The 288358-nt window shown below is 45.0% G+C and overlaps 7 protein-coding genes across 13 annotated transcripts; 4 read left to right on the top strand and 3 right to left on the bottom strand.

Annotated features, from left to right (window-relative positions):
- The first annotated feature begins 28336 nt into the window (after positions 1-28336).
- On the top strand, positions 28337-36680 carry SLC35C1 (solute carrier family 35 member C1). Of its 3 annotated transcripts, none has more exons than XM_054725386.1 (3): positions 28337-28355; positions 29948-30474; positions 34841-36680. In XM_054725386.1, the coding sequence occupies exons 2-3, from the start codon at positions 29979-29981 to the stop codon at positions 35398-35400; spliced, it is 1056 nt and encodes a 351-aa protein (XP_054581361.1). In that variant the 5' UTR covers positions 28337-28355; positions 29948-29978; the 3' UTR covers positions 35401-36680. The 3 variants fall into 3 exon arrangements, with proteins under 3 accessions (XP_054581361.1, XP_008144997.2, XP_028009381.1); XM_008146775.3 differs by lacking the exon at positions 28337-28355 and adding an exon at positions 28366-28405; XM_028153580.2 differs by lacking the exon at positions 28337-28355 and adding an exon at positions 28607-28687.
- A 12332-nt stretch (positions 36681-49012) lies between these two features.
- On the top strand, positions 49013-79010 carry CRY2 (cryptochrome circadian regulator 2). Its single transcript, XM_008146774.3, has 12 exons — positions 49013-49254; positions 58180-58288; positions 60637-60779; positions 62576-62760; positions 63529-63617; positions 64779-64919; positions 66085-66396; positions 66598-66749; positions 66872-67074; positions 67376-67468; positions 68602-68746; positions 77685-79010. Exons 1-11 carry the CDS (start codon positions 49037-49039, stop codon positions 68742-68744), a joined length of 1788 nt encoding a protein of 595 aa, XP_008144996.2. The 5' UTR covers positions 49013-49036; the 3' UTR covers positions 68745-68746; positions 77685-79010.
- A 3640-nt stretch (positions 79011-82650) lies between these two features.
- MAPK8IP1 (mitogen-activated protein kinase 8 interacting protein 1) lies at positions 82651-101316 on the top strand. Its single transcript, XM_008146773.3, has 12 exons — positions 82651-82766; positions 93178-93283; positions 95183-95485; positions 96996-97077; positions 97372-98184; positions 98367-98442; positions 99027-99199; positions 99431-99540; positions 99648-99764; positions 99849-99919; positions 100051-100149; positions 100507-101316. The coding sequence occupies exons 1-12, from the start codon at positions 82666-82668 to the stop codon at positions 100577-100579; spliced, it is 2124 nt and encodes a 707-aa protein (XP_008144995.1). The 5' UTR covers positions 82651-82665; the 3' UTR covers positions 100580-101316.
- A 69-nt stretch (positions 101317-101385) lies between these two features.
- FREY1 (Frey regulator of sperm-oocyte fusion 1) lies at positions 101386-102061 on the bottom strand. The gene is made up of 3 exons (XM_008146990.3): positions 101955-102061; positions 101709-101782; positions 101386-101542 (listed from the first exon to the last, which is right to left on the bottom strand). The coding sequence occupies exons 1-3, from the start codon at positions 102038-102040 to the stop codon at positions 101421-101423; spliced, it is 282 nt and encodes a 93-aa protein (XP_008145212.3). The 5' UTR covers positions 102041-102061; the 3' UTR covers positions 101386-101420.
- A 2749-nt stretch (positions 102062-104810) lies between these two features.
- PEX16 (peroxisomal biogenesis factor 16) lies at positions 104811-110446 on the bottom strand. The gene is made up of 11 exons (XM_054724851.1): positions 110208-110446; positions 109966-110001; positions 109082-109158; positions 108604-108737; positions 108366-108466; positions 107623-107703; positions 107337-107489; positions 107163-107235; positions 106912-107031; positions 105636-105700; positions 104811-105018 (listed from the first exon to the last, which is right to left on the bottom strand). The coding sequence occupies exons 1-11, from the start codon at positions 110317-110319 to the stop codon at positions 104960-104962; spliced, it is 1011 nt and encodes a 336-aa protein (XP_054580826.1). The 5' UTR covers positions 110320-110446; the 3' UTR covers positions 104811-104959.
- A 6274-nt stretch (positions 110447-116720) lies between these two features.
- LARGE2 (LARGE xylosyl- and glucuronyltransferase 2) lies at positions 116721-122294 on the top strand. Its single transcript, XM_008146772.3, has 14 exons — positions 116721-116762; positions 116856-117204; positions 117503-117585; positions 117753-117876; positions 118128-118299; positions 118425-118529; positions 118994-119106; positions 119180-119305; positions 119398-119553; positions 119680-119840; positions 120231-120509; positions 120835-120984; positions 121085-121280; positions 121518-122294. Exons 2-14 carry the CDS (start codon positions 116917-116919, stop codon positions 121713-121715), a joined length of 2151 nt encoding a protein of 716 aa, XP_008144994.2. The 5' UTR covers positions 116721-116762; positions 116856-116916; the 3' UTR covers positions 121716-122294.
- Positions 122295-126301: 4007 nt separating this feature from the next.
- Positions 126302-288128, bottom strand: PHF21A (PHD finger protein 21A). Of its 5 annotated transcripts, none has more exons than XM_054724600.1 (20): positions 288096-288128; positions 286285-286508; positions 260997-261037; positions 259552-259663; positions 253356-253499; positions 248606-248638; positions 245885-245950; positions 161250-161453; positions 155129-155380; positions 153993-154082; positions 149975-150268; positions 146209-146307; positions 142973-143024; positions 142183-142262; positions 141699-141759; positions 139081-139244; positions 131061-131216; positions 128861-128936; positions 128380-128483; positions 126302-126851 (listed from the first exon to the last, which is right to left on the bottom strand). In XM_054724600.1, exons 5-20 carry the CDS (start codon positions 253407-253409, stop codon positions 126594-126596), a joined length of 2043 nt encoding a protein of 680 aa, XP_054580575.1. In that variant the 5' UTR covers positions 253410-253499; positions 259552-259663; positions 260997-261037; positions 286285-286508; positions 288096-288128; the 3' UTR covers positions 126302-126593. The 5 variants fall into 5 exon arrangements, with proteins under 5 accessions (XP_054580575.1, XP_054580576.1, XP_054580577.1 ...); XM_054724601.1 differs by having other exon boundaries at positions 153993-154079; XM_054724602.1 differs by having other exon boundaries at positions 155129-155377.
- Between the last annotated feature and the right edge of the window lie 230 nt (positions 288129-288358).

Here is a 288358-nt window from a genome sequence, read left to right as displayed (position 1 = left end):
CCCCAAACTACCCCTGAACCTCATCTTCCAGTCACCAGGTGACAGTGACCCAACTGGGCTTGGATGTGCAGTGCTGGTGGTATAGTGGTGAGCATAGCAGCCTTCCCACTGGGCTTGGAAGGAGCATGGCCCTCACTCTCCCCTCACCTGGACCCTCTCCCCTTCGCAGTGGCCATGCTGCTTTCCGCTACATCCCTCTCCAAGGAGTGGCCTCCCTCGGATCTCCTCTCAAGAGGATCCCAAGGTGCATGAGTCCAGTGACATCAAGGTCACTCCAGTCCTGAGAAGAGTGGTGCCCGAAGGGAAGCCAGAGGCCCAGTGGCAGAGTTGGGGGAAAAGGAGTATACCAATGGTTGTTATGGCAACCGGGGCTCCCAAGATGGAGGAAAGAGAAAAGGCGGCCCTGCTCAAGAGTTGCCATGGCAACCCAGATCCTTGAGGCCAGCTTTGAAGACAAAAACCACACGCTCCCCACTTACATGGAAGTACCCAGGCCTCCTCAGGATCTGTTGTGGCCCAGAGAGCCGAATGGGATGGTTCGTGTTCTCCTGGTCATTTCACAGACTTTGTAGGGACGGAAGGGCTTCCACTTTTCTTTGGGAAAAGGGCTGGTGCTTAGCAACCAAAAAACTCCCTCAAGAAACATTAAGTGAACCTACTATGTGCCAGGGATGCTGTGATAAATAAGCCCCAGGCCTTGTTCTGGAGGGGAAATTAGTTCAGCCTTTTCTGAAGACAGTTTGGCAGCATCCATTTAGGTGCACAAACGCCGTGGTCCAGCAATCCCATTTCTGAGGCTCTGCCTGCAGAAACACCTGCGTGTGAAGGGGGTCGTTGCGGTGTTATTTGTAGCAGTAACGAATGGGAAACCATCTAAGTGCCCACCATGGAAGCCAGTTAAATAGACTTGGGTATACCCACATACGTTGAACATACACATGACTATGTGTGAAATAACACGAGAAATTGTTAATAGTGATTCCCCAAGAGTATCAAATTGACCGATAGGATCTGGGGAAGTGTCACATTTACCCCTAAACCATTTGGATGTGTTACAAGATCATGTGTTGTCTTTACATTTTAAAGAAAATTCTAGATATTAGGACATATGTAGAATGGTTGACACTGTAATGAGATTCATGGAGGTCAAAGCGTGTGGATTGCTGGCTCTACTGCAGTGCAAGCCGCCACACTAGAGAGGCATTGTCCATGGGGCACTGAGGGAGGGGAGGAAGGAAAGGTGGGTGGGGAGAAGTGAGGTCATGCAGGTTGTATAAGATTTCATTGTTACAAGAAGGAGAAAGGCTTTTTAGGTTGAATGAGCAAAAGAGCAAAGGCTAGGAAGCGGGGAAGTTTGGTTGTGTTAAAGAATTCCATGTGGTCGCTGTGTAGGGGTGGCGGACATGGGATGTCACCACACACTTTCCTCAGGGGCAATAGGAATCCACCCTAAGTTTGAAAGCAGGAGAGGGGGCATGTGAGAGCTAAACTTAGACAGTGTGGCCATGGGCTCAAGAAGACAAGTACCAGCCCAGCCAGTGTGGCTCAGCGGTTGACCGTCAACCTATGAACCAGGAAGTCAGGGTTGGATTCCCAGTCAGGGCACATGCCTGGGCTGTGGGCTCAATCCCCAGTGTGGGGCATGCAGGAGGCAGCCAATCAATGATTTTCTCTCATCGTTGATGTTTCTCTCTCTCCCTCTCCCTTCCTCTCTGAAATCAATTTACATAAAATAAAATTTGCCATTTAAAAAAAGAGAGAGAGAGAGAGAGAGAGAGAGAGAGAGAGAGAGAGAGAACAAGTACCAGAGGCAAGATGACCCCTTAGGAGGCTGCTGGAATCCCACAGGGGAGACAGGATGAGAGGACCCCACCAGAGAGCAGATGGGGGCAGAGGGAGTTACAAGAGAATTTCATAAGTAGAAGGGCAGGAGTTTATGAAGTTTATGGACCTATAGACATACATTCTGTCAGACTAGATGGGACTCCTGGACTTACAGATGGGGAAACTGAGGCCACGGGTTTCATGATTTTGAGTTTTCTCTGGGCCTCTTGGAGGAGGTGACTCAGTCCTTCTTGGGCCTGGCCTCTTTAACTTCGGATTCAGACAATCCCCAGGCCCTGCAGGAAGAAGAGAGGGAGGATGAGGGCCACACCCTTTGATGTTTGGGTGGCAAGGGTCACCTCCAGAGATCCAGGCCGCCTTAGGGTGAGTGTTCCAAGCAACTTGGACATGGCCACCCTTAAGGAACTTGGCCAGTGCTGGGCACTGGGAGGGGTGGCTGGTGGTGAGGGTGGTGCCCCCAAGAGCCGGTCCAGGGGGTTCCTGTCACCTGCCTCTCTGATGCCCTGCCCCGTGCCAGGGCACAGACATCAGGGAGGCTCAGACAGAGCCCTGGACTCAGGAGTCAAGCCCAGGAATCTAGTTTCCTCCTGTCCCGCCACTCGGTAAGGTGCCTTTGAGCCTGCCATGTACCATTCCCACATGAGAAGTGGAGCTCACCTCACAGGGAGAAATGCTGCGTTAAACATGGCCCGTTCCTGGAGAGGAGACTGGTGAGCCCCGGGGAGCATTATCACCCAGTGCCAGTGCGTCGGCGTTTACCAGATTAGTGAGAGAAGAAACGGCGGGTCGTCCCCCTCCCTGAACTGTGGGCAGGCATGCAGTTCCCAATGCATTTCCACACGCGGTGCCCTCCCTGTTGACTTAAAAATAAACATCACGTCAGGTCAGGTCAGGTGCAGCTTTCCCATCGTACAGATGCAGGAAACCGGTTCTGAGAAATTGTGATTCAACCAGATGCATGAGATGCCCACATCAGACCAGCTCCTGGACAGCAGTACCAGCAGCTGCTGGACCTGGGTAGGATCTGTGAACACTGCCACCGATTTCTGCCTGAGGAAAGATTTACCTGTCAAACAAGTTTGGGAAATACTACATACTCTATCCCACTTTTGAAGAATCACAATGCCGCTTCCATTACCAAAGGCTCTGAGAAGTCCTGCAAAAACTCTGTTACTGCAGTAACAACATGCCCCAAACTATGGTCTCCTTTGCAGAAAACGTATTAACAGTCTGCAGAACTTAGCTTCCGTGAAACACATGTTGACAAATACTGATCTGACCTATAGGAACAGAGCCCTCCAGGTGGGCTTTCAGACACTTAAAAGAAGGATACATCCTTGGGTGGTCTTCCCTCTGTCCCTCAAATCACAGCAGAAGCACCTGCTGCTTCCTGGGCTCGGGACAGAGAGAGCTGATGCGGCCCAGGTCTGCCGGGCTCCTAGCTGTGGCCTCGGCTGGCAGTGGAGAGCCAAAGCCTGGCTGCGGCAGAATTTGTCTGTGGCTCTGGCTTTCGGGTGGGCGGCAGGGTCAGGCATCTGGAACAGCCAAGACACAGATGTTCCAGCCACTCTTGGATCCCAGCCTGGGCTCCTGCTCTCCCTAATTCCAATATTTGGCTGCTGCTCTCACCTAATTCATATTCCAATGTCAACACTGCATAATCTCCCCCAAACACTGACAGCCTGGGAGCTGGGAAAGGGGAAGGGACAGCTTATGAGCAGGGGCAGAGGGACGGAGGGGTGCGGAAGTGGAGGTGAACAGGAAGTAGGAAGCCCCCAAAAGCTCCCAGCAGGCAGCACTCCATTATTTCCTCCCTCCCCATCCCCCAGCTGGGCTAGTAGGACCTGGAAGCCTCTATGGGGGGACAAGACTGGCCCCAGAGGCACCCCACCTCACCCCGGGCAGTCAGAGCCACAGGATGTGGCAGGCCAGGGAGGGTGGGCTTTGTGTGATGTGCAGGAGAGAGAGCCAACCACAGTCAGGAGGACTCTGGGGGTCTGGCTCCAGCTCTGCCTCTAACTGGCTGAATGACCTGAGGCAAGTCACCACTGATAAATAAAGAGGGCGCCTGTCTCTGTGACCCACCAGCTCTGACATTTGGGGAGGAGGCATTGAACCAGCACAGGCGCAGTGCTAAGCGACCTCACTGGACTCGAGCGCCCTCATCTGTAAAATGGGAGCAATAAGGTGGCTACGCACAGGGAGCTCATGGGGATTAGAGGAGAGGGGGCGTGTGGCATGTGCATTTCCAAGCTGGGCCGAGCGGGCGTGGAGCAGCTAGAGTAAGTCACGCAGGCTGCACACCTTCCGCCCAGGCTCTCGCTGTGTCTCATTGCAGGCAGTCCTCGTGAGAGCTGTGAGGGAGAGACTGTCATTGCCCCATCCCAGAGGAGGAAACGGAGGCTCAGTAACTGGCCCACGGTCACACAGCTGGAGGTGACACACAGCTGGAAGGAAACTGAGGTCTGACGCCAAAGCCCAGGGGTCCCACACTGTCTTCCGAAGCTTCAGGATGGCTCAGGATTGAGTCTGGGGCCCAGGAGTAGTCCCAGGGTCTGAGAGCCGATAAGGGTGCAGGATGGGGACTGCAAGCCAGCCCTTGCCACTGGCGGCACCCCGCACCTCCTCCCTCAGGATCCATCCTGATGGGCCTTCTCTCCCACCTCCACCCCAGAGAGCCCAGCCCCTCCCTACTCACCCCTACCATTTCTACCCACCATCACCTTTCCCCCCAGCCCTCCCTCCACAACCCATTCCCAGGCAACTGCTCCCCTGGTTCTGACCATAAACTCCCTGGAATCCAGCGACCTCCACCCAAGTTTTCCCCAGGGCCACATCCAGTCAGACTTCCCGAGGAGGGCTGCTAATAAATGTGCGTGAGATTTGCATGTTATTTGCATACACTTATAAGGACCTGGAAGGCAATTCTCAAAAGAAGTATTATCAAGGCTGCTTTCTCCCCCTTATCACTCTATTTCTTCCTGTCCTTTTGAACCCACCCAAGCACTGGCCCTGCTTTCCTATTCTGAATGTATAACTAAACAAGGGGAATGATATTTTTTTAAATAACAATTGCCATTTATTGAGCATCTATTATGTGCCAGGCACTGCCCCTCACAACAACTAAAGGAAATACTACAGGGGTCTGATGAGACCCAGTAAAGAGAACCCCTCTTCCCAGCCCCTGCTCAGAACCAACAGAGACACTGACACAGGCAGATGAATTTCAAATGGCCTCTTTACTCTTGGGAAAGCTGATTGGGACAATATGTCTTAGGTCTATGGGTTCCTAATTCTGAACCCCAGGATAGATACACCCACTCATTCACAGACTGCTGGACACCCCACTACCCACCCTCTGTTGCCCCAGACAGAGTTGGCCCTGTAAATTTGGGGGCACAGAAGAGCATGGAGAGGATGCAGGTGGGAAGACCTCCAAAGAGAAGAAGCTAGTGGGGTGGGGCTGCACAGGGACGTGACTTAGTCCTAAGTTCAAATATTATATAAGTCACCCCTCCGCCCTGGAACAAACTGGGCTGCTGGGTGGAACCAAGCAGGTTACGCTAATGGATGCTCCCTCTACATGGAAGGAGACATCAGCAGTGATGAGAAGTGTTCCCATTTTACAGATGTGAAAACTGAGGTTACTTAACAGAGGGGTAACATACTTTGCCCAAGGTCAACTAGTAAGGAAATGATGGGTTTGTCATTGAAACCCCAGGCTGTCCAGTCTCAGAGCCTGTGGGTTTTTCACGTCAACACACCTATCTCTCCAAGAGAGACACACAGCCAGGGGAAGGAGAATAAAGAGATGGCATGGGGAAGGGACAGAGGGAAAGCAGTGGGGTGGCCAAATGTAGGTCAAGTGCAGCTGGGGAAAATCTACTCTCTCAGAGCCAAAGAATGGAGGGCCTTTGGGCACCGTGGAGTCCAGGCCCATACTCTCACAGGCCCCAGGAGCAAGGCAGCCTCTAAATGAGTTGGTGGGGTGCAAGACGATAGGGAGTAGTGGGGACTGTGGCGTATAGAGCAGGACCAGGCCCATCTCAAGCCCAGCCCATCTTGGTCATACAGCCACACCAGCCCAGGCTCACCAGACCTGCCTTTTCAAGAAATGCCTGAAATCAAATTCTTACATGAAGCCCCGCTGTGTGACTATGTGGACTCAATGTCTAAGAGAATGAGCAAATGCTGCCCAGGCAAACGGAACATTACTGCTTCCTGGCTCCAGCGCGCTGGCCAGTCAGCAACCTCCAAAAATCCAATCCCGTCGCCTCACAAATGTGCTCACGGGAGTGTGAGCTCCTGAGCCCCAGCACAGGCGGCTTTCTCATCCCCTGCCATCTCCCAGGCCTGCTCGGCGGGCACTCAGTCAGTCACTGGGGAACACCCATGGAGGCCCATCCCAGAGCCGAGTGGAGAGCCAGGCCTCCTGATTCCTCGCTCAGCGCCCCGTCCACAAATGCACAGCTATTCTCACGCTCTTCTGCCCAGGAGATGCTTCTGGAAAACGCAGTCAGGATCTCTGTGGTTGGAAATCTGTACTGTTAGCAAGTGTCCCCAGGGAATTCTTGAGCACACTGATGTGTGGGAACCTTCACGGGCAGATGGCGTGCAAGGATGGACGTGCACAGCCAGAGGCTGGACTTGCAGCCCTGCCCTGGATCAGTCCTGCGACCGGAAGTCACTTAACCTCTCCGAGCCTCAGTTTCGTCCTCTGTAAAACAGACACAATATTGCCTGCTTCACACGTTTGCCTTGAGGAGAAAATAAAGGCAGGTACGCAAGAGCCATTTGTAAACTCAAGCACTGCTTTTCAAACTGCAGGTCCCAGCCAGTAAGTGGGTCGCAAGATCAACTCAGTGGGTCTTGACCAGCATTATGTTTAATGAAATAGAATGGAATAGAAAACAGGAAGAATATCGTTTCATGAAAGTTTGTATTGAAAAAATGTACATTAAATATACATACGTATATGGGAATATATGCACATATGAGAATGCTGGGTCCCAATGCATAATGTTTTCTTCCCACGAGTAGTGGTCCAAAAAGTTTTATTTAAAAAATGCTCTGCTCTAAACATAGTTGTAAATCTTCGTGACCTTGACGTAGGCAGCAGTTTCTTAAATGTAACGCCAGAAACACAAGCAGCAGAAGAAAACAATAGATACCTTGGAATTCATCCAAATTTAAAACATTTGTGCTTCAAAGGACATTATTAAGAAAGTGAAAAGACAAGCCACAGAAGTGGGAAAATATTTGCAAGTCATATATCTGACTAACGCCGAGCTTCCAGGATATAAAGAAAGAACTACAATTCAACAATAAAAAGGCAATCCAACTTAAAAATGGACAAAGGGCTCAAACAGACATTTCTCCAAAAATATTAAAAAAGATGTTCACCATCATTAGTCATTAGGGAAATGCAAATCTAGTCATGAAAAAACAGCAGCAAAACCAAACGGAGGAATGTTCTAGAGAAGGAGTGACCTGTACTCTTCAAAAGTGTTAATGTCAGGAGGCCTGTCCCAGACCAGGTGAGACTGGAGCGACCACAGCCGCACGCACGTGGATCCTGAGTGGGAACTGGAACAGAAGGAGGTTGTGCACAGAAACACTGGTGTGCGTCCATACGTCAGTGGGGGGGGGGGCTGACATCACTGGGTTAGGCTGGTCTGGAGTCCTCTGACGGGGTTCAGTTTGCTCCACATTCTGCACCCTGGGACTCCTGGGAGTCAGCCAGTCCGGGGTGGGGGTGGGGGGTGGGGAGGACTAAGATTCTGCCTTTCTAAAAGGTCCCAGGTGGTGCTGGTAAGGACCAGTGGCAATGATCTAGAATGGAATTGGGGCCCGGCCAGTGTGGCTCAGCTGTTGATCGACCTATGAACCTGGAGGTCATGGTTCAATTCCCAGTCAGGGCACATGCCAGATTTCATGCTCCATCCCCAGTAGGGGGCAGGCAGGAGGCAGCCAATCAATGATTCTCATCATTGATGTTTCTCTCTCTCTCTAAAAAAAAAAAAAAAATCAATAGTTTTTTTTAAAAGAATGAAATTGGGAGTCTCAACCTTCCTAAGCCACATTCTCATTTATAAAATGCCAATTCCATCTGCCATGCAGACTTCTCCTAGCAAAGATGATGGTGCCCTCCGGGAGTAAGGGGCTGTGACATTTGTGCTATTTCTCACCCAACTGCCCATCCATCCCGCCCCTCCCGCAGCCCCCAGGAAAGGGCTCAGTCGGGCCAGCTGGGAGATAAGAAGCAAATATCACAATGCGAGTACAGCTTCCCATTAACTGCTTTAACCTGCTCCCTGCAATAATGTTGGTGTAATCCATAAGATCCAATTATGGCTATCAGGCAATTAGCACACCACAGCGAGGCTGCTGCATAATTAATGCTCAGCCCCCAGCCAGCAGGTTCTGAAAGTGGTGCAGGCAGCATCCCTCAGCACCACCACCTCTGGGAGAGGAACAGGGGACCCAAGACGGGGGCTGCCCTGCCCTCGGGTTCTGAGGAGAATGTTCTCAGGAAATGAGCCCTCGCGGGGTGGTGAGGGGGCCGACAGAGAACAGCCGATAGAGCCTGAGCCGGTGACTCCCGGGGAGCCCTCAGCACTGCGCTGGAATAGTTGGGTTTATCTCCCCGGGCGGAGTTCAAATCCTGCCTCTGCTAGTGATGGGTTGTACAGCATCAGGCACTCAGCTGATGTTTGTAAAGCCTCAGTTTCCTTGTCTATTAAAGAAGGGCATTGATAATAGCTACCTCCCAGGACCCAGGTATTATGAAAACTGGATAAGAAAGTAGGCATATTGCTTCCAATGTTCCTGCAGGGCTCTGTCTATTATCTCCCCGTCTGGGCCTCAATGTCCTCTTCTGTGCAATGGGGGACAGTCCCTCCTGACCTAAGCTTGCAGGACCATCATGTAAATAAATGAGGTGGCCCATGTGTGCGGGGAGTTTGCAGCATTTCGCTAGCGTGCCATCGTGTCTTAGCTACCATGCGCCTGGCTTTCTGCTCAACCCTCCCGGGCACAGCTGGGTACAGTCCCCAGTCCTGCCCTCCAGAGGCTCCGCCCTGACAGGGCAGTGGGTGACTAACCCACTCAGGGTTGTAAATCTAAAGGTTTGGGTGGATAGAACAGAGAAGCATCGTTTCTTGAGCCATGATCCATGACACTCAAATGAGCCTCGAGTGACATAAAAGAGAAAAAAATAATCAAAGAAGGTTGTTGAAACAGTGCAGGTGAGAGAGGAGAGCGAGACCCCAGAGAAGAATGAGGTGGTAGCACAGACAGGAGCAAGGGGAGGAGGAAGTGGGCTGCAGGGAGGGTGGTAGGCCTTTGTCAGAAAGACAGGGCCCCTCACATCGTTCTTATATGTCCCATTTGCCAAAAGTCACACCCGCATGGACAAGTACACACAAGCACATATAGACAGACACACAGATGCAGGCACAGACACACACAGATGCACACGTGCATGCATGCACCAGTAAACATACAGAGACATGCAGAGATGCATACACACACAATGCATGCACGCACATGTAAATAAAGCACACATAGACAGACACACACGCTCACTCAGTGATAACTCAGAATCCACCAGCCTCGCAGAAATCTACGCTGACCACTTTCCCATGACCCTTTCCAGCTGAGCATGTGATTCCAACGTTGTCCACAAGAGGGTGCTCAGGAACTAGAATTCAAGAGCCACTGGCTGCCTGATCCTTAGAACCCAGAGCTTAGAGGTTCCTGGGACTCTGCATTTCAGAACTGGGAAAGCTGAGGTTCTGAGAGGGAGGGAACTTACTCGAGCTTACAGCCAGTGATCCTTGCCCTGTCTCCCTACAGGGATTATGGTCAGGAATGGAATGGGGAGGGGACTGGGAGTCATTGTCACCGTTCTGGTTGGAGAGGGAAACTTAGGGATACGGAAGGAAAGTTTTCATGAGGTTGACAGTGTCCCTAATTTACTGTGACCCTGAGTACGTAACTTGGCTCCTCAGCCCCTCTGTTTTCTCACCTGTGAGGTCGCTGCTCTCTGTCGTCACCGGCGTCCCCAGTCCCTCTGGAGCCCCCTGACAGACCCTTCCCGTATCCATATGCATCCAGATCTTTGGGTCTCTGCTCATCCGACCCACTCAGGTCTCGTGCTGTCTCTTCCCCAGACGGATAAATGCCCCACCCCATCAATATTTTATTTGCACCACATCATTGCTACTTATTGCTGCTTGAAACAGCCTTGTTTATTGATGTGCTACATGTTTGTCTCCTGCAGGAGAATGTAAACCTCATGAGAGCAGAGGCCTGGGGTGTCCTTGCCCTTCCTCACCCCGCCCCCCATCTCTCGCACCCAGAACATGCCTGGCACCTGGTGGAATGAAGTATTTAACCTCCTGGAGGGGCGGCAGAGGAGTCCCAGCTGCGTGCTGGTGCTGCCCTCTGGTGGCGCTGGGTCCCCATTGCACCTGGCTTTTTATCTCCCATCCCACCTATCGCCAGCCCCCAGGGCATATCTCTGTGGGACTCTGGGGATGGAAGTAAAGGGAATCTTGTCCCCAGGGTTCATCCCTGGATTCCGATGAGTGAGAGACCCTAGTATTTGATCGGCCAGCTTCACAATTAACAAAGATGCGTTTCGTGTATGCTGTGGACTCTGAACTGGAAAAGACACCTCAGGAAATATATACGATGGTGCCTGTCTCTACAAAATCTAATAGAGCGAGCTAGATAAGCCAGTCCAATAGTCCCAGCTTACAGAAGACATTGCTGAGGCCCCAGCCAAGGTGAACAGATAAAATTACCTGGCCTAAGAACACCCTAATTGTCTCCCATTTCCCCACCCACTGATGAGCACAGAGCAGTCACATTTTATGCAAAGCGTGTGTTCCTGAAGACCTTGCATAATTCTAAACGTGCATAATTCCAGACTAATTTTGCCATAGAAGTGAATGCAAAGCAGAAAGAATGTGTTGCATAAATATACCCCCTTTGTGACATATTTTTACTTTAATGCTGCTTTTTTGTTTTCCCGGCATTATCTCTAATATTTCACAGCGCACTCTGCTAAATTAACAGCGCAGCATTTCCTGCCGGGTGGTTCGGCCTTCTTCATAACGTTTTATCACATCTCACTTCCTTTCCAATGTTACTGATTTTTCAGGTGCGTTTTTCAGCACCGCCACTTAAAGAACACTTGGATGGCATTGTTACAGGATACAGATAAGAGATTTAAAGTTATAATAACTGTGGGTGTTGAGAAAGCAGCACAATCATCTCCAGAATTCCCCGTAGAAATTAGAAATTTGGATGCATGCAAACCACAGCGCAGGCATATAGAAGACAGGTATTTCCAGTTAATACCCAGTGACACCACCACGAGGCAGGGGCAGGTTTACAATTCCCAGTTAACAACTCACTTAGCTCCTCCAACTCTAGGAAGCTGTACCATTCGGATAAATTTTCTTACTTTATTTACTTATAAATTTTCTTACTTTAGAGGGGTCTTGCATTATTTCCAACTTAGTGCATACACATTTATTAGCATTTTTATGTTGCATCTTCCTGAAATTACATCGTTGAATTTCTCATGAACCGTGACCTCACCCTGGATGATTTCCCTTGCTCTGTCCTTAACCCCGGGTTGGGGGAGGGAGGCAGGAGCGGGGGGGGGGGGGCGTGCGACCACACCCAACAATAGCAGATATGGATTGGACTTCAGAAATCCCAGCCACCGCCTCGTACTCACACAGGGGCCCTTTTGGAAGCGACATCAGCAGAGCCTACCCCCCACCCCCCTCAAGCTGGGCAGGCCCCACCCCTCCTCCACGTCCACATCTCCTGCAGTCTGGAGAGGGGCTCCATCCTAGGGGTCCACCTGCCCCCTCTTGCGATCAGCATTTGTTCAGGTTGTCTGTCATTCTGTTCCCGCTCTCCCCTCCTCAACATGGATCCATGGTGGGGAGGGGAAATGAAGGAGAACTAGGTCCCGGTGTCCAGCACTTACACGACCGTCGGACTTTCCACATTGCCAAGAACAACCGCTCGGCACACAGCTCCGGTGAATTGTCTGCTTGACCTTCCTCTGCCTGGAATTGCTTTCTGAAAAGTTCCCTCTGCTTGGCCAGAGCCTGGCCCCAGAGGAAGGAGGACCAAGCCCTGGGAAGAAGGAGAGGCAGGGCAGGCTCCCCTCTCTGGGTCTCAGTTTCCACCTCTGTAGAATGGGGATAGAAATACCACCTACTTCCAGGATCACTGTGAGAAAGAAACGTGTTACCGAACTAACGGGGTCCATTCACCTGCGCATATCAAAGTCCAATAAAACGCAAACAGGATTTGCAGCTAAGAAAGTAAAGGTTTTAAGGAAATGGTGCCACGCCCGAGTCACAGGTGAGCTTGTGCTCAAAGACCTGGCTCCCCAGTGGCTTCCAGGGGATGGGTCATATGGGGGACTGAGGCTGTTAGGTTGGTGGTTAGGGTCATGGTCTCTGCTGATGGGTCAGAGCCAGGGTAGGGGGTAGCTGATCATTGCATCTGGCCCCGATGTCAGCCATGGTGTCCTGTCTGGTTTTGCAAGGATGTGGTCAGTGGGTTCTGGAGCTGAAGCACGCCTGAGGCCTAGATGTTATCTAATTTAACTGAAACTGTTTCTGTGGTCAACAGACCCAACCCTTTGTGCTTAAGATTATTTGATGCTGACCAGAACCTCATTGTCCTGAGGGCTTCTTCTTTTTTTTTTTTTTTTTTTTATTTCAGAGAGGAAGGAAGAGGAAGAGAGAGATAGAAACATCAATGATGGGAGGGAATCATTGATTGGCTGCCTCCTGCACGTTGGACCGAGCCCGCCACCCAGGCACATGCCCTTGACCAGAATCGAACCTAGGACCTTTGGGTCCGCAGGCTGACGCTCTCTCCACTGAGCCAAACCAGCTAGGGCTGTCCTGAGGGCTTCATGATTAAGGGGGTGGACATGCAGGGGAGAAGACGGTGGGTGAGTCGGGGTGCTGGAGGAGGCCGGCTTGAATCAAAAGGAAAGGAAGGAGGAAAAGTCATGTTAAAGAAAGGAAGTTTCTGCGTGGTTACAAATGCAGTTCCCCCGTGACAACTCAGCACCAAGCACGGAATGGGGCAGATCCTGAGAGCCTGGGGGTGGGGGGGGAGAGAAGGGGGGAGGACCAACCTCAGAATCTGGGCTCTCGGGCCCTCAGAGAATTTGTGGTGCCGTGTTAGATCCTGACCCAGCCAGGAGGACTCTTCCCACTAAATAACAAACCCCCCGGGGTGGGTCGCATGGGGAATTGCTAGCTGAGGAGGGCAGGGCCCCCACTCTGGCTTTGCCCAAGTGTCTGTCAGTCACCTTCCCCTTTAAGAGTTCAGGGGCCTGGACAGGAACCACCTGGCCTCTTCCTCTTCCCCATAATCCTGGATTAAGGCCTGCCCCTCCCATGGGCCTGCCCCTCCAGGCACAGCCGGTAAATCTGCAAATTTGCCTGGTGAGTAGGTCCTTGAACTTAAAGCCACATTCCTTCTCCAGGTCAGGAGACAGGAGTGGGTGGAATGGCCACAAGCGCTATGGCCACAGCCTGGGCTGGATCTCCCACACCCTGCCCACCCCACCAAACCTGGTTGTCCTCCGCGGCACCCATATTGTGCTCCGTGGACAATCCCGGGCTCTCTCTGGGATTGCCCCTCTGAAAAATGGGCAGCCGGGACTTGAATTCGGCCTCCACCTGCCACTCCCTACCCTGACGCAGGTGCACGATGGCCTTGCCCCACGCCCCCCTCCATGATCCCTCCTCTCTTTCCTGGGGGGTGGGCAGCGGGGGGGCAGGGGGAGGGGGAGAGAACTGGATGTGGCCAAGTCTAGCCCTGGGTTAAAAGCTCGGGCACTCCCAGGCCATTCTTGCCCTTCCCCTGCGGTTGGAATCCTCTCCCTGCACATTCTTATCGCCCAGCGGACACGGAGGCTCCTGAGGGCCTTTCCTTCTGTAACCCCAGCACTGGGTGCTGGGACCTATTTCCTGACTGGGCAGGTGCCAGGATGGTAACTGCCTGTGGTCTGTTCAGCGTGTCCCAGGTGTTCGCGCAGCCAAAAGGAACTGCCCCAGATTCACCCTTACCTCCCACTCCCTCCCACCCCCACCCTCTCCCCACTATCTGGCCTCGCTCCAGGAAAGCTGGTCACCTCCGGTGCTCAGACTGGCTTTGGAATGGGGATAGGGATGGAGCAGCGGCTTTGGGTCGTGAGGTTGAGGAAAGAAGGTAGGTCGGCTGTCTGGCTCATGTTGACCCAGTTCCAGGGCAAAGTGCCTTTAATCACGCAGAGCTTTCTCCTGACCTGGGCAATCACCTAACTGCATGATTCCCATAGGCAGCTGTGCTCCTGCAAGAGTGTCTGTCCTTCCGCCTTGAGATACATTTCTAACGACTCTTTTACTTGAGTCATGAGAAGTGGCAGGTTCCAGTAGAGTTTAGGGGTCGGGGGAGGGGATAAGGGGAGAGGCAGCAGTGTGGGGAGACACAGGCTGCCCCAGTAACAGAGAAGAATCCCTAAGTGTCGTTTCTTTGAGCCTAAATCCTGGTGTCAGCCCTGAAATTCCTCATCCCCCAGGAAGCGTGGGCTGGAGGGGACGTCCATGACACTCTAAACTGTTAAATGCTTGCCACACGCGTCTCTGGTCCTCCTGCCTCCGCACCCTGTCCAGGTGCCCCCTGTCTGTCCATCCAGGTCTAAGGGCCCCTCTTGCCCAGGGGAAAGTGGCTGTTCTCTGTTAGGGCTGCCATGACCTCAGGGGCCAGGAGGAATGCCTTAGACCCAGGGCAGGTCCCCGCTGGCTTTACCCAGGTATATTTCAAATCACTTTCAGCCTCTGGGCCTTCTCTGCCACCTGAGGCTGAAGTGAGCATTGAGGCCATTGAGGCTCACCCACCCTGGGTGCCATCCCCCCACTAGCCTGTGAGCAAGATCCCTGACCTGCTTGTGGGACCCTGAGAATCAGTATGTTTGTTGAGGAACCACAAGTAAATGAATGAATTCAGAACTTGGAGATCTGAAGCTCTTTCAGAATTAAGCCTCTGAGCTTCCTCACCCCTGCAACCGCCCTTCCTTGTCCCGTCACCGGCCAGGGAACAAAGTCACCTTCTGAGCCACCAGCCAGCCACCAGCCACAGCCTCAGTCTAACCCCCAGTGAAATGACCAAAAAGGTTGAGAATAGGTCCACTCCCTGTTTGTTTGTTTTTTCAATGTAATTATGCACCATGGGGATAATAATAATAACTCACATATATATTATTTTATCATATGCCAGGCCCTGGGCTCTAGGCTTTCACATGAATTACCTCATTTAATCCTGGCGATAATCCATGAGGTAGGTTCTATTATTAGCTCCCCCTTTTCAGGCCAGGAAATGAGGCTGAAAGAGGTTAAATTTGCCCAAGGTCACATAGCAAGCTAGTGACAGAATTTGGGAACGTTATGAAATCATATTTTATGCATTTGTGTTTCAACATTTTTGCATTTTTATAGCCCTCTTTCAGACTTTGGATTTTTGTTTTTTAATTTAATGTCCTAATCTATTTTCAGTCCATTCTGCCTTGCTCTGTTTGTTTGGCACTGTTTCTGTGAAGTGTCAAATTTGTCTGCCTCTCTAAGAGACTAGAAATATTCTGTGGAATTTGTGAAAACATAGCTAAATAGGTAAAGTGGACATGGATGACTGAAAATGAATTTTTAAAATGAAACAACCTAGAAAGCAGAAAAAATTGCTTTCAAAATGCATATGGAAATTGCAAAATCTCCCCAGGGTGCGAGAATCTGCTCAAGACATGAACTAATGGCTGTAAACACTCATTTCCAACCAAATTCCTTTCCGTTGATTCACTTGAAACCTAGAAAAAAAAGCTTTAAAATTTGTTACAATTTTGTCAGACAAACACATAGTTGCTGGAAAGTAATTTAGAAAATAAAAGCCCAGAAACCTGGAGGTCCAGATGGAGAGTAAAGAGATGACAGTAAAAGCTAAAATATTAGAAGTTTCAGGGCCACCCCTGGTTCATAAATAACATTTGAATTACTGTTTCAACCAACTTTTTTTGGTGTCAGCTTAATTGACATATAATTGCATACAATAAAATGCACAGCCCTAACCAGTTTGGCTCAGTGGATAGAACGTCGGCCTGCGGACTGAAAGGTCCCAGGTTCGATTCTGGTCAAGGGCATGTACCTTGGTTACAGGCACATCCCCAGTAGGGGGTGTGCAGGAGGCAGCTGATCGATGCTTCTCTCTCATATCGATGTTTCTAACTCTCTATCCCTCTCCTTTCCTCTCTATAAAAAATCAATAAAATATATTTTTTTAAAAATGCACAGATTTTCAAGCATAGCCTTTACCCATATAACAACCATACAATCAAGTAATGATTGATGTTAACATAGATAAGAGACCCGACATTTCCATCACCCCAGAAAGTTCCTTTGTGTATCTTTGTAATCAACCCACCCATCCCTAGTCCACCAATAATTTGCACTCTATAACCAGAATCTATTCAAGAATTTCAGACAGGAAAACCAAGATGGCAGCATAGGTAAACACCTATACTTGCTGCCTCTCACAACCACATCAAAATTACAACTAAAAGGCAGAACAACCACCACCCAGACCCGCGGTAAAGCTGGCTGAGTGGAAGTTCCACAACTACAGAGGTGAAGAAAGCGCGGTGAGACTGGTAAGAGGTGCGAAGGCGCAGAAAGTGCTGGCACCTGAATGTGCTGCTCTTTTAATCGGGAGGGAGATACAAGCTCCTACTTGCTCTGAACTCCAGTTCCGGGCGAGACTCTGGGGGACCCAGACACATATGGGGAGAAACTGGACTGTCTGGCATCCGGACAGGAACGCGAGGGTGGCTTTCTCTCAGAGGTGCTCGCAGTGATCATTGTTCCTGCACGGGGGTGCGGGACTCGGAGACTGGAGACCCGGGGATCTCTCCGGTGCAGGACTGACTGGCAGCCATTGCTGTTTGCTCCACCTGGGTGATTCCCAGAGAACCTGCCCCACCCAATTTACAACCCCACCCAAGCTGTGTGCATTGGCTTTTGCATATGAATGGCCTGTCCTTTCTACGCCTAAAACCTGTCAAATTGCAGCTGGGTCAGAGAACTCAAGAGCTTCCAAAAGAAGGCCCAAGGCCCAGCAACAGCAGCCTGCCTTGCTTCACAGCTGGGCCTCATCTGGGCACTTCCAAACCCCATACAAAGAGGAGGAATCTGCAGATGTCTCTGTAGCTCCTGCTGGGTGGCCCCAGACAGTGGCTAACTTTGCACCTCCTTGGAGATCCGAGAGCCAGTGTACCCAGTGGTCAGAGTGAGACCATACCGAATTACAACTCTTCACATCCATAAGAGACACACTCAAGGGGCAGACTCAGTGAGCACCAAAGCCCCACTGAAGCAAGCCCTGCCCCATAAGGATGTCTCCTGCACAACAGATATTCCAGTGTAGACACAGCTGGTCATCACAGCCAATTGGCCTGAAGGTCAAATCCTCCCAGTGATACCAACAGCAACCAACAGTTAACTACAACAAGACTGTGCAAACAGCCCACAAAGAGCTGCACCAAGAGCATCCACCTCAGGTTACTGGGGAGGCTGAGCCACTGGGCCCTATAGGACACCTACCACACCAGGCCACTCTATCAACTCAAGGAGACTTAGCAGCTACCCAGTACATAGAAAGAAACACAGGGAAGCAGCCAAAATGCAGAGACAAAGAAACAAGTCACAAATGAAAGAAATGGAGGAAAGCAAACGACTGGATATAGACATCTAAACCACGGTTATAAGGTTACTCAAGAATCTTCTAGAAACCCGAGAAATGTAGTAAGACCCTCAAGGATATGAAAAAGGACCAATCAGAAATTAAGCATACACTGACTGAAGTAAAGAATAATATACAGAGATCCAACAGCAGGCTAGAGGATCGCAAGAATCAAGTCAAAGATTTGAAATACCAAGAAGCAAAAAACACCCAACAGGAAAAGCAAAAAGAAAAGAGAATCCAAAAATATGAAGAGAGTGTAAGGAGCCTCTGTGACAACTTAAAGCGTACCAACATCCGAATTATGGTGGTGCCAGAAGAAGAGAGAGAGCAAGATACTGAAAACCTATTTGAAGAAATAATGATAGAAAACTTCCCCTACCTGGTGAAAGAAATAGACTTACAAGTCCAGGAAGCTCAGAGAACCCGAAACAAGAGGAATCCAAAGAGGACCACACCAAGACACATCATAATTAAAATGCCAAGAGCAAAAGACAAAGAGAGAATCTTAAAAGCAGCAAGAGAAAACCAGTTAGTTACTTACAAGGGAGTACCTATATGACTGTCAGCTGATTTCTCAACAGAAACTATGCAGACCAGAAGGGAATGGCAAGAAATATACAAAGTGATGAATAGCAAGAACCTACAACCAAGATTACTCTACCCAGCAAAGCTATCATTCAGAATTGAAGGTCACATAAAGAGCTTCACAGACAAGAAAAAGCTAAAGGAGTTCATCACGACCAAACCAGGATTATATGAAATGCTGAAGCATATTCTCTAAGAAGAGGAAGAAGAAGAAAAAAGTAAAGATAAAAAATTATGAACAAAGTGACAACAAATACATATCTATCAGAAAATGAACCTAAAAATCAAATGAATAAAAAACCTGATAAACAGAACAGACTAGTGAATGTAATAGAATCAGGGACATGGAAAGGGAGCAGACTGACAATTCTCGGCGGGGAGGGGTTGTGGGGGGTGCGGGAAGAGATTGGACAAAGAGCTTACACCTATGAACAAGGTCAGTGGGAGGGAGGCCTGGAGTGGGGTGGGAACCAGGTAGAGGGAAGCTATTGGAGGGGATGGGGGGAGGAACATCTGTAATCATATGAACAATAAAGATTTTAAAAAAAAGAATTTCAAATAGCCTGGCAGGCATGGCTGAGTGGTTGAGTATCGGCCTATGAACCAGGAGGTCACAGGTTCGATTCCCAGTCAGAGCACATGCCCAGATTGCAGGCTTGATCCCCTGTGTGGGGCATGCAAGAGGCAGCCAATCAATGATTCTCTCTCATCATTGATGTTTCTATCTCTCTCTCCCTCTCTCTTCCCCTTCTGAAACCAATAATACATGCATATATATATATATATATATATATATATATATATTAAATGAATGAATGAATTTCAAATAAATGGAGTCATGCAGTATGCACTCTTCTTTTTTTAAAATATATATTTTATTGATTTTTTACAGAGAGGAAGGGAGAGGGATAGAGAGCTAGAAACATCGATGAGAGAGAAACATCGATCAGCTGCCTCCTGCACACCCCCTACTGGGGATGTGCCCGCAACCAAGGTACATGCCCTTGACCGGAATCGAACCTGGGACCCTTCAGTCCATAGGCCGACACTCTATCCACTGAGCCAAACTGGTTAGGGCTGCACTCTTCTTTATCTTCTTTCACTCGTTAAGATGTCTTCGAGTGTCATCCATCTTGTTATTTGAACCAAGCAGTTCTTTCATTTTTATTGAGTAGTATTCCATGGCATGAAAATACCACACTGTGTTTGTTCATTCATCTCTTGATAGACATTTGCATTGTCTCCAAATTTTTACTACTATGAATAAGGCTTCTAAGAATATTTTTGCCTAAGTTTTAGCTTGAAAATTATTCTTTATTTCTCTTGGGTGAATACCTAACAATGAGATAGCTTGGCTATGTGGGAAATGTATGTTTAACTGTATAAGAAATTGCCAACCTATCTTCCAAAGTGACTCCACCTACTTCCCCCCAGCACTGTATGAGAATTCCAGTTGCTCCCTATGCTCGAAAACATTTTATAGTGTCAGTTTTCTTCTAGGAGGTAAGATGTTATACCTCATTGTTCAACCAAATTGCTTTTTTTCCAATAGTCAGCTTGCTTCTCAACATCAATTCTACAATAATAGCTGGAGACTTCAATATCCCACTATCGATAATGGATAGAGCCACTGGACAGAAGGTCACAAAGGAAATAGAGGACTTAAAACTATATATGCCAACTAGATATAAGTGACTTATATAGAACACTTCACCCCAATGACTGTGGAAATTGAAACATGTTCACACAAAAATTTGAACATTCATAGAGCATTATTTATAACTGGAGGCCCGGTGCACAAAATTCATGCACGGATAGGGTCCCTAGGCCTGGCCAGCAATCAGGGCCAATCTGTGGGGCAACTGGCGGGGCAATTGGGGGGGCCTCCGCTGGCACCTGCCTTGGCTGGCCTGGGGCCTGCAAGCTGGGGGCAGCTCCTGAGTTGAGCGTCTGCGTCCTGGTGGTCAGTGCACATCATAGCAACAGGTCGTTCCACCATTCGGTCAATTTGCATATCAGGCTTTTATCATATAGGATATTTAAGAAGTGGAAACAGCACACTACCCATTAACTGATTAATGACTAAGAGAGTGTAGAATATCAAACACTGAAATATTATTCAGCCTGTGATAGTTCATTTTATGTCAACTTGACTGGCCATGGGTACCCAAATTAAACATTATTTCTCAGCATGTCAGTGAGGGTGTCTCCAGATGAGATTAGCATTTGAATCAGTGGACTCAGAAAAGGTTCCTGGGCATCATCCAACCCATTGAAGGCCTGAATAGAACAAAAGGTGGAGGAAGGAGAAACACCCCCTTTTTATTCTGCCTCAGGACTTGAGCTGAGACATCTCCTGCCCACCGACTTGGGTTGACACCATCAGCTCCTCTGATTCTCAGCACTTCAGACTCAGACTGGGTTACACCACCAGCTCTTATGCTTCCAGCTTGCAGACAGCAGATCATGGGACTTCTCAGCCTCCATAATCGCATGAGCCAATGTATCATAATGTCTCCTCTCGTATAGATATGTAGGTAGATGTAGATATCTATTATTTCTGGGGGATTTTTTCTAGAGAACTCTAATACACAGCCATTTGAAAGAAATTAAATGCTGCTCAGCTGGTGTTGCTCAGTGGTTCAGCATCAGCCTATGAACCACGAGGTCACAGTTGGGTTCAATTCGATTCCCGGTCAGAGCATATTCCATGTTTGCAGCCCAATCCCCAGTGGGGGACGTGCAGGAGGCGACCAATCAGTAATTCTCTCTCATCATTGGTGTTTCTATCTCTCCCTCTCCCTTCCTCTCTCTGAAGTCAATAAAAATATTTTTTAAAAAGAAATTAAATGATGATACATGCTACAAAATGAATGAATTTTTAAAACATCATGGTCAGTAAAAAAAAAAAAAGCCAATCACAAAATACTACATATTGTATGAATCCATTTATATGAAATATCCAGAATAGGCAAACATATACAGTCAGAAGGTAGATTATTGTTTGCCTAGGACTGAGGGGGTTGGGGAAAACGAGAAGTGAGTGTTAGGGGATATGAGGGGTTATTGAGAATGTGGTTGATGAAAATGTTCTAAAATGATTGTGGTAACAGTGACAGCTCTGAATATACTAAAAACCACTGAATTGCATACTTTAAGTGGGTAAATTATATAGTTATGTGATTTATATCACGATAAAACTTTTAAAAAGCTATTAGAGTTTATAAATGAGTTAAGCAAGGTTGCAGAATATAAAATCAATATACAAAAATCAATTGGATTCTATATACAGAAAAAAACAGATGGATATTAAGATTTTCTAAGTACCATTTACAATCACAACAGACAACCTGAAAAAAAAATTAGGGATGAACCTAACAAAATATATGTGAAATATGTATGCTAAAAACTACAAAACATTGATGAGACAAAGACCTACATAAATGGAGAGATAGGTGACATTCATGGTTCAAAAGACTTACAACTGTTAAGATGACAATTCCTTTCAAATTGATCCACATATTGAATACAATTTCAATAAAACCCTGTCAAGTTTTTTTGGCAAGCTGATTGTCAAATTTATATGGAAAAGCAAAGGACATAGGCTAGTCACAGAAGACAAAATTGGAGGACTCACCATACCTGATTTTAAGACTTAATATAGTATCGATGAAAGGATAGATATACAGATCAATAGGACAGAATAGTGTTCAGAAATATGTGGTCAATTGGTTTTCAAGAAAGGTGCTAAGGTAATTTAAAGGAGAAAGAATATTATTTTCAACAAATGCTACTGGAACTTTTCAACATACCTATTAAAAAAAAAAAAGAACTGTGACTCATACCTGTTGACATATACAAAATTAACTCAAAATGGGTTATAGATCTAAATAGAAAACTGTAAACCCTAAAATTTCTAGATGAGAACATGGGGGAAAATATGTGATTTGAGTTAGGCAACGATTTTTTAAATAGGATCCAAAAGCATAAATAATAAAATAAAAATAATAAATTAGACTATCAAAATGTAAAACATCTACATTTCTACAGATGCTGTTAAGAGAATCTGAACAAAAGATAAAGAAAGTATTTGTTATGTATATTTTTTCTTATTATTATTTTGTTGTTGTTAATCCTTACCTGAGGACATTTTTTCATTGATTTTTTTTTATAGAGAGAGTGGAAGGGAGGGGGAGAGACAGAGAGAGAGAAACATCAGTGAGAGAGAGACACATCAATTGGTTGCCTCCTGCACGCACCAAGGATTGAACCTGCAACCGAGGTACATGCCCTCGACCTGAATCCTTCCCATAAAGGATTTTTATCTAGATACATAAAGAACTCTCACAGCTCCATAATAAAAAGCAAACATGGGAGCAGACACTTCACCAAAAGAGAAATATGAATAGCACTTAGGCACATAAAAAGATGACATCATTAGCCATTACAGGAATGCAAAATTAAAACCACAATAACAGATCACTACACATTTATTAGAGTGAATAAACATTTTTAAAGTGACAGTACCAAGTACTTGTAAGGACGCAGAACAGCGGGAACTCGCAGGCATCTCTGGTGGGTACAAACAAGTTGGGAAGCAAATTGTCAGTCTCTTCAAAAGTCAAACATGCCCTGGCCAGTTTGGCTCAATGGATAGAGTGTCGGCCTGTGGACCAAAGGGTCCTGAGTTGATTCCTGTCAAGGGCACATGCGTGGGTTGCAGGCTCAGTCCCCAGTGGGGGGCATACAGGAGGTAGCCAATCAATGATTCTTCTCTCTCATCATTGATGTTTCTATCTCTCTCACTCTCTTTTCCTCTCTGAAATCAATAAAAATATTTTTTTAAAAGTCAAACATACACTTGACTTGCCATAAGACCTACCAATATCACTCCTAGATGTCTCCCCAGGGGAAATAAAATATCCAACAAAGACTTACACACAAATGTTTAAAGCAGCTTTATTCATAGTCCCTCCAAACTGGAAACAAGTCAGAAGTAGTCTTTAATGATCTACACAATAAAAGGAACAAACTGACAGATACATGCAATGTGGAGGAATCTTCAAAGCATTATGTTAAGTGACAGAAGTCAGACACAAAGGCTACAGGCTGTATGATTCCATTTACATGACATCCTGGAAAAGCCACAACTATAGGAACAGAGATCAGTTCACTAGCGATCAGAGGGAGTTTGAAGGGTGGAGTTTGCGGGGAGTTTGATCATAGTGGTGGTTACCCAAGTGTATACAGTTGTCAAAATCCACTGAGTAGGGTATCCAAAAATGATGTTTTTCTGTATGTAATGTACACCTTACTAAATCTAACTTTAGAGAAGTGTGGCATATGTGCAGGAATTCTACCGTCTCTTACCCTCAGCAGTTACATCGCTCCCCCGATTAGGGGCTGCACACTTGACACATTAAGAAGTCTCATTTTTCACCCTAACCAGTTTGGCTCAGTGGATAGAGCGTCGGCCTGTGGACTCAAGGGTCCTGGGTTTGATTCCGGTCAAGGGCATGTACCTTGGTTGCGGGCACAACCACCTCTCCTCTTCCTTCATACTGTTATATTATTTATCATGGGTTGGGTTGTGTTGTACTTGATATCAGAATTTTTCTTCCTGGTAAAATTTTGAGGTGGCAAAACGGACATTTTGCTTTTAATTGGTCCCACAAGATAGGAATAATTCCCAAACAGACATTTTAGTGAAAGGTTAATGGTTTAAATGGAATTAAATAATTACAAGTTAAATTCAGTTCTTAAAAGTTATTTGGTTTTATGTACTCTTCCGCCAAACAATTCTATAAAGATTTGAATTATAAAAGATAATTGAAGCTCCATTATTCTGCCTAGTACTCTTATTTAAATTTGTTTAAACATTTACTGGTTCCAACAAAATGAAATGTCCTTCCTAAAGTTATCTAGCTAACACTGTTAGCTATCAGTCTATTTTCCTATTTATTTAAATATGTGAAACTTAGGAATTACTTTTGCACATAAAATTAACAGCTTTTCATTATCACTAATTATTGTACCATTTTAGCCTGGAATAATAATATATATTCATCAACTTATTGAAATAATTTCAATATTTAAAGCACAAAAGGGGGTTTTTTAGTTCGAGTTACTTCTAAAATGCTTACCCATGTTTAAAAATGTTCAAAAATATAAAATAAAAATGTCAAGATATTAATAATAAATTCAAATGGCCTGCCATATTTGTAGTCCTGATTGGTTAAATATGATGTCCCTTTCCTGATCACAGGATTTTGTACAATTTCAGGGATGTCAGAAATGACACCAAAATAGGCATTCAGCTATTTGACCTTCCAAGGGCTGAAGCATAGGTTGAATAGAAGAGTTAGGCTAAGGGGAAGGCTGAAACCAAACCTCAGTGAATGATGACATATGGTGGTTCTCTTCTAGACATATGATGGTTCTCATCTAGACTCGGTCGTCTCTTACAGGAGTCAGCAGTGCAGTTGCTTCCCCAGCATGCCACAGCCTACAGCCCAGCTCTTCATTTAGTCAGTCAATAAACCTTCATTGAACACCTACTATGTGCCAAGCTCTGTGCCTAGGTACCTGGACCCAGTGGTGAATAAGAGAGAGTCTGGTTGGAGAGAAAGAGAAGTAACCAACTTACATTGCAGTGTGCAGGATAGATTTAGTTGTATTAATGGGCCCAATTGTTGACTCCACCTGTCTTTTTTTTTTTTAATATGTTTTATTGATTTTTTACAGAGAGGAAGGGAGAGAGATAGAGAGTTAGAAACATTGATGAGAGAGAAACATCGATCAGCTGCCTCCTGCACACCCCCTACTGGGGATGTGCCCACAACCAAGGTACATGCCCTTGACCGGAATCGAACCTGGGACCTTTCAGTCCACAGGCTGACGCTTTATCCACTGAGCCAAACCGGTTTTGTTGACTCCACCTGTCTTTACACCCTTTACCCTGTAACTTTGTAGTCTCCTCTAACCCTAACTCTGGACTAGCCTAGGGACTTGCTTTGACCAATAGAATAAATAAAGCAGAGGTCTTATTATTTTTGCTCTTTCAGACTTCTGCCCTTGTTCCATAAGAACAAGCCCAGGTTGGACTATCTACACTAATAAAAGAGAAAAATGCAAATTGACCATACCTCCACAATGCCCACCAGCCAATCAGGAGTGAGTATGCAAATTAACCCAACAAAATGGCGGATTAATTTGCATACACAGGCACAGAGCAAAGACTGAAGGCTCTGCTGTGGCCGGAGCCAAGCCTGAAGGCTGAAGGCTTGGCTCTGCTGAAGGCTGAAGCCTTGGCTCCGCTGAAGGCTGAAGGCTTGGCTTCACTGCGGCCTGGGTCCCAGGTGCTCAAGGAAAACTGGTGCCGGCAGTGAGGAGAAAGAAGGCCTATTGCATGAATCTTCATGCAATGGGCCTCTAGTCTATATCATAAAAGGCCTGTGGTTGTGACGCCGTGACAGCATCACAATCATCTACTGGAGGTGCATTGATGGGTCCTGCAGCGGCCACAGCGGGTAGGACTTCGGGGTCCCAGAGTGGCCGCAGTGAGCGGGACTTCTGGAGTGTCGTGGGGCACTGGCAGTGTCTGCAGAGCGTGCGAGGCTTCGCGGGACAGAGGATATGGCCCTGATGGCAGGTTAGGCCTAGGGGACCCTACACGCGCATGATTTAATCATGCACTGGGCCTCTAGTTGAAAGATAAGAGACCTTATGGAGGAGAGCTTAGTTATCCCAGCTGAACCCATCCTAACCAACCTATATGTGAGACGACAAAACATGTGAGAAAGCCCAGCCAAGATCAGTTGAACTGCCTAATTGAGCCACATACTTGTAATCTAAATTTTGAAGAGTTTGTTACACAACAATAGCTAACTGATACAGTTAGGGCAATGATGATGAATATGCCCAGTGACAAGAGGAGATGTGGGAATCATTGAAAGAGCAGAGCAGAAAAAATTAAATTAAACAAGGAATACGAATATGGGACAGACACTATACTAACATATTATCACCATTCTCTGTTATGTTCCAAAGAGGTTAGGTGATTTGCCATGGCCACAAAAATTGAAAAGTGGTGGACCCAGGACTTGAACTTAGCTGACTCTGGAGGGTAAGGTTTTAATTGCTATGCTATACTACAAGGGACAGAAAAAAGCATAAAGTTAGCAAAAGGATTTCTTATTATGGATTTTGCGGCTCCAGAATTATAATTAACTCAGTTCATTTCTGTATTCAGTCATTCATTCAGATAATCTATATGTTAAACTTGGGTTCTTTATGTTCATTTCAGACCATTCAAAACCCACTAATGGCAAAAAGGCCATCAACATGGCAGTGTAAGGTGTCCTATGAATCATCTGAACTGAGTAGTGAACCCAGTAGAGGGGAAGGAGCACAGGGAGGGTCAAACATGAAGAGCATTCAGAAGATGTTCGTTAAATTAAACCAATTTCACATTCCCAGGGATTCACCCCACCATGTCCCCTCTGCCAGGTTTACAGCAATGACCCAAAGAAAGAAGCCAACCTTGACCCACATCCACCAGATGGCAGCCCTTCGGCAAACACACCAGTATTTACACATCTGCTACCCAGCCCTGTTCGTTCCTCCCACCCTGCTCTTTGGAATCCCAGCGCTTGGGGAGGAGTGTGGCTTGTATGGCTGGACTCACTCTCTGGAACGGGCTAATTGCTGCCCTGACCCTTCTTCTTGGACAGAGAGAAATACCCACAGTAGCATCTAGGGTTCTGTGATTCAAGCAAAAAAATACAGACTCCAGGCAACTTACACAGAAAGAAGGTCATTGGAAGAGTCCAGGGTTGCTCAGAGAACTGAGGGAAAGCTGAAGAACAGGCTGGGGGGCGGGGGTGGGGGGTGGGGGGGAATGGCAAACAGGGCAGCTCCAGGGGTCTCGGAGGCAGGAAATGGTGAGTGGGCTTTTGGGCATTGCCGCCACCAGGAATCAGCTGTAACAAACTCAGGTGTTGTTGTTGTTTCTGCTCCGGATTCCATTTCAGAGAGAGAAAAAGAAGTAAGGGACTCAAGGTGGCAGCACATTCATCAGATAAATTAATTCCTGTTATTATGACAAGGAGAGGGGCCCTTCCAGAAAACGGGGACTTCTCAGAGACAAGTTTCCCTGTTTGTCGTTCAATTATTTGCCAGGTGAACAACCAGACCTAAGAGGGAAAAGACTGGAGCACGTATTGTTCTTCATGAAACCCACAACCTTCAAAGTTTGGCCCTGGAACAAGACCATCCAAGTAAGGTTCAGATGACCAGCTCAGTCCACTTAAGTCTTTCCTTCCCCAAAGGTGATAAGGTGACCAGAAGGCAGCCTCCACCTGCCCATAACTAGGAAGCAGGAAGTCCCTGGAGTGTGGGTATCACAGAGTGAGGACCAGAGAGCTAGTGAGAGAGCGCAGGGCCTAGGGCCGAGCTCACACTGGGGCGTTTGCACCTGCCTGGGGGCTGCTGGATGGAGCTTATTTCCCATAACCCTTCCCAGTTTCCCCTAGCCCACCAGGGCTGTGTTAAGCTCAGGTGAGCGTTTATGTAGTTAGCATGTGAAACTTTAAATGTACTTCATAGGTTCTACCTTTCATTATGGAAAAGTAAGAAAACTCTGCCAATACCCCCCAGGTACCTATGCCCAGGTTCAACAGTTATCTACACTTTGCCTGTCTTGTTTCAGCCACCATTTTCTTTCCTCTTTGGTGACTGTTCTGAGTATTTTAAAGCAAATCTCGGATACCTCGCCAGTAAATTAAATGGTACCAATTAAATGGTGTTTGAAATAGACTCCCTACTTTCAACCATACCAGCTAGAATTTTGAGTAAGGAGTTTGAGACCCACTGGTATAGTCCAACCCAACGGTGTACAATAATGAGACTCAGAAGTGAGCCGCCCAACGTAGGTGCTTGAGCAGGAACCAGAGAGAAGTCAGCCCATGCGCCTGTCTGGAGAGTGACTGTCCGGGGCTAGTGACGACTTCCCAGGCACGGTCCTGGGAGGGGGCGGAGAACTCTCCAAGCCCTGCGGGCAAGAGAATCCGAGCCGTTACACGCACGTCTGGAAGCCCAGGCCGGTGAGTGAGGGGCCGAGGATGCAGCCGGATCCTGGGACCTGCCAGCTGCGGTAACTGGATCGGGGGGTTCTGGGCCACTGGCTGGGGCGAGATACCTGGGGCTGGGATGGCCTTGGAAAGAGCAGGGTACTTGCTCCCACTACCAGCTGGATTGACGCGGGGCCCCACCGCCACCCTAGGGCCCCAAGTGGGAAGCGGGCCGAGAGGCTGGGACACCGCCCGCGCCCGGGGCTGGGAACAGGAAGTTGTCTTTGGCGGGCACGGCCCTGGGTGCGCCTCTGCAGGTGCGGTGCTGCGGGGGGCGCGGGCCGACAGTGAGTGCGGAGAGCAAGGTGAGTGCGGAGTCGCTTTAGGGACCCGAGAACACCAGCCCTGGGGCTGGAGCTTGCAGGCTGAGCCCGGCTGCTTGGGGAGGAGGATTTTGCAAGGGGGAAGGAACCAGGGGAGAGGGCGAAGCTTTGAGGCTCGGATCCGACCACCCGCGGGTCAGGAATGGGGGGACCGGGCGACAGATTGAGGTCCTATAGGGGCGTCGTGGCATCCGGGGTCTGGGAGCGCTGCAGGGAATCTCGGGTTTGGGAGAGGGCTGGGGACGGGGAAAGTGGGGGGAAGGAGGGAACTGCAAAGAGGTTTGGCCAGAGTGAGCTGGGACTAAGTAAACGACGCAGGGCCAGCGGGGGCGTGGGTGTCTCTCGACGTGGAGGGAAGCGAGGGGTGCCAAGGCTGGGGAGGAGGGAGCGCGGCCTGCCTGGGGATTTGGGGCGATGAGCCGAGTCGGGGTGTTAGCCTTAGGAGAGGACGGAGCCAGCGGGGTTTGCAGGAAGGGGGCGAGGCTCAAACACCCAGAAGAACCTTCTGAGGCTGCCGAGAGCTGGGTGGCGGCCGGGGCCCCGACGCGAGCCAGACTCTGACTCTCTGGGGCTGTGGCTTTAAGAGTGCCGCTGGGGTGCGGGCTCTTTAAGGAAGAGGCGGAAGTGAGTCCTGGGCCCGCCTCGCGGGGGGAGAAGCCTCTTACACTGCCAGCTCCCGGGCTGAGCCGGAACCGGCACCGGGAAAACCGCGGGCTGTGGGCCGGCACTGCCCGGCCTCCTCCCGCGTCCCTGGGACCCCGCCCCGAGCCTCTCCGATCTCCCCTGTACCCCTGTTTCCAGACCCCCCGCACGTCCTCCCTCCATTCAGCTCCCTGCAGGCCTCCCACCTCCCTGCCAACCCCTCTCTTCCACAGCAGCCCACGCCTCCCTCTCTGCACCTCTCCCCACGCAGTCCTCCAATTCGCCCGCATTCCTACTCCCACTTTTCCTTCCACTCCTCTCCCCTCCCTTCTTCCCCTGGGCCCCTTCTCCCCTGCTATGTCCTGTGCCGGTTCACCACCCCTCCCCTGTGCCTTGTCTCATGAGGCCCCTCAGGGTGGGAGCCGGTTGTGAGGCTCACCCCAAAGCCCAACTTCCCCATCGGCGGGAGGCCTCTGGGCCATCCCCCAGGTGACAGCTGAGGGCTGCAGCCTGAAGAAGGTAGAGTGCGCTCACTGCCCAGTACTCCAGGAGACCAGTTCTGGCCATGCCGTGACCCAGCTCCTCTGCTACCATGAACAGGGCCCCTCTGAAGCGCTCCAGGATCCTGCACATGGCACTGATGGGGACTTCCGACCCCTCCGGCGAGGCAGAGGCCAGCCAGGGGAAGCCCTTTCTGCTCCGGGCACTGCAGATCGCACTGGTGGTCTTTCTCTACTGGGTCACCTCCATCTCCATGGTGTTTCTCAACAAGTACCTGCTGGACAGCCCCTCCCTGCAGCTGGACACCCCCATCTTCGTCACCTTCTACCAGTGCCTGGTCACCACACTGCTGTGCAAGGGCCTCAGCACACTGGCGGCCTGCTGTCCTGGTGCCATGGAGTTCCCCACCCTGCGCCTGGATCTCAGGGTGGCCCGCAGTGTGCTGCCCCTGTCCGTGGTCTTCATCTGCATGATCACCTTCAATAACCTCTGCCTGAAGTACGTGGGTGTGGCCTTCTACAACGTGGGCCGCTCCCTCACCACCGTCTTCAATGTGCTGCTCTCCTACCTCCTGCTCAAGCAGACCACCTCCTTCTATGCCTTGCTCACCTGCGGCATCATCATTGGTGAGTGGCAATCCAGGGCCGTGGGAAATAGAGGAGGTATGGGGGCCAAAACCCTGAGGAATAACCCTGCCAAGCACCTTGCGACTTTATCCTTTCCAGCTCCCTTAATGGTAATATGAGGATGAGCCTGAGAGAACAAATAACTCGCTTGAGGTCACCCAGCAAGTTGGGGGTCCAGGTAGGGCCCCTCATACAGGTGAAATTATAATCTATACTTCACAGGGGAAAACGCAGGCACAGAGCAGTGAAGTAACTTGCCCAAGATCGCACAGCTAATAAGTGTCAGAGCTGGGATCTGACCTCAAGTAACCAGGCTCCATACACTTGACCTCTAATCTCAGGTGTCCTGACTCCCCATCTCATTTCTATGAGACAATTCATCTTTTAATAAATATACTGTCACCCTGACCTTGCAGGCACATAATAACACCTGAGACAGTGGTAAGAGATATGCTTTTAGAGGTGTTAGCTGTCTTCCCATACTTGACCTTCAAAAAAAAATCGCAATTATTGCCCTAGCTGGTTTGGCTCAGTGGATAGAGCGTTGGCCTGCAGACTAAAGGGTCCCAGGTTCAATTCCAGCCAAGGGCATATGCTGGGGTTGCGGGCTCGATCCCCAGTAGGGGACCTGCAGGAGGAGGCAGCCGATCAATGATTCTCTCTCATTGTTGATGTTTCTATCTCTTTCTCCCTCTCCCTTCCTCTCTGAAATCAATAAAAATTTATTTTTTTAATCACAATTACTGATGGGGACATTGTGCTAATCATTTCACATATTATAGCATCTCCTTTGTTCCCCAGAGGTCTCTGGACACCATGATCATCTCCATCCAAACAAGGAAACTGAGGCTCAGAGACGTTAAGTTATTTGTCCAGGGCCACACAGCAAGGAAGTAGCCAGGCTGGGATGCAAACAGATTGATCAGACTGCCAGTCCTATGCTTCTAATCACTCTGCTCTATTCTTATCCCCTAGATGTTAAAGCTGCACTACCCAATACAGTAATCACTGGACACGTGTCTATTTCAATCTAAGTTAGAGCAGGTCCTCAAATAATATCATTTCCTTATAACAATGATAAGATGCATAGGAACTTAACACTTGTTTATATCAATTAGCCTATCTATATACTATATATAAAAGGCTAAGCGACTGTCGCATCTGAAACAACCAAACGGACAACCGAACAGGCTGTGTGGGGTGACCAGGCTGGCAGGGGGTGTTAGTGAGGGGCGACCAAACGACCGAACAGCAGGCTATGTGGGGCGACCAGGCCCACGGGGGGCGAAGGGGGGAGAGAGGGGCAGTGAGGGGCAACCAAACGACTGAGCAGCAGGCTGCGTGGGGCAACCAGGCCCGCAGGGGGGCAGTTCAGGGTGACCAGGCTGGTGGGTGGCAGTTGGGGGCAACCAGGCCGGCAGGGGGTGGGGGGGGAGTAGTTAGGGGCAATCAGGTGGGCAGGCAGGTGAGCAGTTAGGAGGCAGTGGTCCCAGATTGTGAGAGGGATGTCCGACTGCCTGGGGATCAGGCCTAAACCAGGAGTTGGACATCCCCCAAGGGGTCCTGGATTGGAAAGGGTGCAGGCTGGGCTGAGGGGACCACCCCCCCCCCATGCACGAATTTTGTGCACCAGGCCTCTAGTATTTTAATGTATATTGTTTTAGTAGCAGAACCTGTGGATGACATTAAGTGAAGACTTACTGTAATTCAAATTAAATGAAATTTTGAAAATTCCTCAGTTACAGATGTTTAACCTGATTCTGTAGCCACATTTCAAGTGCTCAGTAGCCACATGTGGCCAGTGGCGACTGTATTGGACAACACATACTATAGAACAGTATTGTTTTATTGCAGCACACTGGGCAAGAGCACCCCAGCAGCCCCCACTGTTCCTGCACGCCCCCTACTAGGGATCAAACCTATTCAGGTTTTTTTCTGGTGCTGGAAGTTTGTCTTGGTTGACCTACATATTCTTCACTGGTGTCTCAGAGTCCAAGGCCAAAGTAGACTGGTTGCCGGGGGGAGGCCCATCCCATGCCACCTGTCCTAGAAAATGTTCCCCCTTGAGCAAGGATCCAGGGCTGTTCGGTCTAGCCCCAAGATCAGGGAGGGAGGGAGGGGAGAAGGGTGGAGGTTAGAGTGGGAGGAGCTGATAAGATCCCTGGCCTATCTCTCTCAGCTGCTCTCCCTTCCCCTCCCAGGGGAGGCCTCACTTTCTCCCACACTTCCCCAAATGTCTGAGGGATCTCCACTTCAGTCCCGCAGACCGTGTGTGTGTGTGTGTGTGTGTGTGTGTGTGTGTGTGTGTGTGTGTGTGTGTTGGTGGGTGGGGGATGCTCTTGGTGGGAGAATTTGCATGGAGGAAGGTGATGTCACTAGGGAAACTGGGCCCAAATCCGAAAAGTAATTCAAGTAGCTGATGGTGAGATTGCTTCTGAGAAGGTGCATTCACCGGCCAGCACGGGAGGCCGGTGCTCTCTGCTGGCCGAGGACCTGTTCCCTCTCTGCAGTGGTTCCCCTTCCTTCCTCCTTGTGGGGGAAGATGGGTCAAAGTCATCTACTCTAGGCCTCCTCCTCCTCCCTGCCCCCTTTGCCCCCCAGGTCACACTGCCTTTCAAAGCTCTTTCTAGCTGAGAATCCCTCTGGGTCTGGGACCTTGAGGTGGCAGTCCCTTCTGGACTCAAAAGGTAACCAGCAGGAGGGCTGGGGGTGCTCCATCCCCAGAGCAGGTCTGTGGGTAACCTGTTTGCAAAGGCTCTACCAAGAAAAAGAATGCTGGGAGTGAGTGCCTACAGTGCAGCAGGTGTCTGTCTCCTTCAATCCTGCCGAGCACCTCCAGAACAACCTCCATTCAGTCGCTCAACACGTATTAATTGAGATCAGGCCCATGCTGGGGACTGTGCCAAGCTTTGGGGATACATATTTGGGAAAGGTAGACTCAGCTTCTACACTCCTGGGGGTCACAGTGATGATGCATGGCAGTACATGAGCTAAGACTGAGTGGTAAGAGCTGTGCTGGGGACATAGAAGGCGCTGTGGGAATCCTGGCTGGGTGGGGAGGGAGAGGCAGTTGGGAAGGGGTCATCTAAGCAGGCCTCCTGGAGGAAGTCCTAGATGGTGTAAGGAAGGAGTGAGGAGAGACTGTTCCAGGCAGAAGGAAGAGCATGTGCCCTTCTTCATGGCTGGGCCCAGGCCAGCCTCCCCAGATGTGAGGCTTCTCAAGTGAAGTGAGTCTGGAATATTTTCTGAGGGCAGTGGGAGGCTCAGAGGAGCTATAAGCCAGGACAGGACCTAAGCAGATCTGTATGCGAGGAAGGTCCTTGTCATTCTGGTTGCAAGGTGGAGAGTAGATTGGTTGGAGAGGGGGGTCAAGACAGTGACCAGCCCGGCCAGTGTGGCTCAGTGGTTGAGGGTTGACCTATGAACCAGGAGGTCACCATTCAATTCCGGGTCAGGGCACATGCCTGGGTTGCGGGCTTGATCCCTAGTAGGGGGCGTGCAGGAAGCAGCCAATCAATGATTCTCATCATTGATGTTTCTATCTCTCCCTTCCTCTCTGAAATCAATTTTTTAAAATATTTTTTTTTTAAAAAGACAGTGACCAGATCTCTGCAGCTGAAGGAAATGGGAGCTCAGAGCAGTTAAATAAACTTTCCCAGGCCACCCAGCCTTGAGATGGCAGAGCCCCAATCTCTCTGACACCAAAACTTTTCCTCCTGCCCCATGTTGCCAGATGCTGTAGCGGGGTATACAACATGTACGATTCAGTCCTGCCTGCTGGGAAGGTGGGGTCTGGCTCAAGGTACTGTCCCCGGGGGCAGGTGCCCAGCAACCCATGGCAGGCCAGGGGTCTGGAAGGGAAGTGCAGGCAGGAAGAGGTCTGGGGACTGGGAGTATCGGAAAAAGACTCGGGCTTCCATTTTACACACCAGGAAGCCCAGCCTCTGAGACCTTAAATCACTTGCCCAAGGTCATTGTAACCACTAAGTACTCATCCTTCAGAACTCAATTCTAGTTTCCAGAGGCCCCAGGCCAACACAGTCACCCAGTTATGGGTTCTCACAGCACCCTGTACTGTTTTATGGGCCTCATTACAATTGTTATGCAATGAATTGTTTTCACGCCTTTCTCCTTTGCTGGAACGCATGCTCCGCATGCTCCATGAGGAAGGCTCCTGTCCTGGCCCGCTTCCCAGCCCTTGTATTGTGCTTTGCCTGTAGTGGAGACTTTCGACATATTTGTTGCAGAGAGGGTTGGGAAGGCTGGGTGGTGAGGCAGCATTACAGTTTGTGAACTTCAGGGGCAAAATTCTCTGTCCTTCTTCCTCCCGTCCTCACCCCCTCCCCTTCTCCTGTCCCCGCTGCAGGTGGCTTCTGGCTTGGTGTGGACCAGGAGGGGGCAGAGGGTACCCTGTCTTGGACGGGCACCCTCTTTGGCGTGCTAGCCAGCCTCTGTGTCTCGCTCAACGCCATCTACACCAAGAAGGTGCTCCCGGCGGTGGACGGCAGCATCTGGCGCCTGACCTTCTACAACAACGTCAACGCCTGCGTCCTCTTCCTGCCCCTGCTGCTGCTGCTGGGGGAGCTTCAGGCCCTCCTCCACTTTGCCCAGCTAGGCAGTGCCCACTTCTGGGGCATGATGACGCTGGGAGGCCTGTTTGGCTTTGCCATTGGCTACGTGACAGGACTGCAGATCAAGTTCACCAGTCCCCTGACCCACAACGTGTCGGGCACGGCCAAGGCCTGTGCCCAGACGGTGCTGGCCGTCCTCTACTACGAGGAGACCAAGAGCTTCCTCTGGTGGACGAGCAACATGATGGTGCTGGGGGGCTCCTCCGCCTACACCTGGGTCAGGGGCTGGGAGATGAAGAAGGTGCAGGAGGAGCCCAGCCCCAAGGACGAGGAGAAGAGCAGCATGGGGGTGTGAGCTCCTGCGGGGACCTCAGGATGGCCCGCCTAGGAGCACGCCCCCGGGAGAAAGCCCATGAATGCAGCGGAGGCCTCTCTTACCCAGAGAGGAAGGCCTGGAGGGGTGTTTGCAGACGGATCGGAATCTGGTGGTCAAAATGGAACGGTGTTTTCAAGTAATGTCGGGAAGTTACCAATCCTATCTCAACCTCCTTTCCTATTTGGGGGGCGGACCCCCGTGGGAAGAGCACGTTGGCCCTTGGGGAGTAGGAAAGTGGCCCACCCCTTCCTGCCCCGTCCCAGGGCCTTCTACCTCCACGGGACCTTTGGGGTTGAGGACAGGCCACAAGCTTTAAGGAACATCTGGCGAAGCCATCCAGTCTTCACTTGTACTCAGGGAGACGTGTGTGACGCCACCACAGGTCAACTAAGGGGTTTGGGAAACCTCACATCTCCGGGTCCCAGGGCAGGCAGCACAGCTTTCGCCCCACAAACCCAGCTTCCTTTGGAGGGAAGTGGCGGCTGGGCTGAGGGAGGAAAGGGACCAGTGTTCCCTCTTCTCTGCAGAGAAGCCACCAGGCCCCGTGGAAGGGGCGAAGGATCAGTTGTACCTATGCCTGGCCCTGGAACTCCCAGGGGTCACTGGGAAGTGGCCTGGGAATGGGGCACATCATGGAAAAGCGCCCTTTCCCCACCATCTGCACCCATGTTTCCAGTTCTTGAACATGAAGAACCACACATCTCTTACAGGTTAAACAGAGTCATTAGCACCCTCCCTAGCCCCTGACAGCCGTTTTATTGCCTCACTCTGTCTCCCCGCACCTGGTGCAGCCGCCTGGCTCAGGAAGTGGAGCCAGGAGTCACTTCTGCTTCTTCCAACTCTGCTTCACCAGAGTTTCTCCCCAGGGGGCTGATGGAGCAGTGTCCCAGCTCAGCACCTTCCACCTCAGCTGTGCTGGGCCCCCCAGATCCCTGCAGGAAGGCTTGTAACCTGCTTCTGAGCCTCTTCCCTGCATCAGTGAACCATGGCATTCTTCCCTAAGGGTGGGGCCGAAAGAACCTGATTGTCCTCTCACCACACCCCCTGGCCTCTGGCTCGATTTCACCCCTGGCCCTTCTGTTGGGCATTTTGTTCCACCCAACTCCTTGGGGTAACTCCTGGTGGTTTAGTCCCTAGAGAGTGGGTTTTCTCAACACCCCCTTTTCCAGTCTCCCCACAATCCCAAATGGTTTCTAATGAAGTTGGTGGGGCCTGATGCCCTGAATTGTGTGTGACTTAATTAAAATTGAAGTAAGCCATCCTGTGTATATGTGTGTGTGTGGCGGGGGAAGCAGGGGGCTGAGTGCAGGAAGGGGCTGGCTAGGCCTAGATTTATGAACAAGGCCCTGAGGAGAAGCAGTGGGTCTGTAAAGGTCAGGAAGACTCGACCCTGCCCTCACCAAGTCCAGGTACCAGCAGGGCAGCCCTTCTAAGAAAAGCCTGTTCTCTCGGATCAGAGCCACTTCCTGGGACGTAGGTGACCAACCTCAGGTTTCATATTCGCAATAGCTGTCATTTACTGGCACTGTGCTGCAGGCGCTACATCCGTCATTCATCTTCACAACCCCCCCTCCCCCCCGCACATGCACCTGTAAGCTGGGCGCACTCACTGATCCCCACTTTATATATGAGGGTACTGAGGCTCAGAGAGGAGCACAGGAAGGGAGAGGATTCGGACGAAAGTCTCTGCTTTCACAGCATAGATATTTAACCACAGTGCCCTTAACTACACTCGGCATTTTTGAGTACTTACAACATGCCAGGCACTGTGATAGGGCATATTAATATAAAAACCCAAATCTGCTTCGAAGGGCTCACATGTAAACACATGTCAAGGCTCCATAACAGGTTCAATAATGGAAATAGTAACCTGTTGCCCTGAGGTCTCAGAGGTTTTGCTTTTTTCCTGACTTGATTTTTGTTCAAAAAAATGCTGCTCATCAATGAACATGTCCAAGCCCCTTATTTTGCAGCCTAGGAAAGCTAAGGCAGAGAAAGTTTAAAGGATGCTTCTGAGGCCACAGAGCAAAATGGTGGTGAGCCCAAAGTGGAACACGAGTCTCCTGGTCCTAATCCAAAGTGCTGCCCTACCTGGTTTGGCTCACTGGATAGAGTGTCAGCCTGTGGACTGAAGGGTCCTGGGTTCGGTTCTGGTCATGGGCATATGCCTGGGTTGTGGGCTCAATCCCCAGTGGCGGGGTGGGGGGTGCGGGAGGGGTGTGCAGGAGACAGCCGATCAGTGATTCTCTCTCATCATTGATGTTTCTGTTTCTATCTCTCTCCCTCTCACTTCCTCTCTGGAATCAATAAAGAAATATATATTTTTTAAAACAAAAAACCAAAGTGCGGAGAAACCAAGATGGTGGCATAGGTAATCACCTAAACTGCTGCCTCGCACAACAATTTCAAAACTACAACTAAAAGACAAAACGGACACCATCCAGAACCACAGGAAGGCTGGCTGAGTGGAAATTCTACAACTAGAAGGAAAGAGAGAAGCACACTGAGGCTCAGAGGAGCTGCAGAAGGCAGAGGTACGGAGGCGCATGCGCGGAGAGGGCTGGCAACTGAGTACGTGGCTGGCTTTCTCAATCAGGAGGGAGACAAAAGCTCCCGACTGCTCTGAACTCCAGATCCAGGTGAGACTCTGGGGACCCAGACTCATTCGGGGAGAAACTGGACTGTCTGGCAGCAGGCAAAACTCGAGGGCGGCTTTCTCTCAGAGGTGCTTGCAGCGATTACCATGGGACACTGAGACCCAGGGGCCTCTTAGGGCAGGGCTGACGGGAAGCCATTGCTGTCTGTTCCACCCTGAGACTCTGCCCCATCCAAGCTGATCACAGAAGCTTTTGCAAGTTTTGTTTCATAAGGGTGTCTCCAGCACAGAAGTTCTCCCAGCGTAGACACAGCTGATCCTCACAGCCAATTGGCCTGGAGGTCAATTCCTCCTAGTGATACCAACAACAATCAAGGCTTAACTACAACAAGACTGTGCACACAGCCCACAAAGGGGTGCACCAAGAGCATCCACCTCAGGTAACTGGGGAGGCTGAGCCACTGGGCCCTAAAGGACACCTAGCACACAAAGCCACTCTTATCAACACAGGGAAGCAGCCAAAATGCAGAGACAAAGAAACAGGTCACAAATGAAAGAAATGGAGGAAAGCAAATGACTGGATATAGAGTTCAAATCCACGTTTATAAGGTTTTTCAAGAATTTTCTAGAAAAGGCCCATAAATTTAGCGAGACCCTTGAGGATATGAAAAAGGACCAACTAGAAATTAAGCATACACTGACTGAAATAAAAAATAATATACAGAGACCCAACAGCAGACTAGGGGATCCCAAGAATCAAGTCAAAGATTTGAAATACAAAGAAGCAGAAAACACCCAACAGGAAAAGCAAAAAGAAAAAAGAATCCAAAATATGAAGATAGTGTAAGGAGCCTCTGTGACAACTTCAAGCCTACCAACATCCGAATTATGAGGGTGCCAGAAGAAGAGAGAGAGCAAGATATTGAAAACCTATTTGTAGAAATAATGACAGAAAACTTCCCCTACCTGGTGAAAGAAATAGACTTACAAGTCCAGGAAGCGCACAGAACCCCAAACAAAAGGAATCCAAAGAGGACCACACCAAGACACATCATAATTAAAATGCCAAGAGCAAAAGACAAAGAGAGAATATTAAAAGCAGCAAGAGAAAAAGAGTTAGTTACCTACAAGGGAGTATCCATATGACTGTCAGCTGATTTCTCAACAGAAACTATGCAGGCCAGAGGGAGTGGCAAGAAATATTCAAAGTGATGAATAGCAAGAACCTACAACCAAGATTACTCTACCCAGCAAAGTTATCATTCAGAATTGAAGGTCAGATAAAGAGCTTCACAGACAAGAAAAAGCTAAAGGAGTTCATCACCGCCAAACCAGTATGATATGAAATGCTGAAAGGTATTCTTTAAGAAGAGGAAGAAGAAGAAAAAGGTAAAGATAAAAATTATGAACAACATATCTATCAACAAGTGAATCTAAAAACCAAGTGAATAAAAATCTGATGAACAGAATAAACTGGTGAATATAATAGAATCAGGGGCATAGAAAGGGAGTGGACTGACAATTCTAGTGGGGAAGGGGGTGTGGGGGTGCGGGAAGAGACTGGACAAAAATCGTACACCTATGGATGAGGATGGCGGGGGGGAGGGCAGAGGGTGGGGTGGGCACCGGGTGGAGGGGAGCTATGGGGAAAAAAGAGGAACAATTGTAATAATCTGAACAATAAAGATTTATTTTTTTTAAAAAGTGCTTTGTACATATTCGAGATCATGCCTTAATTGGCAGGGGAGCTATTTTATTAATTTAGCAAACACCTAAATAAATTTACTAGATATCAGGCACTGTTGAAAGTGCTTTACAAACATTTATTCATTTAATCCTCATAACAACCAGGTGGGGGTATAATAATCATATCCCATCTCACAGATAAGAAAAACTAAGGCACAGAGAGGGTAAGTAATTTGTCTGAAGTCACAGAGTTAATAATTAGGATTCGAACCTGGGCAGTCTGCTTCTCAATCATAAAACTACGGCTTTCAATCCTTTGTCTAAAGATGAAAGGAGACTAGGCCTTGGGTAAAAGATGATTCAAATCACGAGCTGTGTGGGCTTAGCTAAATCAGTTCATCTTTCTGATCTTTCTACTCATGTGAAAGAAGAGAAAGTTGTTCCAAATTAAGAGAGAACATGACTGAAGGAATCAACATATGAACTTTAGTTGTTAGATGAGAAGACTGAGGTCCCAAAGGGTCTAATGACTTGCCCGATACGCCAATGACAAAGTAGAGTGTGGTACTCAGCTCTCCTGGCCCTCCTGTCTGACAGGCTTTCCACAGTGCCTCTTTGGTGGGGAAGCTGCCTCACCCGGTACAGCCCTAGCCCAGCCCCAGCCCCGCCCCCGCCCCCACCACAAACCTTGGTTCCTGTGAAGGGGCTAAGTGTAGGACCTGAAACCAGCTGAAATGGGAACCGAAAAGCCTGCTGCACTGGAGCACCTGGCCCAGCTGTGCTGAGAGTTTACATGGAGGACAGCTGTGGGAGGGAAGGGGGGTACTGCTGTGGCTGCACCTGTGGGGGAATTTATAACATTAGAGCTGGAAATGAGTTCGAAAATCAGAGTCCAGCCCCAAATCCCACAGACAAGCCTGAGGCTCAGATCATATCTGACTTGCCCAAGGTCACAGTGTGATGGGGAAGAACCCAGAACCCTCCTCCTCCCAGGCCAGTGCCTTTTCCACTGAGTACCATCATCATCATCTTTTTTTTTTTTTTAAGAGAATCTTGATTTTTAGAGAGAGAGAAAGGGAAAGGGAGAGAGGGAGAGAGAGAGAGAGAGCAACATCAACGTGAGAGCGAAACATCAATCATCTGCCTCCCAAATTCCCCCAACAGGGATCGAGCCTGCAACCCTTTGGAGCAGCATCGTGGTTGTACCTCATGGACCACGACTGGTCCGCAGCCCACCGGTTGGCAACCGCTGCTCCAAAGGTTTCCTTAAACCAGCGGTTGCCAAGCTTTCGGACCTCACGGACCACCAGTGGTCCACAGACCACCAGTTGGCGACTGCTGTTTTGGAACATGGGAGGGCCCCCCAACCAACTGAACCATACCAGCCAGGGCCATCATCATTTTTTAAAATAATAATTACTATTATGATTAAAATTTTTATTATAAAATATATCATTATAACTATATTACTAAATATTAAATAATATTATTGCTAACATTTATTGGCTACTCACCAGGTGCTATTGTAAGCATTTGCCATATATTAACATCTGAGACAGGTACTATTAACAACCCCATTTCATGGATGAGAAAACCAAGGCCTACAGAATTTAGCAGTGTGCCCAAATCACACAGCTGGGTCCCCTCTCTGCACACTGCGAGACTGAGTATTCAAACGGACATTGACAACAGAACTCTGACCCACAACCTCTGCAGCCATCAGCCCTAAAAGTCAAACCACCACCTCCTCAGCAATGAGCCCAGAACAGTCAGGATTTGGTCGATGATGGCCAGTTGCCCAGTTTTTTACTCTCCCTCCCCTCACCTGCTTACTAAGGACCAGCCAGTTATATAAGACTCCATCCTTGCAGCCGAAAACACCTTAACTGGCTTAGCACACCATTTCTCTTCTGTGGTTACCGTGGCCCTGTTGTAAGCCTTAAGAACCCATGACTAGAACGGGATGGTGTAGCCCAGCTAGAGCTTCACTTGAACCTATCACCCAACAGCACCTGTCAGAGCAAGCTCCTGGGCACCTGCCACTTTCAACCTCAACCAATATTCTTCTTTGCCTTCCACCCTGAGCCGTGCTTCCTGACCCTCCCAGCCTCTCACCTGGCCCATGGCTTTCCTCCCTCACCTTGTATCGATCAACGTGACCTTCTCTTCTGGACTTCCACCCACCCTTGCCTCCTAGACTTTCTGGTTACTCTGTGTAATAACCAAGCCCCGGATCCAAAATTCCTGCCCTAATACCCACTCATGTAGTCCCATGCCCTCTGGATTGTCCTGATCCCTCCTCCTCCAGAAAAGGAAGTGAGACACTGAGAACCCTACCTGACATAAATGGACTTTATTTAATGAACCCTGATTTAAAGCATGGTCACATTGGATTAAATCCCAAAGGGAAAGAAATTATTTAAAATAGTGAAATCAATTGATCAGTGGATCCTGGAACCAACCCAACCTATCCTCTAAGGCTCGGGTCATAAAACTGAATCGGAACTCAAAACTACTGTATATTTCACTGATCTCTGCTCTCAGCTCCCATAAAACCTGGCGGGGTGGGGTCAGCAGAGACAAGCACAGACCTCCAGCTCTGTCCTGGAATCAAGAGCTCAAACTCGTCTGAGTTGGACTCTGTGGGGAGGCCAGAGGACATGACAATTGTCACCTTTTTCAGAGGCCAGGAGGTAACATGCACGAGGAAAGAGTGCAAGTAAACCCGTATTGTTGGAGCCTATAGCAAACGGGGCTAGTAAGTCCAGCCAGAACTTCCCAATTTCCCAAAGCACTGCTGGCCAAACTAGTTTGCCCCTCTGGTCACCAGTTTCCAACTTCTAGGCTTTGGAGTCAGGGAGACCTGCACTGGAATCCCAGTTCTGCCATCTGTTGGCTGGGGTCTTTGCGTGAGTGAGATAACACGATGGTACAGGAGGCAAACGACTCTCTGTCTCTGAGCCTCCGTTACCTGATACATAGAGTGAGGATGGTCATAGTTCCTCCTCCAGAGGGTGTGCCATGACTGGATGAGACAATGCATGTTGCATGCATGCTTACTTAGCACACTGACTGGTACATAAACAGCTAATGCAATTACCGGATAGAAGCTCACAGCACAAAGAATGGCGGGACTTTGTCACCTCTGCCACACAGGCCTATGGATTTAGCTCTGAGGCCTGCCCAGGGGAACCATTCCTGCCTGCTCGGTAGAGAGAGCTGCCCTGGCAGGAGGTGGTGGAGCCGGGCCCACCCCTGCTGCCCTCATCTGCTAAGTGGATCTCTGTTCCTTCCTTCCTGCTGCAATCATGGGGAAGATGAAATTTTATTTACCACAGGAGTGAACTCCTTACGAAACACCCATGGGGACAACCAGTAACATAATGAGGAAGGGGAGCTGAAGGGGGACCTCGGTGAACTGGACAGTTCTAAACAGGGAAGACACGACTCCGTTCCCATCATTTTTTTGCCATTTGGGAGTGTGGGTTTATATTGCCAAAACTTCTCATTTTGCAAGAGAAGCTGGAAATTTGAACCTTTATGTGCAATCTCCTGATTTTTTAAAATACATGCTTATTGATTTCAGAGATTAAAGGAGAGGGAGAGAGAGAAAAACATCCATGATGAGAGAGAATCACTGATTGGCTGCCTCCTACACGCCCCTACTAGGGATTGAGCCCACAACCTGGGCATATGCCCTGACCAGAATCAAACCGCGACTTCCTGGTTCATAGGTCCACACTTAACCACTGAGCCACCTCAGCAGGGCTATCTCCTGACTTTTAAACAATGGCTCAAATTTATAAAAATCCTGTGTGGGCTGTGTGGCACCTACATGGACTAGACAGCCCCGGGCCACCATTGCACAATCTCTTTCTTAGCATACAACTTCCTTGGCAGTCTTCCCACATCTGTGGAGAGGCTGAGGACACACAAACCCTGGGGCCAAGGAGGCAGCATCTCTAAGAGCTAATGGTTTCGCGCACCTTGGCCTATCCCAGTTAAAGCGCCCTTGTCTTCCCACCTCCCCAGAAGAGAAGCTTCGGGAAGGCTGTTCATCATTGTCCAGCAGCAGTGATTATAATACTCACGTACAGGCCCTGAGCGTGTGTGAAAGGCTTAACCACCCTTCTCTACTGTGTCCTTGCCAATGGGCAGGGAAGCAGGACAGGATCTAGAAAGCTTCTGCTGTTGCTTTTGCTTTGGAGGATTACAAGAATAGTTAACAATAACAGTAACAATAATAACAGAGCCCTGGATAGGAAGTCCCTTGCCATGGAGGTTCAGCATGAACTTTGAATGATGACTAGGCAATGCCATTGTCCTTGGCATTTTTGTTTGTTTGTTTGTTTGTTTTTCTACCCAGCTCTCTCTACCTCCTGCACGCCCCACACTGGGGATGGAGCCTGCAACCTGTTTTGTTAATCCTCACCCAAGGATATTTTTTCCATAGATTTTTAGAGAGAGTAGAAGGGGCGGGGGGGGGGGGGGGGAGAGACAGAGAGAGAAACATCAGTGTGAGAGAGATACATCCATTGGTTGTCTCCCGCAGGTACATAGTACCCCTTGACTGGGAATTGAACCCTGGACCCTTCGGTCCGTGGGCCCGATGCTCTATCCACTGAGCCAAACCGGCTAGGGCGTCCTTGGCATTTTTTAAAAAGTTAGTTTGTTAACCTAACATCTTTTGGAGAAATATATTAATTGACCAACCACAAACTGAACAATGTGTATTTTTTAAAAGTCAAACGGTATAGAAAGGCTACACTCCTCCCCAGGTTTTGCTTTCACGCCTTTGCTTTTATTAGAACAGTCGAGATTCGGACCTTGCCTCCCAGGGGAGAACTGATTGCAGCTTTCCTAAGTGATAGCATCCCCAGGGGTCTGGGCATAGGCACCCAGCCCCACCCCCTCCCACCAGCCACTGGCCCACAGTCCTGTGGCCACACCTGGTCTGGAAAGGAACATCCTGTACACTCTTAGTGCGCTGTGGCAAAGATCCGAAAAGTACTCACTTGCCCTTGTCTCAAGGTTACCAGCGTCCAACCCGAGCCAAAGTTGCCTCCTCCCTGGATGTTTGACAAATGCATTGGCCACTTCCAGATCCTTTGTGAGGAAGGAGACAGAGTTTGTTCAAGTCTCTGGCCTTTAACAAGTTTCATATTGGGTTGCCTGTCTTATCTTTTTGCTTGTAAAGGTTCTTTAAATATTCTGGTTTTGAGATCTTTAAGAATTGTGTGCTACCACTATCTTCTTCCATTCCATGGTTTGCCTTTTCAAATAATGTTTTCGATAAAGAGAAGTTCATTATTTTACTGTAGTTCAATACATCCATCTTTTCCTTTCCATGTCTTAAGAATTTTTTTTGTCCATTCCAAGAATGTCTTCCTGTATTTATAATCTTCTCAAAGCTTTGCTGGTTTGCCTTTCACATCAATTCCATTTACCTGGAATTGGTTTGTATGTTCTGAAATAAAGGTCAAATTTAAATTTTTACATTGGAATATCTGATTGGTATGCCATTATAGGAAAAAACCACCGGTACCCTACTCCTTTACACAGACATTTTTGTCGTGAATAAAATACCACATATGTGAGGATCTGTTTCTGGATCCTCAATTCTGAGATTTTTGCCTATTTATCTTGCTCCAATACCATGCTGCTCTTGTTATCATCATCATCATCCCCATTTTACGAATGAGTCAACTGAGGCACGGAGGGGCTATGTAACCTGCTCACGTACGTAATTTGCTAGTTAAAGGCGGAGCTGGAAATGGAACTCAAGGAGTCTGGCTTTTAGGTCCATGTTCTCAAGTTTCTCCGCCTTAAGTCTTGGAAATAGGAAGCCGCTGCCGCAACTCTGCTGAGTGTACTAGTACAGCTTACCTAAAGGGAGAAGGGTGCAGCCTAGGTCGGAGCCGCCGCTTTTTCTCAGTCCCACCACTAGAGGGCGCGGGTAACTTGGACTCGCTAGGGACACCCTCCTTCCCACCCCTAGTTACCTTTCAACCAATCATCAAATATTTACCCAAAACGTAGTGCAAAGGGAATGCAAAAGTTGCCTAATCCAGTTTCCAAGCAGGACTGTAACAAAAAGACAAACAACTGATCTCTGTCGTTTTCAACATTTTCAGCAAGGAAAGAAACCTCCCACTACCCGGCTAAGTTCTCTCATTCCTAAAACACTTTACACTAAGTCCTTTCTTCAATCTCTTTCTCTTCCCAACATAGACTATATTCTTTGTTCTACCCTTAGTGAAAACAGGGAGCGACTGTTTGGCATCCTCATGCAACCGCTCTACAAACAGAGATGTTTGTAAATAGCGAGGTATATAGCTATGGGGTCAAATCTCAATTCTCATTTCTCTCAAAGATTTAATTGCACACGATTACATTTCACCTCCTTAGCAATCTACACGTTCCTTTGGTCTCTCCAATTTTTCCATGTCTCTTTTAAAGTGTAAAGTCCAAAAGTTGACGTTGCACTCCTGTATTCTATCCAGTGCCAGACTTAATTCTTGCTTCTTAAATGTTACCTGCTAATGTACCCAAGCAATAAGTAATCGTTCAATAAAATAATTCATCTTTATCAACTTGATGAATGATATCCTTATTCAAGACAATGACTCAGCAAATTAGAACATGCTCAATATTTTGTTTAAAACTGCCTGGGTTGTGGGCTCAATCCCCAGTCTGGAGGGTGTGGGAAGCAGCCAATCAATGTTTGTCTCTCATCATTAATGTTTCTAGCTCTCTTTCCCTCTCTCTTACTCTCTGAAATCAATAAAAAAATATATTTTAAAATGCATGCAATACTGCACCTGTGCTTTGAATAAAGCTATAAAAAGGCATTTGTGGACAAAGTCTAGAAGGCAATATAAAGATAAAAATAATTTATTGGTTTGTTTTGGGGGATTGATGGTGATTACTTCTGTTTATTTTTCATTATTAATATAATTTTGAGTGTTTCTTACAAATGAGTAAAATCTTTCATTCACTCAGTAACTACTAGAGCACACATTATGTGTAAGACCAGGGGTGAGATGTTGCAAGGAAGACAAAAACAAATTCTGCAATAGCTATCACCTTAATGCATCTATATCTTAGCTACTGTTATCATCCTTATTGAATAGGTTAAGAAAGAGGGGAAGAGATAAATTAACTATCTTACCAAAGTCACACAGAGTCAAAGTAGAACCAGAATTTGAACACAGCCATTCCAAATGTGCAAAACGTTGGGCTTAACCACTATACAACACTGCCTCTCATGATAGCCTAATAAGATAGGGATAAATGGTATTTAGCAAATATTTATTGTAAACCTACTACATGTCAGGTACCAAACTAGGTGCTGGGAACACACTGATGAGCAAGATAATCACAGTCCCTGCCCTCATGGAGGTCACTGTCTATAGAGAAAGCATCATGGGAGTGCAGAAGAGAAAAAGATGAGTACCCATCTTTGAAGCTATAGGGAATAACCATCTTCCTAAACTCTCTGTTCCATTCCTAGAAGACCATCAACCTTGTGGAAAGAAAAGGGATAGGAGAGGGGGAATAGAAAGCCTCAAAAGAAAAGTGACAAGAGGTGGCAGCTATTTGTTCAGCAAGCATTTGGAGAGGGGACTCAAAAATAAGAACAGGATCAGGACTAGGATAAACCTTTAGGTTCCTGCCAACCGGAAACTCTATTCCTGTTCAACCTTCACTCCATTAAGTGCCAAGCACTGAGCTAGACCCTGGAAATAAAACTGTAAATAAGGCATGATTCCTGTCCTCTAGGAGTTTATAGTCGAATGGACAGACATACAAGTAAGAAATTCTAGAACTATGTACTAAGACCAGTAATAAGAAGCAGAGAACGAGATGGGGGCACTATGCAGGCTGGGACCAGACAGCAAGAAGGTGACATTTATACTGAGCAGTGACATCGGGCAAACTGGAATTAGAAAGGAGGTGAGGTGGGGAGTGTGACCCAGGCTTGAGGAACAGCTTGTGCAAAACCCTGGAAAGGAACGGGAGCCTAGGATTAAAATGACACTCTGGTGTGTAGAGTGGTGCCAATCAATGGCAGTGAATTTCTAAACGTCTTCATTGCTCATTCCCAGGATCAGGAGGGGTTCCAAGCACGGGCACAACAGCGCCAAAATGAAAACACACTGTCCTCCACTTGATAACCCCAGAGTTCCAACATGGCCAGACCATTTTAGCCTACCATCAACACGTCATGGCAGGTGTTCATATGCTTCTCTTGCCATTGTCAGTTAATCAGCAAGCCCAGTGCTAGCCTCCAAAAGAATAATAGGGCTCCATCTGGCCCCCCGGGTCAGGAGTGGCCACAGTGTCCTTCACCTCTCTAAACCCCACAGGAAATTCCAGTAGTGTTTGTGCACAATGGTACCGCTGGGTCTACTAAACATAGAACTAGAAGAAAGTAAGTTCATCTGATGGCATAATTACTGTCTCAACCCACATCCTCCACATTCCCAGTCTCCACTCCCCAGCCCTCTACTGCCGCCCATCCGGGCACTCCCTCCCCTCCTCAGCCCAGGCCACTTGTAAATGTCAAGTTGCTCAGCACAGATGGAAGTAGAGCTTTCTGGGTAAAAGCAGAAGATTAGGAATCACAATAATATTGAGCAAGTCACTCAACCTACGGCAGCCTCAAAATTTACTTGTCTGTAAAATGAGAATAACAACTCTTTCACTGTGCTTTGTTGAATGAACACAACTGGCCTGGGATGAGAGCAGTAAATGAGACCGTATGTATAAGGAGATTATCACGTTGTTTGGCATATAAAATGCGCTCAGTACAGTAAATGGTGACTGTGGTAGACGGTTGTAGATGATGTAATTGCGGTAGATAATGATGACGACTTTGATGACGCGGGCCGGAGGTTTGGTCAGTTCTGTAGGTCATTTTCAGCAACCCAACCCTCCCCCCGCCCCCCCCCCACGCCACACACCCCCCCGCCCAAGTCCAGGCAGCTTCTTCCAGCGACAGGCCTTGAACAAGAGATCCGCTGTCCCTCCAGACTCTGCCCGGTCCGTGCCCAGATCTCCGCGGGGAGCTCCAGCCAGCGTCACCCTACCTGCCCGCCCGCCGCTCGCGGGCCAGCGGACACGTGGTGGGAACGTGAGGGGGCGGGGCCTGACTTGGTGCCGGTGGACCAATGGCCCGGCGGGAGGTTCTCAGCCAATGGCAGAGACGCTTCAGAGCCCGAGGGGCGGGGACACAGGAAGTTAGCGGCGGCGTCATAGGTCACTGGGCGGGGCGGGAACCCGAGCTCTGACAGGGGCGAAGCGGCAGCGGCCAGCGTAGTCAGGGCAGTGATGGCGGCGACGGCGGTGACGGCAGCAGCAGCAGCGGCCCCGGCGCCGGCGGCCGGCACAGAGGGCGCCTCCTCGGTGCACTGGTTCCGCAAGGGGCTTCGGCTCCACGACAACCCGGCGCTGCTGGCGGCTGTGCGCGGGGCGCGCTGTGTGCGCTGCGTTTACATCCTCGACCCTTGGTTCGCAGCCTCTTCCTCGGTCGGGATCAATAGATGGAGGTGAGGGGGCCCGGGGTCGGGTCGCGGGCTCGGAGGGCTCCCCAAGAGGGAGAGGCCCTGCCCGCCAGTGCCAGTTCCCACGGCCGGCCGGGAGGCCCCGCCTGGGGGAGGTGGGGCCGGGAGAGGGACGCGTCTCCAGAGAAGAACCCGGGACCAGGGAAGCCGTTAGTCCTCGCACCAGTGGCCTGGGAGGGTGGCCCAGGGCTGGACCTCTGACAAAGTGCTTCCGCCCTGGGTGTTATCCTCTTTGGGCCCCAAACGTTCCTGTGGGACAGAGGTCATGACCCCCACTGTACAGATGAGACTCTTAAGCCTTCGAGACACACAGAGTTGACCTGCCCACGGTCCTGTAGCCAGTGATGGGCACCAGCGCTCTTAGTGCTCAGGGAGGGGAGGAAAGGAGATAGAAATTATGGCGTGAGGGTTGGGTCGGGTCTCTGGATCTATGGCACAAAGATGATGGCATTCTTCAAGTCAAGAGCCCATTGCTGGGCTCCTGGCGGTCATTTCTAAGCCTCTGGTTTGTTTGCATTTGTCCTTTCACCCATCCTGGCTTCCCTCCCGCAAAACTGTCCTGCCTCTGAAGGTGTCTAGGGACTCTGGCTTAGCATTAAATAGGGCCAGTGCCGGTCTCCCCTTTATTACAAACAACTCAGTGAGAGGCACAGTGTGTCCTGAGCTTGAGAGCAGTAGGAGGTTGCTAGAAGAAAGGAAAAGAAAAAAAAAAAAAAAGGATCCAGTCCTGGCCGGTCGCTCAGTAGTTAGAGCCTCGGCCCTCGGACCAAAGGGTGTCGGGTTCGATTCCTGGTCAAGGGCACAAATGAGCTTTGGTTGCAGGTTCCCCAGCCGAGGCAGGGGCGCGTGCAGAGAGGGGCAAGCAATCGATGTGTCTCTCTCACATCGTTGTTTCTCTCTCTCTCTCTCTCTCTCTCTCTCTCTCTCTCTCTCTCTCTCTCTCTCTCTCTCTCCCTCCCTCTCCCTCCCACCCCTCTCCTCTTTCCTCCCCCATTTCTCCCCTCCTTCCTTCTGCTCTCTCTAGAAATCAATGGAAAAAATATCCTTGGGTGAGGATTAAAAAAAAAAAAGGAACCAAAGTATCGCTTCCTCCTGCCTCTCCTCATTAGATTGATTTTAAATGACATTTAAACCACTATGGGTTAGATTTTTAATAACTGATGCGCTAAGATTAGGGAGCAGCAAAGCTGTGATATCAAAGGCCCTCTTTGATGACTCCCAGGAGATGGAGTCCACAGAATCATGGGAAAGGAGTGACTGAGGTAGATGTGTTTTCTTTGTAACCAGTGTTGAAAGCCAAGGAGTTTTGAGACATTGTGTACCAGTCTCTCTTTAAAATGTCTCTCAGCAGTCATTTGGTCTGTTTGCATTGTGCTGGGGGATGTTTGCTTGTGGCCTTGTTGCCCTGATAGGCAGGATTATTCCCAGGATACAGTGGCTCTCAGACCGCCATTCTTGCCTCTCCAGGGTGTGTGCCCTTCCAAGAGAGTAAGCGCTCCTCGCAGTTTGTCTATGAAATGCCCCCTCCTGCCCCATTTATGTAGAGGGAATGACTAAAATCAGTCCTGCGGAGAGCCTGCCCACACCATTTTCAGCCTGCTCTATTGCTCTGCCTCTGCTCCAGTTTCCATAGATAGGGGCTTGGGTTTGACAAACATCCTCAAACGGCCATCCCTACCATGGACATTAAACCAAGCCTCAGACTTTGCCTGTCTTCTTGCGGCAGTGTGCCGACCGGAGCAGAGTCAGTAGAATAAGGCTACCTGCTTGTTACATTGTCACAGAGGAGTTCCTTGTTTTATTGGGTTGTAGGGGTCATTGCATAGGACTGCCTGCTCCTTTGTGGTAGTGGAGGTTAAAAATCAACAACAGCCCCTAGCTGTGTGGCTAGTGTTGGGCTTGATCCCCAGGGGGGGGGGTGCCAGAGGCAGCCAATCAACTGACCAATGATTCGCTCTCATCATTGGTGTTTCTATCTCTCTCTCCCTCTCCCTTCCTCTCTGAAATAAATAAAAATATATATATTTTTAAAAATCAACAACAAAAACTTGTTGATTAAATTCAGATTTGCTAGGAATAAGGTATTTATGGATTTTTGTGGGTGACCCTTTTGTGGTTGTGCTTTCCAGCCACTGAAAAGAGAAAAGGATATAGCAGTTGATGCCTGAGTCCAGTCAGAGGCTGTGCAGCAATGCAGATATTAATTGAGCAATTAATGAGTACCAGACACGGCTCTAGATGCTACCAGGGACACAGCAGTGAACAAGCATCGTGGTGTCCAGAGCTCTGGAGCCGACATTTTAATGGAGGAAGACAAGTAAACAACTGTAATTTAGTAGAACTAAATGTCATGAAATAAATAAAAACAGAGGATGAACTAGAGCAGTCTTGCTGCACATGGGAATCACTGGAGGATCCTTAAAAGATGCCTGGGCTCCTTCTTCCCCCAGTTCCAACTTAATTGTTCTAGAGTATGGCCTGGGCACTAGGGTTTTTAAGGCTCTCGCATGCAGCAAAGCCTGAGAAGCACTGGACTAGAGAACCACAAATTGAGCTCCGGAACTTGGTAAATGTCGCAATGCATTGGCAGGAAGTCTTTAGTTTTGGCATTCAGAAGAAACAGGTGAAATAATACAAAGCAAGTTGAATATGGTAACTGCTCCGGGGCCTGGAAACACTCCTACTACCCCCACCTAACCACACTCTCTGCTCCCATAGTCAGGTGGAGGGCAGAGCTGCAGACTGCTTTATGCACACGGTTGGGGGTTGGGGGAGTGATGGAGCCCGCAATATCTCTGCATAACTGCAATGTGTGAATCTTCCGGTGGCTATTTCTGGATCTGGGAGTGGTCTGGGAGAATTGTGCTGCAGCATGCCATCCTAGCTCTGCCATCCTAGCTCTGCAAACACTTCAGCTGCTGCCTCTGAGAAGCCTCCTTAGAAAGGGTGTGCCCTGGGCCATCTGAAAAGGGGCGGGGGGCGGGAGTGGGGGACGGGTGGCACAATCTCTGTTGTCCTCCTGCACCTCCTACACTGCCTCCTTCACAGCATTTTGGGCAGATGAATCAGATTAAAATAACCATGAATGGCACTTCCTAAGAGTAAAAGAAGACAGAGACAGGCAACCAAGAAATACGTGTATTTATTAGTGTAGGAAAAGGACCAGCATACTCCTTGCCTTGGTGGTAGTGGGAAGCTTATGAGCTAATTGTAGCTGTGTCTCAGGACTTTCTTTTGTTGAGCACTAGTTGGCTAAATCCTTTATAGCCTTTTTATTGTTTAATTCTCACCTGAGGGTATGTTTATTGATTTTAGAGAGAGATGAAAGGGGAGAGAGAGAGAGGAAAGAAACATCTATTAATTGCCTCCTGTACATGCCCCGGGGATTGAACCCAAAACCTTTTGGTGTCCAGGATGATGCTCCAACCAACTGAGCCACCCAGCCATGGCAGCCCTTTGCCATGCATCTGGAAGGAGGTACTGCAGTGAGAACAAAAGAAAGGGAAAAAAAGATGGGCTGTGAGCAGCTTCTAGATTTAAAAATAGGTCCTCAAAATAGGCCCTTGTAATATACCTTTCTCTCCCTAATGCAACTTAGGTAGGTGCTGGCAACAATTCATCTCACTTTTTATTTAAGTCATTTTCTCCCTGGCTCTGTGCTGCACCTACAGTCAGGAGTTTTTGGGACAGAGGGAGTTGGTAGAAATAGAGTATCAGTCCACATGGCTCAGAATTAATAAATGATGTAAACTGCGAATTCCCGAGAATGCCCAGTGAGAACAATGTGTCTCTCTTCCCAGCACTGGGACCTAACACTGCTGGGCTGTCAGCGACGTGGGTGGTTCTTCCCTGGAATTCAGTCAGTAAGAAGGGAATTGAGAACCATAGTCTATTGCTGGGAAAATTTATTTTTCTCTGAGCCGTTTGCACTGGTACTGGGCATGTCACTTTAAGGTTCTGCTGCTGAGGAAATGTTTTCATTTGTCCAAAAGAGATGAAAAGATTCATCTTTCTCTTTGCAATTAGGAAAGAATGAATATATTTTTAACTGAGTGATACTTAGAGATCAATCTGTGATATGAGTTGTGAGTTTGTGTTATCCTTTCTGTGGGGTTAATAAGCTCTCTTACTTAGGAGAAATTAATGTCTATTAATATTCTCTGTATCCAGATTGAGTGAGCCTGTCATACCATCGTAGTTACATAAACTTGGCTTGAAGCAGAGAAACTTGATCCAGGGTGACCTGGACCCAAAAAAGAATTCACTATCATCTTATCTCCTCCTATTAACAAATAAAATACTCCTCAACACAGAATCTTGCTGGGAGCCAATTCCAGCATGTCATAATTACAAGAGTTTTATCAAAAGGTTGATGAAGCTTGGGGGCTCAACAAGGGCTGAGTCACATATGTAATTACATGTTGGAACAGCTAAAAAGCATCTCCCCCAAACCTGAATAGGATGTTTGTTAACTGCCAGACAGCTCAGGGCATCTTAATCTACGTGTTATTGCCTCCTGTTGGCCAAACACCTGAACAGCTGTAGGCTATTCCCCAATCTGACAATGCTTCTGTAAACCCTACCTTTTGAAACCCTACCCTTTGAAGTGTATTATCTCCACCTTGCCTTAGGACAAATTGTATTAATAAAAAGCACGGGGTCCTGAGACAAAGAGTCTTTAGCCGAAGCTCCTCTGACCCCCAATGCCTTTCAAAACTATCTTTCGTCTCTGGACTCCTGCTTGATCTACGCACAGCCTTTCTCCAGATTGCTGAACCCCTTCTTAATGCTGGGACAAGAACCCCAGCGTTAATGGTGCCCAACATGGGGCATAACCCTGGCAACACCAACAGAATCTGCCATCTCTAGGAAGGCCTTCCTTAAATATCTGCTGTCTCATTCTCAGCCCAAGGATCTGCCTGTCTTATCTAAAGGGCTAGCCCCATGGAGTCATGAATTACAGGGTCCTCTCTATATTTTTGGAAATGCCAATTTGGTTTTCTCCAGTGCTGTCTGCCTCTGGTTTCAGAGCATTTATGTAATGTAATTCAGTTGTACATGTCTGATCCAAAGGGTGAGCTTTAACTGCTCACACAGGTCCGTGTGCCCTGAATTTTGGCCATGTGAGCTCAGCTTGGAGCTGCCAAGGGTGAGCTACCAGCCCAAGCACTGCCATCTCCAAAGCCCAGGCCAGTTTTCTTTAGAGCACCCCCTCACTGAAATAAAGAGAAACTGGCCAGATGGAGAGAAGGCTCTAAGGGAGCACAGAAGGCTCAACCTTCTGTGCGCACACCTGCCCCCATGAGCATTTGTCCAGTAGCAGCACTGCTCCGGGTTCCTTTGGTGTTATGCAAAGCTGTCACCTGGCAAGCCTCAAAGGGGGTGCTATAGCTGCCTGAAGGCTGGGGCTCCTAGAGGCCTGTTGCCTCCTGTCGGGGCCATCCTGAGGCCTCCCTTCCTGGAGGAGCCCTGCAGCTCTTGGTGAAAGAGGGTCTTGAAAGTAATAATATTTCTAGAATGCCAAAGCAGAGGCAGAAACCAGAATCCAAAGAGAGAAAGTTTAGTAGGAACAAATGAGAAGAGAAGATAGGCACCTTATAAGGTTCTGTTTTCTAGAACAGAGCTTCTGAAACTCTCATGTGCAAACGATTTACCAGGGATCTTGCTAAAATGCAGATTCTGATCCTGGAGGTCTGGGATGGAGCTTTTGAGAGTCTGCATTTCACCAAGCTTCTGAGTGGGTCACGATGTTGATCCTCAGAGGAGCAAGGGTCTGGGAGCAAAGGTCCTGGGCAGCGTAGCGTCAGTGCTCAGGCAGTGAGTCCTGGCAAGAGGCAGCAGAGCCTGGTGGTTAAGAAGGTAGATGCTGACCCATTTATTTAGGTCTGAGTTGGGCAAATTACTTACTCTCTTTGGTGCCTGTTTTCTCATCTGTAAAATGAGGTAATGTATGTAAAACAAGTAGAATAGTGCTTCATTTATTGAAAATGCTCCTTAAATGTTCATTGTTGCTATTATCATCATTATTAGCAGAGTTGGGCCTTCTGCTCCTTGCCTCAGCTATAGATATCTCTTGTCAAAGATGAAAAGGACTCTCATGGGGTTATCTATATTTAAGAGATATTGCCACGAATCTCTTCCTTTAGTACATGAAGTCTAGAAATAAAGTTCTATAGAAGGCGCTAGAAGATAGCTTTCAAATGTGCATATCAGCCTTATTTACATTTTCAAGTGAAAGTTCTAGGTGACCTGGTGGGCTGTGAAGGGAGAGGCCCCCAAAATGCATGGCAAGGAAATTCCTGGGAGCCCCAGATGGAGGACAGTCTGTCCTGGGGTTGTGTAATTGTGTAATTTGTCACCAGTTATCTCTAGGCATTCTGTGCAGCAGGGCCCAGGTTTCAGGTGGCATGAGGCTATGTACGTGGTTTTCTTATTTTCCTCCTGAGAGGAGTGGTGAGGTTTGGGAGGAGGCCAATGCAAGTGCGTCACTCGTCTCTCAGCTTTCCTTTCTGAGGGTGTCAGCTTTTTAAAAACAGAAATTCACAGAGGCAGAGCTTTTGGTTTTCATACACACCGTTCAGCCAGTCTCCCATCGCAACCCCGTGGGGATCAGTCTCCCATCACAAGCCCTTGGAGCGTCTCTGCACGCTGTCTGTCTAGTATGATGCTTTGGACTCAGCTCCTGCTGGAATGTGGGTCTGTGGCATTCACCCTGTGGGAGTGTTGCTTGCTGACATCAGAGGCCGCAGCGAGGGTGGGTTCTAGTTGGCAGCCTGGGAACAGTCGCTGTGTATCTGGAGTTCCTTACCCCAACTATGTGTCTATAGATGGGGTATGTGATGTGCTGGCCCAGAGGCACAGGGCTTTGCTGTGCTCAAAATAAAATCTGGCGATTCCCATTGTTGTCAGAGATGGGTGGGAGATGCTAAGGGGTAGATAGCAAGAGTCTGACCTGTCAGGTCAGGGCTTAGTTCCTGAGGAAGATCAGAATGTCAGTGCATTGCCTGTAGTTAGGTTTGTGTTTGTCAGAGAGAGGGACTGCAAACACATGAGGGCCTGCAGAATCTCAGCTCCTGGAGCAGTGTTTGTGTCACTAAGAAGCCTTAGGAATGGGGGACAGAGAAGAAAACAGTTTGACTGGTAGTCCCCAATCCCAGCTTCGTCACTTAATAATTGTGATCTTAAGCAAATTAATTACCCTCTCTGTGTCTCATTTTCCTCATCTATAACGAGGATAATATTTCCCTTCAAAATGTGTTGAGGGAATTAAAAAGAAAACACACTTAAAATGCAAGGCAGTTATATAATAACATTGATAACATTGGTCACCTTTGGGGAGGGAAATTGAATTCCTAGGGACTCAGGGGGAGGAACTTTTTACTTTATACCCTTTTGTGCCTTGAACTTTGAACTATATAAATAGTTATCTATTTAAAATGTTAATTTCATTTTATTTAAAAGTAAAACACATATTATAAGATATATTGATGGAATTTCTCAGAAAATTGATTCTGCCTAGCTCAGTAGTCGGCAAACTCATTAGTCAACAGAGCCAAATATCAACAGTACAGCGATTGAAATTTCTTTTGAGAGCCAAACTTCTTAAACTTCTTCTAACGCCACTTCTTCAAAATAGACTCGCCCAGGCCGTGGTATTTTGTGGAAGAGCCACACTCAAATGGCCAAAGAGCCGCATGTGGCTCGCGAGCCGTAGTTTGCCGACCACGGGCCTAGCGGAACAGCTAGTAAATTTTTGTGGTCATATAAAAAAATTTTAGCCCTAGCTGGTTTGGTCTGTGGACCAAAGGGTCCCGGGTTAGATTCCATTCCAGTCATGGGCATGTACCTTAGTTGCAGGCTCCTTCCTGGCTCAGACCCTGGTTAAAATTTAAAAAAAAAAAAAAAAAAAATCAATGAAAAATATCCTTAGGCGAGAATTAACAACAATAAATAATAAATAAATAAATAAATAAATAAATAATAAATGTTTAAAACCACTGAAAGCATTCAACAAATTCTTATTTTCTTTTCCTTTCCCTTGATGAAAGATCTCAGGCTAGGTGACTTGAGTATCTGGAGTTCCTTACCCCAACCCAATCTCCATCCCCGAAAGCATACGAGGATATCCTATAAAGGGGTACCTTCTAAGGCCTTCTCCCTCTGGATGAGAACCTGGTGGCCAGAACCCTGGAGAGTGAACCACCTGCCAAACAAAACCCTGGCAAGTGGGGACCCCGCCCAGGCTGTGGGGCTGTGGCAGTAGACATGCATGCAGCCCAAAGCATGACCGCAGAAGGCAGGGCAGCTGTTGGATCCGGGTAGGTAGGATTTTTCAGAGCTAATGCAGAGTCTGCTAATAGGACCTCAGCCTTCCCTACTACCCTATTGCACTTGTTTTTCTGATGGTTTTCTCATCTGTTCTCCCTTTTGATTCTCATAGCCCTGTGATGAGTGGGTATTTACACACGGCCTGAGGCTGAGAGGGCAGAAGTGACTTGCTTCTGATTACAGAGAAACAACAAGAATAGAAGCAGCTCACATTTAACCCAGGTTTTCTTTATGCCAGGCACTGTACTAAATGTTTTTCATGCATTATTTGATTTTCATTTCTTAACAATTCTATAGTTGATGTTAGAGAGGCACTAACATCAACTCCACACTGCAGGTTAGAAAATGAGCTAAAGAGGTTAAGTAACTGCCTGAAGTCATGTGGCTAGTAAGGGGCAAAACCAGAATTTCAGTTGATCTCCTGCCATATCACTGCTGACCTAGCCCCTAGGCCTCTCGGTCCTGGTATTAATGATGCTACTTGTTTGGCGTAAACAGTGGGCCAGCTTCTCCCGGCTTGGTTAGGAAAGAGAGCCATACTGTATGATGTTACCACTAACAAGGCCTCTGTGGGCTCTGCAGGTTCTTACTTCAGTCCCTGGAAGATTTGGACACAAGTTTAAGGAAACTGAACTCCCGCCTGTTTGTAGTCCGGGGACAGCCAGCGGACGTGTTCCCAAGGCTCTTCAAGGTAAGTGTGCAGAGTCTGAGAGAAGACAGTGGGAGTCCGCTCCCTAGGGTTTCCCCCAAACTGAAAGAGATGATATTGTGACCGAGGAAATGGAAACAGTCAGGGCTGGTCTGACCGCTGCTGGAGGAGTTGGAACAAAGGCAGCCGGTCAGCTTGCCGACAGAATGAAACTGTGTTAAGGAAAAAATTCGGTGTAACCAGTGTCTTGTTGGAAAGTTCCCAGCTCAGTCCAGACATGGGATGTGGCAAGTTATTCCACCCCGGATGCTTCCTTGGATGTTTCCTTGGCTCAAGCCTGCAAGATTCATTAGGGCTCTTCCCACGCCAGGAGTCTGAGGGCGAGGTTTCCTGTTCAGCAAGGGGCGTTTCCTGTCTTTCTTTGCTCTGCTAATTGGGAAAAGAGTCAGCCTTTCTGAGGGAGCTTCCCTGCTTCCCCTGGGGTAAGTGGCTGATCACATCTTCATGTGGGTACCACACAGGCCTGTTTGCTGTATCAGATAGCCAGCCCACTTCTTCTCCCCCAGTCCTTCATAAAGCTCATTTTAAAGTCCAAACAGAGGCAAAAGTACTCATGGACAGAGGGCTCTAGGGTAGTCTCCCCTCATCCTCAGCACCCACATTGTTTTTAGGCCCCTCTCCACCCAACTTCCTTCCTACTCTTTCTGGGGGACAAGACAGGAGGAAAGGTTTAATGTCCAGGCAAGCAGCTCAGTAAACACTTCATCATTCACTTCACCTCCCCACAAATGCACATATACAAAGCACGCAGTGTTGATAATAGCCACCTTTCATTCAGGGCTGACTATGAGTCAGGCACTGTTTTACGTAAGTGCTTTACATACATTCATTCACTTATTTTTCACAGCAGCCCTAAGAGGGAAGTGCTGCTATCCCTCCTGTACAGGTGAGGAAACTATAACTTCACAGTCATGAAGCTAGGAAATGGTGACCTAGGATTCGAGCCCAGGCTCTCTGACTCAAAGTTGTGTTCTTAACGTCCACACCATTAAACATTTGCCACTCATCTCTCTCTGCATTGCCCCCCTCTCTCCCAGCACAGCCAAGGCCAACCTAGTACATCCCAGAAACACAGATCAGTCATTCAAAGAAGATTGATCTTCTGCTATGTACTACGCCCCATGCTAGGCACTAGGGTAATGATGAATGAGACAGCATGGTTTCTGCTCTGAGAATTCACACTCTAATCGGGTAAACAGACAGGTAATGGGCAACCTCACTGCCATATAATAAACGCTGTGATGGAAAAGGGCAAGGTGCAGAAGAATCATATTGAAGGAGAAAGTCAAAGAAGGTGTCATCTAATAGTACTTTACTGTTATCCACAAGGTAATGAGTATTTAACAATGTAATCTGTATGAACTGCGAAGCCTGGTACTTGGCTCATAGTAGGGCTTCATAAATGTTTAGTGCTATTATCCTTGGACAAGGATAACCACCCTGTTCAGGACCCACACCCCAGGCAGGACTGAGTCAGGACCAGACCAGCCTGTGCATGGCAGGACATTTGCCCCAAGGGGTTGACAGTTTTAATACACCATGACCAGAGACTTTGGTTAGAATATGGTTTTCTTTCTGCTAAGTTGCATGCTCTGTGGGTTATCTGTACAAGGCAAGCTTTCTTTCAACATGGCTAGAAAATCTAGAAATTTCTATCAGAAAATAAGTAAATACTTAGAAAAGAATTCCCTTCTTTTTTAACATGTGGCCTGACTGGTTTGATTTCTGTGACCTCTGGACTAAGGCTTTTTCCTCCTTCCCGACTCAGAGCTGGAGTTTATTAGCTCTGTTTGCTGCTGGCCTCAGGAGTGTTGCTGTGGAAACCACTACACATAGTACAAGTCTGCCAAGAAAACTAGGCCAGAAGTTTGCAGGGCTGTGAGGAGCTCTGGGAAAGGCCTGCCGAGCAGGAGGGAGGAGGCAATCCCATCCTCCACTGTTTCCACCAGTGAGTCAGTGCCTCTTGCTGGGACAGGGCTCCCCTAAGAGCAATGTATTTCTAGCCTCCTGCTGCATTCTCCTACTGCAATGATACAGCAAGTGCACAGGGCTACCCACCTCTCCTGACTCCACAGAGACCACTAGCCTCCAGCTCAGAGGTGCTTGTGCCGTTGGCCTCACCTCAAAGGCCTGTCCTCAAACCTTGTGAACCTCACGCGGTTTACTTTCCAGTTCAAATCACTGACCCTAGTGTGTTCTGCAGCCCATTCTGACAGGTCTCCACACTTGCTCTGTTCCTTCCCAGGATGGAACTGAGCACCTAGCACCCAGCCCCCAGCTTCCCCCTCCTCCCCACACAGTGTTTAGTGTAACAGATTCTCTCTCCACAGGAATGGGGGGTGACCCGCTTGACCTTTGAATATGACTCTGAACCCTTTGGGAAAGAGCGGGATGCCGCCATCATGAAGATGGCCAAGGAGGCTGGTGTGGAGGTGGTGACTGAGAACTCTCATACTCTCTATGACCTGGACAGGTAAGAGATAGGCCCCAGGGGAGTTGGTGATTTGTGCCCTTGCTGAGCAGAACTCAGGGCAGTTTAGCAATAGAGCCGCCTAACACATGATGTATGGAGTTTTCTAGAAGCTGGAGGAAAATGGACCAGAGTTTGGGTTTGTAGAACAGGTCACAGAGAGCTTTACCTGACTTGGGTGCAAAGAGGCTCTTTAGGTCCAAGAGATGAAGCGGTGAGGATCCCCACTGAAGGTCTTCACAGACCTGCTCCTAATATGCTCCAGTCCCATCCACTCCTCATACTCCCAACTCCAGTCCTGCTCCTCAAAGGCTGCCCTCTGACCTCAGTGGACACTAAATGTTACCCCTCCCATAGGATCTCTGTTCTTAGAGGTCCGGTTTCTGTACCCAGTACAAGTTCCCTAGGCTCCCCTGTCTATCTGGTTTTCCAGGTCAGGCATTTAGAGATCCCTGCAGAGAGCTGATAACTAGAGTGGCCTCCTTCCCTGGGGACAGGCCTCTGTGCTTTCAGAGATTCTAGGAGGAAACCCTTTCCTCCCCTTCCCTGGCAGAGCTGTCACCCTCCTGCTGCTGCTGTTGCTGCTTCTCTCCACCTCCCTCTCCCCAACCCAGTGGGTAGCTGCCAGAAGGCGGGTCACATAGCTCTGCACGTGAGCTGAGCTCTCTGGAGGAGGTGCTGGGTGTGGAACTCCTCCTTCTGCCACTTGCGGAGGAGGAGTGGGGAGGTACTGCGGGGCCTGCAGCCAGCCTCTTATCTCCACTAGAGGAGGAGAGAGAGCCGTACTGAGAAATGAACTCACCACCCCCAGGTGGTTTGCGTAAGCTGCTTCTTGGTCAACAACAGCCCCGGGAATCTGGCTCTAACCCATCCCAATTCATCTTTATATAAACAGCCTCAATTCTCCACTCTCCTATATCTTTTCTTATTACCTGAGTACAGCTGTTTCTCTTGTTCGTGAAAAAATACTTTGTAAACTGCAAATACCCTTTAAGTATTAGTTGTTGCTATTAATAACCCCAGCCCCAGTCTCTGGTTTAGGGGGGAGAGGCTGTTCTGCACCTCTTTGTTCTAGAAAATGCGGGCCAACAAGGGAATGATTGTCCCACAAAGGAACACATTTACAGCCCTTATCAAAGAACTTCCTCAAGGCTTACTCTGCCGGGATATAGAGGAAGGTCCACGGGGATTCCTATGGCTGGGACAACCAGGCCGAGTATCAAGAAGGCTAATGGGGATTTTTCTGAGATTAGAGAGATCTGGTCAGTCTGTCTTTAGGCGGCTCCACGTCGACCAGGGAACCTAGGATTGAGTCCCAGCTTTGGCCCTGCCTTGCTCCATTACCTGAGGCACCTGCTCCAGCACTCTGGGCTTCATTTCCTGCTCGGTAAAATGGAGACGTAGCTGCCCTTGCCTCTCCTTTCTACTTAGGGGTAGGACCTACGAGCAGATAAGGAAAGGTACCCTCCAAGCCTTTGAAGTCTATGCTCTTCTTCTTTTTTAAAAAAAAAAAAAAAGAAGAAGAGGAAGGGAAGGGAGAGGGAGAGAGAGCTAGAAACATCAATGATGAAAGAGAATCATTGATCGACTGCCTTCTGCACACCCCCTACTGGGGATTGAGCCAGCAACCCAGGCATGTGTCCTTGACTGGAATCGAACCCGGGACCTTTCAGTCCACAAGCTGATGCTCTATCCACTGAGCCAAACCAGCTGGGGCTGGGCTCTTCTTATCTGGGTGGGCAGGGGACCTGAAATGAAAGGCCTTGTGAGTGACATTAAGTGTACTTTGGGATTCCCAGGATCATTGAACTAAATGGACAGAAGCCACCACTTACCTACAAGCGCTTTCAGGCCATCATCAGCCGCATGGAGCTGCCCAAGAAACCTGTGGCCTCCTTGACCAGACATCAGATGGAGAGCTGCCCGGCCGAGATCCAGGAGAACCATGACGAAACCTATGGCGTGCCCTCCCTGGAGGAGCTGGGTGCGTGCTCCTGCCTCTTAGGCCAGCACCTCCTTTTTTGTGAAATACCTATTGGTTTTTTCCTTCTTTTTCAAAGTAACGCATGTTATTATAGACAATTTAGAAAATACAGAGAAATGAAAATGGGGATAACAATCAGTATTTCCAATCACTCAGAGATAACCACTGTTAATTTTGGAATATGTCCTTCTGGTCTTTTTCTGTTCGTACACATAAGTAATCTTCCCCCCCCCCCCCCATTCATAAATAATCTTATGTTTCTAGTTGATGCTTCTGTTTTTTGTACTTTTCCCTCTGAAATGATGTAGGCACAGTCTGGTGCTGGCATCAGTGGGCTTTCAATACCAAAATAGCTAAGATTGCTTCTGTTGAAGGGGAGGGTCTCTCAGTCTCTCGGGTTACTGACTACAACACCCTTTCTCTCTTACCCCTTCCTCCCCAAACCTCCCGCTCGCCCCCCGCTTTTTTTGGTATCTGAACAAAGTTAGCTTTCTCACCTAAATACTGCGAGTAGTCCAGGATTGCTCTCATCTGCCTGGAAGGAAGGGTAGCTGGGATGGGAAGGCAAGGGAGAGGAGAGGACAAAGTCACAGTGGGAAGAGAACCAGGATGACCTAGAAAGCACTGGAACATTAAGAATGGCCTCAGCCCCAGTAGCAGCAAGAACCCCACGGTTCAGCTTGCAAAGCTCAAAGAGCAGACCAAGATCTGCTGAGCTAACACTGGAAAGGCTGACCTCCAAGCCTCTGACCTGCTCCTCCCCTGTAGGGTTCCCCACTGAAGGACTTGGCCCAGCTGTTTGGCAAGGAGGAGAGACAGAAGCTCTGGCCCGCCTGGATAAGCACTTGGAACGGAAGGTATGGTTCCCATTTCTGAGACCCAGAACTTCAGATGCTGGCACCCATGCAGTGGGGAGCATGGGGTAGGTTCATGTCTCTTGGCGCCTCTTAGCTCACAGTGGTTGAAAAATAAAAAGTCTTCCTGATGGCCATAGCAACAGCAGCAACAATAGCAGCTACCATTTGTGGGTGCTTCCCACCTGCTGGGCACTGGGCTGAGCAGATCTGGGTTAAGTACCTGCTTGCATTACTTTAATCTTTTCAACAGCCCTATGAGGTAGGTGTTCAGCTCTCTATTTTGTAGATTAGGAAATTAAGGCTTAGAGAGATTATGAAACTTGCCTAAAGTCACATAGTAAGTGGTAGAGTAAGATCTCGTTCGATGTGATTCTAAAACTTTTGTTAGAGTGCTTTCTTTCATCTGTGGGCATGTTCGCCTTCCTAAGAGGGTATTGGATCAGGAAAGTTCATAAGATTAATTATTTTGTGTGTATGTGCCCCCCACCTTTTTCTGGGTCCTCTTCAAGGCATGGATTTCTATTTGCTTGGACACAGAGAACAAAGGCGTGCCTCCCAGTGAAGTGGGAATTAGCAAGGGGAAGGAAAGGGGCCAAGGTCCCAGAGGCACTCCTTAACATTGGCACCTGGCCCCCACCCCCTGGCACTAGGGTGCTCATGACAGAGCAGTCAGCTCCTCGTTTCCTGCTCCCTGCAGCTAGTTTATAGACTTGTCCCTGGGTAGCCCCAATGCAGCAGCAGCCTCAGCAGCCCTGTGACATGAGTGGAATATTTTTTTCTGTAAAGTGGAAGCCTTTTTTTCTTTCTTCTGTTTAATCACAGACCATTCTGTGCCTACAGGAGTCTTTCAAGTCTGTCATCTTATTTCATCCTCAGGAGGTGGGAAATGTGCTCTCATTTAATAGATATGTAGCTGAGGAAGGAAACTTGTTCACCATCATCCCACAAGTTAAGTAGCAGAGTCAGGACAAGAACTTGGGCCTCCTTGTTTGGTCTAAGGGTGGTCCCATCGAAAATTCTACTAGCATGAAGGGTGAAATGTGTGCAGTGTTCCAGTCCTGGCTCCTGGCTTTCTGTTCTGTGACCTTAACCACCTAGTGCCTCAGTTTTTTCCTCTGTAACATCAGGCCTTTCCTTTCTTCACCTTCTCTTTTGATGCAGGCCTGGGTTGCCAACTATGAGAGACCCCGAATGAACGCCAACTCCCTGCTGGCCAGCCCCACAGGCCTCAGCCCCTACCTGCGCTTTGGTTGCCTCTCCTGCCGCCTCTTCTACTACCGCCTGTGGGACCTGTATAAAAAGGTGAGCACCCAGCGAGGGCAGCCCGTCCGCTCCCAGTTGCAGCAGCTTGGATCAGGGCCTTCCAGGCCATGCAGTCACCCTAAAAAGGGGTCTTGCCTCCCGTCCTGGGGGTGGGGACTGGGTTGTGGATCCTGGAGGTGCTTAAGTGAGCATTGTGTCAGAGAAGGTGGGGAAGAGACCACATTCAAGAACCTGCGGAGCTGAGCACAACCCAAACTGCTGATCCACATAAAATCGAGGTTACCAGGTAGAACAGGACAGGCAGAAAGCCGACCTCAGTGTGTCCATAGAGGTGGCAGATCTGCTGGCAGCAGGTGGACAGGGGCGAGCAGTGAGGGTGGGAGGCAGGAGGACGAAGCTTGAGCCCATCCTCAGCTGAAGAGCACAGTGGCCCTCTTGGGCTTGTGTCCAGAGCATCAAAAGGGGAAGTTCAGGAGTGGCTGCTGCCCATCAGTGATGAGATGGCCTGGAGGGCTGCATGCAGGTTGTGCCATACAGACCGAAGGCAGATCCTGTGGTAGTGCCCCCAGACAGAGTGGGCAGCACAACAACTATTCAGCATCTGTGTTGTTTCACATCACCCCGTCCTTGCCAATATCAGGATTCTGTGGCACAGGGTGGCTTTTGATGGTTTAGTGGGTAATCTTCTGATTTTATGAAAATCATTATTAGCTTGAAGGTCTGATCTTCTAGTTTCCTCATGGTCCCAGATCCAGTCTATTGTATATAACTAATGTAACCAAAATCTAGACTGAGCAGTTTTTATATGTGGTGATGAGAAAATCCCTTTGACGTTTTAGAAAGCCGAGCCACATGGGCCCCCGAGGATGAGGATTATGAGCCAGTCTGGGGAGTTTGGTTCCCAGTGTGGAGTTTGGCAGTGATATCCTTTTCCTCTGCCCACCTCTCTGCAGCCATTCTCATTGCTCAGAGCAGGGCACAGCCAGGCCTGGGTTCAGCCTGCGGGCACACTGTGCACATCACAAGCATGTCAAACTCGGGGCCCGCTGATTGACATGCTTGGGAGGGGATAGTCCCTCACATGTCTAGGGAGTTTGGAGCAACCAGGTTCATGGCAGCTCTGAATTCCTTTGTGGGAGAGGTCTGGGGGCACGTGATGAGAGCTGAGCAACCATTTATATCCACGGGCTCTTCCCACCCCCAGGTGAAGCGGAACAGCACACCCCCCCTCTCCCTGTTTGGGCAACTCCTGTGGCGAGAGTTTTTCTACACGGCAGCCACCAACAATCCCAGGTTTGACCGCATGGAGGGGAACCCCATCTGCATCCAGATCCCCTGGGACCGCAACCCTGAGGCCCTGGCCAAATGGGCCGAGGGCAAGACAGGCTTCCCTTGGATTGACGCCATCATGACCCAACTGAGGCAGGAGGGCTGGATCCACCACCTGGCCCGGCACGCTGTGGCCTGCTTCCTCACCCGCGGGGACCTCTGGATCAGCTGGGAGAGCGGGGTCCGGGTGAGTGCCTCTCCGTGGAGCCCGGCCAAGGGCAGCCCCCCTCTGGGCTGGGGGATGGGGTGGGATCCCTGGGTCCAGGATATCCCCTCCAAGCCTTCCAGCAGAAGGGCTTTGGCTCTTCTCCATGGGGCATGTGGTGGCTTGGGGAGAACCATGGCAGTCGGTACCCAGGTCGGCTGAAGTCCCACCCGCCCCATCTAGGTGTTTGATGAGCTGCTCCTGGACGCAGACTTCAGCGTGAACGCAGGCAGCTGGATGTGGCTGTCCTGCAGTGCCTTCTTCCAACAGTTCTTCCACTGCTACTGCCCTGTGGGCTTCGGCCGTCGCACGGACCCCAGTGGCGACTACATCAGGTGAGGATGTAGACCAGCTCTCTGGACACTGGCCACTCTGGCCTCCTCCTAGGACAGGATACCCTTGACCCTTTGAAGGAGGGTCCGGTGTTCTGATGGGTTGTCTGGTGTGTATTTTTCAGGCGATACTTGCCCAAATTGAAGGGGTTCCCCTCTCGATATATCTATGAGCCCTGGAATGCCCCAGAGTCGATTCAGAAGGCAGCCAAGTGCATCATCGGTGTGGACTACCCACGGCCCATTGTCAACCATGCGGAGACCAGCCGGCTCAACATTGAGAGAATGAAGCAGATTTACCAGCAGCTCTCTCGCTACCGGGGACTCTGTAAGGAGCCCCTACTCCCCTGCCAGCCCCCAGGTCACTGAAAGGAAGGGCAGCACCTGCAGGCTCGGGGGGCCTAGAGAGGGATTTCCAGATATTTGTCCAGGGAGACTGAGTGCTGTCTTCCAGGCTGTTACATTGACTTGACTTTTGGGGCACAGGACACTGCACGCTGGGCTGGATCAGGCCTCTGAGTAGTCAGGGAAGAGATGGAACCTCAGTGTCATGGCCCAGAACCCCCCACCTTGTTTTCACCCTGCAGCCCTCTGCAGTCCTGTGAGAGTGTGTTCTGCCTCTCTCCCAGGTCTGCTGGCGTCCGTCCCGTCCTGCATGGAAGACCTCAGCAACCCAGTGGCAGAGCCCAGCTCGAGCCGGACTGGGAGCATGAGCAGTGCAGGTGAGTAGCAGCTGGCCTGTTGCGACCTTGCCCATCCCGAGGGCACTCAGGACCACCACCAGCTCTGTCACTGAGGGCTGATGACAAAGGCCAGAATGAATCTGTGCCCCAGTGGAGCTTCTAGTGCCCCTGGGGCAGACAGAGTAAAGGAGCCATGCAGATCTTCTCAGATGACAGTGCTGGGAAAAGGAAATTGAGTGACCTGATAAGAGAGGCTGGGGCAGGGGGGTTACTTCGGGTTAGCTTAGATCGGAGTAATCAGGGAGCACCTCTCTCAACAGGGATCAAGTAGTGAGCAGGGCCAGCCTTTCCAAGAACAGAGAAGAGTTTTCCCAGAAAAGGGAAAAGCAAGAAAAGTCTGAGATAAGAATGAGCTTAGTCCATTCAAGGAACAAAAGTAGGGAGGCCAGTGTGGCTGGCATGTCCAAAGTGAGGAGCTGGAATCTGGAATGAGAGCAATGAGGATGAGATGGAGCAGGAGTAGCTTTGTGTAGGCTTGGTGTCCACAAGGGGCATTCCGATTCTGTCATCAGTACCCCGAGAAGGCACTGGCGGGTGGTCAGCAGGGTGGGGCATGACCTGATTTATGTTTTACAAAGCGCATTCTGCCTGCTGTGGGGTGGGACAGTGTGGGCAGGAGTACAGGGAGGCTAGACGGTGGCGATGGCAGCATGGCCCAGTGGTGGCAGGAAAGGAGAGCAGACTTGCCGCATTCTTATCCTCCTTCCTGGGCTCTGGGGTGAAGATCAGTGAGGTGAGACTGGCAAGAACTCCAGCACCTTTTCTAGTTTGCTCAGCAAGGCTGGCCAGAACACTGCTCATTCCTGCTTCAGGAGGCACATCCAGGGTCGCAGAGGGAATTCCTCACCTTCAGAGCAAGGACAGCAGACAGGCCAAATCAGGCCTGCAGCCCGGAGGTTTGGGGCCCAAAAGCTGGCTCTGCTGCCAACAGGCCTGGTTGTGCTCTCCCTGAATGTTTCCAGGAGAGGTCATTGCTGAAAGGAAGGGCAGGGGTTAGGCCTGAGGAGCCGCATTGCATTGGTGACAGGCTCCCTGCCTCTAAAAAGCTATCACTACAAGGTTTCAGGTCATCTACACACAGCCTGTGTGACACTTTGACCTCTTCCCCACAGGCCCAAAACCACTACCCAGTGGTGGCCCAGCATCCCCCAAACGCAAACTGGAAGCAGCTGAGGAGCCGCCTGGTGAAGAACTCAGCAAACGGGCCAGGGTGGCGGAGTTGCCCGCCCCAGAGCTGCCGAGCAGGGATGTCTGAGAGTGAGTGGCAGCTACGGACATTCAGCTTCAGGAGGGAAGGTGGGAGAGAGGTGGGGTAGGTGTGGAAAACTACTTCCCTTCTAACTGAAGGTTAAAACCCAGCAAACTAGATTAAAAGTTGGTGGGAGGGAGCTGCATGATTTTTTAGAATTTCAGTTCAAAAAGTCAACCATTCTAACTTCTATACTTTCTAAAATTTAAAAGAATTTTTAAAGTAAAGCTCTTTCTTTGCCAGCTAAAGGGAAAAAATTCAGGGGGCGGGGGGCTCTTTCTACTTTTCAAAGTGAGTCAAATCTAACAAAAAGAAAGCAGAGACCCGGATGTGAAGCTGTGGGAGAACGGGCCCTGAGGCAGGGTCTGAGGATGCTCCAGGCCCCTCTGCCATCACCCCATGGGCTATGTTCTTAGGCCAGGGGAGGGCAGCACTTGCCTTCAGAAGAAAGGCTCACTCAGCCCAGCCGCCCCCTAAGGCCTAGTGCCCTGAGCCCCCCTCTTCCATGCCTCTTATAGCCACTCCTCCATTCTCACTTTCCTTATGGCTTTGGCTGTGTGCTTTCCTGTTAGCATTCATCTTTCTTGGAAACCTCCTGAAAGTTGTTTTTTTTTTTTTTTTTTTTAAATAGATTTTATTGATTTTTTACAGAGAGGAAGAGAGAGGGATAGAGAGTTAGAAACATCAATGAGAGAGAATCATCCATCAGCTGCCTCATGCACGCCTCCTACTGGGGATGTGCCTGCAACCAAGGTACATGCCCTTGGCCGGAATCGAACCTGGGACCCTTCAGTCCGCAGGCCGATGCTCTATCCACTGAGCCAAACCCGTCAGGGCCTGAAAGTTGTTTTTTTTAAAAAAGCAAACCTGCTTCCTCCTTCCCTAGAGCAGGAAGAGCCTTTTGTGCCTTTCTTGGAGAAATGTAAGTTATTGTCCTCTTTGAGTCATCATCTCAGGCTGTTCCTTACGTACCATGAGATTGGAGGGTGATTGGCTCCACTCCACGGAGCCCATTGATTCTTATTCCCAAACCCCTCTGCCTCAGGGCTGGGCAGGGCCCGCTGGTTTGAGCATCCAGGCTTGAATGTGGTGAGACAGCAAGTGTTTGATGCTTGTGCCCTTTGCCCCACCAGGCTCTTTGCTGGTGGACAGAGTTTTGCTATCTTGTTCTAGGAGCACCAGCAGCCTTAGATACTGCTCTCTCAGTTATCTCTTAGCCCGGTGATACTAAGCAAAGTTCATCCCGTTTTACAAATCTGAAACTTGGGGGGCTGATATTCCGACTTTTAGGTGAGAAGACCAAAGAACAGAGAGGTTAAATGTCTAGATCAAGGTTGCTCAGGAAGCTTGAAATTCAGCATGAAATAGTTGCCAACAGGCGTGTGAAAAGGAGCATCCTATCTAATAATAGACAAATATGCAAATTGACCATACCTCCAACACACCCACAAGCCACACCCACCATCCAATCAGAGCGAATATGCAAATTAACCCAAACCAAGATGGCTACAGCCACAGAGAGCAAGGTTTCCTAGGTAACAGAGGAAGCCAAGCTTTCCGCCTGCCCTAGCCAGGCCTAAGCCTCCACTCAAGCTACAAAGTTTCAATTATAGAAGGTAAACAAATTCAAACAAATGGCAGCAGAATGGAGCTTGAGAGAGCAGGCCAGGGTTGCCACCGGCAACAGGGGAAGCAAAGCTTTCCACACACCCTGGCCGGGCCCACCCGCTTAAGGCAACAAAGTTTCAATTATAACCCCAAAACAAATGGCTGCCGGCCTCGAAGGGAGCCCCAGGCTTGGCTCTGCTCCAGGCTACAAAGTTTCAATTGTAGAAGGAAAATAAATTCCAGATACCAGGGCCTCTGCTTGGGTTGCCAGGGGGCGTGGCCGCCCTGCAAACCACCACAGGCCCCTCGCTCAGGCCGTCCCACACCCCAAGGGAACCCCCACCTGATCCCAGACGCCCTTCAGGGCAAACCAGCTGGCCCCCACCCCTGTACCAGGCCTCTATCCTATCTAATAAAAGAGTAATCTGCAGATTGATCATCACTGCAACACACAATATCGCTGCCCCCATGTGGTCAAAGATCCTGCCCCCATGTGGACACAAGATGTCCACCACAAGATGGCCAGCAGGAGAGGGCAGTTGGGAGGCACCCGACCTGCAAGGGAGGGCAGTTGAGAGGGACCAAGCCTGCAAGGGAGGGCAGTTGGAGGTGATCAATCCTGCAGGAGAGGGCAGTTAGGGGTGACCAGGCTGGCAGAGGAGGGAAGTTGGGGGCAAACAGGCTGGCAGCAGAGTGGTTAGGGGGTGATCAGGCTGGCAGGAAGAAGCGGTTAGGGGCAATCAGGAAGGCAGGCAGACAAGCAGTTGGGAGCCAGCAGTCCTGGATTGTGAGAGGGATGTCTGACTGCCCGATCCCACCGGGCCTAAACAGGCAGTCGGACATCCCTCAAGGGGTCCCATATTGGAGAGGGTACAGGCTGGGCTGAGGGACAACCCCCCTCCGTGCACGAATTTCGTGCACCGGGCCTCTAGTAAGACATATAAATGTGATATAGAGTGGATGCCTCTCTTCATTTTATCAAGAAAACAGAAGCTTTCTCAGAGTACCCTCCCCGGCTTTTCACATTGGTCTCATGAGCCAGAGCTAAGTAAAAAAGCCACCCCCAAGGTGGAAGCAGACAATCCTGCTTTTGTCCAGATTAGTGTAGACCATTGGTTTTTCAACTTGAGTGAGCAATGGAATCCTCTGGAGAATTTGTTCAGCCACAGATTGCTGGGCCCCACCCACAGAGTTTCTGACTCAGTATGTTTGGGGCGGGACCTTAGAATTTGCATTTCTGACAAGTTCCCAGCAGTTGATGATGCTGTTCTAGGATGAACTTTGAGACTCACTGACGTAAACCAACCATGATCCATGCCTTTGCCAGGCCCACGCCCATGACCCACTGAACAAAATCTGGGTTCTCTTAGCCAGGAAGTGTGCAGAGCCAGGAGTGTTGCATAAGACACAAATGTTGCAAAGGAAATGGTAGCTATGGATGATGATGATGATGATGATGATGATGATGATGATGATGATGATGATGATAGATATTGTTATCATTATTTTAAACGAACATAAGGTTATAGTTGGGTCTGATCATGGAGTGTCTTAAATGTCAGGCAGGTGATTCTTTGGTTTACTCTCTAGGAGCAAAAGGCTTTTGGAACAGGAGAGTGAAATGACAAAACTGGCAATTTTGGAAGATTGACCAGGCATTGGGCTGAGACCCACAGAGGAAATGGGGGCGGGAGCAAGCCAGCTGAGAGGTTGTAGCAGCAATTCCCAGTGACACTGCAGGCATGTAGAGGTCAGTGCCTGTTTCTTGCCTCACAGTCCAGTAGATTGTCCATCAGCCTATTGGTATCTTAAGGACCAATCCTCTAGATTTGCTCTGGCCTTCTCATGGCTAATTAGTTGGAAGTAGGGGCCAGGAGGTCAGAGGAAAAGACAGACTGGGGAGACCACCTGTGTTCTTTGGACGCCCTGAGAGAAAAGAGTACATTTGTGTTTCACTGTGTACTGGTGATGGCTCCTGGGCCTAAAGATCTGCAGCATCCTCGTCTGTAAAAGAGCATCTTGTCACCTGCCAAACCCACTGAGAAAACACATTATGGAAATAAAATTAAAAACCATAAGTGAAAAGCCATTGAATAAGTAAAATTCACCATGCAAAGGAAATCGTATTACCGTCTTACACATGCTTCTCAGTGTGTCCTTGACTGTGTTACTGTTTCTTCAGTCAGAGCCAGCACACTGGGCTAAGTGGGTCGCAGAGCAGTGGTTTCATGGCCAAAGTGGATACAGTTTTAGATTGAGAGGCGAGAGACGTGTCCCCTCTCCTCTATGTCAGTAATTGTGTGACTGAGTTAGTCTAGTAGTCTTTCTGAGATGCTTTATAAAGCTGTGGGGTGTGAATATCATTGTTTACCAGCCTGAAGGCTCCATCCTGGACCTTTGGAGGCCATAGTCACCTGTGCACACTATAGTTTTATGGTTCTATTCTAATGCCTCAGGCCTGTGGCCATTCACTGGGCAGACAGTAACTTACAGTGTAACCTGGTCTGTAGGAAAATGTGCCCCCATATCAGTAGGTCCCATGCCTACTTCAGACCCACACCAGTGTCTGTTCTGCATTTTGTTTTATTTCACAATGTTCACCACACTAAAAACTAAGCCAGCCTCCCAATAGCTGTCATTTCAGCTGCCACCCCATGACCCCCAAAGCTGCTGCCTGCCAGGATTCCATTAGCCTCAGTTGTGTACAGATTTTTCTTTTTGGTCCAACGTTTTACTATAGGGGGAATGGCTCACATGATCCATTTGTCTCCTGCTGGTACATAGTGATCTGTTGAGAGAAGCCCCATCCAATACAAAAGCTTCATGGCCAGGGATCACCTCTCCCCCTCCACCCTCCCCCTTCGGCAGTTCACCAGAGATGGTTAGCCCTGGGGCTTCACTGAGGAAACCCTGACTTCGGGAATCTCTTCATAGTCTTTTTGACACTTGTTTATGCAGATCCCTCCTTACATGGAGTGATGTATGTGAAAGGCATTGGGCACTCTGTAAAATAGTACACACAAGGAGAGGTGGTGTGGTTTTAGGAAAAAAGCCCCGGCCTCACATTCACCTTGAGAAGTGTCTGCACCCCACCTCCCCACTCCGTGAGCCATCGCACAAGTCTCCTCACTCTGTGGTTCTCAGTTCCTGACCTGCAGATAAGAAGTTGGGACTCTCCCTGGCACTTACTCGGTGGCTGCTGACTGAGGGCCCTCCCTTTTGGCGTATGATTTGTATGGTGCACGATATGAGGAATGAGACTGAGCTTAAGAGCTCAGCCTTGAGCCCCATCCAGACTCAGCTGCACCTCTGTGCTTCCCTGCTCCTGACTTGGGAGCTGGTGGCAAACTCTCTGCCGCTCTCAAGTTCTTGGGCACTGTGTCTCACCAGTAGGTGGGGAGAGGGTGACACCTGAGACTTGGTTATAGGCTCCAAAGTTTCCTGCAGTCCTTGAGCCAGTGTGGTACCCTTTGCTGACATAAGCTCATGCATGCCCACCCCTCCATCCTTGGATGGGGAAAGGATGGACTTACAAATTTGGGTTTCTTGTTAGCATCAAATGGACAGGAAGGGGTGTGAGGCCCCAAGTACCCAGGTGGCCGTTCTAACAAACAGTGGGCACACTGGGGGAGGCAGTCCTTAGTTTGTGTTCCAGCTGCTTCTGTGTTTCTTGTGTTAATGACAGAGTGAGAGAGTTGAGCAATCGAGAGATTGCTTTTTCAGTGCATGTTTTATGAGTTGATTTTCCCCCTGGTGCCTCTCCCCTGGTTTTTCTTTCCTTTCCTTTCATGCTGCTCTCATCATTTTTCTGCAAGGCCTCATTTGGTTTCCCCAACCCCTCGATCTGCAAACCTGTGTCAAAGCTTGAGAACAACAGCACAGGGACCATCTAGTTGTCTGCTGATCCTGCACCTTGAGTAACTGCTTGAACAGGCCTTGGACTAGCTTTGTAGTCAAGGACAAGCTGATTCTTCCAGACCTCAGTTTACCATGTTTGTGTTTTTTAACCCCTCATCGAAGAACTTGGGTCCCTGGGGCCAGGACACTGCCACCTCCCTTCATGAGCCCGTCCCATAACTAAATTATGGCTGAGTCTACATAAGTCTGAATTGCTATCATTATAGACACCTGAGGGCATCTAACCCCCTTACCTTCTAAACTTAGGCATTGGTCCTTCAACATTTCTGGGTTACCCATGCTTTGAGAGTCTGATGAAGGATGGAGCCTCTCCCCAGAAAATTGCACCTGTTCACAGAAAAAAATGTGCACAGACGTTCAGGGTCTTCATGGACTGCCCTTAGCCTCTCCCTGGGCCCCTAAAGGAACCCCAGCCTAAGAGCCCTTGTCCTAGGACAGTGGAGGCGAACCTATGACACGCGTGTCAGCACTGACACGCGTAGCCATTTCTTTCTTTTTTTTTAATATATTTTATTGATTTTTTACAGAGAGGAAGGGAGAGGGATAGAGAGCTAGAAACATCGATGAGAGAGAAACATCGACCAGCTGCCTCCTGCACCCCCCCCACTGGGGACGTGCCCGCAACCAATGTACATGCCCTTAGACCGGAATCGAACCTGGGACCCCTCAGTCCACAGACTGATGCTCTATCCACTGAGCCAAACCGGTTTCGGCACACGTAGCCATTTCTGATGACACGCAGCCACTGAGGCGGCCGCATGCCAAGGATGAAACATTTGCTGCTCCTGAGGATGAAACATTTGCGAAATAATGTTTTTTCCTCAAAGTGACACGCTACCCGAGTTATGCTCAGTTTTTTGGCGAAGTTTGACACACCAAGCTCAAAAGGTTGCCCATCACTGTCCTAGGAGTCCTCAAGCGCTGTTTTTCTCCCCCATGCCTGAAGGGAAAGAAAACACAGGAAGTGGAGGTATGGGGTAGAGCTGTTGTGGTGTACTCTCCTGGAGCTTTTCGTTGCAGAATAGCCAGCTCTCTGGCTTAACAGCAGGGGCCAGAGAGACCTGTGTCTGAAATACATAACACAGTCAGCATGTTTCAATAAACATACATACACTTTAGTAACATTTATTTGTAGTGAAAATATATGACTAAGTTATTATCGTACAAGCTTAAAGGGAAAATTGTTGAAAATAGTACACATATTAAAGCATAAGGCACTCAGTACTGACCTATACAGGTGCCCACTCCTACATTTGCTCTTTAATTTACCAGCTTCAGAGAAATTCTCTGATAATAAATCCAGACTTAACATTTGTCTTGAAAGGGTTGCATGTGTCGGAAGACTAATGTTAAATTCTGAGTTCAGTGTCTTTGAGTCCTGACAGCATTTCTCCTTTTCTGTTAACATCCAAACTTCCATGTATGTTGCTTGGATTTAGTCTTCATGCCACCCTGTTGATTTCTTCTTTTTCTATCCTCTAAAAGTCTTTTTAAAAAATACATATTTTTATTTATTTCAGAGGGAAGGGAGAGGGAGAGAAAGAAGCATCAATGATGAGAGAGAATCATTGATCGGCTGCCTCCCGCACGCCCTCTACTGGGGACTGATCCAGAAACCCAGGCATGTGCCCCAAGTGGGAATCCCACTGCGACTTGGTTCATAGGTTGATGCTCAACCACTGAGTTCTGCAGGCCGGGCTCCTCTAAAAGTCTTAATGAGCAATACTATACGATAGAGACTGCTCAGTGGTAAACATACAGGTTTGGAGTCAGCCAGGCCTAGGTTGCCTGCCTTGGCTCTGCCATCTCTGAATGCTGCAGTCTTGGGCAATTTATTTACCTCTCTGGCTTCAATCTCATCTGTAAAAATGGAGGCCATCTCCTCAGGGTTAATGGGTTGTTTTTGGGCAGCCATAACAAAGTACCACAGACTAGGTGACTTAAGCAATAGAAATGTATTCTCTCACAGTTCGGGAGACTGGAAGTCTTAGATGCAGGGGACCAGCAGGGTGGGCTTTCTGAGGCCTCTCTCCTTCATTTGTAGATGGTGGCACCTCCCTGTGTCTTCACATGGCCTTCCCTCTGTGTATATCCCTGTCCTAATCTCCTCTTCTTTTTTTTATTTTTATTTTTATTATATTTTATTGATTTTTTACAGAGGAAGGGAGAGAGACAGAGAGAGAAACATCAGAAACAGATCAGCTGCCTCCTGCACACCCCCCTGGGGATGTGCCCGCAACCAAGGTACATGCCCTGACCGGAATCGAACCCGGGACCCTTAGTCCGCAGGCCGACGCTCTATCCACAGCCAAACCGGTTTCGGCCTAATCTCCTCTTCTTATAAAGATACTAGGCATATGGGGTTAGGGCTCACCCTAATCACCTCATTTTAATTAAATTACCTCTTTAAAGACCCTATCTCCAAAAGCAGTCAAACTCTGAGGTTAGGACTTTAACATGAATTTTGGGGAGACACGATTCAGCTATAGCACAAGTGTATAGGGCAGGCGTCCTCAAACTACGGCCCGCGGGCCACATGCGGGTGTTTTTGCCATTTTGTGTTTTTTTTTACTTCAAAATAAGATATGTGCAGTGTGCATAGGAACTTGTTCATAGTTTTTTTAAAACTGTAGTCCGGCCCTCCAACGGTCTGAGGGACAGTGAACGGTCTGAGGGACAGTGAACTGGCCTGTTTAAAAAGTTTGAGGACCCTGGTATAGGACCCATAGGCCCAGTAAGCCTTCTTATCTGCCTCACCAGCGTTTACACTGTACAGACTTTGCACAGAACACCGAGTGTCGGCACACTCTCAGACACACCAGACCACTTACACAGGCAGCCCAGCATTAGGACGGGCTTACCCTGGCCTCTGTTATAAGGCGCGAGGCCATTTCTTCCCTCTGTCCCAGACTAGCGAGGTTATAACTCTCTAAAATGAGTCATCCTTGTGTCTCCTCTCTCCTCTCCTCAACCTCTAGCACAGTACCAGGGTTCTGTTACCTACATGTGGAAATTCCTAAACTCGGCCATTGCCTTCATCCTCAAAATCAGTCATCGGCTGACTTCTCTTTGAGCCATTTTTTTCTGACTCTCCATTTCTGGCAGCAGCCACTTCTGCCTCAATTCAGAAATTGCCCTTGTCATATCCGAGCAGTATCCCAAAGACCTCATATGATCCTCACATGGCCTTGTCTTCCTCCATCTCCTCTTCCTCCTCCTTGTCCTCCTCAGAGGGGAAGTGTTCAGACACCCAGTGGCATCCCAGCAACAACCTTGTCCCTGGGCTCTGTGGCCCATGTGGTTCGCTCGTCCTAGTTCTCAGTCTGAGCATCCCCAGAGCAGCAGACAGGGGAGCTTGTGTCGCTGGGCAACTGAGCAGCCTCCAGAATGTTCCTTTTAGCACTTGTTTTTCTCTTTCAGCTGCAGCGCTGTGGCTCCGTGAGCAAAGCCTGGGTGCCCGAACAGCCACCATGGCAGCAGAGAGCAACCGGCAGAAAAGCTGATCATCGACAGATCGAGCGGATGTGTGTGTGTGCGTGCAGAGGAAGGAATGGTGTGCCTATTTGCGTGTGCATGCATCTGTTTACACTCTTGTGATTCTGAACACTGCCTGGGCTGGAGAGGTACCTGTAGCAGCTTCACCTCAGCCTTCAGGCACCAGGTTAGAGGTCAGGGCTGTAATTTTCAGCCACCACCTGTCCCTGCCTTGTCTAAACAGAAGAGTAGGGCCCTAGCTGGGATTCCAGCATCTGCCCCTCCCCCAGCCCTTCCTCCCTCCCTCCTCATATCAGACTGAGGAGCAGGAGGGCAACATTTCTGGCTCTTATGCAGAACATGGGATTCTAGAGGCGGCCAGAGCCTTGCTGAGTTCCTCCTGACCCTGGACACAGTCCCCTGGCCTGGTTTCTTTCTTTTTTAAAAACTCCCTGTCACTGGGTCCTCCAGACCCTTCCTCCGGCATCTAGGACAGAGCACAAGGCTGTGGACAGATCTGTAAACTTTCCATCACACAGAGCACGCCAGTACCTGTGTGCACAGTACTGTAGACGGAGCCTAGGAAGGAAGTGCATCCACCTTGTGGGGCTGCCAACCTAAGGTTAGAAATAGTAACCCAGCGCTCACTGCTTCTTCCCTAGAAGCTGAGAGCCAGCCTCAGAGCTGACCATGGAGACCCAGGGCCTCCATCAGGAGGAGGCCAGGTTCCTGGCTCCTCTGACCACACTCCAGGGCACCACAGTGCTGCCATTGAGGTCAGCTGACACCCATCCAGAGGAGCCCTTCTAGTCTGCTCTGCAGGCTGCCATGTTAGCCCTGCCAGGAGCTGGATGCCAAGGACCCAGGCAGATGGACTGGGATGGGACTGCCAGGCACAGTTGGTTAAGGTCTAAGTAGAGAGCCCACCCAGCACACCAATCAACACACCAGAAGCAGCAGGCGGGAGGCTTGACCCAGAGAAGCAAAGTCCTTACATTCCAGGAGTGTCTGCCTCCCACTTCAACCTCCCACTGTCGAAGGCCTGTGTTGAGAAAAATAATGGAAAGAAGGACTAGTCAGCTGCAGCAAGTCTTTCTTCCACCCTGTGGCCTGCACTTGAGCCACAAAGTATGAATGTGTGTGTGTGTGTGTGTGTGTGTGTGTGTGTGTGTGTGTGTGCACGCGCGCGTGCACTCATAACTGAGAGGCTAATTCCTCTGGATTTTTATATTTACATGTAAAATTAAGCTGGCCTCTGGGCCTTCTCCTCTACCTCCCTGTGACCTTTCCCAGCCTCCTAGCTGTTAACTCCCTGGGCCCCAGCCCTGTCCCTCACTGTCCTCTGTCCTGGGGCCAGACCCCGGGCTCAGGCCCGTCCCCGTCAGCTGTCCAGCACACTGACAGGCTTCTTCCTGAGATTTGCTCAGCCAGAGAGCTGCCTCTGGAGTCCAATTGTTGTATGTATGTCATCCTCACTAGAAATGTCCCGGAATCCTGTGGAGGAGCAGGGCACGGGTGATAGCGTGTATTCAAAGCCTTTCCCTAAGCCCCAGCCAGGAGGAAAGAGAACTGGGGACTGTTGCCAGAAGGGGACTAGAGCAAGCCTGGAAGGGCTGGTCTGAGAAACAGAAAGCCAGAGGCCTTAGGGCCAGGTCAGTATTTATTTAGCAGCACCTTCAAATATCAGGGTGAGCCCCTCTCCTGCCTATTTGATGCTGGCTCTCTTCCCTAAGGTATAATAAGTTGGCCAGACCACGTACCCCTACTTCATCACCCCTGGTATGCTGGCCCATTCCCAGTGGAATAGAGTGGTCTACTCCAGAAGCTGGGCAGAGTGGGTGAGGAAAGGGTGCATCCGGTGGCCTGGAGCTTCATGATGCCTTTGTGCCTCCCCTCTCCTGGCCCGGGTGTCCCTGGGGGCTGTTGCGGAGCGTTGCCCCAAATCCTGATCCAAGGGCCAGCATGGGGAAGAAATGGTCACAGGCAAAATGCACTTTATATAGAGATTTTCTATTGCTGGGAAAGTGTGTTTCTCCCACAGTTTGTCTGTGAACATTCACTTGTTTCATAAATGTCTGATCCTGTCTGAGCAAAGCTGTGCTGTCGTCAATCTCGTGGGAGGTCCGAGGACTGAGAGTAAGGCTGAGCCTGAGCAAAGCCTTAAGCCAGACCATCTTGGTTCTGCTGGGACCAGGAGCCTCTCACCCCGCCTTGGAGGTGGCAGGGAGGTGGGGTTGGGGAGAGATAGAGGTAGGGGGAGACTTCTCAGTGAGCAACTGGAGCACCAGATCTTTGTCAGAGGTGGGGGTCAATCAGCCAGGATGGCACAGAGCACTCCAGGCCCAGGATGAGGTTCCTGAGTTCTCTCTGCATTGGCCAGCCTTTGGTCTGCTTAAATCCCCCAGGCTGGGGATCAGTCAGGCCCTGGGTCCATCCTTTACCTCAACTCCACCACTTAAGCCAAAGCTGTGTGGTGCGGAAGGGATGCATGCTTTGGTTAGGTGGTCGAGATTTGCCCACAGCCAAGACCAGGGCCTGGAAGCTGATTGTCTCATGCCATCTGACCAGAGTGGTCCTCTCTGTGCAGTGTTCATGGGCTTTCCTGTGACCACTGGACGTGAGAACATTAGCCCACACGCCAACTTCCTGTGGGAAGGGGCTCAGGCAAGGAGCAAGCATATCACAAGCTGCCCTGCATAGAGTGAGAAGGGGGAAAGAGAGGGACTTGACTCTGGGACTTGCTTCATTCTTGGCTCTGCTTTGAAGCCGCTGATGGCCCCCTTCCCTCTCTCCCTTCTCCTGGCTTCTATCTAATGTGGCCTTGGCTTAGCCTCAGGAGCTAAGAACAAGGGATACCTTTGTTCCTGAGCAAAATGTTCCAAAAGATGGAGTTTTCCTACACACACACACACACACACACACACACACACACACACACACACCTAACCTGAGATGCCCCCTAGTTGAGACAAACACACACTCTAAGGAACAATTATTAGCTGTGATAGTAAGATTGCTTTCCTGGGAGGAAAAGCCAGGCATCATAGCAGTAGGTGGGTACTATTTGGGCACAGTGAAAGGAGTCTGGGCCAAGATAGCAGGAAAGGTAAAGTGGCCATTCCTCTGGGCCTGGGGCAGGGAAACCAAGGCCTTTGGCTCCATGCATGGGGTATCTGTTCTTGGGGCTGGAGCTGGGGGTTTGCTGAAGGTCTGGTTCCTGCAGCTCTTTGCTGGGTGCTACATTGAAGGAAAAGGGGGTGATTAACCAGTTGGCAGTCCAGGTTTGTAAATAGGGTTCCGCAAGCTGTGAAACAGTTTGCTCTGTCCCTTCTTCAGGGAGGGGTGAAGGACAGGACCTGTCTGGTTGTCTCGAGTGGCCAAGAGAAGCCAGTGAGGTTTGGCTAGCAGCTCTATGACCCACCAAAGCTGGGGCCCTGGCCTTGGCCAGCAGACTGCATGTCCAGCAATCCATGCTCTGTGAAAGGACTTGCAGAACTAGCCTTAGGGGAGAGAAGACCAGGAAGAAACAAATCACAGCCTAAACCTAACATGGATAGAGGTGCTGGAGGGAGCAACAACAAAAAAAACCCAAAGAATCACAAGAAGGTAACTGGGTGGGGGGCGGGAGGGGCGGTAAAAGGAAAGGCCCAGAGTCTTAGAATGTGAGAAGCCATGCCTGGCCATCATTGTTCAGTGGTTGAGCGTTGACCCATGAACCATGAAGTCACAGTTTGATTACCAGTCAGGGCACATGCCTATGATGCTGGTTCGATCCCCACTTAGGGGCATGCAGGAGGCAGCTGATAATTGATTCTCCCGTATCATTGATGTTTCTCTCTCCCTCTCCCATCCTCTCTGAAATCAATAAAAATATATTTTGAAAAAGGATATGTGAAGCCAGCTATGGGGTGTCTGTGGGTACAAAAGAGGGATGCTCTGCAGGAACTGCAGTTGAGACGTTGAGAAAAGGAAAAATCTTGGAAAGTCTGGACATGGAAAAGGAGAAGCTGAGAGGCAGAAGCCAAGAGGAAGGGTTTAGTTCTCCATTAGTAGCTGCTTGGGGCTGAAATGGGGCTTGGGTCAATCTTTAGAGAGAAGACCCTCTAGGTAGAGTCCTTAGGAGGGTCTCCTTAAGGTAAGGTGACAAGATGGGGTGTGACCTGAACCCCAACAGGAGATGGGCTCTTTTCAGCCTCTGTAACAATACATTGATATTACGTTTCAACCCCAGAACAACCATGTGAGGAACCATTATTGTTCCCATTCCCAGATGAGAAAAAGCAAACCTTAGGATTGTTAAGTCACGAGTGCAAGACCACATCACCTATTCACTTGGAGGGTCAGACTCCAAACCTGTCTGTTCTAGGAGCGCACTCAGACACATTCTCACCTTTGTCTTCTTCCACTACCCGCCTTTCCAGTCCGCCTTATTGGCTGCTGCGGGGGGGGGGGGGGGCCAAGCAGGGCCCTGGGTCCCTGGTCCCGCAATTAGTTACCTGATACCTGGGCGCTAGGCCCATCCCCTCCTACTAGCCGAAAAGGCACGGGAGGAGGGCGCTTTGCGGAAGGGGCAGGAGACAGCGAAGTCCGTGTGTGATTTAGGGTGAAACTAGGCCAAGCCCTGGGGGCTGCGGGGGCCACGACTTCAGCACCATGGAGAGCGCGAGTGGGCGGGGCTAACGGGGCGGGGCGCACGGGACCCCCGGCAGAGCCCGGGGGCGCGCGCGGCGGCGCTCCCGCCAGTCCCGAGAGCGGGGTGCCGTCCGGAACCGCGCTCTGCCCTGCGCTGGTGTAGGGCCGCAAGGGTCAAGCCCGATCCCCGCCGCCGCGGCGGCCTCTCGCCGCGCCCCCTCCTCCTTCCTCTCCGCTGCCGCCACCGCCGCCTCCGCGCCGTGCGCCGCCCGGATGGCCAGGGCTGTGCCGGGGAATGGCGGAGCGAGAGAGCGGCGGCCCGAGCGGGGGGGCCGCGACCCCGCCTGCCGCCTCCCCATTCCTGGGGCTCCACATCGCGTCGCCGCCCAATTTCAGGTGAGAATCCCTGGCCTCTGCGCCCCGCCCTTCAGCCGGGACTGATCTGCTCCGACTCACCCGCCACCCCACCCCGCTCCGCCCCCAGCGCGCACACACCAGACCTCCGGGAATGAGAGGGCGGCCTGGGGATGGGGTCTCTTCCCTGGAAAGAGCTCCCAGAATCCCCTCAGCCTCAAGTCCAGACTTATAGCCGCTGCATATTCGTGGTGCAGCCAGCTCCCTCCGCCATTCCATGTCCTAGAATAGAGATTCTGAGCTGAAATCGGAGGAGGGGGCGCGGAGGCTGCCTTCTCCCCCACTTTGTGGCCTGGGATCTGGTTGAGATCTCAGAGGAGGCAGGTGGGCTTGCCTGTGTCCAGTCCGAAGCCTGCCATAAAGATGGGGTTAGACTGGGTGTCCCGCGGGACCAGTTTCTTGGGGCAACCGACAACCTTGGTGCTGGAAGGAGGGAGTCCTGCCTGGCCAGGACCCTCTGTGGATTTGGACAAGCAACGACTTTGTCAGGTGTGTGCAGGTGCAGAAGGCTCAGTCTTAGCCCAGAGATCCTAGGCCCAGCTGCGGGAGGGGGAGTCTGGAATGGATGGCCCAGGTACAGCCAGGAACATTGGGGGAGGAGGATCCCTGCTGGAGTAAGGACCCAGGACCCTGATCTGTGCTCCTCTTCATCCCACTTCCTGCCCCCTCTCTGGTGTTAGGCGATTGGAAGATGGATTTCAGAGAAGTAGACAGTGGGTGTTGTGGGGAAGGGTTGGTGTGCCTTCCGCATAATCCTGGCCTTAGTTGTAGAGGAGGATGAGGAGGTATCACTGCTCCAGAGCCTAGGAGCAGGAGGCCTAGACATACCCCATTGTTTTTCCATCTAATGAGCTGATGCCTTCCCCTCTCCTGGGGTTCCCACCCCAGCCAGGCCCCAGCTGGGCTCTGGCGCCAGCCCCTTTTCCCACCAGGGGCTTGCTGGCTGCCTGGCCCTCAGGTGGGCAGGGACCCCTGTGGGTTTCTAATGGCATCATCAGGACTGGAAACCTCCCCTGAGGCCCTGAGCTGAACTGGGGGGACCAGCGGGAGGGGGACCAGATGGAGGAGGCCAGGCCTGAAGGCTCAAGGGATAGGGCCTTTGTGATTAGTGCCTCAGGGTAACAAGGCTGAGGTCTGAGACTGACTCCACCTGGCAGGACACACGCTGCCTCTGGACAAGCACTGCCCTCCTACCTGGAGGCCCCCCTGCAGCGGGAGTACAGTGGGCTTAGGGGGACCTGGGTTCAAATCCTAGCTCCACCACTTTCTTGCTGCATTATCTGGGCAGGTGTTTGTCCTCCTTGAGTCCCATCTTTGAGGTGAGCTAATTAATATTATTGATCCCTTAATGTACTTGTTAAGCCGGTGCTTAACAAGTGTCAGCCCTTCCTTCGGACTAGCGGGCACTTATATAGCTCCTTCCTGTTCAGACAGTTTCCCAGTGCTGGCTATTTAGCTCTCATAGCCACCCTGGGCGTGGGGATCCGTCTACCCATTCTCTACACAAGAGAATGAGTGCACATTGTCAGAGAGGCTGAGATTCAGGGCGGCAGGAGGCTTGCCCAAGGACCCCGAGGAAGTCAGAGCCTGAGGCTGAACTGGATCCAGGTCTGTGTGTTCAATCCACTCTACCTCCAGGCTTTGCGTCCCCTCAGCGGCCTCCTGGTCTCCATCGCTCTCCATCGCTCCCTGCCCCTCAGGCAGGTTATCATGGACACTGTAGGGAGAAGAGTGACAAGGTGGATGCCAGCCAGTGAGTGTGTCCCATCCCGGCCAAGTTGGGCAAGGGTGGCAGCATGTCAAGGCGGGGGCATGGGCCGGCCCTCCAGGACACCATGGCCTGGCTGTGGAGACGAGGCCGGCTGGTGGGAATAATCAGAGCTGTGTCCCCAGCCCCACGTGGCCTGCCCTGTTGGCTCCAGCAGTCCCCGCTGCCCTTTCCCTTGCCCAGCCTCTCAGGTCCCTCAGCCTCGCTCAGGTTAACCCTGGATGGTTACTGCTCTCTGGTGGATCTTTGGAGAGTCGTGGATCCAGCTGGCCTGGGTTTGAGTCCTAGCTTAGCCTTCTTACCCGTGTGCCTTGAGGCTGGGCACCTAACCCTCTGAGCCCCTGCTTCTGCTCCGCGAGGCCGGCTTCGGTGTCTGCACAGGGCCATCCTGAGACTTGGATGAGAGAACACATGTTGAACGTTTCAAGAACTGTGGAGAGCTGCAGTCCTGCAGGGCTGTTGTTGCTATTATTATTATTATCTGGTGTGTGCCCGTGTGCCCCCAGCACCACTGTCAGCTTCCAGAAGGCATAAGGAGTCAGTGCCTAAACTTCGATTCACCCAATGGCCAGCATCGAGCAGGTGCTCAATGATGCTTTACTGGTTCCTTACTTACTTGAGGATAAAACTGGGTGCTGCCCCACTGGAGAACAGGAAATAGCAGTGCACGTTGTCAGAGAGTAGCAGTGGACGCGCTGGCACCTGCGAGGCGCCCGCTTGGCCTGGGCACCATTCTGAGCGCTCTTTGCACAAGAGCACTCCCCCCCGAGCCACATGCTATTCCCACTTTACAATGGAAGAAACTGAGGAATAAAGAAGCGGGGTAACACCTGGCTGACGTGGCTCAGTGGTTGAGTGTTGACCTATGAACCGGGAGGTCACGGTTCGATTCCCAGTCAGGGCACATGCCTGGGTTGTGGGCTCGAACCCCAGTGTGGGGTGTGCAGGAGGCAGCCGATCAATGATTCTCTCTCATCATTGATGTTCCTATCTCTCTCTCCCTCTCCTTTCCTCTCTGAAATCAATAAAAATATATTTTTTTAAAAAAAGTGGGGTAAGTGGCAGAGCTGGGGTTTTAACCCAGGCAGTCTGATTTGAGAGCCGCCCTGAAGAGAGAGCTCCCTGGAATGTTGACAGAGAGTTGGTGTGTGTGTGTGGAGAGCGGGGGGGGGGGGGGGGGGGGGGGGGGGGGGGTGTCAGCATGCTGTAGACCCGGAAGGGTGGGGAGTTCATTGTAGTTGGTGTAAATAAACATGTGGGGTCTCTTTTCTGAGTATAAATTCTGCAACCAGTTACTAGTAGTTGCCTGTGAACATGATGTAGGAGGAGGGATTTGTACTTACTGTACATACTGCTGTATTATTTGACTTCTTATTTTTACAAAAAATATTGTAACCCATTTTTACAACAAATTGTGTAACTTACACAATAATTTTAAAATGAAAAAGATACATGTCCATGACAGGCATATCTCATATTATTGCACTTCACAAATATTGCTTTTTTTTTTTTTTTTTTTACAAATAGGGGGCAAAACCCTCCAGCAGCAAAAAGATTATGACCTGCTGAAGGCTGAAATGATGGTTAGCATTTTTAGCAATAAAGTCTTTTTAATTAAGTTATATACATTGGTGGGTTTTTGTTGTTTTGTTTTTTTTAGACATAATGCTATTGCACACTTAATAGACTACATTATAGTGTAAGCATAACTTTTTAAAATATATTTTAAAAAGATGCTTGGAAAGTAAAGTGAGCAGCCTGCCCTGGGTTTATGGATGAAAGACATTAGAAATCAGCTCATCCAAACCAACTCCTCCCCTCTTACCTCAGAGGAAACAGAAGCTGAGTGGCTTCCCGAGAACACACAGCAAGTTAGTGGCAGAGCGGGGATAGTGGCCTCATGACTCCTTGGATCGTGGTGCTCTTACCCCAACACAGTGCCTCAGGGATGAGAGAGGCCACCGGGAGGTGCAGGGGCCTCCTTACTTATCTCTTCACGAGGGGACACACTTGGCTCATCCTTGGGGTTCACTCAACATATATTTACCCTTTGCCAGGCTCCCCAGAGAGTCCCTCCAGAGGCAGGCATGGCCTGGTCGTCATGCAGGCGGTGGTGTCAGACAGATGGACAAGGCCTTCCTACACAGGCTGTGAGGGGTGCGTGGCTAAGGTCAGGGGCCTGGGGGTCAGCAGGTCAGGATAGGGTCCTCTCAGCTCAGGCCTTGTGGGTATCACCCAAGAGGAGGAGGGGTGAAGAGGGAGGGGATAGCCTGGGCCCAAGACCAGAGAGAGTAGGCAGGGTGTCTGCCACCCAGTCTGGCACGAGTGTGGAGAGCAGGGAGTGCAGAACTCGAAGGCCACGTAGGGACCTGACGTGTTCACTGACAGGTAGTGGGGAACAGCATGGTTTAGGCAGGGAGCAGTTCCGTGTGTGGGGAAGGTCTCCCCGGCTGCTGGGCGGAGAGTGGACGGGGAAGCAGGGGACTCCTGGCCGTCCTGCGTGAGGAAGGACGGGAGAGGGTGTGAGGAAGGTGTGGAGGGATCTGGTGTGAGGAGTGAGGAGAGGCAGGGGTCCTGCCATGGGTCCTGGTTGCTCCTGAGCGCCTCGGGGATGTAGTGCCCAACGGGAGAGGTTTGGCGAGCAGGGAGGTGAAATTGTTCTTAGGCCTGCTGCATTCCAGGTCGGTGGTCATTGGGGGACCCAAAAGGAGGATTCCAGTAGGCAGCTGGTTTGGGGTCTCGGTCTGGAGAGGATTGGGCTGAGCCCAAAGGCCGTGGGAGTCTCATCTCAGTGGGAGAGGTGGCCACGGACGCCTCAGAGAGGACATCGCTACGCAGGTCCCAGCTCACCTCCCCACCACGTTCCCGTTCATGTTGCTTCCTGTGTGTGATTCATCGCGTGAAACCACAGGACACGCGTTCTGGCTCTTTGCTCACTATATTGGTTGCCATTTTCCACATTAATACACAGACTTCATAACGTTCATCCAAAAGGCTACGTAGTGTTCCCTCCACGGGGCGGGCACGGTTTAACCAGCCTGGTGCTGGGCTGTTGTGGTTGTTTTCCGTGGTTTGCTGGTGTGAGGAATACGGTCCTGTGAACGAGGTTTTCCACGTGTGGGATTGTCTTCTCAGGGGAGTTTCCCAAAAGTCAAATCCCAGAGTCCTTGCTGCGTATGGGCACCAAGGAGTTTAACCAGATCAGACATCTGGTAACCGTAATAGGGGTTGTTGCTTGGATTTGGTTTCTGGGGTTGGATTCACTTTACTGGAGATGACCCCATGTGGACATGGTTGGGAAGGGAATTCCAGATCAGAGGAACAAACCCAGCCCGACCTGTGTCCTTCCAGAGCTGGGGGTGGGTGGAGAGAAGGTTCTGAGGGTGCAGCTGGGCCTGGCTCGCCCCCACCGCACCGTTTCAGCCAGTCCTGCCTTCCCAGAGGCCTACACATCCTACCCCGACTCTGATGTGGGTGGGCACACAGGAAGTTGAGTTGAAAGGAGAACTGACTTAGAGATTTCCAAGGGGAAAAATCGAGAAAGACCTGGGGACTCCAGGGGTTCATTCACTCGGCACCATTTATTAAGTAGCTGTTAGGCACCACACATGGTTCATCAAGAGAGACATGATCCCACCCTATGGACCAACCGCCTCTAAGGGGAGCCCACCGGAGTCTGTAGAACCCAAAGGTAAAATTACAGTGACCGGGAATACCCAGCAGGAGGGACTAAGGACCAGTAGCAGGGCTGTTTGGCCTGGTCAGGAGGTCAGAGAAGACTTTGTTGAGGGAGCCAGTGGGGCAGGAGTCTAGAGAGCTGGGAGCTGGAGACATGGCGTACGGGGTAGGGGTTGGGTGATATAGGCTACAGGGAAGAGCAGGCCCTGCTGAGCCTTCAGGCCCCAGGTGAGAATTTTGGCCCCTTTCCCTAAGGCAGTGGTGGGGACAGGGGAAGCTATTAAAGGATCCTGAGCTGGGGAGGGGTGACAGGACTAAATTTGCCTTTCAAACGTTGGTTTTGGTTGCCCAGGGGAGAATGGCCTGTAGGGGAGCCAGAGGGGAATGAGCAGCCGATCCACAGGTGTGCTGAGAACCACGGGGAGCCACAGCGCTCAGAAGGCAGAGAGAGGCTGGGCCCTTGGACCACCCATGCTCTCTGTCGAGAGAGGGGCCCATGCGTGGGGCACCATGGCCAGGACCCGAGGTCACTCAGCCAGCAGCATCCTTACCTCGCTCCAGGAGAGCCACAAGCAGGAAGACAAGAATGGCCTCTGGACAGCCCAGTGCCTGGCTTAGCTTTGACCTTGCTCAGCTAAAGCCTCAGCACTTCACCACGTAACTCTTACTTTGCATACAGTTCTAACTCTCGTGGGTTGAAACAGCAAACTAGAAAGGGCTGGGGCTGCGGTGGGGTGGGTGGGGTGGAGGAGGGGGAAGAGGAGAACAGCGTGGTGTGACTGCACACGGCAAGGGAAAAGGCCATGGAATAAACATCAGAACACAAAAGGCATGTTCATGTCAGAACTCGGCTCAGGGAGGGTGGGAATGTGGAGAATGGCATGTGCAGAATGCAGCGAGGAGCCTGCTGGGTCAGAAGGCAGGACCCGGCCCTGGGCTAGGGTAAGGTTAACGCAAAGAGCGGGGCTCAAATATAAACACAGATCCCAGGTCAGGGCAGTCTCCAGAGACCAAACTCATGACACAGAGTCACCAAGGTTAATACGGATGAGACCTCGGGAATGTCTCACTCGTGTGGCTGAGCGAAGGGAAGCTGCTGAGTGTCCAGGTCTAGAGGCCAGGGATGGAGACCTGCAGGGGGCGTGTGAGTCAGCTTGAGGCTGCCTCCTGGGACTCAGGGCTCAGGTTTCCATGGGGATGGTGGATAGTGGGATCCAGAGGAAACCTCCCTCCTTCTTCCATTCCTCTGCTCCCTCCTCCCCTCCATCTTTTCTTTCCCCCTTCCTGCCCACAGTTGCCTTCCTTGAGCCTGGAGGAACCAAGGGTCTAATTAGCTTTCCCTCCACAAAGGGCTTCCTGAATGACGCGGGGCCCGGAGGAGCAGGAGGAAAGGCAGGGCCAGGGTGGGTGGGGATGGGGGTGGAGATGGGTGGCTTGCAGAGGGGGCTCCTTGACCGGTCCATCCTTGGTCTTTGGTCCCAGCACTGCAATTCACAAACACTCTGCTCTGTGAATCCTCGCCAGCACCCTGGAGGTGGGTGGGCAGGTGTGGGTGGCCCCATTTTATATATGGGACCCACGACACCTTATGTCTGAGCCTGAGTCCCCATCTGGAAAATGGGCAAAATAAACCCTCTCCCAAGGTTGTAGTGAGGACGGAGGGAGAGGCAGGGCACGGCCGGCTTCTGCTCCGGAGATGGAGCCGCTGCTCCTCGTAAGTGGAGCCGGGATCTGATCTCAGGCCTCTGGCTTCCAAGCCGGATAATGGCTTATGAGAGAAAAGAAAGATAAGGAGCTCCTTTAACCCGCCCGATGGAGCTGGGGATCAAGTGCAGGTGCTCTTGATCCCCAGGTGACCTCTGCTTCCTCCTCTGTGAAGGATGAAACAGCTGTCCCTGCCCGACCCCAGACCTGCCATCCCCGGAAGGGGGAATATCAGCGGTCTGAGGGTGTGGAGATGAGCTGGGGAGCAAGCTAAGGAAGTCATTGACATGCCTGTAGCAGGCCTGTGCCCAGTACCCGGTGTGTGCAGGAGGACCTGCCCTCTGCCCTCAGGGGCTTGTAGCTGGGAGGGAGGGGACCTGTAGTCATCACCTGCTGGGACCGAGGGGGGGATGTGAGCTCCACCCACCTTTGGAGCAAACTGGGAGTGTCTGAGGGCAGACACCCCACCGCACTGTCTTGAGCCCACACAGCTGGCGACACCTACCACAAGCAAGAGGATGACTGGACCAGCGAGTGTGGCCAGGAGGGCTGTAAGGCACTAGCACGGAGGGGGGGAAGCAGGGGGCTTTCTGAGGAGCGGCTTAACGGAGGCTTCTTCCAGCAAGCTCAGGTGAGAGCCTGCCATGTGCTCCATACGAGCTCTACGTTAGACCTGGGGAGGCAGCTGCAGGGGACGCAGAGGAGCTGGAGACCTAGGATGCCAGGCCACGGAGTCAGCTGCCAGCAGGGCCCCTGGGTGGAGGGCAGGGGTGGTGTTTCAGACAGTGGTAGGTGGGTGGAGTGGTGCAGGCTTGGGGAGACTGATGCGGGCAGGCCAGTGGGGAGGTCTGCAGAGGCAGGAGCTGGACCAGGGCTGGGCAGTGAGGGAGGGAAGTAGATGTGTGCAGGGGTCACCAGCAGAGCGGGAAGAGTCTGAGGGCATCTCGGGGTTCCCTGGTGCTGGCTGAGTCCCAGGGGTGCCTTCTCGCCCGTGTATATTCGTCGTTTACTTAGTGCCCGCCACCCGGGGTTCAGGGCCAGGGTCACCACCCTGTGCTGGCCTGGCTGAACAGAGCCTCTCTGGCTTGTAGGCTGCACGGTCCTCCCCAGCCTGCCCCCACTTCCACACCACACCTTCCCTACCCTCGGGCTCCAGATTAGAGAAGGCCCCCTTGCCCTGGTCCCAATTCCTCTCTGCCGTTCCCTCCAGGGGCCTTCCAGCTTCTGCTTAGGTCACTCTGAAGTGACAGAAGGCTCATTACCTCCCAGGCCACCCTTCCAGCTCTGCCACGAAGGCCCCCCCCCCCCCCCAGGGTCTGCCCCTTCCCTGGCCGTGGAGCCTCCTTGCCCATAGACACTTCCTGGGTGCTTGAAGGACAGAGCCTTAGTCAGGGGGCAGGGTTCTCGGCTGCACTCAGTGGGCAATAGAGCTGCCTGGTCAGCCCTGTCTGAATACTGCCTGGGCCTACAGAACCCTCTCTGGTGAAGTGTGGGGCTGAGCATGTAGCTGTGGGCATCCATTCATGGAGAGTTTCAGAGGACCCCACCCCCACCCCCATCTGGTCATCAGGCATCCTGAGTGTGGCGCTGGCCCTTTAAAGCAGATCAGGGGCTGGCTTTTGGGGGTAAACCGCCCAGATTTCTGTGATCTGCTTACCAGCCTGGGCCAGGGAGGGGGGCCACCCCAGCCCCCGACAGGGGCATTGGAAGGGCAGGTGGAGCTGGTAGCATTGATTGCAGTAACCTGATCCCTCGGGGAGGCGGCACGGCGGCATTGGGCATCAGCGTCGCAGGGGGAGGAAGCTGCCTGCAGCTGAGGGCTGGGCCTGGAAGAGCTGGGCTGGGGCCTGGGTCGGCAGCCGCTGCCTCCTCTCCCGGCCCATGTATTTTTAATGAGCTCTCCAGGCTTCTGCAGCGGGCAGCATGCAGAAAGGCAGGCCCAGGCCTGTGGCCCCAGCCCTGCCCTGAGCCCTGGCCCCCCAACCCTTCTGGGCATGAGAGGGCGGTCCTGGGGCCCCGAAGCCCCCTGGCCGGGCAGGGCTCTCCATGCAGCTCTTCCTGAAGATGGATTCAAGCCCAGACAATGACAGCTGGTTGGAGGATCAGTGGGAGCACTGGTAGGGGAGTGGGGGCTGGGGGGAGGGGGAAGTTTGGGGGGCAGCTCCATTGAGCTCTGAGTCTCTGTTTGGGGCTGACTGAGGTGAGAGGCAGAGGGCTTGGGCCTCCTAGGCTCCCCTGGGGGCTGGGCCACCACCTCTCCTGGGTGACCTTGGACTGTGGGTCTCTCTCTAAGTCTCAGTCTCTTGTTCTTATTTGGGAAAAGGCTCAGAATTGTTCCCAACTTTCCCCACAGAATCCTCCAAAATGTCCCACTCACACCAAAAACCAGGCGGAGCCTAGGGCTGGGGCAGGTGGGTACCGCAGTGAGAGGGGGCACAGGGCTGGCCTGGGGCAGAGGGTTCCAGTGCAGCCAGTTAGTGCCCTGGTGCTGGGGTGCACTGCCTCCTGAGCTCAGCAAACCTCCAGCCCCAATTCCTTGACCCCGTCTGTGTAGCCTGTTCAGGGTCCATGCCTGGGCAAAGTGATTTTGTGGTTGAAGAGATGAGACCAAGAACACAGACTAGCGGCCTAGTCTGTCCTTCTGTCCTGGAATGGGTGGGAACGACCCACACGGACTCCAGGTCTCCCTTCCTTGCTCTGTGACTCAGGCAGCGTGCGTCCTCCCGGCTGGGGGAATGGCGCACTCCTCTGGGGCTGGGGACTGGCCTCTGCCAGCGCCTGGGGTTTTGTTGCTGCAGGGATTGGACAGGGAGCCCCCGACTCCAGGCATCCCTCCGAGTCTCTTCTCAGCTCTTCGCATTCTCCGTGGGTGAACTGGCCTTGGCACCTGCCTTGACCCTGGGAGGCATTTCTCTGGCAGAGCTGAGGCTCGGAGCAGCTGGGCCTTCCAGGCAGTGCTTCTGGTTTGGCAACGGGATGGACAGCTCCCAGCCGGGAGGAGCAGGGGTAGCCTGGAGCCTCCCCTTCCACTGCCACCCCAGGAAGACTGCCTTTAGGCATGAGCCCCAAACTCTTTCCCTGCCTGTTGTTACCCCTTGCGTTGGCACCGGAGGTCTCCAAGTCCCATCCTCTGGGGGCTGGGATCTGCCTCCGAGGGGCTGCCCCTTGGAGGATGTACTGGGGAGACATCCGAGGGCTGAGCGGTCCCCCTGGGTTGTAACTCTGGCTTCCTGTCCCCACCAGGCTCACCCATGATATCAGCCTGGAGGAGTTTGAGGATGAAGACCTCTCAGAGATCACCGATGAGTGTGGCATCAGTCTGCAGTGCAAAGATACCCTGTCCTTACGGGTAAGGGTGGGCTCCCAGGAGCCCAAGTGGGGTGGCAGGATGGGTAGGGACAGGGTTGAGGGCACCCCCACATCTACTCAGGGGCTTTCAGGGTCGCTATGGCACCCTCATTAATGAAACAGCATACAGGAAACATCCAGTACAATGCTTGGCACATCTTGGGCCTCCATCCGAATTTTTGTTTTCTTTTTGGCCAGGAGTTAGGGCAGGAGGTAGCTCCTTCAAGTGCCCACAAGAAGGGAGAGGGCAGGAGGTCTTGAGGTCTAGGACAGTAACAGTTAGGGCCTTAGTTAAGGGAAAGCTCGGAAAGACCCTCAGTCCTGTGGGGAGTGGCCTTGGCAGAGGGCCTGAGGCAGAGCAGGGTGGAGCCTGAGGCTGCAGCGCTCGGGGGCAGGAGGACGGAGCCCAGCACTCCCTCTGCTGCCCTTGCACCAAACCACACCACACGGCCTCGCAGACCCTCTCTGGCCCACGGCCCTGAAGGCCCATTTGGAGGGTTAACCCAGCATTGCTACTGCATTTGACCCCACGGCTCTGTCACAGGACAGATGGCTCTCTCTGTCCCTAAAGTTGTGAATCCCGCCAGGAGGTCCTCAGCATCTGGGGCACCTGGATCAGATGGAGATCTGTATCTTTTCAGAATCGAAAGAAGGAACCACTGGTCAGGAAATGGAAGGCAAAGCATGGGGCTGGTTGCAGAGTCCAGAGCTTCTCTCTGCCCCCAGGAGGGTGGCTGGCCAAAGTAGACATGGTGCTAGGAGAGTGGTTAGCAAAGGAGAGTTGGGATGGGGTTCCTGTCTCTGTGTTGACCTCCTATTTTCCCAAGAGATTCTGTAAGCCTGCCAGGAAAGAAGAAACCAAGTGGGTGGGGGAGGATAACCCTCAAGTACCTGTACCCCAACCCTCCACCCTCTGGCCAGGCTAGGAAGGGATGGAGGCACAGGTCACTTATTCTGGCGGGGCTTGGGGAATGGTCCCAGGGCCCTGACATAGTTTCTCTAAGGTCATACACCTATTCTCTTCCCGCAATGCCCACTCTGCCAACATGCACAGGCAGAGCCTTGCAGAGGGTGGTCCTGCAACCAGCTAGGGCCCTGGGGTATACCCTGTGGAGCCTGAGAAAGCTCCAAAGGTCTTTCACACCTCTCTGGGAATCTGGGAGGCAGCTTAACTGGTGAGGGACCTGGAGGGTCAGGAAATCTGTCCAAGGTGCCAGGGAGTTGGTGGAAGAGCTGGAACTAGAATAGGACTCGGAACTCTCAAGGTTAGACTGGCCTGAGGGGAAATCTCAGGTTGGAGGGGCCAAGGCCTGTGGACTGGAGGGTGGGGTATGCCAGTGTCTGGGCCGGTGCCCGCACGTGCCCCTCCCTTGCAGCATCCCTCTTCCAGCCGCGCTCAGATCCTCGGGTCTGCACTGCGGCCCTTCCGTAATCCCTCGCCTAACTGAGACTGTTTTCCCCATTTTCCTCACTGCCCGCTTCAACTACTAACCCCTACCCCATCCCTTACGGGGCACGAACTCCTAGGCGACCCTTCCTCCCCATGGCAACAGCGGTGACCTCACTCTGGGCTCTGCTTCCTAGCCGGGTGAGGTCACGGGCTGTTGCCAAGGGAACGGGAGGGTGCGAAGAGTCAGGAAGCGGGGGACCGTGGGGAGGGGAGAGGTGCGGACTGTCAAAGGCTCCGACTGGAGTGGGGAGGAAGCGGCCTCAAGCATCCCGGCGGGTGGCGGGCGGGCGCGGCCTCCCCTCCCCGAGCTCCTGCCCCGCTCCCTCTCTCCCCCTCTTTGCGGCCGCGGAATGGACTCGCCGGGGCGGGGGGCGGGGCACGGCGGCCTCGGCCCCGCCCCAGCCCCGGCCTGGCCCCGCCCCCTGACACCCCTCCGTCTGCACCGCGAAGCCCCCGCGTGCCGGGCTGCTGTCGGGGGGCGGCGGCTGCGCGGGGAGCCGGCTGCAGGCCGAGATGCTGCAGATGGACCTGATCGACGCGGCGGGGGACACTCCCGGCGCCGAGGACGACGAGGAGGAGGACGAGGAGGAGCGCGCGGCGCGGCGTCCGGGAGCGGGACCGCCCGAAGCCGAGCCTCGCCAGGAGCCGGCGCCCCGCGGCCAGGGCCAGGGCCAGGGCCAGGGCGGCGGGGACACGTACCGACCCAAGCGGCCCACCACGCTCAATCTCTTCCCGCAGGTGCCGCGGTCTCAGGTGAGGCGCGAGCGGCGTGGGGCGGGGCTGCAGGGGCGGCTCCCGGGGTCAGGCCCGGGAGGTGGGCGCGCGAGGAGGAACTTGCGGGGTCTGGTGTGGGGAGAAGTCTCCGGCCGGTGAGACCTTCCAAGGCTTCCCAGGGGGGCAGGTCCCTGGGGAGGTGGTCTCGGGGGCAGGTAAGATCTTTCGGAGGGAGGGGAGGCGTGAAGGCCCCGAGCAGCGCTCGGATCTGAGCAAGGAGAGGAGCGGAGCGGGGCATTAAGAGAAGTGGGCTTGAGGGGTTGCCAGGGTTTGGAGCCTGGGACCTCAGGCTGTGGCAGGGTTTCCTGCTGAGGGTATGGGGTTAAGGTGGACAAGAAGCAGGGCCTGGAGAAAAGGGCATACGAAGTGGCCGGTGTGGTGGGAGGCCTTGGGAAATTGTAAGAGTTGGGGATGGGGCGCTCAGAGGCAGCAGCCAGTGTGAATGTGGGCAGCTGGGAATTCCCAGAAGGCAGGAGGAGAAATGGGAGGTGGAGCGGCTCGGCTGAGTTGGGGGCCTCGGGCCCCTGGCCTGGGTGGCTGGATGCCAAGGAGGGCTGAATAGGGTGGGGGAGAGTGGCTGTGGCCCTTTGTCTCCCAGGCCCAGTGAGGACGGGTATGGAGGAGGGTATGGAGGAGCTCAGGGAGGTGGGCTGTTGGGGGAGAGTGCAGGGGCTGCTGGGAGAGGATTGGTTCCTTTCCCAGGATCCTCAGGGGTGGATTTTGGCAGCCAAATTCATGAATGTGATGGCCTGTGAGGATGTTCCCAGGAAAGGGGGCCTGAGTTGTGTGTAGGGAGCCTTGTAGGCAGGCCTTGTGGGGAGGGTTCCTGGGGGCTGAGACTGAGGCATGGGCAGCCCGGCAGATCCAGCAGGAAGGGCCCCTGACAACTACATCTGTCATTCCTCCATCATGTGCTCCTGGGGGGCCGATGGAACCGCGTTGTGGATTCATCATTTGGATGATTCAGCCCTGGCCCCCAGGCCAGCTGCTGGGAGACCCTTCCTCGTGCCTTTTCAGGCTCTGCAGCTGCCTCTGCCCCTTCCCTAGGCCATAGCTTCCTGAGCTTCCGGGGACTTGGGTTGGACGTGAACGTCTTCATGTTACCTAATCCTCAGTGTCTGGAACTGGGGGTCTGACTCTGTGCCCAGATGGCTCCGGCTTCTCCCCCACCTCCTCCCCCACTCACCAGCACACACGTCGGCCATCACCTCCTTTGTGGAGGCTGATAAAAGCATCTCCCTAAGGCTTGGCCAGCTTCCCTGAGCCAGGAGGAAGGGCTGGCTAGAGCCAGTAGGCCTGGCTGGGCGGACTGGGACTTGCCGCCCGTTCTGCCTACTCCAGAGAGGGTTTGGGGTGAGGCCCTGGACCAGTGGTGGGGGTAGGGTGCAGCCATTGGCCTAGGGATGGCCTGGTGGGGGCAGGGCCAGGGCCTTCTGTGCCGGGCACTGTTGACTGCTTCTGTCACAAGGGCCTTTTGTTTCCTGCACAGGACACGCTGAATAATAATTCTCTGGGCAAGAAGCACAGTTGGCAGGATCGGGTGTCTCGATCATCCTCACCCCTGAAGACAGGTAAGTCAGTACCCTTCCCCTTACCTGGACTCCTACCTGCCCTGACCCAGTCCCCATGCAGAGGGCAAACCCAGTAGCCTCCAGCTTGTGCGTAGAGGTCAACTGCCTATCCCACAGCTGTGAGTGGGCCCATCTGAGGTCAGCTGTGGCGCGAGTGAGAGGGCTGGCTCCAGAGCCAGCATGGGCCTGCTCCTGCGTGACGTGCTGAGTGAAAGTGCTGAGTGTGGGGAGCAGGTAGCCTGGGAACCAAGGGTGAGGGCACCTGCCTTCAGCTCCGACCTGCCTGCTCTGCAGGGGAGCAGACACCTGCACACGAACACATCTGCCTGAGCGATGAGCTGCCACCCCAGAGCAGCCCCGCCCCCACTACAGACCGAGGCACCTCCACCGACAGCCCTTGCCGCCGCAGTGCTGCCACCCAGATGGCGCCTCCCAGTGTCCCTCAGGCTGCTCCAGCTGGTGGCCGGGCCCACTCGCATCGAGACCGCATCCACTACCAGGCAGATGTGAGGCTGGAGGCCACCGAGGAGATCTACCTGACACCAGTGCAGCGGCCCCCAGACCCTGCAGAGCCCACCTCTGCCTTCTTGCCGCCAGCTGAGAGCCGGATGTCGGTCAGCTCCGATCCAGACCCTGCTGCCTACCCCTCAACGGCAGGGCGGCCGCACCCCTCCATCAGTGAGGAGGATGAGGGCTTCGACTGCTTGTCCTCCCCAGAGCGGGCTGAGCCACTAGGTGGAGGGTGGCGGGGGAGCCTGGGGGAGCCGCCGCCGCCTCCACGGGCCTCTCTGAGCTCGGACACCAGTGCGCTGTCCTACGACTCGGTCAAGTACACGCTGGTGGTGGATGAGCACGCACAGCTGGAGCTGGTGAGCCTGCGGCCGTGCTTCGGAGACTACAGTGACGAGAGTGACTCGGCCACTGTCTATGACAACTGCGCCTCTGCCTCCTCGCCCTATGAGTCGGCCATTGGGGAAGAATATGAGGAGGCGCCCCGGCCCAGGCCCTCTGCCTGCCTCTCTGAGGACTCCACCCCCGACGAGCCCGACGTCCACTTCTCCAAGAAGTTCCTGAACGTCTTCATGAGCGGCCGCTCTCGCTCCTCCAGTGAGTCTGCGGCGGGAGCTGTGGGGGGACCTGGGTGGGAAGAGCTGAAACGAGGGTGTTCCTGGGAGGAGGCCTCAGGCCCATCCAGTTCAAGGCATAAGGACTGAGAGCTCTCTACCTGCCCCTCCAAACCCGACCGGAGCTGGGACCGTCCCCCTCCAGCCAGTGCCCTTCATCCACAGGTGCGGAGTCCTTTGGCCTCTTCTCCTGTGTCATCAACGGGGAGGAGCAGGAGCAGACCCATCGGGCCATCTTCAGGTAAGAGCACCAGAGCTGGGCTGGCCAGGCAGCCCCCGGGCCACCCCTCCCTGCCTCTGCCTTCACCGCGTGGCCTAAACCCAACCCGCCACTGGCATTCATCCGTCCTCTCAGCCCCAGGGGACAGGGTCTGTCCTCTCGGAACTATGAGCAGGGTGCTGGAGCCGATGTTCTCAGTGCCCTGTGGCCTTTGCTGCGCTGCCAGAACGCAGGAGCAAGCACCCGATCTGCACGGGACCAGAGCCCAGGAGGGCGCCCAGCACCCGATACCTGACCCCACAGCAAACCCACAGCCTCTCTCCCCTCCACGTGGAAGTGCTTGCTTCCCATCGCCTCTCGCGTGTTATCAGTGGCTCCGGTCACTTCCTCCCGTGGCCGTGCGCCCCTCCGTGGCCCTTGCGTATCTGATTGACGTTGGTTTCCCCCAGGAGTTAGCATTGACAGGCTCACAGACGCTTTGCAAATGTTTATTGAACTAATGATGCCAGTGCAGCTCCCAGACCCCAGAGCAGGGTGGGGCGTAGATGGAAGGCCTGGCTGAAGAGGCCGGCGGTGAAGTCCTCACGTGCTTTCTTTGGGAACAGGTTTGTGCCTCGACATGAAGATGAACTTGAGCTGGAGGTGGACGACCCCCTGCTGGTGGAGCTACAGGCTGAGGACTACTGGTACGAGGCCTACAACATGCGCACGGGGGCCCGGGGCATCTTTCCTGCCTACTACGCCATCGAGGTCACCAAGGAGCCTGAACAGATGGCAGGTAGTGTTCCTTTCCCCCTGCCTGGTGCCACCGGGCCACACATCTCCCCTGCCCTGACTTGCTGCCGGGGGGGACCTGTGCTCCAGCACTCGTCACCTGGGGAGGGGGCCAAGCAGAGGTGACTTTGGGTCAGTTTCACAATTGATTGGAGCCCAGCCAGTTTGAGACATACATGGATTGTGGCACCCTCTGCTGGCTCTGCCACGCCTCACTTTCATGCTTGCTTTCCAGCCCTGACCAAAAACAGCGACTGGGTGGACCAGTTCCGGGTGAAGTTCCTGGGCTCCGTCCAGGTTCCCTACCACAAGGGCAATGACGTCCTCTGTGCCGCTATGCAAAAGGTACCTGCTTCCTGCTCCCCTGAAGCGGGTGCCCACCCCCAGCCCAGTCCCCATCCTCTCCTGGCAGAGGGACACCCCACGCCTGATGTTCCTGTCCCTCACCACAGATCGCCACCACCCGCCGGCTCACCGTGCACTTTAACCCACCCTCCAGCTGCGTCCTAGAGATCAGCGTGAGGGGTGTGAAGATCGGCGTCAAGGCTGATGACTCCCAGGAGGCCAAGGTGACCCCCCTGGCCCCATCCCGGCTCTCCCTCCTCTGCCCCCTGCAGGCTGATGACCACCCTCTTCTACTCTTCCTCCTGTAGGGGAATAAATGTAGCCACTTTTTCCAGTTAAAAAACATCTCTTTCTGTGGATACCATCCAAAGAACAACAAGTAAGTGGGGAGGAGCAGAGGCCGAGGTGCGGGCTGGGTCTGGAGCCGTTATGGCAGGACAAGGGGCCACGCGTGTGCCTGGAGGGGTCTGAGCCCCCATCCTGCCCAGACAGACTGCTGTCCTCCCACAGGTACTTTGGGTTTATCACTAAGCACCCCGCTGACCACCGGTTTGCCTGCCATGTCTTTGTGTCTGAAGAATCCACCAAAGTCTTGGCGGAATCTGTGGGGTACGTATGTGTGTGTCCCACCAAGCGCCGGGCCCACCCGCCCGCCCAGGCCCAAGCCCTCAAGCACAATCCTCGTGCTCAGCCTCACCCTCTGCCCACCCCAGCTCTGCACACCGCCTCCGGGTCACAGTGCAGGGACCTCGGGAGAGGCCTGCGTGGTCTCGAGGAGTAGCTTCCGAACGTTTTAGCTGTTAGACCCTTTCGCCAATTGCAGTCTCATTGAGGAAACACAGTTTGCAGAGAACAGAGCTGAGCAGCCAGGGGACTGGAGCCCACCCAGGGACCCTGAGGCTCCAGTTTGAGAACCTGGGGTAGGCTCCTGTTCCTCCCAGTCAGCATGTGTCTCCTGCCTCCTAGGAGAGCGTTTCAGCAGTTCTACAAGCAGTTTGTGGAGTACACCTGCCCCACAGAAGACATCTACCTGGAGTAGCAGCGCTGCCTGCCCTCTGCATCCCCGGGCCCTCAGGCCAGTGCCAGGACAGCTGGCTGCTGACAGGACGTGGCACTGCTTGAGGAGGGGCACCCGCCACCACCAGAGGGTGGGGAAGTGGAGGCCATCGGCCGAGGGTGGGAGGGTGGGGGTTATGGGGAGAGGCAAATGCAGTTTATTGTAATATAAGGGGTTAGATTCATCTATGGAGGACAGAGCTGGCTGCCCGGGGATTGGGTGGGGGCAGGGCTGGGCAGGCCTGTGGCCGGGAAGGATGCCCAACCATGAGCAGAGGGTTCTGTCCCATCCTGGGCCACACTTCCCCTGCCAGGGCCTCTGGCTCTCTTCTGCCTTGATGAAGCCCATGCCACCTGCAAGTGCCCACCCTGCCCCCAACTCCCAACCCCGACCAAAGGCCCTGAGCTCAGGCTGAGACCAGCTCCTCCTAAGGACTTTCCAGTAAGGAAACAGCAGCGGGTGGAGGTGCATCCCTGTCCCCAGCTCTGTCACTTGTGTGGCCTCTGGCCGGCTCCACCTCCAACCTCGCTGGCATGCTGGCCCCCGCAGGTGTGGGGCCCCTCAAGGAAGGAGAGAGCCGCAGCAGGGCCCCACCCTGGCAGGAAAAGGCGGCTTCCCACTGGCCCGGGCCAGCCCGGCCTCTTGGCTGCTTTGGCTGTAGCCCCATCTTGGTCCTGTCACCCTGGCCACAACTATTAAAGTGCCATTTCCTGTCTGGACTGCAGTGGGTGTATCTACTTGGACCCTGCCCATGCTCAGCTCATTTCCATCCCAGGAAAGCCCAAGGCTTTACTGCACAGAATAGCTTTATAAGTGATTCCCATCACAGGCGTGTGTCGAAGTAATACTCAGCCATGTCTGGTCCGTCCCGCTTGCGCTGCTGGGCCCGGGAGAGGAGGGGCCGGGGCCCTCGTGGCCTTGGGTGCTTGGGTTGGATCCCATAGTCTAAAGAGAGACAAGAGGGTGTGGGTGGAGGGAGACTCTGGCTTTGAATCTGCCGAAGTCGCTCCTGAACAGGTGCTGTTTGAGAAAAGGTGACCCTGAGGCTGGACCTGGATGCCCTCCCCTAGGGCAGGTCTCCTCAGGGAAGGGGAGGGATGCGGGATCCTACCATCCACCAGGTCGTACAGTGGCTGTGGGAGTTCCAGGGGGGCTGAAAGTTCCTCGGGAACAGATCGCTGAGGCCTGTGGGAGATGTTGGGGTGCTCAACACTGGCCCCAAAGGCCACTATCACCTCCCTGTGAAGCAGGGAGTGGTCCAGATAATGACACCAGCCTCTCCTCCTCTGCCATGCTGCCCCCCACCTTCCAGGCCCCAGGCCCTGCTGAGCCCTGACCCTGTGCTCCTGGGAGTTACCTCAGCAGCTGGGGGTGGAGGAGTGCAGCTGCCAGGAGGAGGGAGAGGAGGCAGAGGCTTAGCCCGGCCCTGGAGAACAGAGCCATCTCCTGCTCAGGTCCCGGATCCCGGCTTCTGCTGCCCCTCCCCCAGCAGGACGGAACTGCTGCCAACTCCCAGGGCCACCTCACAAAGGACATTAGTTCCAGGCTGAGCGTCAGCACCAGCTCCTGACTAGGCCAGAAACCTCCACACTGAGGTTTTTCGTTGGATTTTACTGATGATGTAGGTCAGCAGGTGCCAAATCACATCTTGTTCTAGTGCCACTGCCCAAGGTTTAAGGGCATAGACCTTTGGAGTCGGCTCTCAGTTCAAATTCCTACCTTGCCTCTTGCTAGGTGGACACGTCACTTAATCTCTGTGGGCCTCAGTTTCCTCATCTGTGAGGTAAGGCACATAATGTCTCCAAGGTCTGGCACACAGTAGGCCATCAGCAAAAGTCAGTCACTGAAACCTCATCCCCCAGAGCCCCACCCATTCCCACTCAGCTCCTCCCTGCCTCCTGCTACCACCATCACCTCCACTGTCTCCCTCCAACAGCTCAGTCGTTCCAGGAAGCTCCTGCCGGCCAGCTAAGAGTCCAGAGCGGTCACTCACCTTGGCCAGCTCCGAGAATCCACTGGGGGGCGCATTCTGAGGAACTTCCCACTTAGCTCCCCATAGCGTCGAACAGCCTGGCTCAGGGCCTCCATAGGCCCTGCCATCACCGCAGAGCCTGGGCAGAGGGCAAGTTCAGGGGCAAAGGCTGAGCCCTGCTCCTCAAGTATAAGTTTCCAGAGGGACTACGGGATCCCCAGCACGTGACATCTAGTGGGCGCTCAATAAAGATTTGTTGAATGAATAAATGCAATGCGACAGTGTGCTGGAGAATCTCTTCACAGCCTGTGGCTGAGTGGGGGTCCCTGTCTTTCGTTCCAGACGGCCCTGTTAATGTGGGGCTGACCTGGCTCACTGCAGAAGCTCTGAACCCAAATGATGCTGGGGTGAACCACAAACTGGGCCCACCCAGACCTGTGGGATCAGAACCCGAGGCTGAGCTGGGTGGGGGTCTGCACTTGGGAAACTCCATTGCTTCTAAGCCAGCAGATCTGCTGGCAGGTCCAACCCCTTCCTTCAACTGCTGAGGTGCCTCAGGCCGAGAGGTTTCCCAGCCTGGAGTCTGCATTACACCTGCTCCCTGTGCTTGGAGCGCACCCACTGACTTCTCACTGACCGCCTCCATCCTTTTCTGTGTCCTGAACACCAGTCTACTTCTGCATCCGGTCCCCAGCCAAGCTCACCTCTGCTGGGAAGTGAGCTCCCCGACGCTCTAACTCCAAACCCCTTGTCCTTCACTCGTCTAGCCTCGAAGTTGCCACCTCTTCCTCTGTATCTACAACTAGTTCCAAGGCCTGCCTGGGCTACTCCTAAGCCTATCGCCCTGCCATGGCCTTAATTCAGCTCCATCTACTGTTCTAGGTCTCCACCAGCGATGTCACTGCCCCCATCTTCTGTCTGTGCCTGTCAGCCCACCCTGCACCAACCAGCTTCCCCACTGCCTCCGAGGCAGGTCCATTTCTCACCTGGTACCTGATGGCCTGTTGGATTTGGCCCTGACCTTCTCCAGCCTTATCCCCTCTGTTCCCACCCTCTACTTCCCTCTGCCCCAGCATTGGCTTCACACCACTGCAACACCGCACACGCTGTTTCCGCACGCAGGGCCTCTTCCCCCGTCGGCCATCAAAAGACGGATGGAGCTTTACCAGTTTAACAGTCTGCTTGAACGAAGGCTTCCCTGACCAGTTAGCCTTCCCAGTCGTCAGCCTGAGCCGGAACGCACCCCAAGTCTAGACCACTTTTCACACACACTTGCACCTGCTGCAGTGACCCACACACTGCATGCATTTACATGCCAGTCTCCTCCATGGATTGCTGAGAGCTGGGAGCAAGAACTGTGCTGTACTCATTTCTGAACAAATTGCACAAAGCAGAGCCTGCTACAGAGCAAGTGCCCAGCAATCCTTGTTAGACATGGGGGAAGGTTGTGGGCCTCAAGCTGTGACAGGGCCTGGGGTTGGTGGCTTCTGAGGCACCAGAGAAAGCAGTCCGGGAAAGGCTGGCCCCTCGGGGGGGTGGGGGGGGCGGAGGGGCCCTTCACCTGGGAGCCTAGGAAGTGACGCACGACAGACACCAATGCAGACCGAGTTCTCGGAACCTAAGGGACCACCATCTGGCTAGAAACCAGCAACACAGCGTGGTCTGTTTACAGGGAAAAGGGGGCAGGGCAGGGGGGCAGGAAAGGGAAAGAGCAGGCAGAACCAGCACCCAGCTCCCCCGAGCTGCTCAGGCTGCTGTTCCTTCCAGCCCAGCGTCAACCCCAGTGCTGGCTGGTGCCTGGCATTCTTCTCCCAAAGGAGAAAAGCCTTTTGCTCTCAACTAGGAGTTCAGGGCTTGAGGTACCACACTGCACTGAGCTGGGCCCCCACTCACCAGGCTCCCTCACAGAGGCTGGCGAGCAGCAGGGCCCTGCAGGGGGAGGGGCAGACAGAGGCTCTGGCCGGAAGACAGGCAGCTGTCATCACTGCCTAGGTTCAGCCTTGTCACCAGGGCCCAGTGAGACAGGCCGTTTACTCCCACAGCTGCCACGACGAGCAGCTCCCCATGTCCGAGGTTCAATGCCAGCTTTCTGTGGCTGAGGGACCTGGGTCCCAGTCCTAGCAGAGGCTTCTTGGTCCGGCGACAAGGTACAGCTGCAGTGGCTCCACCACTGGAGGGTGCAGTCAACGTTGAGAAGGTTTAGAGGGCTGTGGTGGCACCCAGGGCTGAGCACAGAGCCTGGCCAGGGTGGGAGTGCCAGGCGCCCCAGGCTGTGGGCACGGAGAGGCCACAGACTTGGATAGTGCCAGAGTCAGTTTTATTAGGGCCCAGGGGCCCAAAGGGCTGAGGCTCCCCCTGCCCCTCCCCATGCCCCACTCCCGGGATGTCTGTTAGCCCCAACTGTAGAAATAAATTTTCTGCCAGGCAGGTAAGTAATCCATGAGTGGCCCTGCAATGAGAGAGAGAGAGAGAGAGAGAAAACACAAGTTCAAAACTGAGGGCCAGACTCCTGGCTCTGCTCTGCCCAGGCTCCTTGTCAGCCACTGTTGCTCAAGTACAGCTGTTCCCATCTACACGGCCTGGAGCCTGACTCTCTCACCTCTTCACCCCGAGGAGGCAGTATCAGCAGCGATCTTTGTCTCCATTTACATGCTCATGCCCAGAAGCCACCCAGTGTGTCCAGCTGTACAGATGCTGCCAGCCCAGCCCAGTGGCTCTCTGCTGAGGGAGAATCTGCAAGCAGCCCAGTGGGCTTCAATCTCGCCTGAGTGTGTCCACCCAGAGTCTCATGTCACTCCAGGACATCAAGGCAGGAAAGAGGCTGACGGCTGATAAGGTCTAACACCTCCTCCCACGGCAGACACCCTCCTTCCGGCTGCCCTAGGCGCTACAGACCAGCCTGGCCCATGTCCAGGAGCTCTTCCCCACCTAACGTGACCTCCAGCTCCCTCTCTGGTTGTGGCAAGAATCAAATTACAAGCAGACAAAGAGAAAGCAGTCAGGGGGACAGGGCCACGCGTGAGACGCACAACACACTGTGATCATCACACCCCGCCCCAGGCTTACTTGTCACCAGGCCGATGCCCGGGACATGGTCTGCCAGCAGCTGGAGCAGGAAGAGGATCCTGGCCCTGTGAGGAGATAAACAGGGAGCAGGCTGAGTGACGTGTCCGGGTCCCTGCAAATGAGGGTGCTAACATGCTTTCGCTGACCACCTGACTGCAGGCAGTGCGTCACGAGACAGAAAGCAACTACGGGGCAAGGACAGACCCCAGTACAAAGGACGAGACCTCGGGCACAGCTCTGGTCCTGCCTGCCCCCAGCCACGGGCCTGGGATGCTCACGACTGGAAGGCAGCCCGGCACCAGAGAGACTGGACTGTCTCTCTGACGACAGGAAAAGGGGAAGAACGGTGCTTTCCCAGACTGCATCCTGCTCCTGTCCTCTGGGGAAACAAGGGATTTCTGACTGGTTTCTGCACCCTTCTCAGTCTGAGCACTGCTCTGAGGGTGCCAGGCTGATCAGCTCAGCAAGAGAGCGAGCCAAGCTGGAGTCTGGGAAGCCACCTCTGCAATTACTGTTTCAAAATGCCTGTCAATGAGATACTGGGGCTGCGATGTTCCCTCTGTACAGAGCAGGCAATTTGTGGGGGGAGGTCATGAGGTTCCTGTGAGCCTCTCAAGTATGGAAGAGGGTTTGGCTTTAGTGCCTTATGAGCAGGCCCTTGGGAGACTTGGCCCTGGGCAATCCTCCCAACCTCCCATCCCCTCCCCACCCCACCCCAAACACACACAGGCCTCCCTGTGTCTGGATGAGGCTAAGAGCTCTGGACCCTCACAGGTGACAAAGTGGGGCAAGGCAAGGGTCAGGCCAAGAGAGAACTTGGATGCAGGGATTCGGCTCTGCTACTGGCCAGCTGAGTGGCTTTGTTTAAACTGCCCAACCTCTCTGAACCTCAGGTGCCTCCTGTAAGAAGCGGGGATAATCCAAACTACTTGACAGGAATGTGCAAGTGACCTGGAGGGTGTGGCAAGCCCAAACCCACCACCATCCCTGGGGCATGGTCCTCTGTGCCTCCTGCCAACAACTGCTTAAGCTCCTACACCCATGGGCTGGTGGTCCCAAGACCTTGGAGAGCAGGTCTAGGCTGGATCCAATAAATGAACCAGTGACCACATCCCAGGACAGCACATAGTAGGTGCTCAGTGAACCTGAGATGGGGGAAAGAGGGAGGGAGGGAGGAAGGCGTGAACGGGGGTTGGGACACTGGCATCCCACTTCCTGCCTCGCTCCCTTGCTGAGGGTGGGCCCCGCCATTTGCCATTCGCTGTAGGGCCCTTACTCGGAGAAGCGGTCGTAGAATGGGGAGCGCAGCAGGTAGTAGAGCAGCAGGATGGTCCGACGCCGCAGCTCCAGCCGCTCCCTCCGGGTCAGGCCCTTCCTGTCGCTCAGGAGGCTCAGACTGGGGAGATGAGGGAACACAGTTAGGACCAGCAACAGGAAGAATAGGGGCGCCTCCTGCCCAGGTGGGACCAGGCCTGTAGCACAAAGCCTGGAGGAGGGAGGGGAGCCCCTAGACAGGCCCAGACTCACCTGGTCACATCCACGACACCAGATAGGAGCCAGGGTTTCCACGACCGCTGCCCCCATAGGCCCAGGCTGAGCACTGACGGCCAAGGCGTCAAGGATGTCTCCAGCACAGGGCCCGCCCTGCTCACTCCCTTTGATCCCTACCCCCAAGTGCCGGCAGCCCCATGCTAAGGATACAATGCAGCAGGGGCCGGGCAATATACAAGGACTCTGCGATGGTCTCCTGCAGCCCCAGAGGGGTGGGGGTGATGCTCAGCTCCTCCTGGTGCTGCTGTAGCCGTCTCTCCTGCTGCTGGGGGGCTCCCCAGTGCCTGGAGTGCAGGGACGGAGCTAGAACACAAAGGCAGATGAGCAGCCAGGCCCAGGCTGGGCATGGGGAGGGCGGGTGGTGATGAGAGCCAGGCCCGCAGGCCCATGATGACTCCGCACTGAGATGCCCGGTCCAGCTACGTCTTACACTTACTGTTCTGGAGCGTTCGCACCACTCTGTTTGACCGCTTCCCCACGTATGACTGCTCCTGGCTGCTACCACCGTGCTCACCGTCTAGCAGGGACAGACAGAAGGCCACACTGTCAGAGGGACGTGTTTCCAGCAGAGCCTGCAAAGAACCTGTGTGCAGTGAATGAAGACTCGTGGGCTCAGTGGAGAATGGATGAGCCTCTGCGAAGGCAGCAGCTGAGGCAAGGACACTGAAGCAGGGAGAACCCAACCACATCTACAGAAACCACAGCACTAGAGCGGCTGTATCTTCTTAATCCTTGGCTTTCAACATGATCTAGAGGAGAAGCAAAGAGCTGCTTCCACTCAAGGCCAGGAGAATGAGGCTCCGAGCCCAATAGGTGATGGGCCCGAAGCTCTGAAGGGATAGATCTGCTGGGTGTCCTGCCTCATGAGCTTGGGGTTCTGAATATGGAGGTTGGCAGGATCCCCATCTCCTGCTGATGCTCTTTCCTCTCTTCATGCAGCCCACAAAAAAGGATGAGGACTCTGATATCAGAAGTCCTGAGTTCAAGTTCTGATTCTGTCCCAACCCAATTTCTCTCTCATGTTAACAGCTTCTCTTCTCTGTAAAATGCAGGGTGATGGGAACAAATGACTTGATGGGGACAGATGTGCTCCATTAATGGACAAGATTCACTGTGTCGGCTCTAAATCCACAGAGTAGTCCCATGCTCACTCCACCCCAGAGCGGGGAAGCAGCTTACCCGAGGGCTGTGCCTGGGTCTCCCTGTCCAGTGGAACGATGGGGGGTGAGGTCTGGAGGCCAGCCTTGAACCAGATGAGCAGGAACATTCGCAGTACTGCCCTGGATTGGGAGTATGGCAGGGCTGGTGGGGAGGTGACTAGCCGGCAGGGGGGCAGAGGTGTGCTGTTGAACCCCCATCTGTACAGCTGGCCTTGGTTACCCCCACCCAGGGCCTTCCCTCCACAGTCCCAACATACTTGGCCAGCTGGATGAGGGCAATGACGAGCCAACGGCCCACTTCACCCCACACCTTGGCGGCCCCCATCTCCATGAACACCTCCACACACTCCAGCACGCTCAGCCATGTTAACAGCTTCTGCTGGGACAGCGACTGCAAGAACCCCAGGCCAAGAGATCAAGGGCCACTCCCTCAGCCCAAGCCTCCCCCCGGGCACTCCTCTGACAGGAGGTGGATTTTCCCCTTTCCAAGTGCGAAGGCCTGAGGTCTCCACCTGGGACAGGCTACTCCATGATTCTGAAACAGTCCCTTCATCTGAAATGGGGACATCGACACCTTGACACTTCACCTATGAGATGACTCGAGGCTCAGACAGCCATAGGCATGTCTCGTATTCTATGAGACCATAGCACGTGCTCCACACACAGGTTGGTTGTTACTAATTTCTTTCCTGAGTCCCTATGCTTCCCGCCCTCAGTTCCTGACAGAATTCTCACCACGGGCAGCTTTTTCCGGAGCTCCTTGCGCAGGATCCCATCATTGAGCAGCACGAGCAGGTTAGAGGCAGAGTACACTGCGGGATAGAGTGTGGTCTTGAGAGGCTGGCTCTGCAGCCTCCACCTCCTCACCTTCTCCCCAGAGATGCCTGGATCACCTATCACCTGCTGTGCTCAGCCACCCACGGGCTATGTGGAAACCAACCTGCCTCCCTGCCCACTTCTTCAGCGCGCCACACTCCCCAATAGGATCTCGTGTGGCAGGTGGAACAAGAAAGGATGGTTTGATCTCAGGGACACACCAACCCAGAACTGCCCACTGTGCTCCAAATAGCCACAGGTGTGTGGTTTCACCTCCTGGCCTCCGCTTTCTCTGCAGCCTGTCACTGAAAGCCTACTCCATCTCCACCTTTCAAAACCCAGCTCTTCCCTTCAGCACCGTCACCTCCAGTACTCACTGGGCAAACACTACAGAGGCAGGGTCAGCCTGGGGACCCTGGAACCTGGGAAATCTGGATTTGAATCCTGGTTCTGGGATCATCAGCGGCTGTTCTCTAACCTCACTGAACGTCTGTTCCCTTAACTGGACACTGAGGACAACAGTACTGGCCTTATATGACTGTCGGGAGGATTAACTGGGCAAAGGCAAGGAAAGCACTTGGTCCAGCCGCCTGACCAGTCAAGGAGCCCAGATTTGTCTTTCAACTATGGGGACACCGAGGGCCCAGGAGAGCGGATGCTGGACCTTTGTGCGAGTCAGTCATAGCACAGGATGACCTAACGGGAAGCGGGGACTGCGACTTGGGGAGGTCACCCCCTGGGAGGCACTCCTGGGCCCTCCCGCCCCCCACCCCCCACCCCCCACCCCCCTGAGCCCGGCTCACCCAGCTCTGACAGCTCGTGCGAATCGGCGAAGCGACCTGAGGAGAAGGCACAGAAGGAGGCGTCTGTGAGCGTTGTCCCACCCTGCGGGTCTGGGTCCCTGGATGTCCCCTCCCTACGCCCTATGGGAACCTGGAAGGAACTTCTCGAGCACAGGGATCACTACCCTGACTCCTCCGGGAAGGGGACCTGTGGGGTCAGAGGTCAGGGACTCAAAGGGGTGGGTCAAAGGTCGGGGTGGCACCTGCCAGCAGGTAACTGAAGCCCCGCACTGCCGTCTCCAGCTGGGCCGTGGCGGCCGGGTGACGAGTCACGTACTCCTGGTAGCGGAGGCCCAGGAGCCGCAGCTTCTCCATCCTGCCCTGGGACCGACAGACCCACTGACCGACTGTGCCAGTGGCGGCGGCGCTAGGCTTCCTGTGCCCTCCTTCCTGCTTCCGGTGCTAGGCCCGCCTCTCCGTTGCTTAACTTCCGCGGTCTGGAAGGACGGTGACGTGAAGGGCCATTGAACCCCAGATCACCCCATCTTTTTACATTGCCTCCTCCCCGCCACCACCCCCCAGGGTAGCGCCTAGCAACTGAGAGCCTAATCCCGCCCTCCCGGCTCCTTCAGGTCATTGGTTAACACACTCCCCCCCACACACACCCCCATCCCTACCCCCCCCCCCCCGCAGCTCAGCAAAGTCCGGACCGGTTTTCCGCCTTCCCGGTTGGCTGTCCTTGCGCATGCGCAGCTCCAGCTCCAGGGAAGCTCCCGGGCGGTCGGAGCCACATGTTCTAGAGGAGGGTCCGGGCGCCTAGAGTCTTTCCAATAGAACGCCGAGAGGCTCGAACGGGAGGACCGGGTTTTAAAGGGCTGGGGGGGTAGCGCGCGAAAAGGAGCCTCCATCGGACTTGAGGGGGCGCCGAGAGAGTCTAATACAGTCGGAGTGTGTCTCGGCAGGCGCGCGTGTCGCCAGTGTCATCGTCTTCCGTCCCCATCAGAGGCAGTGCTGGGGAAACGGAGGCAGCGATGGATCCTGCAGCCCACGCAGGCTCCCGCAGGGACTTTGCCCGCCAGGAGCGCGCACCTGCACTCCCACCTCCGTGGAGAAACCCTGGCCCGAGCTTCGGCTCTCGGCTGGGGAGTGTCCCTTCTCTGGACCTCGGGTTTCCCCATCTGTGAAATGGTCTGAGGGCACACTTGGTCTGCTTTCGGGCCTGACGCACCTCCCGGTGCTCAGCTGCTCCGTAAGCGATGGGGGCAAATCCTGGGGACCCCTTCCCAGTAGCCTCCTAGGAAGGGGCAGCGCCAGGAGAAGAGTGGGCAGAGGCGAGAGTACCAACCGCTCCGGAGAGGCAGCTGCTGATTGGCTGTGGAGAAGGGGGCGGGGCTGCTGGCAGGTTTGTGGTACCCTGAGAATAGTAATACATTGTTTTACCTAATCCCCTCCACCGGATACTGTCTCCAGACGAAGAAAGGATCCGCTTCAGAACCCTGTCAAGCCCTAGCCGGTTGGGCTCAGTGGAAAGAGCGTCGGCCTGCGGACCGAAGGATCCCGGATTCGATTAGGGTCAAGGGCACGTACCTCGGTTGCAGGCTCGTGCAGGAGGCAACCAATCTATGCATTTCTCTCACATTGATATTTTTCTCGGTCTTTCTCTCTCTCTTTCACTCTCTCTAAAAATCAATGGGGAAATATCCTCGGGTGAGGATTAAAAAAAAGAAGAAGAAGAACCCAGTCAAGATTCGAATCTGACCATTTAGGTGTTTTAAGCAGCACACCTCACCAGGAAGCCACAGCCCCTCCTTGCTCTCCCTCCCTCGAGCCTTCTCCCCAGCACACTTACTTCTATATTGGGTGAGGAATCACAGCTGCCCTCCCAACTGTGGACTAAAGGGGCCACGTGCTGACCTGACAAGCTCAGGGGAGGCCTGCATGACAGTCTTGCAAACTCAGAGACCTAAAGTACCACAAAGGATGGTCTGAAATTAAACTTGAACTAAAGCAGTTATGGTGGGTAGTCACCTCCTAGGCCTGTATCTTCACTGACAAGGCCAACCTTTACCTTAACTGAGCCTATCTGTCTTTTTGCATCTATAACAACACTAGAGGCCTGGTGCACGGATTCATGCACTGATGGGGGTCCCTCAGCCTGGCCTGCACCCTCTTGCAATCCGGAACCACTGGGGGGATGTCAGGCTGTGGTTTCGGATCGGGCCTGAGGGATGTAGCAGTGTGCCAGGCAGCCTGGGAGGAGCCTGAGCCCAGGCCAGACGCTGCTCCTGCTCATCCCAGCCCTGCAGTGCCTGCTGCCACTCAGTAGCCGCAGTAGCGCTGCCACAGAGGCAGGAAAGGCTCCCACCACTGCAGCTGCGCCTGCCAGCTGTGAGCCCTGCGTCTGGGGCCCACTGGTCAGCTGAGCAGTGCTCCAGCTGTGGGAGAGCACTGACCACCAGAGGGCAGCTCCTGTGTTGAGCGTCTGCCCCCTGGTGGTCAGTGCACTCATAGTGACCAGTCGACAGGTAGTTGGGTCATTCAGTCTTTTGGTTGCTTAGGCTTTTATATATATAGATATCCTTGAAATGTCTGGGTAACTTGTAACTTCCCTTTTTCTGGGCCCCTTGGGGCACAACCTAATGTGCCTGGGCACCAGAGGTTTCCCCGCTTTGCTTTCTCCCATTTGCTCTATCACCAATGGATTTCATGTAACCCACCTACATCTCCTCCTTTGATTGCAATGTATAAAAACAGATAAAAACCACCATTCTCCAGAGCACTATCCCAATCCGTTGAGATACTGCTTCCCGGCAATTGTCGACAATTTGGCTCAAATAAACTCACAAAAATTCTTCCGCTCTGCATTCAGAGAGGAAGGGAACGGGAGAGAGAATCATCGATCGGCTTAATCATCGATATGCTTCATTCCAGGTTTGAATGTTTTTACGTTAACATTACTCAGACCAAGGAATGAAGACCCAAGGAGATGTGTCCAGTGCTCTCCGGAGAAGCAAAGGCTTTAGAGAGCACAGGAGATGGGCGTGGCCATCACTAGCACAATTTCTCTCCACCTCTTGAATGCCCGGCTCACTCACTCAGCTCTTCTTAGCAACCTTGCCATGTTGCTAGGAACTCCTTTCCACAGATGGAGAATAAGAGGCCCAAGGAGGGGAAAGGACTGGTCCCGGATCACACAGAATGGCATTGGCCAAAAGGACAACAATGTAGGTCTCTCGTGGCAGTGCCTCTCTCTCTCCTGTGGCTCATAACCCAAGAGCCATTGGTTATGAGTCAAGTTAGCAACCTGCATTAAATTAAGACCAGGGCTCAGGGCATTTGGTGTAGGGCTCTTTTTCTCTTCCTCCCTGTACCTTAGCATCTTATTATTATTATTATTATTGATTTCAGAGAGGAAGGGAAAGGGAGAGAGAATCATCGATCGGCTGCCTCCTGCACACCGGCGATTGTGATCGAGCCAACAAACCAGGCATGTGCCCTTGTCTGGAATCGAACCCGGGACCCTTCAGTCCGCAGGCTGACACTCTATCCTCTGAGCCAAACCAGCTAGGGCAGTACCTTACCATCTTAATGAATTTGTTCCCCAAACCTCACCAGTGGGTACACCTCCACTCCCCTCTGTGGCTGTGGAAGAGTCTGGAGGAAGAGTGTGATCCTGGGCTTCTGGAAAGGAGAGAGGCATGGAAAATAGAGGGGCAGCCTCCTCCAGACAGAATATGAGGGGTTCTGAGGCTTGAGCCTGTTTCTCTTGCCTCCCTCCACTGTAGGCAGTGGGAACAGCACCGTTATGGCTGATGGGGGAGAGGGGTCAGACCACACCTGGGTTCAGCAACTTCAGTACTTGGGTTCTGAACTCAAGAGTCCAGACCCAAACTGTAAGAGAACAATTATTGGGTAAATTACAGAGGTAGAAAAAGTGATTTCTAAAAGAAATGGGCTTAGGAAACAAGTTATGGAGGGAAAGGAAGGACCCTTGGAGCTTGGGAGTGGACGCTAATGGTAATGTGCCTGGGGAAGGAAGGGAAAGGCGTGGATGTGCCCCCAGGAGGGAGAGGCACTGGGCCCCCTGTCCTAAGGGTTTTAAGGGTAGGTATTTTAGGGGAGGCCTCAGGAAAAGATCTTAGAATATTCAGTAGCTTTCCAGGTGTGTCCATCCAGGGTTGTAGTCTTTATTGATTGATTGGCTGGCACCAGGGCGGGGTGGTGGTGGGGAGGTCATTATTCAATGCAGCTGGTCAGCCATGGCTGGTTGTATTGCTTATCTGGGCCTGGAGCTGAAATACAACTTAAGACCTAAGTGTTATCTCTAGGGAGGAAAGGTCAGTGGATTCCAACCTTGACCGTGATATGCTATGAGAGGAAAGGTCACCCTGGGGGGCAAGGTCCCACTCCACAATTGGTTGGCCATTGCTAGGCACCAATTGGCCATTGCTTCCACCCTGGACCTTCTATACCTGGCCCATTGTCCTTGGTCAGTCTAACTGCTTACAACACCTCTACTACTGGGAGGGGATCCTGGGCCCAGCCGGGTTGACTGCAGGAGGGCTGCCTGAATTTCCTCTCCAGATTCTGGGCTTGATTAGGTCCCAGAGACAAAGAGTGGCTGTGTTCGGGAGGCGCCCAGGGCAGCTCCGCCCTGCTGGGCCACTGCCTGGATTTGGGCACCTTGCTGGGTTGGAAGGGCCTCTGGGCAGGTTGGGCCGGGTCTCCCCTCCTTAACTCTGCCCTGAGCCAGAGAGGACCAGAGCTAGACTAGTCCAACAGGTACAGATAAAGACACCGAGGCCCAGAGAAGCATCACACAGCCAAGTGCTGGGCAAACGCGGGTCTCAGGTCTAGAAGACCAGCACACTTCGTATGTTCATACCAGTCTCCCTTTCCCCTCCACACCCCCAGATAACCTCCTGGAGGCCCAGCAGGCATCTCAGCATCTCAGTTTCCCCTAAATGGTAAGGTTGAGTAAGGAGCAGGGCCAGCACTGTGAGTGACCATGGTCCCTTTCAGTCTCAGGTGCTGACCCAGCTCCCCCCACAAACTCCCTGGCCAGGCCCTGACTGTGTACCCTACTTGCTCCCTCAAATTTAACCCCCACGGGGAGTCTATTGAGGGTCTTGCAGAAAGATTCACCCCCTCCCCATCCAGCTCCAGGCTAGAGATAAGAGTCAGAGGGGCTGGAGGCTCAATGCTCCAGATGCCTGGGTGGCCCCTGCAACCCCTCATCTCTCAATTCCCAGATCTACAAGGGGCTGCCATCCATCTCCATGACAACCATTGCCTCTGGCCTCCAAAGGCCCAAAGACCCCCATCTCCCAGAGAAAGGCATCCTGGCCTCTCAGAGGAGGCTTAAGGGTCTCAGGCTGGGATGCTTTGTTACACAGCTTTTTGGGGATTTGGGACCTCCCAGGCCCTCACTTCTTAGAACTGGATGTTGGGGCCCCTTCCAGGTCAGGGAGGGCCCAGTGGGTCCCATCCACTTTCAGCACCACTTACTGAGTACTTGGTATGTGCCAGGCTCTGCTTGGGTGCTGGGGACCCAGTCCCTTGAGCAGACACCAGCTGTGGGGGAGACAGGTTATCTACATATCTACATAACAAGGCCCAATTTCAAGAGTGCTAGGAAGAAAATAAATCTAGGGTTGTGGGAGGAGGGGCAGGCCTGGTGAGAACCTGGCAGAATCCAGGCAGAAGGACCTCAAGGGCAAGTCCTGGGGCAGGAAACCCTCAGGGAGCGCAGCGGGGAACTGCCTGCAGGGTAGGGCCAGGGGAAGAAGCCCCGGCGTTCTAACAGGTCACTTGAACCCTCGGGGGAGGGGAACGCCGGTGTCACAGGACTCGTGTGGAGGTTGGCTGCGATGCCGCTGGTGGAACCCACAGCACAGAGCCTGGCACGGAGTCATGCGCTCAATCAACCGCGGCTGTCGTTCGTGGTCCATAGCGTCCCCCCACCCCGCCCCAATTCAGGGCAAAGACCAGGCTGGTGCCTGCAGCGGGGTGCGGGGGTGCGGGAGCGGAGGAGGAGGTCCAGGCGGGCACCCGCACCGTGTCCTCACCCAGGCAAGAGTCGGGGAATCCAGGCCCCGCGTCAGTGCGGCCTCTCGCCAGTTCCTGGGCAAGAGGCCACCTTCCCGAGGCGCTTTGTCCCAGCCCCCACCGGGCTGGGCCGGGCCACCTGGACTGGGCGGAGGTGGCGTGGGGAGCGGGGGATGGAGCGGATAGAAGATCAGGGAGGAAGAGGGACTCAGGTGCTCCATGGCTCCCGGGCACGTCTTGGCCGGCCTGGCCTCCAGTGCCCAGAGCAGGTGTCCCCGCCTCCCGTTCTCAGAGCAGGTGTCCCTGACCCTGGGGCCCGGCATTCCAGCCTCCCGACTCCGGCAGCCCCTTCCATTCCGGGCCGGGGTCAAGGCCCCACCCCCAGAGGGAGGTTAAGGGGAGGAGGGGCGGCCCCAGAGCAGCCCAGAAGGGGATGGGCTCAGAGCAGGTATCTGGGACTGAGCCTTCCCCGGGCGGCCCCCCACTTCCTCCAGTGTATGGGGGGGTGGGGGGAAGCAGGTTACCTGGGTTCCTCCCCAGCTGGGGGTGGGGGGCGGATGCCGGGGCGGAGGCGGGGCCAGGCCTCCCCGCCCCGGGGGTCTCCCCGCCCCTTCGGGTTCAGCCAAGCGGAGGTGAAACCTGAACCCAGGTTGGGGGCGGGGCTGGCTCCCGCTCGGACGGGGCTGGCCTGCGCTTTCACCCCCCCTTTCCCCGGCACCCTGCTTGGCTTTTGGAAGAGAAAGGACCGGGTCCCCAAGCCGCAGGAGGAGGTGAGGTGGCGACTCAGCGCGGGAGGGGAACGGGCGGCCGTCGGGGCTGCGCCGCCCAAGGCTGACCCTCCGCTTTCCCTCCCGGATCCTTAGGGCCCGCGATGGAGCCCGCAGCCCGGGGTCGCGCCCCACCCTGAGCGCCCCGCCGACGGCCATGCTGCCCCGAGGGCGCCCCCGGGCGCTGGGGGCCGCCGCGCTGCTGCTGCTGCTGCTGCTGCTGCTTCTGATCGGATTCTTCCTGCTCGGCGGGGACCTGGAGTGTGCGCGCCGCGCGCGGGGCGGCCCGGGCTCCTTCCCCTGTGCGCTGACGCCACGTATCCCCCCCGACGGGCGGCCGCGGGGGGCTGCTGCCCTCGACCGACGCCCGCAGACGGACCGCGGGGCCCACAACCGCTCGGACTGCGTCCTGCCGCGGCCGCTGCCTCTGCCTCCCAAGTGCGAGGTAGGTGTGCAGGGCCCCTGGCGGCGGGAAACCCGGGGCGCCGAGCCACCTGTGGGAATCACAACACCTGGCCTTGTGGCCAGCCAGCTGGGGGCGCCTGGGGTTCGCACCTCCCCTTACAGGTATCAGTTTCCCCACTTGTGAAATGACGGGGGGGGGGGGCGGACTCTGCCCCCCTCCCCGCCCCTACTCTTCCCTAGCTCAGATGCCTGGCGGGGCTGCACGGCGCTAGGCCCGGCCAGGCCTGCCCGGGGTCCTCACCGAGCTCTGCCAGCCTCCGTGTCTCCCCCTCCCCCAGCTTTTGCACGTGGCGATCGTGTGTGCTGGACACAACACCAGCCGAGATGTCATCACGCTGGTCAAGTCCTTGCTCTTCTACAGGTAGGCCAGGTGTTGAGGGGGAGGGGCGGTCAGGCGTGGAGGCAGGAAAGAAGCCTGGAGCAGGATTGCCCAGTTGGTGTGTCCACTTCTGAGCCGCTTGGGGTGGGGCTTGTCCCATGTTGTCCCTTTGGGGCCCTCCCAGCTTTCCTCCCCTGTCCCCCCCAAAGGAAAAACCCACTGCACCTCCACTTGGTGACCGATGCCGTGGCCAGGAACATTCTTGAGACGCTCTTTCACACATGGATGGTGCCCGCTGTCCGTGTCAGCTTCTATGACGCTGATGAGCTCAAGGCAGGAGCCCTGGCCCTTCTACTCCTCCCCAGCTTACCCCCCACCCCTTCCTCCCAGGGCATGTGGTGGGGGGTGGGGAGAGGAGAGGAGAGGTTAGAGCTGCCTGGAACAGTTCCCTCACACCTACTGAAGCTCAAATCCCTCACCCCTCCTGGCGCTCACGCCTTCTTTTCCTTGTGTCACACTGAGTATGTACTGATGCTCGTGGGCTCTTCTCTGCCAGGTTCATGCCCTGCCCTTCCCACCCACAGCCCCAGGTCTCCTGGATCCCCAACAAGCACTACTCTGGCCTCTACGGGCTAATGAAGCTAGTGCTGCCCGGTGCCCTGCCTCCTGACCTGGCCCGTGTCATTGTCCTGGACACAGATGTCACCTTCGCCTCCGACATTGCAGAGCTCTGGGCACTCTTTGCTCACTTTTCTGGTGAGAGGCCTGCGACCTGCCCCAGTCAACCCCCTCCCTGGCCCGCCCAAGCCCCCCTGTGGCCTAGCCCTGAGCCAAGGTCCTGTGGTAGCCTCAAGCAGCTCCCTCATGCCCTCCCCTCCCAGACGAGCAGGTGATCGGTCTCGTGGAGAATCAGAGCGACTGGTACCTGGGCAACCTCTGGAGGAACCACAAGCCCTGGCCTGCCTTGGGCAGGGGATTTAACACAGGTGGGGATGGTGGTGGTGGCGGTGGTGGGGGTGGCCACTGGCTCTTGGACTCCAGGGACTGGGCAGGGGGCACAGAATGCTAGGAAGCCCCCAGGAGGAATAGTGCTGTAGAAAGAACACCGGGAGAAGAGCAGGAAGACAATGCCAACCTTGGCTGTACACGCTGGATGACTTTGGCCAAGTCACTTAGTCTCTCTGTGCCTCAGTTTTCTCATCCATTAAGTGGGGATTTTACCAGCCCCCGGATCACCGAATGTGAGAAGATGATTGTGGACATGCTCTGGAAGCTGTGCAGTGACTCCCCTTCACCCCCAAGAGGATTGAGTGTTTATAGAGGTTGTCCTTGCTCCTGTCTGACAGAAAGTACCAAGTCAAAAAATAAACATTCCCAAGAATCCGTCATGCCCCTGGCTCTGGGAGCTGGGTCGTCCCAGGTGGGGGTGACTTCCTCTCCTTGTGGGCAGGTGTGATCCTCCTGTGGCTGGACCGGCTTCGGCAGGCGGGCTGGGAGCAGATGTGGAGGCTGACAGCTACACAGGAGCTCCTCGCCCTGCCCGCCACCTCGTTGGCCGACCAGGTCTGGGGCGGGGGAGCCTGGGCTAGGGGTGGGGCAGGCTCAGGGCCAAGGTGAGATGGCTGTCTCTGCCCAGGACATCTTCAATGCTGTGATCAAGGGGCACCCGGCACTGGTGCAGCCCCTGCCCTGTGTCTGGAATGTGCAGCTGTCTGACCACACGCTGGCCGAGCGCTGTTACTTGGAGGCGGCTGACATCAAGGTGAGTGGGGATGGGGGGGCTGAGTGGTGGTAGTGGGCCAAGGCTGGGGACTCCTGCTCCCATCCCCCCACTGATACCTTCCCGGGTCCCAGGCGATCCACTGGAACTCACCCAAGAAGCTGCGTGTGAAGAACAAGCATGTGGAATTCTTCCGCAACCTCTACCTGACCTTCCTGGAGTACGATGGGAACCTGCTGCGGAGAGAGCTCTTCGGGTGCCCCAGCCCGCGCCCACCTGAGGCTGAGCAGGTGAGAGGGAGTCGCCTTCCCTGGCCTTGGGGAGATTCTGTCCCTCTCTGCTCTGGTGGGACCCCGCTTGGTCTGGGGACCTGTCCTCCTGCCCCAGCCTGGTCCTTCTGCCCTCGACCCCCTCAGCTGCAGCAGGCCCTGGCACAACTCAGCGAGGAAGATGCCTGCTTTGAGTTCCGGCAGCAGCAGCTCACTGTGCACCGTGTGCACATCACTTTCTTGCCCCATGTGCCACCGCCTCCCCGGCCCCACGATGTCACCCTTGTGGCTCAGCTCTCCATGGACCGGTGAGGATGCTGAAGGCAGCCCCAGAGAGCATGGCGTGGGCTGGGACTGGGCATTTGAGAGGCAGGTGCCATTTGGTAGGAGGAAGAGCTCTCGGTGCCTGCTACCTCAGGAGTTCCAGAAGCTGGAAACACTGGAGATGGTGGGAAGAGCATGGGCTTTGAGGGTCACTCAGCTGGCTGGGGATGCTCCTCCGGAGCTGTGGGACCAGGGGCAGGTCTTATCTCTGCCCTCAGTTTTCTCATCTCTCCGATGAGAATGCCCCACCTGGTGGGGTGATTGTGAAGATTCAATAAGACCAGCTCGAAAAGCGCTCGGAAGGTGCTCAGTCAGTCATTTGAGGGGGTGTCCGTATTCCAGCCCTCCCTGGCTGACCACCCGCCTCACCCCAGGCTGCAGATGCTGGAGGCCCTGTGCAGGCACTGGCCGGGCCCCATGAGCCTGGCCTTGTATCTGACAGACGCAGAAGCCCAGCAGTTCCTGCGTTTCGTCGAGGCCTCCGCGGTGCTCTCTGCCCGGCAGGATGTGGCCTACCACGTGGTGTACCGTGAGGGTCCCCTCTACCCCATCAACCAGATTCGCAACGTGGCCTTGGCCCAGGCCCTCACGCCTTACGTTTTCCTCAGCGACATTGACTTCCTGCCTGCCTACTCCCTCTACGACTACCTCAGGTGGGTGCGAGTGAGAGTGGTATGTGGTGGGGATCAGAACCCTAGGCGAGTGAGTCCCTGCTCCTTTCTGGGCCTTAGTGTTCTCTGTAGCATGGGGTTTGTATCAGGGCCGGGGTCACACTTGCTCTCTGGGCTGCCACAGGAGAGGCGGGGGGTGGGGGTGGATGGGCTGCTTCCCACAGCAGTCCCACTCATGTCTGTCTGCTAGTGGGCGTCAGGGTGAGCTAGCCTTTAAGAGCCGGGCCCCTGGATAACGAACGCAAGAGAATCTCTGGTCCAGGGCTGGAGGCAGAGGGGTCCCCCTTTCACGGTGCTGCCTCCTCAGGGCCTCCATCGAGCAGCTGGAGCTGGGCAGCAGGCGGAAGGCAGCCCTGGTGGTGCCAGCATTCGAGACCCTGCACTACCAGTTCAGCTTCCCCACTTCCAAGGCTGACCTGCTGGCCTTGCTAGACGCTGGCTCTGTCTACACCTTCAGGTAGGAGAGGACCCTGCTCTGTCCCCATTCCCCGCCCCAGCCCCCACCACCCACAAGCTCCTAGCCTGAGCCTGGCTCCTTGCCCTGTCCCACTCCACAGGTACCACGAGTGGCCCCGGGGTCACACACCCACAGACTATGCCCGCTGGCGGGAGGCTCAGGCCCCATACCGTGTGCAATGGGCCGTGGACTACGAGCCCTATGTGGTGGTACCCCGGGACTGTCCCCGCTATGACCCCCGCTTTGTGGGCTTTGGTTGGAACAAGGTGGCCCACATCATGGAGCTGGACGCACAGGTGAGGGGGATCCTTAATGTCTCCAGCTTCGGTTTAAATACCTCCAGGCCCGGGGAGCTCACCATGTCTCAGCGTGGCACACTGCCCCATTCGGCAGCACTACAGGAAGTCCCACCCTTCTGTAGAACTACAGTTACCCGCCCTTTGGCCTGGCTTTGGCTCTTAGAGGCTCTTGGGTAAGCCTGCTCCCCATCCCCCAGCCCAGGCACCGACCACTGCTCTGCCCTACCCTTGCAGGAATACGAGTTCCTGGTGCTGCCAGAGGCCTTCACCATCCACCTGCCACACACCCCAAGTCTTGACATCTCCCGCTTCCGCTCCAGCACCACCTATCGAGACTGCCTGCAGGCCCTTAAGGACGAGTTCCTCCAGGACTTGTCCCGCCACTATGGGGCTGCTGCCCTCAAATACCTCACTGCCCTGCAGCAGCCCTGACCTCCCGGGGCTGGGCCTGTGTGGCTCTCCGCTGCCCCTGGCCTCGGCTCTCACTCACTCCGTTATTTAAATTATTTAAGGTCTCTGTGGGAAGGGCTGCGGTGGAGCATCTGGGGTGGGGCCTGGGGCCTCCCTATGCTGTTCTGTCACTGGGGTCTGTTCTCCCTCTGCCCCAGCTGGTTTGGGGCTGGTTCCCTCATCCTCAACGGTACACCTCTTTTTCATAATTAATGTTTTAAAAGCTCTGTTTCATGTTCTTCTTGGTTTGGGGCGTGAGGGCGTCCATGGGCCCAGGGAGTGCCTGGGAGGTCCTGAGTCTTGCTGGAGTCATAGCAGGGCCCGGCCTCCCCCCAGAGGCTGTGACTGGAGTGTGTCTTGCCCTCCCTCCCTGGCCCCAAACCCAACACCATGAGGCTGAGAGACTTTATTTGGCTTTATTTAGTAAAATGTTAAAATAAATAAATACAAATTGATCAGCTGCTCTGTATCCCCCCCCACCCCCTCAAAACAAAAAAATCAAACAAACAAAAACTTTGAAGCACAAAACTCCAAATACAAGTTCTACCAAGACTGAGATCACAAAGGGCGCGGACAAAGACAGGTGGGGGCTGGCTGGCTCTTCTGCTCAGAGTGTGCTGACCTCTGGCTGCCTGTCCTGTCCTGCCTGGCTGCAGCTCACCCTGGGCTGAGACCCAACGACACTGGGCGGGCAGGGGCCAAAGGCTGCGGTGCGGGACAGGGTGTCCTCGGGGTTCAAGAGAGCCTTGTGGAAAGGGGGAGCCAATGCGATTGGTGAGCCCTGCTCTCCCTTGAAAAGGGCCGTTTTTTAAGAGTTCCACCCCAGTTCTAGGCAGGGTGTGACTCCCAGCTTCCTCCCCTTCACATCTGTGCGAGGGTCAGTTGTCTTCTCGGGCCACCCCCTCCCTGCTTGGCCAGGCGCTGACCCTGAGGATGGCTGTGTCTCGGGGTGAGAATGGGCCTCCTGTTTCCTGCCAACGGTGCCCAGCTGAGGGGCGGGGTGAGGCCCAGTCACGTCCACTGAGCACGGCTGCCTCCGTCCGACAAGAGGCCATGGAATCGAGAACCCAGGGCCTGGAAAACGTTCCTGGGCCACCATCCATCTTACCACCCCAAGAGCCTTTTGACCCTGGAGTGAGTCTCCTATGAAGCCCTTGGAAAAACAAGAAGACCACACCCTAAGAGGCGGTGAAGGGAGGAAACCGCTTAGGGTGTGTTGTGTGGGTTGGGAGTGAGAGCCCAAGGAGGCTCTGCTGGCCCCAGAGAGAAAGTACAGGAGGCGGCGGAGAGGCAAGTACACTCAGACAGGGGAGCAGAAACGGTCCTCCTCGTGGGGGAGGCGAATGCACCCATTCATGCCACCTGCTGAGCCAAGCAGCAGCAGGGGCCGAGAGGCAGTTCCCGGCACTCAGATGCTGCCAGCGGGAGGCTGCCATGGCCATTTGCAGGCCCCACACGGGCCTCCCTGCCAGGCACAACCAGCAGGTTTGCCCCCAAGGGCCTGATAAGGAAGGAAGGAAGCAGAACTCCGGATGAGCTCAGCAGAGGGGAGACAAGACCGGGCAGGCTCCATGAAAGAAAAAGGACCTGCAGGCCACATTGGCAAGAAAGTGAGCGGAGCGGGAAGATGACAGCAACATGACCTCACTGCCTCCAGGACACAGCGCCGAACCACAGGACTGACAATGGGCCCCATGATCAAGGGCCAGGTGGGCAGCCACCTGGTCCCAGACCAGCCGGTCCCTGGCCTCTGAAGAGACTACAAAGCCAGCTGGCCTCAGATGTATCTGGCAGCGGCTGACCTCAGGTGTGGGGGAGGAGGGGAGGAGGGAGAAGGGGGCGGAGGCCGTTCGGGTGGGGCAGTCATGAGTGCGTGTCTCAGGTGGTCACAGGCACCCACAGACCTGGGGGACAGAGAGGAAGAGGAGACTGGGTGACGAGGGCATTTTCTTTGTGGCAAGGGGTGTCTTAAAATTTGAGTCCAGAATGTGGGCTTGGGCAGGGTTGCATTTTTGTACTCTATACTGGCCGACTCCCCAAATGGCTCACAGCTGAACTTCAGGAAGAATCGACATTCAGATCCCCCGACCCGAGGCACCGTCAGAGCGGGACTGCTCACAGCAGCAGGCAAAGCACCCGCCAATTCCCAGTCCTGCCCCCACCCAATCCTCAGGCAGCTCCTTCCTGAGCGAGGCCCCCCGTGATGATGGTTTCCCAGCTTCTGGGCCCAGACAAGTCGAATGGGTGGGCCCCGAGACAGGGCTAAGCCTGGCGCTGAGCTCTGAACCTCCGCCAGCAATTCCTCCAACTAGTCCAGGCACTTCCTCAGCTCCCTGACGAGACATAGCACCTTGGTTTCTGCGTGAGGAAAGGGAGCTCCTCTCCGTCCCCCTCAGGCAACCTCGCAGTCCTGCCTCTGAGGCCTGCGCAGCCCCTCTGAGTCCCCTCCTGGGACCTCCCTGGGAAGATGGATGAAAATCGCTGGTGGAGGTGAGACATTTCACCTAAGAAGTGTCTCTCTGGGTCTAATTGGATGAGGGAGAAGTTAATGGGACCTTTCCTGCCCCTCCTAGACTCTGGCCAGTAGGAGGCACAGGGTGGGCTGGGGGGAGGGGCCCTGGGAGGGCTTGGGGTGCACGGCCTCTGCCTCCCTCCTGCTGGGCCAAGAACTCCAGCCAGAGCACACACCTGACAAAATTTATTTTCCAGAGGCAAGATGACAGAAATGGTCGGAGCCTTTCAGAACCCTGGTTTTTAAGGAGACAAGCCAGCCAAGGCAAGCACAGAGATCTTGGCCAAAGGTTACCCAGGAAGCTTGTGGGTGGGCAGAGTGGAGTGAAGTCCATCTCTGGTGCCTGGAGCCAGCAGGCAGAGAAAGGGGCTGGAAATTTAGACCTCTCTTCAAAGGCAGGACAGATGCAAAGGCCACCCTGGGGCTCTCTGTCTCTGACACACCAGGTAACCTTGAGAAACCGCATTCCTTTGTTCTTTCTAAGCACCAAGGGCTGATGCAGCCAGCCGGCCCCCTGCCCCCTCCCAGAAGGCTGGGGCGCACAGGCACCAAAGAGCTTCTCTGGCCATTCCCTTCCAAGCTGTCCCCCAGGCACTCGGAATGCTGGTGGCTGAAAGACCAAGAGCAGCACCAAAGGAAGGGATCTTGTTTAGGCACCAGCCTTTTGCTCTGGCAAAATCCGTGGGGATAGTGGGTAGGACCTCGATACCATCCACACTCCATTTGGGCTTCAGAAACAGGAGCCCAGATCCCTGCACCAAGAAGAGAGGGCAGTCTTCTCTGAGGAGGGGATGGTAGGAGAGCTCGGCCCCTGCCCGGCAGGCCCGCAGCCATCCCAGGTCAGAAATCAAAGACTAGCCCACCAGTCTTGAGACACAAACACAGCAAAATGGCATCATGATCAGCAGGTTCTGTGCTAAAAAATTATAACTACACAGCATTTTCTCCAGTTCTGACACCTTTTTTAATAGAAATCACTGTTTTTAGGAAACAAATAGCACTTTTGTAATTTTTTTTTTTACAATGTTTCTTACCTTGATCTTAATTTAAGTAACACTAGGAAGACCTCAATATCTTTTATTTTTCTTTTTTAATTTAAAAAAAAGTTGTTGTTTTCCCCAGATACAAAGATTTTGCCCTTGCATAAAAAAACAGTGCCCGACGATGACACAAGGACTCACACAGACTCACTGGACCTCACTGACACTATGGCTCCTATTCTACCATGCAAGGTCTCGACTACCCTTAACTGACTGTCAGCCTGAAAAACAGCTTTTCTATTCCTTATTTTAGTTTTTGTTACCAAAAAAGTAAAATAAACAATAAAATAAAACTTTTTTTATAAAGAAAATAAAGAACAAAAACAAAAATTAAAAAAAAGAAAAAGAGAGACGTCTCCATTCAATTCACACACACCTGGTCGTGTGCTGCTACGCTCAGGATCTTCTTTTATAAATATAGAAAGGGGATGGAGCTTGTTTTCAAGTAAAATCACTGATCCACCTTTTTTCCTTCCTTGACACACACACCCTTCTTCCCTGCCCTGGGCAAGGGCTGACTGAGCCTGGCTCTGCTTGTTCTTGGAGAGGGAAGGGACCCACCATCCCCGGGGTGCACGCCAGTTTGCCGGAGCAGGGAAGGAACCTGGGGAGTGGTGGGGCGCCCACGGCGGGGAAGCGAGCGCTCAGAGAAGAACCGGACGGCTGCCCTTGTGCCCATCTCTCCGCACACCGTGGCCCACCACACCCAATAAGAAATACTGCTTATTCGATAGACTTTTCCCACCCCGGCTCCCTCCCATCCCCTCCCCACCCCTCCTCTGGGCACTGGGGTTGGTTAAATCTCGATGTCCTTTTTTTGGTTTTATAGTAGTGAAAGTTTAGAAACAGGAAAAGCCCACACACTCTTTGGACTTGTCTTCTCTACCTAAACAAACGGCTCGGCAAATAAGGATCTGAAACCTGCTCTCCTCCCTCCGCCCGTCCCTGCTCCCCACCCAACAAAACAAAAACAAACCCATCGTGGCTGTGGAGGCTGCTGCAGGCACACACTGGTGTATAATAGAGAGAGTAAATATATTATTTCACTTGGCATGGTGCTGGCAAAGAACCTCCAGCTGGCACTAGTTCATGTAACATGGTCCAATCTTTGCATGTACACACAGAATAAGAAGGATCAATTGGCAAACTCTGGTGCCACCTGGCACAAGCATCTTCTCTCTCTCTGGAACCAAAGAACCAAAAGAATTCTGTACTTTCCAGAAGAAATCCGGCTTTGCTTTTCTAGAGTCTTCAGTGTTTTGCTCTCCTGGCCGCCGGGATCCCGTGGCTTCTCCTGGCAGGGCTCTGTTATTTAGTCTCTTCCCCCTGGTTACAGTTCACTGTGCAGCTCTGCGAGGAGGGGGAGGGGGCTGGCGTGGAGGTGGCGGCGTTGGCAGGGGGGGTGCAGTCCGGGCCGTTGGAGATGGCCCCCACAGTGGCCTCAGAGTCTACGGGTTTGGAGAGGTCAATGCCGTGGATGAGGCGGATCAGCTGCTTCACCTTCTCCAGGGAGCTGTGCATCTCCTTCTGCCGGGCCAGGATGGTGTTCTTCATTTCCATGCATTTCTGCAGCAAACGAGAAGGGCGGTGGCACTGAGCCTGCGGCCTTGCTGCCAGGCCGGCCAGCCTCTGCGGGTGGAAGGATCCTCGCTGGCTGGTGTGCAGCCCCGGGACCTGTTCTGCTCCACAGGAGTGGGAGCCACCACCCAAGGAAGGAGGAGGCCCCAGAGGCAAGAGACAGAGGGCAAATGAGTGGTTTAAAAGCCAACTCTACTTGACACTGGGACTTAAAACCAAAGGTGAATTACCGCTCTAATACCATGAAATAAGTCATTTTAAAAACACAATTCTGCCTGGCCAGTGTGGCTCAGTTTGTTAGAGCATCATCCCATGCCCTGGGGGGGGGGGGGTCCCCCAGGTTTGGTTCCCGGTCAGGGCACATACCCAGGTTGCGGGTTCGGGGAGCATATAGGAGGCAACTGGTTGATATTTCTCTCTCACATCAATGCTTCTCTCTCCCTCTCCCTTCCTCTCTAAAACACATCCCCAGGTAAGAATTAAAAACAACAACAACAACCAAGTTCCCGCAGTCGCGCTGAGGCTGGTTTGGGCAGGTGTTTCCACCGCCTGCGGTGCTAACGTGGTCAGGACGGACTGAGCTTTTCAGGGTAGAAACAAGCCGGGGTGTCTGTGTGGCCGGAGGGCCTCCGAGGATCACTCGGTCAGCAGGAACTTAGAGGCAGAGCCTGGGGCGGGACAGCCCTGTTAGGAGAATCAGACTTCAGCCAACAGAACCCCTCCTGCTGTCACCTGCAGTCTTTTGCCCTCAGCCTCTCACACCTGTTGGCTTCTGCTCTAGGCAGGGAAAGAGCTGTGAGACCTGCATGCCACGGGTAGGACGGTGGGGAGGGACGAAAGCAGGTGAGTGGGGCAGCTCAACCGTCACCAAGTCCAGGACACCACCCAGTGTCTGAGGGCTGAGGCACCTACTCAGCGGGGAACCTGCCCGTCGGGAGGAGCCTCTGAATCTCTGTGACAAGTACAACTCTCTTTCCCACCTGGACACGGCAGGCTGGGCAGTTTTTACTTCCAAACTTGTCTCTAGAAACCCCTCTTCCTCAGGCTGGTCAGGAAAACCTGGAAACGCAAACAGCATGGTGGGGAAGAAAGAGTGGAAGGGACGGGCCGTGTGGATGGACTCACTAGCTCGGGCGACTAGAAGGACTCACATGAGGGGCTGGTCTGCGCCTGCCTGTTGTCAGGTCAGGCTCCACACTCCTCCCAAACACGCTCAGGATGCCCGGGGTGGTGGCTACACGGCTGCGGCTTCTAATCCACCTCTGCGCCAGGAGACCGAAAATGCTTGCTCTCAGACCAAAACCAAGAGGATGTTCCGGAGCTTGGCTAAGGCACCATATACCAACGGGCCCCTGTACCTGAGGGCACTCTAACTGGAGGCAAACTTTCCACCTGCCCAAGTCAGCTGTGTTAAGAAGCTAAAGGATGGGAACCGGCCCTTGGAAGCCACATGGGCTGTTATGTGCTTGGGAAGCTCTGTGTCTGCTTTGTCGCTGAAGGCAGGAGGCTCACTTACACTTATAGAACTGCTGAGCTGTTTCACCTTCTGCTCTAGCTGTTCTCGTTCCTGTTTTAAATCTGAACTCCATTTAAGTAACTTCTGTTTCTCTTCTTCTTTAGCTGAAAAAAAAAAAAAAAGAACTGTTTTTAACAATAAATTCTTTGAAAAGGCCAGTGTTCAGAATGTTTGCCAAAGAAGATATTCTCCCCAAAGTTCCCCGAGCCCCCAGTCAGGGCACAGAACCCCCTCTCCCCCTTTCCATGCACAGGCATGCTAAGAAGACTGTCAGGGCTGCAGCCTGGCTTCCTATGAACACGATCTACTTCTCATTCTTCCTCCCAAGAAAGTGCTACACAATCTTCCACTTCATTCACTAGAAGCTTTTCATTTTTAACATTAAATTTCCTTTTTAAAACAAAGCAAATACTTCCTTCCAGTACTTTTTTTTTTTTTTAAAGGGAAGATTACACAAGAGAGCGTATGGGTAACTCTTTACCTGCTTTGTAGGCGATATAGGAATGAACAATTGCTAAAGTTCCAGGCCATGGAATTGCTTCTTCCTTCTTTAGCATCTGAAAAGATTTTTAGAATTTTACCTTGAGAAGGAGGTATAAATACACATCCCCTGTGTAATGACAAGCAAGGGTGTCTGTAGCTTTGGGCAGATAAAAATCCAGGAGGGATTGTGAGGGCAGTGTTGCAAAATGCTGCTCTACAGTTTCTGGACTGTAAAGTTCCAGTTATCAGCCCGAGAGAATGAGGTACAAAGCAGGGACAGCCAAGCTACCTGGGCCCTGAATGAGAAAGAGGCGGGGCCCTCCTATCATGTCATCCCTGTCACAGGCTCCTGACGGCTCCCACAGGCAGAACCACCAGCATACGCGGCAGGTCGGCACTGTGGCCGCAGCCATGGGTGGCTTCGTCCCTGACCTGACACGGGCTGCCTATCTCAGTTTTAGCTCCATGCCCCCGAGAGGCAGCCTGGCCAAGGAAATGAAGTCTCAGCTCTGATACCACATATAATCTAGACCCCATGTGGCAAATGATCAGAGGGTCACAAAGCAGCAACTGGAAGAGAACAAGGAGAGAACTGTCCCTATAACTGTATCAGGCGACAGTAGGAAGAGGACCAAGGTTAAAAGGGGAAAACCAGAATTCTCTCAGATCAGAATTCCAAAGACCTGAGCAGGATCCCAATGTCTGCTGAGCTACTGACCTTATTTGTTTGTTATTTATACTTTGCCTGCTTCTAAAAAAGCGACAGGAGACCGCTTACAATAAAAACATTAAGATACATGGATAGGTGAGAAAAAGAAATCAGAAACTAAGCAGAGAAGGAGGGAAAAGCTGGGGTAGCTAATCATACAGTCATGTGCTGTACGATGCTTTGATCAATGACCGACCACATATACTACGTGGGCCCATAAGATTATAATGGAGCCAAAAAATGCCTATGGCCTCGTAACATCAGAGAATACATGTGTTCATGATGCTGCTGGTGTAACAAACCTACTGCACTGCCAGTCACACAAAGTATCGCACATACAGTTATGCACAGTACATAGTACTTGATAATAACAGACAACTATGCTACTGACATGTATTTGCTATACTATACTTTTTATTTAAGAGTATACAGTTCTATTTATTAAAAACAAGAAGTTTGTTGTACAGCAATATTCTGTGCTATGCTGGCTACAGCCTCATACATCTCATGTTAACTGTGTCTCTTGATTGCATCATTTTCTCTTGTGCTTGACTTAATCTCGCGTTGTTTGTACTGTAATGAGACACAGAGGCTTGTAGCCCAGGAGCAATAGGCTAGACCTAGGTGTGCAGCAGGTTACCATCGAGGTGTGTGTAAGTGCGCTCTGTGATGCTCTCGCAAGGACAAAATCACCTAATGACACATTTTTCAGAATGTATCCCTGTCGTTAAGTAGCGCATGATTCTGTGCTTGCCTTTCAAGCCCATGAAATATTGATACCACTGTAGTTAGTTCTCTGATCCTGATGACAACATAGGTTAAAAGTGAAACTGTTGTTATTTGAATGAAACAACTGATTGAGTACTTTGACTTAAGAAAGTACTGGCCGGTGCCTCAGTGGTTAGAGCGCTGGCCTAGGCACTGACAGGTCGTAGGTTTGATTCCCTGTCAACGGCATGTACCTGGGTTGCGGTTTGCTTCTTACCCCTGGTTGGGGCGTGTGCAGGAGGCAACCAGTCAATGTGTCTCTCTCACATCAATGTTTCTCTCTCTCCCCCTCTCCTTCCCTTCCACTCTCTCTGAAAAGCAATGGAAAAAATTTCCTCAGGTGAGGATTAACAAAAACAAACGAACAAAAAAGAATTTTATTTTCAATATAGAGTTTCAAAAACATATACTAGGTTTGTACCAATCTTAAGAGAATGAGGCAGAAAGTCTTATGGACTTTTAGGGTCAAGGTAATAAGTCATTTCAAATAAAGGGAAGCAATCAGGGTCTCTCCACCAGCACACTGAGTCACCGCCTCATGAATACGAGGGGAGGGATGCTGGTGGGTGAGAGCTGTTCTGTGAACAGGGCTCACGTGGCCTGAGAACTCCCAGGAAGGGCAGAGACTGCCATTCCCCCAGACCAGAGGGGAAAGGAAGACCTGACCATGTTGTCTTGCTCCTCCTTGGCCCCGCCCTCTGTCTGACCCCTGTCCCCCTACCTGGTCCTGACATCTGGGACAGATCCACATGCCCTTGGGAATTGTTTTCAGAGGAGGGTCTAAGCAGTCCAGATGATACACACGGGAACAGGTGTCACACATCAGCAACTGACCACTTTTTCTGCAAACGCTGCAAAAATCCTCATGGATATCACCCTAAGAAATTGAGAAGAGAGGTAAGAGAAAGGACAAAAAGGTAAAATGTGAATGTTACTATGCACATTCTGGATACATATACATGTGTTAGGACAATCAGCTGTGCCCCCTCTAACATGTTACAAGAGTATTCAAGAAAAGTAGCGATGGCACAAGCCCCCGCCTGTCCCATATAGCTGAGGTTCCCTGGGCAGGGGCAGTATTCTTAGTTTTAAAGCAGACTTCATGGGAAAGCTCTGTAGTCGCCTGGCCAAAATTAACTTTACGGGTGATAGCTCAGCATTTGTTGTATTTTGGTAGAGTCTAACCCATAAATCAGAAAGCTTGATGACATTGAAACCCATTCATCAAAGTGTTCTGAAACCAAAGATACAAACAATTCTCATTAACTCTCATTTTTGGAGAAAATTTAGAAGGATTGGGAAAGACAACAGGTAAGAAATGGAATTTTACTAAACACTTTGCCTCCTCAGGGAGAAAAGATAACAGTGAAAGTTCAAATGGGAAAAGACTAAGTCAGGAGCCAATTAAACGGATTAAACCGAGCTTTCTAGTATGAAGACTTTAAAAGCCAAAGCAACAGCTGACAATGTTCTCCCTTAAAACCAGCATTTGGCATTTGCTGTTCAATGGACCCTTCTATTCTGGAGGCTGTGTTCCTCCCTGTAAAATACTTCGCCAGGTGAGGCGAGAAGGGCCCTCTGTGCCCTCTCCCGCCCATCAGTGAGTTCTCAGGTAGGGCTGCTGGAGCCTCTGAACAGAAGGCACCATCAGAAAAAAAGCAGATCTACTTAAAACGTGGAGAGGAGAACAGGGAAAAAAAACTATTCAAGAGGTATTTTTCAGCAAGTGAATCCCTAACCCGTCCTGTGAACAGGACTAATGCCGCTGAACGGACCAGGGCAGGGAAGGCTGAGGGAGCGTCGGAGGGAGCCAGCAAAGGCAGTGCCCGGCCTGGGCCAGACCCTTTCCTGCCAAAAGGCTTAACTCAGAACACAGGCCTGGGAAGAACCTTTCTTCCCAGGCCTGTTTCCTCTAGGAAAGGAGGCTTTCTCTGTCATTCACCAGGCTCCCCAGCAGCTAGAAGATGCTGCAAAGTTATACGATAATCAGTGTGGGTGGATTTTAACCTTTCTGAGTAAGAAAATGTCACCTCTGGGGCGTAGAAAAGAAACCCAGAACATGTGCAAAAATACTACACGAGAATGCCCGACAGTTCAACTTCCAGGCACCATAAGAGGTAAGTTTCACCCCTCGGTTACCGTGACTTTCTTTTCATTCTTAGAATCAGACGGAGGGTGCTCTTCTCTAGAGGGTTAGTTTTTCTTAAAACTCAGCCCCATGTTGTAAGTCTGCATCTTTATGAAGTTTATACAAATTTTAGGGTTTCAGAGAGTCTTTACATGAACTATAGATAGGATTAGCAGCAATGAAGTATATGAGACAAACTGAACATTTTATTCAGAGGTATTTGTTGGGTAAAGAATTCTGCTCACTTTCCTTTTCTCCTGAATAAGGAGAACATCAAGAAGTGGAGTACATATAAAATAAAACAAATAATTTATTTCAGTTGCTAAAGGAAAAAAACAACATTGTATCCTCTTTATAAAGCCCATGAAGTAGCTCATAATCTTTTGGTGTCAGGACCCCATTACACTCTTTTTGTTGTTGTTGTTAACTCCTCACCCAAGGATACTTTTTCCATTGATTTTTAGAGAAAGTGGAAGGGAGGGAGGGGAGGGGGAGGAGAGAGAGAGAGAGAGAGAGAGAGAGAGAGAGAGAGAAACATCGATGTGATAGAGACACATTAATTGGTTGCCTCCCGCATGCGCCCCGACTGGGGGCCAGGGATCCAACCTGCAACCCAGGTACGTGCCCTTGACTGGGAATCGAACCCACAACCCTTGGGTGTGTGGGCTGACACTTTAATCACTGAGACACACCGGCCAGGGCCCCATTACACTCTTAAAATTACTAAAGACCTCAAAGAGCTTTTGTTTATGGGAGTTAGATACATTGATACTTACTTATAGAAGTTTTAAAACATTTTAGTTTTGAAATAATTATAGAATCCAGGAAGTTACAAAAATATGTATTGGGACGATGCAGTCGAGGGTCGTCAAGCCACCTGGCCAGGATTTCGCAGTGGAGCGTCTCAAAAGCCGCTACGGGCTGGGGGGCTGCCGCCCAACGGAGTATTCTGTTTCAAGTTTTGATCAGGCTAAATGTAAGAGAAGATATCTAACCTCCCCAGATGACTTGGATGTCTGCTCATCTGGAGATAAAGTTGATTCCTCATTAAGATGGTATTCTGATGAAAGAAAGCATTCCACTATACCTCTTTATAGTTCATCCAAGCACTTCAACATGAACTGGCTGTCTCCAGCACAGAAGTTCTCCCGGCGTAGACACAGCTGATCCTCACAGCCAACTGGCCTGGAGGTCACTTCCTCCCAGTGATACCAACAACAATCAAGACTTAACTACAACAAGGCTGTACACACAGTCCACAAAGGGGTGCACCAATAGTGTCCACCGCAGGTAACTGGGGAGGCCGACCCACTGGGCCATATAGGACACCTAGCACACAAAGCTACACTACCAACTCAGGGAAGCAGCGAAAATGCGGAGACAAAGAAACAGATCACAGCCCTGACTAGTTTGGCTCAGTGGATAGAGCGTCGGCCTGCAGACTCAAGGGTCCCAGGTTCGATTCGGTCAAGGGCATGTACCTTGGTTGCAGGCACATCCCCAGTGGGGGGTGTGCAGGAGGCAGCTGATTGATGTTTCTCTCTCATCGATGTTTCTAACTCTCTATCCCCTCTCCCTTCCTCTCTGTAAAAAATCAATGGGGTATATTAAAAAAAAAAAAGAAAGAAACAGATCACAAATGAAAGAAATGGAGGAAAACAAACGACTAGATATAGAGTTCAAAACCATGGTTATAAGGTTTTTCAAGAATTTCCTAGAAAAGGCCGATAAATCTAGCCAGACCCTCGAGGATATGAAAAAGGACCAACTAGAAATTAAACATACACTGACTGAAGTAAAAAATATTATACAGAGACCCAACAGCAGACTAGAGGATCGCAAGAATCAAGTCAAAGATTTGAAATACAAAGAAGCAAAAAACACTCAACCGGAAAAGCAAAAAGAAAAAAGAATCCAAAAACTTGAAGATAGTGTAAGAAGCCTCTGGGACAACTTCAAGTGTACCAACATCAGAATTATGTGGCTACCAGAAGAAGAGAGAGAACAAGATACTGAAAACCTATTTGAAGAAATAATGACAGAAAACTTCCCCCACCTGGTGAAAGAAATACAAGTCCAGGAAGCGCACAGAACCCCAAACAAAAGGAATCCAAAGAGGACCACACCAAGACACATCATAATTAAAATGCCAAGAGCAAAAGACAAAGAGAGAATCTTACAAGCAGCAAGAGAAAAACAGTTAGTTACCTACAAGGGAGCTCCCATACGATTATCAGCTAATTTCTCAACAGAAACTATGCAGGCCAGACGGAAGTGGCAAGAAATATTCAAAGTGATGAATAGCAAGAACCTACAACCAAGATTACTCTACCCAGCAAAGTTATCATTCAGAATTGAAGGTCAGATAAAGAGCTTCACAGATAAGAAAAAGCTAAAGGAGTTCATCACCACCAAACCAGTATTATATGAAATGCTGAAAGGTATTCTTTAAGAAGAGGAAGAAGAAGAAAAAAGATAAAAATTATGAACAACAAATACATATCTATCAACAATTGAATCTAAAAATCAAGTGAATTAAAAATCTAAGGAACAGAATAAACTGGTGAATATAATAGAAACAGGGGCATAGAAAGGGAGTGGACTGATAATTCTCAGGGGGAAAGGGGTGTGGGGGTGCGGGAAGAGACTGGACAAAAATCGTATACCTATGGATGAGGACAGAGGGGGGGGGAGGTAAGGGCAGAGGGTGGGGTGGGAACCGGGTGGAGGGGAGCTATGGGGGGGGGGGAGGAGAAACAATTGTAATAATCTGAACAATAAAGATTTATTAAATTAAAAAAAATATGTATTGGAAAATTTTAAACCCCAGAACACACAGGTGCACTGCCCATTAGCCATCAGAGTGATGACATCATCATGTCATGTAATATCTGGGAAACTCCACTGTTCACGCTTGAGAGAATGAGAATGAAACTGGAACAGAGTGTTTGGATATGATCATGAAAATAGTTTTGATTTTATGGACCCCCCTGAAAGAGTCTCAGGGACCCCCAGGCCATACTTGAGAACTACTGCCCATAGAAATGAATATGAAATGTGCGTCTGTATTTCATCCACACAGAATTGGTTCTCTGCTTAAACAGAAAGGCAGTCCCATGAAGGTGCTGCACCACGTCAGAAAGCTTAGGCTTTGGTGAAGGGCCGAATAATTACCATAAACCAAATGGGAAGTTGGAAGATGTCTGACCCACAATTCTTTGCTAAGGGCTGAGGCCTCGGTTATTTAAAAAACACCCTGGTTGTATCAATGGCAACTTCATCATTTGCTAAAGAAATTGTGTAATTATGTCAACTCATCTTCCCTTCTCATAAAAGTGATGATAGTGGCAACATCCTGAGGATTAGCGCCCAGCCGTGTCTTGTACCAAGTCCTTCTAGATGGTATTGATCTCCAGGAAATGCCTGCCTCTCAGCTCTCACTATTTAATTAATGTTGTTGGGGTTTATGCCACCCAGAAGCTAATATACAGAGCCCTGTGTGTTGATTTTAGTAACTGCCACTGCTGAGATACTGTAAAAGTAGAAGTCAATTATCTTTTTAGAAAAACCCATTCTACTAGGTTTAACCTAGGAAGTTATCAACATTATTTAGTGGTTTTAGAAAAGCTTCCTTTTACCTTTAGATTTCTAAGAAGAACAGTGTTTATATTTTGACACAAAACCTGGCAGAAGCTTTTAGTTTGTGATTAGAGCTGAGTGGATCCTTTCAAGAAAACCATTTTATAAACCCCCTCAGCCCAAAGTAAAAAATAAATAAAAACAACACTGTTTAAGAAAGAGACTCACATCCAGAACCACAGAACACCTGGGGGACAGCCCCACCAAGAGCGGTCCACCCCGGGCAATGCTTTAACTCCAAAAAAGTTGAGACAATCATTGCTGCCACCCAACACGGTTACCACAGGGACTCCTGGTGTAGTTAACAGGAGAGGCAGAAAACCCAATCAATGACTCCTGCCGAAGGAAAGCTGGACAAAAGGCTGGGTCTTGACAGCAAGGCTGGGTCTGAGGCCACCAGCTATGTTCACGGAAGGACGCCCGTCAGAGAACAGAACTCCTCCATGACCTGGTCCTCCACAGATGACACTCCCTTTGTTGTTTCTGGAAGTTTAACTCGGGATGTGCAGACGGTATTCTTTTGCTCTTTGGAGAGGGGCAGACTACTAAGAGCCTGTAATTCAAGAGATACTGTACCTGAAGGTGACCCTGAAGACAAGCTCTGTCATTCACAAGAGAGAAAAGACGTGCCAAACCTGCTTCCTCCTGTCAGTCCAGTAAAGGGCAGCTCCAGCTTCCTAGCTGTTTGGGCCAAAATCTTTGGATTCACCTTTGACTGTTCTTTTTCTCATATCCCATCATCCAATTCTGCTGGCTTTTCAAAAAGATGCAGACTCAATGACTTTCCTCCATCTCTATTTCTACCTATTATATTAGGCCAAGCTACCAGTGGCTCCTGACCAGACGACTGTAACAGCCTCCTCACTGGTCTCCCTGCTCCCGTCCTATCCTCCCACAGTCTCGTCTCCGTATTTCACACACATCGGTCCTTTTAAAATCCCAATCAATTGTGCAAACACCTTTGAATAATAACTGCAGGCAAGAACCAGCAAAGGATGCTAAAACCACTGGGTAGCAGTTTGCTGGGGAACTGGATATTTACAGACTCAAAGCTGAGGAAACAGGTGCCTGTACAAGTGGAGACATTTGATGGGCTCTATTTTGAGAGATGAGCGTTAACATCACCAACAAGGGGACAGACTGACAACACGTGCCTCCTGCTGCGAAGCACTGAGGACTCAGCACCACTTGTTTAGTGTTCCTACAAAAATGCAACCTCCAATCTGTTCCTGAGGAAACAATCAGATCATCCAAATGGAGGGACACCCTACATAGCAACTGGCCTATCTTCCTAAAAATATCAATGCCATGAAAGACAAAGAAAAGACGAGAAACTGGTCCAGAGTAAGGAGCCTAAAGAGACAATCAATGTCAAGAGTGATCTTGAATTGGATCCTGAAGCAGAAAAATGTAAGTGCCACTAAGGCAATAATTGAGACAAATTGAGAAAACTGAATATGAACTGTATATTGTATAATAACATTTTATCAATATTAAATTTCCTCTATTTGATAACTGTATTGTGGCTATATCAGAGAATATCTTTATTCTTAGGAGATATAAACTAAAGTATTTGGGGTGAAGATTCATGATGCCTGCAATTTCCTAACTAGTTCAGAAAAAAAAAAAAAAAAGTATGGCCCTGGCAGAGTGACTCAGTTGGTTGGAATGTCATCACATACCCCGAAAGGTTGTGGGTTTGATTCCGGGTCAGAGCACATACCTAGGTCAGGGGATCGATCCCTTCTCAGGGCGTGTACGGGAGGCAACTGATCAAAGATTCCCTCTCACCTCTCTCCCCCTCTCTAAATAAGCATATCCTTGGTTAAGGATTTTAAAAAAGTTTGGGTGTATGTATGTGTGTGTACATGTGTGTATGTATAAGTGTGTGTATATTTGTGTGTAGGAGAGAGAAGCATATGTGGCAAAATGGTAACAATTGGTCAATCTAGGTGAAGGGTATACATTTGTTCCTTGTATTGTCACTGTAACTTTTCTGTAGGTTTGAAACTTTCAAAATAAAAAGTCAAAAACCCTCTCGTGGTCTCCTATTTCACTTAAAGCCGCAAGGCCCTGCCGCCTCTGGTCCTCAGCTCCCACCACTCGCACCTGCTCACTGCCCAGCGTCTTGGCCTCTTTTCTTCGTGCGTGTACATTTCTACCTCAGGGCTTTCGGAGTGCTCCCCCCCCACCCCTCAGCATCTTCATAGAAGAGCAACCTCTGCCATTCCCCTTAGGCCCCTTACCTGTCCCACTTTTCCCACAGCATCATCACTCCCTGGCACATTATATGTTCATCTGCGTATCACCTGCCTCCCACCGTGCAACATGAGCTCCATGAGGACCAGGAGCTGGTTTTGTTCCTGCTCTGTCCCAGCCTCAAGAACAGCGCTTGCTCAGCAGAGAAGGGCTCCATAAGTATCTGCTGAGTGAATGAATTCACTGCTTTGGAAATGCTCGTTTAAACACGTAGGGTACTGGTGACACTCCTGCAGCTGCTGGGTGAAGAACTACTGAGTATCTGACACTCTTTCTGGAACCTATTTCTAACCAACTCTGCTGAATAAAGCTGCTCTACGGCAGAGTTTCCACTTCTGGAATTCCACCTGAAGCAGGCAGCACTGCTAAGGGAACGTCCACCTTGCTCGTTCCCCCACCTCCAGAACACTGATGATGGAAGCCTGCACACCTTGCAGGGACGTGAGCTGACTTCCCACCCACTCCTTTCTAAGAACTCCCTCATGGCACAGCAGATGCAGCCTCCGGACACTACTGAGCCTCCTGACATATTTAGCACGAGTCCCAAGGACACAGCAGGACCTGGGCCCCAGCAGAGCTGCCTTCCCGGCATAGCGTCCTGTCGGGGTCCCTGCTTTCCCGGGTCAGTCAGGGTGATGCCGCTGAGGAGACAACACAGGACAAGGTTTCCCCAGGGACGCTCTCAGAGACAGTGAGCTTTCCCCACGTTACTTACGTCTGTGGAGGTGGGGCTGGGCAGGGACACAGGCTGGACAGGTGCAGGGAAAGTGAATGTGGTCTCTGTCTTTTCATTTTCAGGGGAGTCAGGATGACTGGATGGGGGGGATGTTGGGGTAAGGGCTCCAAACCCCAGCACTGCATTGTATTTTGGAGGACGACCTATATGCCAAGAGAAGGGAACAAAAGGGGAAAAGGGGGGGTGGGGAAGAGAGGGGGAAAATGATCTTACATACCTTTGGCCAGTGTTCCTCATTGGCTAGCATGGAAAAGGAAGTGAGGTAGCAGACAGAAGGTTAATACAATAGTCCCAAAGAGAGGAAGAGAAGCTAAGATTTAAATGTCATTAGAAACTGCCTGAGTCTCAAAAGAAGGGAGGAGAAGAGAGAGCTTGCAGAAGGACAGAGACACTGGGTCGTGTAAAAGGGCCTTGCCTGAGGCAGGTAACAGTGAGGCTCCTGGGCTGTGACAATCTGGTTTCTCAGGCGAGAACCAAAGCTTACAGGGAGCCAAGGCCAGAAATACGAATTTACTTTACTTTCCTGTATCTTTTGCATGTTGTTCTCTAATGTTTCTCTGCAACCATCATTCTTACTATATTAATGATTCTCAGCTCCCACAAATGGATTTACTTAGGATTTCTGCTTTTCTTTTCTCGCCTGCCTATATTTTGGTCATTTCACTGCTTATAAGGGTGGAGAAAAGTGAAGCAAGAAGACAAAGTTCAAGTTAACTACTCTTACCCCTTGCTGTTAGAGCTAGTGAGAGATATGTTCAAGGGGTAGCTGGAACCCAAGAGCTAAAAATGTGTCCTGAGTTTAAATATAAATTGAAGTAGGTCTGGACTCAAGTGTCCTCCCTAGTTGATCAAGAATTGTCTCCCCACTTTCTACCACATTCTGGTGACCCACATGTCTCAGAACTGGGCTGATCCAGTCTCAGGAAGGCCGTCATCAGCAACACTGCTAACTGAGAGGCCTGATATGAGCAAGAGCATTCTGCATCACACCTCATGCTACAGAGGATCATAAATGAGCCCGTGTGGGTGTGGCAAGTCCAGGCCAACCACTCCTGCCTGACGTGTCTAAGTCAGGGTCACACTCCTAAGCTGTGAGTGAAAGAAGTGAATGCCTAGACCACCACAGGGGGAAAAAGAGCCAGAGGGGTGCACAGCTGCGCATGAGCACTGGTAATGGCACGCAGAATCATGACTTTGCCAACAGTTACAACTTGTATCAAAACCATGCACAGGAATGCTGACTCTGTCAGACATACACAAACATTACTTGTGTGGGTTAGACTGGGGGGGTCTGCAGTACAAAGGCAGGTCACACTGGTGTGTCTTCCTGGGGAATTAGTGCTGCGGGAAGAAGTGGGAGATGAATGCTCTTTGTTTACCCAGAGAAGGCATATCCTAGGCTTGTAGATGCAGGCTTTCATCCTCTGACCTTGGCAAGAGATGCCAAGGTCTTTCTGGCTCATTTAACCCCTTTTCTTTGAGCAGATACAGCCCACCAGCAGGCCAATTAACTGGCTTCTGGCTGGGGGCTCCTTTCTGATAATTGTGTAAGAGGTCACTAAAATTTGCTAAAAACAAAAAATAATCCATGACACTGATAACTGTGGCCCGGGAACTGATACGAAGCAATGGCTTCGGGTTTCTCATCTAAATATTTTTGACCACTTGAAGGCCGGGGCGGATGCAGCATGGGAACGGGTCACTCAGGGTGGCTACGCTCTCTCTTTGCGGGCAGAGGTGGTAGTGTGTGGCTGCAGCCTCCCTAAGGCAGACAAAGGGTCAGGACGACCTCCTGAGCTTCCAGCAGCTCTGAGATTGTGTGTGCAGACGCAGAAATCAGTATGCCACTCCACTCACTCTGCAACCTTTCTAGCCTGGAACTATAATTCAGGGACACATTATCATGTAGAGAAAGGGACCTTGGGATGTATTACTGACATCAAAGAACAATTTCAGAACCTTGTTTATGAGCTCCAACTCCGAGCTATTAAGCCCTATTTAGACTCGCACAGTGAGACTGCCGCTGCTGTCATGTCTCGGCCCTAAGAGGAGGTGCAACGCCTGCCCTGGGGAGGTCTAAAACACGGGGAGGGAGCTCTTTAAGAATTTCTGCTTCTGAAAGCCTGTTTGACAGTGACCTTTTCTTCTCACAGATTCTAAGTTTCCAGTGTGGCTACCTCTCTCTTTCCTGGAAAGCCCGCAGCACACGGAAACTTAAGTGATGCTCTGGTTTCTCCTGCAGAGGGATGACTCAGACACGACTAAGAGCACCTTGGCAACAGCGGGCTCCGTGCTGCTCAGTGACGCTACAATGCTTCCTTTTGCGCGGTGTCCTGCTCACTGTGCTATGTTCAGGGACAGCCTGGTGGGCTGGGGGCAGAAATGCTGCCTGAAGCCATTCCCCTGAGGCAGCTTTGCTGGAATCCCAGGAAAGGCAGCTTTCGACTCAGTATACACAACTCTAATAGGAAACCTCACTCTCTTTTCTCCCCTTCTCAGAGAATAACAACAACGAAACTATTTTCTAGGGGGAAGGGAAGAAACACAACACAGAAAGCAAAGGCAAGAGGCAAGGGAGAGATCTAACAGGTGCTCACCTCTCTTCCGGGTCCCAGGGTGCATTGTACTGTTCAGGTAGGTGACTGCACTCTTCTTACGCTTTGAGGATTGAAGAAGGAAATGGGGTGGTTGAATAGCATGGTTACTAATAATAGTGGCAAAAGCTAAAGACCAAGCACAGCATGCCTGTCAACATGCCAACTAGTTAGTGCCAGTCACCCCACGGTATCAGTGCTAACGTATTTCATTACATATATTCCAGGGAGGTCTGCCTCTGCTCCAGATGGCAGTTGTGTTGAAGCCAGGGTGAGTTACATTTTTAAGGAAGGTTTATATCTGTTCAAATGTAAGCAAAAACTAAGGGGAAAGCAATGAATAATAAAAACGAAATAATGGGATCAGCCAGAGAAAAACCATCACTTTACAAAGCTGAGCAAGTATAACCAGGCTTCTGATGGGAGGTGCTGAATAAGTCATAAGTGACGTGAACGGCGAGGGCAGGGCCAGCGCTGGCGGGAGTACCTCTGGCTCAAAGACCGCTCCACTGTACACTGGGTTTGCTGTTGTTCTTCTTTTTCGCTCTTGCCTCTTACTTTGGATTTCTTGGGAAAGCAAAAGGTTTACATTAGAAGAGGGGTATGGGAACCTCAACCATTTAACTGCATGGTTTTCCCAGACAAATCAGAGGTGGGGCCAGCCCCTTTGTTCACTGCAGCCTCAGCAGAGGCAAGCACACGGCTGGGAGCACACACGCAGGCCGTCTACTCTCACCCCTCGGAAAGCGAGACCACGCTGTCCCCGGGGAGGCTCTGTGACCGCGTGCTTAATGGTAGACAACGCTTGTGAACAAGCTGTCCTGGTTTATTTTTAGATCACCGTGACATAGGTGTGGATGAACTTTATCCACAGACCGAGATTGAGCAACCATAGTTCACCATTCTTTAATTAAGTAACCAACACAGATGTAGCTTTGCAACTGTTCTCAAGATTCGAGTAACCAAGAGTACTGAAAAGTACAAAGTCAGAGGGGCATTTGCTACTTCATGCTGTTTGGGGAGGAAGTTCCCTAAGGGAGCGGAAGTCACCTTAACCGAGGCAACTGGGTGGTCTGCCCAGGACTGTAGTGTGGATACAAAGCGAAAGGAAGGGGAGGGCTGAGCAGTAGCCAATTTGACTCTAAAGGAAACAAAGTCCACACTGACGACATGATACTCTATCTGTTTTCAGTTTTCTCTTCTCGCAATAAAACGCCATTGTCAAGAACTAAGCTCTGGGCCAGAAGCAAGGCAACATTATGAACATCTTCTCTTACCTTCTAGATGGTCATGTGTTACCAATCCTAGAGACACCATGAAGGCAAGTTTCTGTGCCAGAGAAACAAAAGATGAATATGCTTCAGTTTGGGTTCTCACAAAGCCAACCACCTGTTCCCAACTAGAATCCTAGAGAAAGGCAGCCCAGTGGGCTGGTGGCCTGAAGGAGGCAGGTTCAGGTGAAAAAGAGCGGGGCATCCGCCACTCTTAACAGCTATGAAGTCACCCCACCGCTTCCTTGGCTTACAGGGACCAAAAGAGAAGGACAAGGGCCTACAGCTTCTACGTCCTCAATGGCAGAAATCAGCATTTTGAGTGGCCCAATATATTTTCTTTCATAAAAAAAAAAATCATTTTAGAGCTCTGGCCAGTGAGGCTCAGTTGGTTACATGTCATCCCGTGCACTGAGAGGTTGCTGGTTCAATTCCCAGTCAAGGCACATGGTAGGGGGCATGCAGGAGGCAGCCAATCAATCAGTGTTTTATTTTCACAGTGCTGTTTCTCTCTATCCCTCTCCCTTCCTCTCTCTCTAAAAAAAAAAATCAATAAAAATATTTTTTAAAATCCTCTTAGAGAGAAGAGGATTTCATATTCGAAAAACAGGCAGAGCCTCCCATACAACAAGCTAAAAATTCTAAGTAGTTTACTTGTCATGACTAGGCCTTTACTTGTCATGTCAAGTCAGGGTTTCTTACATTTTTGCTACCACTGACTGGACAACGCTAACTCACAGCTAAATGAGTTTTAGGAACGATAGCAGGTGTTCTGCTTAATACTATGATTTTTCATTCAAACATGGGCCTAAAAATATGGAGTGAGTTTTCTCTGACTAGATTGATTAGGATACTGCACCTCATAGCTGACACATCAGATGCTTAAAGTTGGAGAAAGCAACAAATTGATGCCTACTTTGCTCTTTGGTTGCATGTGGTCTGGAAAGTATGTCTCCATTTTCTGCACGTGGGCAGTATACATGCCAAATAATGCATCATCAATTTTTTTTTTTTGCCGATGAATAAAGAATATCATCAATTGCTAGGAGACATACTCCTATAGAATTATTTATACCACAGTCAGTCTTAAAAAAATCCTGACATTTCATCCTCAACATTAAATACCATGATCTTTTGGCCAGATGTGACAGGTTCAGGCTACCCCAGATAGCGCTTTATGAAAATACAGTCATTGAGGCAGGCACTGGAGAACAGAAATGCCCTTTACTATTACCTCAGACTCTTGAAGAAATGTTTTTATTTCTTTCTTTTTTTTAAATATATATTTTATTGATTTTTTACAGAGAGGAAGGGAGAGAGAGTTAGAAACATCGATCAGCTGCCTCCTGCACACCCCCCACTGGGGATGCGCCCGCAACCAAGATACATGCCCCTGACCGGAATCGAACCCGGGACCCTTCAGTCCGCAGGCCGACACTCTATCCACTGAGCCAAACCGGTTTCGGCAGAAATGTTTTTATTTCTTATTCCAAAGTTAGGTGGGCACCTCTCCCTCCAACAGCCAGAGTTCTTTGGCAGGGAAAAGCAGGCTTGGACTTGCTGCCCATTTTCCACATTGTATATTGAAATGGCATACATTTTATGGCTGCCAAAAATAACTACATCCTAATTCCCACTATTCCTTCAAAACGTAACCAAGATTAGAAGGCTGTCTAGCAACACTCTCTGTTAAAGCAGTGTGAGGACTGACATTCAGATGCACTTTCTCTTAATCTGATGACTGCGCCCTTCTTGGCCACTCACGTCCAACTCATCTCTGCAGCCTAGACTGAGAGTTCATGAAAGAATTACTAAATTAAAAAAATCCTCTCCTGTGGAACAGATTTTCAGTGATAAACAAAACAAAAAGTTGTCAAGAACTTTTGTCTCATCTATGTATCACACCTGTGCCGAGAACCAATTTACCCTCTTTATGGCAGTGATTCTGCCCAACCAGAAGGTAAAATACCTGCTGCTACCTATGATGGCTGGTACCTGCTTGCCTACACCATGCCACCGACAAAAGATACCCTTTAATTTCTCTTGATAAGGAAATTCTGCTAACAGCTTACTTTTTTTTTTTCTCTCCAAGTACTATACTTTTTAAATTTTATGGATGATTTTATAAGTTTCTCAGCAATTTGGTTCAAGTTTTGGTCCCTCCTTTAAGATACAGTAAAAATTAATTTATTTCATATCAGAAAGAATTATCATTTATCAAAACCTTCCTGGCTTGCCCTAGCTGGTTTTGCTCAGTGGATAGAGTGTCGGCCTGTGGACTGAAGGGTCCTGGGTTTGATTCCAGTCAAGGGCACATGCCTGGATTGTGGGCTCGATCCCCAGTAGGGGGCGTGCAGGAGGCAGCCGATCAATGATTCTCTCTCATCATTGATATTTCTTTCTCTCTTTCCCTCTCCCATCCTCTCTGAAATCAATAAAACTATATTTAAAAAAAGAAAAACCTTCCTGGCTTAATAAATCATAGTTTTGTTTTTCTTAATGACATGAAGCTTTGATGGCTTCATGCCACTATTTGGCAGGGTTTCATCACAGAGAATGCACTGAGGACAGAAAGAAATCACCAGTCTAATAAAATCCAACTATCAAATATTCATCATCAGATCACCTGTCCAAGTTTTATTTTATAGCTGCTTATGCTAAGTCATCAAACTTAAAAATTCTCTTGTCTAAGGACGTACAAATTCACATTCTATGTTTGTATCAGTCTTGTTTGCTATTTAAGTTTAGAATTCTATCCTAAGTTGTGGTACAGATGTTACTCTTTTCATCCCTACTTCTATCTTCGATGAACTACTTTTCAGCTACTGGTTCATCTGGGATTTGGGAATCTAGTGCAATACACCAGTAACAACAAAAAGCAAATGTGACAACTGTAATCGATAATGTAAATAGACCTTAGCTGAGTGACCTGAACAGCCTATAAATGTTGACTGAGACAAATAAACACAGTGATCACTGGAAGTGTAACGGGATAGCTGGGAAAATGATCCCCAATCTTACATTTCAAATTTGTGACATGTACAAAATGCCCGTATGCCAGCTCATGGACACTCACGGCCATACTCTTCATCTGCCTTAGGCCAACCTAACTTGGAAGTAACATCACTGAATAGTGAGGAAGCAAAAGACAAACAAAGTGTTCAGGAGCAAGTGTCCCTCCTGGTGTGTGAGAGTAAGCCAATCTCCTAGACTGAGCCACGCCTGTGGAGGGCTGGACCTACCTGAGGGTTCTCCTCCCGTTTTGGTTTGGGTGCAGCAGGTGGAGTGATGGTGCGGCTCTCTGTTTGTTTCTCATCTGCTTCTGTGTGAGATTTAATTGTCTAGGAGAAGAAAATTAAATGAAAATTCAGAATTCACTTTTCATTAAAAGAATGAAAACAAACACAGTTTGACTATAGTCAACAAAGAAAGAAAAACATTCTCAAACTGGAAACAGTAAAAAAGGAGGTAATACAGACTTCATTTTGGAAGGAAACAAATGTAAAATGTAAGGCCCCAGTTGAAATGGTTAAATTGCATAACTAGAGTATATATGAATCTATAAATACAACAGTTTAAATTATACAAAAAGAAAAATCCAAGGCTTAATTCCTATGTATAAAAATAAAGTATAGGCAGCTCTCTCTGATTTTAATGTATTTTAGAATGTAGGGGCGGTTTTCCAAAAGCAAGCCCTCTTGTTACATATGGGTCAAGCTCCAGTCCACAGCATGCTTAAGATCCGAATGATTTAAAAAAAACTCTTACATGTACACACTTCTATTTCAGGACATTTCTAATTACAATCCAAGAGAGGCTGCAGAGGTGCCCTCACCTGGGATGTTTAAAACCTGTCTGCATCACCCATTAGGGAGATGCAATTGCCAAGGAAAGGTCATCTCGCAAGAGGCTGACATCCTGATTACCTGCAACCTCGTCTTCCAAACGCATCCACTCACACAAAGAAACACCAGCAGCATTATTATCTTCAGACACAAATGGCAGCTAGCAAATTGGTAGACTGGGCTTGCGTTACTATTCTTACCATGACCCAATGGCTAATTCACTTTATGAAGCCCTCTATAAACCCTGAAATAGTGCTAGAACAGTGGGTGAAAAACTAAACACACACCTAATTTATTTTTTCAAAATTAAAAAAACAGATGCCAATGGTCTTTTTATATGGCAACAATAAGTAATTAAATAAGTGAGAATGAAACTGATTATCGATGAGCGGGAGCCAAATGAAAGACTTCAGTCCTACAGGCAGGATATCAAAAGTTCTCAGGAACCATTATGCTGTCAAACATTTTACACAATCACAAAGGTCTTTCGCGTTCTTTGCTGGCTACTTTCATATCTTCCTTGATTCTCATATTACTTTGAGAAAGTGTAAGCATCTGTTTCTGGGTACAAATACTGCCTTGTCTTTTTTTTTTTTTTAACCAGTGTCTTGTCATATTTCCTCCTCTGTTCTACACGCTTGAGAGCAGGGATTGTTCAACACACTTTTGCACCCTTGGTGCCTAGGACAGTGCCTCACGTAGAGCAGGTGCACTGTAAAGAGACGCTGATCTCCTGTGGGGAGCATGACCCCAGGAGAATCACTGTGTCTCCTCTCTCTCACACCACTCATATTTGAACCAAAAAGGACACAATGACTCCATAAAAAAAATGACCAAACACACCTACAAGGGAACACATGGGAAAGCAGTTTATAATGACATTTTAAAGGTCTTGGGTGACCATAGCTCTCTCAATGTGGAAGGACAGAAGTCTGAGGGAGGAGGGAGACAAGAAGGGCAACTGGAAGGGTTGCTGCTCCTTCTGTGAAGTTCCTGAGGTCACTCACTCCCATCTCTAAGGCTGCAAAAGCACGGAGTGGTAACGCCTCCAGGGAAGGCCAAACCAATTCCTCTCCACCAAGGAATTATCCGGGGTCCAAGCTCTCTCTCTCACACTGAAGAGTACAAGTATCTCAGAACTGGATAAAAACACAAAGAGCATCCTTGCTGAGCTTGGTAACCAGTAAGACTGTTATGCCAGGGAGCCTACTAACCTAAAACAGCAATGAACTGGAGCCCTCTATTAGCTCAACAAGAAGATAAACCACCGAATTTACCACTAGGGAAGAATGTTTAAGAAAAGAATTCATGGTACCTTTCTATGATATTATAACTAAAATTAAAAGCTCTATCAATGTGTAAGGCCAGAACACAAAAAGACATTCAAGCTCTAATAAGAAAAAGAGCAAGTCACAAAATAATATATAATGATTTTTTTTTCTTTTAAAATATTAGTATACGCATAGAAAATATGTGGAGGAATGTAACCTGTGCTGTTAATAGCAACTTTGGGGAGGAATAAATTATGGGCATATTTTACTCTTCATAAATTATGGGGGATGCACTTTCTACAACATATATTTCAGTAATGTCTGAATTTTTCTTTTACAATGAATATGTATTTCTTTGTAATCCGAAAAAAGAAATGTAAAAATAAAATTGAAAAAAATTTTTGTCTCCTAAAAATTTCTTTATGAAGAGGTCAAAGAGAAGTCATATTTAGCAATCTAAAATAGTGTTTTGAAACCACATCCTTTATAATTCTAAAGGTCCTCAAAGGTACTCTGAGAGCCATCCCTGTACACAAGGCCAGATGACTGTCAAATATGCCTCTACCCAGACTCCTAAGCTTGAACATTCTACATTCAAGATTTTAATACTGAAGTTCCGCTGATAACAAGTTTGAAAACTTCTGACCTAAAATATGTGCAAGTAATTTATTTCTGAATGTTCCTCAAAGCATTTCCTGGGGTTTGAGTAGGCTACCAAGGAATAGAGATATGTTCTCTATTTTGGTACCCAGCCTCTTAGGTCTGCTGCAGTGATGAGCTGCCTGGGTAGGAAGCCGGGTGCTCCTGTTCAAGAAGGCAAGGCAGCAGGAAGCCTTCTCATCCCCGCCATCTGGCCGGCCTCTCTGAACCACCAGCCACCCAGAAGCACACGATTCAGGATCACTAGAGACTATGTTCATGTGAATGAGAACTCAAGTCTGAGCAGTTAGAAATAGGTCAATGACTTTTTAAAGCAACTTCTGAAAGAGGATGCTTTTCTTTGCAAAATTCTTCTTTATCATCACTGGTTTTTCTTTACATAGAATACATGGTGACTGTCTATAAACCTGTTTTCTTGTTTTTAAAAGTCTTTCTGTCATAGAACCCTCAAGTATTTTTGAAGGTTACCTGTATTTCTCTAGCCCCGTGGTCGGCAAACTGCAGCTCGCGAGCCACATGCGGCTCTTTGGCCCCTTGAGTGTGGCTCTTCCACAAAATACCACTGCCTGGGCCAGTCTATTTTGAAGAAGTAGCATTAGAAGAAGTTTTAAGTTTAAAAAATTTGGCTCTCAAAAGAAATTTCAATTGTTGTACTGTTGATATTTGGCTCTGTTGACTAATGAGTTTGCCGACCACTGCTCTAGCCTCATGTTTTTAAGAAAACATCTGTTTTTAGAAATATAAATGAAAGGCTTCAATATTTGAACTAAAATCCTCTGGAGTTAAAAGAATACCTTTTAGAAATTTTACTTTTTTTCATTTGACTCTTAATTATCTGTAATAACCAGGGGGAAACTTTGAGGCTTATTCTTCCTGACGTTCATAGTCCCATCTTCATCTGGATTCTTATTGGGCCAAAACTAATATGGATTTTCTGTTTACCATCTCATCTGTGCCTCCTGACTAAAGGTAGCAGAACCCATCTGTGAATTTCTGCTTCACAACCAGCAGGGGGAGCTCATTCACACAGGACTATGAATCCATCTATAAGGGGATAATGGAAAAAGCAACCCAAATGGCCCTTTTGCATTTTAAATCAATTATCACATGATAAGCAACAGGTCATTGACAATGGTGCTGAGGTAAAGAGCCCTTGAGAAGATGTATTTAGAGATAGCTTAACCTCAATGGCAAGGCTAATGCCCAAAGCAGGTGCATACTCTTGCCTGTACCTGTTTTTCAAGGCTTGGCTTGCTAAGCTGTACAGTCTGAGGTCCAGCCAGTCTGGTCCCTGGAGTAGCTATCACAATGCTGGTGAGCTGGGCCATGGGGAACGTTTTGGCTATGGTTGCAGTCTGCCCATTGACGACACGGACGGGGTGGATGGAATTCTGGGAGGTAGGGAGGGTTGTGGGGGTAAACTTGGTCAGCATAACAGGCCTCTGGATAAGTTGAGGAGCTGCAAGCATAGGAGGAGGTGCTGGGGCAATAGGAATGTTATTCTGGGCCACAGGCTTGGGTCGAACCTATGGGGAAAGAGAGAAAAATTACCATATTACTTACAGAAGCTTCCTATAAGTCTAAGCAATTATCAGATCGTCCACACTATGTATGTGAAATGTTATTTAGTACAAATATTAATATTCACTTTGGTTTTATTATTTCTATAGAACTCAGGATATATAATCTTATAAAATACTCATCAGCTCTTTAGAGGGTCCAAATGCTACCCTAGAACACAGTTCTTCTGATTCTAAACCTAGCTCCTTCTTTTATGTATGCCATCTCTTCAGGCGGAGGTCAAATGCCCAATCCAGAGACTGGTCTCACCCAGAACTTGTGCCCACAGTATGGTAATAATGCTGCCAATGGCCTTAATTCACATTCTAAATTTCTTCCTACCACACTTCAGTTCACCCCCAACTGACCCTTTAACCCCCCATCTTGGCCACCCCTTCTCTCAGTCTCCTTTGTGGGCTTCCTCTTCCTCTAACACGAAATGTAAGTGTATTTTGGGATTTTGTCCTGGAACCTTTCTTCCCAGTGTCCTCACTCCTCTTGGGAGCTCTCATCCACCCTGGGGCTTCAGTTACCATCGATGTACTGAAGACTTCTGCACTTGTATCTTAGGACCAGACATTTCCTAAATTTCAGAATCATATTCAACTGCCTGCTAGACATCTCTACTTGGAAATCTCACAGGAAGTTCAAAATCAACGTATCTAAAACTTCATTAATTTCTTCCTTCAACCTTCTCTTCCTCTTATAATCATCACCTCAGTAAAATTTCCTTTCTTTCCTAAATAAACTTCAGAACAATTCTTGATGTTTCCTCCTCCACCTCAACTTCCTAAATCCTTCTCAAATATGTCCTACTTTCTCTCCTCACTGCCACTACTTTACCCTATGTTTGGCTTACTTAAACAGTGGCAGAAATTTAATTAAAAACATGGGTCAGCCTTGCCTGGGTTCAAATCCTGGTTCTACCACTTGCTAGCTGTATAACCTTAGGCAACATACCTAATCTCTAAGCCAGTGTTTTTCAAACTTTCTAAACTGTGACCTTATGGGCAAAATTTTTTCCTCTAATGCATTAGAATTTGACCTTCAGTTAACTCTCCAGTTCTGTTTTCCTGGAAACCCAACAAAGGTAAGAATATCAACTATGTTACCAGGCAACATTGCTTATGGTGAAAATGACCCCCATTGCTAAATCAAATCTTTTTTTTTTTTTTTTAAATATATTTTATTGATTTTTCACAGAGAAGAAGAGAGAGGGACAGAGAGCTAGAAACATCAATGATAGAGAAACATCAATCAGCTGCCTCCTGCACAACCCCCACCGGGGATGTACCCGCAACCAAGGCACATGCCCTTGACCGGAATCGAACCTGGGACCTTCCAGTCCGCAGGCCGACGCTCTATCCACTGAGCCAAACCGGCCCCGGCGCTAAATCAAATCTTAATGGCGAGATCTATAAATACTTGGGACACCATACTTTCGGTTTCCCAAAGTGGGGTCATGCTTATAACTGGGCATGTCCATTGCAGGGACCTTGAAAACCATGCCTATGGAATCGTTGTAAGATACACTGGCTTCTGTGAGGCATAAGGTTTCTATGGCAGAGTGGCTCTCCCACTGCCCTGATTTCCCCGCCTCTGAGCTACCCCTGGGCAGCTGCGGAGACTGCATATGGCTACTGTAGGGACGCGCATTAAAGAAAAATGGCTGATGCTGAGAAAGAGCTGGTTTCTGTCCTGCATCGTTCTAAGTAGACTGTTGCCAATGTGGCCCCTGGCGAGTCTGAATGTTCAGCTTAATTTAAGGTGACCCTGTGGTGGGTGTTGTAGTCATATAGCAGGAAATACATTTCACACTGTAACCAGTATACACACATAGACATATATCTCTGTCTCTAAAAATAAAAACTTCATGAAACAATCCTTATGTGCTATGTACTCCAGTTTTTCCATTATGTTTTGTTCACTTTATTTAAAAACTCTGCATTTAATCCACTAAATTGACTTCACAGCCAACTAATGAGTCATAATCCACCATTTAAAAAACATGGACTAAGCCTTAGAGTCCTCACCTAAAAAAGAGCAACACCTACTTTCATACGGTTGCCGTGAGGATTAAAATAGATAATCCACGTACAGTGCTACAGTCAGTGGCATGTAGCAATATTCTCTATTGTTGACAGGATTCTAACTGTTCTTCCTCCCACAGGTCTGACCACCTCTAATCTATTCTCCACACAGTGGCAAGGAGAAATTTTCTAAAACAAAAATCTGATCATGCCAAGAACCTGTCTGAAAATGCTTTCATGGCTCCCCGCTGTTCCTGGGATAAGGCCCAAATTCTGACACAGCCTATATTGCTCCCCAGGCTCTGGCCCAATGGGCTTCTCCAGCCCCACTGCTTACTCTAGCCCGAGGCCCACTGTCTCAGCCACACCGAATCCAGTCTGGTTCCTAAGCTTCCATGCATTTCTCCAACCCAGACTTGCGTCTGTGTTCTGTTCTCAGCCTGGAGCATTTTTATTCTTCCCCCAAAACTTGGTCAGGCTGACTTTACTAGGACTTCAGGTTTCAGATAGAATGTCAACTCTTCAAGGAAATGTTCTGTAATATTCTTAAGAAGGAGTTGGGTATCCCTCCCTAATAGACAGTGTAATTGCCTGTAATGTGTCTGAAGCTCTGAGGGCAGGGAACTGTCTGTCTTGAAAACTGGCATATCCATAGTGTTTAGTCCCTTTTTTGAAACACAAGGTATTTATTAAGAATTTATCTAATAGCCTGGCTGGTGTGGCTCAGCAGTTGAGCATCAACCCGGAACCAGGAGGTTGCGATTGGATTCCCAATCAGGGCACATGCCCGGGTTAGGGGTTTGATCCCCAGTGGGGGGCACGCAGGAGGCAGCCGATAAATGATTCTCTCCCATCATTGATACTTCTATCCCTCTCTCCCTCTCCCTTCCTCTCTCTGAATTCAATTAAAAAAAAAGTTTTAAATAAATAATTTATCTGATAAATGATTAAAATCATATAGGCAGTTCATAAATCACCTATGGCAACTGACCAGAAAACTCCTTTCTCTTCTCTCTTTGCCTGAAACTTGGGGCCTCAGATAGGAATACCCAACCTTTCCATCAGGCAAATCAACTCCCCCTCAAGACCCAGACTGGGCCAATCCCGACACTCTGCCATGAGAAGGTGAGTTCAGCCCAACTGCTAGGAATGCTCTCAAAAGAAGATGGGCAAGCTGTGCAGACCTGAAGTCTAAATCCTCAGAAGCACGGCTCTGTGTTTAAGTGTGGTGTTCAGTGCCATCACTTTCCAGAGTAGAGCTGAATGGTTTCTACTAGTTAGTTTGGCTGTTGTTTCCTTCCCTGCTCTCCTTGGCAAATAGGGAGGGAAAAGTGGTATTTATATTCCTTCCCCACTGGCAGGCAGGTATTCGCTAACTTCTTCCAGTAAGTTAACATTATAAGTTTAAAATGGTGTTATCTTCATTAAATTTAGGGAAATTTCCTTTCCTTACATCCCCCTGCTACTGCCACTGGTCGCCGTTAAGAAACTGCGATGATAAAAGAAGCTTCGTCACGGTATAGACATCAGCAGCTGGAATCTTTAGCTAAGAGGGATCTGTCTACAGTGGATCTGACAAGAGCATTACAGGCTGTGCAGAAAGTGCCCTCAAGGATTTCTGTCCACCTAACCCTTACTGGCGTGTCAGTGGTTCACTCACCTGTGGAAGAAAGTTTGGACGTGGAGTGAGTCTAGGAGGAGGGATAAACTGTGGTACTTTGATGGGCTGAGGAGGTGTTGCCTGAACCTGCTAAAAAATGAGAGCGGTAAGTAAACCAGAGGGGACAATAAATGTTCACTATCAAAGCATCACTGTTCTCTGCATCAGACAGTATTTTCTCTGAGCTTTCACTACAGAACTAACCACCTCAATTAACACTCTCCCACGTGCATGCTTTACCCCATAGAGTGAACCAACCACATTTGTTCCCTCACATACCTAATGTGCAACATGCAGGCTCAGCAAGCTTAGGCAATTGCCTTTGACACTCAAGAACTTTTGCACTTAAGTATTTTAAAAGTCAAGACTGGATCCAAAGTAAAATCAAACTGGCCTCCTGGCCAAATGGGCCCTTTCCTAACATACTAGTAGAGCTTTGTCTAACAGAGAATGCCTTTATTCCTATAGAGAAGTTTCTCACTCTCAGCACCTGGCTGAGTTATCTGGTTGCTTCTCTAGAGATTCCTGGGTTTAAGTAGTGAAGCTTCCTGTCATTGCTTTCTAGTTTCACTCATCACTGGTCATCATTCAAAAGCCACCACGAACTCTTAGCTGCCATTATAGGAGCAAACTTTTAAACCCCAATTTGGACATCCTTCCCCAAGATTCTGAGAACATCAGTTTCCAAATGATTTACCCTAGAAATCTCAAGAACAATTTTGTCCAGTACTTAGTGGGTGATAATTTCAAGGTATAGTGAACTGTAAGAATTCAGCAGGGAGTTTCCCAAAATCAGTAATATGGCACCAGAGTCTCAGCATGCAAGTTTCACAGGCTGGGCCGTGGACAGGAGGGAGAGGAACACGAAACAGTGTGCATGTCCCTGTGAAGGACATCCCCCCCTCAAGTCAAGTCAGACTTTGATCTCCAATTATGCATGGAATGGGTTTTGGTCTTTGGTGTCAGGATACCTCTATAGCTACTTCTGAATAGACAGTAGGAAAGCCATAGTCCCTGGTCAGCCCCAAAGGATAGCGTGATGGAGATGAAAAAATCCAGCAGGAGAATAAAATGGATATACTCTGCAAATGCATATCCCTCTCATGTGGGCACATGAGTAGCAGCTGCTGGCTTACCAGAGTGACTGTGTTTTTTGCCACAATTTGGACAGCCTCTGCCCCAGGCCCAGTGACCTTACTAGACGTCTGGAGGTTGACTGGTGTGTTCTGCACATCAGTGCTGAGCACAGCCTTCTGACTGTTGATGGCGGTCACCATAGCAATGGTAGGTCTCTGGCCCACAACAGAGGCAGGCATGGTTGCAGTTGCTGCTTTCAAGACGAGAGGTAGTGTCTTTGTGGTAATCATAGAAGCTGTAGTTACAGTCTTCTAGGAGACATGGAGAACAGATATTAGGACACTGAACTGTGATCCTAATAAACAATATCCTGCTAACCCCCAGCAGAAAACAAAGCAATTAATTCTCATAATCAATCAAGTTCCTCGGTATAACATTTCTTTTGTGTACACAGAGCACACGGTTACTACAGAGAAAGATGATTTCTAGTTTGCAAGCGTTTTCAAATTTAACGTTAGGCTCACAGTAATAACTGCAACTAATATGGGCACAAGGTTTTCAATAACGAGTGGGGTGGGTTTACAGATACAGAATATGAGTGCATCATTTGGCTTTTCTAATTCTTAGCTTGCTCTCAATTAATTTAAATTTTGTAGAAGTTTCCAATCAATGAGGAACACACTATCGCTATCCTTAATTGCTACGATCTCATCAATAGGAAGAAAGCCATCGTGTGATTCTGATTATCTGCCATCTGTGACAAAAGGCAGGGATAAAAGGACAGTGTGTGTGTGTGTGTGTGTGTGTGTGTGTGTGTGTGTGTGTGTGTGTATATATATATATATGTTTTTGTGTTTTTTTTTGAGTGTCACTCTGGAGAGATGGAAGGGAACCTCATATGAGGATTAGTGTAATTGTTGCCTCAAAGGCAGTAAATCCCAAGCACCAATAATAAAACCAACTAGTATAGTAAATGCCAGCTCTTGATACCAAAGGGACCTGAGTCACTACCTATAATCTTTACTGTGGAGAACTGCTGCAGGAGTGACCAAGGTCAGTGACCAAGGTCCAGTGAAACGTGACAAGGTGGAAACAAACACCTGAGTTTCAAAAAGCCTCCCAGATGAGAGGACGGAAGGAGGTGAGAGGCTTGACTGGTGCTCCATGACGGCTACTGCAGCTGTGAGGCTGTGTTCTTACGCTTTCCACCGGAGTAATTAAAGGAGCCAGGCACACAGCACAGAGACCATCTAGTGCTACTAGTCAGTCACTCAAGGTACAGACACCTCAGGAACATGAAGTTTATCTGGTACAACTTGCTGGTTCTGACTCTGATACTACCCCACCTTTTTCTTCTTTACATTTGCACTGTCCAATTTGGTAGCTACTAGCCACAAATGGCTGTTTAAATTAAATTCATTAAAACAAAATAAAATCAAAACATCAGTTCATCAGTCACCTAGCCCATTTCAAGTGTTGAGCAGCATAGGTGGCTCGTGACTACCAAAAGGGATGGTGGAGATTTCCACCAGTGCGGAAAGTTCTGTGGGATAACGTTGCTCTAGACAGTGAGAAGGACCCCACTCTCCCTGAATCAGATCTGGACAAATTCCCTTGTGAATTTCTCTTTCAGTGTCTATGTAACTACTTGTGTATTAAGTTGCTTGGTTACAGGCAATTCTTTATTTCCATTTTCTGCCTTAAACACATATACTAGTATATGTATGACCTAATCTTTTACCATCTTTTTTTTTTCTTTTAACCAAAAATTTAATGATCTGGCCTGATCTATCCCATCATAGCCTAATCAGCAATCATGATTAATGCTTGTCATCAAAATCACCCAAATCTCTGTTTCCTCTTCTCTGAGCCAACAAAACAGGAGTGGCTTATTCTCCTTGCCACTGCCTCCTCAAACGTGAAATGAGAGCGAAAGGGGAACACTTATATGTATTTTAGGGGCTAGCAGGCCATCTACTCTCTATCAGGGATGAAAACCAAAGAAAAGCTAACTGCTAGTTATCATTAGAAATGTTACTGTAGTGCCGCAGAAGGACTGACTTTACATTGCCAGCTATTTGTGGGTGTGTTTTTTTGTTTTGTTTTGTTTTTGTGTTGTTGTTTTTTTTACCAGCTATTTGTAATAAAAGTTTTTAACTCAGTGTGATGTTAGCTCTACCTTTCAATTTAAAACATATACATACAAAAAACTTTTGAAGTGGTGAACAAATCACATCTTAGAACTACTATGGGTTATGTAAGTAAAGCTCTAATCAGAACTCACTGATGAGATTTTTTAAAGTGTGCATGTTGTTACTGCTTTAAAAGAGGTTAATATACTTTTTTCTGAAACATACTTGTTTCAAGTAAATCTCAAACTCACCTGAATTATATACTTACCATTAACTGCAACACTTAAAAAACACAGAAACCTAACAAGCTTGTTCACATCTTTAGGTTAGCATTTCTATTCTACTTTATTTGGGTGTGGCTCATTTTACTATATGTATTCTAGCAGCTATATAACTCTTTCTATACACAGGCACAAGACTCAGGACTATATGCATCAAGGAAAACGTTTTGGAGAATATATTTACTATTTACTGACACCAGGTATTGACACAGGTATTATCTGGATATTTACTCCTGCCCTAGTGCTTCTTCTATTCGAACTATTAAGAGCATAAACCAATCTTGGAGTGTTAGAGTTTAGATGACAAAGAGACTCTAGAGTTTTGAAATTCAAACCTAATGAAAACCTCTGAACTGTTCTGGCAGGAGGAAAAAAGACACAGAGAGGAAAGGTACCCAACAACAAAGAAAGTTATGTCTATGGAAACTGTCTGTGGCTGGCCAGTGCAATCCCAGTATGACTGCCTTCCAGAGAAGATGCAGCTTCCCCACAATTTCATGAAAGGGTTCTTTAATTCTGACAAAACCCGAACTGCATGAACTAGAAGTTAATACAGAAATACATGGCAAGAAGCACTAACTGCAAAATCCTTTTCATTTATTTTTTTATTTTTTGTTCAGTTATTATTGTTCTATATCTACAAAGCATGAGATATTGATTGAAAACATACAGACTCCAATGCACAAATCAGAACTTAGAGTTGGAGTTAAGAGAACTGGTCCTCCTAATCCCCCCCACTTTGGTACCTGCTAACCTGATTTAGAATAAAACACTTCCTTCTCCCTGCCTATGCTGTGATTGCTACTTACCAGTTACCAGAATTGTGTAAAACACTTAGGAGAGTACCAATATATAGAACTTCGATATTCAGTATACGTTATATACAACTTCTCATTTGTTCTTGACCTCATGAACCTTTAATGACTCTCTATAACTGCCAAATTCCCAAAAGTTTTGTCGTGCATTGGAGGGTTTCCATAAGCTAGTCCCTTTATGGTTTCATCTCCCTCTCCACTGTTTCCTGAATCCACACTCCAGGCACATCAGCCTCCTTTCTATCCCCAGGAATGCATTTACTTTTTTGACTCCACCCTTCACTGTGATGTTCTATCTCCCGCTGCTCATCACTGAAATTTCACTTGTCTGTCAAGGTCCTGCTCAAATGCCACCTCCTTTGTGAAGTACTCTCTGTTCCCTCCTCTCAAAATCACTGTCCTCTGGTATTTTCTCAGCTCTTTCATTTTCTTCTTTGTTAGCTGTTTTCATCTTCTCTCCTTCTCTAAAGTTTTTAAATTCTTGAAGATAGAAATTCTGTCTTATTTGTGAATCTATCCTCTACATTGCCTAATATAGTACAGACTCCGTACATATTTAGAGAATGAATGAAAATTACAGTATACCAGATTCTAGGCAGGGACCATTATCTTTGTATACCAGAATCTAGCACATAGAAAGTACCCAATAGATACTTATTGGTTGTTTATTGTAAAAACAAAACCCAAAAACCTAGAGGATCTTTTTGCTTTTAACATTAAACATTTGCATTACATAAAATAAATAATATACTAGTAAAACAAGCTTAACCAAACCAATCAACTATATTAGGTGGGCTTCAGGTGGAGAGATGCCACACACACTGTTTTGGGGATAGCCCTACACCCCTCCCTATCATCACCTCAAAGCAGCACATAACTCAGATCATACCAGGAAGGGAATAGCTATTGTAAGTATTACTTAAGCGTTTTCTCCAATTTGTGTGACATGGAGTGTTACTTGAACAGAAAGTTTTCATGGGTAAAGAGAGAGAATTTCTACGTACCAAGAAATAATGAAGTCTACCACTTTCCTTCCATGTGAACACTTTCTGATCAATCTGTACTTTGGAAAGGGAACAACCTAATCCAACTCTTTTTAAAAGTCCAACGAAGTAATCTGGTAAGCAATCTTTCAGAAGGAATACAAGTCCTGGTCTGGGGGCTTCAGAAATCAGTTTGAATACCTAATTTTCAAATAACCTCTGGGTGGAGATCAGGGTAAACATTCTGCTGGCTGCTCTATTATCTGATTCACAACAGGGATTCTTCCTTTTCCTTTTTTGGCATTTTATATAATTTCTTTTCTTTTCTTTTCTTTTTGGTATTATATGGCAGTACAGAAGAGTGATGAATAGATTTTTCAGCCAGAATATCTGGGTTCAAATCTTGGCTCCACTACATACGACCTACATGATTTTAGATAATTACTTAATCTCTCTGTGTCTTAGTTTTCTTTCTTAAAAAAAAAAAAAGAGAGAGAGATAAAAATACAACACCTTCCTTATTAGAGTTTGAGTGAGGATTGTGTACATTATATATACCATATTTTCTGGCGTATAAGACGACTGGGCGTATAGAAGATTTTCCTGGGTTAAAAAGTCATCTTATACGCCAGAAAATACGGTATAAAGCACTTAGGAGAGCACCAATATATAGTAATCTTTATTAAACGTTAACAATCTTTAGTAATCTTTAGTATTTTTATAAGAAATGCATTCTTCACTTGCAAAATGAATGTACATAAACCTTTCCCTTTACATATAAAGATACAGTGAAGACTTGGTGTTGATGGGTCAGAGATATCCACACTTAGGATTCAAAAGATCTAAGTCCTTGAAATCATGTGCAAAATGAGTGTATTAAGTGTAAATGTGTATTTTTCTGAGGAGGGGATCCATAGCTTTCAACAGAGGCTTAAAGGGATCTGTGACCTCCAAGGATCAAGAACCACTGCTCAATTGTCCCATTTTAAAAGCTGTGCCACTAGTGTGGCTCAGTGGTTGAGCATTGACCTATGAACCAGGAGGTCATGGTTCAATTCCCAGTCAGGGCCCATGGTTGGGTTTTAGGCTCAAGCCCTGGTAGGGGGCATGCAGGAGGCAGCCCATCAGTGATTCTCTCCCACTGTTGATGTTTCCCTCTCTCCCTCTCCTTTCCTCTGTCTGAAATAAATAAAAAATATATTTAAAAAAGCTGTGCCCATATTATATATAAGTGTGTGGAGATCAAACTTGAATAATTTTCTTACTAGTAACTGAATATCGTTCCCAAATATGTCCTTTTGTGTGTCTTGGTTGCTTCCCTATTCTTACATTATATTCTAGCTTAAATGCCCTTTAAAGTAAAATCATTTGCACAGCTACACCAAGTTAGAATGTTATTAAGCTTCTACTTCTTGGTGCTAGTTTTGACCTGCAGCTTCCATTTTAGATTTCCTTCTGTGTATTAGAACAGATTCATATTCTCATGAATATGGACTTACAAATGAATATTTTGTTTCTATGAATAATGGAAATATATCACCCTTCTAAATGCTCTTTCTACCTGATCCTGTAATATCTCCATGCCTAATTGCTAAGAATTACAGAAAAACAATTCCAGAGGAGGTGAAATCACACAGACTTTTAGAACAAGCTCAAATATTTCCAGAAAATGAAAATAAGACGTTACTTCTGTTCTTATATTGAGAAGCAATTTTTCTTTGTCACTCACTACCTTTCCCTCCTTCTTTGGACAGTTGGAAAATGATTTAACTTTTGCTCCTTAGTAATGTTATTTCCCTCTGCAAATCAATTTCAAGTGGTTCCTATCCCAGTTATAATACAAGGAACCAAAATAACCTTTGTGTAGGGCTGGTTGAGCTTAATATAGCCTGAAACAGGACCTCATTCCACAGACCAATAGCACATCCACCCACAACCCAAAGCCTGCAGTGCTCCTCCCACACTGTACCTGTGAAGCGGTCAGGTTGGGAGAGGGTGCCGCCGACTGGGCGTGGTGGTGGTGGTACTGCTGTTGTTGCTGTAGCTGCTGTAGTGGTTGCTGCTGTGCTGTTTGTAGTTTGTTTTCAGATTGTGGCAATGGCTGTATTTGGAACTTGTCTGGTTGTTCCTGCTTTACTATCAGGTTCTTCCGAAGCTGTTCAACGACCCTTTTCTACCAAATGAGAAAAAAAAGAAAGAAGAGCTATCAGAATATTGTCCTACCAGCTGTATAGAAATATGCAATAATTATATGCCTCTGACATCTTTAAACTTTGTTACATCTAAAATTTAAAGATTCGACAAATGAGGAGAACCTATGGCATAAGAAACATTTTATGAAGGGAAACTGAGGCACGCAGGTGGGAAGAAAAGCTAACGGAGGTCATGCAGCAGAGCTCAGCTTTCTTTACTGTATTAACTGAGCATGCTAGGCTGGAAGGGCAGTGTAGTAGAGCATAGCAGTGAAGACACGACTCTGGAGAAAGGCTGCCTCAATTCAAATTTCAGTTTTGCTACTTACCAGTCACATGACGTTGGTCAAGTTCCTTAACCTATCTATGGATCAACGTCCTGTTCTGTAAAGTGAGGCGACTAACAATATCCTTAGGATTCTTACAAGTACCAAACCAGCTGCTAGCTGTAAGTACTCAGAACTATGATTGGCACATTGATGGTCATTTTCCTTTTTGCATCTGTCTACACAGATACTAGCCATACTAATTTTGTTAATCAAATGTCATGCATCTATCCCAGATTCAAATATTAAAGACTTTTAAACAAAGAAACCCTGATCTTAGAAATATGCAATATAAACAACAGACATTCTAAATCACTGAAAAGGGTAACTCATGAGCCGGACTTCTTTGCTGGGCCAAGATCTGTAGAAATGCATACATTTGTTTAGGCAGAGTAGGGATTTAGTTACATGGGATGAAAATTTTAAATTAACGTTTGCTGAATTTTCTAGACCTGTTCAAATCCAAGAAAACGAGTACTTGGATACCTTCGTTACTATAGAATACATTTCAACAGAACGTAAGCTGCATGAGGGAAAGGACTTTTGCTCACAACTATACTCTGTAGCTAAGTCAATGTCCTCATTCTCTTCACATGACACGTAAAGTGATGGGTCCAAAGACCAGCAAAAGGCTCAGAGAATATATAATAACCATCTGGGGCCAGACTTGGGCTCCGACTCTCCTGGCCTCATGGCTGGAAGTATAAGCAGCACCCCTCTCATTCACTTTCAAGTGAGTTCATCAATTGAGGTTTGTTATTTCTGACAAAACTAATTGCTATTTTCTAATATAGATTATGAGTAGAGAAAAAGAAGTAAATAAAAATCTTTAAGTAAAGAGTTAAATGAAATCAGAGAGCCAAGTTGATTTCAAATTCCTGCATATGCTTCTAACCAACTTCATTTGTATTCTCTAAAGAATCCAAACCTGCAGGCTATAGGCTTAACATTGTTTGAATATTAAAATATTTACAAAATGGATTTTTAAAAACTTTAAGTCAATACAAAATACATTCTTGAGAGAATTTTAAATATTTTTATTATTGATTTTTTTGGGCAATGAAAATATCATATAAAGGCCAATGGAGGGGGGGAGAGTGTGCTGTACTATATACTCTACTAGCACTTCCTCTTTCTGTAGTTAAATATTAAAAAGAAAAGAAGGATGCAGAGTCCAATGTCTCTGTAGAAACCATCTGCAGAATAATAAAAATGCAAACTAATAAAAATATCAAATGCTTATAAAAATTAACTTTCACGTCTCAAGTATAAATGGCAGAGTAATTGAACTGATGTGTCTTAGGAGAGGTGAAAGTAATAGTAGGGGTGTTACGGATAATTCTGAGAATCACAGATAGATTTCATTGCCTGGTGACTGCCAGACATTTAACAAATAAATAAGTATTTAGAGTTGCTTTTACCCCCCCAAATATATTAATCAGCATTAATCAAATAAACTAACAAATATGTAACATAGCAGTGAGATAAAGGGACTCAAAAAACCCACACACAAAAAAAACAGCTCAAATCAGGAGGAGGAGAGAAACCAGGAGGAAAACACACACCACAAATGTGACAGAGTAAACTAAATAATTATTATACCAGGCATAAAAGGAAAGGGTGTTTTTTTCCTTTACAGCCATCCATAGGAAATACAGTGTTCTCTCTCACTGACTGCCTAACTGGGGTAAACTACAAGCAAGAGACAAAGCCTGGAACCCACTCCCAGGGCTGTGCACAGCAGAAGGGAACAGTAGGGGAAAGGAGAAAGGGACGCAGGCTAGAGTACTTTGCAGCCATATGGCTGGAGCAAGGTGATGACCAATCAGAACGAGCATGAGAAAGTGGGAGTCAGTGAGTCACGCTGCATTCACAACCAAGCCTGTGGAACTTGTGGGGGCTGGGATAGGGGAGGGTTCAAAATACTTGCACACTTACATTAGTCCTGGAGAGGAGAAAAAAACACACAAAAAAAAGGCAAGAGAAGAAAAAGAGAGCTGTGTAGATTGGACATGGGTCAGATCATACAAGCTGGGTGAATTTTCTGTGAAAGAGGGTCTGGTATGTTTCAGAGTGCTGCTCAGAAACGCACGGCCACTGCACCCCTTGCGCTGTTTACCGAAAGATTAGAATACCAAGCGTGTAGTTGTGCATGTCTGTGAAATTTTTTAAAATCAAGATTTTGGGGAAATGCTGACGCCTTCTGTAACTCAAACCTCTCTCACTGCAGATTGAAAACCAACCATCTAAAGTCAAGCAAGCTCTGCCACGGGGTGCTGTTCAGGTGTTCGGAGGCCCTGCACACTCTGAAGGACTGGCTCATAAGGGAGGTGGTTGGCTTTTCTACGTCTAACAACCCAGACTTGTTCTAGTTCATTCTGGTAAACAAAGTCACAGAAACTCCAGCAGGATCCTGATCTGGGTCAGGACCAGTTTGGGTGGCAGCAAGAGAATAAAGCTGTAATATTTTATAAATCTTAGCTGTGTGGTATCAGCGAAGTTGTTAAGTAGCCTCTCATCTCTACAGAAAGTGAGCCTATACTTTTACTATTACATGTTTTTTAAAATATATGTATTTTATTGATTTTTTTTTTTTTTTTTTTACAGAGAGGAAGGGAGAGGAATAGAGTTAGAAACATTGATGAGAGAGAAACACCGATCAGCTGCCTCCTGCACACCTCCTACTGGAGATGTGCCCGTAACCAAGGTACATGTCCTTGACCTGGAATCGAACCTGGGACCCTTCAGTCCACAGGCCGACCTTCTACCCACTGTTTGTTTGTTTTTTCAAAAAAAGTATATTTTTATTGATTTCAGAGTGGAAGGGAAAGGGAGAGAGAGATAGAAACATCAATGATGAGAAAGAATCACCAATTAGCTGCCTCCTGCACACCCCCTACTGGGGATCGAGTCCTCAACCTGGGCATGTGCTCTCACTGGGAATCGAACCGTGACCTCCTGGTTCATAGGTCAACGCCACTGTGCAACACCGGCTGGCCACTATTACATGTTTTAAACAAAGAAATCAACTTCTGTGGTCATTAATGAACGTTCTGTTGGCATAAACAATTTGATATTTTCAATGTTATTCATATATCAGGCAGAACTTTAAGTGTAGCTAATTATCTTGGAACATTATCCTGAAGCTTTGCCATTCGTCACTCACTAATAAGTTAATGAGAATAAAAGAGGAGGGAAATGAAGAAAATGGAAGAGGAAAAGCTGGAGAGAATGATGGCAGAAATGAGGAAGAAAAGTTAATAACTTATCATCTTCACTCCTTAATATAATCAATGGGCCAATGGGCCAGGCTAGCATCACCCCCTTCAATCCATTTGTCAAGACCTGCTCCATCAACCCACATGCAATCCTGAGCCTCGGACTCCCTGGACCTTCGCATCACCAGGTTTCATCAGGGCTTGTTCAGGCAGAGGAGTTCACAGAACCTCTGACACTTCGAGCCACAGTTTCTGAGACAGGTGGTCACGTTGGTCAACATTGTGACGTTCAGTGATACTATCAACATGTTCACCTGACAGCAAGGCAGATCCCAAAGAAAAATACCGAAGTTTATAGGTCCAATTCAACAGAAAATCGGGTTCCTTTTCTCCTAAGTCAATCATTCCACGTTCCATGGCCTGGGTCAGCACAGAAGAAAGACGAGAAACGGAAGGACAGCCCCCACCCCTCCAGCCCAGGCACCAGTTTACTTCTATCAACCTCTCACAGATTCCAGAAAGCTTCTCCTGAAAGGCCTCCCAGCCCACGGCCCTGCCCTGTGGGATGCCAGTGCTCTAAGGCTCTGCTTTCCTCCGCAGCCTGTCACTCCACTTGTCTGTGTTCTGGTTGACATTATCTGTTTTATATCAATTATGAGGGGACCACACCCACTCAGACTTCTTGCATAGCACTGCCTTAAAAAGTCACCCTTTTTCCCCTCCATGAATCAACCATAAAATCTGAAAATATAACCTTTACCCTTCATACCAGAGGCTGATACTAATAATTTTTCATAAATCCAGAAAGTCAAGGACAAATCTTACCCATCTTTATACCTAAAAATGCAGTGAAATTTTTTTCCAGGTCTTCAGACTCACCAGGTGCTCAAAGGTAACTAGAGAAACTAAAATGGCGAAATTGTGCAGAAAAACTAACGTGGCGAAATTTACACTTGTTGATGAAGTCAGAATTTACTCAAAGAAACCAAAGTTTCTATTGTTCGACTGAAATACCATCACTGCATTTATGAGCAACACCAATATTCCTCAACGCTGAAGAGGCGGCAGGAGATACGATGACAGTCTTCAGAAGGCTGCCACACAATGATCAGCCTCTAAAGCAGCGGTCGGCAAACTCATCAGTCAACAGAGCCAAATATCAACAGGACAACGATTGAAATTTCTTTTGAGAGCCACATTTTTTAAACTTAAACTTCTTCTAATGCCACTTCTTCAAAATAGACTCGCCCAGGCCGTGGTATTTTGTGGAAGAGTCACACTCAAGGGGCCAAAGAGCCGCATGTGGCTGGCGAGCCACAGTTTGCCGACCACGGCCCTAAAGAACAGGGAATGTGTTACTGGCATAACAATGACAGTTACGATCCACAGTAAAAGGTGTGTGCTACTAAATTAAATGAAGATTCCACCCTTTTGTGAAATAAAACAGGGAAAAGCACTAAGCTCGAAATCAGTTCCCTCCTAATGCAGCAGGTGGAAGCCCGTGGGAGAGAACGCACTGGCGCCACTAGGAGGAATGCTCCAGGGGAAACACTCGGGCCGGATTCCGAAGAAGAGGAGGAGGCATACCGGGGCAGCAGCTATAAAAATGTACTTGGTTAAAAAGACTTGGGCTTTACTTGTTTTGTAAGGTACTACAAGGTTTTCTCCAAACTCTCCAATATTCAGTTTGGGGGTTAGAATGAACAAATAGCTTCTAAAAGAGATATGCCCTTTAAAACGCCACCTGTTTGACAGAAGCGGTATCTACGCCTCCTCTATACAGTGAACTGTGTATGTTGTCCACTGGAGAGGATTTGTTTTGCCTTGGAGAGTTGGGAACATAAATAATTACTTTATAGTTCTGCAAGGTGTCATGGAATTTGTACAGTACAATATAAGTGAATTAAGGAACAGCAGCAGTTGGAATTATCAGAGTTTATTTTCGATAAAGTTCAAAATTCTCTACATGGATGCTTAAACAGATGGTGGAGAATGCATATGTCATGGTACTGATTAGACTTTGGCTTACTTTTTTAATTAAAAAATATTCTTGTGGTTTACTCTTCCTTCAAAACACACACACACACACACACACACACACACACACACACACACGGATATTTACATCAATAGGTTTTACATCCCATCCACAGGAGAATAGAGCTTTTATTCATATCAATGGGATTTATATTCCATCTCCACAGGGGATTAGACCCTTTACTTGATGGCCTGATTGAAAGGCAGTTTGCATTCTTATTTAGTTCATTCACCCTCTAATAGGTAAACCCAAGCCCACTCTCCCCCAACCCTGATGCATCGCTATAAAAGACTGCTAGGACTGCTATAGTCAAACTCCCACCAAAATGTAGGGACCCTTCTAAGAACCTGGGCATTGCCTTTAACTTGCACCAAACAATAGCTAACTAAATGTGACTTATTTCTAATGCCAATTATATTTTAATCACTTGATTTTAACATCTAGTCAAACATTTTTATGTTAGTTCAAACTACTTTTTTAAAAATGAGAATTGCCCAAAGTACAGGATTAAGAACGAGAAAGCTACCTGTTGCCTTTTGATCTTAGAAATCAAACACATTGGGGAATATTTCCCTGTGTAAAAATATAGGTGCAGTCAGATTTCGAATGTATGAAATGGATGTCCAATTTAAATGTAACCTGACCCAGCAAAGACCCTAGATACAGTAATGAGGACAGCAGAAAAAAACATAAGAACCATTTATAATCTGCACAACTTAGCTGCTTGCTAATATAAAAAAGTGCCTGAATCATTGTGTTTGTATCACTCAATGAGATATGACACGGAGGCTACTATTAGTAAATTCAGCTGCAGTTCAGCAAAAGGCGTGCCCTTCTGTAACCCTCTGTTACAGACGTGCACACACCACCAGCTTGTCATTCACCATTCTAAGGCTCTCCCCACAACTTAAAAGGCAGCACTGCCTTGTTAATGTCGGCTGTCCCATGCACTGCAAGATTCTCTCATTGCTCTGCCCTGAAGCTGCTGTGGTTTTCCGTACAAAAGAATTATGATTGAAAATGGCTGCACAGTAGCTGTCCCTGACAAGTGGGATATGAAAATACAATTTAAACACAGTAACGATCCTAAAATGGGAAGAGAGGAACAAAACTAAAAACCCCTATCATTTTATGGAACACTGCTCAGATAAAACAGATTGTTTTGCTTACTCCGAGCCCTGGGTACAATGTGACATAATGCAGGAAGCCCTCTTTTCACAGAAACACGAGACAGAATCAGATGCTGAAAGAGGCAAACATAATAGATTACTTAACTAAATTCTACACAGAATGCATGTCCTAAGACATGAATCAATCATTTCCTAAGGTGAGAATACTGTTTAACAATCCTAAATTCTGCAGTTTTTCTTAAAAGATAGAAATGGTATTAGGGCAATATACTAAGTCAGGCAGGATACACCAGGTAGAAAATATTCTATGGTGAAATTTAACATTTTCTTTACATTTAAACAAAAGTAAGTCTTATAAATCACTAAACTAACATTTTGAATTGGGAAGTATTTGAACAAAAAGTACATCCTGAACAAGACACTCTTGCTACTTAAAAACATAATGTTTATTATTTACTGTAAAAGCATAAACACATAGATTTAAAAAGATTCCAAGTCTCTTAATTTCACAAAGCATTCACTTTTTCAGTAGTTTAATTTATCACGGAAGTATTTGTTACAATCACTTGAAGAGAGAAATGAAGTGTTACAAATTTACTTTCTGACAAGACACCACATAAAACAACGAAGAGGAAGAGCAATTCCATCACCTCATAGGCTGCCAGGATGAGTGAGGGATGGGTAACTTCAGGGATTGGATCATCCAAGACACGTGACAAAGGATGATTTGCACTGTTCTGTATTTAGTCAGGTTTTCTGCATCAGAGACAGAAGAAGCCTGCACTCATCTTTCAGAAATTCAGAGGAGGCTTGCTTTTTTGTTTTAAATGGTCAGTACCAGAAATTTTATTAAAGAGAGAATCAGCAAAATAGAATCATAAACAATTTCTTAATGAATAAAAAACATTTGGTTAAAATTTTAAGTATTTTATTAAATCTCAAGTGTAAAGAAAATAATTTTTCACAGGCTATGAAAATAACCAAATCCGATAGACAAATCTCTATATGAATATTTAAAGTATTTACACATGTGCATGCATGCACACACACACTCCAAGCTTCAGGAAATGTGGAGCGGCTGCAGTAAAAATGATTTGTTATTTTTATCTTCTTTTAGCTTATTTCTTAGTAGTGAGGGGGTAGCTCACTCTTTTACTATACTGTTCTCCAGGTTTCACACTCAACAAAATTACTGAGATGCAGGTTCTTAAGGAAAGAGAACACAGAACTGAATATAAGAGCAGTCCCTTGATTAAAAACACACACAAAAACAACTTTATTTTTTAGAGCAGTTTTAAGTTCACAGTAAAATTGAGTGGAAAGTACAGAGAATTCCCATTTATCCCCTTCTCCCTCACCTACAACCTCCCTAACTATCAACATCTCACCAGAGTGATACATTTGCTAAAACTGATGAATCTACACTGACACATCTTTATCACTCAAAATTAATAGTTTTACACTAGGCTTCACTCTTACTGTTATATAGTCTATGGGTTTTGACAAATTTATAATGACATATTTCCATCACTGTAGTATTACATGAAATAATTTCACTGCCCTAAAAATTCTCTGTGCCCTGCCTATTCATCCCTTTCTTCCCCAGCCTCTGACAACCACTGTCATTTTACTGTCTCCATAATTTTCCTTTTCCATAATGTCATATAGTTAGAAATATGCAGTAGGTAGCCTTTTCTGATTAGCTTCTTCCACGTAGTAATATGCATTAAAGTTCCTCCAGGCCTTTTCATGTCTTGATAGCTCTTATTTCTTTTCAGTGTTGAATAATATTCTGTTGTCTAAATGTACCACAGTAGTTCTCTTGATTTTTAGATTCAGTCTAATGTGGCAGCTGGTGAGTTCTAAAATGGTTACAATAAAAATGACAGCAATATCAGGTAGATATTACCTGCCACCTAGGATAATGAGGCTCTGAGCATCTAAGTGACTTGACCTAGGTCTCAAGTAAGGGGTAGAGTCAGACTTAATAGTTCTAGTTTCTGATATACTAGTGACCTGGTGCATGGATTCCTGCACATTGAAAGACAATTAATTAGAAGGTGGCTGGCGGGGTGGGACTGGGAGAGACGGACAGGACATGCCCTGGAGCCAACCTCCCGTGGTCCCTCCCTGGCCAGCCGCACCTGGGGTAGCACCATGGCTTGAAGGGAGTGAGCGGGGTCCCTCCGGCAGGTGGGGTCCTTCAGCCTGGCCTGCAGGGATTGGGCTGAAACCAGCAGTCCGACATCCCCCGAGGGGTCCCCGAGTGCAAGAGGGCACTCTGCAAAGTTGCTGTTGTACAGGGTGTGGAATGCAAATGCAAGTGTGCAGTAAACCAGATTTGGGGCCAACAGTGCCCCAGAACAACATAACCCATGGCCCAAGGTGGAATCATGTAGCCCCGCAAGGAATCGGGCTCCCTCCTCTCTGGTTTCAGGATGCCAAGTCACTGTAGCTCGTCAGCTCCTGCACTGTCTGCCCCCTGGTGGTCAGTGTGCATCATAGCTACCAGTTGGACAGACACTTAGCATGTTAGCCTTTTATATATATAGACTAAAGGCCTATTTTTGCACCAGAGGGGTCCCTTGGCCTGGCCTGCAGAATAGGCCAAAACCGGCTTTCTAACATCCCCAGAGGGGTCCTGGTTTGCGAGAGGTGCAGGCCAGGCCAAGGGACCCACCGGTGCACTATCAGGGCCGGGAGAGATGCAGAAGGTTGGTCAGCTGGGGAGGGATTGTGGGAGGGCTCCAGGGAGTGTCCGGCCCATCTCGCTCAGTCCCAATCAGCCAGACCCCAGCAGCAAGCTAACCTACTGGTTGGAGCGTCTGCCCCCTGGTGGTCAGTGCACGTCATAGCAATTGGTAGACCAGTTGACTGTCTGCCCCCTGGTAGTCAGTGCACATCATAACGAGAGGTTGAGCAGCCTTAGCATATCATTAGCATATTATGCTTTGATTGGTTGAACGGCCGACTGGTCGACCAGACACTTAGCATGTTAGGCTTTTATTATATAGGATAATTCCATACCCCCACCTACACACTACACAATAGCACAAAACACAAAAGAACCTAAAAAAAAACCCTAATTAATATATATATACCCATTTTGCTTTAGAAAAAATTAGTAGAGAGGCAGTATTATGCAGTAGAAATAATACAAAAGATCAAGAAATATGGGTTCTGGTCTCATATCTGTTATTAAACTAGGTTTGTAACTTTGAGTAAATTATTTACCTGATCTTGGTCTCAGCTTCTTCACTTGGGCTCCAACATTCTCTTCTGCTTAAAATTATATGAATCTCTTGAATGTCAAGAACACAATCTCTCTTTTTTAAAACATTTTTATTGATTTCAGAGAGGAAGGGAGAGGGAGAGAGAAATAGAAACATCAATGATGAGAGAGAATCATTGATCGGCTGCCTCCTGCACACCCCCTTCTGGGGATCAAACCGTGATCTCCTGGTTCATAGGTCGATGCTCAACCACTGAGCCACGCTGGCCGGGTAGGAATACAATCTCTTAATCTACACTTTCTACCTCTATAAATAAGCACTGAAAACTAATACTCATAATGATCCTGAAATACTATAAAGAAGCTAAATCATTAAAGGATGGTTTCATTCCGGGATGGGAATTCACACAAACAGTGGTCAGGCAGGTAATGCATGTGAATGAAGCTGGCCAGCTATGACATAAGGAGTGATGGGGACTAAGGTCAACTGGAGAGGCAGTGCCTTGTCTAAAAGCACTAATGTAAGAATTGCTTTTAACATTTTGAGTCAAATAAAATACATTTGCTGGTTAGATTAAGCCCACGGGCTACTAGTTTTCAATCCCTAGGTAGTAATTACACTGAACTGTAGTTACTAGGAGAGGAATCGACCATAACTTTGAAAAAAATTCAACAATAAGAGGTGAGTCAAAAAGGATTTCAGACAACCAGAAAATTAAAATGGCTTACTGGTTGACCTAAATTTACCACCATAAAAGACTGGGGTGTGACTTTTAGTGGGAAGAATCACAGACAGACATAAAAAGCAAGCATTCAATGGGGACTGAGGAGACTATGGTAAGATACAAGGGAGACAGATAACTATATACAGAATACAAAGGTAAGAATGAAAATCTCAGGAATAGTATGTTCCATAATTGTGCTGACTTTATCAAAACAGTTTCAAGTACTTACAGATCATTTAAACCCTCCCACCGTGTAACACTGACGTAAGAATGAGCTGGAATCAGTTTCTCCATCACTGAACCACAGCTGTCTCCAGGGCTGAAGAAAGCAGCTGTTTAAACAGCCGCATTGTAGAGGTCAGAAAAATGAAAACTACCTTGTTGAAGCTGCCCAGGGAATTCGAGTAAGCAAAATGTAATCATCAGATTTGGAATCCAACCAGAACCCTACAAACATCTCCTGCACTTAACTGGTTCTTGTTTCTAAGTACTCTGATTTTTCAGAATCATTTCCTTTACATGATTAAGAAGAAAGGAATTCATGTTATAAACATATGGATTACATAGTAATTTTTCAAGAATTCTGTTTTCTGAGTAACCCTAAATGAAACATGATGGTACCATTTTCCACAAATATTTTCCTCATGGTGTAATTTTTTTTTTTAGCTCAAGTAATCATACAATTATACACTCTTTACAATCATAAATTTTCACACCCTCTTATCAAATAAGATTCTCACAATTGTGTGAGGTGGATTAAGGCAACTGTGATGCCATTGATTCAGACAGGAAACTAAGGCATGTGGTGACTGCTGACCAATCGAAGCTGCACGGTTACCTAACAGTAAGCGGGGCATCAGAATGTGGAATCCCTACACTCCGGAGAACTATCTGAATGAAGCTCTGTTCACTGAACAAAGAACGGGCTGGAGCTCATTTGTCTGAGCCAGCTCTTCTGGGGCTGATAGGAGGTTGGGTGATATCCAAACGGACTGACTGAATGTACAGTACACGGGTGTGGGGAGCTGAGGGGAGAGGTGTCCTTTGCTGGACATCAGCCTCCCGACACAGTAAACAGCTAGGAATCAAAAACAGGCTGTGAGAGCCAAGGAAGAAGAGTGACTCGTGCAACGAAGTGAAGAGGCCAAGAAGGAGAGGAGCCAGAGGGTGCAGTCAAGACCGGAAATGGGACAGCCAGCGCTGAGGCATGGACAGCTCAAGAGGTGGGTCTGGAGCAAATGACACCCATCACGTCCATGCTGAGGTGAAGTTCCTATTAACTGCTCTGAGCACTTGGAGGGGCTGGGAATGTTTTTCAAGGGAGTGTGCAGAGCTGGGTTAACGTGCTCCAAAAATGCCAGAGAGACTGTATTTCTGTCATCAAAGATACTCTCTCTGGCAGCTGAGCAGGGATACACTCTGGAGCCAACCCAACACAATGACATGCTTCCTCGTCTATGGACACTTTTAAGATTTTGTTTCTAACCTCCCAGCCTCAAGCCAAAAACTTTAATACTGGAACAATGGCTCCAGTTTAGTAATGGAATGGAGGCTGGCAACATTTGGACTGGGAGAATGTTGGGTGCCAGTGGGTTTTTAGAGAGGGAAATCACAGCAAACTTTACTTACCAGCCAGTCATATAAAGCTGGGTTTTAAATTTTTATTCACTAACAGATTTATCCGACTTCCATAAAAACTATATAACTATTTTGCTTATAAAATAGAGCACAGGTTATCAAAACCCATATGTGAAGGGGCTGAGGAAATAACATTATTATAAAGCACACAGAGAGGTTTTAAAATCAGCCTCCCGGCTTTCAGAGCTGCTACCAGAAATGCCGGCTGCCCCTCCCCCACATCACACAAGACCGGGGCTCAGTCAATGAGACTGCTGTGCAAGTGACAAGCCATCACTTCTGCTTAGTCTCCACAGGCCTAATGTCTGTGATGCTGAATTTACTTAGCTCAGTAGGCAGCACAACCTCGCCAGGAGTGGTTATGTTTTTAGCGTGGTAAGAACAAGATGTCAGGGGTTTTGTTGGTGGTGCATCACTCTGCAACACCTTATTTCAACTCTGCTGAGCTGGCAAAAGCACTACATCAACCAGGTCTGCAATCCAGCTCCGCTTACCCTTCGGATGTTCCGTGGCAGGACACCTTTGCTACATTCACTGGCAAAGTGACACACCAGGAACACAGATCTGTCTAGTCATCACACCCTTTGAATGTCTCGTTGGTTCCCCTCTGTCCTTGTTCCTCGCGGCTGCATTTTTCTTACTAAGTATTTCCTGTGACACTTTCAAGCAAAGGAATAAGGATCTAATCATCTTGAGATCATTAGAAATGTGCATAATCTCTGTGCGATACGTAGGTTCTGGGGCAAGATCTGTTAGAACTTGAGCTTCCTGAAGCCTACTCTGCTTAAATGCTGAAGATGAAAAGAGACGACTATTTCTATCCCTTTAAAAAGAACCTGATTGAAGGAGGGCAGTGAGGACAAGTGTGATGGACCTGCTTGGAGAAAGCAAGGGTATTTGTCATCGGATGGATACGGTGGAAGGGACCTACTCATGTGCAGGCTGTCAGCCTTACCACTAACCAGAGGAGAGAAAGCATCTTTAAGAAAAGAAAATGGAACAAATTGAGTGGAAATGAAGAAGTGACACGGAAGTACAATGTTTAGCAAGGAGCTTTTCTTGGTGGTTGAAGGTGCTCTTTCCTGAGGTTCCTATAATAGGAAGGAGTCATTCCTACACAGGGGTGCATACCTATACTTCACAGGGTGTTTGTTTGTGTGACAGTTATACTGTCATAATTTTAGATGGTTAAACCTCTGCTCCAGGGTTTATAAAAGATCAGAACACTTGTCACTCTTGGTGCAGGTAGAGTGAAATAGAGTGGCTGAGCAGTTCATTTTTCTTTATAATTACACTCCATTAACCTTCCACATGAGAGCTCCCCTGCGCTTTCATACCAGCAGCACCAACTGGCTGCATTTGATAAGGCTCTACAGAGTCTGCAAGACCAGCACATGCAACAAAAAGAACACTTTAATACTGCAGACTTAAGCAGAAGCTGAAGGCAGCCCCGCCACTCGACTCAATTATACAATGTGTAGACAAAAACAAACCAAAAACGTAAAGCTGGAAACCAGCAAACATATGATGGGAGCTTATTTCAACCAAAAGTGATTCGAAAATCTTCTGATAATCTCTACAATATTAAAACCAAATTTATTATTATTTTTCTAACCTTTGATAATGTAGCATCCCTTAAGAAATGTACTCAATTTCCTAAAGTTTACAGGGTGATACAGTTACAGGGCGATCTACACTACAATTAGGTCATCTTGGTGTCTACAAACTGCACGTTGTAAAGGTAATTTACTTGCTACAGTATTTCTCCTTATGGATCTCTCAGTAACTCGTTTTTTAAAAACAGGTTAAGAACTAGCCCTTAGTCTATCTCTATCCTTCTTGACAGTGGCCACATAAGTAATTTCTCTTTTTGAGAGAGCCAGAGACCTAGTCCATGAATAATGCCTTCTCCCAGAGTTTTTAATTCAGTACCCGGAACGCTACTTGCCATATGCACAGAGATAGATTAGTGCTTTCTCCAGCCTGAGCAAAGGCTAGGTGTTACACGCTTGAGCAGATAACACGAAAGCCAATTTGGGAACTAGGTGGTGGAACAATTAATCTTGCATAAGATCCCAATTATTTGGGGAACAAAAGATAGCTATATTTATACCTCTGCCTTAACCAATGGCATTCATAGCCCTCACAACATCTTGGAATAAGGTTTCCATGATAGTTTGTGTTTCTGGGCACATCCCCAACCACAGGGACCTAAGGAAGGTCAACAGGTATCCTGACAATGCTACTCACTACTAACTCGCTTTCTCTGGCAAATGCATGCACTGAGGATGTTGGTCTATGTTAAGTGCAATCTGACAACCAGGTAATTAAAATATAGGGACAGCACTTCCTTCCTCAAATGTTATATTTAAAACACTTTTCTCGAGATTTAAAATTACAGCAAATTTTGTTTTTGAAAATTAATGACATGCTTAGTACTTCTGAAAGTATTTCGCAGAGAAATGATTGTTTACATTTTGAAGATGGATGATTAGATCGGGAATTCTACTATATACACTCTTCCTTTTTTCTATGCGTTATGTATGAAACGGAAGGATTTATCCATTAATATTTTTCTTTTGCTTAACACTGTTACAAACTTAGGTTACTGTATATCTTTATGACACTACCATGGTATCCTTTTAAAAAATGTTTTTCTTAATGCAAATATCAGATTGGTGTTTGCAACGAAATAAGTCATAATTATTTAAAACCCAGTATCAAAGACAAATTTAGTATTTCCTTGCTGCATGGTACATGTTGAAGCATTCAGCATAATAATGTTGAATGATCACACGCCAAGAGATAAAGCCAGCCATGCTTATACGAAGCAGCTCCGAAAATCTTGTTTTTTTCAATGTCCAGACCCAGTGATAGTCAGATTTCTCTTCTGCCTAATAATGCATATTTTTCATTTCACAACGAACAGAATTTCTTTCAAGTACTTGTTTTTCAGTTTGAAAAGTGGCAGGCATTGAAATTCCACTCTCTATAACCATGTAAAGAATCAGGCAAAGCCAATCTACCTGTAGGGATCTGTCACTCTGACTCACTGTTGGGCCATCTGTTTACGTGTGCTGCTTGTCTCACGGTGCAAATCAACCTGCTGCTGGGCAGACCTGCCTCACACTGCAAACTCATTCTGCAATTTCAACCTCCCTCACCAGCAATAGGCCCTCTTACCGGAATCTAAAACTCCCGCTTCAATCAACTAGAGTCAGCCCTTGTTCAAAAAAAAATGATGCACCGCCGGCCCATGCCCACACAGGCCATCTCTGAACCCTGGGCTCGTGGAAGGTGGCAGCACAGTTTTGCTCCTATCAAAACATGTTAGTGCTATTGGCAGCAATCAGCCTGCTACCCAGGCATATCCATGTACTACTTGGAGAGAGGCTAAAAGATTACTGAATCCCAGAGGACAAGAGCTGCAAATACAAACCATTCTGGTCTTTGTTTTAAAGACTGGCAATTTATTCATGTGATTAGCACACAAATATAAAGCAGTATTAGACAGAAAAGGTTCTCAGAACATCCTTTAAATCACTCTCAACTAATTTGCTTGCTGTTTTGCATGTATTTTGCTAATCACTCATCTTAGATTTGAAAGGATATTAGGGCCATGAATAGGGTGGTGAGTGGTATAAGGTTTGAAGGCAATATTTACTGACTATCCCTAAGAGTATGTAGTATTGTATTAGATGTTGGGGCATAATATTAAAAAGTTAAATTCTTTAAGAAGTTCACATAGCTATTTCAGGAAATAGAAGTTATATATGCAAAAGAACTGTATCATTTCTTATAGAGTATTAACAAGAAAAATTATTGGAAGATTAAAAAATATGTAAAGAGAGCAGTAATAGAAAAAGTGGAGTCACAAAGAGAAGACAAGATAAAACCTGGGTGTACACTTTGAACAGTGCTAAATCCAAGAAAAAAAACGAGAGAAAAACAAATATATTAAAAAAACAATTAAATATTATCCTATCTAATAAAAGAGTAATATGCAAATTGACCATAACCCCACTACACCACAAGCCATGCCCACCAGCCAATCAGGAGCAAGTATGCAAATTAACCCAACCAAGATGGCTGCGGCCACGGAGTGAGCAGGAGGCTTGGGTTTCCCCGGTAATGGAGGAAGCCAAGCTTTCCGCACACCCTGGCCGGCCTAGGCCTCCACTCAAGGCTACAAAGTTTCAATTATAGAAGATAAATAAATCCCAACAAAAATGGCTGCGGCCACAGAGCAAGCAGGAGGCTTGGCTCCACTCAAGGCTACAAAGTTTCAATTATAGAAGATAAATAAATCCTAGATCCCAGGGCCTCCGCTTGGGTCGCTGGGGGGCATGGCAGGCCTGCAAACCACCACAGGCCCCTTGCCCAGGCTGCCCCACACCCCAAAGGAACCCCCACCCTGATCCAGGACACCCTTCAGGGCAAACCAGCTGGCCCCCACCCGTGCATCAGACCTCTATCCTATCTAATTAAAGAGTAATATGCAAATTGACCATCACTCCAACACACAAGATTGTTGCTCCCATGTGGTCAAAGATGGCTGCCCCCATGTGGACACAAGATGGCCACCACAAGATGGCCAGCAGGGGAGGGCAGTTGGGAGGGACAAGGCCTGCAAGGGAGGGCAGTTGTGGGTGATCAGGCCAGCAGGGGAGGGCAGTTGGGAGGACCAGGCCAGCAGAGGAGGGAAGTTGGGGGCGACCAGGCCTGCAGGGAAGGGCAGTTGGGGGGGACCAGGCCTGCAGGGGAGGGCAGTTAGGGGCAAACAGGCTGGCAGGGAAGCAGTTAGGCATCAATCAGGCTGGCAGGGGAGTGGTTAGGGGGTGATCAGGCTGGCAGGCAGAAGCGGTTAGGGCAGTGGTCGGCAAACCACAAGCCACATGCGGCTTTTTGGCCCCTTGAGTGTGGCTCTTCAACAAAATACCACGTGCGAGCGCGCACGTACAGTGTGATTGAAAACTTCGTGACCCATACGCAGAAGTAGGTTTTTGGCCTGGGCGAGTCTATTTTGAAGAAGTGGTTCTAACGCCGAGCCACACTCAAGGGGCCTAAAGAGCCGCATGTGGCTCGCGAGCTGCGGTTTGCCGACCACTGGGTTAGGGGCAATCAGGAAGGCAGGCAGGCGAGCAGTTGGGTGCCAGCAGTCCTGGATTGTGAGAGGGATGTCCAACTGACCGTTTAGGCCCGATCCTAGGATTGGGCCTGAACAGGCAGTCGGACATCCCTCGAAGGGTCCCAGATTGGAGAGGGTGCAGGCTGGGCTGAGGGACACCCCCCTCCCCTGTGCTCAAATTTCGTGCACCAAGCCTCTAGTCTATATATATATAAAAGGCTAACATGCTAAGTGTCCGACCGGTTGCTATGACACGCACTGACCACCAGGGGGCAGATGCTCAACGCAGGAGCTGCTGAGCTGCAGTGACTTGGCAGTGGCAGTTCTTGGAAGACACACCCTGAAACCAGAGAGGAGGGAGCCTGATTCCTCGCAGGGCCGCACGATTCCACCTTCGGCCATAGGTTATGTTGTTGCTGGGGTACTGTCAGCCCTGAATCTGGTTTACTGCACACTTGCATTTGCATTCCACACCCTGTACGAGAGCAACTTTGCAGAGTGTCCTTTCGCACTCTGGGACCCTTTGGGGGATGTCAGACTGCAGGTTTCGGCCCAATCCCTGCAGGCCAGGCAGAGGGACCCTATCTGTTGGAGGGACTCCGCTCATGTCCTTTAAGCCATGGTGCCACCCCAGGTGCGGCTGGCCAGGGAGGGACCGAGGGAGGTTGGCTCCAGGGCGTGTCCTGCCATCTTGCCCAGTCCCGCCCTGCCAGCCACCTTCTAATTAACTGCCTTTCAATGTGCATGAATCTGTGCACCGGGTCACTAGTCAGTAATAATTAAAAATTATTACTTTGGAGAAATGGAGTAAGGCAAGTTTAGATGCTAGTGGTTGGTTACAGGTCATTAATAGATAAAAAAATATGTACCCAATGAAAAAGCATGTACATACTTCCATGGTGCTCTAGTCTTTACATTTAAGGAGACTGTTCTTTAAGAATATAGAATGGGGGGGGGGGGTAGAGATCAACCAAAGGACTTGTATGCCTATTAGCTTAACCAATGGACATAGACACTGGGGTGGGGGGGGCTTGTCCTTGGGGGTGGGAGTGGGGGTGGGGATCAATCAGGAAAAAGGAGACATATGTAATACTTTAAACAATAAAAAAAAAAGAATATAGAATTGCTATCTTGTTTCTAACAAATGCACCTGAAAAATGCAAGTCTTTTGTTTTTTTTAAGTGAATTTTAAAATGTACTTATAAAGGACCAAAAATGTATAATTTAGGAGCTGAATAGTTACTAGATTGGTGGTTAGAAGAACTATGTTGATAATGTGCAGAAATATACCTAAAAACAGATTTGAAAAAGACTCAAACATTATGTTCCTTTTTAGCAACAAATAACTGTAGATGACAAAGCACAGGATGAGAGGAATTGATGCCTACATGAGAATTTCTGTATCTTAGTGGGTGAGAAATTCATCACATTTCTTTTTGCTCAAGGCCCTACTGTCTTCAGTATACACAAACTTCTTAACTGTCCCCCTGAGGATGAGTCACTGCAGTGGTGAACAGAAATGCTTGTCTTATTCCTCTGCTAAGGCAAAGTCACAACCTTATGCAAGGCTGCCAGAGATATGACATTTACTAAACAACCAGCAACATCTCGAGTCTTTTTTTAGCAGACACTGAGAAATGGAAATAATGATCTAGGGAAGATTCTAATTTTTAAACTGACTGAAGAATTGAGAGTATGATGTTAACCCTCTCAACTGCTTGATACTTGCAAAAAAGAAAAATAATAGCACCGAACTATAAGAGAAGGCAGCAAACTTTAATAAAGAAAGCAACCTGCTTAGCATGAAGAAACTGCTACATCATTTCCCACACTATGCTATGAAAACAAATCATTCACTTGTACACTGTATGCCAAGGAATATAGTGTTATTTGGAAGTTATATTCTCTTATCTTTAGACATAACAGCAGCTAAACTCTACCTCTTACTCATACTCTCCTGGGGGTTGAAGAGTCTCTTTCATCACAACATGGTAATATTAATAACACTTCTGAATCCACTACTGAAAATGACTATTAGCTGAGAGGTGGGACTAAAGATAAAAAAGTACATAATTACCAGCAACTAGCTAACAGTCAAATTGTAGATGCTTTTTAAAGACTTTAATGTTTTCCTTTTGAAAAACAGTAAACTTAAAAGTGACCAAGAACTCATCAAGTACAATTGTCTAAGGATTTTAGTCAACCCTTCTGAAACATTCGTACTAGGATTAAATATGTCAGTTTTTCATTCAGTCCGAGATCACTATTAGTGTCATTTTCTAAATTCAAAAGCTATGTTTAAATAAGAAATAGACACTCTAAACTTTGTGTAATGCCACATCAATAGTTCAACAAATGTTAACCATCCAACCCAGACATTTTGCTAACACAACTGAAAGAACACACTGGGACTTACTAACACAGCTAGTTTAGAAGCAGAAATATCACAGAAGTCATGTATTGTTCTGGTAGAGAAGCCCAAGGGAATGTGGAAGTTGAAAAACCATCAGGGTAAAGTCAAGGACTCTGTGACCACCAGATGAAAATGGGGCTCTAAGATGTTTTAGAATCAAGTCCAATGACAACAGGCCATGAGAATTGCCATATCAACAAATTTCTATTCTAATTAGAGGCCCAGTGCATGACATTCATGCACTGGGGAGGGGGGAGGCTCAGCCCGGCCTGCACCCTTTCACAGTCTGGGAGCCCTTGAGAGATGTCTGACTGTTGGCTTAGTCCCACTCCCTAAGCCGACAGTAGGACATCCTTAGCGCTCCTGCCACTGCTGCTGTGCTTGCCAGCCATCAGCCTGGCTTCTAGCTGAGCAGCACGCCCCCTGTGGGAGCGCAGTGACCACCAGGAAGCAGCTCTTGTGTTGAACGTCTGCCCCCTGGTGGTCAGTGCACGTCAAAGCAACTGGTCGTTGCACCATTTGGTCAATTTGCATATTGCCCTTTTACTATATAGGATAAATTACTGCAGTGCTCTTAGCCAATGGGCCTATTGGTTCCGATGAGATAAAACCACATTCACCTGACCTGAGAAATAAGTAACGAGACAAATAATGAAAGCCACAGCTGTTGTGACTTCCGTGTTTCTGCCACGTGTCCCACAGCTTCAACAGGCCAGCTAATAACATAAGGGAGAAAACAAAAACAGCTAGCTAACATTCCATTTTTGTGTAAGAAAAAAGTAGGAAGACGATTAAATGCATTTTTTCTCCCTGATGTGTACATTTTAAACATTCCATTAGTATCTTGCCAGATTTTCAAGAGAAAAGCTGTGTGCATCAGAGTTAACCGGTACGATAGGCCATGGGAGAATAAAACCAATAAGAAATCTTTCTATTCTGCACTTCACAGGGCTGTCACTCGTACTAGGAAAACGTCACTTTGAAGCCCTGTTTGCATTCCATTTTTAACTAGAGGGAAGAGGATGGAGGTCTTTGGTTTCTATGACAACCCAGATGGGCCATAATACAAGATACTTACAAATGTTCAATTGCAGGGATGCCAAATCAAATTAAGGCAGAGTTAGCACTACTTCATAAAAACTAGATGGGGGAGAAAGCAAAATACTTATGGCAAAATGATGCCATTTCTAGAAGTGATTCTGAAAGACTTCATGAGGAAATATAAGGAAAATAGTAACTATTTTTAGTAAAAACAAATAAAACAGTAAAACTAATATATAAAAATAAAGCTCCAATTTACATGAGTAAATGTTTTCATTAAATTTGACTACTGGAAAATTACTACCTCACTTAATGTTAAATAAAAAAAGTCCCTCTCAAATAACATGAATTTCATTAGTGATTTAGATCATTACAATCTGGCACACTGGCTGTGTTTTAATGGTGAGCTAAGTGCCTGTGAGCGACTTTTTCCTTTCCTCCATCCTCAAGATTTGTTTCCATATGTGGCTTTTATAACTAGAATACTTAGTCCTCAAAATAATTGTGGAATGGCTAATGTTTCAGCAAGGAACTAATTTGTAACTTGTATTTACTGTAACTTGTGAAATTTATTAACTTTTCAACAGAATGTAAGTGTAATTGCCATACCTCTTTCCATTTATAAATTATGATTTATTTGAGAATAATCCTCAGCGATCACTCTAGTTTTCAAAAGCACTATTATGGCCGTGGCCAGGTGGCTCAGTTGGAGTTGGTTGGAGCATCGTCCCATATACCAAAAGGTCACAGGTTGGGTTCCCTGTCAGGGCACGTATGGAAGGCAACTGATTGATGTTTCTCTCACATCAATGTTTCTCTCTCTCTCTCTCTCTCTCTCTCTCTCTCTCTCTCTCTCTCTCTAGCAATCAATAAAGCAACATGTCCTCCTCAGGTGAGTATTTTTTTAAAAAGCACTATTCTGAAAAAAAGGTATTCTTCTTCATTTGAGGGTGAAATAAAATGCTTTATACTCACAAGGGAATTGACTCAGATCCTGGGTCTTGCCACTGAGGAGAGAGGTTTTACATACCCTTTAAGATCATAATGAAGAACTTTGGACTCTGCCCCCCAAATGCTATAGGAGCATGAACATATACACACATATTGTGCCCCCATTTCAGGATGAGACATTGCCCATCCCTATCCCTGACCAGACACCCTCCACTGAGTATCTAGTCCACATATTATTCAGGTCCTTCCTTCCTAAAAGTCAAATTTCCATATTAGCAATAAGGAAGTTGCCAAAGCAAAACAAAACCTTAACATTTTCAACATTAAGTAGACTGATGTACCTTCTTACTACTTCAAGTGAAGCTCAAATTAAATAAATTCAAATAAAATAAATTAGTTTAATAAACATGCCTACTGCAGAAATTTTACTAAATCTTGAACACTATGAGTTCCAAAGCTTTTGGACTCCCGTCATCAGGTTAAGCTTGTTTCTGACTTTTTCTTTTCCCCCAACTGGCATAAACCCATTTAAAATTATTTTGAGAGAGTCTGAAATAGGAGAAGGTTGTAAAAACAGGACTATAATAATTTCCTTAGTAGAACCCTTTAAGAACTCAGATGCCTCTTGTTTTGAAAAGGAAATCTGTATATATGTAGAGTATCATTTAAACAAAAATAGCCATGTTGGACCTGTACTGTACAAGAAAGGAGCTTGAGCCAAAGGCTAAAAAACTTCACAAACCAGGATGTTGGCTTTCCTTTCACCCCATCTACTGGCTCTGGTCATCATTCAGCCTCTCTTCAGTGTAATTTTCTCTGCTGCAAAATGAGGACAATACCTACATAGCGCTCACCCCTGCTCAAAGAACAAAGAAAAAACCTTTTAATAAAATTAGAATGAGAGAATACTCAGTATTCCTAGGACTAATAATAAACTGATAGTCTAAAAATGCTGATGAACTTGATTTTTAAGACACCACCAAGCTGCCCTGCTGCCCATTATGATGATGACATTTTCACAAAGGGCAGAGGGAGAAAAGGCTGCAATTCTCACTAGGATGATGACTAGTACTCATGGAAGATAAAAATTAAGAATGATATATGATGTAAAACAGAAGCAAAGATGAAGTATAAGCATGGCTCAGCACACTATGGAGCATTCGGTAGTTACTAATTTGAGAGGTACTGGTAAGGCCTTGCACTCAGGCCCACACAGCGCCTTTCAAAGCTGCGCTCTGTGGATATTGCCCTTCATCAATTGCTTCCTATGCCAGGATTTCCTTTTTGAGTGTTGCAACCTAATATTCTTCACTCAGGCAACCACAAGTCTGCTTTGGAAAGGTTCCCTATGTCAGAAGTCTCAGTGCTATTTCCATTTGGAAATACATCTTTATGAAAATATGTATTATTCCCCAAACTAAAATTCTTAGCTATATTAAGTTTCAGCTGTAAGTGATATTTTTAGAAAAGTGGTAATTTCAGAATTCTGCTACAAAATTACAGAGTTGGTTTTTTAAAGTTGAGTCACAAAGTAAAACATTAAAAAGATATACCAATGATTAAAGTCCTTTCTTTCCTTTTTCTTACCCATTTTACTTAAATTAAAAAAGTTTTCCTTAAATTAAAAAAAATCACCAAATTATAAATACTGGTAAGAAATTTCATCAGAAATTCATCTTCATAAAAATCAAATACCCCAATGCACAGAAGCGCATATCAACAGCCAGTGTGCTCTGACATCTTGGATGGTGCTGCTTTGCACTGAGAACCAATCTGAGATGCCTTGGACACAGCAAAAAAGAAAAGTGTACTTTTGACCAAAGGTAAAGGATCTCACTTTTAATTAGATAAGAAATAAGAAATTAATATCATTTCAATTATACCTCAATAAAAAATACAAACATCAACTCATTCTGTTGCACACCTGGAACTAATATGTTACATGTCAATTAAACCTCAATAAAAAGAAAACAAGAAGACATATTGAAGGGTGAGGGCAGAGAAGAAAAGGAAGTCCTTGTTTGAAGATTATATTAAAAGCTACTAAAATATCACCACAGATAAGTAATGATATTTCATGAACTGAAACATTTGATCAGCGGCTATAAGGGACTAGCCTATATCCTTTTCTTCAACGTAACAGTTTTAAAGAACTGTGTTCATTTGACTCTTACCAATCAGAAGCTCCTTTTCCTTCACACTGGTTTGCACAGTACAGAGTATTTATTTTGTTAGAGTACTTAAGTTTTACTGTGGATGAATGCTACATCCTGCCAGGACTGCATGGCATTCCATTAAAGTGTCTCCTCAAGACTAAGGAATGTATCCCCCAAAGATCTTTTTGTAAAATGGAGTTAATGCCTCCTGAAAAGACCTTCTCTCCCTCTCTCATTCACTTTACTCAAAACACCTACGTGCACTCAAATTATTCCTCTTCTTTCTTAGGTCCACTCCCAAGAAGAAACACAGGCAAGCAGATAAGCACAAGTGCTATGCAACAATGTTTACTTTTCTCCTTTACAACAGAATTTCTTCTCTGTCCTCAGAAATTTCTCTGAATATGGAAGATGAGATTATGCAGTAATTTTAATACATGCTTATATGACAACCATAGTACAAATATGTGTATAAGGTGTGATTAGAACAAAATGAACTAATTTTCTTAAGTCACACAAAAAATTCATCAGTCAAAATAGTTATGCTTTGTATATAGTACATTACCTTAGGAAGTTGCTGGTTTTTTTTGTTAAGACTTTCTAAGATCTTAAGAAAAAGCAAAATCCTCATTTGGGATATTAATTTGATTAATGGGTACCAAATATTCAGACAGTCCTGTTCTGACTTATAAAAAGGGTTATTGTGACTCTATTGGCAAAAGCTGTAGCCTTTTCTCAGCTTTTTATTACAACTATTGAATGAAATGATCAGCAATCTTTTCACTACGAAATCTGAACTGCCTTACACTGGAATAGTTAAATAAACATTAAAGGGACTATCAGCACCAACCACTTTTTTTCCCATGAGCAATGAATAAAAGAATAATGTTTGTAGTGCAATTAAGCTACTATGGCTCAAGATGGATCATCCCATCAATTTTGAAACAATTTTTCTAGCCGTAAGAGTCTGATCATAAAGAAAGAAAACCACTTCTAATGAAATGTGAAATGACTTTTTTGCATGTGAAATGTATTAATCATTGTTTTTTTTTCAATTTCACTTCAGAACTCTTAAGAAAAAGAAAATAAAACATAAGTAAATAGCTTAATTATTTAGAGCCTACAAATCACTATGAAAGAAGCACAATTTTTAAACTTTGAAAATGGGCTAATCTGTAATATAAAATGCTCTTTGTAGATAATAAATAATTCAAATCAGACAAAAGAGAATTAAAGAATTGGAATGTTCACTTTATTTTACATTTATAACTAAAGAACCAGAATAACCTATAAATGGATCATTGTTGATCTGGTTCCTATAAATAAGAACCAAATAATTTTAAAATTAAATATGTTATAAACTATGTGCTTATTTAAGCAGTATCTGCTTCCCATTTTCAATTGTTTTCCAATGTTTCCAGAAGCCCAACAAGAATTATGACAATAGGGCAATAAACTATGAGAAAAGATTAAGTTCAGAATCTTTTAACTGGGTATAAAATTAGGGCAAAGGCTAAGTCAAAGCTAGAATTAACAAGCACCTAACAAAATACTGTAGCTTATTACAGTTTTTTAGTTTGAATAAATCTGCCTCAGCATTTGATCTTCCTAATATTTCCAAATAACCTCCACAAATCACTCTATATAAATAGCAAGGGGTCTAAGAATGTACTGCTACACTCACCCTCTAAAGATACTCAAAATCAGTTCAACTCCAGAGGAGGCTGTCTGCCTAGAGGATAAAGTTATCACTTAATGAATTAACGCCATCTAGTGGGATCAGTGAGACTTCAGCCATAGTTTACTACAAGTTACTACAATCTATTCAACTGGTCAAATATTTTATTTTTAAAAATATGTTTGTATTAGTAAGTGAACTATCTCAAATGCCTATTATAAAAATGTGGTAAACTTGCCTACAATAAAAACTTCACAATAATATATTTTTTTTATAATGCACAGCTTACTTTATTTAATCTCCTCACATAACACAAGATAAATATTTCCATTCCTGCTTACAGATGAGTAAACAGACTCAGACCTGTTGAGTAGCTTACTCAAGGCCATACAGCAATTAGCAACAGAGCTAACATTTTTATCTCAACTCTATCTGCCTCCAAAGTTTGCATTTTTAAAATTATATACATTAAACTTTTTTATCTTATTTATTTTTCTTTATTGATTAAGGTATTACATATGCGTCCTTATCTCCCCATTGCCCCCCCACCCCCCACTCATGGCCTCACCCCCCTGTTGTCTATGCACAATAATATTTTAAGATGAGAAATCCTCGCTTCAAAGGGAGTAACATTTATATGCTTTCCTTCAGAGGAACAAAATTAAATCAATATGTACCAACAATATATATTTTCAAAGATCTCAGAAAAAGTTACAACATTCTGTCAATAAAAATTTTTATTTTTATTATTTATTTTTTTTAATAGTTTATTGATTTTTAGAGAGAGAGGAAGGGAGAACAGAGAAAAATTGATGTGAGAGCATAACATCCATTGGCTCCTCCTGCACATTCCCTACCAGGGATCGAGCTCACCATGTGCCCTGACCGGGAATGGAACCAGCAACCTTTTGGTGCACAGGACAACACCCAACCAACTGAGCCACACGGGGCAGGGCTATAAAAACTTTTAAATAACAATAATGAATATAATTTATTTATTAAATACCTAGACTATACCAGGCACTTCACAAAGTTTTCAGCTTTAAAGCTGTCTTGCATTATAGTTCTACGGACAATTCCATTACAAAAGCACTTAAAACCAGTGTGACTAATCAAAAAAGTGATCTTTCTTCCCTCCGTCTATTATGTGAATGCCCCGTCTAAAATACTAGCTCTATCCAACAAGCGCCCAGAAATGTGCCAAGTGATACTGAGGTTCTAGGAGATGAAGAGAGGCCCTGGCTTTTCCAGAAGCTCAGGCACAGCTCTGAGGCCAGCCATCGGTGGCACTTCACAGAAGATATTTACAGTCTTCTTTTATCATAGTTTTACTGCTAATTTTCTTCACATTAAAAATAAACTGCTAGTATGAATCTTAAATCCATCATGATTTTGATTTAGTTACATAATTTAAATAAAAAATTGATGAGAAAAAGTAAGATGTGTGCCCTTCACATGACCTAACAATGGAAATATTCTTTCTTTAACTTCCACGAACATGATTTATTTTTATCATTTGCAAGTCTTAGGATAATCGGCTTCTCCACTTCGTTCCTCAGTGGACTGTCCGATTCTCACATAAGGTACAGGATCTATCACAATAGTGCTATTATGTTATTTATATTCCTAATAGCATTCTGCTTCTACTTCTCTTGGTACTTTTTCAGATTACCATGTTCCAGATAATAGAAAGGAACTTCAAGTAAAATGTGTTCATTGTTTTTCTGCTCATTGGTAGGTGGGCATTAATTAACACAGTGAAGTTCAAAATAATAAACTGCAAACTATTCCATTTTCTATGTGGGAATGTTAACTTTAACATTTCAGCATTTTCCTTTACACTGTTTATTTGTTTACACACGTACACTCATATATTCCAGAATGTTACACATTAGGCTAATAATGTTCACATGACAATTCAATTAAATTTAGTAACATTTGTGGGATCTTCATGGGTATCAAATTTTTCCCTTGGTGTGTGTGTTCTTATTAAAGAGATCCATATTGTAAAGCATATCCGGGCCTATATGAACCATATATGACCTGGGTGCTGAAAAGATTAGCTAAATTTAATCCAAACGTCTCTCTTCCTCTCCTACAGGAGTCAGAAAATGGGTGGCATACATCTCATCTGGACCCAGACTTGCTTCTCCAGAGAAGTGCAAAGGGCCTGGAAGCTGTTCCATGTCAAATGGGAAGAGAGCCTACCCTGACTGGCTGGGCTGACTGTCAAATCTAACTGTGTATCTAACAAAAAACAACAGACAAAAAAAGGGGGCGGGGGGAGAGAGACAGAGAGAGAGAGAGCCCACAAAATATGGTGGAATGGAGCTGGGTTTGGAATATGAAAACCTGATGCTGCTGGACAAGGCACACCTCTCTGAGTTCTAGTATATTTACTTTCAAAATGAAAATAACAACAACAATAATCATGATAATATATGTATTCATTATACATAAATATATCTGAGTAATAAGAGTTAGATTTAAGTGAATAAATGTGAATGCAAACTGCAAAATACAATTTTTAGCCTAATAATCTTATCTACCCTATCCACTCTCATTCCACCACTCATCTGACCAATATTCACCCTCCAGATCCTTCGGTAAGCTTGGTCTCTGCCCTGCTCAGTGAACTTAAATTGGCTCCCATGTTTAAGCTTTTGTTGATGATGGTCCTTTTCATTTTCATCTCCATTTCTGTTTGTCCATCCACTTGAGGGTTTTGATAAGTCCCACCTCCTCTATAAAACCTTCCTTGACACTATCTGCCTAGAATGCTGTGTGAAACCCTATTACACTGAATGTCTGATTCATAAAATGTAACAACTAAACATTTAACAATAACAGCAGCTGAAAACACTTCTCCAGTACATACTATGGCAGGCACAGTTCTTAGCACATTAACTACATATTACATAATTTAATCTTCAAAGCAATCCTATGAGACAGGTGCTGTTAGTATCCCATTTTACAGAATGAAAATTGATGCACTGAACGGTAAGCCCCTTTCCAAGATTCCAAAGGTAGTAAGTGGCAGAGCCATAGCTGGATTCTAACTCAGTCCACTTGGCTCCAGAACCCATGCTCTTATCCACTTTACAGTATGGATTCTGCTGCTAAATGTTTATGTGCATCTTTTGCTTTTTGATCCAGAATGTATGATCTCTGAGGATAAGGGCATTTCCTCTAGTGTAACTCTTCCATCACCTTGCATTTTTCTGGGCTCTACAATATAAGAGGTACTCAGTGTTTCTTTGAAAGTAGAGACAGGCCATCAGTCACTGATAATTTGGGGGGGAAAAGTCCAACTTTATAATGAATCATTCCAGACTTTGGTGTTATCATTAAGTAAATATCTTAATTGGTCCAGCTTCTAATAAAAGATTATTTCTACTTCTAGCCCAGAATAAAAAAAAACCACCTCAGGGATGTCTGAGAAACATTCATTTAGTTACTTAACAATAAATTTCTCTTAAATGGGGGAAAATATGCCTACTTTGAGAGTTAGTTGCAGGAATATGAATAATCTTTTAAAGATAAAATGGAAGCTCTCTCCTGATTTATATCCATGAAGCAGTCTCTTGAGCATTTGAAGGAAATTTAATAATGAAGATTTAATAATTCAATTATGAAGTCAGCTAGGACCAGGTATAGTATCAGTCTAAGATATACAATTATAGTAAGTCCTCACTTAACGTCGTTGATAGGCTTCTGGAAACTGCAACCTTTTATCCCATTTCATTGGCTAATTGATACAAACAAGAGTTAAGTTCCTATGGTATATTGTTGGTCACAAAAACATAACCAAACTTCTGAATGAAGACCCAAAACACTTCTAATATTAAACATGTAAATATATGTGAGCTATACATATATTTAAGATTGTTATAAAACCCAAGATCATTATTTACCAACCACTTATTCTGCCTATAGCTCAGAGCACAGGAATTCACCCTGGACAGGGCACCCTTACATGGCCACACACATCACACGCACCCACGCTCACTCAGGCTAGGACAATGTAGACACGCCGATTCAGCTAATGTGCACACCTGGGAATAGTAGTGTGGATAACTCAAAATTAAGTTATATTTGGCTTTGGAGTATTTTTGGGGGGAGGGTCTCATCTTTTGGGAATTTGTAATATTGCAAGTCATTAACAGCCATAAAACAAAAAGAAAACCAGTCTTGGCTCTGGAAGAAACAGCAGGTTTCCTAAGCCAGTGTGCACAGTCCTGGCTTATACAGAAGTTAGAGAAGAATAAGTCAAAATAAATATGTCTGTCCTCTCTTTTCCCTTTATTTTAGAAGTTTACTGTGCCCCTCCTCTAACTACCCTGCACCCCAATCCAGTGAACTGGGGGTAGTAATGATTAGTTGATTTGTAAGGCTGAGTTGCTGGTGTACTGGAGCAATAAAAGTAACCAGACAATAACAGTATCTCCCTCTGATCAGCTCCTTCCCTTCCAATTATAAATAAGCAAGTCCAAGTCTCCATATTAAACTAACCCTCTACCCCCCGCTTTCTCTCGCTATTCTTTCTCCTTCTCTTTGCTGAGAGATGAAAATGAAATGTGTGATAAGTAGAGTGCTCAAAAGAAAATGGGCACTATATCATAATTCCCTTCCCCCTTTATCACTCAACTTCTTTTTTTGTTGCTGTTTTTAAGTATTAATTTCATTAGGAAAGCATTTTATAATTGTATTAGATTACTATATATAGTCAGTCACAATTTTAAAACTATGTGGTCTGAGACTATCAATTAAAGTATGGATATTTTAATTCATTCAGCAAATATTTGAGCACCTTCACTAACTTCTTAATGGAGTCACTGGACTATGATCTTCCCACTAGACTATGAACTCCTTGAAGGCAAGAATAAACTGTTTTCATTGGTAACTACACTTTTTAGCCTGGCTAGTGGTAGGGTGTTTAAGAAGTGTTCAATGAATCAATTGTTGAAATAAGATTGGTGATTTCTAAGACACATTCTGGTTCATGAAGTCTAGGATTTCATGACATCTTTCACTTGGTACTCAGTATTGCTTTTCATTTCTAAATTCATGAAAGAGTTTTGGCTGAGATCCTTTTTTATTCTCTGACTTCTGCAAAATAGAGATGTTATTTTAGGCAGTGTCTTTAGCTAACAAAATTCCCCAAAGCAAAAAATGTGGGATGCCCATGAGTTTGGAATAAAGCAGTTTTAGAGCAGTTTTTATTTAGTGATTGAATTAAACAAAATGAAATTGATTAATTCTTGCCTTCTTTTTTTAAAGAATTTTTAAAAATTGATTTCAGAGAGGAAGGTAGAGGGGAGAGATATAGAAACATCAATGATGAGAGAGAATCATTGGTCGGCTGCCTCCTGCACGCCCCACACTGGGGATCGAGCCCACAACCCGGGCATATGTCTTTGACCGAAATCAAACCCAGGACCCTTCAGTCTGCAGGCTGATGCTCTTCTTTTAATTTTAGAACTGTATATGTAACACACCAAAAGAAAAAGGAAAAACCAAAAGTTTCTTTAGTATAACACTAATTTTAAAACTTTATGCACAAGAATTAGAAGCACACTGTACCCTCAAAGTCATTTGCTCTGTCTAGACTTCCAGACTCTCAGCTAATCATGGTCCCAGTACTTCCACTGTGCTCTCCCCTCCCACTAGATACCCTCCTCCCTTATGACCTTGACAATCCCTATTCCTGGGCTGCTTACAACTATTGGAAAGAATCCTTTAACCAGGTCAGAACTTCTGTCGAAGTTCATGTCATCTTTACCCCCACCTTCTTCTATTCACCCATGTGATCATTCATCTATCAATTTCCTTCAAGAGCTATTCAAATCTTTGACATTCTTGACCTCCTGTGCAACTGCACCGTTGACCATGCTCTTCAGGGACACCCTCACCTGTCAATATCTCCTTAATTCTCTTTTCCATGACCCTGGAAGCTCCTTTAAGTTTAGATCCTCCTATATTCACATGCTTTTCAGGTTCCTATCCCAGGCCCTCTTTCCTTCCCTCCCTATACGCATTCCTAGGTAACTACATTCAATCTCAATGCTGCAATTATCTCCATCATGAAACAATGGAAGACCACAAAACTGGGACAGATTTTTTACCCTCGTGCTAGCTGTTTGACCTCAGGCAATTAACTTCAGCTACAGTTTACTTCTTTTAAATGGGAATAACAGTATCCACCTCATAGAACTGCTGTGAACATTAAATGAAGTAACACGTATAGAGTACCTAGCACAGTGCCTGGAACATAGTAGAGATGACTACGCCCCAGCCCTGGCCTCTCCTGGAACCCCACACCTACACTTCTAACTTTATGCCAGACAAACCTATCATTGCCTCCCCCCTCTTGCAGTTTCCTATCTTAATAACAGCCTAAAAGCTCAAGCTGGGAATCCTAAGTACGTTCACTCCATCATCCCCTCACTCTTTACATCTAATTAGTCCTTGCACTGTCTTGTACTTCTATCCCACTGCTGTAATTCAGGCCTCTCTGCTGTAATTCAGGCCTCTTACCAGGACAATTTATACTATCTTCCTAACTGTTATCTCTCCCACCTAGAACAGACAGATCCCTTTGCTGATAAAATAGTCTTTCTCAAAAAGGGATCTCACCATGTCATTTCTCTGTTTAAAATTCCCTGTGTCTTCTCCCTAGTAACTATGGAATAAAGCCTAAACTCCTGGGTGAGGCATTAAAGGCCCTTAACAATTGTACTTCATCTCCCACCATATGTATTCCTTCAAATTCTCTGAATTATCTATTTCTGGAACTCAAAATGCTTTTTCTTGCCTCTGTACCTTTGTTTAAATTACTTCCTCCTTCCCTCCCACCCAACACTCCTCCTACCTGTCTAAACCTCACTCATTCTTGAAGACCCAGAACAAATACCATTTTTAACACAAATCCTTCCCTAATCCCATACTCAGAATTAATATCTCCCTTCTCGGTATTTGCAGAACATCCTGCTGATAAGTCTATAATGGCATGCACCATAACCTATTTTACACTTCCATCTGTAGCTTAGAAATCTGTCTCCTCTACTCTGCCAGTGCCTCAAGGACAAGGGAGACTGGGTCTTACTCATTTTTGTAGTCCATTGTCCATCACCTGGAACTTGGTAGCCCTCATAAGTGATTGTTAAAGGGAACAGAATAATTATATGATTCTATCACCTAGAATGCAGACCTATAGCACTTTAAAAACTAACTACAGAGACACTTCCTCAACCAATGATCAAATTGAACATCACAAAAATGGGGCAGATGGACGTGAGTGCTCTACTGTGATGAAGGCACAATGTACTCTAAGTGGCATTCTTACCAAAACCATTTAATGTGGATTTAATCAGGAGGAAACAACTGGATAAAATTGCAGGGCACTTATCACTACAACGAGCCTGGATTCTTCAAATATGTCAACGAGTGAAACACACCCCACCTTTGGCCCAAAAAAGGGCTGTGAAACGGCTGCAGATTAAAGTTAAAGAGAAATGACAACCAAATACAATGTGTCATCCTTGATTGGATCCTGGATTCAAAATAAAAAGCCTTTTAAAGAACATAATGGTCACCTAGTAGGGAAATATGAATATGAGATTAGTGCTACCCAAAAGTATAGCCAGCAAACCCATGCAAACCATCTGTAAACAATTACTAATACACAGTGAGATAACTACAAAAATTGAGTGAACATTTAGAAACTTTTATAGAAATGTGACAAAGTAATTTTATGTCTGTTAAATCTAATAATATACTTTGAATAGGCGCTATTTACCTCATTTTTCTAGTAATTCATTGTATAGTATTTTGTAAGTATCAGCAGTGGACTGGAAATTTAAAACAGATCATTTATCATGGATAGTTTGAGAAGTACTCTATTAGAAAACAATAATGTACCAGTCTTACATTTCCTGAGTGTGATACTTATACTGTGGTTATGTTGGAGATAAATGCTGACGTCTTTAGGGTCAAGCATCATGATGCCTACAAAAATCAGGACAAAATAAACATGTACATGTAGAGAAAAAAATTAAGTAGACTTTAAATTCACAAAATGTGTGCCTGTTAATTTGTAAAGGATACACCTGCTACCTTCTCATAGCTCTATTACAATGAAAAAATGAGATTTTTTATTAGCACGCAGAATGCATAAGTATGTCAGAGTATACTGAGAGCTAACTAGACTGCAGACCACTCCTTGCAGAGAGGACTTGGTTGTGCTCTCTTCTTGGCCGTGATGTGACTGGGTATTTTCTGTCTGTCTGCAGAGGTGTTCTTTATTTGGTAAGCTGAAAATCCTCGCAAACGAAGAGCTCCAGATTTCTAACTAACACTTAACGATTTGCTCTTAAAAACAACAAAAACAAAGCAGTGGAAAACATTTCCCATAATGTCTTCTTCCTAGTTTCTACAAAATCAACAAAGATACACAAATCAAAATGCAAATGGTTTTGCCCCTGAAAACTGTTAATTGTAAATATGCAGACTGATAGAAGAAACCAATCTTTTCCTTAAAAATAAACTAGGGTTTAACAAAAAAGACTATCAAATAGCAAAATACAATGCAATCAGCTGCCCAAATTACATGTTGTTGTACTTTTCCTTTCCAACTCCATAATCCCAATTGGTGCAAAAAAAAAAAAAAAAAATTTTTTTTTTTTTTTGCTGTTTTGGTAAGTGAAATTATTCTAACTGGATGTAGGGGTTTTAAAAAAGTGTCCTATGCTTTAAAAGCTTCCTTATAAAAGCATCAAAATGTACCTCTCAGAAAAAAAAAAAAAAGTACTCTCAGGATGCCCTAATGACCTGTTAGTTGGATACCCTGAAGGTCTGGGCTCAAGCTCATCACTGTCTATTGCATACTATTACCATTTAACCTTTGCCAGTTGGGCAATCTGTGGGGGAGAAGTAAAAGAGGCTTCCTAAATTTGAAATAAAATTGTCTGAGGACTTCAACGCTTATTAATTCAGAGTAAACAGCTATCCTGAAATAGCTGTCTGTGCATAATTTAATTTATGTGCCCATTCAAGTGCCTTTAAAAATCCCACTAACCTATTTGACTCAATTTCTTATGGAAGGGATTCTGTACAATTACAAGTATATATCACATGACTTGGCAAAAGACAATTTGGTAAGTAGAAACAAAATACTGAAATGGACACCAAATTAAAAAAAAGAAAACTGAGATAGCAATTGATGTTTGTAGAAAAAATGATGATGCTGTACTGAGAATGACTGCAGGTAGGAGCAGATGGCAATAACTTGCTTAATGGCACCGCTTACTGCATACCGTGACACACTCTCACAGATGCACATCACCAATTTCTAAAATAACATCTCAGAGTAATGCAACCCAGTGCAAGACTTTTTATGACAAAATCAATGTATCATCACCGTAAGCAGCAGAACATACAAATCATGTAAGAAGGTAAAATTGTGTTTAAAGACAAGCTCATTTGGTCAAAAATAAGGCCAGAAAAAAGGGAGACTAAAATAAACCTTTCCCATTCTAGAAGATTAGTCTATTTTTAAAATATATATATAATTTGGAGCCTTTTAAAATCACATACTCCATTTTTGAACTTTTGTGGATGCTAATTTTTCAGTTATTGGTCTTTGCTTTATCTTCCCTGAAGAGGAAAAGAAAGAAGTGCTTTTTAATGCTTTCCAGGAGATAGGAGAAAAGATTGTCAGTTTCTTAACTTGGTAGGAAAGATACTTTTTGATGAGTATGGGTTCTGAGGTTCAAATAGTCACATCAAAATTAAGCATCACAGCAAATCAATCTTAATTTTTTTCCACTTGAGACCTAGATTAACCTGGAAGCTAACTTTTATTGGTAAGTATGCACGCCACACCAAAAAATAAGATGGCCTTTAATAAACTAAGTAGGAACAAACCAGGCCCATACGTACAGTCTGCTACAAGTAGGAATCAGAGGAATATAGTTAGAAGACACTGCCACACTCCTCTGGAGTTGGTATTATGGAATATCCTGTTGTTCCTGATGCTATCAACTATACTCTATCAACCTGTCACGGTATGCAATGTTGTTCAGTAGTTAGAGCACTGGCCTGGACACCAAAGGGTTGTGGATTCAATGTGTGGTCAAGGGCACACACCTGGGTTGCAGGTTCCACCCCCAACCCCAGTCGAGACTCGTGCGGGAGGCAACCAATTAATGTCTCTCTCTCACATCAATGTTTCTCTCTCTTTCTTTCTCTTTCTCTTTCTCTTTTCCCCTCCCACTCCATGCTCTCTAACAATCAATGGAAAAAATATCCTCGGGTAAGGACTAACAAAAAATAAAACAAAATCTAAATGTTTTACTTTGTATTAACTTAGGCAGACTACATTCCAATCTTAGCAATGAAATTGCATCCTATCAGTTTGTTTAGATTTGCCTGGCTGCATTGTTTTTGTATTTCTGCTTGAGACTTAAACAGCAACTCTGCTCTAGAAATGACAGCACACCACCAAAATATAAAGGCAAATGAAACCTCCTTACCTAAATATAGGTAGAAAAGAACCACATAACCATTAAAAGCAGGAAACCAGCATGCCTGACTCTCAGGGTGCCTAATAATCTCAATCATCATGTCATAGCATCTCAAAGCCTTTTCTTTGAAGGGCATATCACCTCTCTCTACATTTTAACTCCCTTTTTTGACCATCATTTTGAAGGGACTGCTTGTTCCTTAAGCCAACTCTGAGAAGCAATGATACGCTCTACTGAAAGCAGGTTTTTCTGCTAATCTATTTTATTTACCCTGGTTATTTAGTACCAGGGAAACTCTGCTACTCCAAAATACTCTGACTAGGAATACGATACTTTCTCTTGGATTTGGTCCCTATTTTTTAAAATACATTTGTATTGATTTCAGAGAGAGAGAAAGGGAGAGATAGAAACACTGATTGGCTGCCTCCTACATACCCCCCACTGGGGACTGAGCCTGAAACCTTGGCATGTACCCCGACTGGGAATCGAACTGGTGACTTCCCGGTGCATAGGCCAATGCTCAACCAATCCGGCCACACTGGTCCCTATTTTTTGGCATCGGTGGTGTCATTTCCCAATGTATTCTTTTGCTCCCTGTTGACATTCTTGGACATGGCATTTCATTCACACATATTGCATCTGCAGAGTAAGATCCTGCGACATGTTTGGGGATAACACTAGAATTCCCTGAAGTGGCTGCTGATATCCTGCAGCAAACCAATTTTTCATTAGAACTGCCACCAAGAAACAGGAGAGCGGCGCTGACATTGCTGGGCTGGTCTTCATGCAGCAGTGGGAGGGAGCACCTGGTACACAGGCAGTGGGTGACAGTCCTCACTGGGCATGTGCATTACTGCCGTGTCTTTTACAGCAGGCTCCCAACACAACTGGCTTCCACTTTCACTTTTTCTGCTCCCTTTGTCTCTAACACCACCTGAAGATCTAAAATATAAAATATCCTCTTTGGTCCCATTTATCTCCAGAAGTTATGAAATTTCTCAAATATGAACATGACTCCTGGATGCCTATATTTTAAGTTACCTCTTGGGATCTTCACCAAGTATACTGACTCCAAATTCAAAAGTAACTTACATTGAATGCTGATGTGCTAAACCCATGAAAGCTGTTATTGAAAAACATTATCCCTAAACTAGGCATTTCAAATACACAAAAGGGACCATTAGATAGATTTTTAAAAATACCTTCACCAAATTTTTAGCTATTAACCAGTATACACCACCACCTCCACAAGTATAGTGAATCTGTGAATGGTATCACAGAAAATAGTCAAAAGACAGAGACCTTTATTTTCTTTGAGTTCACATTTCAAGAATTGTAGAGGAGGGGCAGAATAATTAACTTTGGAAGGAAAAACACACACGACAAGAATAGACAATGCAGGCATCAAACTAAGTGGGAATAGAAAAGAGCTGTGTGTGTGTGTAGTGTTCTAGCAAAACACAGATAACTGTTAAGTCAACGGTATCTTCTTTTTTTATTTAATTTTTTTATTGTTGACACTATTGCAGATGTCCCCCATCTTCTTTAAAGAAATACAATGCTATAATGAGAGAAACAAATGAGAGAATGACATGAAAGGACTGAAAATTCATCATATGCATACGATTCTGTAATTTTCCTATTGTACAACAAAACCATGTTTTACTAGTTTCTATTGTAGCACATCTAGGCTGAGGTCTCACATATTAAATGATGTGGACAATCAGGATAAAAAATAAAAATAATAATAAAAAAAGAAAATCAACAGAAGAAAAATTTTTTAAAAATTGTACTATTTAGTCTAAAAACAACAGCAAGTGACTTAGGAGAGGATGCAATGTAAGTCCTAGCTTTGGTTTCCTAGCCTTCTGTAAGGCAAGACAGGGGCCGGCAGAGGGGGGTTGACAGATAATTACTCAGGTCCCTCCCAGCAAAGAGTATGAAGGCCTAAGCAGAAGGAATGTAGGCAACATGTTGAAACCACACTGACATTTGGAAGTGCCAAATTCCATTTCCAAAAACAGGTGAGGGGATTAAGAAGGAAGACTGTTCTCTTCTAGAAAGGGTTAAATAAGTATTACCAAAATTGCATAATGAGAAATAGTGGTGTCCCTTGAGCTATGAGTGGTGTTCCTGGAAAAGAGATTAATAAGTTTGCCAAATACCAAGTTAAATACAGTCAAACAGGTTTTTTTTTACTATAGATTTTCAGTCTTTAATTGCTAATGTGTGTTAAGTATCTGTGGGAGGCAGAGAGTATATAGCATTTCTTAAAATTTTCTAATTACAGAATGCCTTTTTTCAAGGTATAACCTGTTAACATGTTGAAACACTAATGTTCCAAGGAACACAGTTTGGGAAATGCTGGTTTAGGTGCAACTGAATGTGAATGCCAGGAAAGGACCAGCTGTTGTCTCCGGATGTCTCCCAACTTCATGATTTTATGTATTGGGCCAATTGGGATGCTGATCCGCTTTCTTTCTCCTCCTCATTTATGCCCTATCCAGGCATAACTCTATCTCCTATTAAATTATTATTTTCTATGATTTTTCCTAATTCTCTCATTTACTTGTCTAGGCTATCAAAACCTTCCCTCACCCGGCAGTGTGGCTCAGTGGTTGAGTGTCAACCCCTGAACCAGGAGGTTACTAGTTCGATTATTGGTCAGGGCACATGCCTCCTGCGTTGCAGGCTCAATCTCCACTAGGGGCGTGCAGGAGGCAGCTGATCAATGGTTCTCTCTCATCATTGATGTTTCTCTCTATTTATTCCTCTCCTTTTTTCTCTCTCCAAAAAATCAACTAAAAGAACATGTTTTAAAAATTGATAAATCATTACATAGTTGGCCTTTAAAAACAAAACCAAAAACACCTTCCCTCTCTCCCTACCTCCTTCTTTTCTTCTCCTTTTTGTTGTTGGCAGTCCTCTTTCTTCCGTAAAAGTGCTTTCCTTTGCTTCCTACTTGTTAATAAGAAACATGTTTCTTCCATTAAAAAATGTTTGTCACTGCTTTTCACTTCATATTAAACTTCTCTGATGTAACCATCCAGTTCATATTCTCTTCTATTTTTCCTCTATACACTCATTTACTTGTATAAGACTTGGGACTTCTCTAAGGCTGAACCTGCTATTCTGATGATTCTTTAATTTCCATTTTTTCCAGCGCAGTGACTCCCTCTCTCTCAACTAGTCTATAAACCTCATCCCCCCCTTTTAAATTTTTTTTTGTTAATCTTCACCCAAGGATATTTTTCCATTGATATTTACTTATTTTAAATGTATTTTATTTATTTCAATAAATATTTCAGAGAGAAAGGGAGAGGGAGAGAGAGACAGAAACATCAATGTTGGGAATCATTTATTGGCTGCTTCCTGCATGCTCCTCACTGGGGATTGAGCCCGAAACCCAGGCATGTGCCCTTGACCAGAATGAAACCTGGGACTCCTCAGTCTGTAGGCTGACACTCCATCCACTGAGCCAAAACGGCTAGGGCCATCATCCCTTATTACTGAACATCCCTTCCAATAAAAAATTCCTCATGGGAAGTTGTTCAAGATCAGCATTATGCTATGCTGTTCCATTCTTGCATCTTACTCTTGTCATTATTAGATACTACTCATTAGCTATGCCATGGTGGTATAGACACTATGAAATTAAGTACACATTGCTTACTACAAGGAGTTTTCTCTGAAAGAGTTAACACTGACATGGGTATGTTGAAGGGGAAGAATTTTCTCTAAGGCACTTGTATAGTGTTTGTTTTTTTTCAATTCTCCATCTCTCAATAGAGTACAATATTATACCATGGTTAAAAAAGGAAGGAATATTCTCATATCTTATCGCCACTAAGTTTCTTCTTTGCCCAAACTTACTGTCTCTCCTTCACTCAGACATAGCCAATAGACAGGTGAACAATTCAGTTGGTTTTTAGATAAAAGTCAAATTCTTGCTGATGAAGTAGCCCTTTCATCCTGTTTTAGCATTAAATCTAGACCTTCCATGATAACAGGTTTAGTGGAGAGGTCATCCTCCTGATAAGACAATAATAAAACCCTACTCGTTTGTAGCTCTGTGCTACAAAAAAGAAAAAAATCCTTCTGAGGAGAGATTCTCTGATATCCTGAAAACAGTCTGATTTGATTAGTGACGTTTTTCTTATGATCTTGATTTATTTTTTTTTTTTTACATTTTCATTCTGACATTATTTCCAACTTACAGAAAAGTTGTAAGAATGGCACAGAGTTCCCATATACCTTTCACCCAGATTCCCCAAATGCTAACACTGCCACATTGGTTTTATTCTGTCTTTCTTCCTATGCGCACATGCAAATGCACACTTTTTCCCCCCTGAACCATTCGAGAATGAGCTGAAGGAACAATATGTCTTTATTACTATTTTGTAAGTCAATCAGATGGATTCAGGGGAAAATGTGTTGATAAAGCAAGTACAGGTGATGGACAAATGATTGTCTGGATGTTTGTTTAAAAATTCTTTCCATTTTTATTGTATATTTAAACATTTTTAAAATAAAATGTTAGGGGGAAAAATCAGAAAATCAACATTGATACTATTATCTGTAGATCTTATTCAAATAGATTTTGCCAATGTACCAATAACGTCCTTTAAAAGAAAATTCCAGATCATGACTTGTAAGTTATTTAAATGTATCCTATTTTCTCTAGTTCTCTGATGAGGCACTGGAGGAAGTCCGATTTCTGATTGTTCATGATTGTGTGAGAGACCTGGACTAAGGATAAACCAAAATACCCGAATATCCCAAATTGTTAAGTTTGATTTTTTTTAAAAATTGTTATTGATTTGAGAGAAAAGGGAAGGGGGGGGAGAAAAGAGGGGGAGATAGATGGATAGATTTGTTGTTCCACCCATTTATGCATTCATTGGTTGATTCTTCTGTGTGCCTGACTGGGGAATTAACCCCGCAACCTTAGCATATTGGAATGATGCTCTAGCCCTGTGGTCGGCAAACTGCGGCTCGTGAGCCACATGCAGCTCTTTGGCCCCTTGAGTGTGGCTCTTCCACAAAATACCACGGCCTGGGCGAGTCTATTTTGAAGAAGTGGCGTTAGAAGAAGTTTAAGTTTAAAAAATTTGGCTCTCAAAAGAAATTTCAATCATTGTACTGTTGATATTTGGCTCTGTTGACTAATGAGTTTGCCGACCACTGCTCTAACCAACTGAGCTACCCGGCCAGGGCAAGTTTGGCTTTTAAATTGTCAGTTCTTTTGGGGTTAGAATATCTATATAATTATGTCTTAACTGAGTTTTAAAATTCCAATATAATGTTCTGAAAACATTCAAGCTCAGTGGCATAGAAAGTGTTTTTTTGGCCACGTGCACCTTGGAGAAAGCTGCCCTGGGTGGAAAATTCAGTTGCTGACAATCTATGACGTAGGCAGCAGGTACAAGGTGCGTGCATACGGACAATACAGGGACTTAAGAATGCCATCCCAATGCTTTGTGATCCTTTACAAAAACAGGTGTCAAGGTTATTTTTATTAATATAACTTTTTGTCCCTTTAAAATAAATCTAAGAAAAAGTATTGAGGAGGGTTTTTTCCCCCCCCCTTCTCAATATAAAAATGTGGAAAAGCTTTATATACCCTGCTTGCCCCTCAAACAAGTTTATGTGGTAAGCTGTCTCCATACTGAATGGCTGACTGCCTTTTATAATCTGAATTAGAAAATGCAAAAAAAAATCCTTTAAAGTCAAACAGTGGAATTAACATATGAGCAGAGCTCCTGTGGGCATTTAAATCTGTAATTAAAAAACCTGAGACACGTTGGCTTGGCAATCGTTATTGTCTAACGTGCACAGATAGCCAAAAGGTACTGAAATGCGACATTCTGTCCCACATGACTCACTCATTCAGCAGAGGCAGGCTCACGAAGAATGCTGAGGAGGCCTCACATCTTTAAATGCCTGGCCCACCATAGGTCTTTCCCCAGCACTGAAAAATGCCCAGGGGTCCTGGGGAGAGACTGTTGAGTATTTGGAACGGAGAAAATATGCTTGTGCTAGCATGCTCCATTTCTATGCAGGAAAAGGAAACCTTTTCTGGAAAATTAAAAGTCTGAGAGTAGAACACACACACACACACACATGTGCACGCAAATCATCATTCCTATCTGACGTGTGAGAGCACAGCACAGCACAGCACAGCAATCTAGCTACGAGCCTTCCAGATTATAAAGAGGCTGCCAATCGGAGCAGCAGCTGTCGCACATCGCTCCTCTTTTTCTCCCTGGTTTTATTAAATTTCAAAGGTGATGCACAGATTTCTACAAGTTTTCTCTGTGCTAACACGTACAAACATGCACAGGCCAAGAAAATTTGTTTTTAAGATTATCCACATCAAACAATATTCCATACTAATCTGCCATTGTTTACCTTATTTATACAAATATAAGGGGCTTAACAGGTTTGCACTCCTGCATTTTCTGCTATAAATTAGGCCCTCAGTATTGTAATTCTGCACTCAATCGCAGTCAACCAAGAAATTGCCTTTATAAAGGCAACTGAGCACCCTGCCCTTCCTGGGCTTGGAAAACAGTACTACCTACACCTGAATGCAGATGCCTGCACAGGAAACACACAAAATACAATGCAATTTGATGAAGTCTTTAATGCATACAACTCTTTCAAGAATGAAGCAAACCTATCAACTAAATGTACTGCATAAGATCTTTAAAATACCCAAGTGCTAAAGACATCACCAATTCACCTTCCACCACATGAGGACTAACAGCCAAAGCTATAAGGAGACGCCTTTTGTTCCCACATGGAAAAGCTTCTTCCTCAGAAATCAGTATTCAGGGGACACCTTCTAAAGAATGATTCCTATCTTCTCCCTCTCTTATTTTTAGCATATAATTCACCTTGGGAAGATACTTAATAAGCAAAGTGGCCAATGTTTTATTCTTGTTTAGAATTCTTATTTTGCTATAACGAATTCACATCAGCCTAATACTACAAACAGGATAGCATTTATTTACTACATTTGGAATTATTTAATAGGCTGGAGTTTCATTTTCTAAATGCTTGAGTTGGAAATCGGTGAGGAAATTTTTTTTGAAGGGTAAACTTTGTGGGATACAACCAAAAAGGATTTGAAAAACTTGCCTAAACACTATACTGGTATTCTTAGTTATCCTGAAAACTTCAACTTTATACCATTTGTTTGGTGTCAGAATGCAAAATTATTTTAATTTTCAAGTACATTCAGTTGTCCCTGAACTTTTAATCGAAAAGTCTTGGTTCTTTTGGAACAATTTCACATTAATTTCTATAAAAATGATAATACATCAGCTTACTGGCAATTTTTGCCTTGCTGAATTAGTTGAAGGTTTTACAATAAAATACATTATTTTTAACTAAAATAATAATTACGCGATCTACTTTATTTTTGTGAAAACATATTTCTCCCTCTTTATACTTTAAGGCTTCCTGATTTATTGTAATGCTCACATTAAAATCGATAGGTTAAAATACTTCTTTACACTTTAAAAGTTTGCCTTTTAAAGGTGTTTTTAACTTTTCATTGGCTTAAGTATGTATAGTTATACACCCCTAAAGAACACAGGATGACGCAGACTGTCAGACACACTTGCAATTCTTTGAGATCTCCAAATTAAGCCAAAAATCCAATGTTGACGCAATCATGTTAATTGCAGCTTTATCTTTTTTTAAAATTTAAATTTAAATTCTTTATTGTTTAATGTATTACCTAAGTCTCCTCCCCCCGCCCCCATTGACCTCTCCCTGGCCTCCCCCAAACTCCAGCAAACTCCCACATCTGTGTCCATTGGTTATGCTCATATGCATGCATACAAGTCCTTTGGTTGATCTCTTACCCCCTCACCTCCCCCCCACACCCCCCTACCCCCGCCTTCCCTCATAGTGCAGCTTTATCTTTTCAAAACAAAATGTAGCTCCTAAAAGAGTGGTATCTGCCATCATGGACTAAACTTGGGTTGATTAGAAGTTAACTCAGGAAGTCAATGAAAACTTCTTGTCCCATAATCTTTGGACTTTTTTTTTTAACTTAATGTTCTTTCACTGATGAATTTTACTTGACACTGAGTTTCACAAAATCTAACAATTACTTGAGTTTAATTTTTTCTCATATAATAGGTTCCCAAAAGAATACTCTATTCTACTCCATTCTAGAGGCCCAACTAAGTAACCGTTCTGAAAACAGACTGTTTTTACCCTACAATTCTCTAAGGTTCAAAAATGCTTCACTGTCTTCATTGTTAAACTGTATTTCCTTAAATATAACCTAAAAACACAGCAGTAAATTCTGTCATTTCCAACAGTGCACCTGAAATAAAAACAACAAACTACCACTAGAATGCTTTTAGTTAAAGTATTTCAACTTTACTCCACCTCACCTATCCTGCAGTGACACAGTAAAAATAACAACAAAGGCATAAAAGAAAATAAGAATGTGAATCCCTAAATTGGGAGAGGGAGGCAGATAAAATATTCTTTATGAAAGTGTTTTAAAGACTTATTCTTCGGATGGTGTTTTGTAACTTGATTGGATAATTATCCTTCTCACTGAAATTTATTCTTGAAACTGAAATGTAATGCACTACTTTCTGCAAGAATAAAGTCCTGACATATACAACTAATACAGTAGGTTGTTATTCATTACAGGCATTGGACAAAGAATCAAGACTAAACAATAGAACAAACTGCTGACTCTATCTGGACAGCATCTTGCTAATACATTAAAAGCTATTGCAGGTTTAGAATCCCAGCCTCTGAAAAGAAGTATCCAGATAATGTGTCCAAGCTACATTTCTGGTTTCTATTCTCTGATTTAAGTGAGTGTCAAACCACCAAAAATTATTTTTTCTCTTTATAAGCTCTCCTCCTCCAATCAAGAGTGCTTCTTTCATTATAAGAGGACACTGCATAATCTTTAATCATATGATTTGCCCAGGTTTTTAACATCTGTCTAACATTATGATCATGAGATTCTTCTTTAAACCAGTGGCGACTACAATCTGATTTTAATAATAGCATTTTTAATACAAGCTGAGCCCTAGCTGTTTTGGCTCAGTGGATAGAGTGTCGGTCTGTGGACTGAAGGGTCCAGGGCATGTACCTCGGTTGCAGGCTCCTCCCCAGCCAGGGCCCTGTTTGGGGTACGTGCAGGAGGCAACCAATTGATGTGTTTCTCTCACATCGAAATTTCTCTCTCTTTCCCTCTCTCTTCCACTCGCTCTAAAAGTCAATGGAAAAATATCCTCGGGTGAGGTTTAAAAAAAAAATCTGAAAACAGATAATGGGTAAAGTATTCTTTATTTGGTCCAAAATGTATACTTTTAGTCCACTCTTCTCTGAATGTTATTAAAATTTAACTTTAAAACAACCTTGAACATAAACCTCAAAAATATCTTTTACCCTAAAAAATACATAATTTTAGATCTTTTAAAAAAACAACTTGCAGCATAATAAAACCAATTTTCACTAAACCTCAAATTTATTTTCAAGTAATATTTTATGCTTTCATTCAACTATTTTTAAAATATATTTTATTGATTTTTTACAGAGAGGAAGGGAGAGGGAAAGAGTGTTAGAAACACTGATGAGAGAGAAACATGGGGATGTGCCCACAACCAAGGTACATGACCTTGACCAGAATTGAACCTGGGACCCTTCAGTCCACAGGCCAATGCTCTATCCACTGAGCCAAACCGGTCAGGGCTCAACTATTTTTTGCATACTTCTTTTTTAATGTGCAATTTTCCGAAATTGAACATCATTTTTTCTAAACTATAGTGTGTGTGTGTGTGTGTGTGTGTGTGTGTCCCTTCCAGCAATTTCTTTTTAAAAAAAATATATTTTATTGATTTTTTTACAGAGAGGAAGAGAGAGGGATAGAGTTAGAAACATTGATGAGAGAGAAACATCTATCAGCTGCCTCTTGCACACCCCCTACTTGCACACCCCCTACTTGGGGATGTGCCCGCAACCAAGGTACATGCCCTTGACCGAAATAGAACCTGGGACCTTCCAGTCTGAAGGCCAACGCTCTATCCACTGAGCCAAACCGGTTTCGGCCCTTCCAGCAATTTCTACTATTTTGGGGAGGGTTGGGACGACTGACCAGGAAAAATAATGCTGATTGCAGAACAGTAACATATATCCATATTTGCTCACAAGTAAATGAACATTTCAAATAGCAAATAATGCAGAACCATAAGGGGCTAGAGACTATATCAGTGAGTGACTTTCTATAAGAAATGCATGTACAAGGGAGCACTCAGTAAAGAAGTGCTCTTATGCCAAACCTTTTTAGCCTCCCAAGCTCAGAGTCTCAAAATCATCTTTCATTCTTTCTCCTCCTGCTTGTGGCCCAGCTTCAATCAATTCCTAGATCCTGAGTATTCTTGTTCTGCATCTGCAGTCCTGCTCAGTCCAACCTCTCCTCCTCAGACCTCTAGTCCCTTTATTTCTTTCAGAAATAATTTCCTTATCCCTCAACTGTAATAAGATGATTTTAACTGCACTCTGCATCCCCTTTCTCCCTTTCCTTACAATGCTGCCAGGTTATCTCAAGAAAGCATAAATCTGATTGATTGTGTTATTTCCTTGGCTGAAAATAAATAAATGAATAAATAAATATTAAGATTTTTTAAAAACCAGCAAAAAAAAAAAATCATAGACTATTACAGTTAAAAGGGACCTTGGTGGTCCCCAAAACCATCTGCTGAGAGAGAGGGAGAAGGAAAGGTAATGGAGCTGAAGACTAGAAACAGGAACCCAAAGACAATCCACCGGACCCAATGAAGTGAGGATCTGGCAGGATTTCACCTAATTGTTCATGCAAACTGCACAAATTCATTATCTTTTTAAAAAGTTCAAAATAAACATGCATAACAAGGCAGTATATATTGTAAGCTGTTTAGTTAGCAGATTCTTTTCTCTTTGGAATCACAGGCACTCTGAGGCAGGTCAAATCAAAAGGGTTTGGCTGAGATGCTTCCTCTGGTTTTGTCCGTAAGGCCTAACAGTGTCTGAGAAAGAATGCAATAATCTTATTTCTTTCCCCAAAGAGTTTATTTACACTGTACCCAAACCTAGAATTATCCTTAAGTATTCAGGAGTGACACTTACCTGGACTATGGAAATGGGGTGAAACATAAAACGCTTGATTGAAGTTAGCAGAACCATTATAGGTCCAAGGTCCTGGATTTGGTCACAGTTACCCAATGCACATCTTCTCCCCGCCCGCACCCCTCCCCCCGCCCCACACCACGCCATGCCAAAATGAAAGCCAAAGCTCTGTTAGCTTATAGCTTAAATCACAGTCAAAGCCCAAATCTTAAGTGCTGCTTTAAAAGGAAAACTGTCCTAATCTATAAATTTCTCAAAAGGAAAGGCACCAGAGTTTGACTTAGTAAGTCTAGAGCAATAACCAGTGTCCTTAGGACCCTGTTACACAAAATGATGACAATCTCATTTAAAAGGGGGAAATATTCTCATATTGAGATTCCTTTTGAATATTCCTATTTATTTCATTCTTTCAACAACTACTTATTGAGCACCTACCTTGTATCATTCTGGGTGTTGAAGGGTTAAAGGAGTTAGCTGTGTGACTGACTATTCAAGAGCAGAGAGAATGGCCAGAAGGTGGGAACAGCCCACCTGTTCAAGAACAGCAAGGAGCCCTGTGTGGCTGGAGCAGGCTGAGTGGGCTGGACAAGAGTAGGTGAGAACAGGCCCTGAGGCCTTACAGGGCACTTAAGAACTTTACTTTTTCTCTGATGGTAATAAGGATAACCTGTTTTGTTTTAGTGATGAAATAATATCCTCTCAAACCTCACTGAGGATACTGATAAAATTTTTAAAAAGTTATATCCTATTTTCTTGCAGGGGGGTGGAAAATTTGTTTTGATTGTTCAGCTTCATTCCACACTTTCAAGCTGCTGATTCTCTTCATCCAACTGGTAATTTTTTCTTGTCTGTTTATACTTATCAATATATGTGGGGCCAGGAAAAGGCTTTGTCCCAAACAAAGTGAGTGTGTAGACAAGTAAGTATAGGGCTCATCTTAAAGGAAGCAGTTTGCTATAATTTTCATTAGACTATTAATTCTCAGGAAGCATGCAGGGTCAACATGGAGAGCTCTAACTTAAACCTAGAGACCTATACTCTAATAGTCATACTCTTGATATGATTCAATAATATCTTAAAAATCAGAATAGGTTAGGCTCAATTATAGACCTATAAAGACTGACTTCAGTTCTGTATTTCACTCCACCCTTCTCCGTAGTAAAGACAAAAGGTCAATATTATAAAGAGCAAACTAAAATTACAGATCACTATCAGTATCTCAGTTAAAACTGCACAATCTGCAGTTTCCTAGAGTCCTTGACTAAAGTCAGAGAAAATAATTTAATTTTTTTTCTATGATTAAATGTATCTGCATGAATGAAAAATACTGAGTGCTTATCAATCTGTTTCCTTTTCTACATCTTCTGAAGACTTCCAAGCAATATAGCTATGAAAAAAGCCCTCAAATAAGTTTACTATTATTTGATACGAACAGCATTTTTTGGGAAAAGAGATTAGGCTTTTTTATAAGCCTAAAGCACATGTCACTAAAAATGTTCCACTAGGAGAATTTAACGTTCCAAGTCTTTTTTGTGCTGGCTTCTGAGTAAGAACTGTGCCAGATATAACAGGGTTACTAGACGTGGTTTCTTCTCAACAACCTCTGGCAGTAATCCCAAGTGACTTTTCACTCTACTCTTGTATTTTAGCGGGTAGAACATAATACAAGTCACATAGGAAATGGAATTTCATTAAACATAATGGTCCCACCCCAGTGGAGAAAGGAGGAAGGATGGAGGCAGGGCGGGGCAGTGGTGGAAGGAAATACCTATACTATACAGTGATGATTCAATTGTCGTAATAAACAAAGAAAAATAGTATGCTAGACACTAATAAAGTTTCTTTAGGGATTCTTTAATTTCAAAGTTATTTAGCAATCTAAGTAGAAGAGACAGTGTCTGAATAATGATTTTCAAAAGGTAGGGAGGAGTGAGGGCTCTGTAGCCCTGTACAATCTAAAACAACTTAGAAAGTAAAATAGGTGAATTACTCATTGAGGTATATTAGAAAATTAGAGTTTAGCAACTAATATAGTCGAGGCAGCGGTCGCCAACCAGAGGTCCACGGACCACTGGTGGTCCATGAGGTCCGAAAGGTTGCGACCGCTGGTCTAAAGCATGGGGAATAAGTGCTGAAGGAGTGCATTTGGAGGGCCTGCTGGTAACAAATACTAGTACTTGCTCACGATTCAACCCTAAAATATCGTATACAACACTCATACTATGGTGGGGAGTGGAGGATTCTGTATATGCTCAAGTTTAAACACCATTGTAATTTTTTCTAAACCTTTGATTCTCTCTCATGAATTGATTATTTACATAGTAAAAACTCAGAAGTAGTTCTCCCTTTCCTCTAGAGTTAAATATAAATCTATTCACCTTTAGAACTACAGAGCTGACAGAGCTCACAGTAGGATACTATACACTCATACCCACACACACTCCCCTGTACACAACATTAAGGCTCCTGATCTAGTCAGAGTAAAGATTTTCCAGGTTGGTCCTATCCTCTGTCAGTGTACTAGAGTTGAACATGCTTGCACACAGTAAATAGGTCATTCCTGCTGACTTTTCATGGTGACGATAATACAGTGAGCAGTAGATACATGTACTCATGTCTCTTTCTCTTTTTGAAAACATCTACAAAAATCCAACCTCCTTTTCTCCCTCCTTTCTCTGTCACCTCCTTCCTCATTGCCCCCCGACACAATTTCAAACTTAGAAGTAGAGCTGGTCATATTTTTAAAAGCTGAGGTTTCACAACACAAGCACAAATGCTTTTTAGAATACACAGAAGGGGAGAGGGAATCAGGAGTATAGAAAAGACAAGTCACTCAACAAATGAGATCTTAGAAAAATTTGGAATGTATAGAGAAAGTACTATGTTGACAATGATTTGAGTGTTGTGATTATGCCTTTTGAGCAGTAACATTTTTTGCTGCACATTACTAAACATACTAAAAACTGATTGCTTTTTAGTTATCTGGGTCAAATTTATCTTGGGAATATTAACCGAGGGTTTATTGGAAAGTGAGAAGTTTCTTCTCCTTGCTTTGAATTATAGGCAGGCCAAGATTACCTGCTTCTTTCTGGGGTAGTATGATCTACTTAGTGAGGTACATATGCCAGGAATCCAAAGGTGCAGGTTCTGCCCAATTTGCTGCTCTATCAGCATGCCCATGCCTAATACATAAAGACTCAGACTTAAAATATAGGAAGCATTTCTTGGTTTTACTATTATGTATTTTTGTTTTGTAAAATTTCAAACGTACAGAAAAGTTCAAAGAAATGGACAATGAACCCTTAGATGAGCCAATTATGTCCTTCTACCTGCTCCAAATCTATCTTTCTTCCCCACTAACCACCTTAATGAAAGTAAACAACATGGTGTTTAATCCTTAAACACTGTAGTAGTAGGCGTTTATTTTTCAGAAAGATTCTGGTACCTTATTGTAAAGATATACCCCAGAATCCCTTAAAATTCTACACTATGAGATCCTGGAGAACATAATTGATCTAATTTATTTTTTAAATCCTGTATGTTTGTTTAACTATTAAAAATGGGAATTTCCACCCTAGCTAGTTTGGCTCTGTGGATAGAGCGTAGGCCTGTGCATTGAAGGGTCCAGGGTTCGATTCTGGTCAAGGGCACATGCCTGGGTTGCAGGCTCGATCCCCAGTGTGGGGCGTGCAGGAGGCAGCCAATCAAAGATGCTCTCTTATCATTGATATTTCTCTCTCTCTCTCCCTCTCCCTTCCACTCTGAAGTCAATAAAAAAATATATTTTTTTTAAATGGGAATTTCCCCTACTATATTTAATGTGATTTGAGATTTACAGAATAATCTTCTGGAATACAATTAATGTCTAAAGGAAGGTAAATAAATAATTCCTCAGAATGACCAATTCAATAATATTCTGATTATTTTTCAGGATGTGAGGCAACTAAATGTAGTGCATATCATTTTGATAAAAGCAAACATATCTCAGGCCTGTGGAAGAGCCACATGAGCAAACATATGCCAGATTTTTAGGGATACCTGAACCAAACTTTTGGATCACTAAATAAGTTGTTGGCCCTTTTAAAGTGGGAGCCAGAATTTGACAATGAGATAAGAAGAAGCTATATTAGTCTTTGTGATCCATGCAATTCTGGGAAAATCTATCAGTTCTTGAGTTGCTCTAGTATAAGGTACAGGACAGGCCATGGACACATTATATGACTGGACTGAAACCATCAGCTCAGTATGCAAACCCTGGGTAACTGAAGGAAGAGATTGGTGAAATGTGTAACGTTTCTCCTGGACAAGTCATTTGAACTCTCAGTCTCACGGATGTCCCAAGACTAAGACATGGCCATCTGGATCTCCAAAAGATCTCTCTCTTTCTAGTACCTCCTATTATTCTCACCCTACTGTCCTACCCCTCCTTTTCACAAAAGATTTTTACATTTTTAATTTTGTGAGGATAAGAAAAATGACAGTCACTTTTAAAATGCCACCAGGGGCCCTTAGATATAAGAAACTCAATCAATATAAAGTATACTTTAGCGTGAATAAATGATGTAGGAATAAGATTCACAATGTAACAATGATCCTATTCTATCCAAAGACCTCTTTCAAAGTTATATTCAGGTAGAGAAATAAAACAAGTGTATGTAATTGTGGAATTTTTGCATCGGAAGACACAGGCTACTGTCGTTTATTGTACATCATCACCTTTATAACTTGTCTACCCATAAAAGGTTTTTCTCAAATTAATCCTTTCTGGTTAACATACTACATTCTACATCCAGAAAAGCAAACAGAAAGGCAAGTAAAACCCATATCGTAGTCTATTAGCTATTAATATCTGCAGCGCTCTCTCCCTCCACTGGCCTAGTGAAGCCCTGGCTCCTGACGTGATAGAGACGAGCTCTGCCAAACTATTCCCCAGCTCTAAGGCAGTATTAACACATTACAAAGTGCCAAAAGGGCCATTAAAAAAAAAAAAACACACAACACTGACCCACTTTTAGAAGTCAGCAGCTTTTTCCTTCTGGTGAAGTATGAATATTTAAATCAGGCAGACAAGTCAAGGAGCAAACATTCCGCCCTGAATGCAGCGTGTGCATTCCCGGCTCAGAGCTGAAAGGGTCCTGCTGTCACATACCAACATGGAAATGAATGCTCGTGTGGGCCTCCAGAAGGGCAGCTTTCTAATCATTTTGCTGCCTTTCACACTTGAAGTTCCACATTTGGATGTGAGGGCAAAAAAACAGTAAAAGATGGATCCCAGCAACTGCTTTAAATTATATACTTAATGATTTATATCAGGCATAATATAATTTAATTTGTAGTAAATCAAGCAAACTGAGGAAAGGTTAGGTTTGTGGTTAACAGCTGTAAATTTGTTTTTACCTTTGTGATATAGTAACAATGCATTAGAGGAGTACTACATTTGAGAAGATGGTAAACCTATCATAATAAAATTGACTAGAATCAAATTTCAACCTAAGCACTACAGTTTAAATGAGATAAATAATGGCAACTGTCAATATAACACAATATACAGGAAAAAGAACTGGAAAATAAATCAAACAACTATTCAAAAGCCTACCTACGTTATAGCTATAGGTTCCCTTTGGCTTTATTGAGAATACACTATTAAATGAAAATGTACCTTAAATAAGTGGAAAAATAAATATCAGAAAATTCATATTAAGGTAATAGTAAATCTTAAGATCATCTGTTTCTACTCAAATTTATCATTTATAACAGAACTCCAAATCTTTACATTGCCAGAGCCCCTCAGGGATTACTCCCTCCCCAACCTCTCCCCACTCCCATTTGGATCTTATATTTTTTTCTTTCAAACAAACTGCATTTCTAAGTAACAGCCTGTGTAACTTATCACAGGTAAATGTAGGATATTTCTCTTATTCCTTCAGGCAACCCCAGGTCAGGAAGCAATGTTATAAATCAATTTTGCTTCTACAACAGCTATCCAAACTCTTTTAAACATTAAACCTGTCCTTTCACTCACAAACATTCCCAATTTATAAGCAAACAGGACAAGATTTCACAATTAGGAAACCAAATTCCCGTTAAGGGGAAAGCCCTACTTCTTAACTGTAGAGGTGACTTCCTTCTACAAGACAGGGTATTGATTTAGTATCCCAAAAATACTTAGTAAAACCAACAAAGCAAATAGGACAAGGGAACCTTACTTCCTTCAAACTCATTCCACCCTTCAAACGCTCAAGCCTTCCATTCAAAAGATAGGTACCGATCAAAGCTTTCTAAGCACATCTAATTCTAGGCAGGGGACTGTATGTTTAATTAAAGCCTTCTAGTACCAGGCCCTATCACACCATCTAATCTTAACTTTGTTTGTTGCCCAACACTATTTTTTTTAAAATCTTCCCCTGAGGACATTTTTCCATTGATTTTTAGCGAGAGAGGAAGAGAGAGGGAAAGACAGAGAGAAATATCAATGTGAGAGAAACACATTGATTGGTTGCCTCCTGCATGAGCCCTGGCCAGGACCTGGACCGGGAAGGAGGCTGCAATCGAGGTATGTGCCCTTGACTGGGATCAAACCAGGACTCTTTGGTCCACAGTCCGACACTCTATCCACTGAGCCAAATTGACTAGGGCTCCCAACACTTTTTATGAAAAAAATGTTGCATACAGTAAAGTTCTTATGTTTATTCTTACATAGCATGTTCATCGCTATATCCCTGCCGTGGCTCACTTGATTCCTTTGATTTACAATACTGCCATTCTTTGCCTTTCTGGATCCAAGTCCCACCTTAGCGCTCAAGCCTTCCTTGCCCTATCTCTTCTCATCTATACCACATGCTGCTTGTGCTGCTGGAAGTGTGTTTATTCCCTTCTACAAAAGAGCATAAGGAGGGGCTGAAGAACACACGTCCTGGCTGATGATTTTATATAAAACTAGAGGCCTGATGCATGAAATTCATGCAAGGGGCTTGGCCCTCACAGCCCTGGCTTCATCCAGAAGGTCGTTTGGCTGTCTGGTCTATGATAGATTACACAGCTGAGGGAAGCTGGGATGGGTGGAGAAAGAACAGAGAGCTTGCCTGCTTCAGCGACTGATGTGTTAAAGACTTCACTGCTACCCCAGCCTGATTACTTGCTATATTTGACACAAGTAAGCAAGCTGGGAATTAGAAAAAATTTATCAGAGCTTCTTAAATAAGCATGTCAAGTCCCAGTAAACAGAATCACAAGAAGGATCCAAAGCACTACAAAGTATTTTGAAAAGAATGATTGGAAATCAAGACTCTCTCTCTCTCTCTCTCTCTCTCTCTCTCTCTCTCTGCACATTTATTTAATGAAAAAGGGGTAAGGCCTAACTTCAAAGGGCATCCCTCTCCTCTAAAACACATAGGTGATCAGGCTTAGAGAGCCACGCTCCTGCCGGCTGTGAGTTCCCTAACCCTTCCATACCGCAATAAGGACGCGGCAGCCACGTGTCTTAGGAAGACTGGTTAAGGTTTGTCTTCTTGGGATGTGGTCGCCAGAGAAATGAGGAGAAGCTCCTCTTTGGGTTGGACTCAGTGGCCCACGGGTGCACCTCCGGCTCTGTTTTCTTGCTCACAGAGATAAAGCACCATAGTAAAACTCAATATATTTAGGGAAGAAAAGATAAACACACAAAAAGGGCCGTCTTATCTTCAGAAATGCAATTCTCGGCTTTGTGAGCTCTGGCATTCAACTAGCCAGATTACCAAGCTTATTTCAAAGCAGAAGGCTTTCCCTCAACTCCATCTTTTGCTATTTTCAGGGTTTGTTTCCACGAGTGCGCCTGAGCTTGCGTACATGTGCTCCACTCAATTCACACCCCTCAGTGAGCAGTGGCAGCCGAAACCCAGGTCCGCAGCAGGAGGTTTAATTAACTGCACACAGGACAGTGCCAACAGCACTGGGGCCATTTCCCGGGGGGTGCGGGGGGGGTGCGGGGGTAGAAGAAGAAGGGGGGCATCGTACCAACGAGGCTAATAGGCAAGGGAAATCCACTTCTGGGGAGGAAATGTGTCCCCATCAAGTAAGATGAGAGATTATTAAGACAAAAGAGAACATCGTCTCCCCCCCCCCCCAAAACCCCTAACAACCACAAAAACAAAAACACCCAAACCAAAAAACCTTGCCAGGACAGCCTCGACAAGAAACTAGAGAAAAGCCAGAATTTAATGTTTTCCAGGGGATGGGTTAGGCTTCACTCTGCTATCTAGTGGGTTATTAGAAGCCACTCTAAGGTAACACCATGCAGGCCTTTCTAATCATTTTACACATTCCCCTCAGATATATTCTCTGTCAGAAGGGATGGTAATGGGATTAAGCCATAAGACCAAAATAATATTAAATGATGATGGCGGTGGTGAAGATCTAGGCTGAAATCCAGATGGTAAATGAGCTTTCCACATATAAACACACTGTAAAACTCAACGACTTGGAAGGAAGTCTGCCTTCACCCTGTGAAGTGTCTGGACAAATGAGAGTAGTTTCCGAAGACGCATCAAGGATTTCTCCAGTCTACACAGCAGGACAGACACAGTAAATGTTCAAATCAAGGGTATATATTCAGGAGTTCTGAACTGTTTTCTAGTCCAGATCCAGGAGGACACAGCCAGGTCAAAATAAATAGCTTTACCCTCGATAAAATTTAAGCTGAACTTTAAGTGATTCAGGGGGGCTATTCAAGCATTTTTTCATGTTTAACAAGTGACAAACTCAGAGAGAATAAATGCAATTGACCAAATAAATACCACTAGGGGCAAATAAATGAGCAATCGGTATAGTATAGACCCGGCCTGAGTTAAAGGCTTCAGGCAAGTTATTCACCGCTCAGTGCTCCAGCTCCTCTGGTACCAGCTCCCTCTGTGTCCGTAACTCACAGGGATGTGGGGAGGACTAATGCGATTATGTCTATAAAGTGCTTTGAGCTCCTTAGAGAAAACTGATATTATTACATCCCACAGAGGTTGTGAAGTTGCACGACATAAAGGAGAGAAGCAACACTCTGATAGTTTATTATACAGAATGTTTATAGTCTGGCAAGATGTTTCATAATTGTTTTTTATTAGTTAGTCCTTATTCCAGGCCCTAAGGGTTACAATCCTAGCTCCTTCTCCTATATAAATAAACCAAGAAAGGAAGGTAGCTGACTTTTGAAACATGGAAAGTATTTTTATCTCCATATCCCAGATAAGTAGAGCAAGACCGAGAAAGTTGGGTGACTTTTCTAGTCATATTCAAGAGGTGAAAGGGGTAAGCATGATTAAGAGTCTGGGAAACATCAAGGGTCAACAGTACTTTCTCTGCAATGTTCTGACAAGAGTGCAGTGACCAGGCAGGAATCAGAGCACCTGAGAGTACATACTTGCTCTATCGTTTATGACTGGTGTAATCTTAGAGAAGTCACTTTTTCTTTATGTGTGTTACTTTCATCTGCACACTAGGGTTCAGTGGGGATCAAATTAAAGCATGTGAAAACTATGGGCAAGCAATGACACACTGTGCAAATAAGTTATTACTTTTATTAGATTGGTATTCTTATTGAGAATATGGGTTTTCTTAGCCTCTACAACTTTAGTAAAGACAACTCCGTGCCCTCAGATGAAATGAAATATGCAGTAATAATTTTTGAAATAGCTTTATTGAGATATAGTTCACATATCATACAATTCAAAAGCTTTTAGCATATTCACAGACTTGTACAACATCACCACAATCCATTTTAGAACATCTCATCACCCTAAGAAGAAACTCCGAACACATGAGCAGTCACTCCTCACTCCCCCAACTCCCTCCCCCGCCTCTCTCTCACAATTCTCTCTGCCCTGAGCAATCATTAATCTACTTTCTTTTTCTATAGCTTTACATATTCTAGATATTTAATATAAATGGAATCATACAGTATGTGGCTTTTTGTGACTGGTTTCTTCCAATTAGCATAAATTTTCAAGGTTCATCCATGTGGTAGCATGTATCAGTACTTCACTCATTTTTTTTTAATCCTCACCCAAAGATATGTGTGGTTTTTAAAAATATATATTTTTTATTGATTTCAGAGAGGAAGGGAGAGGGAGAGATAGATAGAAACATCAATGATAAGAGAATATCACTGATCAGCTACCTCCTGCATACCCCACGTTGGGGGTATAGCCCGCAACCTTTTGGCGTATGGGATGATGCTCTAACCAACTGAGCCACCCAGCCAGGGCAGTAGTACTTCATTCCACGGTATGAAGTATGATAACCACATTTTATTTAGTTATCTATCAGGTGATGGGCTGGCTCCACTTTTTCGGCTATCATAAATAGGCTGCTATGAACATCTGTGTACAAGTTTTGTTTGGACATACGTTTTCATTTCTTTGGATAATATACCTAAGAATAAAATTGCTAAGTTACATGGTAACTCTATGTTTAACAATTTAAGTAACTGCCAGGCTGTTTTCCAAAATGACTGCACCATTTTACATTCCCACCAGCAATGCCTGAGGAGAAGATAACAGAAGGGAAACCATAGAAAGAAAACCATTAACTGGGTGCCTGCTCTGTAGAATGACAACTTTTGTCACTGACAACAGGGATGAAAATGCTTCACATCAAGTTTTAGGAAAAAGGGACACTGCCTGTTGGGGTACTTTCCTCCTTCCTCCCGCCTTGTGAGGCCCAGGCTATGGCTAAGGGAACATAAGCAGCTTTTTACACACAGACTAATGTTGCTCCAATCTCTAATAGCAGGTAATGCAGAACTTGCGGAACAAGCTTTTAAAAGTTCTCTACCACTTCCCAGATTCAGGCAGTAGGATACGTTGTCCTTGTGAGTCTCCAGAATTGGTATGTAAAATGCATTAGCTCTCATATGCCAGGCCCTCACCAGTCCCTGCAGTGCATCAGGCTGAGCCCAGCCCAATACATACATTCAGTACAGGTCAAGCATATGCTAGCTCCAGCACAGTGTATTCCTGCATAGTGGCATCTGCAAACCAAATAGAGGGAAACAGATGGCTTCTAAAAGGGTAAGAGAAGAAAAACAGAAGGTCAGGTAGAAAAGGGTGGGGGGAAAGAAAGGAATAGAAAGAGGGTAAGAGAAAGGAGAAGCGTATTTTCTGGGTCTGCTCTTCCCACCTGTCACAGCAATCTCCTTGCTGGCTGCCAGCATGCTCCCTTGCAAACACAGCTGCAAGTGACAAAGAGCAGCCCTGTCCTACTCAGGGGGTCCTTTCCATGTTCCACATTGCAAACTGCACTGAAATGCCAATTGCTTACAAGAAAAGAAATGATACACTCATTAGAGCCACAAGTAGCAAACTACCATTTATGTCCAACAAATTAGCATCGAGACCCGTAGGTTCCTTACACAGTAACATAAAAGGCTACCAAGGAAACAGCAAAAAGCAACAGATTCAGGAGATTAAATACTAAAAAAAATGTGGTTTGCTTTAATTTTGTAGATGTGTCAGACCTCTGATTAACTTAATCAATGTAGGAGTGTCTTCTGTCATATATTTCAGGTAGTGACCCAGGTTCAATTTGCTATGGGGCTCTGCACTTTCACAATTAAAAGAAAATTAGCAAGTCTTTCCCCAGCAGAACTGGGGACTGCCACTAGGGATTGCCAAGGGAGGGAAATGCTTCACACCAAGTTTTAGGAAGGAAAAATGCCAGCAGTTGGGGCATTTTCCTCTTTTTCCCGCCCTTGCCGGGGCCTGAGCCAAAGCCAAGGCAAAAGAAACATAAGCAGCTTTTCACACGCAGACTGACGCTGCCAGCAGTGCTCCGGTGGCCTTGCTCACGGCAGGAGAAGGCGTAGTGACGAATACCGCTGGGTCTTGTCGAAGGAAAGTGGCTGGCTTCCTTTGATCAACTGAGTGGTGTGCTGATCAGTGTGATTTCCCTGTTCTGCTGACTGTGAGCGTGTTGGGGAGAGCAGGAGAGCTGGCTTCTGAGAGGCCCATGCAGGGAAGCAAATTCCGTAGCTGCCGCATCACAGAAAGCAACAAGATACAGAAGAGGGCTGACCTGGAAGCAGACACCTTAGTTCTGCCAGCGTGTGACTCACCGATAGAAGGACCTCTGGGAGGGGAAGAGAGTAGGTGCTCCTATAACTAATTCATCCATTGCAGTACTGTACATAACTATCAACCACCATGTGCAAAATCAGAGTCCACGCTCCTGAAACTACCATTTAGAGAAGTTCTCATCAACTCATTTTGATGGGAAAGAGAAAAAAAATTGAGAGTTAGGATTAATTAAAATTGAGAAAACCAGAACTCATCAGCATATGTGGCTCCTGGAACAGTTTTTGTAACAAGGAAGTATGACTGCACCTGAGTGCAGGACTGCAGCTACACAGCCTCTCTTCTAGCTGCCAGAGCAGCAGCTGCTGGATTAACACAGTTAATCTGCTTGCATGCTATACAGATTTTTCCCTAGTAAACTGCAAAGTTTACCTGAAGATAAATATAGCAGTATCCTAGTTCTCTGTTCCATTCAGCTGCTGCTGAGAAACACTTCTGTTATCTCAAATTTCATCAGCAGATTGTACTCCTTCCTGGGGAACAACAGCAAAAAGTCGCTTTCTAAAAGCATGGTCTCTGAGGTAAAATACACCATATTTAAATGACTTCTTCCAAAAAGGATAACTTTCCACCTTTAAAGTTTTAATTCTTGATAGCGTATGTGATTTCTTACATTAGATCTAATCACTGCTGCTTTAAAGAGTAAATAGTCAATTGCAAATTGAGCAAATTACTTTGGCTATCCTAGTACCAGAAATGAAATGGATTAGGTCAGCAGGTGGCATGTCATTTCAGTGCTGCCTGGGGGCCCAAAATACAGGTCATTTTTATTCTGGTGACAGCAGGGATGAAAGCCAGTGCATTTAACATTACCTTCTGCCTCCATTCTCATAGCCATCTTGGGCACAAAAGAGTTTACAGAAGCTCCTAAGCCTATATTTCTAGCATTTAGGCTACTTCTCAGGCTTCCAGAGTTGATGGCTACCCAAGGAAATCTGGGGCATAATATTCTGATTTTGAACTTCAGAGACACAAAGCTTCTTGGCCACACAGGAAAGGAGTTCTTCTTAACCATTCTTAAGCATGTCAACATGCAATTCCATTCTGTAGGAATTTCCTTGGAGTAAGAGATTGGCCATGATACCGCTACTCAAGGGGCTGAGGAAATCATCCACTCTCTGCTCCCGGGGAGAGAAACATTGGAGGAAGAAATGGACTTAAGCCAAGAAACAGAAAGGAAGGTGATGGGAAGACAGGCAGGAGAAGACAGGGTAAAACGGGAGAAAAACCCTTCTGTCTAGAAATCAGGAGCCTCTTGTAGTGTTGGAACATTTAAACAACCCAAACAGCTTTTCTGTCAAGCCTCCATTCCCCCACAGTATTCCAAATTCGTACTGTAGTAGACTATAAAAGTAATGTAGCCTCCCAAAGCTTGTTCCTCCGGTAATAGTCAAAATTAGATCAGATTATTAATTGTGTCTAAACTTTAAGATAGTATAAGGGACTAGAGGCCCAGTGACGACATTCGTGCACTGGACGGCGGTGGGGTCCCCTCAGCCCTGCCTGCGCCCTTTCGCAGTCCGGGAGCCCTCAGGGGATGTCCAACTGACGGACATCCTTAGCGCTGCTACAGAGGCGGGAGAGGCTCCTGCCACCGCTGCTGTGCTTGCCAGCTGTCAGACAGCTTCTGGCTGAACTACGCTCCCCCTGTGGGAGCACACTGACCACCAGGGGGCAACTCCTGAGTTGAGCGTCTGCCCCCTGGTGGTCAGTGGCATCATAGCAACCAGTCGTTCTGCCATTCGGTCCATTTGCATATTACCCTTTTATTATATAGGATAATACTCAACTTGCCAGGAAGAAGGAAATGGGTTTTTATATTAATTCACAAATTTCAGGACTATATGTCCTATCCTTAGACAACTATATTTTTGTAGTTGTATTCTCTTGTCATTTTTAGTCTTAACTACATAGTAAAATAGAAAATAACATCAGCTTTAGAATTAGAAGTCTAGGCTCAGTATACCTTTGTGTGTGTGTGTGTGTGTGTGTGTGTGTGTGTGTGTGTCTATCAAGTAGCATTTTCGAGAACTACTTCTCAGTACATTTAACTCATCTAGAAATAATCTCAATCCTGCTTCAGAGGGCCACAGTGAAGGATGACTGGTTCAAGAATAAACCTAAAAATCATGTCCATATTTTGTGCTGGTGTTTCCTGAAAACAACAACAAACCTTTCTCTCTTCACTGGGGTTGACAATATGGCAAGTTGTAAATGAAAAGCTGCCAAAGGCAACCACTGCCAGTACAGGACAGCCTGTATCCAAATAAAGCCAAAAGGAGAAAGTTGTCCTAAAACACAGTTTAAGCCCCTAAATCCGGCCATGCCCCAAAGCCAGCTACATCCCTGAACTTACTAATTATGTAAGTCAATACATTCTCTTTTTTGCTTCAACAATTTGAGTTGAGTTTTTACTACTTGAAACAGAGTCCTCACTAACACACCAGTCAAATAACCTTGGACAAGTCACTCAGTCCCACTGTGTATCAGTTTTCTAAACTCTAAGGAGGGGGGGGAAATCATGTTTGTTTACTTTACAGAATTGAAAACTGTTAAGTACTACACAGGAGGCATTGATATTTTAACTAAAACAGACTGTAGGGATAGAAGAAATAAGATATTCATGGGCTAAATTGCTCCTAGCTGCTAGTGCTGATAAGATAACATTCTATTTCTATTAGTTTTCTCATCATTTGCCCTGGTAGGGCTTGTGAAATCTTTATCAAACCAGTTAATCACCTAGTAAATCTTTACGTATTTTCCCTTTTACTTTCAGCTGACAAGACTTTCAGCTTTCTTGGACATCACTGGACAAGCTATCTGAGTAGCATACCATGATGGCTGAGCAGAGGGAAAATTAACAGTTCCATTTTCAAGGTGTGTGTGTGTGTGTGTCCATGATGCATATACACATGCTCTGGGAGATGAGGTAAAGGAAAAACTCTCACATGAATTCAGGGATGAAAAGATGCTATTCCTATATATGAAAATCTAACTGCCTCAACTAATATACTAAATTAGTATTCTAAGAGCAGAATTGAACTACTGATTACACTTTCAATTCAAAATTCATAATTATATGTTATGTGTATTTTGGACTTTGTTGTAGTGTCCTGAAAAATGCTTGGTTTCACAGGTTACATCATCTCTCATGGGTAGCAGAAAGAATAAAAAACTTTCTGTAAAAATGTACCTGATCTACAATATGTTAATATGAAAAAATTATTAGTGAAACAAATACCTAAAAGTAAAGGCACTAACTTCTAGTCCTCTTGTGAGTGATATAAATGCGAAAAGAAATAAACAAGAAAAGCACAGTTATATTTTATAAGAGCTAGGAAGAAAAATAATGAATGCTCTATACTTTCAACTTTCAAAGTTCCTGGGCCTAAAGATTAAGTATGAAATCACTCTTAAGAGTAGATTTTAGGGAAACCAAGATGTCGGCATAAGGTATACACCTGTACGTGTTGCCTCTCACAACCACACCAAAACTACAACTAAAAGACAAAACGTCTATCACCCAGAACCACGGGAAGGCTGGCTGAGTAGAAGTTCTACAACTAGAAGGAAAGAGAAAAGTGCATTGAGACCGGGTAGGACATGCACAGGCGCGGAAAAGCAAAGGTATGGAGGCGCGCGAATCGGGCTGGCGACTGGGTGCGCTGTTTTTTCAATCCGAAGGTAGATGAAAGCTCCCGACTGCTCTGAACTCCAGTTTCTGGCGAGACTCTGGGGACCCAGACTCCTATGGAGAGAAGCTGGACTGTCTGCCATCGGGTCGGAAAGTGAGGGTGGCTTTCTTGCAGAGGTGCGTGCAGGAATCATTGTTTACTGCACTGGGGCGCAGGATGCAGAGACGTGGAGACACCGAGATGGCTGACTGGCAGCCATCACTGTTTCCTACACCCTGCTGATTCCCTGAGACCCCGCCCCACCCAATTTACAAACCCACCCAAACTGTGTGCAGCAGCTTTTGCATATGAATGGCCTGCCCTTTCGTAGCTTAACCTAACCAACTGCAGTGGGGTCAGACAGCTCCAAAACTTCCAAACCCTGGGCAAAGAGGAGAAATCTGCAGATATGGCTGTAGCTCTTGCTGGGTGGCCTCAGACAGTAGCTGACCTGCACCTCCTTGGAGATTCAGGAGCCAGTGTACCTAGTGGTCAGTGTGAGACGACACCAGATTTCAACTCCTCACATCCATAAGTGACACACTCAAGAGGCAGACTCAGTGAGCACCAAAGCCCCACTGAAGCAAGTCCTGCCCCATAAGGGTGTCTGTCTCCAGCACAGCAGTTCTTCCATTATAGACACAGCAGGACCTCACAGCCAATTGGCCTGGAGGTCAATTCCTCCCAGTGTACCAACAGCAATCAAGGTTTAACTACAACAAGACTGTGCACTCAGCCCACAAAGAGGTGCACCAAGAGTGTCCACCTCAGGTGATTGGGGAGGCTGAACCACTGGGCCCTATAGGTCACCTACCACACAAAGCCGCTCCATCAACACAGGGAAGCAGCCAAAATGCAGAGACAAAGAAACATGTCACAAATGAAAGAAATGGAGGAAAGCAAACTACTGGATACAGAGTTCAAAAACCACAGTTATAAGGTTACTCAAGAATCTTCTAGAAACCTCCGAGGAACTTAGTGAGACCTTTAAGGGTCTTAATGAGAATGCCAAAAAAATGGAAAAGGACCAGTCAGAAATTAAGCATACACTGTCTGAAATAAAGAATAATATACAGAAATTCAACAGTAGACCAAAGGACCCCAAGAATCAAACCAAAGATTTAAAATATGAAGAAGCAAAAAACACCCAACCAGAAAAACAAAAAGAACAAAGAATCAAAATATATGAAGATAGTGTAAGGAGCCTCTAGGACAACTTCAAGCGTACCAATATCCGAATTATGGGGGTGCCAGAAGAAGAGAGAGAGCAAAATAATGAAAACCTATTAGAAGAAATAATGACAGAAAACTTCCCCCACCTGGTGAAAGAAATAGACTTAGAAGTCCAGGAAGCACAGAGAACCCCAAACAAGAGGAATCCAAAGAGGACCACACCAAGACACATCATAATTAAAATGCCAAGCGCAAAAGACAAACAGAGAATCTTGAAAGCAGCAAGAGAAAAACAGTTACCTACAAGGGAGTACCCATACGACTGTCAGCTCATTTCTCAACAGAAACTATGCAGGCCAGAAGGGAGTGGCAAGAAATATTCAAAGTGATGAACAACAAGACCCTACAACCAAGATTACTCTACCCAGCAAAGCTATCATTTAGAATTGAAGGTCAGATAAAGAGCTTCACAGACAAGAAAAAGCTAAAGGAGTTCATCACCACCAAACCAGGATTATATGAAATGCTGAAGGGTATTCTTTAAGAAGAGGAGGAAGAAGAATAAGGTAAAGATAAAAATTATGAACAACAAAGTGACAACAAATACAGATCTATCAACAAGTGAATATAAAAATCAAGTGAATAAAAATCTGATGAACAGAATAAACTGGTGAATATAATAGAATCAGGGTCATAGAAAGGGAGTGGACTGACAATTCTCGGGGGGAAGGGGGTGTGAGGGGTGCGGGAAGAGATTGGACAAAAATCATATACCTATGGATGAGGACAGTGGAGGGGGGTAAGAGCATGGGGTTGGGGAGAATCGGGTGGAGGTGAGCTATGGGGGGAAAAAAGAGGAAAATCTGTAATAATCTGAACAATAAGGATTTATTTTTTTTTTAAAGATTTTATTTCAAGATGGCAATACTTTTGACATTAATTAATTTTGTTCATCCTATATAATAAAAACCTAATATGCTAAGTATCCGACCATTCGACCTGTCTCTATGACGCGCACTAACCACTGGGGGCAGATGTCCGACTAGTAGCTTAGCTTGCTGCTGAGGTCCGGCTGATTGGGACTGAGCGAAATGGGCCGGACACGCCCTGGAGCCTTCCCGCAGTCCCTCCCCAGCCCCGATCATGCACTGGTGGGGTCCCTCGGCCTGGCCTGCGCCTTCTTGCAATCCGGGACCCTTGGGGGGATGTCAGAGAGCCAATTTCACCCAATCCCCGCAGGCCAGGCTGAGGGACCCCACTGGTGCATGAATCTGTGCACCAGGCCTCTAGTTATACATAAAATTAAAACTACATGCTATGACAAAGAATGCCATGGTTCAGCATTTCCTAATCTTAATCAGTGTTGCATATAAGCGGAACACTAATATTTTAAAGCAAATAAAAGATATGATGCTTTTCTAGAGGTGCTTATATGATGCTTTTCTCAACTAAAATGTTTCTGAAAGCTAAAATACATTGGTAAAAGTTGCATACTTTCTAACTATGGAGAGGAGTCAAAGAAGAATTTCAATTATCTTTCTTGACATTTTTTTTCTGAAAGGAAAAGCTGTAAGTCAGAGTATTAACAGTCATTCTTACAAATTACAGTATGTAGTTTTTTCTCTAGCAAGATTCAAACAAATCATTAGCTCTGTCAAACCAATACCACAGAAATTTGCTCCCAGGTGTTTCAGGAATAAAAATGCTGTGTCAAATTGGTTTGGGATTATTGGATTTGGTTTGGGCAATATCAAACAACTTTAACTAAAATCAACTTGCCTTTTCCTACACATCTTTTTAGGCTCCCAAACCCCATCCTGAGATTATAACTCAACTGGTCTAAGAGGGAGCCCTAGCTGCCGCACATTTCAAATGCTCTTCAGGTGACTCTAGGGTACAAGCTAGGGCTGAGAACACCTAGTTTGGTACACGTAGATGTGGCTTTGGTCTTCAATACAAAGACTAGATTTTATTTTGATAATTATCCTACTACTATTGAGAAAATCATTACTATTTAAATCACTATAGTTTCACTAATATGCCACTAGATGATAAGCTCCTTAAAAACAGAAACCCTATCAGCCAAGTTCAGCACTGAGGCTAAGTTGAATGCCTAGTACATAATAGGTGCTCCATAAATATTTGTGAATAGTGAGTTAAAAGCTGAAAAGTACACTTCAGCTTTAGTAGCTTGAAGCAATACAGTAGAAGCTCTCTTAAACCAATAATGATCCGAACCAATAATTAATGAGATAACAAAAAAAGTTATCTAAATCAGCCCTAGCCAATTTGGCTCAGTGGATAGAGCGTTGGCCTGTGGACTGAAGGGTCGCAGGTTCGACTGCGGTGAAGAGCACATGCCTGGACTACAGGCTCGATTCCCAGTGCAGGACATGCGGATGCAGCCTATCAGTAATTCTCTCTCATCACTGATGTTTCTATGTCTCTCTTCCTCTACCTTCTTCTCTGAAATCAATAAAATAAATAAATAAGTTATCTAAATCAAGGCATAAAGACTTGTTATGCATACCTAAGCATTTTACTTTTTATTTTTTTTAAATATATTTTTATTGATTTCAGAGAGGAAGGGAGAGGGAGAGAGACATAGAAACATCAATGATAAGAAAGAATCATTGACTGGCTGCCTCCTGCACACCCCACACTGGTCATCAAGCCTGCAACCCGGGCATGTGCCCTGACCTGAAATCAAACCGTAACTTCCTAGTTCATAGGTTGACACTCAACCACTGAACCATGCTGGACAGAGTAAGCATTTTATTTCAATTTAAATGCACATTCACTTGCTAATCCTATATAATGAAGATGTAATATGCAAATTAACCCTCACGCCCTCGTGTCACATGATGGCCGCCCCCATGTCATCACAAGATGGCCCCCCCACGTCATCACAAGATGGCCTCCCCCATGTCGTCACAAGATAGCTGCCTCCCACGTCATCACAAGATGGCCACCCCCACATTGTTACAGATAGCTGCCACAAGATGGCTGCCCCCACATCATCACAAGATGGCCACCCCCACGTCGTCACAAGATGGCCATCCCCACATTGTCACAAGATGGCCACCCCCACGTTGTCACAAGATGGCCGGCAGGGGAGGGCAGTTGGGGGGGGAACCAGGCCTGCAGAGGAGGGAAGTTGGGGGTGACCAGGCCTGCAGGGAAGGGCAGTTGGGGGTGATTGGGCCAGCAGGGGAGCAGTTAGGGGGCTATCAGGCTGGCAGGCAGAGTGGTTAGGGGCAGTTAGGCAGGCGAGTTGTTAGGAGCCAGCAGTCCGGGGTTGGGAGAGGGACATCCCCCGAGGGGTCCCAGATTGGAGAGGTTGCAGGCTGGGATGAGGGACACCCCCCCCCCCAGGGCACAAATTTCATGCACCGGGCCTCTAGTCTTCTAATATAGTATCAGGCCTTTTGTTTATATGGATCTACATGTTAAAGAGTGCCAAAATATCTTTTTTTCATACTAGTAAATCATAGCCATGATGCATCCAATACAATTTTCATTTTGGTGAGAACTTAAGACTTTAGAAGCAATCTGAATGTAGAATCTAGGACATTAGTATTTTACTTCAATTTACTTAGTTGGGCAGCATTATTTTACTAACTCACCTTTATTAACGCTTTCCAAAGCATTTAAAACTTGGTTTTTCTGGGAACAATTTGGTTTTTCATAAGGAAATGTTTTATGTAATAGTTAAATTACAAGAACAAATGACATAAACAGTTTTGGGAACAAACACAACTCACTCTTTGTAACCATCAATTCTACAACTGATGGGAGACATTTGTGAGTACCCTACACAACAACCTACTGGCCACAGGCACATATAGGGAGTGAGAAATGACAGTTAAGCCAGTGTCACTGAGATTTTTTTCCTCCACAGAGCTTCTACTGTTATATAAATGCTGGCAACAGGTTTCTTCCTATTGACCTTTCCAATTCCCTAGGGCAGTCAATTCATTCTTTCAGTAGCAGATCATCTGAACTGAAGCCCAACAAAAAGTATCACCAAGTCTCATACTGCATCATCGGAGGACCATCAGGCATAGAGGCATCAGGAGTCAAGGGATCTCTTAATACAAAAGACCCCAAAGAGGTACATCCAGGCTCCCTAGTTCATAGGTAAGGCATTTATAAGTAAACTATTGTGGGATCCATTTAAAATATAATACAAGATGAGCCTAAAATCCGAAATTAAAAAGTGCTTAGAGTCTTTGTAGTAAAAGCCTCAAAAAGAATCAGACAAGAATAGGTCTGTTTTGCTTATTTAGAGTCAGCTCCCATTCGGCAGGTGTCTCAAAAGAGGACATTCTGGCAACAAAGAACTGCTGCCACCAGGAGGCTCTACAATGTACCTTTTATTGAAAGTCTTGAAATTTAAAATGCTCTTGTTTCTTTATAGCTAATGTGATACCTTTGCAAATACACAAATTTCCAAAGAAAGTTGTGTGTTTTTTTAAAATAAAGTTATAGCATTCCTGCTCCCTACTCCCAGGTAATAAGACCTCAGATTTTGAATGTTATCTTGTAATAAGAAAAGGTAAGTATTAAACATATTTTTCATTGAGCAGCAATTTTTAAAATTTAAACCTTTCCCAAGCTGATAATTCCAACCTTATTCCACTGGACATCTGGAAGAAAATTTTGAGATAGACTTTGCATTTTCAGGATCCATGACAAATTAACTAAAATTATTTCTGGGTTAAATCTGAAGGTGATGACAATGGAAAAAATGAAAACTTTCACTTTAAGGATCTGTAAACCTTGATTATTTTAAAATTATTCTCAGCTGGTGTCACAGTCAAGATTTTTAAGAATCTGAACTTTTAAAAAACTGGTCCTCATTAACATTTTTAAAAAGGAGAGTGGAGAAATTTTTAACAACTGTTAATTTCTAGGATTTGAAACTTGCTCAAGATGGACATGGCACGTCTATTTTCCATGAAATTTTTTAACCTGTGTGTTTACTTCACCAATAATGGCTCTTCCAATCAATAAATCGGGGGCTAGTTGTAAAAACAGAATGTAGATTTCATAGATACTCCTGTTAAAAAAAAACGTTAGCAGGAAAACACATTAAGATCTGCTATAGAATCCTTGGTTCCTGTTAGTAAACAAACCATGTGCTGTCCTTCTCCCCAGGGCTCAGTTCCTTAAAACGGTGACATTATTTACAAGCACAAATAGTGTTTTAGCCTTTCGCTGAGCTGATGGGCTTTTCACTTGTCTATTTTAAAAACTAATCAAGTGCCACATTTTATAAAGATAACTGATTTTATTTGCTTTAAACATAGTAAATAAACCAAGATAAAGTACTGGGAGAAAAAACAACAACAAAATTTTAGCACAAAAAATATTATTGGTATTAATTTGTTTTGGTTTACAGGAAAAACGTAACTGAGGGTTTTCCCTCAAGTTCATATTGTGCTTGATTAAAGGAAACGAAAGAACAGTTCTTTTCACTACATCATGTCCAGTGGGCTATTAATGCTCAAGACCTCTTTGGTTCCCATCTTAGAACAACATGGCACTTGCTATATCACTGCACATTCACACAACTACAATCTTGGGTGTCTATGAATTTTACAGGCGAGGGTTTCCTATCATTTTAGAATAGCCTTTCTCAATCAGGATTCCTCAGAGGAACTACAGAACACAAAAACTTAATTCAGTAATTATTTTTTCAATGATCACAAGGATAATACATAACTAGTACTACCATTCTAGATCCATAGGAATGTTATTTCAAAACATAGAAAAGATGCCAAGAGTTTTAGGGCTTAATTCTCCCATGGAATCCAGGTTGGTTTAGCAACTGCAGAAGAGAATGAAACTTCTTGAATTATATAGGAAAACATACTTTTTATTCTCCATGTTTTGCTTCATGAATAGACTGAAAAAAAGAGAGAATTGGTATGTCTTTTAAAATGTCATCTAGTCCAGTCCTGACTGGTTTGGCTCAGTGGATAGAGCATTGGGCCAAGGACTGAAAGGTCCCGGGTTCAAGTCCGGTCGAGAGCATGTACCTTGGTTGTGGGCTTGATCCCCAGTAGGGGGTGTGCAAGGAGCAGCTGACCGATGTTTCTTTCTCATCGACGTTTCTAACTCTCTATCCCTCTCCCTTCCTCTCTATAAAAAATCATTAAAAATAAAATTTAAAAATGTCATCTAGCCTACCGGGTGTGGTTCTATGGTTGAGTGTCGACCCAGGAACCAAGAGGTAACCAGTTTGATTCCTGGTCAGGGCACATGCTTGGGTTGTGGGCTCGATCCCCAGTGTAGGGAGTGCAGGAGGCAGCCGATCAATGATCCCCTCTCATCATTGATGTTTCTATCTCTCTTTCCCTCTCCTTTCCTCTCTGAAACCAATAAAAAAAAATATATTTTTAAAGGTATCTATAATATGGCTCAAGCTGAAATAAGTAAAATCAACTAAAATCTTACCCCCAGCAGCAGCAGAGTCAGTCTCACAGGTGTGAACAGGCAGCAGGCTGCTTAGAGCTTGCCCAGCTCACTTAACGGAGGTTTGCCCCATCCTAACTGAGATCATGTCTCCTGAGAAGGCACTACCAACTAACCCTGGCTTCAATGCAACACACACTTTCCAGGTGAAAGCCGACTCAGGACAGAAAAGTATAAAAATATGATTCTTAGGGGAATTTTCCTCTACAACTCTAGGCCTGCAGAGCACATTTTCAAGTTTGTCACTGGGTAGACTTAACTGTTAACCTGACTGATGGGTACAAAGCTCCTAGACACAGAGAAGTGTCTGGCAAATAGTGAGTGCTATATAATTGTAGGTATTCTTAACAGTATTGTTAACATTAAGAGTAATGAAAACAATAGTACAAAATGCTTTGTTTTCAAACTATACAAGGTGACCCTCTGATCTTCACCTGACAATCTCTGCTCTAGCAATCCTACCCTACTTGCTTAAGTTAGATCCTTTACACAGAACAAACAAGTCTTCACACAAACATGTTAAAAAACATTTATTTACTCTGGCTCCTGTCGTTTTTTACTTACCTGGAAAAAAAGTCTAATCTGTTCTTTATGGAAATTCAAAACATGTTTCTTTTTCTACTGTGCTAAGGTTTTTCTGTCAGTTCATTTTCCAACTGGAGAGGAACTCTAGTTCTGTAACATCCTACCTATGAGGAAGCCTTATCGAATGTGAAGGACCTCAAGTGTATCTGTGGAGAACAAACTTAGAGAGCCACTGCCTGAACACCTCCCGCACTCCACTGCTGCCCTACCACAAGGGTGAGGCAAGGGGGAAGGTGAACTGGTAATAATCTAAGACATCAAGTATCATAACCTCACAACTTCCAATCACTTACTCAGAAAAAATGAATGGATATATCCAACAAAGGAAACAGTATGTGTTCCCTTTCTACAGTAGCTTAACTGTATGTTGGTAAAATAAAATCTGATGGATAACTTTAAACACACATTTTAAAGGCCAATTCAAAATGTATCAAACTTCTAACACATGACTAAAAGAAAGGGTATGACTTGGTCTTCAGGACTGACATGCTCTCAGCATTGAGAAGCATAGCAGGCATATAAAAGGTGCTCTTTAAGTATTTGCCAAATAAGTTGATCATTATAACTTTTCATTTATATTCAAGGTAGAATTCCATCCAGCATGTTAAAAAGCGCATCTTTACAAAAATGAACCTAAAAATGGACACAGCCTTTCAAGAGAGCAAACAGGTAAAACATAGGTTTCAGAAACATTTTGGGATACCTGCCTACTCACAAATCCTTTTCTCTAAGAGGTGCTTCCTGGTCTAGCCTGTCTACTGGTGACATGGTCCCCTGTCCAGAGAGAACAAGCCAGTGAGTCTGGGATGGTCTCTTGAATAGAGAAGATAGAAACTTAGGAACTATGCAGTAGCCAGAAGCCTTCTGCCTGCCATGTGTTCAGAGAAACTGAGAAAGCCAGTCTGTAGAGAGGGGAAATGAAGCAGATGCAGAGAAGGACAAAGGGACACAAGAGACAGAGACTCTCCAGTTCCAGGCCCCAAAGCTGCTGCTGGGTTCTTGAGATGTCCTAATATGGTTCCAATCAATTCTCCTTTGTGCTTAAGCTAGTTCTAGTTAAGAGTCCTTTACACAGAACAAACAAGTCTTCACAAAAACATGTAAAAAACATTTATTTACTCCGGATCCTGTCATTTTTACTTCCAGGAAATAATCAAAATTATTGTCCAAATAATTTATGTCCAAGTATGTACACTGCAGAGCTAGGCATAAAACAGTAAAATACTGGGAACAATCCAAATGTCTAAAAATAGTGAACTGACTAAACAAACTCTATACCCATATGACAGGATACTATCAAGCCACTAAAAACTAATATTCTTGAAGAATATTTAAAAATGGGGAGAAATGCTCAAGACATAAAAATAAGTATTTAAAAAATAATGAGTGTAATACCAACCTCAATTCTATTTTTAATACAAATGTATGGCATAGAAAAAAAGAAAAAAAAGAATCTAAAACATGGAAGTAAAATCACAGCTAAATTTTATTTTTCTCCAAATGAACATGCATGGCTGTTAGAATTAGAAGAAAAAATATTTGAAAAAATTATAAACTACAATCCCCAGTGCCAATAATTCAATCTACTCTCACAGGTCTGGCAAAAAAAGAAAAAAGTTGTATTAACAAATTTAATTATTAAAATTTAACTCATTGACTTTAAACTAAGAGACTCTTTTCAGCAGGTGGATTTTAGGAGAAAGGAAAGACTCCCAGCCATCCTATATAATAAAAGCCTAATATGCTAAGTGTCCGGTCATCCATTCAACCAATCAATGAATAATATGCTAATTATATGCTAAGGCCACTCAACTGCTTACTATGACGTGCACTGACCACCAGGGGGCAGCTGCTCTGACCAGTAGATTGGCTTAATGCTGGAGTCTGGCGGATCAGGACTGAGCGATAGGGGCCGGACATGCCCTGGAGCCTTCCCTTCGGGCCCTCCCCAGCTAGCCAACCTCCTGCATTCCTCCCGGGCCCCGATCATGCACCAGTGGGGTCCCTCGACCTGGCCTGCCCCCTCCTGCGATCTGAGACCCCTAGGGGGATGTCGGAGAGCTGGTTTCAGCCTGACCCCGCAGGCCAGGCTGAGGGACCCCACTGGCGCAACAATTCATGCACTGGGCCTCTAGTTATTTATAATTTAGCAAACATTCAGAGAGATAGAGCTTTAGAACACAAGCAGCCCTGAAACAAAAGCAGAAAGAGCAAACAGTAATCAAGGAAATGGGTATGAGAGAGCCCCTGTGACCTAGCCTTGTCCTATTTATACACCTCCCCTTTCACTTGACAATCTAATGAATTATTTCTCAACCAGTACAATCCATCTACTCCTTTAAATAAATGTAAATATCATAAATCTTCTTTGATGTTATTTTAATTTAAAACAGTTTTGAGCCACATGGCCTGGATTGCCCGCTCTGAAACATTGGGCGTGTGACTTAACCTCTCATCCATAAAATGGGGATAGCAGTACCCATGTCCTAGGGCTACTGTAAGAATTAAATGAAATAGTGTATTTAAAGCACCCAGAGAAGTGTCTGGCAAATAATGAGTGCTATGTAATTGTAAGTATTCCTACAATTTAATATTAATAGTAATGAAAACAATAGTACAAAATGCTTTGTTTTCAAACAATACAAGCTGACCTTCTGATCTTCACCTGACAATATCTCCGCTCTAGCAATCCTAAACGACTTGTTCACTGAATCTGGCCTGCTGTTACCTATTACCGTGCCTTTGCACATGCTGTTCTTTCTGCCCGTAAGGGCTTTGTCCACCTAACAAATCCCTACTCATCTGCAACACTCAATTTCGATATTAGTTTGTGAAGGCTCCCATAATGCCCCACCAAGATAATCTTCATTTTCTGTATGCTACACATATTCTAACTTCAAATTTATTATAATTATTTACATGTTTAAATCCCCTACAAAATTCTGAGCTCCGTCAAAATAGACTCTAAATATACATTTGTTGGAACTTAAATAATTTAGGGAGTAATCATTTATTAATTTACTGAGAGTATACATGGATGAACAAAACCAGTAAAAGTCCCTGGCCTCCTGGAGTTTACAGTTTCTGGGCTTTGAGTATGGTCCTAGAGGTATCAGTTAAAGTGCAGAAGGGACTAAAATCCTATGGGGCTAAAATCATGAGTAGTAGTATGCTTTATTATGTTTTGCTATTATTATTAGAGCCTAAATCTATTCTCTATCCCAAAGAGTATAGCAACCAAGTAAAAAGGACACCTTCATCTCTCCTATAGACTCTTAAGGAATGCCTTAACCAAGCTTCAGAGTCACCATGTGGCCTGCACTAAGAAAAATGCAAAGGGAGTATTAGAGCAGAGCCCCTAACACAGCCCAGGATAGATGGGAGGCCAAAGACTTAGTCAGCAGATGACCCGACTCAGGAGTCCAGGTAATTCCCCAAAGACTAAATAAACATCCCCTCTAATAATATTCCAGACTTTTGCTTTTTTTTAATTTAGTTTCCTTTTTAGTTCTATTTCTATTTTTTTATTGACTTGAGTGAGAACAGGGGTGTGGGAAGAGAGAGGAAGAGAGAGAAAGGTTTGTTGTTCCACTTATTTATGCGTTCATTGGTTGATTCCTGTATGTGCCCTGATTGCGGATCGAACCCCAAACCTTGGTGTACCAGAACAGTGCTCTAACCAACTGAGTTACCCAGCCAGGGCCTATTTCTATTTTTTTTTAATTTAAATTCTTTATGTTGAAAGTATTATATATGTCTCCTTTTCCCCCCCATCAACCTCTCCCCACCGGCTCCCGCCCCCCTATTTCTAATTGAATATATACACATAGCTTTAAAAAAAAAAAAAAACTGCCACAAGGCTTATAATAATAGCAGCAGTCTCTTGCATCAATCCTCTCCAACTCTAGCCGTGTGCCTTTTAGGAAACACTTTCTACTCTTAGAGATTTTTTCAGGTGTTTATCTTATTTTAAACTAAATATTCGTGGTTTCTTGCTTTTTCACTTTAAAAATTACTCACTGCATTTCTACTACAGATAACTGAAATCTAGTTCTTATATTACCTTCTCTTCTCCCACTCCCTATGCCCATTACAGTCACATCACAACTTTTAATTAAATCCATATTTAATAAGGTCTGTATTATCAGAATCATGTAAATAACTTTAATTCGTGAGACAATTAGTATATTACAATTACACTTATATTCGTGTTCATTTTATTATTCCTGATACTAAAAATGCCTTATTTTGTCATTTGCCTGGTTTTCTATATTCCTACCATTAATTCTTCCCCATACTGTCCAAAGAAGCTATAAAACATCTCTACTAGTAAATAATGGCTCAAAACACATCATGTAATCTATCAGTGCATTTTTTTTCTTCACTGTATCTTTCCTAGACACCTCCATCCTCCTGTCCAAAGTAAAATGGTTGTTCTCTAAACCTACTGTACAACAGTCATCTAGATTTTCTCCCCTCTTCAAACAAGGGACTTTCTTCATCACTCTTTTGTACTGGATTCCCTGTTTTCTGGTTCCATGTCTTCATCTTTATTGGTTTATTTACTTGTTTTGGCAGAAAACATCCTCCAGTAGCTTCCTCAATAAAGGTGTATGGATGCCAGGCCGGAGTGGCTCACCTGGTTGAGCAGTGTCCTGTGCACCAAAAGGTTGCTGGTTCGATTCCCAGTCAGGGAACAGCCTGGACTACAGGTTCGGTCTCTCGGGTCAGGGTGGGCACAGAAGGCAACCAACCAATGTTGTGTCTCTGTCTCTCTCTCCCCCTTCCTCTCTCTAATCATGTCCTCCGAGGAGGATTAAAAAAAGAGGGTGCATGACTAATAAGTTTTCTGCCCTTGCATATTGACACAGTATCTATTCTAGCCTCAGACTTGATAAAAAGTTGGGTTAAGTATAGAATTCTACATTGGGAATTACCGTTTTTCAGAATTTCAAAAGCATCATTCCACTTTTAGAGATTCATTATCTTGGCTGTGGTTATGACTTCACCCCATCAAAATTAAACTATTTTTAAAATATATGTGTATTTAACATGAATTATGCCTCAATACATTTATGAGAGAGGGAGCGAGAGGGAAAGAGAAAAATAATTCAAAGTAAAAGACGCTTAAAAAAAGGTGCTAAAAACAAAAACTGTGTGGCTGGCATGTATATAAGAGGGCCTTCTCCTTACTCAGTGTACAGTAGACCCTTAAGCAACATGGGGTTAAACTGTGTGGGTTAAAAATTCACTTACATGCAAATTTTTTCAATATGTATGTACAGTACTGTAAATGTATTTTCCTTATTATTTTTAATAATTTTTCTCCAGCTTACTCTATTGTAAGAAAACAGTAAATAATACATATAGCATAAAAATATGTTCATTACCAGTTTATATTATCGATAAAGCAACAGTAGGTTATTAGTAGTTAACTTTTTGAGGAGTCAAACGTTATATGTGGACTTTTTACTGCATAGGGGTCAGCGCCCCTAACCCTCACATTGGTCAAGAGTTAACTGTATACCCTTTTTCAGTGTGGTACTCACTCCTGTCCTAGACTGCTATACTGTGCTTAATATCTTTGAATCAAGTGCCTCTCTGGTTAATTTCTCTAGAATAAGAGTTGGCAAACTTTTTCTATATGCGGGCAGGTTTTTGTCTCAACTACTACTTCTGTTGTTGGTAGCCCCAAAACAGTCATAGACAACATGTAAATGAAAAATGTGGTTGTTTCTCATTAACTTTATTTACAAACACAGTTGGCAGGCCAGATTTGGCCCAGGTGCAGGCCGGAGTTTGCTGATCCCTGCTCTAGAAAATCATACTAGTCTTCTCATCTCCAGAGAACTAATCAATCTCTTCTCAGAAGTGATGGCATAAAGTGTTTTATTAAGTGAAAAAGGTAACTAAGCAAGTAAAAAGGGGAAGGCATAGAAAAGGAATACTGGTAATTTTTAAAAGTCATGTAATCTTATCAGCTATTAGCATCAGATGAGGCTCAGGGGCAAACACTGTTTCAACTAATTAACTCACATCTAGGACAAATAGAAATCAGCATAAGTAATGTGTGTGTGTCTTCAGAAGTTTTATGACAGATGTTCACAGATGGTTCCAAATGGTTACTTTGGCCTATCTTAACATTAGTTGGGCTTAGGTATGAATAATAGTGTGGGAGATTTCTCTCTAGATTAAAAAAAAAAATGAAATAAACATTCGCATCAACTGGACCCATGGTTTCACATAAATATTACAGAGGAGGGATGAACTAGACTAAATCCTAGGGAACTTCTCAACTCTGAATAAAGATGAGGTCAGAGTCCCATCATAATTCAAGGATCTCTAAGAAAATAACAATTCTAAATTCTAATGTGATGTGCCCATCACGCTAGTTTGGTTGTGAATGTGAGAGGGTAACATTCCATGGTTACTGGTATCAGAGGCTAGAAATAATCATGTATCAGATCACCATTATTGGACTACAAAAACTAATTTACTTACTTGACTCCAAAGCAATGAAGCCTAAAGGCAATGTAATTATTGTGCCTAATGTCCTATTTCAAAAATATTTGATAGATAAAGGTCCACAGAGTAATTTAAGAATTTACTAAATAAAAATGAATGAACAGTACAGTGATCTGGATTCTAGTCCTGAATAGGACACTGATTAATTATATAATCATAGCTAAGTCACAAACAGTCCATGTCCTAGTTTATATATTACAATGATGTCCTCATGACTCAATTAAATGTGAAATGTTCTAAGCTTCTTTTTCCCCAAAAAAAATATTTTTATTGATTTGAGAAACAGAGGGAGAGAAACATCAATGTGAGAGAGAAACATCGATTGGTTGTCTTCCATACACACAACCTGGGTTTGTGCTCTGCCTGGGAATCGAACCAGTGACCTTTCAGTGCATAGAACAGCACTTGACCAACTTAGCCACCCTGGCCAGGACTAAGCTTCTTAAAAGAGTAGTATTTCACATGTAAGGTGAAGGTGTTACATATGAAATGAAGTTAGCTATCATAACTAAAACCAACAATTTCCATTCAAATAGAACTTACCCCAAAAAATATTTAGTGGACTCAATAGATACATGTCCATTAACTCCTAAAAGGCATTACCAAAACATTCCATAAATAAGGAAATAGACATATAAATTATTTAATAACTCAAAATCTATCAACAAGTCTGTTACTGAGGGTCAGGAAGAGAATCAAATTCCCAGTGTCCCTCACACGAAATCCATTGTTGAAGTCACCTACTTAGCTTAAATTATGTTGTCCTATGCATCAGAAACATAATTAGTTATGACAGGAACAGAAACTTCTCTCCCAAAGGCTTCAGAATCCATTTTACTAAAATATGTTCACATTTATAATTAGAATGGTTCCATAAATGACAATTATTTATTAAAACCAAGAAAGTATTTCATCTTGTATTACGTTACACATTAGGCAAAAAAATAAGAGACTGTAATTTTTAACATAGAGTCAGAAAAGCAAAACAATAGCAAAGACCAAAGACTATGAAAAGGTCTACTTCCCAAAAAGGAATAAGAAAAATAGGAGAGAAAGTGAAAGAAAAACAAAACCCAAAACCAAAAGGTAATTCTGTGGAATATTATGGAATATTTGTAGCATGGTCAAACGGCATGAAAAATATGCCCGCAGAAAGCATCAGGTACATATTAATCCATCTTCCAATAAGCGAAGTGCTCCCCTCCGCTCCCCAGGGTACCTCCTGGGAAAAAACTAGGTAATCTCACATATGCTGTTAATCTGAAACAGCCTTTTCTGGAAATAATTAGTAAAAGTTTTTTCCCCCAATATAGTAAAAGTTTTTGTTATGCCCTTTGACCAAGCATGGTCAATGGATTATTACTTTCTTCATAATCTCTCTGTTATAAAATTAGACATCCACACCCTTTGTCTTGGCCTAATGAAATGTTCAAAGACTTGATGCCAACAGAGGCTTAAAACATGTTTCAGTAGTTTGGCCTGTTTGTTGCATTCAGGTTATAAGCCATGAAATGAGGATGGCCCAGGAGCTGCTGCCCCTTCATGCTAGGTTTCAGAATGAAAACTTTGGAGTGGATCTAACCCAATCTGCAGTCTGGAGGCAGGACTAGCCAACCCACAAACTGAAGTAGATGTGGCTGGCCAAGTCTAGCCTAGATCAGAAGTCCAGGTGATCTACAGACCCAATGTGAAAATAAACTTAGTGTTATAAGCCCCTCAATAAAACACTGATTTGTTATACAGAACTGTCATGGCAGTAGCTGACCACTACACCCAGTAATCTCATACCTAAGAATTTACCCCAAGGCAATCACAAAGAAACAGGTTCACAATACAAAGGTGTTCATCACAGCAATATTTATATTAGTAAAAAACTGGAAACATCCTACCACCAACTAATAAAGGAATAATTAAATAAATTATGATCTAGCCAGACCATTAAATATTTGAAGCTATTAAATATGTTTTTAAAGAACATTAAGAAAATGTAAGATATTCATACTTTAAATTTAAAAAGCTTATAAAACAAGATGTACTTTTTTTTTGTTTTGGTTTGGTTTTTTATTATTATTTTTTTATATTTTATTGATTTTTTACAGAGAGGAAGAGAGAGGGATAGAGAGTTAGAAACATCAATGAGAGAGAAACATCGATCAGCTGCCTCTTGCACACCCCCTACTGGGGATGTGCCTGCAACCAAGGTACATGCCCTTGACCGGATTCGAACCTGGGACCCTTGAGTCCGCAGGCCGATGCTCTATCCACTGAGCCAAACCGGTTTCAGCAACTGTTTTAAAAAATTATATACAAATAGAGAAAAAGGTCAGTTGGATAAAATAATTCATTTAAGAAATAAATGCTTTTCTTTACTAAATGTTATCTTATGCTAAATATTATACTAAATATTATACTCAAAATAAGTAAGACAAACATGTTCTCTGATTTCCTGGAAATCACAGTCTAGTGAGGAAGACAGATACTTTAAAAAATGATCACATACATGTAATTCCAAACTGTAATAAGCTATTGTGGCAGAAGTTACTAATGATCCCCAGTATATTCCCCCTTTTTACTCAGTACCACAGTCCCTGAGTTTTATTTGCCAGTAACCACTTAGGATAGACTACACTTCTGACTTTCCTTGCTCCTAGTTAACTAAACTCTGACCAATGGGATCTAATCTGGAAGTGGCCCGTGCAACTTCCAGTAAACATCCTTAAAGATACAGGGCTTGCTCTTTGTTGTTTCCCCCCTTTCTTACCAGATGGAGCGGCTATTTTGGACTATGATGTGGAGGCTTCATGCTGAGAATGGCAGGGCAACAGGGTAGGAGGAGCCTGGGTTCCCTGACACTGTGGAACCACTACCACCAGCACAGTCCACCTATAGAACTTTTACATGAGAGAGAAATAAAATTCTACCTTGTTTAAGCCATTTTCAGTTTGAGTTTTAGTCATTCACAGCTGAACCTAATCCTAAATGGGACAGCTATAAAGTAAAAGTGTGAGGTTCAAGGAGAGATTATAATAGAAACAGTTCATTTTAACATGAGGATGGGGTTTCAGATATAGGTCCTCTGACGAAGTAACTAAACTGCTACCTGATGCCTGGCCAGAGAGCACCAGGAGAAGGAAAGTGGGGGTGGGGGGCAAACTATTCAAGGAAGGGGAAATTAAAAATGCAACTACTATGGCTTAAGCCTGAATCACCACGGGTCAAGCAACATACTTTGGGATGTTAAGATTGCTTCTACAATGCATTAAAATGAAAGCAAACTACTAAAGCAACCAAGTGCTGTGCCCCCAGTATCAGAATCTGTACTCTGACAAGCAAAAGACCACATATGCATGTCAAAAGTGAGGAGGGAGGAATGCAGAATGAAGATAAACCATGTTAAAGAAATTAATAATTGTTTTCATACTTCAGTATTAATTCTGTTTAAAATAGCTGGATTTTCTGATTAGAGAGGTTGATATATCATGAAGAGAATGTCATTAGACGTTTAAATGCTAACTATTCCTGATACAGACAAGAGTTTAGTGTTAAATTTTTTATTGTTATTTCTTGACTATTTCTAGTTATAAAGGAAACATTTATTGTGGAGAATTTAGCAAATATATCTATATCTATAGATATAGATATAGATATAGATATAGATATATATGCTACCTGTAAATTCAACACCTTCCAACAACACTTTATACTGACACTGTTTTATACACATTTACATACTTATACACATATACCTACAACACACACAAAAATGGGACTGCAATGCATATGAAGTTGCATGTGCTTTTCACTTATTTTACCATGAGCACTTTCCTATGTCATAAAAATACTTTTTAAACCATGATAGTGACTATATAACATATACGTCTGTAGCCAATCAAATCTAGGGATTTCCTAAGTTAAAAACTGTCAACCTGACCCCGTGGATCAAGAAGCTGACTTCAAAATCTGCCACGGAAAGTTTCTATTCAGAGACCTCAAGTTCCAGTTGGGAAGCCCTGGAACTTTCTAACTGAAAATTCAATAAAATTCACTGAGTTTTAGCCATGAAGGATGCTCCTTAAAGACCATATTTTTCCAAATAAAGGGTCCCATTTCATAATGTCTTGAGAAAGAAATTGAATAAGTATCAAAGACTGCAGGAACAATAACAAATAAAAACAAATAAGTGCTTACTGTAAGAATTAATGGCTTTCTGCAATATTTTGTTTTTTAATAAAGCAAAGTAAGAGAATGTATGCATCTATTGTATAATTAAGTTTTCAAGTGGATATAGAAAAAATGATTATAGAAAAATGCATATAGAAAAAGAATGGAAACAAATGACAAAGGGTTAATCACTGTTAATTCTGGAATAGGACATTCTTTGAAGTATTCTGTATTTACATTTTTTCCTCACAACCAAAAAATTAATGTTAAATTAAAATATTAGTCATGCAAGTAAGGTAATTCAGATTTTAGTTATTAAAGTTGAAGGAAAATCATTAAGTTTTTCCCAGAGGCTAAGCGGATCTTGTGAGGAAAAAAGACACACAAAAAGCTGAGCATTCAGCATTAACAGTTCGTTCTAAAATAATACTATTTTAAACTAAATATCAATGTTTCATGTTGGAAATAAGTCTGCGGAAGGACCAGCTTTTGAACTTTACAGCTGTGTTTCCTCAAGTACTCTCCTACCTAAAAGTGATACATTCTCTGTTCTATCAAAACGGCTGTTTAAATAGTTAAGCAAATAAAACTGCAAGATTGCATTTCAGTTTCTGACTCTAGTTCTCTTTACTGACACTAGACTCATTTTTTAAAAATTCTAGTTTCTAAAATCCAAACTTAGTTCAGATGACAGAATTTATCACTTGATGAAATGCCTTACTGAACATAAATGGTTACAATTTTCTATTAAGCTAGACCCCTAATAGAAAAAAATTAAAGAATAAAAAGTTACAGAAACAAAGCAAATCTTTATATCAATGCTCACAAACAAAAACTTTAGATAAATGTACTTATTTTTAATTGCCCCATTTTCCTCAAATGTAGCCTTGGGTTAACTTTGTGACAACAGACCCCATCCCTTAATCACTGTTAATTCTGGAATAGGACATTCTTTGAAGTATTCTGTATTTACATTTTTTCTGTATTACATTTACTAACCAATTCTCAACACGTGAATTTTTCGGCAAATGACTCATTCATTGGCATCTTGTCAAACTAATCCTGAAATTATGGGAGGCTCAGCGCTAACACAATTCTAAAGCTAGAACACTTTCACTAACACACATCATTTTGACTTCAGAGAACTAACTCACTATCAGAGTCAAATATATACCAATAAACTCTGTTTATAGTTTTCCTTAAAACTTGTTCTCCACCATGCCACCATCCCCCAATTTTAGTGTGGCAATTCCCTAATCCAAAACACCTCTAGTTTCTGCAGAAGACAAAATGGGGAAACATAGTAGCTTTAAAACAGGAAGGGGGAGAAAAAGCAGTTGTTCACTCGGCTGGAAAAATAATCTATTCTGAAACAGCAACAACTCATATCTATTCCACATAGTTCTCAAGATTTATTTTTCTCCTCACACACTGTAACAGAATACAAACACAATAAAAAATCTCCAGGAATAAATTACTCTCAACGCCTTTATTTCACTAAATAAAAGTTTAAAAAACAACATAAAATCAATTACTGAGAACGATTCAGTCAAAAATCTTCAATGAGATATCACTAGCATTAACTATCAATTGCAAATCAACTAATCATTTTGGTTCACACGTTCACCTCCTCCAAAATAGAAAATTGCTCATTTTAATCAGAGGAAGGGTGGAGGAGGAACAAGAAAACAATGATTTGTCAGATTACCACAGACATTTACTTATAGCTCTATCAATTGTCACACTCCACCTGGTGGCAGGAGCTGCCTGAATTGGTGAAGTGGAGGTCATTATACAAGAAATTCCAAAACATGCTTTCCAGATGTCTTTGGGGAAAAGCAAGATGCTCTTCTCTTGCTCTATATAGAATAAATCTAACAAGGTTCAATCAAAGTTTTTTTTCACGTCAATATCTAATACAGATTAACATAAAGGTATAACAAAAATCAGAATGGGAGACCTGTATTTAGAGTGATCTGTTTACAACCATTCTCTCCATGTTAGTTAAATGTTATTTCAAGTCTTCAGAACAGTAACAAGCATATCCAGCAGCTATCACCTACTCCCACTAACTCTTTACCCTTTTCCCCTATGGGTAAAGTATAGAGTTTAATTAACACAGTTAACAGCAGCTTGCCACACTGCTTTTAGATATTTGCCAGTAACATATACCCATGGGATACTCCAGAGACTGATTTCAACCAAAAATAAAAATAGATAAACAGAGCTCAAACAAAATTAAAACTGAGTCTGGCTGCCCACACTTATTTTCACACATGAGGAAAAATAGCAGTTCTCCTAGAAGCCTCAAGCAGACATATCTTTAGAACACAATGTTAAAAATACGCCCCCCCCCTCCTTTTTCCCCTACCTGTTTCTCACTCAAAGCTGTGATTTTGGCTTGGAGTTCATGAAGCTGTTTCTTTAAATCAGCATTCTGATTGGAAAGAAAAAATATCTGTGAGAAAGATATTTCATTTGTTAACAGAATAGTAGCAAGAAGGCATTATGCATATTGCATTACAAATGATGAAGCAAACTTAAGCATTTTAGCCAATCACTCATCATGCATTAAATTGTAGTCACATTATCACTACCTAATGCACAGATCCTAAATGTAGGCTCCTACCACTAGAACCAGGGCAGCTCCTTTGCCATTGTTTTAAATGATAAGACGTTTTATATTTTAGCATTATGTAAAATAGTGCACCTTGCTACTAAAAATATTGTTATTCTTTGACAGAAAACCCAAAGCTCCACTAATCAGACAAAAGCAGGAAAATGGAAGTTTTAAGTATCTTTATTGATAATGCCATTCAATAAAGATAAAAACCTTGCCCTCTCCCTTATTTAGTAGAGTGCATTTGTTATTTTAGGCTAGATTTGAAAAGCTGTCAGTACTATAACTGCCTTGACACCATATCATTCAAATTAACACAGCGACTACCAGTGCATTCTCTGTTTTCAAATTCTAGGATTCAAAAAAGAATACTATTTTAGATGAGATACACCGAATATGCTTGTGTTTTACTCAAGTGAGACAAAAAAAAATCCAAGATTTAAAAAGCAAGATTAATGCTTAATATTGGATAGCCTCCTAGCAGACTGAACACCACCCCAATGAGAGACTACTTTTTCTTCATCATCTCACATGCAATTTTTTCCAATAGCCCTGCCTGGTCTTCTATCAGGTTGGGGCACACATCCTCCCTTCTCATGATTATGCCACGTGGTCTTTTTAAAATAAGAATGTGTGAGTGTGTGTGTGTGTGTATGTATACTAGAGGCCTGATGCACGAAATTCGTGCAAGAGTAGGCCTCTGCAGCCCTGGCGGCTGCCTAGATCCCTCCCTCGCAGCTGCAGTGCCTGCCTGGATCCTTCGAAGCCGCGGCTTTGTCCGGAAGGTTGTCCGGAAGGACATCCAGTCTAATTAGCATATTATGCTTTTATTATTATAGACATATAATGAAATCACCCACAAGATTGCCCAACAATTTACTGCTCTCTCAGATTTTTTGTATTAAGACTGCTGTTACCTGGCCACCAGCTCTATGGGAAATGCTAATGATTTCTAATAATATTTCAGTTGCTGATAATAAAGGTTATCATCTACATATATAAAAGCCTAAGTGACCATCGCAACGGAATGGACGACCGAAAAGGCTGTGTGGGGATCGGGTATAAACTGGCAGTCGGACATCCCCCGAGGGGTCCCGGATTGGAGAGGGTGCAGGCTGGGCTGAGGGCCCCCACACGCATGCATGAATTTCGTGCAACAGGCCTCTAGTATTAAATATAAAAGAATCTATTAATCTGAGGTCTATATCCTGGTTCCCTAAATCTAATTTAAATAGTATCTTTAAAAGTAAACAAACATGGAAAAGCTTCTCAAAGTTCAAACATCAAACAGAAATTAAGTGTGGGCTATCAATGGATTGTGTTAAAGCACTGGGTACAAAATTATTTGAAATGACTATTATTCCTACTTCCAAAAATCAATCTGCCTCAGTATCATTCCTCAATCCAAGAATTTATTTTACTTAAAGTTACAATGAGGCATGTATGGTATGTAAAGATATATACACATACATCTGAGTACCCATCAATGGGTTTAGTTGTTTTGTGACCAGATTATGAGTCAACAAATGCAAGGGAGAAATCCTAAGAGAGTCTGATAAATACTCTCCACACTTATGACCTACTGTCTAAGGCTGCAAAAGAGACACAGCCTGAACAATAAATACAATCATGGAAGACAAAATAACTTTCTAGGAAGATTTCTTTCTCTTCAAGGATAGAGAATAAAATGTCTAAGTCAAAAACTCCTATGAGAGCCCAGCTGGCGTGGCTCAGTGATTGAGCATCAACCTATGAACCAGGAGGTCACAGGTTCAATTCTCGGTCAGGGCACATGCCCTGGGTTACAGGCTTGATCCCCATTGTGGGATGTGCAGAAAGCAGCCAATCAATGATTCTCTCTCATCACTGAGGTTTCTCTCTTTCTCTCCCTTCTTCTCTGAAATCAATAAAAAAAAATTTTTTTAAAAACTCCTATGAGAATTTAAAGAAAATTTAACATTTGCTGGATTAAGGGCTCTTTCAAAAATAAAAATTAAATGCTTTTTAAAACATATTCTAAAATTCTTACCCTGAATATATAGTGTGATTAAGTATTTAAATGTTCTGTATTATATCTCTACTATAAACTGAGAAAATAAGAATGGTTCTGGGCTTTATTCAGTAATTCTGAGACGATAGAAAGCCTCACAAACTGATTTTGAGTGAGTGGGAATATAGAAACGAAATTTAAGCTCTATGAAGAGTATCAACGCTCAACTTTCCCCCCCAAATACTCAAAGCAATTAACACAAAAGCAAGTAACAGTAACAAAGATGAAATGATAGCTATATTATAAATTAATAACTGGATTTTTCTAAACCCTTAAAACATGAAGACCAATATGCTAATATAATTGCTGTGAGAGATGAGATAGTTTTTAAAAACTTATGTACTGGTCTATATTTTAGTATTCTTATGATTACTTTGCTTTACATTAATTTAAGAATTAAATGAATTAAAGTAGTATTTTACCTGTGGATCCTGTTTCATTTGAGCAACCAGTTTCTGGTAATAAAGAGAAAAAGAGCCATCAATCTTCCATATTAACTCACTATGGCAAATCAGGTTTGACCCCCCCAAATCTAGAGTTTTAAGATTCACACACACAAAAATGAGCAATACCACAATCAGAACAAAAAGCTTCTGTGATCTATATAAAAGGTTAATAAGACACTCCTCTTAATATAGGGTGGGAATCAAAACTACCACTTTATATTTGAAATGAAATGCTCCTGCTTTTTAACAAGTCTGAAGATGGGATGAGGGTGGGGAATGGAGTATAAAAGGCAATTTAAACAAGCTGGATGCTCCAAAAGCCAAACATCTCTCTAAAATGTTGTCACTGGGTAGAGTCCTAACTAAGGCCTAAAAGAAGCTGCTCCCATACAGAACAGGCCTGTCTGTATACAACGAAGTGCAGAGGAGCCTAGTGTCAGATCTGACTTTGCCACTGTCTTCTCCATGGGGGCAGAGGGGATGTCCTCTTGGTGGGGCAATGAGGCTCAGTATTTGAAGAGTAAAGAAGTGAAGGAACAATAATGCAAAACTCTACCTACCTGGGTTCCTCTGGGAAAGAGTGCACTACCAAGAATATTGAACGAGAAAAGACCTTTACTAAGGAAAACAGAAGTCCAAACAAAGGAAAAACAAAGAAAACTGGATGTTGTCTGATCTAACCCAACTTCTAAAAGCATCACTGTCCAAAGATAACCATAATCAGGGAGAAAAGGACCTGAAGGATAAAGGCGTATCAGAAAGCCGATTCCTAAAAGTTACCTGGAAATAAGCTGTTCCCCGAGTAAATCCATATAACTAAAAATCTGTTCCTCTTTTTGGGTAACAAGGCACTTTCAAATTTTGTTAGTCATAAAATAAAATCTAATATGTATTATATACTTATCTCCCTTCTTACATTTAAAACTGTCAGCTTTGTGGCCCCACCAATGTGGCTCAATGGCTGAGCGTCGACCCATGAACCAGGAGGTCATGGTTCCATTCCAGGTCAGGGCACACACCCAGGCTGTGGGCTCGATTCCCCCATAGGGGGCATGCAGGAGGCAGCCAATCCATGATTCTCTCTCAGTATTGATGTTTCTCTCTCTCTCCCTGTTCTTTTCTCTCTCTGAAATTAATTTAAAAAATATTTTTAAAAACCTGTCAGCTTTTATTGTATAATCTTCAGTAAATGACTTCTAACATTTATTCTAGTTGGTCAAAAGCCTTACTTCACGTGCTGAGCTACATTCTAGAAAGCTGAAGTTGCCAACCATGTGACCTCCATACAAGCACATGTTACTTCACATGTGAGAGTAGTAACTCTTGTGTATCCTGGTCTTAATAACAAAATAGTAATAACACACATTCCAAGAACTCAGTGAAATTGAACAGCAAGGCTTTTACACATATGCATTTTTACTAACACCGCTTTAAAGGCTAACCACACTCTTCAATTTGGTTTTCCTTTTGATTTGATTACCACAGTTGACTATATTAAAATTGCCTTTTTAAAGCTAAAACGGATTTTCTTCCACAACACTAGAATTTAAAAACTGACTGATAACCACACTAAGTCTCCACCTCTGAGGAAATAACTTTTCTATCTGTAAGCAGTCAAGCTGCATTTTACATCATCAGAGGCAGGACTGAACATGCTGGGCAACTTAACTAGACCATCCAAATCCCTAGGAACTTTAAGCTGACACTGTGTTGTCAAACTTAGGTTACTTTCTATTGAAAAATACAATTTTTCATGAGGATATACTTTATACTAAGGGTTGGCAAACTGGCCATCCACCTGTTTTCGTAAAGAAAGTTTTACAAGGGACACAGCCATACCCATTCATTTATATGTCTATGACTGCTTTGTCTGCATAGCAGCAGAGCAGAGTAGCTGTGACAGAGACCCGTAAGTGACTTACAAAGTATAAAATACTTTCATTTACTATCTGGCCCTTTACAGAAAATATTTGCTAACCTCTGCTTTATACTATTCTGTTCCATGTAGAGTAAATACTCTGAAAGTTTAAATATTACTTTTATCAATTCTGCATAAGGATCATCAAAAAGGTAATTTCTCAAAAAAGGATGAGATGCCCATCACAAGCCATTATTATTTAAACATTTATCCAACATCAACTATGTGCATATTGCTACTTTTTAAACCGCCTCCCTATCCATAAAAAACAAAAATGTATTTCTGTGACACAATACCAGGTAGTTTCATAACATACTTTCTATCCAGTAAGCTCAATCTCAGCTCTAACTTCATCCCATAACTAGAAATGCACCAAGGAGTGAATTATGCCCCAGCCAGTGCCTACTTTGGTGTCATTCCTGGCATCCCTGAACTTGTCATGATTGGTGATTATGCAGGTTACCACATATCTCATCAGAACAACATCATCCAATTTACAAACAAGGCATGTCACCTGGATTTATTTATAAAACTTAATTTTTTTTAAAAAAGAGAAAAGTATTCTAAATGTAACTGGAATAAAAATATCTTATAGAGTGTATATGTTAAAATACTATCAATAAATATGTTTATTATTACAAAAACAAAATGTATTATAATTAAGGATGAATATAAATGCTATTAACTTTATGCTAAAAATAACTATATAAGAACATAGATATTTAATGTGAATATTAAGATAGTGTTTGGGATAACTTTATGAAGAATATTATATCCCTTTTGAGTCAACAAATGTAATTTTTAAATGTAAATTAGATTTTAAAACAAATTAAGCATTAAATTTTTCATAATTATTTGCATAAAATTGGTATGCTTGAGTTAAAACATGAAACAAAATATTTTAAAACTCTACTTAATTTTTAGTAATTTAGTTCAATTTAGGTCATAAGTCTTTCATGAAAATCTTATTGGGATTTGTTCAGATCTTGTGAGGATGAACTAAAAGCAGAATGTCAACTTTGCCATCTCAAAATTTCTTGAGAGGAGGATTATCTCCAAAAATCACATACAACCTCATTATATTATCTCGGATCCATGCAACTTTGATTGATTATTGTTTTCTAGGAATTTATTCTATAATGATGTCGGCTTCGAACAAATTGTGAACTTAACTGTCATCATTTGCCATACAGCCAAGAAATCAGTACACCTCTATGTTAAAAAAAGTTTTGTCCAGCCCGGCCAGCATGGCTCAGTGGTTCAGCGTTGACCTATGAACCAGGAGGTCAGGGTTCGATTCCTAGTCTGGGCACATGCCCAGGTTGCAGGCTCAATCCCCAGTGTGGGGGGTGCAGGAGGCAGCCGATCAATGATTCTCTCTCATCAATGATGTTTCTCTCCCTTCCTCTCTGAAATCAATAAAACAATATATTTTTAAAAAATACTTTTGTCCTAGAAAAAGACAAGCTTGTTTTTGTAAACAAATTTTTATTCTCCTCCGTTTGTAACAGAAGCAAGGCCAAATAAAACAAAATGTGCTTATTTTATTATATACTAAATTTAAATAGATAACTTACTTATTACATACTAAATTTCTTAAAGTTACCATAAAAACAAAGCACACTTCTTAAAGTTACCATAAAAACAAAACCTGCCTGTACACGGCAAACTATAACACTACTGCTGAGCAAGAGTTTATTTTAACAAGATCCAAAGTAGCAGAACATACAGAGACTTAACGTAAAAAATATGAGTGTGTATCTATATATACACATGTATAGATTATATATGCCTTTGAAGCTTTCCTATAAATTCTCTTCCATTAATTCTGAGCAACTTGCAAATTCAGTAGTTATCAAAAACCCAAGGTGTTCTTCCAACAATCTCAGAAATTAATCTTACATTAGACTATTCAGATAAAACAAAGGAAAACATACCTAAGAACAAACACCTTTTTAAAAAATATCCTTTCTCCTATTCCAAAACCCCAAACATTCAAAAGTAGTTAATTCATTGTCATTTATCACTTTTTATTAAACAAACATTACATATGTGTATGTCTTGACCCTAGTACCACATTCAGACAATGTATAGAATACAGAAAGATATAAAACAGTGATATTCTGTTTATATAAAAATGTTAATGATTTAGTTATTTAAGGATAGCTTTTTGTATTAGTTACAGTTATATTAAATGAAATATTATGTATACTTAATATATAAATTATATTTAGTATACAATGTATTTTATTAAAATTGTTGTCATATAAATATAATCATTGATATATTTTAAATTTTCCATATTTTAAAGGTTTAGCCTAAGTACCTGAGGTAAAATGTAAGAATTGTGAAATTTAAACATCCGTGAAAGTAATCACCATTTTCTTTACTAATGACTAGAATAGAGGTATAAAAGTGAATGAGTAAAAACTTCGATATACATATAGTAGTCAAGTCAAACATGTCTCATTTAAAATATACAAGTCATAAGTCACATGAACAAAGTCCTTCAGATTAACAACAACAAAAAATCACCCCAGAAAAAAATTCTTTTTTAATGCCTTTGATATATAAAAAATACTTGATTCATTTCTGATTAAAGGAAATCAGGAATATTTCACTGAAGTTCTTAAAAGTGTTATCAATGAGTTTATTGAGTAGTGATAAAAAGCAAATGGCATGACTGTTGGGCAATAATTGTCTGAAAGATGATTAACAATTTGTACTAAAAATCAGAGATGGGCCTGTTTACTCATCTTAACCATTACTTAATAACATGATGTGGAAGAAGACAATAATGCAACATACCTGGTGAACCTGAATTTCCACTTTAAGAGCTTCCTGTAGAGTCTGCAACTCCATCCTCCACCTTCTCCACTTTCTCTTATGTCTGCTAATTCTATAGTTTCTTCAGCCTCCGTTTAAAATAACAAACTCCTCTTCTCACTGCAGCTGCAGAGATCAATCAATGTTTTGGATCATTATGTTAGGAATAAAGGAAATATTCATGTTAAATACAATACATTTGTAATAGTTGAAAAATATTTGATTCTCTATCACAGGACAAAAAATTTCCCAAACAGAATTCTTTTTGAAACAAATAGTTTTGTATTTAATTGATATAACAACTTTCTGGGTTTTATTATTTGAAATTCCTCTACACTACAGAACACTTCAAAGAAGTAAGAAAGGGGGGAAAATAAGTGTTTAACCTGGTCATGAAAACAGCTATGCACCTACTATGTGCTCAGTACCATACTACACACTAAATTCTGAGGATACAGAGCTGAACAAGACCCCTTCTGCCCTAAAAGAGTTGGGAATTTAGAGGGGGAGACTACAACCATCCAAGACTCACTTCACACTCTGTCCTTAGAAAGAGACACGTAACAACAGGGTCATGCATTTTTAAACATCACACAGAGGGAACTGGAATGTTCAGGATCTCTCCGAGGTTACAAAAGGCCAAAGTACTTTTTTCATTTGGATTAACTTGTACTGTATTTAAAAAAACTTTTCAAACTGAAAACGGGAAAACTTCACTGAAGTTCACATTCAACAAATTAATACTTAACACAAAGACAAGGCAATGGAACTATGTTTTCCACAAAGTTATAAAAGCAGTATTAAAAATAAATCTATTGTGCACAACAGATGAGATGGTCTAGCAATGGAACAGACGTTTCCAGCTTTACAATTAACACTATCTTCTTTTCGAGGCTGAGTGCATCTCTTTGGCTATGTGCATAACTGCATGTGGAGAAATGTCAAAAGTCTAGATGTGTAAATGTGAACCTTCCTATCCTGCTCCGCTCCTCACTACTGCAATTTAAATTAACTCAGTGGCTAATTTCTCTTTTATTATTTTTTCTTTTTTCTTGCATGTAGCTTTTGACATGATTTTGGGTACTCTCCCAAAGCAAAGTTTGCTTCTGTCTGAATAAATTTAAATTTTTCATCTTTGTACCTATAAAACTTGTAGTTAGGGCAACTTTTCAGGATTCTTAGAAACTGGGGAAGGGAACAATCAGTTCCCTTAAACCAGTGGTCGGCAAACTCATTAGTCAACAGAGCCAAATATCAACAGTACAATGACTGAAATTTCTTTTGAGAGCCAAATTTTTTAAACTTAAACTATATAGGTAGGTACATTGTTATTAACTTAATTAGGTTACTCCTAAGCTGGCCGTTGCTAAAAACTCAAGGGGCCAAAGAGCCACATGTGGCTCTCGAGCCGCAGTTTGCCGACCACCGCCTTAAACAAAGGGAATGAGATTCATAACCTTTACACGTTCTACAAATTATTTACCTATGGACATTTTCTTAAAACTTCTTTAAAACCTGATTTGACAGTTACAATAAAATCATTTACTACAGACTATATAGTTGTCAATATTATTTTTTATTATATTTGCTAAACCTCACTAGGCTTAAAACATCACTACTGACAATCTCTCCCCTAGGGCTTATACATTGCTTTGCAGTATCAAAATGCTCTAACCTAAAATAACAATAAATTTCAAACGTGTAAAATTCCTTCAAACTCACTGTGGAGGCTAGAAAAGGATTATTGTACAATAATATTATCAACCAAACGTTTTATAAAGATGATATGTTTAGGGGATATAATTTGGAAAAGAAGACATACTTTGATGAACCTAGGCTTTTCAGCTACTTATTATCTTAGAAAATCTTTGGAACTATAATAAATAAACAAACAAACAAACATAAGAATCCTTAAGTCACTGACTTAGACCAAGGTTTTTGTTATGTAAGTTTACGTTACATACAAACTCACATGTAAAAACTACACAGCCATTTCAATTTTAAATACTAAAATAATCTCTCTACTAAAATTTTTGACTTACATATTCAAGTTCTTCCTGAAAACAGTACTTAAATTAGTTTTAATTTTGCAGAAAATGTATCCAAAAATGATGTCACAATATTTGTCAAATTAAAAATAATCTTGAAGTTACTAGTAAAGGGGTATTTTCAACACCAGAAAGGCCATATTTTATTTTATTGGTAGTTAACATATAATGTCATAGCTCAACTCAACTCATACAACAGCAGGTTAAAAACATGGAGAACTTAGAATATAAACAACAAAGAGTTAACATATTTTACAGTTAGAATGCTCACAAATTAATTTTTAAAAATTAAAAAAGCAGTTCACTAAAGAAGAAATAACCATGATCAACAAACATGAAAAACACCCACCTTCAATAGTCATTGAAATGTACATCTTAAGAAGATAAGTTTTGTCTATCAAACTGACAAAGATTTATAATAATACCATGAGCGTTCTAGAGTTTAGGTCAGGTGGCACTTTCATAATTTGCCACTGGTTATCTCGGGGGGCGGGGGGGTAGGGGGTAGTACTAAGGGTTATTTACTTTCTTATTTTCAGAGTATAAAAATTTCCATATTTTGTTATTTTAAAATATGCACTTATTTTTAAATAACAAAAAATTAACTGAGGAATGCTAGATAAAGCATCAGAAAATTTTGTACTGATGAAATAAAATGTCCAGGAAATGAAAAAGGAAAACCTGGAGGCTCTAAATGTCAGAGTGCCTGGTAGGAAAAGAAGCCTGCAGCTCACGTTACTAAGGAGCTGACAGCTTTTACTTCCTTCATCAGATTGTTGTCTACTTATTAGAGATCCACAGACACACATTTTATTTGTCAAGAACTCTAAAGGCCAATTACTCATTTCATTTCAAAATAAAACATTTAAAAGAAGGATTAAAAAGGTAATGACTTGTTATAGAGAAAAACTTATGGAGGATTAGAAGATATATTTGATATCCTTCAAAATGTCTCTTTGTGGATAGCAATTTTAAGAGATTGGTCTCTGCCTAAAGGAACAAATTATATACACATATTTATAGGTTACAAAAACAATGCAGGCACATGTTGAATCCTTCTTAAAAATATTTTGGGGGCTTAGACAACTCATGCAGCTGTCATGTAAAGACCATCTGGGGGCAGTTTATAGCATCATAAAGAAGGTATGATTTTGCTAAATATGAAAAAGATGATTTATCGTACTTTGACCAACTTTAATAAGTTGAAAATAACAAATCAGTTGTACGGTAAAAATAAACAGCTTCACAAAATAGTTAATAGACACACTTTACTGAAGTACAATGCCTTTCACCACCCAACAGCTCTAAATACCACCATCAGAAAGGACAACTGCCTAGCACAAAATATCAACATTTATTATCTTCAAAACTATACATCTCAAACCACTGGGACACCTAATAGCCTCTCACCTTCAAATAATAAAAAACCAAAAACATAGACAAATAAAAACTCCACCCACCAACCATTCAAAACAATAATCAAGTTTCACTGAGAAAGGCAGCTGTGATGTCTGGAAAGAACACTATCTGTCCCCAAAAACAAACAAACAAAAAAAACAACTGATTCCACTTACCATGTAATCACTCTCAGCCTCAGGGTTTTTAAAATTTGTTTGTATGTTTGCTTATAAATCAGGAAAATGGGAACAGTACCGCCTACTTCATAAAAATGGTATGAGGTTTGAATAAGGTAAATACCACGTGAAAAGCCCTTTGTAAACTGAAAGGTTCTATGCTATTCCTAACACACTTAGTGTTTTTATTCAGGCACATAACTTAGGTATAAACTTCTCAACACATTAGATTGCTGAGAGGATAGTAGGCCTTCCTATTTTTAAATTTTCTTTAAAAAAAGGCTTTCCTGGCTAACATCAACAAATCAACAAACGACAAGTGCTGGCGAGGATGCGGAGAAAAAGGAACCCTCTTGCACCACTGGTGGGAATGCAGACTGGTGTAGTCACTGTGGAAAACAGTATGGCATTTCCTCAAAAAATTAAAAATGGAACTTACATTTGACCCAGAATCCCACTTCTAGGAATATAGCCCAAGAAAACAGAAACACCAATCAGAAAAGATATATGCACCCCTATGTTCATAGCAGCACAATTTACCATAGCTAAGATTTGTAAACAGCCTAAGTGCCCATCAGCAGATTAGTGGATTAAAAAACTGTGGTACATCTACACAATGGAATACCATGCTGCTGTAGAAAAAAAGAAGGAATTCTTACCATTTGCAACAGCATGGATGAAACTGGAGAGCATTATGCTAAGCAAAATAAGTCATTCAGAAAAAGATAAATATCACATGATCTCACTCATTTGTAGAATGTAATGAACAACATAAACTGATGAACAAAAATAGAACCAGAATCATAGAAGCATTGAATAGACTGTCCAACTTATGAGGGAAGGCGGGAGGTGAGGGGGTAAGAGATCAACCAAAGGACTTGTATGCATGCATATGAGCATAACTAATAGACACAGACAGTAGGGAAGTTGAGGGCATGTGATGGGGTGTGGGGGCGGCCGGGGAGAGGTCATGGGGGAAAAAGGAGACTTATGTAATACTTTAAACAATAAAGAATTTTTTTAAAAAAGGCTTTCCAACTATTTTTCTGGGTATAGTTCTGCTTGGAGATATGTGACTGCCAGGTCTTTCATTATGATTCTAATAAAGTTGTCATGCTGTAACTTTGAATTCACTGCTAAGAAACACTACTCTGTTCCTGAACTGCTTATAAACCCTTTATCAATCAAAACTCCACTCGTCAACCAAGTTTCTTTAACTAACAGTAAGTCCATAATACATTGTGCCCCCAGATTGAATTCCCTATAAATGGTTAGCTCTGTGTTCTCTATACTGTAGATTACTTGGTGTAAGACTCCACTTTTGATCTATCATCTCAGAACAGTGTTTTGAGTAGGTATAATATTTTTAAATATAAAAATGTAGAAAGTCTTGACAGACCAATGTATCCTTACTTATCACATGCCTAATACTAAAATACCAGGTTTTAATTTGTGCAAAATACTATGTATCTAACATGTTAGGAGATAAAACAATAACTTTTAACTAATAGTGCTAAAAATTATCATGGATGCTAAAAATAATAAAATTATTTTAGTAATACTTATTGAAAACTAACATTTACTAACAGGAATCAATAAAAATGACATAAAAACCCAGTGTAACATCTGTTTATTTGTTTTTCATGGTGGTAGCTCTTTGGTGACACTCCACAGGTCAACAACAACAAAAAAAATGCTCCTGCACAGAGCTGGACAATCTTGATTTTAGAAGCTTCTGACAAGGTTACTATATTCAAATCCTGGTATAACTTGCTGACAAAAATCACTTCAGCTAGTGAGATTGGTATTTCCTAACCATTAAATTAAATTTCTACACATACACACACACACCTAGAATTATGATTATCTGAATGTCTGAATGTGTTGGAGGAAAAAATAATACATCTTTCCTGTTTGTTTTTTTGGGGGGAGGTGGCCAGGTCCTCATAAAAAAAAACAAAAAAACAAAAAACAAGTAATACCGACACAGGTCAGACCATTACAACCCAAGGGTCTGAGTGTTTTGAGTCAGGTCAAGTCCCCACAGCACCCTCCTTCCCATGTCCTGCACTTCTCCTTACCACCAGCGTTCACTCTAACATCCCGTTTCTACCTCAGCTTCCTGGGCCCAGACCTAGCTGGCACACACACACACTCTTCTATTTCCCACCTTTCTTTACAGAAACCAAGCATGTTTACTAAAATCATCCCAACTATACCCAAAAAACAGAATGTTGACGTCAATTTAAAAATTCACAGAAATTCAAAATGAAGAAGGCTGGAGAGCAGTGTATAAGAGCATAGTGACAATGAGGCTAAAATTTTAGAATCGGTTGCCACATTTACCAGAATACTATTTAATTAAAAAAAAAATAGTCCAGACAAGCATGGCCAGAATCATATACATATTTGCTACACAAAGATTAACACAGAGGATATGGTGGTCTTGGCATAACCAGTAAGTACTTAATAGAAGTGGAAAATATGGGAGATAGATTTCAGATCAATTTAAGGAAGAGCTAAGGATTAGAGCTGTACAAAAAAGGAATGGGTTACCTTATGAGGTAGTGGGCTCCCTGTCATTAGAAGTATTCAAGAATGCTGCATATCATATCCCCCTCTTGGAGATTCACAATGCACATTAGCATATTAAAGGTTCTGAGAAGTCCTGCAGTAAAGAAACCTGTTTAACTTTAATGCAGCATTTCCCAAATTATTTGACTACAGAACATTTTCCCACCCCCACCCAACCTCAGTAATATTTATTCATTTCTGTGGAACTAGAGTTCCTCAGAATACATTATAGAAAATAATGAGCTACATTTTTAAATAACTGTAATATTCAATATGTACCCGAATAACAATCTGTTAGGGATATAGAAAAAGAAATTGCCACGTCGGGTAAAAGGCTGGAAGAGAGGGCCTCTTAAGGTCCCTTTTCTAAGATTGTATGATTCTATCACATCTCAGAGTAAAGGGCTTTGGGGTCTTGATTATTTATTTAAAAAGGTTCCATGAGAGAAAGGCAAGTAAAATAAAAAGGAGTAAATGCAAGATTAACTGGTTCAAATGCTTCCCTTTCATGTTCAAATCCCAATCCCTACAAGGAAAGAAAGACACCTCAAGGACCCTAAGTTATCAAAAAGAAGCCTTAACCAAATATCTACTCCACACATTAAGTTAATTACTATTTGATAGAGAGAATTAAAACAAAATAAAAAAATCGAAAAGGATAGCTTTGCATTAGGGGACTACCCTATTCCAGCTATCTTGTTTGATAGCTATCTTGTTTAATTTTTTATCATAATACATGCTTTCCAAATAAGGTTAATATTTGTTTGATCCTTAGTCACTAGACTGCCCTGAGCAATCTGTGATTCTGAATTAGACATTCAAAGAAACGATTAAGTGTGATGATTTATAAGCTGTTAAAGTAGGTTTTTAAAGTAGATATTAGAGAAAAAAATGTTTACCTATATGCCCCACACTGCTACATTTCTTTCTTTTTTTTTTCCTCTTTAAGAATTATACAAAACAACACACATTAAAAATGTAGTATCTATCATAAAGCCAATCTAACATTAAATTTAAGAATATAAATGCTTAAGAGTCCCAAATTTCAAAGTCAAGGTTCCCATAGTTACATTAACCTAGCCATTTTGCACATATACTAAGGCCAGGAAATTTAACAGCATATTAAGTAATACAAAACACAATGGGAACCTTAACTTTTGAATTTCCTGACTTTTGAATTTTCAGCTCTAACCACTGCATTAAGGACATTTCTGACACAGGGGACCTTTATATTTTAACAGGTTATCGAATGCAGGAACATGCAAACCTAGCAGTATGATTAGAAACACAAATGCATTTGAGAACTTGGTGCAAACAGCAAAGCCTCATTTCTGGTAAGAGAGCTTTATTGCAAAAATTCACTGGACATTTGAATTATTATCCAACTAGCATCAGTAACACTATGCCTGCCTGGCAAAAGTACTTACCAATTTTGGGGAAACTGGCCCTCCTTCAGCACTCTTGCTCCCTGTAACAGAAGAAGGGGAAAACAGAATTAGATGACAAACAGATTTATGACATGTCATCAAAAGCTGAAGACTTAAAGATCTCTATCTAATTTTAAGAAAAAACAAAACAAAACACACAAAAATCTCCAAAGCACCAAAACCCAAAAGAAAGAAAGGGATAGGTAGTTTATACAGCAAGAAAGAATTCAAGAGCAGTTAAATCTCTAATTTTCCAGGTTTTTTTCACTTTTCCACTTTTTTTGAGACAAAGAAAAGTTGATTTCCCTTTCCTAAGAGACACACAGAAATGAAATGCACCTCAACTAAACAACACACAAATACACTCTCATGCCCAACAAATGACCTTCACTGTTTGTTGTTTTATATTAACAAATTGAGCTATCATCATTGGCCCTTAGTTTGGTCTACATAAAAGGCCTTTTTTCAATTAATCTTGAAATGGACTTGTCTTCTATGAGGCTTTAAAATTCACAGCATTTTATTTGTATAGTCATAATTTTAACTAAACTTTTCATTCACATTCTCAAAGTCTCACTGTGTTAGACTATAAACCATGTAACATAAAAGTGACTCTCTATGCCACTTACTTAATCAGTAGTAAAACCAGGAAAAAAATAATCAAGGTTTTGGGATCCCAATCCAATGCCCAATGATGCTTTCATCAACTGTGTTTTCAAAAGATTAATAAACTTCATTAAGTTGACTTCAAGGTCAGAAAAGTCAAGCCTGGCTATACTGTTTACTTTTAACTATTCCTGCCCCAAATTTCTCTCTCTCTCAAAAAAAAAAAAAAATTAGGAAACAGAAATTTAAACTTCCCCCCTAATATTTTAGTATTAAATTAATTAAACTCCACATACCATGCTCTAAACCTACAAATACCTTCCTTATGCTTTAAACATAGTACGTTTGTTGACTGATGTTACTCCAATAATGGTCTCATTTCCTCAGGGGATATTTCAAGAAGTCTTCATGTCATCCAGATCATAAAATTTTTATTTAATCACGTGTAGTCATACCAAACATATAATAATTTACTAGTAAATAGCCTAAATTTGTGCAGTTAGTATTCATTTCCAAAATGTTCCATCCTGCCTTTTCTTTATTAGCAGTACTTTTTTAAAGTTCTCAAGCCATATAAAATGACAATTTCAATCACTAAGATTAGAAAAACTCTCAAACAAAAGAAAAATCATGCAAAAATCTGTAGAATAATATGGTTATTAAAAAGTGGATTCTCATAAGGAAACAAAAAATTTGTTAACAATGTGTGGTGATGATATTAACTAAGTTTATTGTAATAATCATTTCACAATACATACACATATCAAATAATTATGCTGTATTCCTAAAACTAATACAATGTTATATGTCAATAATATCTTAGTTTTAAAGAGTGGATTCTTAACATTATGGATACCTACAGATTCTGTAGCACTTACAATAGTATCATGTACATAGCAAATGCCCAGTAAATATTTCTTAAATGAATGAATTCACTGAGTGGACCCTTAACTCTCTGTTGCAGGTTTATTTTCTTCTTAGTTTTTTCATGCTGGGAATAATTTCTTATGGATCAATCCCCCACAGCATTATTTGTCAATGAATGACTTTGGACAAAAATATTTTATTAAGAAGTTAATTATTACAATTTTAAAATATCATGAAAAGGAAAAGGCTGATAATTTGGACTAAATTTAAATTAAGAACTTCTGTTCATCAAAAAAATAAAATAAAAATACAAACCCCAACATTAAGAGAATGAAAAAGCAAACCACAGAATTAGAGATGCTAATTACAACACATATAATAACTGGTTTATACTCAGAATATATAAAACATGTTTAAACTCAAAGTGATCAGATAGGGTTGGGATGTTAACTATCACTTACTAGTACATGGCATTTGAGAAAGTATAGCTACATAAACTCTTCTGAAAAGTCATATTCAGTAAAAAGGCACCATGGAGGCACACCTTATCTCCAGGGCATTTCTCCAAAAAGCAGTAGCAGAGTCAATCCCAAATTGATAAAGAATTTTACCATGATATCAACTGCTTGCAGAGTCACATAGGAACAAATAGAGGTTAAGTGACTTCCCCAAATGTCACACAGGTAGTTGGTAGTCAAGCTGGAGAAAAGCTTATGGCCCGAGATTCCTATGACTGAGCTGGCCTTTTCATTAGACCTCACTTCCTCTTAACCAGCAGCAGCAGTTATTCTTCTAACAAACAAACTACAATAAATAATGGCCAAATATTTTTTGAAAAGTCTGCATATAATGTGTAAAGAAAAATCACATAAGTAAGCTATCTATCTAGGGCAAGTTTTAAAACCTGCAATCCTTTATGGCTGAGGGATCCCTGGGAATGGGCTTCAGAGACCTTTGCCAACGCCATGATACTATGTGCTGAATTCTGCTCTAGTATGTATGAAAATTCTGGAAAAGGGATTCACAGCTTTAAAAAGATTCCCAAAGAGGTTCAGATACCCCAAAAGAGTAAATTATTTTTAGACTAGTGATTCTTAGATACAACATCAGAACTACCGAAGTGTTTCCTCTGAAGACTGATTATTAATTGACTATTTGGAAATTGATGAGAAAAAAAGAAAATATTTTACTTCTATAATTTAATATGAATAAATTAGCCGCAAAAAAGACTTATATATAAATTTTTACTTTTTGCACTATTGATACAAAAAACCTATTTTAAGTCTGAAATGCAAGATTGATTTTTCTCAGGTTAAGTTGACTGAAAGTCCACTTATTTGTTTCTCACATACAGTTCACACTTTTGGCTAAAGTAGTTCAAAATGTTCACATCTGCTCAAATTTTTAAAATACATAAATGTTCTTGAAAAATACATTCAAAATATATGTTGGAATGAATGAAATTATTTTTGCTTTAGTCATATTAACTTGCTAACATAACTTTACATGAGTTTTTACATGTTTTAGTCATGTTAACTTGCTAACATAACTTTACATGAGATTGTTCACCTCAGATCCTCACAGACAGATGCTTTTCTTAGAATTGGTAAAGAAATTAATTATTCAGATTTCTGATATGGTTGTAAAATTTAAAATATCAATAAATCAAAGGTGATTAATAACTACTTATTAATTATCTTTACATAATGTCTAAAACCTCTGTACCTGAAGAATATATATTAAACAAATTTTACAGAGAAAATAAAATGTTCCATACTATATCATGGGGTTTTTGAGAGTGTTTTTTAGATCATGTTTTTTTGTTGTTGTTAATCCTCACCTGAGGACATTTTCCCATTGATTTTTAAGGAGAGTGGAAGAGAGAGGGAAAGACAGAGAGAAACATTGATGTGTGAGAAACACATGGATTGGTTGCCTCCTGCATGAGCCCCAACCAGGGCCTGGGGCTGGGGAGGAGCCTGAGACAAGGTACGTGCCCTTGACCAGAATGGAACCCGGGACCCTTTGGTCCGCAGGCCAATGCCCTATCCACTGAACAAAACCAGCTAGGGCCTAGATCATGTTCTAAATTAGGCTAAAATTCATCCCACTACAAATTTCAAATGATTAAGTTTACAGTGTATGCGCAATCACAAACTTTGGGAAAGGACTAGAACAGCACAGATAACTGTCATTCAAAGACACTTTAAAATGTCACCTTACACAGAAGATTCAATCTCTTCTCTTTTTGTACTATACCAAGCTGATACACTAATTTTATATACAATAAGTTTTACTGCTTTTTATCAACCTAACTTCTAAACAGTAAGCATAATAAATGTAAACGCAAATAAGTGCTCAGAAGAAAAAGCAGAATCCTGCCTAATGGGATTTAGTCCTTTAGGCCCCAATATCATAATCATCCCTCTTGCCCCCATCCCTCTTAATCTTACTCTCTCGTGGACATCCTTCTCACACTCTCCCCTTACTCTTAAGCATCAATTTCCCCCCTCATTACTGGGTCAATTTGTTTCTCCTATCTTTAATTTTTTATGTAAAAAGCATTCCTTTACTCCATCTCTAGTTATTGTCCCATGTCTATACTCCCATTTATAGCAAAAACTCCCTGAAGTGTTAACCCACTGTTGTCTCCTAGTTCTCTGTTGAACCCCCTCAGATAGGCCTTTTGCCTTCTTCCATTCTTGTTAAGATCACCAATGACCTCTCAGTTGCTAAATACAATAGTAAAGTCTCAGCCCTCACCTCTTGTTCAATCAGTATTATTTGACCCAGTTGATAATTCCTTCCTTTTTTAAACCCTTTCTTCTCTTGATTCCCAGATGACCACCCACTCTTGATTTTCCTCCTAATCTCTCTGACCAGTCTTCTAGGTTTCTTTTGCTGGTCCCTTCTCATCTCTTAAAACCTCAAAATGTTGAACTGCCCCAAGGCTCAGTTCTTGAAACTTTTCCCATTAGGTAATCTCACTCAGTCTTGTGGCTATAAAAGGATATGTGTGCTGGTGACGGACAAATTTTTATCTCCAGCCCAGACCTATCCCTTGAATTCCAAATGCCCACTAAACACTTACGAAAACTAAACTCTTGGCTACTGATCCCCCAACCTCCTCCTCAGAATCATCCTCATCACAATAAATGACAACTCTATCCCTTCAGGCCAAAACTTTAAATTTATCATTGACTCCCCCTTTCCCCATACCCTGTATCTAATTCAAGAACTAACCATCTTGTCTCTACCTTCAAAATATATAGACTTTGAACACCACTATCACCTCCTTGGTCCAACACACCATCATCTTTCACCTAGATTATTCAATTGCCTCCTAACTGGCCTCCCCTCTTCCATCTTTGTCCCACTACAATCTATTCTCTCAGCACTCAGAACGACCTTTTCAAAATCCACGACAGATTTAGTTAGTCCTTGGGTCAAAATCCTCCAGTGCCTTCCCATCATACTCAAGAGAAAATGCCGAAGTCCTTTACAATGGCCCACAAAGCTTTAAGCGATTTGGAACTCTGCCACTCTCAGACCTCATCTCCTTCCCTCCTTCCATTGCTCAATCAACTGCAGCCACACTGGCCTCTTTTCTGTACTTCAAAAACTCTAAATGAGTTTCCTTCTCAGGGGTTTTCCACTTGTTTTTCTCTCTGGCTGGAACACTCTCTTCCCCCAAATACCTTCATGGCTCACTCTCTCAAAATGTTAAGAAAATCTACAGCAGTTGCAAGATTAGAAAACTAAAGACTAAAACTGTCATCAGAATTGTTTCCCTCCCCAAACTCAAACTTTGAGGATGATCTTTCCTATACCAAGAATACCTTTGTACTTTCTCTAAGCCTATCCAATCTCACCCAGCCATCTGGGCCCAGATAAACTCTCTGACTAATGGAGACCTTCCCTAACCATCCCACCTCCCAGTTCTCTTTTTCTTTGAATTCTTGAGATATTTATCATCTTTCTCATTCATCTTGGAATTTAATCATATACTGTCTCACGTCTCACATTGTAACTTATATGCCTTATCACCTTAACTGAACTACACACACAGAGTAGAACTAATGCTTTGTACAAGTAGTTCTCAAACCTAGATCAGGATAAATCTAAAACTTAAAAAAATAGATTCACCAGGCCCTACCCTTAAGATTCTGAATTTTATTATGTCTGATTTGAAATCCAGATATCTGTGTGTGTGTGTTTAAGTTCAACCAGAAGATTCTAATAGGTAGCCAGGATGAGGAACTAAAGCCTTACAATCTTCTATTTCCTTTAGTACCTAGGAAAGAAGGCTCTCAAATAGACTAAAGCTAGGAAGGACACCCAGCGTACCAGATCCATATCATCATTTCACAGGGGAAGAACGGCCCAAGAAGTCTAGATGACTAGCCAAAAGCTACAAAGATAACAAGAGGCAAAGCCCAGCCTAAAACCCAGATTTACTGCTCTCAATCTAGAAGTCTTTCCACTAGTCTGTGAATAAATAATCGAAAGTAATAAAAATCCACAATTCACAGATAAGTGTAATAAACAGTGATTATCTAATACTTGACCAATGATTGCATTTTCCAAGCTCTAAGACAGTGCACATTATTAGCTTCTAACATGCTTGAAAAATGTGAGCAACATTAACTGACAAAAGACTTAAGAGGCCATAGAGTAATTGTAGAAAGGCTTACAAATAAAAATTGTTTTACTAAGTCCTCTTACAATATGTACAAAACTTGTAAAATCATTTATATTTGTAAGTGAGGAGTATTAGGAAGAAAGAACAAAAAGAAGAAATCTTGCTTTCATCATGCTATCAAGTACAAAAATCCTATTCACAAACATCCATAACTCACAAAGCTATAAATGTTTTCTGAGTCTAATCATAACGTAAACTTAATTACAGGTCAGACTTAGTAAATCACCCCATATCCCAAGACAACTCAAACTCTTATCTTAATAATAAGTTAACCTCAGGACCAAAACTCTTGTCATCAACAACAAAAAACAATAACTTGGGTATCTGTACGGCATTACAGGAGTTTGGGTCTATCTTGGTGTACAGGGATTTAAGCGAGTGCCTCTGATTAACACTAATGAGTTTTGGGTGTAAAGCATAAACACCAAGGAGGAGGATCAATGCCCAGCATTGCATCTGTGGAAGCCCTTTCTATTGCACTAACTGCAACTACTGGGAGTTGTTCTCTCACAAATGGGATAATAGACCCAAATTCCTATGTCTCTAAAGCACAAAGATAATTCAAACAAAAGTCACTAAGGCAGGTCACTGGTAAACACCTGATTTAAAAAATACAAGAAAAAGCTAAACTAAAGAAATGAGTAACACTTAAAGACAATTTTATAAAATAGCACTACTATGCACAGAAGAAACTAGTGAACTGCTGGAGATAAAATACCTCTCACAACAAAATTAAAAGACCAAATTTTAAAAATCAGAGCACAGTAAACCCACAGTAGCCAGAACCTTGTCCAAAGGAATACACACACACACACACACACACACACACACACACACACACACAGACAAAATAACGAAACAAAAACTCCTCCCCTGGTGGAGCCCTAAGTACACTACAATCCTTGCTTTTAAAACACAGAAGAAAACTCCTGCTGCACTGATAGCCAGGAATAATCACAGAGTACTTCCAGACAAACGGATAATGATCACAAGCTGCCAAGGACGACCAAAACTAACTAAATAAAAATTATAGCACCTTATTGTGTTCCATACTGCCTCCCTTCTCAATATAGCACTGCTGTACTCACCAGGCTGGAAAATGAGCAGGTGCCTTTCAGGCTATAGAAAAATTAGTCTCTCTCTCTCTCTCTCTCTCTTTCTCTCTCTCTCTCTCTCACACTCACACACACACACACACACACACACACACACACACCAATCACAAACACAAAGGGAATGATATTCTTTCACTTCAAGGGGCTTACGAAATGCAAGGCTTTGCGGTAGGCCTAGAAAACTAAGAGTAGGCCTCACCGAAGAAGTGAGGAAAAAGCCAAGGTTTATCCCAAATCCACAAAGACTAAAAGAATTAACATTTATTTCAATTAAAAGGCTTTGGAAACAATCCATTGTTTAAAATAAATAAAAGAGAAGTTAAGATTTTCCCCATTTCTATCACCAAAAGAAAATTAGGACCTTTTCTCTCTTAGCACACAGATTCAGCTCCACAACACAAGTAAGAAAGAACGTGAGAAGGCCTGAAAACTAAAAATGGTTCCTTAACATCCACATTTAAAAAAAAATCTCTGTAGTCCAACATATTGATTCCTTATCACCACTGCTATCGCTAATGAACATTTAGCTTTTTATCTGTAGTTTGAAATGTCAATGAGAAATTGAAACAGCTACAATATGCTGGGGATTTTTAACTTTTGAAACAAAAACCACAAAGAAACAGGAGTCTGAAGCATGCAGCCTCAATCAGGCTGATAAGTATGCAGTCCTAAAACTTGAAAGTGAAAGCAATACAGACCAAAAAGAGAAGTTTGCTTGATATTAATGCTAGCCTTTAAAACCAAAAATATGTTCTGTTACAGAAGACTGAAATCAGGGCTTCCATTAACCTTGTTTAAAAAAAATCCCATGAGCATGGATTTTTTTCCTAAGTCTCTTCATCAGAGCAGCATGGGGTCCCATTAGGCACCCTATTTTACTTCCACCTTATAAATAACGTTAGCTGTTCGCTATTTCCATGGAAACGAAGTACAGAGGAACCCACTTAAACGAATACCGGTTAAAGGAATAAGTTTTATTTTAGAAAGGTCTGGCTACTTTACATGCACTCTATTGGGGAATACTACAAAGTTGTCTTAAGTATATTTTTTAAAATATTTTTTGGTGTAGAGGGAGCTTATTAAGGGTCCTATTAAATAAGAACACTCCTTGCAGTAAACTAAACATGCCGAAGAGCATCATAATGTTAAAGATGCCTTTCCAGGGCACTACACAGGGGTTTAGAAAGCACAGCTCCCAAAGACCATGCTTCCCCATGCACTAGGGTAGAATAATTACCCCAATGGGTTTAATTTAAACTAATAAAAGCAAGGAAATTCAGAACTAAGGCTACCATCACCTTGTAGCGACTAGTAATGAACAGACCCCACAACTGCAGGCACACAGACAACTTAATATTCTTCCAAAGAGGAGCAAACAGGAGAGCAAATAATGTACGTTCCTAATCACTGTTACTAGGTCAGGTCCAGGGATAGCAGGTAGTCAACATTCCCTTCTTAACAAACTATTCATGAGTTGTAACATGTATTCCTTCATCATCAATACATACGCTCAGCTGAGATAGAACATGGAGAAGGAGAGAGTGCAGAAAAAGATTTAGTAATTTCTAACTTGAAGTTGACTCAAATATTGCCCTACATATTCTAGAAATGACCATTATTGGTGGCCCATAAAAAAGTTACAGATAGGCAAGTGTATATAAAATAAAATGTGACTTGTAAGAGTTAAGAAAACAAAAATCTTTACAGCAGATGTGGTTCTCCATTAAGTTAGTGGTGGCTCAGACATCTTTAATAAGTTAAAAGACAAATTAATTCAATATTACCCTAAAAGGTGACTGACCAACCAACCTGACTATTGCCCCAAGTAACTGCTGGCCATAGTTATTGTAAGAGCTTCCTTACAATCTTTTAAATTCTCCACACTAGGGTAAATGGAGCAGATTTGTTTGGGGGCCTCCAATTATGGGGACTAACAGGGTTAAATTTGGCACATTTAGCCTTTGGTAATGCTGTGATAAAATCTTGGTTTTCATCCCCCCACCAAAAGGTGACTAACAGTATTAAATTTACAATGTATGAAAAGAGTTAACATTCTCACACAAACTTTACTTTGAGTACACCAATGTATTTATTTCTATTGCATATTTTAAAAATAAAGTTACATAACTTGTATATTTTACACACTGTAAGATTGGCAGAATGCTAATAATTGCTGGACTTGGGTAACAGATAGGTGGGGTCTGTTAATATTATTTACTCTATTTCTGTGTATGTTTTTACATTTCCATAAAAATAAATTTTAAGCCCTCAGTGGTTTGGCTCAGTGGATAGAGCGTTGGCCTGCGGACTGAAGGGTCCCAAGTTCGATTCCGGTCAAGGGGCACGTGCCTGGGTTGCGGGCTTGATCCCCAGTAGGGGGTGTGCAGGAGGCAACTAATCAATGATTCTCTCTCATCACTGATGTTTCTATCTCTCTCTCCATCTCCCTTCCTCTCTGAAATCAATAAAAACATATTTAAAAATAATAATAAATAAAATTTTAAAATCCTACAGATTAAGTTAAGGCTCTTGTCTCTATATATAGAATTAAATAATGAATGAAATGCCTGGTATAGATCTTTAGAAGCTACTAAATTTAAATCCAATATAGCCATTAACTTAACATGTAACTACAGTTAATTTCAAAGTTTTACTTTTCTTACCAAAACAATTCAGTTAACAATTCAAAACCCCTAGGAGAAATCTGTAAAGGGTCTGCCATTTTGCAACTACTAACTAATGAATGTAAACAATCAACACATAATAACTAGGCATCATAGTCATATTTTGTATTTTACAAACTAAAAGAAATTATATTAGCCCTCTCAATTACTAAATCAAAATAATTTCAGAAACACCAACATTTCCAATTTCTTTTCCGATAGAGCCACAGGACTACAGAGGGCAATCGAATACATTAATGCTTCCGATTTCCCTTATCTTAGGTCAGTAACAAGGCTGCCCCTTCCCACACTATGCCCCTACCTCCCCCCTATCAGACATACAGCAACTTCTGAGGTAAAAAGGTCTTTTTCTATTCCCTCCCTTAGTCCAGCTATACAATTTTTCACACTCAGTTACTTCACAAGTGATTTTAAGCTATCCATTATCCAATTTCTGGCCGAGGGCCCAAAATAAGGAGGTACACAAACTATTAAAACCTTAAGATCTTGATAACAGCTCTCTGTTTAAAAACTAATTGTGGTGTTTTGTCTTATTTTTAAGAGAGATAGAACAGGATGGTGGTGGCTTTGGAGGAAGTGAAGAACAGCAGCACACTGGGGATGGAGTAGGCAGAGAAGAGACAGCCAAGCGATAATAAGGAAGAGAAAGAGAAAGGCAACAGAGGAGTGTGCACAATGGATGGTAGTATTTCTCTATAAAGTAGCTCAAGTACCGCCAAATCGGACAGTTCCTGCACAAGTAAGTGTCCCAGGAGCTCAGCCCTGCATTAGGCAGCCCCACCTTTTACAAATGAGGCAGGGGCAAACTGATTTTCAAAATAGTATAATTATTTAAATCAATCCCAAAAACCCACAGAGGCTATTTCTAACTCCTATACTTATTAAAATGAAATAACTTCTCAACTTTTTACAATTCCATTTACCCAAGAGAAGCAATTTTTACAGGCTCTGCATACAGGCTGAAGTAAAGAAAACTTAATACTGTACGTATACTATGCTAATTCTAAAGCTGCAAAGCTTTACTTACTGACCACTCTAGCTACTGTAAAGTAACATTACAATTTTTTAACTGAAAGAAAACTATACAGCCTGCTATAAAATTGCTTAATTTTAAAAATACAGGTTGAGCTAAAGTACACACCTGTTGGAATTTCTGCTCAGAGAGCAGAAACAATGTTTTAGGAACACAGACAAAACATAGTAAATACTTCTATCCACTTACAAGACCTTTATCAAATGGTGCAGTTGGGTAAATGAGAACAAAAAGTTAAGGGAAGTTATTACAATATACCCTTGAACAATATGGGTTTGAACTGTGCAGGTCCACTTATACAGGGAAGAAAAAAAATCCACACATTGGTAGACCGTGCAGTTCCAACCATGTTGCTCCAGGGTCAGCTGTGTTCTACTTTAACTCAAATGCTCACCAGTGATAATATATAGCATTTTCAGGATGCTTTGAGATGCTATTACAAATACATTTGTTGAATCCCAGAAAAAAAAAACTATACAAAGATCAAAAAAGTTTCAGATCCAAATTACTAGAGAAAAAATAAAAGTAATTCTGCTTCACACTTAATGATCATCCCCCTTTCCTCAATTACTGGTTTTACTTACCAGATAGACAGATACACATACACACTCATATCCATATAAACATACTAATGCATATATTAAAAACACAAATTTCTTAGCAAAAAAAAAAACCCCAATCTTAATGCTAAGATCACTGTAAGGCAGTGACTTAGAGGGTGGTTTTTATCACAATCAACTTGTTCTCAGGCCCAGTTTCTAGACTCGATATAGGTAACACATGACAATTAAATATAGAAAGGAAATAACAATTGCCATAAAAAAAAGGCCAGGCACCAGATGAAAGGAAATTTCACAAAGTCAAAATACCCCAAATCAAAAGGCAAATAAAACTGTATCCATCATTACCAGAAAGCATTTTGTGCCACTTTTGTATGTCTGGGGTTCTATAATTGTTTCCATTAGTTACTAATCCTGGCATGTGCTCCCAAGGGTTAACCACACACACATACAATTTTTCCTGAGCAGTAGACCCAATGCACTGACTAGTTAATTAGTATTTTGGACTTCTGAGTTACAATGACTAGTCTACTACTTACTACCTTGACGCTAAGTGACCTACTGTAAGCTGCAACAATCTTTTGGTATAAAAAAAGCTTGTATCACTAAGGGTTTTAATAAATATAAAGTGCCCTGAAATACTTTTTAAAGTCTCTATTAAGTCTAACATATTCCCCCCTTTTTTTTTTTTCTATTTCTCTTGGAGGTATTCACAAAGATTCATTAGCTACACTTTCCCATCCACACATTTTCTCACTATGACATTTCAGAAAAATACTCTCCTTTCCAGCTAAGCTGTTCCCATATTTACTGTTTTCCCATAAACTTTTAGTGGGACTGTAACACTAACAATGATAACAGCAGTTATCGCTTATCAAATGTCTCAAGATTTCCCCATTTTATCTTCACATCAAACCAAGGAGGTTGATATCATCATCCTCATATCACAGAGAGTGAACAGCACAGTGCTTGGTACACGACATGTATGGGAGAAATCTTTTTTGAAGGGAGCTTAAATAATTAGTCCAAGGTCACACACTCAACTTAAGTGGTTATACTGATATTCCAATCCAGAGGTCAGGCCCCAAAGCTAATGCTTTTGTCCCACTATCCAACATTTGTCTCGAGCCTTGAGAAGAGAAGGAAGGAGTCCAGCATTAAAGGTAAGTAATAATACCGAATAACAGCTACCATTTATTTGGCACTTATTAGGTGTTGGGCACTTCTAATTGTTAACACATTAACTCATTTATTCCTCCTAACAACTTCAGCAGGGTACTATTATTTATTCATATTCTACAGATGAAGAAACGGAGGCAGAGGCACAGAGGGCGAAGTGATTTAGCCATAGTCACAAGAGCTAATACGGGACATGCCAGGATCTGAGCCAATGCAGACTGGCTCCAGCTCCAGCTCCAGCTCGGATACTCTCAACCACGGCCATGCTAAAACCTTCCCTTCACTTGAATTGCAAGAAATCAGAACTTTAAACCTTTTTAACAATATTACTAAATTACAAGCTTTTGTGCTTTGACTAATTGAGAGAAAACGGTAGCGCTTTTCTAAGCATGCGCACCAGACTTATTTACAGGATATGCCCCCGGTGATTAGATCACTACTAGTACACTGATCAGGAAGTCGCACACTGTAAATCTGGTTAAGAGCCCCCAGCCCATCTCTCTCTACACTCAGACCCACACCAACCATGCAATGAAAGACACGGGCAATTCAGTGATGTCCCAGCGCAATCTTCTATAAAATAAATGTCACTCTGGAAGTATCCAAGTGTATATAGTACCCTTTCTCTCCTTTCCAACACCATAAAAAATGCCACAAAAGGAATGAATGAATCAAAGCTACTTAAAAATCCTAACAAATGTCCAATGATAACTACAAATTTAAATGAGAAAAAAATGCAAAATTCTCAGTTTTGCAACTTGTCCAAATTCTACATTCAAAACCCACTAGGCCTCTTTGAAAGACTCAATTCCTAGACTAGCTCATTATCATAAATGTCCCTTGAAGGGTGCAGAGAAAAGCCCAATTTTGCCTCCAATTCTATGTATCTTGATATGCATATTTATCACAAGAATCATTACTCTTACATTATTAAGTTATTGGGCTCTCAACCCTAATGTCTATAAATATGACAATGTATTTAATTACATAAACAAAATATTATACATGGACTTAATATTTGTATATTAATATGTAACATATATAGAAAACAAATATCTAGGACAGGACTGGACCTGGAGGTACTGAGAACCTGACACAATGAGAACAGGAACTATTGCAGCTCCCTCCATTGACATCGTAAAGTTGCCACATTTTCTGGGCTCTCTTTTGAATTAATGTGGCATCTGTTCCAAGTACAGCATGCTAACATTTTACTAAAAGATATTTTCATTCTACATTTGTATCTGGTTTGCTTATTATTTGAACTACTGTTTTATTTCAGTGGTCATTTCTTTATTCCAACTTGTCCATTGGGCTTTCCTAATCTATCTCCCCTGAGCACAAAAAGGGTGGGGAGAAACCATCAGCTTAAAACCCTCTAACAGCAATAATTACAATATGCTTTGCATATAGATGAAATAAAGAAAATAAGCAGCACAAAGATTTTTGTAGGCTTTTTAGTATTGGGTCCTGATAAGTTAGCAGCATCTGTTCCTTTCAGAAAAAGAATTCTTTGCTCTGAGGTACTGAAGGGCTGGGGGGAGGGGAAAGGAGGAAAAGTAAACAAATACGAAATAGAATAATTCAAGTTAAAAGTTTGGTCACCATGAAATGGTGATTTCAATAATTTTCACATATCCAACTCTATCGAGTGGTAACTGCTTTTTAAGGCATCCTCAAAAAACGCTGCAGCAAAAAGCCAAATACAATCAGTTGTATTTAACATGCATGCTGCATACTCCACAATGTTACGTCACATCAGGCACAGAGAAGACGCTTACCAAGCTATCCTGCGTTCTATAAACTGCCTAACAACAACAGAAAAGGCACTCCATAGTGGGAGGAGGAGCGGTCAGGGTAGGCAGCCTTTTCCCTTTGGTCAACTCTGAAGGAAACAAATAAGGCTTATATTTCTGTCTTTTAAGCTCACCTCTCTCAAGGCCTTTACTCTCAATCTTCCAGCCTTTCTCAGAAAGGAAGGCTATTTCTTTAAAATTAAAAAGCTGCAAAAGAACACTCCAACTTAAAAGCCCCACACCTTATACCAACTGTCCTCCAGATGTCCCTATGGCCTCCTCTTCTGTACAAGAATGGCCTATCCAGAGCACTAGTCTCTCAGTGGGTGCGCCCACCCTGGGGAAGGCAGGCAGCCATGGGAAAAAAGTATTACAACTTATATTTTTAAATCTCATCCTTTTTAAGTTTCCCATTTTCTGTGCATTTTATAACATTCGTAAAGTACTAGGTTCAGAAAATTATATATAAATACACATTCACTGGTGGCCATAATTTTTAAAAGTTTGGAGACTACAGATTAAGAAGACCGAAATTAAAATAAGAGTCAGGAAAATTAGGCTCTGACACTAATTTACTCTAATTCTTGTCTCTGCCTCAGTTTTGCCATCCATGATATGAATTGTTTGAGCCCTTTATACACACTTATAAGACTATTACAAGAAATAATAAAATACTGTAGGGCCTGGTCTGAGCCACACAAAATGACAAACACACGTGAATGCTACAAATGAGAAATACTCCTAATTTGGCTTGTTAAAACTTTGACTATACTATAGTTTAAATAAACTGCTATGCCCTAACAGACTCCATTCTTAGAATTTAAAGGCCAGGCTTCAGCACTTTACTGAATTTAGGTCTAAAGAAGCATAAAGCACCTTAGATACAGAAAGTGCATTTCTAGTATTAGAAAGACCTTTTTTTAAAAAAAAACCAAAAACCTTATATAATAAAAGTTATTACCTATGAAATAAATTTAATTTAAAAATTATAAAGGTGAATTATAACTAATAACCTTACTAACAAGTTAAAACTCTCAAAGCCAGAATCAGGAGATTATATTTAATGTAGTTAAATAAGGCCTTGAGTGTGTCTTTTGTATACTAGTATAATGCCAGGGGGAAAAAACCAAATCACTGGCATTTGATAAATTATTGGCACGTCCAATAATTTACCTTGGGTTTTATTTTGTGGGTTTTTTTTTAAACTGCTTTTTAAAATGCTAGTTTAGCCCTAGCCAGTTTGACTCAGTGGACAGAGCATCGGCCTGCAGACTGAAGGATCCCAGGTTCGATTTCAGCAAGGGCACATGCCTGGGTTGCGGGCTCGATCCCCAATAGGGGGCGTGCAGGAGGTAACTGATCAATGATTCTCTTTCATCATTGATGTTTCTATCTCTCTATTCCTATCCCTTCCTTTTAAAAAAAAAATCAATAAAAACATATTTTAAAATAAATAAATAAAATGCTGGCTTACCAGTATAGCATTTGGTGATGGTTGAGTAAGGATAGGGATGGGGGTGAGGTCAGCCAACATTATCACACATTAAGATGTGAGTACCAGGCCTAATTCCTATGCAGGGTATCTGTATGCTGATTAAGCAGTACTGGTTTGAGTTTCTATTATTTAAAACATTACAAGTGTTTTCTTAGTTTTAAAACCCTATTTTACTATATAAATATTGAATTAATGACGCCTAAAACACAGAAGAGAGACTACCAGTTTAAAAAAATTTATCTGAAACCACTTCTCTTCATAACTAGCTACCAAAATAACCTAGTAGAATTTAATTCTGAAAATGATGCCTCCTAAATTACTTGTGTAGGACAGAAAACAATGTTGTCATTTTAAATTGGTTAACATTTTTTAAAGTTTTAAACATAATAATGATCATCTCTAAGGCATTAGGCACAAATAAAAAGTACTCAAAACGATTTTTGCCCATAGGTAATAATCATTCTAGGGCATTACGTTTATCATCTTTTTTTAGCGTTAACACTATTACAGATATTCCCCTTCCCCTCACTCCTTACCTCTGTCCTTCACCACATTATTGTCTGTGTCCGTGTAGATTTATAATCTTAATTTATGAATCTTACCCACCTCTCTCCTTCCAACTCCACTCCAACTTCCTACCTGAGCCTTATTTTCAAAAATAGCAAGTTTTAAAAATAGCCATGTGAAAAAGTAGATTTCAAGTATTACGGTATAATTCTATTTATTTTTTAAAATACGTATTATACATATTGAAATGCACAGGAAAATTTAAAAGAAGAATGAGAAAGGGATAACTTTAATTTTCTACTTTACATATCTATATTGCTAGAATTACTTTCATAACTCTGAAAGTAATTTATAATATTTCTTAAAAGGATATACTTATCAAGTCCTCTAAAATGTTATTAGTTACGTAAGACTAACTGAAATATAGTGAATGTAAACTACATATTTGCATCTACTAAGAAAATGTATAAAATAACCTACCCTGCTACAGTGCTCAACTTTCAACCTTTAAGAAATATAGCAGCCCTGACTGGGTGGCTCACTTGGTTGCAGCGTCATCCAGTACACCAAAAGGTTTCGTGTTTGATTCCCAGTCAGGGCACCTTAGGTTTCGGGTTTGATATCCGGTCGATGTCTGTCTGTCTGTCTGTCTGTCTCCCCTTCCCTCCCTTCCTTCCTCTCTCTCTAAAATCAGTAAAAATATATCCTCACGTGAGGATTAAAAAAAAAGAAAGAAAGAAATAGACAGTAGACCCCATCCCTGCTAGGCACTGTGCTTGGTGATGTGCATATCCCAAATGCCTTCATTTCAATTCCATTCCAATGCATATTATTTTCAAAATATTCAACTTAACCCAAACCAAATCAACATGAAACAATCTCAAAATGGCACTTCTTTGCTATGGCCATTTCAGTAAGTTGAAAACTTCTTTAGTAATTCACTTTCTACGGGAATTACATAGTTTAGTACAGCATTATGACTTAAGAGGAGAGGCTCTGGAATCAAACTTGGGCTTGAATTTAGACTGTATCATTTGCTATCTACATAATTCCAGGGAAGCCTTTATTTCCTCATCTGTAAAATGGGAGTAGGGTAATACTAGTAAGTCCTCAGAATATTGCTGTGAGGATTAAAATTAAATGAGATCCTATATGTAAAAAGGCTTATTAGCACAATACATAATACTCAGTAAATGTTAAGGTAATATTATTTTTAGTGGCCCGGTGCACGAAATTCGTGCGGGGGCGGGGAGGCGCGGGAGGGGAAGGGTGTCCCTCAGCCCAGCCTGCACCCTCTCCAATCTGGGACCTCTTGGGGGATGTCTGACTGCCGGTTTAGGCCCGATCCCTGTGGGCAGTCGGACTCCCTCTTACAATTGGGAACTGCTGACTCCCAACCGCTCACCTGCCTGCCTGCCTGATCACCCCTAACCACTCTGGCTGCCGGCCTGCCCGCCCCCAACTGCCCCCCCATGCTGGCCTGCTTGCCCCCAACTGGCCCCCCTCCTGGCCTGATCGCCCCTAACTTCCTCTGCCCAGCCACCATGGCTTTATCTGGAAGGACATCTGGAAGGTCTCCAGGTCTAATTAGCATATTACCCTTTTATTAGTATAGATATCATAACAACAGGTAATCCTAAAGTACGAAAACTATTCACAACTTGCCAAACATTTGAAGTCTTATATCTACACAATTTCTCTAAGAACAAATATACATATTTGTGTAAGATTATATATTAACATATAAAAATGTTTTTCAGCATGCATGTAATTAAAACTTTTCATTATGATATACCAGTACATTTATGATATTTGTGTGTACACACACATACACAACACACACACACACACACACACACACGAGTCAGCACATTCTGTTAAGAACTACGCTGTAAATATGTTAAGAACTTGTCTACTGGCCATAGTGGTGGTGTGTGTGTGTGTAGGGGGCGTTCAGATCACCAATTATGTTTCTAACTCATATATTTAAATTTTTTAAAAATATTAACATTAACATGGCATGAACAAATATCTTAAAATCCAGCCGTTAGTGAATTAAAAACCCCATTTATATATACTACTCTAGTCTATAAAGTACATTCATGAGTATTACCTCATCTAATCCTTTTAACAGCATAGTGAAGCAGGCTTTTACCATTATGCCCATTTTACCACTGAGAAAACTAAATCCCAGCAAGGCTGAAATTCCCAAGGCTGAATTTCCCAAGAGTGCACAGCTAGTGACAGGCCTGGTCTTCTGACATCACCACAACTGTTTCATTACATTGGCCTGGGACATTTCATTTTTTAAAAAGACAGAAAATTGTGCTCAGTAATTTAGGCGTGTCAGAGGACTCTACAGGGAATTACATGTCTGTCAGATGTACTCTCACTTCCTCTCTTTATTTCCAACTTTAGTATTTCAGGAATTTCACAAGTACATGTAACTATAAAATGTAGATAAAGAGAATTCACCCAAACCTGATATTTCCTGCAGTGGCCAATTAATACCACAGACCACTTTCCCCTTATATTTAGCCCATTGTACTTAACTTCTTTGTAATGATTCAATTTATTTCATTTTAATATTAGGTCCTGAAAAGACAAGTTACTATAAAATAAATTGAGCCATTTATAATGTGACTTGAATATCAGACCAGATTCTATAAATTCTGACACATCTAAAAAATCTATATAATGTCTAGTATACAAACATTAACAAATTTCAGTTCATATTATCAGGGAGGAAAGGGTTAGTGTTATCATAGTGGTTTGGTTTGTTATGTAAACAAGTACTTAAATAATTACTACAAAAGGCAGAGTTTTCTTAAATGAATACAGCAGCTCTCAGCAATAATATTCCAGGAACTCTGCACAAGGGAAAAAGCTGGAGTAGATACTAGCCAAACAGGTAAAAAAGGCATTTCCCTGATTCTGCATACACTCAAACTAAGGCACATACAACTTATGCATACTTTTTTTCAATATTCCCAGGTGTCTCTTTCTCTTCTCAAAAACCAAAAAGGGACCATCCATGCAGATAAAAATATCCTACAAATTCAAGAGCCTAAAAGAAGTCAGAGCAGCCTGAGAGAAAAAGAATGTAAAGACATACGATTTTTTTTTTAACCTAACATTTCAAGTACAACCCACAGACTTGAAACTACATTTTCTTTCTGGGGCTGCTCACTGGCCTCGATTACATCAATTCTGTAACACTGTGAACTGTGGTGATAGATTGGTTCATGCCTCTAAATGCAACAGAATTTTTCCAAGGTTATACACGCTCTGATATGAAGAACATTTTTGCAGTATCTTATTTTCATTAATCAATTAGTTTGGATATTCTACCAGTGCAAACATTATGAATAAAGAAATTTTCATTATCGTCTAAACTTCCCAAGTCAACCAAAGGCTGTGGTACAGTAGCAACAAGTACTGAGTAGGCAGAATTAAATCTGGTTAAAATGCTGCTACTACTGGTTGGTTGTCTACTTTGGTCATATATCATATAGGGAGAAATTAAGGTGCAAAGACATTTTATTTACAGCAAAAAATTCTAAGAAATTGGCACATCATTACCATAGCCCCAAAATATCAAGGTCTTGTTAGAAGAGCCTGGGCTTCTGATCAAATAATATAAAAAAGAAGAAACATGTAAAGCATGGTATTTTTTAAATAGCAAAAACCACTGCTACTGCTGCTGCTGCCAGTTCTAAACATTTACTGAGCCTTTATTATGTGCCAGGCACTGTGCTAAGCAGTTTCACAGATTTTAACATTTAATCCCTACAACAACACTCTGATATTAGTTAAAGTAAAAGTATTAGAACTCTCAGAAGAACAGAAATTTAAATTTTGTAAATGATAATATAAGCACATTATTAAAGAAACTTTACCTTTTTTCTGCCTTTCAGACTATAGCTTTGAGTATTAAGTTTACACTAAAACCACATTCATTTTCAGGACTCTGTCTTCTATTTAAAGAATACTGTGCTTCAAGATGCTGACAATTATTACAGAAGAATTAAAAAAAAACTATGAGTGTAAATACTGGCGCGCACACACAAGAAAACAAACCCTTCCATCCAACTTTACCTAGTAACTGACCCCATTGCAAAGAAAAGAGAACAGCATATACATATCAGGCCCTACAACTAACTATGGACTTCTAATGCCCATACTATCATTCAGTAATGCTATGATTATAAAGAGACCTATATCATCACAGACAAAAACAATTTATAATTGCTAAGTTTTGAATACATATACACATACATAAATATCTGTTACTTTACATACAAATCTTATAGTAGCTAATAAAAACAACCAACTAATCTAAGGTAAACTAAAACACTAGGATGTTTCTGAAGACTCAATTTAGGATATCAGCAGCATCATGATCATGATATTAGCAATCAAACTTTACTTAGCAGAAAGTTCTTATAAGCTTGGGAAGCAATGTATAAAATGGAGTAAACAAGAGGGAAGGGTTCCCTGTGCAGTTTAAATCAACTACAGGTCCCAGCATGCAACACTCTAATCTGGACTTAAGCAAAAAATCACAATGCATCCTGGGACTTGTAGTAAGTAAACCACTTCACTCTACCACAGTTAAGTTTCAACTAAGTCTGAACTATCTAGCACAATTTGACTAGGTCTTATTATGTTTAGTCAAATTCAGATCTCATTTGTTCTCTGCTCTGGCAGTTTCTTTAGCACATAATTTAAAAAGTATCAATTTATATTTAACTCAACATTTTCACATTAGAAAAACCTTATACAGGGTAAGTACATAAAATGAATGCTTAAAAAGCAAAAAGTTTGATATAATTAAACTTTAATTATACAGTTTAAATTATAATTTAAAATTATATTTAAATACATAATTTTTGAAAGAATTTTCTCAAAGTTTCCTTGGATCAGTTTTAAAGCTCTCTATCCCACTCCCAAAATAAAAGATTTTTAATTGTTTTACCAGGTTTCCTCTTAACAGTCTTTCAAGTTATGTTTTATAAATAATTTTTCTTAAAGAAAATTCTTATAAGAAAACATTTCCCATACACTCTAATACTGTCCACTAGGATAGCAGTTTTGTGTATTACTGTTCTTACAGTAATACATACACATAACACCATCAGACACACCAAAAAAACAGTAAGTTCCTCACTTGTCAAGTCCTCACTCAAAATTTACTCCCGCAACTTTCACCCTTCATATCTCTCTCTCTCTCTCTCTCTCTCTCTCTCTCTCTCTCTCTCTCACACACACACACACACACACACACACACACACACACACACACACACACCTATTTCTGGAAAGAACACTTAAGAAAAAATATTCCAACTACAAACCCATCTCTCAGCCACTGACCTCTTCTAAAAACACAAAGATTTCCATTAAAACTATCAATAACATGTCCAACCCCAAGCAGGTAACTTGGAGCTGCAATCTATGTTTATTCAGATTCTACACTCACCCCCTATTTTTTGCAAGACTGAAGGAGGAGGCTGGGAAAGAACCAAGTGCAATCTGCATCAGGAGGCCTAACACAGGTGGTGGGTTATTTTCAGGCAACGAGCACCTTCACAAACATGCTGTGGAATACAGTCCAAGAAATTCCTAACAAGAAAAGATAAGCTGGCAAACAAATTTAACACAATCCAGCTAAAAATCACCTGCAACACATGCTACTACATTTCACCATAAAAGTGACAGGCTACAACAGGATCTGAAGCTTCATCAATACAACATACTGTCCATAAGGCCAGAGATAGCAGTTGCCATGGTTACTATCACCCACTTTTATCAGGAAATTATTGTCATTACTCTGAAGTTTTTGGTACTTATTTAAAATAAAAATTTTAAAAAACAGTTTAGGGTTCTAACTGTTAATTGAGTGAAAAAATCAACTACTGTTTGATTTGTAAGTATGCTGCCTTAGAAATGCACATGGTTAACAATACTTGGATCTGCAGCAGGAAAAAAATCAATTCCTCTCTGCTGCTCCTTCTCCTCAAGTACTGACAGTTTGTATTCTCAATGCAGCCAAAACAATAAAACAAAACCCATCTTTTTGGCTTCTGTGTTTAAGTCATTTTTCTCCCCTAGGCCCACAACCAGAGTCAAAGCCTAGATCACCAACCTGTTAGGCCCCACCTCCTCCCTATCTCCACATTCCCGGTTCACTTTTTTGTCTACTTAAAAAAGGCAGAAGAACACTTCCGTAGACGATTCCAAAATATAGGAAAAAATAGTTTCCTTCAATGAGACCTGCTCACTATTTTTTTGAAAGGGGTGGGGTGGGGCTTGCAGTGTATTGGAGGGAGAGAGAAACGGAGGGGTATTCAAACTTCCCAATAAATGTCTAGGGTAACAAAGTTGCTTTAGAAAAACCCAAAGGATGACTGAACCTCACATTTTAGCTCTAAAAGGGAAGAGCTCACCACCACCCCAGTTTAAGACTGAATTGATAGACAAGTAATATAAAAGTTACTTTTAAAAGTCTATTTCAACATTCTTACAAAAGATAACTGTTCAAAAATTTAATATGTAAGAATTACATGAAAGCCTATAAAATTATATGGCCACATATATACACAAACACATAAAGAAGAAAGCATATGCTATTTAACAAATAATTACTTATAATAAATTTAATGCAGTTTTAACAAATTACCTCTTTTTTAAAAAAATCTCAAAGCAGCAAAAATACACACCTGGTAAAGTTAAAGTGATCAGAATATTTTGCTATGCTCCTTAAGAATACTTAGGAGCCTGCAAAAAAAGCCCATGTACAAAAGTTCTTGAAAAGTTAACATAAATCATTAATATTTCCCAGCACAGATTAATATGAAGATTCAAACATGTTTCAAGAAATGAGCTCTGAATATAGATATAAAGGAATTCTGTCAAAGGTTAGAGACCTAAAACTTTAATCTCTTCCTTTTCTCCCTTTGAATAGTAATTAAATACAAAAGCCTTCAGCAATAAGATACTAAGGATACAAAATTTAAAAGCACATTAATATAACCTTAACTTCAGTATTTCAAGAAAAGCTTTAAGTATTCACTGTCTGCGGAATGGAAAAGTTAATATTACCCTGAGCAGTTTCATTTTTATCTAAACAGTTAAATGTTTTTCTCACTATTCACAGAAGCAAGTTTCTATATTTAATTACTAATTGTGGTTATTTCATAAAGAACAGTCACTTCTAAAATTTAAGATATGCTCATAAACACAGGGACTTCTAATTATCTATATTTTATTTTATTTCAGTCAAAATTTGTGAACACGCTATTAAGAAAGCCACAGCTTAGGCTCTGAGTGTTAAATTTTTGTGTTATTTTTACACAAAAATACTTCAGTGTACTCCTCTAGGATTTGAGTAGTCATTTCCTCATGCATCCCTCTAAAACAGAAAAAAAAAGATATATACATGTACTTAATACTAATGCACACAAGTACACATCTTTTACGCTTTCAAACAAGTTTAAAAGATTTAGTAAGAATTTTCCCCAAAGTTAGAAGAATCAATCAAAACAATCAAAACCTCAACCGTGACATCTGTTACTCTGTGTGTTGTTAAGAGTCTACAGAAGAATTGAGAATTTAAATATTCACTAAAATCAACTACTAACGTATCAATGGAGAAATGAAGAAAAACTTTAATAGGGAATACACATTTCACAAGATCTACAAAAGGAAAAGTGATCTTTTTCTTGAATTATGAGAAACTGCCTAGGCAGCATTTTTTAAACAAAGCTTCAAAACTGTAACAAAGAGCTTTTTGGTAACCACAGCAGTATTTAAAAAAAAAAAAAATCATAAGGTGTTTGGGGTGCACTTTTAATGCACTCATTTCCCAAATGATATGGAGAAAGTTAACATTTTAAAGACAGAAGCTTCTGTCCATGCATTAATTAGTGACCTATCTCAACAACTTAACATCTGCATGGCTGCTGACAATTTACAAAGAATGCATGCATGTATTATCTCATTTGATCTTACTTAGAAAAAAGTACAGCATTATGCCTAGAAAACAGACAAAACTCAAAGCAGGTTTATCAAATTTTCTATACATTCCTAAGTTTTTAAACTTTGACATAAAACTTTACAAGCCACCAAGTAGGATATTTCCAGCGATAAATCAATTCACCTAATACTAACAAGAGTTTCAAATGACCATGTGCTATAAATGCTATGAAACTACTTTTATCTCTATGGAGTTATTGTTAAGTGTTACTAATGGACATATCAACAGCAATGATCTATACCCACAGATATAATTTTACTTATACTTCAAGAATCTCAGTCTTTGGAGGCCAATTCAAATACATCAACCATATGTATTTATAAAGCCAATTACCTAAGAATTTATTTATTAGGATAACTGTGAATAGATTTGAGAAAAAAATAAACACAAAAAGTGTAAAATTTCCTCCATACAATATCTCCCTTTCCAAAATCTCAGGTACTACTTATATTAATATTATAAGGATGATCACAAAACGTCCCAATTCATACCAACTACTTTTGTTTATAGACATTGTACATAATACAAGACTAATTCCTCTTCAAAATAATTATACCAGCATTCTGTAACTAGGCATAGCATCCTTAAGATATGCACAATAAGAAGTCTACTTTGTGTAATATTGTAAGCAAGTAAAAAGTAGTCAAAGATTTCAGTTTTAAATAGCATATGTAATTTATTAATGGAATTTTTTTAGTGAACTTACTCAAAATCTTTCTGGAACTTTAGGGTGTTAATCCTGTTGCTTAGTTGAAGCTAAGAAGAGTTATAATAAATAGCAAGACCCTCAAAATTCAGAGATTTGCTTTATCTTGCTGTAGCACCTCCTGCTGGATAGCATTTAGAGCTCTTCATGTAAGCAGAAGAAGAATGTATCTGAGGCAACTCCTTCCAGAAGATTGAATAGGAAAAAGGATGGACCCTTCAAAACTAAAAGAAATAGGGCCCCGTCCATCACTTTAACTCTTAAAAATAAAATCTGGCATAGTCTTTTTTAACCTATTACTATTCCAGATCCATAAAGACCTGCCTAAGTCCAACGTGCAAAATGCTTAAAGAAAGCTTATAAAATTACCTAAAAAAACTATTTAAAACCCATCAAAAGCACTCAAGCAAAAGACTATTATGGCCAGGCAAGCAATGCCAGTCATACTGCAAATACTATTATATTAACAAAAGCAAAAGTCTGACATAAAAAGAAAAGCACCTGGAATGTCTGTAACATGTTAGCCAGAAGTTTGCGTTTTGAGAATTTTCTGCACTACTACTACGCTCTTCCCTTAAGGATAGTTGTACATCTCCAGAAGTTTTAAGTACAGACATTTTTTTTTGCAAACATGAGTAACTACACATAAAAAAAAATCCTCTTTGCCATCAAAAGCTATTCCTGAGATTTTAAAATTCATTCTTCAGACATTTTAAATAGTCCCTACAGCTCATTTTAATTAAGCCCATGATGTAGGTCCCATATACAAGTGGAGACAGAAAAAGAGAATAGGCAGGAACTTACCAAAATCAAAATGAAAACAGTATTTCCAATAAAAATGGAGTAACAGTTTCCTACAAAACCGTGAAACCAAGTAAATTGTGAAACTTTAAAAAAAGGGGGGGAGGGGGAGGGGAAGGGGACTAGTCTTCAAAACCAAAAGAAAAGCTGACCTATTTATTTCTACTGCCCAAACATGAGTGAATACCAAATGTAAACAAACAACATGAACACTGAAAAGTACACTTAGGTCTAAGCCCCAATTTCAGTTTCTTTACCAGGCCCTCAATGAAACTACAGATGTTGATGAGAACCCTCTATAAAAGGAGATATTCCGGCTCTCTGCCCTAAAGAACCCCTATAAAGTGTGCCTGTGAAAAGGCTTCCTTCCTAGAGTGCACACACTGCTTTAAAAAAAAAAAAAAAAAAAAACTTTCACCAGTCCAAATTAATCTGATTCTAATATTCAGCTATCAATTATTAATATACAAATGTTCTTCCTTCTCTAAAGTCCCCAGCTAAAGCATCCACATTCCTAACACCTACTATTAAAAATGAACGGCTCCGCTCCCCGGCTGTGGGGCAAATCTTTGAAATCCAAAACACAGCCACAAAGTTCACTGTCAAGGCCAGTGCTGAGGCCCACACAGGCCCGGACCTTAACTCACATTTGAAATTCTAGAGAGCCATACATGCAAAGACATCATTTAAAAACAACAACAATGTGGACGTGCAGAGTGAGACCCTCTACTTCAAGACCTAAACAAAGAATATTTCAACATATGACCGGAATATGATGACACCAGATTCATCAATGAAAACAAAACCTGCCTACCATTAGCAGTCATACCCTTATCGCAACAACTCAACTACTTAGAGATCACTCTCGGCACATCTGCACCCCACCACCGGCGTGTGGCCTTCTCCGGGGGTGCGAGCCACCGACAAAGTTGAAAGGAGACATTCTTCCCCGGGTGCCCAAATCTCGGTATCCACCCCTCCCCTGCCAGTGCCACCTTGCTGCTACCCACCATCGCGAACGCGGTCAGGGGGAAAAAAAAGAAATCCTAACAGCACCGCTCAGCAGAATAAAGAGACCAAAGAGAGGATGACGAGAAGTGTTGGGAACTGCGTGCACGGCGGGGCTGGACCAAACGGAAAGAGTCCCACTCCGCGCGCCCCTCCCCCCGGCGGGGGCGCGGGCGGGGGAGGGGCGGCCGCGGCCCCTCTCCGAGCGGCCTGCCAGCCCCGGCCCGCGCGGGGTCCCGGGGGCGCCCTGCGGCCGCGGGCGGCG

This window comes from Eptesicus fuscus, chromosome 13, assembly GCF_027574615.1.
Source record: "Eptesicus fuscus isolate TK198812 chromosome 13, DD_ASM_mEF_20220401, whole genome shotgun sequence".
In the NCBI taxonomy this organism is placed as follows: domain Eukaryota; kingdom Metazoa; phylum Chordata; class Mammalia; order Chiroptera; family Vespertilionidae; genus Eptesicus; species Eptesicus fuscus.
Note: the sequence above shows the minus strand (reverse complement) of the source record. Positions and strands in the feature narration are given on the sequence as shown.

Bases quoted from the DNA above. Each gene is read 5' to 3' on its own strand.
- PHF21A (XM_054724600.1), bottom strand. From the start codon at position 253,409: ATGGAGTTGCAGACTCTACAGGAAGCTCTTAAAGTGGAAATTCAGGTT. The intron at 146,308-149,974 runs GTACAGGCAAGA...TTCTTCTCCTAG, and splicing joins AGCCAAGCCTTGAAAAACAG to ACAATTAAATCTCACACAGA. The intron at 128,937-131,060 runs GTAGGGGGACAG...AAATCTTTTCAG, and splicing joins GTCCCAGATGTCAGGACCAG to ATGCTAAAGAAGGAAGAAGC.
- CRY2 (XM_008146774.3), top strand. From the start codon at position 49,037: ATGGCGGCGACGGCGGTGACGGCAGCAGCAGCAGCGGCCCCGGCGCCG. The intron at 60,780-62,575 runs GTAAGAGATAGG...TGGGATTCCCAG, and splicing joins ACTCTCTATGACCTGGACAG to GATCATTGAACTAAATGGAC. The intron at 66,750-66,871 runs GTGAGGATGTAG...TGTATTTTTCAG, and splicing joins CCCAGTGGCGACTACATCAG to GCGATACTTGCCCAAATTGA.
- SLC35C1 (XM_008146775.3), top strand. From the start codon at position 28,374: ATGCAGCCGGATCCTGGGACCTGCCAGCTGCG. The intron at 28,406-29,947 runs GTAACTGGATCG...TACCATGAACAG, and splicing joins CCTGGGACCTGCCAGCTGCG to GGCCCCTCTGAAGCGCTCCA. The intron at 30,475-34,840 runs GTGAGTGGCAAT...TCCCCGCTGCAG, and splicing joins CACCTGCGGCATCATCATTG to GTGGCTTCTGGCTTGGTGTG.
- FREY1 (XM_008146990.3), bottom strand. From the start codon at position 102,040: ATGGCTCTGTTCTCCAGGGCCGGGCTAAGCCTCTGCCTCCTCTCCCTC. The intron at 101,783-101,954 runs GTAACTCCCAGG...CATCTCCCACAG, and splicing joins CTCCACCCCCAGCTGCTGAG to GCCTCAGCGATCTGTTCCCG. The intron at 101,543-101,708 runs GTAGGATCCCGC...GTCTCTCTTTAG, and splicing joins ACTGTACGACCTGGTGGATG to ACTATGGGATCCAACCCAAG.
- MAPK8IP1 (XM_008146773.3), top strand. From the start codon at position 82,666: ATGGCGGAGCGAGAGAGCGGCGGCCCGAGCGGGGGGGCCGCGACCCCG. The intron at 82,767-93,177 runs GTGAGAATCCCT...TGTCCCCACCAG, and splicing joins GCGTCGCCGCCCAATTTCAG to GCTCACCCATGATATCAGCC. The intron at 99,541-99,647 runs GTACCTGCTTCC...CCCTCACCACAG, and splicing joins TCTGTGCCGCTATGCAAAAG to ATCGCCACCACCCGCCGGCT.
- PEX16 (XM_054724851.1), bottom strand. From the start codon at position 110,319: ATGGAGAAGCTGCGGCTCCTGGGCCTCCGCTACCAGGAGTACGTGACT. The intron at 107,704-108,365 runs GTAAGCTGCTTC...TGTCCCTGCTAG, and splicing joins GACCCAGGCACAGCCCTCGG to ACGGTGAGCACGGTGGTAGC. The intron at 107,032-107,162 runs GTGAGTCTGGGC...TCATCTCCCCAG, and splicing joins GGTGTCGTGGATGTGACCAG to TCTGAGCCTCCTGAGCGACA.
- LARGE2 (XM_008146772.3), top strand. From the start codon at position 116,917: ATGCTGCCCCGAGGGCGCCCCCGGGCGCTGGGGGCCGCCGCGCTGCTG. The intron at 119,107-119,179 runs GTCTGGGGCGGG...GTCTCTGCCCAG, and splicing joins CCACCTCGTTGGCCGACCAG to GACATCTTCAATGCTGTGAT. The intron at 119,306-119,397 runs GTGAGTGGGGAT...CCCGGGTCCCAG, and splicing joins TGGAGGCGGCTGACATCAAG to GCGATCCACTGGAACTCACC.